General features: G+C 38.3%; 2 protein-coding genes across 3 annotated transcripts; one reads left to right on the top strand and one right to left on the bottom strand.

The window, feature by feature from the left end:
• Positions 1-39,487: 39,487 nt before the first annotated feature.
• LOC131073816 (riboflavin synthase) lies at positions 39,488-55,689 on the top strand. The gene is made up of 2 exons (XM_058010332.2): positions 39,488-40,154; positions 55,040-55,689. The coding sequence occupies exons 1-2, from the start codon at positions 39,689-39,691 to the stop codon at positions 55,441-55,443; spliced, it is 870 nt and encodes a 289-aa protein (XP_057866315.1). The 5' UTR covers positions 39,488-39,688; the 3' UTR covers positions 55,444-55,689.
• Positions 55,690-65,159: 9,470 nt separating this feature from the next.
• LOC131073815 (uncharacterized) lies at positions 65,160-206,635 on the bottom strand. 2 transcript variants are annotated; one of them, XM_058010331.2, is made up of 7 exons: positions 206,398-206,635; positions 127,006-127,029; positions 126,763-126,862; positions 113,392-113,625; positions 113,073-113,186; positions 73,315-73,447; positions 65,160-66,489 (listed from the first exon to the last, which is right to left on the bottom strand). In XM_058010331.2, exons 1-7 carry the CDS (start codon positions 206,518-206,520, stop codon positions 65,553-65,555), a joined length of 1,665 nt encoding a protein of 554 aa, XP_057866314.2. In that variant the 5' UTR covers positions 206,521-206,635; the 3' UTR covers positions 65,160-65,552. The 2 variants fall into 2 exon arrangements, with proteins under 2 accessions (XP_057866314.2, XP_059069058.1); XM_059213075.1 differs by lacking the exon at positions 127,006-127,029 and having other exon boundaries at positions 206,398-206,633.
• Positions 206,636-288,358: the final 81,723 nt, after the last annotated feature.

The raw sequence follows: 288,358 nt of genomic DNA, 5'->3' as shown, positions 1-288,358 counted from the left end.
ATAGAATTTTTCATTTTTTGTAGTAGATTCTTTGTTTGATAAAGATGGATATTCAATTACCCTTTTGTTTATCTTCACAAAAAGATGTGTGAGGTAGTCCATCTATTTTTTCATACATTTACATTCATTGTGACAAATTTTCCTATAATTTAAGCATCTTGAACCTTCTGCTTGTCAGGTCTACCTTTATTTGAAGAAGGTTTATTGTCTACATTAGAAGTATATGAAGATTCATTCAAATCAATCTCTCTTTGGTCCTTTTGTTTCTTATATTGTTTGTCATTATCCTTGTGATCTTTACTACTCTAATTTACAATCAAGGCATGAGACTTAAACGATTTGATGCTACCCATTTGAACCAACTTATCCCATTCTTTTGTGAATTCATTAGCAAACACATCAAGAGAAGGCATTGTGTAGCAAGCTCCTAAGACACTTTTGGTAGCATAGAATGTAGAAACAGAAATAAAATAGTCTACACCAAGTTTAGAAATAATACTTAAGATCATTTTATATTATCCTTATGAATTTCACACCGGTTCAATTTTAATCTTGTGGTATTTAGTTTGGTGATGATGTCATGCATTATATAAAAGTTCTTGACTTGGACTTAAACCTATGATATCATTCTCCAATTGATGACCTCTCAATTCATCTTGCTTACTAAAGAGTTTTTCCAATTTTGTCCAAAACTCATTTGGTGTGAATGTAGATTCAACATGAAAGAGAAAATATGGAGATACAAATATACACAAGGTTCCAAAAGCTTCATCACACTTATTAAATTATTTAGGTTTTTTTGTATCAATTATTGGTTCATTTCTAGTCCCATTATTACCCTATACAATTGTACATTTTTCAAGTAGATTGTCATTTTACTTTTCCAATCAAAATAGTTGTAGGGTGTTAGCATTGAAACTATTTGTCAATCCATTTCAAGTAGAAAAGAAAATTGTTTACATGAGTATAGGGACACCAAGAGATGCCCCCCTTTCCACCAGTCTCAAAAATTGCTCCTCTAGAGATTACAATATTGAAACTTTATGATTAGTGTGATTATAAGGCTTTTACCAGATTACAATGCTCACTAGGCTCACAATGGCTAAAATTGTAACTTTTAATAAAATTAATTTGATGTAAAATATTGAAAAAATAATCATGTGGCTATATAGTTCTCTTCAATACCTTTCCAATGCCTATTCAATTTTATTTTTTAAATCTCTTGTGTGAAAGTTATGGCTTGTTGAAAAAAGAAACAAACAACTTCAATCATATCTAACAAAAAATGTTTTTTTTTTAATCAAGACCTATGTGGATGGAAAGTTCTTATCTCTGGCTTTTTCCTTGACTTTGCTTTCCAAAACTTGACCATCGATAAAAAAAGTTGTGCAAAAATTTAAAAACGGTCTAATTTGGCCTATTTGGAGGGGCCATTAGTGGCCCTTGAGCATGTCGTTGATGGAGCAACACTTTGGTGATGGCCTCGTACATTTGGATAGAGTTCCAATGGTAGTTAGGTTGCTTTCAACCTAGAAAGGTCATTGTCAGTTTGGTAGGGTTGTAGTTTGAATATTAGCCACTAGAATGAAAGTCTTGATCACAATTTATAACTCCACCATTGTTGTTAGTGGTTGTAGTTCTTAAATCCTTTAGTGCTAACACTTAGCGCTTATCCTACAATAGTATGCACAATAGTTTAGAATAGTTTAAAATCACTTTAACTTTTTTTTTTTTTTTTACAATTTTTAAAATATTTTTGTCATACAATTATTGATGAGGGGTCATACAACCCTCTAGAAATTTTTTTGCCTCAAATTCTCCTAGCATGAAATATAGGAGAATTTATAGTCAAAATTCATATATTCAATCTCTTGACACGATGACAAGGTTCATTTGGGCCAAAAATGCTCTACTAAAATTGTGTTCACCAAATCTAACCTATAAATCCTTGTTTGCTACTATGTCATATGATGGTTAAATAGAGTGAAAAAAGCTAAATTTTACTTTTTGGAGCCTCCTAGATGCAATGGGACAACAAAAAAATGTTGTCACCATAGGTAACATAGTTGCAACCATTAGATCTCACAAAAAACATACATGAAAATATAGGATTATTAGATCTTCATAATTAATTTTGGATTCTCTATATCATATAAAAATGCAAGAGAATAACATACATGAATTTACAAGATCATAGAAAAAAATCCAATCTCTTAATCAAGAATCCAAGTAATCAAAACTCTCAAAACCAAAGCTTTGATAGTATGTTAGAAATATAAAATAAATGAATAACCAAGATCTTTCTATGAGAGAGATAAGTTATAAAACTATAAATAAAATAACAAAATTATAGACTCGTGATTCCAAGATTTGTGTAAATTTTAATATGACAAGATTGCATTAAGAGATCAAAAAAAGTTTCAAAATAATGATTGCATGCAGCAATGTACATGAATGCCAACCTTTTCAATAACATCACAATGTATGCAAATTAATGCAAACTAAAAACTAGGTAGTCAATTTAAATAGAACAAGGGAGAGGATGGTGACAAATCCAACCAATAGAGAGTGAACACCAACTAGTCTAAAAATAGCAAATGATCCTACCTTTTGGGATGGTGACACCTCAACATCTTATCTCCTAGTTATTAATTAGTTAAACTCACTTCATTAACCTAATCAAACCTAATAAAAGTATAGGAAAAATATGTCTATGTAAAAATAAATTTTCCACTAGGAAAATAAAAAATCTACAGTAACAAAATCTCCATGAGCTTGTTCATAAACTAATTACTTAATGAGAAAGTTTGTTTGGAATAATAAGAAAGACCGTGCCCTAGGATTGATTGGTCTACATGTTAATGTTTAAAATTTTCTAGTCATTTCACACATTGAGTGCCCTCATGCCCTTGTGAAAAAAAAAATGGGAGATGCATGAAGATCCTAATATTCATCCATTCCTAGATGATCTTGCTTTAAATTATCTTGTACCTCTTAACGATTCATAAAATCTACCATATGACTATGATACATATATATGGATTTTCTTATTCGGAAATACTTGAATTCTTGGATGATGATGATGCTATTGGTGTGAATAAGGTACATTACCTATATAGTTTCACTTTAGGAACTATTCACACCTAATTACTTAAGATTGCTTAGGTTGAATTTACTTTTTGTGTCTAATGTCATATAATTAAGACATTTTTCATGATATTGGTTTGTCTTAGAGTTTGATTCTTATCTTTGTAAGAAGGTGACAACATTCATTCTATTTATTATTGTCTAACAATATAACAATTCTGTTTTAGTTCATCTCTCTTGTAGAAGGTATTTGATCTTGTTGACTTTGAATTACTACTCCTGTGGGTTCTTTCATTTCTCCAACACATGAGACTTATTTTGACACTCCTCGCAGAAAGACACTTGTTGATTCTTCAACTTCATTGATTCCTCATGTAAATTCATTGATTGAGACTACAAGTGTTCACGTTTCTTTCAAGTTTAGTGTTGTTTCATCTTCTAATAAGTTAGATCGACCAAGTCTTTCTTATTTTCTAGATGTAACTTATATAAATTTTGCCCCTTTTTTTTATGATTTTTATCTTGCGAACATGGAGGATGCTATTGAGGACACCCAAAGTCTTTGATGGTAGCTTTTTAAGTTTTTGTGCCAAATGTCATGAGGGCACATTCAGACCCTCTTGTTCTTTCTTTATCTATTCATTTGTTACAATTTGACATTATCTTGAATATCCTTGAGGAACACCTATAGTATTCACCATCATTTCTAGATCTTTCTCTTCATCAATTTCAACATGGTTTTGGATTGAACATGCACTCTTTTATTTGGCCCAAAGCTCTTGATTTTGTTCTGGTACATTTGACACTAGTGAGATGATATTTGAGTAGTTCTAAAAAGCATACATTCTAAGTTTTGTTACCACGTATTCCATCTTGGAATGGGAGGTTCTTTTGCATTCACATTTTACTTCATTTCTTTTTAAGGGGATAAATATAGTTCAACATTCTTAAATCATTTTCAACATCCCTTATCGAGCATCTATCATCATCTAAGAGAATATACGTAGTGGGATGTAATGGACACCCTAGAATGCCCAAAAACTAAACCAACTGCTGATAGGAATTTAGTCAAACAGTTTGCATCCAACTCCTTATTTCTCCGTTTAATGTTTAAACCTCTTATGGCTTCGGAAATGAAATGTTTGTTTGTTTTTTAAGTCTTTGCATAGGTTTAAAATCACATAACATGAACTAGAAGGAAATTACAATAATATGTAACATGAAGATTGAAATACTACTGATATGATATTATTTCCAAAATTAATAAAGTCAAATACATAGCAGATTTTTCAACTCACTAAATACTCCAGCATTTTTGACATAATGTTCCAACAATGACTTCCCATCTTGTTGCTACGGTAACATGAATAGTGTCATGCTACAGTAACATCAATAGTGTCGCGCTACAGTAGCGTGAATAGTGTCGTGCTACAGTAATGTGAATAGTGTTGTGCTACAGTGCTGCTATAGTATTAATTAGTCTTTAATCAGTCCAATATCTTCATAAAACCATCCCTTCAGAACGACATAAGCATTGGTCAAGAAGTGAAGAAGGTATGAGCAAAACACCAAATCTGCATGTATTTGGAGATGCACCCAATCTGCTTGTTAATGAAGCTGATAGCAATGGATTCCAAAGGCCAAACCCCAAGGGAATGACGTCTAGAATGTCACAAGAGAGGATAGACGTCCTCTAATGCCAGAACGGATCTGCAACTCACACATCAATTTCTTCTCATATTCAACATGCTGAATGAAGCCACAAAAGCTTCCTTTTATTCTTTCTCCAAGGGTCGACCCAACTCACTTGAGCAATGTGGGATAAAAGATGTGCAATATAAAACATATTAAAATATTCACTTATGTCTCCCTTGGGTGCCCCTTTGATTTGCACACATCCCCATAAAATAAATATTAAAGTAACACTTTAATATTTTACAATTAAATTAAATGTTACTTTAATAACACTTCAGGCATTAAAATATATTAGCAATCGAGCTCCGAATAGCGCGAGTGATAGCTCGTCGAAAAGCTCTCGCCAAGGAGTATCGAATCCAATCACCAAAGCTAGCCTCTGTTGTGTCCTGCTGACTTACTAAAAATAGTAAGTATGCTTGAAACTAAGTAAATCAACTCTGTTTTAGCCCAAACTGGAAATGACTACGCCAAAACACTCTAGGATCCCCTTAAACCCTTCGTTAGCCCTCGGGACCATGTAGAGCTAGGCTAACATATATACACTTGGTCAACTGCTAAAGTGGGGACATTACAGTCCGCCCCCCTTGAAATTGCTTGTCCTCAAGCAATCTCAATCCAGCCTATTGTATCACCTTCTCATTCTCCCATGTAGCATCTTCCTTTGGCAGGTCTCTCCATCTGACCAAATACTCCTTCACTATCCTGTTTCTGAGTTTCCTCTCTCTGGTGTCCAGAATAGCCTCAGGTACTAACACAAGCTTCCCCTCCTCATCCAAAGGGGGTAAATCTGCAGAAGGTACTACACTCTAACCAATGGCTTTCTTAAGCCTAGACACATGAAATACATTGTGTACCTGACTGCCCTCTAGAAGCTCAAGCTCATAGGTGACTTCGCCTACTCTGCGAATCACCCTGTAGGGACCATAAAATCTAGGCTTTAGCTTCTCTGCTCTACTCCTCTTGAGCGATGACTGCCTATATGACTGTAGCCTCAAATACACCATGTCCCCCACCTCGAAACTGCGCTCTACCCTATGTTGGTCAACATACAACTTCTGCTAATTTTGAGCCTACTGTATATTCTCCTTGAGCGCTCTCAGGATATCCTGACTATCCTACAATAGATCCTTGGCTTTGGGCACTCTGCTATCCCCCAAAGCCAAATCCATGAAGCTTGGTGCTTCATACCCATACAATGCCATAAATGGAGTCATCCTGATGGTCATGTGATATGTGGTATTGTAACAATACTCCCCCATGTGTAACCACCTGACCCAAGCTCTCTGGTGCGTAGTCACATAGTTTTGTAAATAACCTTCCACCCATTTATTTACTATCTCCATCTGCCCATCTGTCTAAGGATGGTAGCTCGTTCTAGGTGTAAGATCTGTACCGCACAGCCTGAACAACTCCTGCCAAAAGGCGCTCATGAACTTACTATCCCTGTCACTAACAATAAATCTCGATAGCCCATGCAACCTAAAAATCTCTCTGAAGAACAAATCTGCCACCTGAGTTGTTGTGTAAGTAGAAGGAATAGAAAAGAAGTGAGCAAACTTCGTCAATCTATCTACCACCACATAAATGCAATCTCTTCCCTGCACTCGTGGTAAACCAGTGATGAAGTCCATACAAATGCTTTCCCATTTCTTGTCCGGAATGGGCAAGGGTTGTAGTAAACCTACAAGAAATGTGTGCTCTCCCTTATTCCACTGACAAACTGCACACTCCCTGACATACCTCTGAACATCATCCTTGAGCCCCCTCCATGAGAACCACTCTCAGATCTGCCTGTAGGTCTTGAAGACCCCCGGATGCCCAGCTGTAGGCGCATCATGAAATGCCCTCAGTATCGCCTCTCTCAACTGCAATGACAGAATCAAATAAACCATGTCCTGAAGTTTGATCAATCCATCTATCACCTTATAGCGATCATCCTGTATAGTACCTGAAATCAAACTAGAAGCCCAAGTATCTCCGACATATTCTGCTATAATCTTATCCCTCCAATCTCCTGTAATCTTTGCAGGAGCACAAATGTGAGGTCTCCTGGATAAGGCATCAACTACTACATTCTTCTTCCCTTTGACAAACTCAACGTCAAAGTCATAAGCCTGCAATTTAGTGACCCACTTCTGCTGCCTGTCATTCAAGTCTCGTTGGCTCATGAAATACTTTATGTTGTTGTGATCCGTCTTGATCACAAACTTCCCTCCAACCAAGTAGGATCAGAATTTGGCCAAGGCATGCATGATGGCCAACATCTCACGATCATAAATAGAATAGCTCCTCTCCACACCTTGGAGCTTCCTACTCTCAAAAGTGATGGGGTACTTCTCCTGCATCAATACTGCTCCAACCCCATCACCCGATGCATCACAATGAAGCTCAAAAGGCTTCGTGAAGTCTAGTAGAGCTAGAACTGGACATGAAGACATCACCTACTTGAAATGCTCAAAACACCTCTCTACTACCCCTGTCCACATGAGGGCCCCCTTCTTAGTAAGATCTGTCAAGGGAGCTGCTGTCTGAGAAAACCCCTTAACAAACCTCCTATAAAAACCACATAAGCCAAAGAACCCCTTAAGCTGAGTAAGGTTCGTAGGCGTGGGCCAATCAACAATAGCTCTAATCTTTTCAGGATCCACCTGAACTCCCTTTGCACTGATAATATGACCAAGGTACAAAAGCTCTGTCATCACGAACTCACACTTAGACTCCTTGGCATACAGTGACTCTCTCTCCAAAATAGATAGCACCTCCTCAAGATGTTGCAAATTCTCCTCCCATGTCTTGCTAAAGACCAAAATATCGTCAAAGAAAATCAAAACGAATCTCCTCAATTGCCCCCTGAACACCTGGTTCATGCAACTCTGAAAAGTAGCAGGAGCATTGGTTAGCCCAAATGGCATAACCAGAAACTCAAAATGGCCATAGTGACACCGAAAAGCTATCTTCTCAATGTCATCTGCCCTCATACTGATCTGATGATACCCTGATCTCAAATCTATCTTTGTGAAGAAGCATGCCCCATGTAGCTCATCTATCAGCTCATCTATCCTCGGAATGGGGTACCTGTTCTTAATGGTTTTCTTGTTCAAGGCCCTGCAGTCAATGCACATGTGCATTGTTCCATCCTTCTTCTTAACCAAAACAACTGCTGAAGAAAAAGGGCTTTTGCTTGGCCTAATGTGCCCCATCTCCAAAAACTCCTTGATGGCTTTCTCTATCTCATCCTTGTGTTTCTTTGGATGACAATAGGGTGTGATCATAATGGGCTTAGCCCCCTCTTCTAACTCAATGACGTGCTATATCCCCCTATCTGGAGGAACGCCATGTGGAATACTGCCAAATACCTTGGCATCCCTATCAAGGATGTCTCACATATCAGGCAAATGACTCTTAACCTGTGGCTCTGGTGATGTTGGCATAATCAAGCACTCTGCTGCCCACTCAACATCATCATGTTTGAACAACCTCTCCATTCTCCTCAAAGAAACTACCCTACAACTGCCATTTGATAATCCTTTGAGTACCACAGTCCTACCCTCATGCTGGAACCTCATCTCTACTCTCTCCATGTTGAGAGTAAACTCTCTCAATGATGTCATCCAAGTCATCCCTAAGATAACATCATAATCACCCATGTCCACAACATATAACTCATCATGGAGCTCATAACCATCTCCCAATTTGATGCGAAGATTTGTAATCTTCTGTGTGCATAGTAACTTGTGACCACTAGCTACCATGATTCAGAATCCTGAATGTTCTTCAGTTTGCCACCCTCTCCTAGCCACTAACTGTGAATCTATGAAATTATGTGTGGCCCCAGTGTCCAACAAAGCAACCACCTTCTGTCCCTGTATGGTGCCACGCACCTTAAAATTAATTTCCTTTTGAGCACATGTCAATCTAGCTAGGGACTTCTCATTCCCTGAACCCTCCTCAGTGGCACTGCTCTCACCATCAGACTCTGATTGCTGCTCCTCATCCTTTGACTATGACTCCTCAGCAGAGAAGTACTCCATCTAGTTGGCCTTAGCCTTTAGAGGACACTTGTGAGATAAATCCCATGGTTCCCTACACTAAAAACATAGTTTTTTCTGCCTCAACTCGTTCAGTGTCTCATTGTCTAACCTCTTTGATTCTTTTTTTTGAGACTGAGAATCCTTATTTAGAGGTTTCTTATCCTTATCCTTCTTGAAGTTTGGATCCTTAGGAGTGAACTTACTCCTAGAAGCGGAAGGTGCAAGATCTCTCGCCCTCTGAATGGCATCCTGCAATGTGGGGGGATCATGTCCCTTCACCCAACCATGAAGAGGCTCTAACAATCCATCCACAAACAGTACAATCAACCTCCTCTCTGAAATGTCTGTAACCAACATTGATAGACTCTGGAAATCTGAGATGTAACTGTTGATAGGACCCCACTGTCTCAAATGGGCTAACTCCTTGAAATGGAGTTTTGGATCCTTCGTATCAAACCTATCAATCAACCTCTTAGTGAACTCTGCGTATGTGTCTATCTGATTATGGCCCAATGTGACCATACCATGGTGCCACCACTCGTGTGCACTCCAATCCAAGTGCAATGTAGCATACTTAATCGCATCCTCCTCAAGCATGGGATTAAGCTGGAAATAAGTATCTAATTTTTGGACCCATGTCCGTGTTGAAGCCTTCCCTGTACCATCATAGTATGGAATAGACAACTTTCCCAACTTCTTCCTCATCTCATAATTCTGTTGTCGGTTTCCTCTCATGGGCATATTCTTGAGTCTAACATCCATATATTCCCTGAATGTCATCTCAGCCTGTAACGCAGGGCTAGAGTCCCTCCAATCATCCATAATCAAATCTTGAATCTCTTGCTCTGTAGGACCGACATTATTCTAGTCATTTTGTCTCGAAGGAAACTGTGGCATGAGTGGTCTCATAGTAGAAGAATGTTCTCTAGCATATGTCCTGGTTCCCCTATTAACCGATGCGTCTCCATTGCCTCCATTACCCTGTCCACCTCCCTGGTTAGCATTATTACCCTGATTGGTATTATTACCTTTGTTGCCATTATTACCTTGGTTGCCATTATTGCCTTGATCTTCTCTCGTCAAATGTTGTGTAATGGCTATAGCCATCTACTGCAATGTAGCTTGGAGCTCCCTCTGACCCCTAGCAAGATCACTGAGCATCTCCCTAGTGCTAGGTTCTCTCCTTTCCCCATCTCTGTCACCCATGGCTGGTGCTGAAAAAGGGTCACCCTCCTCTTCAATCTCTGGTGAATTCTGTAAGTTTGGGATTGATCTGTTTCTCCTCAAGTAATACTGATGCACTGGACGCATGAAACCCTCACAGGATGGCAGGAAAAACAAGCTATGATACCACTGTAATGGACACCCTAGAATGCCCAAAAACTAAACCAACTGCTAATAGGAATTTAGTTAAACAGTTTGCATCCAACTCCTTATTTCTTCCTTTAATGTTTAAACCTCTTATGTCTTCGGAAATGAAATGTTTGTTTGTTTTTAAGTCTTTGCATAGGTTTAAAATCACATAACATGAACTAGAAGGAAATTACAATAATATGCAACATGAAGATTGAAATACTGCTGATATGATATTATTTCCAAAATTAATAAAGTCAAATACATAGCAGATTTTTCAACTCACTAAATACTCCAACATTTTTGACATAATGTTCCAATAATGACTTCCCATCTTGCTGCTATAGTAACATGAATAGTGTCGTGCTACAGTACGTGAATAGTGCCACGCTACAATAGCGTGAATAGTGTCGTGCTACAGTAATGTGAATAGTGTTGCGCTACAGTGCTGCTACAGTATTAATTAGTCTTCAATCAGTCCAGTATCTTCATAAAATCATCCCTTCAGAATGGCATAAGCATTGGTCAAGAAGTGAAGAAAGTATGAGTAAAACACCAAATCTGCCTGTAGTTGGAGATCCACTCAATCTGCCTGTTAATGAAGCTGATAGCAATGGATTCCAAAGGCCAAACCCCAAGGGAATGACGTCTAGAATGTCACAAGAGAGGATAGACGTCCTCTAATGCCAAGAACGGATCTGCAACTCACACATCAATTTCTTCTCATATTCAACATGTTGAATGAAGCCACAAAAGCTTCCTTTTATTCTTTCTCCAAGGGCCGACCCAACTCACTTGAGCAATGTGGGGTAAAAGATGTGCAATATAAAACATATTAAAATATTCACTTATGTCTCCCTTGGGTGCCCCTTTGATTTGCACACATCCCCATAAAATAAATATTAAAGTAACACTTTAATATTTTACAATTAAATTAAATGTTACTTTAATAACACTTCAGGGATTAAAATATATTAGCAATCGGGTTCCGAATAGCGCGAGTGATAGCTCGTCGGAAAGCTCTCGCCGAGGAGTATCGAATCCAATCACCAAAGCTAGCCTCCGTTGTGTCCTGTTGACTTACTAAAAATAGTAAGTATGCCTGAAACTAAGTAAATCAACTTCGTTTTAGCCCAAACTGGAAATGACTACGCCAAAACACTCCAGGATCCCCTTAAACCCTTCGTTAGCCCTCGGGACCATGTAGAGCTAGGCTAACGTACATACACTTGGTCAACTGCTAAAGTGGGGACATTACATGGGATGACTGCATAGTTTCTTTTCTTCTCTCCTATGTTGGGACATCTATTGTGCATTGGTTATTTCAACATGCTCTACGAGGAGATACACTAAACATTTCATGATTATCTTTTTCAAATTTGAAAACCTTCAATCTTGTTATAAAAAAGATTTACCATGATCAAATACATATTAAAATATTATTTGCTATGACATAATTTGTCTTTGAATCTAAAATAGAAATGGGGTGTAGTTGGTTGGTTAAGCATTTCAAAAGATCAAAGCTTGCTCCATTCAATATGCAATTTGTTACAATTCATTAGATCCTTAATGAGTTGCATTCACATACCAATACATAAAAGGACTAGTATATCAAGAAACCACTTGGTCTATAATCATGTGATGCAACATATTATTGAAGGATTGAAATGCTAAAAGCATGAAAACTTCACAATATTATTTCTTTCAAAATTTAGAGTTCACAACTACAATGAATTTATGTTTTAGAATTCCTTCAAAACTTATAGCTTACAAAACCATAAGAAATATATGTTAAAAAGAGAATTATAAAATAAATAAAAATGAATTGCATTACTTACAAATTATAATATAGTATTTCTTGATTAATTCTTTATAATTATATATTTGTAAAGATTAAGAGGATTGAAATGTAATATAAAGGAATGAGGAACAATAATTACGTTTAATCTTGCATGTCGAAGAATTTTAAGGAGAAAGATGTCAAAATTTAGTTACTGGGAGAAAACTATGGAGGAGAAATGGGCTGGACTAATGGAGGTTTCAGGTTCAGTGATGTATACAAACAAGGACCGTAGGATGGAAAAAGCCAGTCTTTGGGAGATTCAAATTAAACTTCGATGGGGCTGCCAAAGGCAACCCGGGGGTTGCAGGGGTATGGGGCTATTGTTAGAGATTGGCAAGGGCAATGTGCTGCGGTAGCTTATGGTTTCATTGGCTCCACTACAAATAACGACGCTGAATTATTGGGGCTGAGAAGGGGGTTGATTTTGTGTAGGGATAAAGGCATATGTAATGTAGACATTGAAGGAGATTCACAATTTGTGATTAATGTCATCTCCAAGGGTCAAATTGCAAATTGGAAACTTAAACAATGGATTCCATGCATTCAAAACTCTATAAATCTCCTCATAGATTATTCTATCTCACATATATTTAGGGAGGGTAATCGTGCGGCAAACTGGCTGGCAAACAAAGGGGTTGTTCCGATCTCTTAGCAGCAGAAGGAATTTGACGTAGCATTCAATCTAGGATAATGGTGTTCGAGACTATTGGTTGTGCCTGCAATACAGAGACACATGAGGAACAATGCCGAAGGCTATTCATTATACAAGAGGACCTGACCTTGCAGGCATTGGAGAAGGTTCTAGACGTTAGTCCAGGAGCGATCGTATCCATGATGGGGGTATTTTCAGATAATTTTTTGTGCCTATTGTGCAGACATTGAGATCGCAAGAGGTGGGTTTTCAGATTGGTTACGGCTTTGCGGCAGAGGCTTATTGGTCGATGGTGGCTGATCAAGTATTTAAGATTAATTATTGGAGCCTGGAACCTCCGCTAACCTGGTTTTTTGGTAGGGAGATTATGGATTTGGGAGATTCAAAAAAGAGGCCCTTTGAAATTCCTGGGGATGGTAGCATTTCACTGCAGATCATTTGGCAAGAATTCAAAATGGGAGCCTGCAGGGATGAGTTTGGGAGACTGCATCAGCTGTTATTTTCAAACAAATCTCCAATGGCCAATAGAATGGTCGTCAAGGCTCTGAATCTGAGAAGGGGTATAGGATATTTATGTAGGATCATTCAGGGATGAATTGTAAAATTGGTCTGGGATGTACTCTTTTTCTTGGCAATATAGGGCTCTACCCCCATAATGGTAGAACTTACCCCAACCAAAAAACAATTACGTTTAATCTTTACACATTTAAAATTATACACAAAACAAATTATTATTTTTAAATTTTACACACAATTCAAATAAACTAAATTTGTAATTACAATTGAATTTTTTTAAATTTCAAAATAATCTTATATTGTAAGAGTTACAAACATCTAACATTAAATTCTTATATTTCAATTATAATCTTATATATTTTTGCTTGAATATATAAAATAAAATATTCTAAATACAAATAATATATTTATTCACTTACAATAAATATTTATTAATAATTTAAAATATCATATATGACCAAACGGTTGTGACTTAACTGGTTGAGACAAATTGGCAAGGGTGATGGTATGTTCCTTGATTACACCATTTACAAAGGCTCATACCCCTATTGATATGATATATAATGGATAACGTTGGATTGTGCCCTTTTGACTTTGGTAGAATGTATACCCCCATCCTTAACTCCCATTTGACATAATGGATACCAATTAATCCTTAAATCTCAACTATAATTAATTGTAGTCTTGTATTAGATAGTAAATGATCATTACATAATATAAAACATTTCATCAACAACAAAAAAAAATACATATATACAATTTTATAAAATATTACAAGTTAAATTATGCATAAAATAAACTTAAAAAATAGTAAAATATTGCTTAAAATTGAAAATAAACTATTCAACTAGCAACAAATTTCAAGTATAGGTTATTAAGTGTTATTTTATGAAAAAGGCCAAATGTTCAACCAAAGTAAGAAAAAGTTGTTAAAAAGACTAGAGCTATTGACACTAAAACACAATTGGTTATATTTTAACCTATGGGTGTCTAACATTTTGACTTTTTCCCTTTGCTGACTTAGATTAGCATTTGCACCTTGGTGGGCAATGGGTTCACTAAAGCTATGGAAGGTCAGTTAGGGAAATCTTTCATCTATTTTTCCCATACATTTGTGTAGTGCATGAGGTCAATTGGTGAGCCATTTAAAAAATGATATTGTTTGTGCAATGAAGGCTTCAACAGAGAAGTGATTGCTAGACTATGCATCTGCTTAAAGAGATCCAAACATAATTGAAATAAAACCTCTAAATTAGGAAGATAATCAAGCTCCATTACTAATAGGCTCATGTTATGTTTGAAATAGAGAGAGTGATATGGGGAGATATAGATGGGAATGTGTGAGAGAGAGGGGTAAGGAGATAGAGATAGAGAGGATGATAAAGATGGAGAGGGAGAGGAATATGGAGAGAAGGAAAGGGGGAGATAAAGAGGAAGGAGAGGGGGATATATATTGATCTTTCATGAGTTGAGACCTTCCATTGTTGATTTGTAGCTAGAGAAGGAAGAAAAAATGAAAAAGGAGTAAAGTTCAAGTACCACCTACTATGATGAGAAATGAACTACACAATTTTGTTGGACTTAATGATGAAGAGAGCTCAAGTAGCTCTTAAAATTCTAAATAAGAGTAAGAACCAGTAATGCTCCTCTCTCAATCAGACTCTATTTAACCTAGTTTGAATTTGGTTGACTTCTCCTGTTGTTTATTTGATTGGGTGATACTCTCTAATGTAATGACTTTTATCGAGATTCTAGGATATGTTGTTGGTTATGCATTTTATCTCTATGGATGCTTAGATGTTAGATTATATGAGTAAGTACTAACCTTGGACTAACTTATCAACTTTATGTATGTATCTTGTGTTTGTTTTCTTGTATGGGTTCGATTCTATATGGAGTGCGAGGGGATGATCTTTTGTCACCCACTTCGGAGGGACATGGAATGTCACGACTCTCCTCCACTGATGTGCCTGTATATGTTGGAGAAATGTATGTGTGTTTTCTCAGTGATGCAGCTGTAGGTACCGAGCATCGACTCCACCTGAATCTTTAGGTTTGAGCGTGCTCTCCAACCCAATGGTAAAGTGGCAACTAGAGATATCAGTCAGACCCTAGACATAACCTTCCTATCAGGTATCCTTGTGGTCATAGTTGGTTTTGTATTTGTCATTCATGCTCTTGCGTCTTCATGTTCTGTGTCATCTCAGAGTGTGGTTAATGTTTGATTGAATATTATTGCGAAAAAGATTATTTTTTGTAAACAAATAATACTTTTATAGTGTGGTTTTATTATTTAATTAATAAAATACAAATTGTACTAGATTAAAATAAATTAAATATTTAACTTGGTATTTAAATGTTTAAAAAATAAAATTAAATTGATATATTTTGGCATTCATAAAATAATCTATGTTATTGTTAAAAAGAAATAATAATAATATTATTTTTAAGGGCATTTAATTGTCTTATTTGCATGTAGGGGGTTACAAAAAAAATTTAATGAACTTAATTAATGGGATTTTCTCACATGCATTTGGGGGTAACACTTTGGAGAATTATTTCATTATGTTTTTTTGGGGAAAGTGGAGAGAAGCTCTTCTTGTGGAAAAAAAATTGGGGAAAAGCTTTGTACAAAAATTAGTATCCGGCTCTTGGAAAATGAATGAAGATTATTCTGAATTTCGTTAAGGGATTGTAGTAAGGATAAATTATTATTTGTTGAATTTTTTGGATTTGGGATTGTCTGGCTCTAGAGAAATTATTATTTGTTGAAGTTGTTGGATTTGGGATTGTCTAGCTCTCTCGATTCGACAGTCGAGGATCATTAGAGGACTTGCATCCACCTCTGCACGTGATTTCCCTGCTGGTGATCAGAGGTCGGGATCCAAATCCTTCTCGTTTGCATGAAAAGATTTCTTTATGTTTGTAGGAAATTTGTTGTTTGAAAAGATAAATTGTTTCTTAGTTTGCCTGTTATTGGGGGATTTATGGGTATTGGAATTCTTAATGGCAAATCTGATTTTTTTTTTGTTTCTGGAAATTTGGGAGATGGGGTTATATTTGGTTCTTGGAAAATTATATTGGGAAATCTGAACAATTTTGTGTTTGAGGTTTATTGCAAGTTGTTTATTTGGGCTTTGTTAGATTAATTTCTTCTCTGATCTGATATTTAAAGAAATAAATTTCAAAAAAATGGGGGGTTTTTCTGGTAAATATTATTTCAAATTTTGGGAGGAATATAGTTAATTTTTGTTCTGTGATTATATCAGAGAATAATCAGCCTGTAGTTGGGAAACTATATATATATATATATATATATATATATATATATATATATATATATATATATATATATATATATATATATATATATATATATATATATATATATATCTGTCTGTGTGTGTGTGTTTATCTTAATATTTTATCAAAATGTTATGCATGTTCCGGTCCTGCTCATTGTTTATTTTCTTGCCTCTATGATTTCTTGTTTTGTTTTGGTTGGGGCCATACCCATCATCGTGAGTAGGCCCATGATTGTGGGGGACACCTCCCACAGCCGTGGGAGTGCCCACAACTGTGGGAAGCTCCTCGAGCATCTCCCACAGTCATGGGAGAGCCCACGACTATGGGGACTCACACACAACTGTGGGTGAAACCCCCACGACTCCCCATTATGCCTTATCATAAATGATGGCTTTGGTCTTAATAAATTTTATTTGTTGTGCGATGCACGTTGAATTAAGGGTCATTCGATAGTTATTGTATTTATTTGTTTTATAAGTGTGTGTGTGTGTGTACATAATCCATTGTATCTATGACTATGCAAAAATATATTTTATTTTGTAATATATATATATATATATATATATATATATATATATATATATATATATATATATATATATATATATATATATATATATATATTTCCAATATGAGCATATAATTTCTTATGCCCGGATAACTCTTAATTTAATTTAGTTGTTAATTAGATTGTGTTTACAAATTATAAGAGGGGACCTTGAATTCTTAAATGAACTAATGTGGAAACCCTGAATTAAGAATAATTAAATGAATTAATGTGGCAATAATTAAGTGAACTTTATTCATTTAATTATTCTTAATTCTTCCAATTAATTAAATTGAGATTTAATTAATATCCCTATTCTTCTAATTAGCCTATTAATCAAATTACAGATTTGATTAAATCCATTTCCTCTAGCCTAACCTATTAATTAAACTAAGGTTTGATTAAGTACCCTTAGCCATTTAATTGAATAAATCTTATTTATTTAATTAAAATCCCCCTTTCCCCTTTTTGATTAAATTCACATTTAATTAAAATCCCCTTTGCATTTAAATAAATCAAAATTTATTTAAAAATCCCCCCAATTGCAAAATCCTACAAATGCAAGTTGCATCCCCTTTTTGGCTAAATTAAATCATTTTAATGTACCAAAATTACCTATTTTCCCTCACCCACTTGCAAAATCCTATATTCCCCTAATCATTCTTCTAGAAGCCTCCTAATCCCATCCTAATCATGGCTAATCTTCTAGCCATGTCCCTTCCCTAAATTTGGGGGAATCACTTCTCCAAATTTGGAAGAAAGTCTTCAAATTGCATTTAAGACTTTATCTATTTCAACAAGTTAACTTGTTGTAGTGTCGTAAAATTGCGACCCTAGAAATTTTTTACCACATTAGAGTCCTCACGCATGTGAAATAGAATCGCCTAGCCTAATCGGAGACCGGAGACTGCTCAACCCTCAGAATCTGCTTCTTCCTTGGCCTCCGCACCACCCTGTCTGCAATCTGCCCTAGAGAAAGGGGTAGGACAGGGGCGTGGCACCACTCTCCCCCCTAGGACAGGGGTGCGGTGCCCTTTTCCTCCCAGGATAGGGACACAGTGCCCCTGTCCCTGCCTTATTTTGGGGCAGGGCCTTTCCTAAAGCATGCATTGTAGGTTGTGCAGTGAGCGGGAAACTTCCCCGATGTCGGCTTGTGATGAAAATCAGTTTCATTAACCCTAATTGACATGTATTTAAGTTGCATCTACCCTCTCATTTGGGTAAGTGGAAAATTTGATCAAGTTGGATAAAAATTGTGATCAAGTGTTCAAGAGCATTCAAGAATCCCTTTCAAGCATTGAGCATCTCAAGTTTCCCTTCAAGGCTGGGTGTTGCATTCAAGTCAAGGATTCAACCATTGAAGAGGAGATTGATTCCAACATTCAATTCCACACAATCATTTCTATCAACATTGCTATCTCAACCTCCCTTGAGGTGATTTACATTTCAGTCTTTCATTTACATCTACTTGCAACTACTTTCTTTCATTACTTGGTTAATTCCAAAACTGGGGTTTGACCTAAAGGCAAACCCCCAATCCCAACCCATTTTTCTCTCTTTTTTGTGTGTAGGTTGCAGGTGTGCAGCTATACTTTCGGATTCGAGCTCCATTTGTAGAGGCAGAAAAACCCTTTTTGTTTTGCAGATTTTTCGGAGGAGCGTGTACATTCCCGCCACGGTCCAGGCAACTTTTCCTCGAATTCGCAGGGCGACTTCGTCTCGACATATTACTGCTAAATCCAGGTGCTCAACTTCGTCTCATACCCCGATCTCAAGTTATAATCAATTCTTTGTCACTTTTGCACTATATAATTCAATCAATTCCTTTCCATTTCAAATAGGAAGAGGGGATTAGCTTATCATTCCCATTTCACTCATAATTCTATCTTCTTCTGTGGAGATTGAATCTAGTGAATTCTCCTCTCCTCTTCCAATGTAATTGGGTGAAAAGTGTTTGAATGGAAATTTGTAATAAAAATCTCATCTCTCCTTGGAGGGAAAGGGTAGTTTTCCTCTTGATCTCTCATTCACACATGTTTCACCCACTAATACACATTGGCCCCATTACACTTGTTGAGTTCCCCAAATTTGTAAGAGCCTTACAAATTAACCCCAAAAGTCTTCTAAGAAATTTAATGCCTCTTACAAACCCACACTCTTTAGCCATGATGGTTGTCCCTTATGTTAGGAATCCCACAGATACTAAGAGGGGGGATGAATCAGTATCTAACCGGTATATAGAATTTCTTAACTTAAAACATGCAGAACATAATATAACAGTGTACCGGTATGCAAGAAATAATGCAATAAACAAAATCAAGAACATCCACATGAAAAGCACACCATAACACAAGGTTTTAACAAGAAAACCTGGTGTGGGAAAAACCTCGGTGGGATTTGTGACCCACAATATTCACTCACTGGCCAATAAGAGAATATTACTTACAATAGAGGCCTGCACATGCAGGAAGGCCAACTGCCTAGAGCTCACTGCTCAATGGGAAGTCTCACTGACTTACAATGAGGATTATACAAATCCAATATCTTGTACTGCTTTACAATATCATCTTCAATGCCTGATCCAGTACCGGTTCCTGCTATGTTCTTTACATATACCCCTTAACTTGTATTTCGCATAATCCTATATCAAATGTCTAGAATGATCTCTTTTATATATAAGAGTCATTTTACAATTTGCCAAGTCGACTTACAAAGTTTTTCAATAATAAACAAAATATAATATAACAAAATCATGTCGGCCTCTTTGCCAGTATACTTCCTTTCTTCTATGTCGGTGTCGGTGTCCTGAGTGCCGGTGTAGAGTGTGATCTGCTGATGTCGGTATAATGCCTTTGCCGGTGCCATAGGATTGAAAGGTTGCCATCAATGACAAAACCTTCAATCACATACAATGTCTCATTGGAGTGTGCATATGCCAACACCTTAACCATTTATCCATGTTGCACAAGAGTTTACATCTTAGGTAATAGCATGCCTCCCTAGTTAATGACATTATCCATGATGTCACTCGTTGAGGTTATCATCGATTGCTTACTTAGCATCTAATGCTTGCTTAACATCCTCTCAAGCCATCTCACGGTGACATTTGTCAACTTGGGATTGGATTGAATCTCTCCCATGGATTGATAACTTTCAATCCTAGCCCTTGTTGAGATTACTCAATCTCAACCATCTATTTCTCTATTTTTCCAATAAATAGAGCCCATTCCTTCTTCAAATGATCCAATCCTCTTGTGCATCCAAATTATAGTCATTTTGCAGGTTAAGGGGCTCAATAAAGTCATCTTCAAGCATCCAAGCATTAGCATCATAGCATTTTAGCTTTATTTTAGCATGTTTTAGGACATCATCTAGCTTAATTGCATATCTTTTCATAGCATCTTATCTTCATCTAGCTTAAATACATCATCTTAACTTTCAATTTAGAATCAACATAGTTTCACATCATCTTCATCATCTTGAACATTTAGTCTTGCATCTTGCATCCTAACTCTCATCCATAATCTTATTTGTTCATAGCATCTTATCTTCATCATCAACTTAAATACATCATCTTAACTTTCAATTTGGAATCAACATAGTTTCATATCATCTTCATCATCTTGAGCATATAGTCTTGCATCTTGCATTCTAACTCTCATCCATAATCTTAGCATTTCTCTAGGATCTTAGTTGCATCCATTTTGATCCTAGAATCATAATTTAAAACTCATTCTCTAGGTTGTCATCTTGAGGATCAAGTGCTCTTCCAAGTGAGGGCCACCTTGATTCTTAGAGATCTTTAGAGATAGAGGACAATGAGGCAATTTTAGATTTTTAATCTATTCTTGTGTTTTGATTTCTAACATCTTTAATGCAATGCTTCATTGGTGTTTTTGAGGTGTTTTCTCCCATTGCAGGTTGATACCACATTTCCAGCATACAGTTTGAATATTAAAATAATGGTTCTTTTATTAATATAAAATTATTAGAAATGAAATGTGATTTAATGATTTAAGTTGAGATATTGGGAATTAATGTTTAATGTAAATCTTTGGTATTATTTTAAGATTGGGATTCTTATATGAATGGCATAAAGAGTCTTGTATTTCTATTAACCTTGTATTAACAAAATAAATGCTGATTTGTTGTATTAGTGTTATTGTGGTCATTTTAGTTATTATGAATGAATCTTTTATTCTTAGCATGATGTGACCTCATTCTACTTTTGGCAGTTACATGTCCTTGAGGGGGTTAATCTGATGAGTGGTACTATGTTTTTTTGGATTCCATAGGCTTTGGGAGGGAGTTTATGGTTTCTTTATTGTATTGTCATGTTTCTCTTTGTTGGATTAAAGTTCCAGTTTGTATGTTTTGGAAGCTAGATGGTGATTCCTAGCCTACCTTGGATCCTCCTTGTGTGTTATCTTATTCTAGAAAGTGAGTCTAGCCTTGCTATGTTATTTTGGTGTTTAACCATCTTGTGATTTCCAGTATGATCTTTGGTGTTGCTTGGATTCCTAGGTGCAATCATGGGGGAGTGGCTTTCATTGGGGGTTGGGACCCAAAGTGGTCACCAAGGTAACTCAATGAAAGTTTGTAATCAAGTGAAAACATAATATGATGAATTGGGATGGGTAGTTAACTTACATTAATAAAGATTAATTTACGTTGCCTCTCTTACGCCCAGGTGCTTGTTTAGGGTTGAGGTAAGTAGAGAAGGGCCTGGAATGGCTTCCACCAATCTTGTCCTTTCGAAAGGTTGGTGTAGTCCACTAGTGTTTGTATGGGGGCTAGGGGTCAGGAGAGGTCACTAGGGTAACCTAGGATGGGGGTCGGGGCCTAGTGAAGACCTACCAGGGTAACTCATGACAACCTAGTGATGACAGTCTTCCCTATTGCATACCTAGTGGTAACTTATGTCTTTTATCCTCTTGTGGGTTGCTTGTGCCTCTATAATGTAGTTGATTTATTTATGAGTCTCTTGCAGTTATAGCCTTGTGAGTCTCTTTTGCATCAACAGTCTTGTGATCCTTTTGTGAGAGCAGTCTTGTTGGTTCTCTTATGAGTCATGATGGTACCCATGTTTTCTTGTCTCTGTCTTGTGGGTCTAACTGATACCTCCTAGCATGAGGGGTGGACCTTATGATACCACATGGTTGGGTGGAGTGCTATTAACACCCATTGGGTTTTGGTTCATCCTACATCCTGTTCCTGATGGCTCGTGAGGAGATTGAAGACCTTCATTTTGTACTAGATTTATGTATTCACTCCATTGTTGTACTCATGGAGATTATATCCTTATGGATACCTTGTATTGTAATCGTTGATCATATGTATATTCTCATGGCATGTATTATGTATCATGATCCATGTAATGGACAGTCTTATCTTGTTATAGAAGTTCCTTTTGAGTTAGTTGTATGGTTTAATTTATTTATAAAAATAAAATAAAAAAATTGTATATTCATTGTTGTATTTGTTTTAGTCCTCTGGGGCTCATAGCGGGGTGTTACAAAACCTCAACCTACTTGAAAGGTTTAGATATTCTTTGCTGGATTCAAGTTAGATATTTGCTTTGATTTCTAACACTTATGAGCCTAGGACTATTGGAAAGGCTATGGGTATGCATGATGCAAATTCTTGGATGGAAAACATGAATGAAGAGATGGCTACATTGAAGAAGAATGCTACATGGGGTTTGGTACATTTGCTTAAAGGACTAAAACTCATTGGTTGTAAATGGGTGTTTAAGAATAAATTAAGTCCAGATGGCAATGGAATAGCTTACATATAGCTTACCTATTTGATTCCTATTATCAATTGCAATAGCTTACATATGGCTTGGAAGTCGAGCATATGGATGTGAAGACAACACTCCTTAATTGTAATTTGGGGGAGGAAATTCACATGTCACAACTAGAGCATTTTATTGAAAAAAGTAAAGAGTACCTTATTTGTAAGTTGAAAAAATATCTATATGGTTTGAAAGAGCTTCTTGGAGTGTGGTATTAATTTTTGACACCTATGTGTTGTCTTTGGGATTTATAAGATTTAAATTTGACCATTGTGTATATTATAAATCTAAAAATGGTCACATTCTTACCATAGACTTGTATGTGGATGATACGTTGTTTATTGGGAATAGTAAAAGAATGCTTTCAAATTTGAAGTCTCAATTAGTAGCACAGTTTGAGATGAAAGGTCTAGGTATAGTGAGATATATTTTTAGGATTGAGATCATCAAATATAGAGTAGAAGAAAGCCTTAGATGAGCCAAAGTAAGTATGTTAACTCCATGTTGGAGGGATTCAACATGATGACTTGTAGGCAGTTGATTATTCCAGTGTTACAAGGGACAAATCTTTCTATGGAAGATTGTCCAAAATCTCATTCTGAAGGACATGTCTAATGTACCTTATACAGGTGCTATTGGTAGCTTGATGTATGCTATGGTCTGTATGAGGCCATACATTGTCCAAGTAGTGGGAGTCCTTAGTCGGCTTATGGCTAATCCTAGTAGGGTGCATTAGGATGTGATTATAAGAGTATTTATATATTTGAAGGGTACTTCTAAGTATTATTTGTGTTTTCATGGTTATCCTATTGGACCATGACATTTAGTTTGCATTTGTGGATATATGGATTTAGATTGGATAAGTGACATTAGCAGTATAAGATCCACCAATGGATATGTTTTCACAATGCTTGGTAGTGCTATTAGTTGGATGAGTAAGCGATATATAGGTTGTAGTCTCTTTGTCCACTACGTAAGCAAAGTACATGGTAGCTACTCCTGCTTGTAAGGAAGTTATTTGGCTTAAGAGACTATGTTCTAATATTGGTTTTGATGTCGGACAAATTACTATCTGTTGTGATAGCTAGAGTGGTATTTGTTTAGCGAAGAATCCTACTTTCCATGCTAGAACAAAGAAAATTGATGTATAGTTTCACCTTTATTCATGCTATGGTGAAAAATGCAAAGGCGAAGATGGAAAAAGTTGATACTTTGATGAATGTTGTAGATGCACTAATGAAGCCAATGAGCACTGAGAAGTTTAGATGGTGTGTCAGTTTTATGGGCCTTGAGTAAATGACAATTTTGATTCTTGATAGGTCTTCAACAAGTGGGAGAACGTTGAGATTAAGGTGACTGTTATGGATAAGTCATGAGTTAGTGGTTTGGAAAGTTGCTATGTGCAACATGTCATAGAAATAACAACTTGTTGTTATTGACACCACTTACATTTTGAGTGTTCTGAGTTGGTTTTGGAAACTATGAGCACTTTCCACTTGTGTTGGGCTCTGTAAATATGTGGGTTCTAAGTTTATTTTGTACGATTGGTCAGATATCTTTTAAGATGCTTTAACATGCAAATTTTCTTGAGAGTTCTCTGTTGTTGTAATTACTCTTGAAGAGCATTGATTTTGTACATTGTATTGTAATTATTGGTTGTTGCTGATAATACAGTTGAGTTTGGCTTTTGGAATGTGGATTTTTTTTATAAGTGCTTTCCCACATAAATTTGGTGTTGTGTTTTATTTGTTTAAATATGAATTTCTATGTGTTTATCTAATTTGTAATAGTTAAAGGGTTTGTAAGAAATTTTTGCATTCACTCTCATGTTAGATTTATCATTTGGAAGCATTATTCCACACTTGGCTTATATATATATATATATATATATATATATATATATATATATATATATATATATATATATAGAGAGAGAGAGAGAGAGAGAGAGAGAGAGAGAGAGAGAGAGAGAGAGAGAGAGAGAGAGAGAGAGAGAGAGAGAGAGAGAGAGAAGGAGAGAGGAATAAATCTCATTGAACTTTATCATTGTAGAGAACAATCTCTTCCCTATACAAAACCTTTACATCAAAATTTATTTAGCCCAATTTTTGTATAATATCGTCACCATAAAATCTAGTAAAACTCATATGCAATTTGAAACTACAACCTTGTACCTTTAGGAAAGAAAGTATGCAACAAAAAGTATTCATGCTTATCTTATAGAATGAACAAAACAATAATACAAGTTCAAAGATTATCTTTTGAATAAAAAAGAATGCATACAAAGTGATATACTTAAATAAAATATGTTAGGACATCAACAATCACCAATTTGAAGCCCTGGTTATGCCTAGAAGTGTTGTTGGGGGGTTGATGAAGCCATGTCTTTTGGTTGCAGGGGAGTTGATGATGACCTTTCTACTGACTTCTTTCATTTATTTCTTATGGAGGTGGAGATCTTGATAGGCAAGTTGTTCTCAGTGGTGCTCACTCTCAAGGATAAGGTTGTGGGAGCCTAGATAAAACCCATGGCTATGGTTGAGGGAGCCTTGTTCCCTTTGTTCATGTCCATCTGAGCTCTTTATGGTTGGCTTCGACCTTCTTCTTTTGTCACTAGTTCTTTAATGCTTAATCTGCATTGTTAGGTTGTGACTGGGCTGCTGAATGTCTATGTTGTATGTTACTGCAACATTCTATTGTGAGTTTCAGATTCATGAAAAATCCGAGGGTTTGAGATCCCTTCAAAACTTGTTGTATGGAGTTTCAGGTTCCCTCAAAACATGTTTGTTCCTTAATAAAAGGCAATCACCAATTTGAAACCCCAAACTACAACATCTACATTAAAAACAACCAAATGCACAAAATTCCTCTCCTCTTCATTAAAATTTCTTTTAACAAAAAGAAAAGGCTAACAATAAAGCCCCTTAAAAAACAAGAAACAAGGTAAAATTTACAAGTCTCCATTTTTAATGTTGTAATAGTTTGTTACGCCGAGAGGCGTTCCTATACAATTGCAGCAGGGGGAGTGAATGATAGAATAAAAGTGGAATATTCCATGTAAACACTAAAGAAAATGGAAACATGATGGAAGACCAAGCATTACTATGATGGAAGTCCAAGCACTGCTTGAAACTGTGTGGATCATAATGTAAAACTGTTCATAATTGAAAACGTAACGTCAAAGATAGCAGTTGCATGCAACGATTGGAAGGAAGAAAGAAATAAAGGAAATTTATTGTCTTTAAATGAAATCGTTGCGTCTCTGAGATATATATCGATTTCCATTCCATTTGCAATCGAATTTTACCCATTCCATTTGAAACAAGAGCAAATCCAATACAGGTGAGCAGATCCTATATATGTAAGTTTTGTTACTGGTTCCACAATTTGCATATTGCATGTTTTAAACTTTTCATATGCTTGAAGCGATTGTAATGTTTTATTTTTATGTTTGCTTCAGATAAAAACCTTTATCAATCCAGACACTTCACACATCGTTGATTACACAACACAATATTTAGGTGAGTAGCTTGCAATCGTTTCATTGAATTTTACAAGTTAACATTTCAGATGGTAGTAATTCGAATTGTGCAAGACTTTCTTAAAACATTTGATTTTAAATTTACCTGCACCGATTTTTCCATGGCTACCCAAGATTATAGATATTTGAAGTTTATAACCTGCAACACTTCTCCTTTTATAACCTGCAATGATTCAGAATCAGATATCAAGGGAGGAATTAGTCTCATTCAATTTGTTGACCAAATAAGTATGCATGCAGTTTCAATGTTTTATCATGTATATTCTCTTTTATTTAGGTTTTTCTTTTAATTTCTTTATCAGACCCTATATAGAAGAATGAAAATATTTTGCAATAGAGAATTGCTTTAACAAGAAATCAAGTTCAGGGTTTTCAAATCAAGAACTCCAAGAAAATGCTCTCCAAAGGTATAAAATTGCAGCGACTTGAAAAATCTTATATTTTTTGTTTAATGGTATGATATATTTCATGTAACATGTTCTGCTAATTTCATTTTTGAACTTCTTTTAGATTTTGCCTTAACTTTATCATATAATAAGTTTTTCTAATTTTAAACCTTGGTTATTTTGCAGGACCTAATTTTAAGGTCACGTTTTAGAAACTTAACAAAAATGTGACAAATTGCAATTCCACTTTGTAGTGGACTGTATTTCTCTATTTAGATAATGACAATTGTAAATCTCAAAAATCAGTTATAAAATTATATTTTTCTAAAATTAAGTGTTCATTCATTTAACAATTAAAAAAATAGAAATTAATTTAATTTTAGATTTTGAAATGATTTGCATGCAAAAAGACAAAATACAATAGAAATGTTGTTGATATATCTAGAAAAACATAGAAAAATTCCATTTAAATCTAGATTTTAGTTTTAAATTTATACTAAAATTGATTGATGATTCATTTTTTATTTTAGAATTTGTAGTGATTTGCATGCAAAAAGGAAAATAGAATAGAAATATTGTTAATATATCTAGAAAATAGAATTAAGTGTTCATTCATTTAACAATTAAAAAAATAGAAATTAGTTGAATTTTAGATTTTAAAATGATTTGCATGCAAAAAGACAAAATACAATAGAAATGTTGTTGATATATCTAGAAAAATATAGAAAGTTTCATTTTAAATCTAGATTTTAGTTTTAAATTTATACTAAAATTGATTGATGATTCATTTTTTATTTTAGAATTTGTAATGATTTGCATGCAAAAAGGAAAATAGAATAGAAATGTTATTAATATATCTACAATTTTTTTATAAAGATTTTATTTATATCTAGATTTTATTTTTAAATTTATTGTAAAACTAATTGTTGATTCATTTAAAAAAATTAAAAAACATAATTGAGTTTAATTTTAGAAATTGAATTGATTTGCATACAAAAAGAAAAATAGAATAGAGATGTTGCTTATATATCTAGATTAATTTTATTTATTTTTTAATTTCACAAATAAAAGGATACTATTTAAAGTTAGTTGATTTATGCTAAAATAAATATAGATTAGAATATGAATACCATAATATGTGCTTTAATTGTTTTAAAACATTAGGATCCTTATAATTTATAGAAGTTATTACTGTGAATAATATATATTAGTTACATATTAAATATAGAATACAAGTTTAGATAAAGCAAGTTATTTCTTATAAAATAGATGTTTCCATGTTTTGTTTGCAAAGATCAAGAGTGTAGTAAAGACAAGAAAGATATAGAACTTAGTAAGTTTTTTTTAATAAAAATATAAAACTTAGTAAGTTAGAAGAAAATTATGTTAATTATTTGTAGTGAAAGAATGGATTTTTCATATATTTTTCTATAAGAGGCATGGCATTAAGAGATGCACAATTTTAATAAATTAAAGAAACATTATATGTAATGAAGTATAGATTTTAATATAAAAGAATACAATGTTCAATCTCCCGTGATATCTTCTAAAATATTTTTTTAAATTTCTATTTCATTTATGATAAACTTTAGAAAGTATATAAGTACTTCATCATATGAAATAATTTATTCTAAAAAGAGAAGAAATTAGACATGAAAATTCATGGGCATTTGTAGGGATATGAATTATATGTTTACATACAAATAATTAATTAAATTATTTCTTTTTTTGAACTTACAAATGTATTTTTCTAATAATATACAACAAATTTGAGTTAGAAGAATAATGAGAGATACATATTTAAATATATGTAAGAGGACAAAACACATAGTGCACATGTCCTAACCATGGTAGCTTATGTTACCTAATTAAATAAAAGAATAAAAACAATACTGTAGCTAGACATAAAAGAAATTATGTCATTCTTTATCTTTATTTGTTGATCAGTGTCTAATTTTACACACAAAGATAAATTCCAAGTTAACATGGGCGATGGAAAATTTGCTATATAATTTAGATTTGACATTAGTATTATCATGTTTATGTCTCTCTTATTATATTTAATAAATTGGTAAATAAGTTTATTTTAGTTAATTAGTATATTCAAGGTAGAGTAATAAAAGTTGTCAATGTAGTGTCTTTTCTATATAATTAATGTAAGTATAGATATATTATTTATCTTTTTATTTAATTAAATTTTCATCTTATTGTTATGGGCTCTTTGTCGGGTGGGGTTGGCATTTCTCTTGTCGCCAATGCTACCGCTCCCATTGCAGAGAACAACGGAGAGGAGAAAACTAGGTCTTTCAGCCAGGTGGTCATGGTCGCTCCTATCTGGAAGGATGGCACCACCTTCTCCAGCAAAGAACATGGAGATGAGGACTGGGAAGGAAGACCAAGAGGTAAGGTTTGGAGCGCCAAACGCCTAGTCATTTCTCCAAATTCGAATATGTGTGAAGTAATTAAAGCAGAGAGGTCTAGGCTAAGTGATTCTGCTATATTTCTTGCTATTGAGAATGTTGATAAAATTCCTTCTCCAGTGTTTATGAACAACTGGTTGCACTCTGTGTGGAGTAAGAAACTAGGTTTTAGATTTTCCTTTTGTCGCATGATCCAGAAAGGGCTTTTCATAATCTATTTTTATGATTCTGCTGCCAACCAAAAACTGGTTGTCGATAAACAATATTGGAGTATAGGCTCATGTAATTTTTTTGCCCTTACCTGGTCCGATGATGCAAACATTGAAGAAATTTTGGCACTTTTCGTGCCCTAGATGGCTAACTGTTAAGAACTTACCTCCATTCCTTTGGAATGTTCTGCCAGAAGCCCTCAAATTTTTGGGTAAAGTTGTTCGGATAGACCAGTCTAATGCCCTCCTCCCACATTTGGATGCTTGTGTGTTGAACTTGATTAAACCCAGGGTTGATATCCCTGACTGCATTGTTTTTGAACTCGAAGATGGCCTTTTTTCATGTCCAGTGGTTTTCTTGGGAGGCATTAATGCGTGTTTCCTATACAAGAGAGATGGCCATAGAAGGAGAAATTGTTGTCTCCTAGCCTCCAAATCCAAACCCCGTAGCTTTCCCAAAGGCAAAAATATTGACTTGAGCCCTCCTTTACCTGCGGCTAAGGCACCCTCTTCTCCTAAATTCTAGGCTTATGTACCTCCTCAAGTCTCCTCTAACATATCTGGAGGTAATACTTTTGTTGACCTTGATCCGGTCCGGTTGAGTCTTGACCAACTCTCCCTCTCCCTTGGCCTTGTTGGTTACTCAGAAGATAAGCCAGGCCCTACAACCAACAATGGTATTGTAGTAAGAATCCCTCTCGTGCATAAGAACAGGAACAGAAGCAGGGTTGAGAATGCTTAACAATTGGTTATGGATAAGATTAGGAAGAAGGAAGGACCCTTCAAAAGAAGGAGAGGTAATACCAATGAAAGGATTATTGAACATTCCCAGTTCCGAGATACAACCCTCCAAACTAGAAGTGATGGTAGGATGGAGATGGATAGTGGGAGTGTGCAAGAGGAAGGGGAGTTGGAGAATAGTGAGAGTTGTCAGATTGACATGGATACTACAGTAGAGCAGACCAACTATGTTGACAAAGACCCTTCTATTAGAAACTCGTTGAATGACTATGAATTGACGGTCATTCCAACAACCCCCCTGCTTCCCTTGCTTCCCCCCTCTTTCCCACTCCCCCTACCCATACTCATCTTAGGATCCCTTCTGAGGAGGAGGAAGGTATCAAAAGATCTGAGATTGATGTCTCTTCCCAGAAGACCAAGCTCTCCCTAAAAGAAATCTTTGAGGATAGTGAGTTGAATAAAGATTGGGAAATCACCCCTTTTGTAGAAAAATCATGGGAGGTTTTGTTCAATTCTAATAAGATCAAAAGGATACCTAGAGCCACCAAACCCCAAGATATCTTTGTTGACCTACAAAATGTTGATGACAAGGCTGGACCCAATGATACCAAGAGAAAAATGGGGAGACCGATTGGATCAGGGAATAAGAAAGATTCCAAGAACAATACCAACACTATCTTGCCTAAATGATATCTGAGCTTTAAGACTAGCATGGACTCCTCTTCATAAACTATATGGACAACAAAATAGCATCCTGGAAAGTGAGAGGATTGGAATCCTCCAATAGAAAATACATTGTTCAGAGATTTTTGAGGGCCAATAAAGGTTTAGATCTTCTACTGCTGCAAGAGGCAAAAGCTACCAACTTCACCCTAGACATCTCCCTTAAATGTATCTAGAGAGATGCTACTACCTTCTCCACCTCTCATATCAAAGGGAGGGGAGGTACAACTATTCTTATTATCCCTCTCTAGGCTAAATTTGTCTCTAGATGGGGTACCTCACCTTGCAATAGGGCCCTCTGGCTGGTTTTGGACTTCAAAGGAAAGAAATATGGTATATGTTCAGTGTATGCTCCCAACGACTATAGGGAAATAACTGATCTGTGGAGATGGGTAGCTCAACTTAAGAACATCCCATGGATTATGGGAGGAGATTTTAACATGGTGGAGGATCCTCAAGACAAACTGGGGGGCAATAGACTTGAATGGAAAGGTAATGAATAGTTTTTTTGGAACAAAATGATAGGCACACACAAACTTCTTGACCCACTAAAAGGATGCAAAAGTGATCACAAAGATGTTTGGTTTACTTGGTGTAACTATCAGAAAGGAGGTAAAAGAATATACTCTAGGCTAGATAGATTCTATTTCAACCACCATCTTCTCAAATGTCAGAGGGATGATGCATGTAGACAAGTTAGAGTGATTCCCTGCACATTATCCGATCACCACCCCATTATTGCAAGATTCAACCCCAATGGTTTTACTGCTAATAACAACCTGCGAGACAATCTATTTTGCCTCAATACATCCTTATTGGATGAGGAGAGTGTCTATAATGCAACCTATATGATCAGATGGTACAATTTAGCAGTGGTGAAACACTAAGACGCTAGGAGCAGATGGGCCCAAAACTTAGAGAGTTGGAAATCCTTGTTCCAAACAATAGGAAGGAAAAGGGCTAAAGATGCTAGGTGGGTTGAAGAGAAGCTCCATGAAGATCTCTCTAAGGCAGAAGTTGACCTGCAAGATAACCCATGTCCTGTAGAAAATGCAACCATATTATCTAAAATCAAGGAGACCCTTAGAGTGCAAAATGAGAAACTTAAAGGTGTTAAAATCAAATCCAGGAGCAAGTGGGTGGAACATGGCGACAGGGGTTCGAAGTTCTTCTTTAATATTCTCATACAGAAAGAAGCCAAGACTAGGATTGAGGAGATCTGGGATGATGGCACCGAGATTGAGGACCAACAGGCCATTGTCCAAGCCTTTGAAAAATACTATCATAACCTCTTCAGCTCTGAGGATAGTGGGATTAGGGTGGTTGAGGCCAGAAACAAGATCAAACAAACAGTGCCTAATAGAGTTGAGGGTGAGGATTTTACCCTGCTCAGCAAAACTATTTGTTTAGAAGAAATCAAGGGGGCTATAAGCCAAATGGTTTTGGACAAGGCCCCTGGCCCTGATGGGCTACCTATAGAACTCTATAAAAAGAATATAGAATGGATTGGCTAGGAATTGCTAGAGGTGTATGAGGAAGCCTTTACAGAATGATCCCTAGGGGGAAAGATTAATAGTTGTCTGATCAAACTTATCCCCAAGGAAGAAGATAGAACCCTGATTAAAAACTGGCATCCAATCACACTCCTAAATGTCTCCTACAAGATCTTGGTGAAAGCTTTGGCCAGCAGATTAAAAAACATCCTTCCCAGAATTATCAATCACAACCAAACAGGCTTTGTCAAAGGTAGGTACATTCTAGAAAACTTGGTCACTTGTTGGAAATCCATGGAGTGGGCTAAGGAAACCAACCAGCAAGCATGTATGCTTCTCCTAGACTACGAGAAGGCCTATGACCGAATAGAATGGGAGTTCATCTATCTCATGATGGAAGCCTTAGGTTTCCCCAATCAGTTTATTAGAATGGTACAAACCTTGATGATAGGTGCTATGGCCAAGGTTGAAGTCAATGGTATCAAATCAAAAAGCTTTGAGCTAACTAGATCTATTAGACAAGGATGCCCTCTTGCTCCAGCCTTGTTTGTGATAGCTGCAGATGCAGTTAGCTATCTACTCTCAGAAGAAATACTTCTACCAAAAGCCAGGAGAATAAAAATTCCAGAAGAGAAAGAAGTTACCAATATTCAGTTTGTCGATGATACAACACTATTACTGAAACTAGAGTTGGAAAACCTAGAGAGATTCATGAACAAAATGGAGTGGTTTTGCACTGCCTCATGCAGTAAAATCTCTTTGGAGAAGTCCATCTGTTTAGGGTGGACAAAGAAACCCCCTCCATGGCTAGATAGATGGAACTTTAGTTGGAAAGGGCCATGGCTGGTAACATGGATATTAAAATACAAGGCTTGGCTTACCTATCTCCCAATTCAAAACATATTATGTTCTCTCTGAAACATGTAAAACTCTTAGCCTTCCCCAAGATTGCTATGTTGACAGTAGCTGCCACCTTAAATTCAAATATCAAGTCCAAGTAGACTTTATGCTCTCCTGGCAGGCGACCCTTCCGTTATTCCCCCATGTGAACCTTTGTTGGAATCTTTGCCTTGATCCTCTTGAATGGTCTAAGACTTTTTGTAAGTTGTGGTCCTCCTTTGCCGAGCCTAAGATCAAATGCTTTCTTTGGCGTCTCCTCTTGCACAGGCTTCCTCTCAGGCTTCTCAATGGTGATCACTCTTTTTGTAGCTTTTGTGGGCTCCCAGAGACTGTCCCTCATATTGTTTTCGAATGTTCCTTTGCTGTTGAAATTTGGAAAATCTTTGGTTTCTCTGATAGATTTACCCTATCCTGGCTTGAGATTCTTTCTGGATCCATCAGGGGTCTTAAGAAGTCTTATAACTATTTTTTTGGCCTCCTCTCTACTTTAATTATGTGGCATATTTGGAAACTTAGAAATGATAATGTTTTTGGTGATATTTCCAGGAACCTTACTGAGTCTCTGAGGAGGCTCGTATTTTATAGAATTGATGTGCAGGCTACAGTGCTGATCAAGATAAAAAAGAAGAAGCTCGAGGACCTCTTCAAAGATGACATGGTAAGAATCGGGTCTTGGGAAGTATCACATGGATACACATGGTCACGGGAGAGCCAGGAACCTTCCCCCTTTGAGACTGCTCTACATGGCTTCATAAACGAAGTGGCGGCTCACAAGAAAGGTGAGAAACAACAGGGAGATGAAGTCATCACAACGACTCCACTCACTGCTATACCACCAGCAGAAACTCTTATGACTGAGATAATCAATCGCCCATAGGAACAATACATCAGAGATGACAAAGTCTTTAGGTGGTTAGAGGGACAACAAGGCTGGATGGCATGGATCCCGTGTAGAGAGGAAGACATTCTGTGATTGCTCGTGATGACTTCTTTTTGCTCTATTTTGAGATATATGTTGCTTTCATGATATATACTTGATCTATTTGATTACTCAGCGATGTAACAAAGTTCTATAAAGTTAGATAGTTATGTAGGCTAAGTTTAGTGGTTGCTAAAATTTTGACATAATTGTCTATGGTTTTGTTTTTGACAGCACCTACTATAATCAGCTTTTTATGGCAACATATATCCTTAATAGAAAAAAAATTAAATTTTGATATATGAATATTTTTAATGAAGTTTTAGATATTTTTAATATTTTTAACATGGGCGATGCAAAATTTGCTAATATAATTTAGATTTGATACCAGTATTATCATATTTATGTCTCTCTTATTATATTTAATAAAGTGGTAAATAATTTTATTTTAGTTAACTAGTATATCAAGGTAGAGTAATAAAAGTTGTCAATGTAGTGTCTTTTCTATATAATTAATGTAAGTATATATATATATATATATATATATATATATATATATATATATATATATATATATATATATATATATATATATATATATATATATATATATATATATATATATATATATTTTTTTTTTTTTTTTTATTTCATTAAATTTTGATATATGAATATTTTTAATGGTTTTTTGAAAGAAAATAAAAATAACATAGATATATTATTGAAAGGAATCATGGAGTTTAATTAAATAAATAAACTATGGAAAACTAGCTTAAGCATAGAAGAACATCTATATCAATATAACAAATATAACTCTCAAATTTGAAAAATTAATGAATTGATCAATATTAACCTTTTTTTTTTAAATTTAAAGACTATAAGATAAAACTACAACCACTGGGTTGAATCATAACCCTAATCCTAATGCCTAAATCAAGTTAATGCTACCCTTAACAATAAACTAAATCAAACTTGAACCCTAATTTATCAATGACCTTAAACCTAATTGAATTGTAATCTTATTTGAACCCTAATCCTACCCTAATGGTAACCATAATCAATAATTGTAATTGTATTATAATCCTAACATAGACACAACCTTAATCAAATAATAACTACATGCTCATCCTAACTCCAACCTTAACCAAATAGTAAAGCAAATTGAATCCTAAAATCAAACCAAATTGAACCCTATCCCTAAAAATAATTTAACACTAAACCAAAATGCCTAACCATAATAGTAAACAAATTATACCCTAAACCTAGCAATAAACCAAGTTGAACCCTAAGCCCCTTTAACATAATTGAACACTTCACTTATTTAAACCCTAATTCTATTAGTAACATAACTTGAACCCTAATATAAACCAAATGGAATCATAACCCAAAATTGAACCTAATTGAACATTAAACCAAATTGAACCTTAATCCTAAACCTAATTGAACCCTAATCCTAAACCTAATTGAACTATAAACCAAATTGAACCCTAACCCTAAACATAATTGAACACTAAAAATAATTGAGTTGTAACTATTATTATATTACGATTAGTCTATTCTTCCCACCCTAATTTAATTCTTTACATAATCTTGACCCTAATACTAAAGACTAAATCAAATTAAGCACTAAACCAAATTAAACCCTAATCCTAAAACAAACTAAACCTTATCCATAACACATATCATAATTGTTATTCTAACTCTAATACTATTTCTAAATGCAATCTTAACTTTGAGTGTAACCTAATAACAAACCTAAACCTAACTATATCTCTAATACAAAACCTAATTCTATGCATAACCCTAGCCATGATGAAACTCCAACACTAACTAGAATACTAACCCTAACCCTAATCCTGAGTTAAAACCTCTAATAATTATTATTATATCACAATCATAATACTCTAACCATAATCCTAATTCTAACCCTAATCCTTAACCCAAACCATAACAATAACTCTTACCCTAACCCTATCCATGATGTAAACCCTAATCCTAACCATAATGATAAGTCCTAACCCTAACCCTAATCCCAACCACGATGTAAATCCTAACCCTTACCCTGAACCTAGCCCTAACCATAATACTAACTTTAGCCCTTAACCCTAACCCTAACTATGATAACAACCCTATCTCTAGCCATGATTCTAACCATAACCCTAAACCCTAAGCCTAACCACAATCCTAACCTCAATCATTTTGTAAATCCTAACCCTTATCGTTAACCATATCCCTAACCCTATCTATAACTATGATGTAAGCTTTATCCCTAGCCATAATCCCAACTGTAACCGTAAACAATAATCCTAACCATAATCCTAACCCTCTAACTCCAACCCTAACCCCAACCATGATGTAAATCCTAACCCTAACCCTTTACCCTATCTCTAACCCTATCCCTAACCCTATCCATAGCCTGAACCATGATGTAAACTCTAACCATAATCCTAACCTTAACAATTATCCTAGCCCTAACCATGATGTAAAACCTAATTGTAAGCCTAATCCTAACTCTAAACTCTAATCCAAACTATAACCCTGACCCTAACCATAGTCCTAAGCCCCAACACTAACCATAATCCTTACCCTAATTGTAACCTTGATGTAAATCCTGACCCTATCTACATTAACAATTATACCATTTTTAATAAGCTTACCTTTTATAATCCTTCCACTTTGACTAAACCTATTAGAAAAATATCCTCCACATACTCCACTCCTTAGCAACAAATAAATCATTTAGCACATATATTAAATGCTCCAAAGTAAATTCAAATTTATATTAATGCCATAAACCTAATTAAACCTTAACTTTAACCTTAAAATGAAGCTTTATTATATAATCCTAACCCTTACACCATGCTTTATCCTTAAACTCTAACTCTATTTGAATACTAATGCTAACTCTAACTGTAATTAAACCCTGAATAAATTATAATACTAACCCTAGCCCTAATCCTAATCAAGATGTAAATTCTAACCCTAGCAATAACCTTAATTATAACCTTAAACCTAATTGTAACCCAATCCCTAAAACTAACCCTAATCTGAATAATAATGTAAACACTAACTATCATCCTAATCCTAATTTTAAACCCTATCCCTAACCCTAACCCTAACCCTTACCATGATTCAAATCCTAAACCTAACCATAATCCTAAGCCCCGACCCTATCCATAATCGTAACAATAACCCTAATCATGATGCAAATCCTAATCATAATGTTGATCCTAAACCTAACCTTAACCATGATGTAAACACTAACATTAATCCTAACACTAACAATGATATAAACCATAACCCTAGTTATAATACTAATGTTAAGCCTAACACTAACCTGAACAATGATTTAAACCATAACCTTTACCATAGTCCTAGCCACAACTCTAAACCATTACCTTAATCATAACCCTAACCCTAACCCTAACCCTAACTCAACCTAATCATAACCCTAAACCCTAACTCTAAAATTAGGGAATGACTTATAGCCCTTAGGATGTGCACCAATCATCTATTACAATGTATTAATAATATATGAAGGGTATTAATATCTTGGTGCAACCTAAGGGTTGGATAGTTTTTTCCCTAAAAAACAAACCTAAACCTAACCCTTACCATGATGTACACCCTAACCCTATTCATAATTCCAAACATGATGTAAACCCTAATCCTAACCATGATGTAAATTTAAACCCTAACCATAACCATAATAATAACCCAAACCAGAAACCCTAACCTAATCAATAACCCTAACCCTAACCATAACCCTAATTAAATTCCAACACTAACCTTCAAACGAAGCTCTATCATATAGCCAAAAACCTAACAACGTGCTTAATCCTTAAATCCTTACCCTTCTTGATTCATAACACTAACTCTAACCTTAATTTAGTTGTAATGCTAACCCTAATCCTAATTAAACCCTATCCCTAACCCTAATATTGATTCTAATTGAACCTCAACCCTTACCCCAAGCATTATCCTAAAATAACAACTCTAATCGATAACTAAAACCAAATATAACTATTATTTTATTTATAATACTATAACTCCCTCTAATCTAGACCCTAAACCTGACCCTAACCCTAACCCTAACCCTAACCTGATAATGACCCAAAACCTAACTTTATATCTAATTATTAATTATAATCTTTAACCTAGCTTTATATCTAATTATTAATTATATATAACCTTATAATCCTAACTATATAACCCTAACCCTAATTATAATTATAACCCTAACCCTAACCCTAATTCTAATTCTAACCCTAACCCTAATCTTAACCTTAACCCTAATTACAATCACTAAGATTAACCCGAATCGTAACCCTTACCCCAATCCTAACCCTAATCCTAAGAACAATACTAACTCTCATTATAATTATAACCCTAATCCTCATTATAATTATATCTCTAATGCAAAACCTAATCCTAAGCATAAACCTGACTATGATATTAGCCCTAACCCTAACCCTAATCTTCAACTAAAGCCCACATAATTGTTATTCTATCATGATCATAATCTTATCTATAACCATAGTCCCACCCCTAACTATAATCGTAACGCTAACTCTAACCAAGTTTTAAACCCTGACCCTGATATTATACACTTAATAACTATAAAACAATATTACAGTTTCAAAATAAGAATATAATAGTATTATACTTATCGTATAACACTATATTAATATAATATTACTAGTAAAACTATAAAAATAATATTATAACTAACAATAATTTAAAATAATAATATAATACATTTAAAATATTTCAAATTTATATTATGAATATTTTTTTCAATAAATTATAAAATAACATCATAATAATCAAAACAATATAAATTAATAATAATAATATATTATAATATTATTCCACAAACAAATAGAAAATAATAATAATAATTGCAATAATAATATTACATATTATTGCAATAAATATTAATAATATAATATTATATAGTTCTATTTTGAATTTTTTTTATTGTTTCCCATGTTGCGCCGCGACTGCTACTAGCTTACATATATTTGATTTTAATCACATATATATATAATACGCCAAGAGATATCCTTCTAATCCTAATAGACGCTTCGAGAAGATATCTCTAGACGTATTCTATATATGATTAAAATCAAATATATGTAAGCTAGTGATAAACAATTTTTAATCACCATTTTTCATTTTGTTTATTCACGGCCACTTAGCAAGAAAGATACCCTTGTCATAGTCTAGCAATAAAAACGTTTGTCATAAGTCTAGCAATAAAAACGTTTAATAATAATAATAAATGGTTACAATATTAATTATGTTTGAGATTTAAGGAGATGAATTTGTCTACGTTGCCTATGATCAAATCTTTGAATTTTGCAGAGACGCGTAACTGATGCCCTACCATCTCGGAGAAGGAAAAAACCGTGAGGCAGAACGAATCTAGACGATTACTTCTAGCGTCTTGCAACGGGCTAATATAAATTTGACTGTGATCCTTGAAGACAATTGATCCGATTCATATTCGGCATTAGAGCAGTAATGGCCTGCATGGGTTCTCTGAGCTTTTCCACGCAGACCCTCAAGTCCACCTATTTACCCTCTTCACAAAAATGCCATTCACTAATGAGCTTTGGCACTTTATCTGAGCAACGATGCATTCAGATGTCGTCATTGTCAACAACTAAATATTGTGGACTCAGGAGCACTTCGTTACATGGATGCAAAAGAATCAGGCCCAAACAATATTATAGAACAAGTGCACCAAAAAAAACAGGTATCAGGTGCATGTTCACTGGAATAGTTGAAGAGATTGGAAAGGTTAAGGAAATAGGGACTGGAGACAAAGAAGGTTTTGAGATGACAATAGAATCCAATTTTGTTGTCGAAGACATTAAGTTGGGGGATAGCATTGCTGTGAATGGTACATGTCTGACTGTGACAAGGTTCAATTCACACTCATTTACAGTGGGTTTGTCCCCTGAAACCCTCAGAAAAACTTCCCTAGGTATGCCTTTTTATCTATTTTAAATTTATTTATCTATTTGTTGGAAATAATATTGGGTTCGGTTGCTACAACTCATCGTATCTCTTTTGCCGAATTTGTTTGGGAGTCTGGGATTGTACACCATCTTCTTCAGTTAGAATATGTAGTCAGCCAAATGAGTTGGATATCGTATTCAATTTTTATTTAATATAAATATTTTATTATATCTCGTGGGATTTGAATCAAGGTTTTTTTATCAATTAATTAATCATTTTTTGAAACAATATTAGGTTTAGTTGCCACAACCCAGGGTTGTCTCTTTTATATATATACTCTTTGTTTTAACTCTTGCTTATTAGAATGCCCTTTTTTCTAAAATATGTGGTTTTTAATATTTTCTTCTCCTTTAGGTTGGTTTGATATGTATTTCCATTTTCATTTTTATTTTTAATTTCTTGTCTTGTTTTTATCATCCTTCTCACCTCTTTTCCTGTGACACCTCCTTCTCCTCCCTCTTTTTTAAAGCTGTCTTGGTCTGCTACTTTTCTCTCTGCTACTTTTCTCTGTCTCTAAGAGCACTCTACAATTTTGATGATGGAGCACAGAGTGTGATCCAACATGTTGATGAAAAAACTATCACACAATCTAGAAACGGTTATGACTGTTTGTTGGGAGGTTTCTTGTCACAACAGAGAACTTGCCTAAACACATGCTGTTGAATGGATACCAACATAGTATATGTTCAAGGCTCTCATAGTCTTTACCTGCAGAAGTCACAACAACTCTAATGATTCCCATCGAACTGTATTCTGGTCATGGCATATTGTTTTTTGATTCAATTCACATATATTATATATGCTCTTTCTAGCATTTTTGTAAGCTTTATTTTTTTTTTGATGAATTTTGTAATGTTTTTGAAAGTAGGCTAAAGGTAGATAGGGTTAATTTAGCAAGGTGCTAGCGTTTGGTTGATATTTGTAATAACCACCCTAGAATTTTTATTTTGTTTGACAATATATAACACAACATGAACATACGAAAATGATATTTAGCTATCATAAGGTGTTAATATAAATTTTACAGTGCCGACATGAAATGTGAGTGATAACAATGATTCATGCAACTTCACAATCAACTCCCACTAGCATGAATAAACATCAAACTGAATTCAACTTCAAAATACCCTGAAAACATGAACTGGGGTGATAACAACAAGTCTGGAAATAGCATTATATGCTGCTAAATGCAAGTTGTTGATTGTAATTAGGTAGGAGGGGCGGATTCCAATTGCCTTAGGCAACATTGGAATCCGCCTGAAGGGCTGGCCCCTCTTTAACGTATAGGGCTGGGCCCTCTCTCACACTCCACTCCCTAACCTATTCCTCACGCCACCCTAAGGGAAACGTGTTCCCTCTAAATAGGGCCAACCCTATATTCAAAAGACAATTTGCACAAAAGAAATAAAAGGATAAAAAGAATTAATGTCAAAGCCAACCTAAATAGGTCCTTCGCCTCATATAAATAAAGGACAACTTGACTTCATTTGTACACTCAATCATCTACTCTCTCATATGCAAATCCGATCTGAAGGATAGCGAACTTAGTCTTTTATCTGCTGGGCATAAAGCGATCCATCTCTGCTATTAAGGGAGTGGTCTTCATCAAGCGATCTGCCAATTGAAGGACCTGCTGTTCTGAAGTTGATTACAGTCATCAGCTGGAGACATACAATTCATTTCAAGATCAAATCCTTGGTTGCTGGTTGATACAACAAAAAGGCAGATCCGAAACTGGTTAAGGGGCAGATCTGAAACCACTTGAAGATGCCCTAAGGGTAAACTGAGATAAGTATTGTAATCAGATTATTATTCATAATCCATAATCAGATCTGAGGATCTTTTTTGGCTGGGTTTTTCCTCCTAGGAGGTTTTCCCAGGGTACTTGTGTGTTGTGTGTTCATTCTGTTCATTTCTCTACTTTTGCTTAATTCTGGAAATTCCTAAACACTAACAGCAATTAATATTAATCTGGAAATTAAAGATAAATTCTATTTTCTGAGTATTGTATTAATCTAAAGGACTAAAAACAACTCAAGTGGCAGGTCTGTTATGGCTGGATAATGAGTTGCAAGTCTGTTCTGTTATGAACAGAGAATACGTTGCTACATTGAAATAGTGAGTGAAAATTGCCCAACAAGCCTCCAAACTTGATAACAGCCTCCCCTGCCCCCACCGCCCTTGCTCTCCCCCACAAAGGTCTGAAATAGATAACACACCAAATATATCAACTCCAACGCACTCCAAACTCATTGAAATGATGATAAACAGGTTTGATATGTTTGTCTGGGCTATGGCAGGTTTAAAAATTTTGGTTGCAAGTCTGATGTAGGGCTGTTGCAGGTCAAACAGCCACCCAAATCACCATAAAACACCTAACAGGCAGAATTACATCTCCTAAGCTTGATCATCAGCCTTAAATACACTCAGCACCACAAAACAGCTTCAAAGGCAAGGAGTATATCAACTTGCAGGTCTGATATGACAGAAGGCTGTGTAACAGGTCTGCTATATTGTAATTGCAGGTCATAACAACTATGAAAAACCCTTCAAAAACTCTTTCAAACAGCAAAGCACACCTTTCCAAGCTTGCCAAACAACCTCAAACATGCTCAGCACTACTAAAGCCTCTCAGAATGCATGGAAATGAGCAACTACAGGTCTGACTTGCACTTTCCAATCACACCCAACACTAGCAATGACACTGAACAGGGGTGGCCAACAACAAAATTCATCATATCTCATTTTGTTCAATGCATAGTCGTACAAATCTGAAAATGGTATCAATGATCAATGTGCCACAGAATATGGAGAGAAAACCTCAATGAATTAGGTGTTTCATGCCTATAAACCTTCACGCCAGCCTTGCATGAAACTTGTACAGTAGAATGAGATGTAGTATGGCCTCCCAATCTGAAACCTTGCACAAGTCTGATCTGTACGGTCTGAAATAGCAAGGGAATGATGCTAACAATAATGAATGATGAACTTAAAAACCCTTATACTTGCAAGAATGGGTATGCCCAACAAACAGTCTTTTCCAGTCGCCCAATACAAACATCAAACAATCTCTGCAAACAACTTGAAACTTCATTCCAAAATGTCATCGAATCAGAACACATCAAAAACCTTCATTTTAAGACCCCCAAAAATGAATCTCTGTGAAGAACAGTGGTGATTTCTGAGTAGAACCACTCAAACCTAGCTAGGGATTGTCTTTCAAATTCAAAACTAGCAATCAAATGAAGGTTTTTGTCCTCAAAACAATTTTGGAAGAACTTGTAAGTTCAATTCAGCAGCATTTCAGTATGTGTAGTCTTCAATATATCAACAAATGAGCCCCAACACCTCCTTTTATAACTTTCTGGAGAGAATTTGCAATTTAAAAATTATAATATTGGCTTCCCCCTCAAAAAGAACTTTTTGAAATAATCACATTTCATGTGCAAAGGCCCCTTTTAACTAGTTGTCCAACTTTTAAAACAGTATATTACCTTTCCAATTAGCTATTACACTAAGTGTCCTTCTATTGTTTCTCAACATTAGACAACATTAGTGAAATATTGATTAATTATTCAATAACTGCCAAAGTTGTGGAAACCACTGAAATTGAATCAGAATCAAATTCTGATCATGGTGGGATGATACTGAAGATATAGGATGATGATCAGAGCCAAGCAAGTGACTTACTGAAAAAATTAAAAATAGATGCACTCTTCAAGAACTTTGGAGAACACACTAGGAGTTCGAAAAGGCTTCTGAAAGTGTCACAGCGATCCATAATGCCAACTAAACTCAACATCACTAATGGAAACCCAAAAATACTGAACTTGCATCCTCCAAGAAGTTTAGATTTCTCCCCAGCACACCAAGAAGCTTATGGGAAAACTCAAAAATTGCCCAAAAGCTCATGAAACAATATTGTGTAAAATTAGAAAACTAATCTGGCAAAAATATAAATTTGAGATGTGAGCGTAATGTCCCCCAACTAGGGATTACCTGAATTTCGTCCTAAATTAGTAATTCCATAATATAGTTTATCATTCTTTCAAATTATGAGAGTGACTTAATCTATTCATTAAATAAGCTTACGAATTGACGAATAAATACATGGATTAATAGCACATATATTGCAAAGAATGATAAACATGTCTTTCTACCTATAACCAATCATAGTTTAGTTTGGTAGGAAAGCTTTGAGAGGGTGCCTGTAATCTATTCAACCCAACTAAGCCCAAGAGCGTGTAGCGTCCCACTATGACAACTCACCTCTTGGCCCACAAGAGGAAGGAATGTCCCACTATGACAATTCCATCCCTTGGGGTGGCCTACTTAGCTTGGGAGAACCGGTAAACTGCAATTCCCTAACATACTTCCTCCATTCATTCCTTTGATTGATTACGAGATAAGACACGCATATATAAATAATCTAAGAAAATATAATCAAGTATAAATATATATATATATATATCAAGCCAATATAAATCTTGCTAACATCATTATCATATATAAATGTATTATCCTTATTCTAATATATATATATAAATTATATTACCAATATATTTGGTAATTACCTACTATATAAATTATTAACACCGCTTCTACCTATTGTGGCTGTAAAAGCAAACAGATCTGACATGTGTCAGATCTGGTCTACCACAGTAATGAAATTAAATATGACTGTCATCGTATTGCAGTCCATATTAATAGTATTATTAAATTCTGCATAATAACATTATCAAGCTTCATATATTAAGCATATGTATTAAGCACATCCCCATGCATACCACCAAGAACACAAATGTTACTGCCTGTAACTTGATAACAATTCTGATCTGATCTGATCAATGGTGATCTTACTAGATGCTTTTGATTCCTTTCCTTTATATCTCTCAATGTGAGGGAGAGGTCACACCTCTTCATCATATATACCCTTTGGCAAGAGATACACCCTTTCACCATTAGCACCCTTTGAAAGAGTGCAACTCTTCATTATTTCTGCCCTTTGAAAGGGACACAACCTCTCATAATCAGATCTGCACTTATCATTTAAATCAGATCTGCACTTCTCATTTCCAAATTATTCCCCCTCTCAAATGAGGTTCTCTTCTCCCTTTTATATCTCATTGTTGAGGGAGTCACAACCTTTCCTTTCATTTCTTTTGACTTTTCATTAACTTAATTAATTTTTAATTAATCATATTTAATTATATTTAATTATTTTATTTTATATTTTAATTTACTGTTAAATATTTTAATTTTATTATTATCATTTATTACTAAATTTTATTTCAAAGTGGGGACATTACAGTCCACCCCACCCAAGATTGCTTGTCCTCAAGCAATGATCATGGAGTGTTCAAAACGACTCCCAATATGAAATGGTATTGGAAACACACATGGAATGAAAATGCTGGAAACATATCAGGCATGAACCAAACACAGAGCATAGACATGGATATATACGAACACAGAGCATACACACAAATACATGTATCGTTAGATTATTTCTTATCAACTAGAATGTTTTATTGATTCATGTTTACCTTGCAGGATGGCAGGATCAAGGTTCTGATACCATTTGTAATGTCCCCTACCTGATCTATTTAAATATACTAAAATTGATAGATTTTCTTCAATAAGTTATTAACAAGTGCTTGTCTATTTTCCTCATTAGCTGATTAATTTCATTATTCATAGTTCTTAATATAGATATCAAACCTTGCTACTACTTCAGTTTTAAGGGAGAAGGGTTTACATATGTTACCAAAGCGCTTAGTCAATAGGTTCCCTCAAAGTTTACAGATCCAAGCCCTTACCTATCTTGGGTCTATACCCTCAAGGCTTATGGGTCGCTGATCCCCACCCTATCTTGGGACTTAACCTATTGCTTGGATTTAGACTGCCCCTCTTTGGAACATCTCAATCCCATCTTCTTAAATACGAAAAGTAATAACATGATTTAGACTATAAGTATATATATTTCTTATGTATTATGAATAAATATATGAAATTAAGTATGACTGTCATACATATTGCTTTCCTTATTAGCATTACTATTAATTCTGCATAAGAACATTATTGGGCTTCATATATTAAGCATACTTATTAAGCACATCCCCATGCATACCACCAAGAACACAAATGTTACTGCCTGTAACTTGATAACAATTCTGATCTGATCTGATCAATGGTGATCTTACTAGATGCTTTTGATTCCTTTCCTTTATATCTCTCAATGTGAGGGAGAGGTCACACCTCTTCATCATGTATACCCTTTGGCAAGAGACACACCCTTTCACCATTAGCACCCTTTGAAAGAGTGCAACTCTTCATTATTTCTGCCATTTGAAAGGGACACAACCTCTCACAATCAGATCTGCACTTATTATTTAAATCAGTTCTGCACTTCTCATTTCCAAATTATTCCCCCTCTCAAATGAGGTTATCTTCTCCCTTTTATATCTCATTGTTGAGGGAGTCACAACCTTTCCTTTCATGTCTTTTGACTTTTCATTAACTTAATTAATTTAATTAATCATATTTAATTATATTTAATTATTTTATTTTATATTTTAATTTAATTTTATTATTATCATTTATTATTAAATTTTATTTCAAAGTGGGGACATTATAGTGAGATAGGAATGTGAAAATTCTTGTATGATCCTTCCAGCTTCTGTATTATTGATTCTGCTATCTTGCATTGTGCACAAACAAAACATTTCAAACTAAGATTTAAGCACTGGTTAATGTTATTCAATCAAACCCATTTTCATTTGCATTCACACCCTAGCAATCTAATTTGAAGACAAACAAAGATAAGCTTGACAAAATGCAATACTGATTGTCAGAAGAACAAGTCATGCTACGGAGCATACTCTTGAAGAACTGAAAATGCATTTAGATTTTTGGATGCATCAACAGAAAGATAGTTCTTTAGTGCCTTTCCTCTCATTTCACAGCTCTTTTTCCTTTCTTCCCTCCCATTAGTGAGATGAATATCATGCAAACCTAGAAAAATAGATGATCTAGTTTGTATAACAGATTTTTGAAAGGAGTAGATGCCTATCCCAGATGGATAGAAGTACCTGAGTATGCATTTGAATTGAACACATATTAAAGTTAAGTAAAAAAAAAAAAATAGTGAAATTTTGGATTATAGAGCGCGTGTCCTTACAAGTCTCCTATAGTAACTCTTCAATTACGCCAAGAAAACATTCTACCAATGGTTGCCCACTGGAATCTGCAAGTTAAATGGAATGGAGTCACTAATACTCTCAAATCTAAAATCACTTCACAAAATAGGTGTACATGCTTTGGTTATTTTAGCATTCCAAGGCCCAACAGACAAGATATTATTCAATCTACTCATAATATGCCTATGAAAACAAAACTTGTAGATAGAGAGATACCCAAAATTTGACCAAGGATGGCAAGAATCAAGCATAGTAAGTACGATCCTTTCAATTTCCCTAAGACTGGCCAAAATCATTCTAAATGTGACTTAGTTTTTGAAAAGTCACCTACCCTCCTCACACTCCCCCCCTCCCCTCCTTCACTATCATCCCTCCCACTATCATCCCCCTTATCTTTCCTGATCACCTTCCCTTGTCTAAATGCGCCCTTCCTTCCTCCCAACGACCCTTCTCCACTCCCTAGGCATAGGAACCTGAGCCCCTTTCAACCTACCCTTGATTCTTCTCATCTTCTTTTGACATCTTGCAATACCTTGGATCAACAAATGGTTTTTCCCTAAGTCACAAGGTTCAAATTCGAATTCGAATTCGGCAACAATAAAATTCGAATGAAATTCGATGAGGAAAAAAAGTTGAAAAAAAATTCAAATTAAATTCGCCTTATATAAATTTAATTTTTTAAATATAAATAATAAATATTTAAAATAATATTATATTAAATTTGAATATATTGTATATTATAATAAATTTTAAAATATTATAATATAAATAAGTTTAAAATTTTATTTTAAATATATATTTTTGATTGGTAAACGACCATAGCCAAATCATTTTATTAATTTTTAAAGACCTAATACAGCAGAGCTCACTAGGGGCACTGGTAGGACAGAGTTGGGTAGAGAAAACCTCCAGTCTAGCCCCAAAAATGAAAACTTAAGAGATTACATAGCATTCTCTTATCCCTCCATGCGGACAATAGAGGAGCAATTAGGGATATTCTTCTTTACATATTATGCTGAAACCATACATACAATTGCCCTTTTGGGCTGTTGATACATGAAAATATATTTGTGATATAATGGAGCAACTTGTATCAAGATAGACAGTCTCCCCCGACCCCTCCAACTCTGGCACTACCAAGCTTATAAAGCTTGACTACCTGCAACCTGCACATCTCAAAACCGACAACTTCCATCTATCTTATTTTCAATGTTAGTACCTTATTTGCCACTTAGAAAATATAATCAGTGGAGTAGTTTAAGAGAGATGATTCAACGAAAAACAAACCATGTAGGCTAATTCCACAATACAGTTTGGAGCACAATGGTACTTACTGCGCCTACATACTAAGAGAAATTATAGCCATGGAGGGCCACATAGAAAGTACCATAGCTGATAAGTTATATCTGTATGCTAATACATGAATACTGCCATTAGAGCATATGCATTGATGTAAGATATGTGAAAGGAAAGGCCCTGATTATGACAGAAACTAAAACTGTATATATATATATCATAAATGAAAACAGTATCAGTATCATTATCCTTAGTTATCCAAATGAAAACAGTATTAGTATCATTATAAGTATGTCTATGTGTATTTAGCGGATGAAGAAGTTCAAGAGAGAGCATAACCAAGGACATAATAGGGCATCCCCAATATCGAAATGAAAACATAACCGAGGATTGGCATATAGTTTATAAACTATAGACATAACTATACCAACTTATGACATAGCTAACTATATAGGCACATCCAAAGTTAGAGCCATCCCCGGTTGCAAAAACCTTGCTATGAGGATACCCTTATTCCTCATTTTCATCTACAACTTCCGTTCCAAAAGTCTGTATCTCTGCAGCACCCATGCCGTTGGGGTTTTCAGCCTGCATCGGTACCCAACCCTCATCGATCATATAATCTACCCACCATTCTCCTTTTGGCTCTTTTACCACACCAAGCCATTGCTTGAGGAATATGATATTCCTCCTTATATCTGGTTTCCGTTGTAAAAAGGATTTTTGATCCTTGATCATGAGAATGGGTCTCTTGAAGTCTATTCAGAGTGATTCACCCTTATCGATAGCCTCTGAGACCCTAACATAGTCTTTCGGGTAGGGGATAAGGAGTTTGTCGTCTACACAATTAATGGCCATCTCAAGATTAACCAAGTATTTGTTGTTAAAGATTAGCCTGCATAATGAAGCTGTAATTACCTTATCCTCTCCCATTGTGAGTAGAATGGCTGCAAAACCAGCAGGGATGTCACTGTTAACGCGTTTCCTATGCTTTGTGTTCAGGAGCTCATCACCCAAAATTCTCTTGGTCACATGGATGACCAAATCATCCTCCGATCTTAGAATAACTTGTCAATGCTTCTTAGAGATCTCTCCAACAAAGGCCATCTCTCGTTTATCCGGACACAAGCAAATACCAGAATCCATTGTTGAAGACAGAGTGCAATGTTGGAGTGGAAATACCGCCTCTAGATATATAAGGCTTTTAATAACCGACTTTGCCACTTGTTTCAGGGATTAAACAATAAAAACCGTAGCTAGGAGATATGCTATCCTGCCATGAGTGGCTCTTCATCTCATGATAGGTGAGTACAATGATTATCAGTTGAGTCTGGCAAGTATCCGTGTCTAGGATGCCATGCTGGATCGTTTCAAGAGATTGTAATTAATTAACTATTAATGATCATCTGTTAACCATCCACTCTGGCGACTCAAGTGAATGATTGCCTCAAGCAACCGAGCGACACCCGCAGAAAAAAGGCCTAACACATGATGTATGATACTCTAAGTGTATATATTTATATATATATATATATATATATATGTGTATATCTATATCTCTCTATATATATATCAGTTATACATATAATTAAACATATATATATATGTCTGCATGTATATATGTATGTATACACATACATTTATATAAATATAAATATCTATGTATATCTATGTATATATATGTATATATATATGTATATGTATGTATATATATGTGTATATATACACACACACACACACACACACACACACACACACACATATATATATCATGAGAATGGAAGTATGAGAGTAGAGAGAGTATATGAAAATATGAGAGTATATGATGTATATGAATAAATTTTAAGATCTGGGGTATCCTAAGTATATATGTTTATTATAGATGTGTATATATATATATATATGTGTGTGTGTGTACATATACACATGCAAATATATAAGTATAAATATATATGTGTATATATATATCGATGTGAGCACGAGGATGAAAATATGAAAATATAAGAGTAGGGGATGAGTATAAATGAGTACTAAGATCTGGGTGTCTGTGCAAGATGCATTTGGCTGCCTGTGTTATGACTATTCTGAGTGAACGGGGATGTAGGACGTGGTTTTATTAATTCAATCTGCCCCTATATTGGCTAAATTATCCACCAATGAGTTAGCCTCTTTGTATATATGGTTTATTGTGTAATCTGAGAGGCTTTCTAGTAATGATAGATCTCTATCCAAAGGCTTCTAAGTTCCCAGTTTGGCATTGTCCTAGTTCTGATTGCATTAATTATAATGGCTGAGTCACCTTCAATTTCTAATTTGGATATTTTCAATTGTCTACATAGGTTTAATCCTTCTATTAGGCCAAACATTTATGCAGTGTTGTTAGTGCATTGTCCTAAGTGTATGGATTTAGAGCCAATGCAACTACCATTGTCCGAATGTATTATGTAGCCTGCCCCTGCACACCCTAGGTTTCCTCTGGATGCTCCATCGAAGTTGAGTTTATACCACCCATTCCTCGGGGGTTGCCATTTGCATGCTTTCCTCACAACAATTTTATCTATGCCTTCCTTCCCGATGAAGGGAGGGATCTTGATTCCCTTCCATTGCTTTCTGATAAAGTTATCCCAGTCTGTAAATATCTTGTCATGTTGTGGGATAGTCAAATTCTTGTTGTTGGTTATTTCAGTGATAGAGGCTTCTATCTTTGCTATGAGATTCTCCACCTGCATTTCTGTATCCTTAAATATTCTTCTATTCCTCTCCTTCCATATCTCCCAAATGACTATAGCTGGACTGCAAATCCATAAGTTGTGGAACACACTATTTCTTTTGATGATTGACCAGCCTTTGAACCACTCCATCAAGGAGGGAATAAGAGCGCCTGACCATCCTAGTTGGGCCATCAACCAATACCAGCATTTCTATGAGTAATTGCAAGTTGTAAAGATGTGGTCATTCGTTTCCTCATTCTCCTTACATAAGAGGTAGATTGATGGCATTTCGTATCCTCTAAGTTTAAATTGTTATGCTGTGAGAACCCTTCCTTGAATTGCAGCCCAAGCAAAGAAGATAGCTTTTGGGAGACAAAATTTGTCCCAGCATAGTTTAGTCAGGATGTAATACTTGCATATCTTTGCCTCATCGTATATGGTTTTGAAGTCGTCTTTACAGTTGTACTGCCCATCCTTAGATCTGGACCATATCAATTTATCTAACCCATGTCCGAAGATTATCATTCTACATCTGAGTATTTGATTTAGTTCTTGAAATTTATTATCCACCATGAAAGGATGCATGTCTTTCCTTTTCCATCCAACTGCTGAGTTTGGTTTCATTATTATATATTCCCTTACATAATTGCCCCATAGGACTTTCAATTGTTCCTTTATACCAGTAGTATCCATAAGTTTGTCTATCGGAGGATGTCCCCCCCAGGAGTCTTCCCAGAACAAGGCAGATTTGCCATCGTAAATGTCCCAGGACAGGTGGTTGGAGATGAGTATGCAGCAGTCTTTTATGAAATTCCAGATTCTGGATCCTTTGGGCGGGTCCATATCCTTGAATATTGCCTCCCTATGATTATTCGTCAGATATTTGTTCCTGAGAATTCTGGCCCATTTGGCTTCCGAGGAGGTGTATAATCTCCAAACTAGTTTTGCCGCTAAGGCCTTATTTTGCCATAGAAGTTTCCTAATCCCCGTATCGCATCTGTCTCTACATATTTTGTCCCGTGATATTAGTTTGAGTTTGTTCTTGTCCTCTGTGCCTTGCCAGTAGAAGTTTCTGATTGTTTGAGACAATTTCTTGTAGGCCCCCATCAAAAGTGGGATACATGATAGGAGGTAAATGGGCATCACTGCTCAGACTATCTTAATAAGTGTTAATCTTCCTACCCTTGTCAGCCATAATCCTTTCCAAGATGACAACTTTTTTCTAACCTTCTCATTCAAGGGATCCCAGAGTTTATTGGTCCTGATGCCTTTATCCAAGGGCATTCCTAGATATGTACATGGTAGATGACCAATTCTGTAACCTAAAAATTTTGCAATTCTAGATTCCTCCTGTGCTATCATGTTAAAAAAGAATATTTCAGATATTTCCTCATTGACCTTTTCCCCGGATGCTAGCCCATAAGAGTGCAAGATTCTCTTGATTTCCTTGGCTTCATTCAACTTCCCTTTTCCTAGTATCGTTGTGTCATTTGTGAACTGCTGGTGTGTACACAGGTCCACACCTCCTGTAATTTGGATACCAACTAGCCTTCCAACTCTCCATGATGCATCAAAGCATCTTCCTAGGGCTTCAAACATAATAATAAATAAAAATGGGGAGAGTGGGTCTCCCTGCCTTAGGCCCCTAGTTGCTTCAAAAAATCCTTTCGGCTTCCCATTCAATAGGATTGAGAACCTTGGGTTTGAGATGCAAAAGTGGATCCAATTTACCCATTGTTTGTTAAAGCCAAAGGCTGTCATGCAACTACAGAGGAAATACCAATCCACTTTGTCATATGCCTTCTTAATATCTAGTTTTATCATCATATTTGGCTAGCCTTGGGCTTGAATGGAGTGAATAGCTTCTTGAACTATGACTATCCCATCTAAAATTGATCTATTGGGTACAAAACCAGTTTGCTCTTCTGAGATAATGGCTGGCAATAGCTTTTTCAACCTATTGGCCATGACCTTTGATACTAATTTATATGTCATGTTGCACAAAGAGATGGGCCTGAACTCTTCCCATTTTGAGGGGTTCTCCTTCTTCGGGAGTAAGGCTAGGAAAGTGTTATTAATTTCTTTCAAGAATTTCCCTGCATTTCGGGCAGATTCCAGGGCATCGGTGACCTCGTCTTCTAAAATGTGCCAACATTTCTGATAAAAACCGGTAGGGAATCCATCCGGCCCAGGGGCCCTATCCCCTTGGAATTGAGATAAGGCAGTTTTAACTTCTTCATGGGTGATTTTGGAATTCAACATATGATTATCGTCATTTGTTATTAGTTTAGGTATGTTTTTTAATAAGGCCCTAATGTTAAGGAGATCAGAGTGCTCCCAGTTATTGAGGATATTTTTAAAATACTGGGTTGCATCTTCCTCAATTAGATTTTGTTCCGTAATGGTTTGACCACTATCGTTGGTGATCTAAGTGATTCTATTTATTGCCCTTATCAGTTTGACACTGTTGTGGAAAAATTTGGTGTTTCTGTCTCCATCCTCTAGCCAAGTTTCTCTAGATTTTTGTTTCCAGAATATCTCTTCTTTGGCTAAAATATCCTCATACTCACATAGAAGCTTTTTCTCCGCCTCATATGTTGTTTGGGTCATCACATGTTGCATAACATCGTTATTCACTATTTCCAGATCCTTTTCAACTCTTATCTTTTCCTCGGAGATGTTTTTGAATTTTTTTTTGTTCCAGTCTAGCAGTTTATGTTTAATCTCTTCCAGCTTCTCGTATTAATGAATCGGTAGGTTGACTAGAATAAATAATTTAAACTTTCATATGATTGCACCCATATTCTTCATTGCCTATAGAGTTGGCCTTTATATTTTCTTCAGCAATCTTTTTGGCCTTGACTGATCATTGTAAATACTTCTGCTAGTACCTAACTCTTATCTTTGTATTGGTAGCTTGTGTCAACAAAGAATTTTGTGTGTGAAGTTAAGTCCAGTTCTTTGTGTATGTGTGAAGCTTATGTTTCCATCAACACGAATGTCTTGCAAAAATTCCTTCACAATTGATCAACTCCCTCCACAAGTCTTCAGCATGTAAATTTCAATTGAATGCACCATACAGGGGGTGGTAACCCAATGATGGGTACATAATAGCCAACCTTGATATGTAATGAAGCAGTTATCATAATGATACGTATTCATCAATTATGGTTTCCTCGAAGGAATATATCAATTGTTCTTCTTTTCCAAACATCTTGTCACGAACTCATTTATATTGCTGCAATACTTGCTTGCATCATCTAAGAACTATCTTGATGATCTAGCTGTATAATACTATAAGCATAACCATACTTTATCAATTCCACTGCCATCCAATGTACAATGTCTTGAACATGATCAATTTATTCATATTTTGGATGTGTATCGTCATATCACATGGTAACCTTGTCTTTCACTCCTTTGACATCAATGACAATATTGTCTTCTTGCCTTCTTGACATCAATGGCAACATTTCCGACACTTATATTATGGTCAGAGATAAGATTTTGACTCTAGCATACCACATGATTATATTATTGTTGGAGTTAAAATTTAATACCGCTTGCACTTCTGAGTTTATACAAATTTTAATTGATTGTAGAAGCTTGAAGTCTGTAATTTCTTTCTTCTTTCTTTATTTTAGGAGAAACTAGTGCCGAGTCCGATGTCAATCTAGAACGTGCGCTGCAACCAAATTCCAGAATGGGTGGTCACTTTGTTCAGGGCCATGTTGATGGGACTGGGGAAATTGTATCTATGGAAGAAGAAGGTGATTCTCTATGGATTAAGGTCAAGACCCTCCCCGCATTGCTGAAGTACATCGTTCCAAAGGGATTTATAACTGTGGATGGCACAAGTTTAACAGTTGTTGATGTTTTTGATGATGAAGATTGCTTTAATTTTATGCTGGTAGCTTACACCCAACAGAAGGTAGTGATTCCTGGGAAGAAAGTTGGCAACAAAGTCAATCTGGAGGTGGATATTCTTGGGAAATATGTTGAGAGATTGTTGAGTGGGTACAAGGATCCTGTTGTTTTGAATGGCTAGAGGAAACTTCTTTAACTATGAGAGATATGAGCATTGAATTTGGAGACCTCAATGGTGCTTGTATTCAACATGTGATTTTAACAGATCCAATGGAAATAGATCAATTCAGTTTGTGTACTTAGTGAGTACATCATTCTTAATATGGCTATTTTGTTTCAATAATTTTTTTGACATCTGTATCTTTCATTTAAACATATTATTCTGTCTTAAGGAAACGATTCCATAAATATATTATTTTGATGGTAATGTAGACTCTATATGTTGTGAATCTAGAAATTTTTACCACAATGTAAAAACACGATGAAAGGCTCAAACAGTTGTTGCTTTCATTGGAAGCTATCTAGGCATGTTTTCTGTATCAAAAATTTCAGTTCTACACGGAGGCATTGATCTTGATCTTATATAAGATTAGCTGCATTTTAGAGTTTGTCACAAAGGAGAACCTGTATTTTCAGATTTGAGTCTTAAGTTATGCTTTTATGAAATCCATGAGATTTTATTTTGTGTTGGAACCTAACTTTTCACATTTCAAATATTGCTTACATGTATCGATGAGATTAGCTGCCCAACGCCCCATATATTCTGATCCAAGAACATAGTGCAACGCTATGGTGACCATGACTGATTATTGGAAACATTTAAAAAAGATGCTTACATGTTTTGATGCCTTTCATTTAGATAGAATTGCTGCTTAAAGTTACATCACGGTTTTCTTCCTTGATGATTTTATGCAATAATTGCTTTGTATGTTGCATCTGTGGTCTACATTACTGGTGTAGTAATTTGCTATACTTCTTTGTCTTTAAAAAGGAAAGAATTTTTTACCTCCAACACTAATTTATGTTTTATGTGGGTATTGTTAGCATCTTAATTCACATCTTACAATGTGATAAAAAAATGGAATAGGTGTGGTAGAAATGTGCTTCAAATATAAACAGGAACCCCCCTATAAATAGAAACGTTTTTAATCTACACTATATATTTATCAGTTAAAATCTTACAATGTTTTATGAGGTGGTTCATTATCATGTTGAATAAAATTAAAACTTTATCTTTTGGATTGCCAAGGGAAAAAGATTGACACACACTTCAATGCAATGTAAATTTATTTGATGCTTTTTGATTGGAAATAAATCCTATTACTACATGCTTGTGTTGTTTAACTAAATGTAGATATTGAACAGTGCAAATATACAAAAAGATTAGACATGTTAAAATACAATGCCATGATTGTTTTGATAAATTGAATTAAAGGACTGGTTCAAGGCCATGATTGTGAATGTTGAGCGTACATGCAATACGTAGCTTCTAACACACCATCTACTAGCACCCATATAGACATCTAAATAGTCAACGTAAAATGGAGACATGAGCAGCGAGCGAAGAAGGTGCGAATGACTAAAACCCTAGTTGCAACACCAATGACTGGCAGCTCTCGATCCCTTCCTGGTGTGCCCTCCTGCCCCTGCAATGGTGATGGTGGATTTGATGGCGTTGATGGGAATGCCGCAGATGGCAATGGCGGCATTACTGCAATAGATGGCTATTTTGCTTCCTATGGAGACTGCTGTTTCATCCTTACTTGGTGGTTGTTTTGCAGGTGGTTCTTCCTGCAATAAAGTTGGAGGCATTGCAGATGGACTGGATGGCGAGGAAGATGACCCAAAAAATGTAGAGGATATCTGGGGCCATGATTGGGGTCACAATGCTGAGGATTCTGAGGACGATGGGGCACATTTGAAAAGGCAAGGCTTTGGGAATGATGGGTAGCTTGAATTTGGTTTGGGCTCTATGGTTCACAAGCTGTAGGACAAGCTTGCCCCTTTTGGGTCCTGCTCTAGCGATTTAGGACTTGCTCTTAAGAGAGATTTTCTTTTGCAGTTCCTTAGACTTGCCATTGATGTGGCCTCTATGCCTCTTGTGGGTTCTTGCTTGAAGTCTGCTGCTATGGTTTGTCTGCCAGAGGCTTCTATTAGGAATGTCTTTGATGCATTTTTGCATCCCACCCCTGACAATCTTTTTGTGCCTAGTATGGAGGCTTTGTCCCTTTTTGCTTCTCTTGTTCTAGCTCCAAGGGTTCCTGTTGTTGCTCCTGCAACTGATGTGTTGGAGAAAGTTTCGAGCGCTTTTTGGTGTGGTGAGCTTTCTTGGACATGGGTTTGCTTCCCTTGCCCAAGCCTTTGTGGTGAAGGTACTTTTTGTCCCTGATTCTTTCTTGGTTAAGATGATTGCATAGTTTCTAAACTCATTGGTTGGGAGATTTTGCAGTAATCGTCCTAACATTGATGCTGTTCTTAGATGGTTGTTTCAGATTTGGAAACTAAGAGGTCAGGTAGAGGTTTTCTCGATGTTGAATATGTTTTTCTTGTTTTCCTTTTCCTCTCTTGAGGATTGCTCTAGAGTCCTTTATGATGGCCCTTGGTTTATGGGGTCTAATGGCCTTTGTCTTAAAAATTGGTCTTTGGAGTTCAACCCTTTCAGCGATGACTCCTTCAAGTTCCCTTATTTGGGTTTGCTTGCTGGGTCTACCTTTGGAGTTTTGGGATGAAGAGGTTTTTTGGCCTATCGCCATTACTTTTGGGTAATACTTTGCTGCTGATAAGCTCACTAATCTTAAGAAACGTGTATTATATGTTCATTTTTGTGTTCTTGTGGATAAAGATAAAGTGCTCCCTTATCAAATCACTTTTTCTTCCAAACTCGGTGTTTGGGTACAACAGATCAAATTTGGAGACTCATTCGCTATTTGTCAATGTTGTTGTAAAGTGGGCCATACCATTGTGAGCTGCTCAAGCATCAAGAAACACCACACTATTTGGAGGAAAAAGCATGTTTTGCATATTGTTGTTGAGGAATGTTCCACTTCTAGTGAAGTTATGCAGAAGGATTAAAATAGGGGAAAAGCTCCTACCATGGATCTCTCTTTTATGGTCCTGGGATTGGTTAATGGTCCTGCCAATGATCATCTCTCTTGTTCCCAAAAAATTACTGAAATGTTGAATCCTTATTCTAGGATGCAACAAAAATTGTTGGATCAATTTGCTTCAATTCACCTTGATTTTGGGTTAGTAGGAGGTTGTAAGGACTTGTTGAGTCCTATTTTCCTATTCTTTGTCGTTTCTCTTGAGTTCCATGTTGTCCTGTTGTGCTTAATGCCTATCTTTTCTTACTTTTGTACAAGGGTTAGGGCCCTTTCAAAATCCTTGCTTTTATTAATAAAAAAACATCTAAATAGTGATTTGGAAGCAATAGACATACTCAATTATATTGAATGAATAATGAATTTCGGATTAATAATAGTCATTGGCATCAAGTAGAATGAAAATTACTATTAGAAATTAAATTGCAAATAACAGTTATTAATAAGGTTTACAAAGCAATTTACAAAAATAAAATAATTTAATTAATTGCTATTTATACTCTGTTGATTGTATTGAGGACAATCTTTTTTATGATCGAAATTATCACAAACTAGCAATTAGAAATCACATCTCTTGCGTGGATATTTCAAGTTAGGCTATCAAAATAGATGACCTAAATGTAGCACATTAGGCTAAAAATAAAGTTATTCTCTCAAAACACTGGCTATAATAGAGGCAGTTTAACACGGGCTATAAATAAGCTTTCAAAACATGCTTCCTTTTGTTCTAATGACCTTTGGTGAACCAATGAAACTTTCTTTTATTCTAATGACCCTTTGGCAAACCCTCTGATGAAGCTTTGAAACTTTGATAATTCAATGATTTGAATATGAGCACTCTTCTTTTTGTGAATCTATCTCACCTCATCAAACTCTAGTGCATTTGAAAATACACTTATCCGAACCTTTGGAAAATCTTAATTAAATTGCCCCCTTCGACTGATTTTTTAATTTGATTTTTGTAGATGGTGAATAGAAAGAAGAAAGAAATTGAAGAAAATAGATTGCTGTTATGTCTGATTTGACTTTAGAAATGACTTCTTAGCTGCTGAAGATTAGTGTATAAATCTACTATTGTGTTCACAAAGATTGATTTCCATCTGCTGATCAGCATTGTGCCTGATGCAAGCTGCTCCATTGATTACACTACTGATCTCACTTGGAAATTGTTGAATACGGACACAATGAAAATAAAACAAAACTGTCAAACCCTGCTTTGTTGCTGTCCAAAAATTGCTAATTTTTGCACTTTGTAGTATTTTCTGTGACCTATTATTAGAGAGAGAAAAAAATATTTATGCAGATTTTTGCTTTCAAATTGGGTGGCTAAGGGTGGGTTTCATGGAGAGGAGGTCCAATGAAACAAAACAATTATGCTATGGCATTATTTGAAATCTTTTCCTGAAAAATAACAGCCCTGGCTTTTTAGGACTGCATATTTCAGAAGGTTATCTGACACTTGTCAATCATCTAAGTTTAGATTACTATTTAAAAATAATTTTAGAGGGAAAATGAGTTTTTTTCTTTGCTTTTATTACTGGACACAATATGGAAGACAAAGCTATTGTATTCATGAGAGTCGGCCATAGTTGAAGAACTCTCTGAGTACTTGCAGGACTCACGAGTCACTCGTGGAAAGACTCGCAGACATAAAAACCCAACGTATTTAAATGTAAAATTAATACTATGAGACATGAATTTTTAATACTATGATGTTAAATTAATACTATTATGACTTAATAGCTTTCTATTAATATATGTTTATTTAATATATTTAAAAAATAAATTTAATGACATTAAATTTATATAAATGTGTTTTTGAAGAATATTTAAAAAAATATACTTTCAAATGTTCGATAAAGTTGCCGAGTTTTTCTCCGAGTTTTTGGGAGTCCCGAAATATTTTGTGCTTGCCGAGTCATTGCCGAGTTCGAGTTTGCAACTATGCATGAGACCACCAACTTCCTTAAATTTCAGAGCGTAAACTTTTAAGTTGAATTGCACTATAAAATTCATGGGAACAACAACTTAAAAATATTCCTAAAAAATCAGCAGCTCCAACTCTACTTTTTCGGAAGCCCCCCTCCCCCCTCATGGGAATCTTTGTATAGTAGCATGCCCCTTTGAACTAAGTTTGAAATAGATTTTGAAAGCTACACTTCTTTTATGAGGCACACACTTGTCTCTATCATGTACACTTTACATAGAATAATAGATTTTTCTTCAAAATCAAAATTGCCTTGAAAAGGTGTCTCTTTTGTACTTAGGGATTTGCTACTGTAATTTATATTGAAGATGTTGACATGTGATACACATTCCTTAAGTTAGCTATATTGGGTCAAGTAGACAACTTATATGATTAAAATAAATTGGTAGAGATGTCAACATGTGAAACACCTCTCTTAAGTTAGCTATATTGAGTCATATGGACAACTTGTGTAATTATATTTTAGGGTTTTAGTGATTAGCCCTTCGTTATTTTATTATGAGGTAGATGAATCATTGTAAGAATGTGAGGAGTTTGTTTGCTTTTTTGGAAAGCTAGTTGAAATTCATTGGGGTGTTTGTTATTTGCATTTTTGAATTTGGGGCCAACTTCATTATGAAATGGTCTTGTCAAAGTTGGGTCAATGATATGTGGTTGAAAAATGATGTAATGATTTTATTTTTCTTAAAAATCCTGTTTCTCAATGGATTATCTTAATTTTGATGGAAGTGGATACACATTAGAATAGTAGAACCAAAATAAAAGAGATTATGGTCACATGACCATATGGAAAGCATTTTTTTTTTTACCCTTAAAAGTTGAAGCTAACCAATAGTATGTTTTATTGTGTAGTGATATTACTTCTCAAGATGAACTAGATCAAGTTGTCTTGGATAGATGGGCACCAAAAGTAATGACACGAGAAGAAAAAAGAGAAGAGAATAATGAAGATAATATAGAGGATACAATTACGTGCATTTAGCTATAAGGAAGAAAGATTCAATCCTTAAATTCATGGGTGTAATAAAAAGTCAAGGTTATTGTTTTTGTAAATCCTAGAAACAAATATGATTCCATTAGTATGGAATTAGCCAAAAAAATATAGGTACAAGAAAAGAAAATTAATGTCAAGTAGATGGTAAGGATATTCAAAGTTACCATATACTAACACTATATATTCATTCCCATTAACAAAAAAACTCAAACTTTATAGGCATACTTTATAGTAGGCCTCCTTTAGCAAGTATGTTATTGCCCCCAAATCGTAACAAAATTTGCAGTACATGTAGAATGAGCAGAGCCAACACCCATTGTGATCAAGGATTTTGTCACCCTCTGGTGATCATATGGATTTGTTGAAAGGCTTTAGAAAAATCTCGAGCAAATGCAATGGCAAGCATCAAGCCAAATTCTTTGCCAGTGTCCTCCCAACGTATGCCAAAATGGGAGCTTGGAATGGGGTTTGAATATCCATCATAGCATAATAGATAGAAGAATTGTCATATTTTGTCATTGCAACAACCTAGGTAGACTTGCACACAAATTGGGGTCACACAAACCAGACATGTGAACTACTACCAGAGTGCTCAAAAGAAATGTGATCTCATGGAATGCCATGATTGCCAAATTCACCCAAAAATGGATTTGTTGGGAAATCTTTACTGTCTTCTCTCCTGTGTTCCCTCACTCTCCTTGGTACCTGCACGTGAGTCTATTCCGTATTTCAAAGCTCTCATTTTATACTCTTTTTACTATCATCGCTTCCCATATTTGCAAGCCCCTCTCTTTGTCGTCTCCCATAATCTGTCTAAAACCTCCCTTCGTGCAAGCTAGAGTAATTTTGGTAAAGGTTATGGAGCTCCATACCTTCATGTGGTGCCCATGCTGGCACCTTATTCCCATTAATGTTTGCCTAGAAGGCCATATCATAGCTACCTGCCTCATTAAATTCATTTTGATTATTATTATTTTTTCTTTATTTACATTTATATGTTCTTACAAACCAAGTTTGAGTGCACAATATGGGGCCGTGAAGGTTTCATAACCTTGTAGCCTTCAATATATATTTTTTGTTTGGTGGCTTGGAGATTGGTGTGCCATGCCTACATTAATGTTATGCGTCCTTTTTTTTCGATGCAAGTTCCAAGATTTTGTTATCCACGGGCAAGGATGTCATGCCCTTCAACTATCTACACCATACTTGTGCCATTCTTCATTACTACTTGGTAGTATCCTTTGGTTGGGTCATTAATAAATGCTACACCATACTTGTGCCATTTTAAAATATTTGTTTTGTTTTGTTATTGTGATTTATATTGTTGCTTTTACCACACACATCCATTTTTACCACACGCATCCATGTGATGGTCATTTACAGGATGTGACACTCCTTCATATGGATTCCTTCCATTCTTTGACACAAGATAGTTTTTAAAAACATTGATAACGAGTTCTACCAAGATTTTTTCAAGAAAAGAAACACACCACATAATTGAACAAAATCAGGCTTTGAACATGATTCGTGCTTTTAATGAAAAGATCAATGTCTAGCTTGAGACTTGACACATGATTTTTATTTTTTTTGCATGGCTACAATAGCATTTTAAAAGAAGCTCTAAGCCTCTGCATTTGCTTTGAATACATGCTTTTAGGAAATGTAACACAAATCAATTGACATTTTGAGTAATTTCAACATTGAGCTAGCACACTTTTCAACCAAATTCAATGATTGGTTGTAAGCTTGGGGGTGTTTGGCCCCTATCTTGCTCTTTTAGTGTCCTAAAATATGTTTGCTTCCATCCCTAATGTTTAAGTAGGTTTATATTTTTCCTTTATTGTTAAAGGTCGTGTAGGCTTTTTCAAGACCATCAAGAATGGATTGGCTAGCAAGGTAATAATTACCTTGGTGTGTGGGAATGGGCGTGCCGACTTATTTTGCTATTAAAGATACATCTATCTTTATTCTATATGTTGTTCCCTCTATCGGCTTGATAATTTTGCATGGTTTGCATTGTTTTGTATTAGCTTTTTATAGGTTATGGATAGGCTATACCCATCTAGAGGAGTTCTTGACACTTTCTTAAGGCATGTTGTGTTGATGAGGAAGTTGACAAATATTTTTTCTTGCTAAAATTTGAATATTTGTAGTCTAACAATTTTGTCCTTGGGAGAGGCAATTTGGAGAACATTGACATTTTCCATTCAAGGTTTAAGTTATTGGGGACCTTAGATTCAAGTTAGAGAACTTGGTAGATGTCAAAACCATTCAAGACTAGATTATCCATGCTCTTGATTCTAGATCTTACTCATTTGTTGGAATAGAGCAAAGTGAAGCTAGGGATGAAAAAAAGCTTCAGGTTTAATTTTTACAAGAAGTGATTCATATCCTAGTGAAGGAAATTCAGACGATCTTTCTTCAAGAGGAGCTAGTGGCCTTTTATTAAGAGCTTACCATCATTATAAATACATTGAGGTTGCTCAAAAGATTGGGAGGCTAGAAATTTCCAACCTATTCACCTTACTTCTCTAATCGATGATGCTATGAGGAAGGCAGCCAAAAAGATGGATATTCCAATTTCACTTTCAAAAGGATAGGGTACACCATAAACACTTTGTATAGGAAGATGACCTTAACAAATCATCTATGTATGCAACTAGGGTGGTGTGAGGTAATGGTGTGGCAAATGCAATAGTTGGCTTCAGGGATTGTTGGGATAAGAAAGTATTCATGTTTATTAACTAAGCTCAATTTGTTCAACCTTTAGAGGGATTGGTTCCTTTCTGAATTTCAGCTGTTTTGGTTTGGCACTTTTTTGTAAGGGTTGCCAAGGACATTAGTGATTCCTAATTCAAATATGGCACTTAAAGGATAGGCATTTGAGCATTTCAATGTGTCCACAATTTAATAATCATAATATCAAAGCACCCCATTAACATGGTGTTCATTGAGTGGTAAGTCAACTTATCATGAAGTGGGATTTGAATCTTGGTTAATCACTTTTGAAAGCATCCCTTTGCCATTACACAATCCAATATTTATGCACAACCATACATGCATACATAAATATTTGAAGTGAACCTAACCTATTGATTGATTAATATATCAATTGTTCTAATATTGAAAATTGAAGTAGATTTTGGTAGTGATCATTTCAATTCTATTATTTGAATATTTGATTGTTAATTGGATATTCTATTGAATGAATAGTTAATAATCTTGTCTTTACAAAAAAAAAAAGGATATGTACGTCTAAATTATAGACAGAATGATTTTCCTGTTATCTCTAATGCATAAGTTGATTCATATCTAGAGAATTGGATTTATGAACTATAAACTGTGTATTTAGGTCTGTACATAATAGGTTGCGGTGTAGTGGCAAAGGGATGCTTTTGAAATCTGTGTTTCAAAGGCATCTCTTTACCATTACACAGAAACCTATTATGTAGGCACACACATATGTTTGTCAATGTGTGTGTGTCTACAATGGGAGCAGGATGCTTTCAAAAATAATTGTATTTGTTGTATCATTTATCTTAGTGAACATGCAATGTAGAATTTATAGAATTTAGGAATAGAAAAACAACATTATATAGGATGTGTTGGGAAAGTGACTTTTCATAAACTAGCCATTGTATTTCAAGTCTATAGCTCAATAATGACCTGTGTTTTCTAATCTATAATTTATGTGCAATTTGTGGTATATAAGTCCTTCATTCAACAGACAGGTAATAGTCCAGCACTGAACTTGAGTCCTGAGTTCCTATCCATAATATCTACAAGGACTCTTGTTTGACATTTGCATGCTAGAGTGAAAAATATCAATCACAAAATGAATCTGAGGATTAACGGCTTTGATAAGCCAAGTAAAATTTATACATAAATTCCCCATTCACAAAAAATAAGTTGTAATTTTTAAATCAGCTCAAAATTGCTTAGTTAACTAGAGCTTGCAATGGGCATGTCAAAAATAATATTTCTATAGATAAGTACCCAAAACTTCGAGCTTTTTATGGAATAGGCTTGAGAAATGATTTTCTTACACATTTTATTGACATTTAAGCATCATCAGACATTCGGACCTCTGTTAATTACACTCCCTCGCATATCTGGCAAGACCTTAAGCTGCCTGCCTTCTCATAAAGCCACACAAGCCAAGATGCAAAGCAGAGGCATATTCAATTCAAAATGCAACTTAATGTGGATTAACCATTCTGTATTTTGAAATAACTCTTGAGTCCCTTTTGCTTAACAGTATGTCCTGCTAAAATTTCTGCTGGTTTGCGTTTCTTTGAAACCTGGGATTTCTGTTGAGTTGAAGCTGATGGCTCTCTCAAGGTGTTCTTTGGAACATTAGTTTCTGTAGGAATTTTAGCTTCAGCAAGTCTGTTGAATTTTCTGTTCATCTCATCACATGCCTCCCCAATTGATGAGCTGTCTGTGTGATCTAATGAGGCTGGGATAATATTAGCGATAAGCTGTTCTGATTCAATTAACTGATTGTTTTCGTTTTCACTTATGAACACTTCATCAGTGTCCAAGAATATGGATTTCTGTGATAAAGCATGTGTTAACTGAGATCCCATTGTATGCTCTTTATCAAATTTCTCCACAAGTTCAGAATCAATTGACTGATCCAGATGTGTCTCTGATACATTGTTTACATCTACAGAGAGGTTCTCATTTGTAAATAATGTAGATAAATGTGGAGGACTTGTTTCCTTTGAGCCACACAAGTTATTTACATCAAGATTGTCTTTTATGCTTTTGTTTGATACTTCATTTGAGCTTTCAATATGTCCTTCTCTGCAGTCTACATCCCTTTCCCATGTGTTATTTTTGCTTTTTAAGGATTGGCAGTTTTGATTTTCCTTAGACACAACTTCCTTCTGGTTAGGTGACATCGACTTCAGTGAACGCCCACCAAAAAGAGCAGTAAGCTTTGTCTGCCCGGTATCCTCTTTGAACCTTTTCATTCTCCGGGAGCTAAGAGCAGGTATAGGGTGTACAGGTAAAGATGGTTGTTCTTTCAAAGTAAGCACTATAGCAGCATGGTCACTCCAACTCTTAGGCACCATCTTCACAATCTCCACATCTATTACCTGATCCAAAAATCCTCTACTGCATGCAGCATAGTCAATCCTACAGGAGAAAAATCTGACTGTTAAAAAATATTTGAGAATTCATAAACAAATGATTTGAAAACGATTCTCTGTGATTAAAAAAGAAATAATGCAGTAAAATGATATTAACTAGTTGTTCTAATTTGTTTGCTTGGAGATAAAGCCATCATGAATGGAATGAAATTCCTATCACAGCAGTAATCAGTATGGAAACCACAGAATTGTATGTAATTTTACAATATCAATTTACAACCAAGACTTGTGTAATACTAATTAAATTATATGCTGATAAGAGAACACTGATCATAGCAGCAATGTCTTTTATAGATTTCCAAGTTCCAACACTATGAAGGGGAAACCGGAAAACACAACTAATTTAAAAGAAAGTCCAATGTATAATGGCATGATCAAGTTTGGAGGAAATTTGATCCAGTTATCAAGTTCACATCTAGGGGGTGCAGATATGAACCTCAACAAAAAAAATTTAAGCTCACAGTGATACCTCATAATTTGCAAAAGTGAAAATACTCAAGTCTCAAAATGTCATTACACAATGAAAATTCAAATAACAGTCGACATTTAATATTCATATTTTCTTCGTCGGAAGCATCATACATAGTCCTACGTACTTCATATTTTGCTTCTAAATATTTAAAGTGTTCATACAAAGATTCGATTGGTATATTAAAAGTACTACATATTTTATGTCATATGCATGCACATATTTTGGTATATTCACTTGGGTACTTCCTGGGTGCCCGGGTTTGCCATGGACACACAACAAACCCAAGCACCCAGGAAGTACCAAGTCGTACCTGCACCATACCCATACCCAAACCATCCCCGTACTAGGACCCAAGCTTCACAAACTGTACCTAGTAACATGGCTTTGAATATTACTTTTGGCCATTTCAAGGTTAGTAATACCTTTCCATTATCCCAACCACGCCTCATAGGCTTGTACGGTTGTTATTACCAATGAAGCAATAGTTTGCAAAAAATCGCGATTATACCCGATTAATCCTGAATCCTGGAGCTAATCGATTTATTCCCCGAAAAAATCCTGATTCAAGAAAAAATCGTTGACCAAGCGTTGACCCAATTTTCAAATATTTTTTTGCATTTAAATCACATTAAAATCATGTTAAAAACCCCAAAAATGACAAAAAAGTGAAAAAATCATTGTAAAAACTTGCAAAACCCTAAAAAACACGTGAAATTACAGAATTGCTTAGAAATAGGGTTGTTCTAAGACAAAATCAGAGTCAATGTGGAATCAATGTCGAAAAAGTTTGATATTTTGTCCATTTTCGGGGGGTTCATCATTCCCCACACTCGTTCAAACCCACGAGCCCAACGACCCAACAAAGGTAGAAAGCCCACGAGCCCAACGACCCAACAAGGGGTTTGAACCTTGGTGGCTACCTCACTGTTGACGTGTTTGAAATCGCATTGCTGCAAACTTCATACGGCCAACGCAGAATAGAATAGCCGACTGATTATCCTACTCTCTCTTGAGATAAGGAAGTCTCTAATGCTGTTTTCTAAGTTTGATCAAAGGAGACTACCTCAAGGTTTCTTTTGTCAGGTCTTGACTGCGGGATCTCTCAGTGGCTTGATGTGTTTATGATGGAAACACAAGGGGACTTATGATTTGCAACAAGCTAGTCTGCTGTGATTCTCGAATTACGCAATAAAGAGAAAAAGGAAAGGTTTAGGAGATCTAAAACTAACAACACGGGTATGCGGGTAGACAGATTCAACATAACCAATTCCTGCTTGGCCAGAATGGCTCACAACCTTGCAGGAATGGTGCAATCTTCAAAGGAACTTGGAAGATTTTCAGATTGGAGACACACGGCTAAGCACCCAATTTTGGCGCAGCTCAGACGGACACCTGCAATTGAACTAAGCACAATCGAAGGCTCAGGTTAACCACACAAAAGGATACACAATCAGCATATCCTCAGTGGTATGAGCCTGAATCTATCAAATACCTGCACACCCAAAATAGAAAGATCTATCTAAAATGCTGAAGGAAACCATGCAAACAGGATGAAAACAAGACAATAAACACCAAATCAATGTTGATATATTGATCTCATCTGCCTATTACAACAATTTCTGCAGCATCTCTATGCTACTGCTAAGATCTAACCTATTCTAACTCTAAAATCTAACTATCTAGCAATTTCTAACAATCTAACAATCTCTCAATCTCTAACAATCTAACAATCTCTAACAATCTAACAATCTAACCTTTACAGAAGAAAGGCCTCTGCCTTTTATAGATATTACAATTTTGAATCAAAGGCCAGGATGGACTGCATCCAAGGGTCCTGATCTGTCTTCCAGAAGCTGGCAGCCTTGACCCATGCCTAATTAATTCTCAGTTATCCAACCAGCAACTATCTCAACTACCTACCACTATTTGGCTTTAATTCAGGTCTATCCAATCTTCTTGGTGGTTGGGAATAGTTATCCACAAAAATATCTTGCACGGGACCCATAGGCAGTTTTACAATAAAGCAATTTCAGCCTTAAAACTGAATTTCTGGACTTAAATCCAGCTGTGTGCTTCTTTGAGAATGCATAAACTTGCAGCATTCAGAGTGTTCTTTTGCTTTTTGCCTCCAATTTCGCCAGTGGACTTCATCTATGTTCAACGGCACGGGTCCCAATGCTCGGTTGCTCTTGCGCCCTTGTATCTTTCTTTTTCAATCTTCAGCGCCTGGCCTTGAATTGCGATCCTTCCTTGATTTGCATTTTCAGGTCTTTCTCCTGGTTCTTCGATGACGTCCTGCGATCAACCAACTTCATTTCATTAAATTAATTTGAAAAAATTAAATAATTTAATTTTAACAAACATTAAATTTAGTTAAGACGTCTGGCTTGAGAAGCTCTTTGCGGGATGTATCTTGAAAATGCTTCTCTTTTCTCTTCGATTGTGAAATCTGATCCTTGGTCTGTTACTTCTGCGTGATTTTACCTTTGGAGTTTTGGACGTTTTAAATGGGTTTATGGTGCGATTCTGGAGGTTTGAAGAGCTTCTGCAGATTCTAAAACTCTAACTCTCATGCTTTTCTGGTAAATTTCGGAGAACGGAGGGCACCTTTTGAAATTTGCAAAAAATTTCGGACCCTTTGGCGTTTTTGCAAATTTGGAGCATTTGAACTTTTGAATTTTCAAAACCTTTCACTTTTGGCTCATGGGTCCGAAGTCTGAGGACTTAAGGCGAATTTCGGACCTTGCCATCCTTTTGCAAATTTCGGAGCTTACATATATTTCGCAAATCGCGATTTTCAAACATTTCGCCCCTAGGGTCCGAAAATGGGACTTCACGTTTTTGGTGAACTCTCATTTTCGGAGCTAAACCACCTTTTGCAAAATAAGTGAACTTCGGACCTAAACATGTTTACAAAATTGGAGTTTGAAGGCGTTTTACAAATTTCTGAGTTTTAAAATTTCGGGGCTGGGGTCCGAAAATGGGTGTCCAAGGCAAACTTCGGATCTGGAGGAGCTTTGTAGGATTTCGCACCTTCATACCTTTTTTTCGATTTCGCCCCATGATCCGAAAATGGACACTTTAAACGATTTTCGGGGCTTGAAGCGCTTTTGGTAAATTTCGGATCTAAAACGCGTTTTTTTTTTTTGTGTTTCCTAAACTCGACGCACTTTCTATTTACCTCCGAGGGTCCGAAAATGAGGGCGCTTAAGTGGTTTTCGGACCTTGTAACATATTTCGCAAAATCGTGTTTTCACATTTCGAACCTAAAAACGCGTTTGGAAATTTAGAAGAAACTTCGAATTTCGGCCCTAGGGTCCGAAATTGGTGCTTTAAGTGAAATTCGGACCTGAAGGCACATTTGCAACATTTCACTTTTTCGGACCTCCTGCCAGTTTTATCAACTTTTTCACTTTTTGGCCCAGGGTCCGAAATTGGACAACTTAAGTGATTTTCGGACCTCTGGGGCATTTTCGCAACTTTTGAACTTTTTCACACTTTGGCCCCAGGGTCCGAAATTGGGCATTTTGGGCGATTTTAAACGTTTCCTCAAGAAGTGCGAGCTTGGGCACTTGGGCAAGTTTGCCCAGATCTCCCCGGAGGATCATTTAATGGAATATAACATTTAAGTATAAGTGACATTTCCATATGTCTAATAAATTTTGATCTCAGCTACTTCATAGACTTAACTAATCTTTGATCTCAGACTTAGACAACTATTTAGTGTATTTGGTGACTGCCCTTTTAAAACGTTAAATGAATATTTGCCTATGTAATCAGCAATATGAATATAAACAACAAAAAACTATTTTCTACAATTCATGGGTTAAACTCCTTGTCCCAATCACAATGAAAGTCTTGGATCACTTCAAAATGGCTTCCGATTTTACTAAATTCCTAACAATAGTTGGATCTCTGTCTGATAAATTTTGATCTTAGCTACTTCATAGACTTAGCTAATACCCCTAGAAAACTCCTTGCCTCAATCACAATGAAAGTCTTGGATCACTTCAAAATGGCTTCCACTTTTACTAAATTCCTAACAATAACTAGATCTCAATCTGATTGATCTTAGCTACTTATAGACTTAGCTAATCTTTGATCTCAGACTTACACAACTATTTGGTGTATTTGGTGACTGCCCTTTTAAAAAGTTAAATGAATATTTGCCCATGTAATCAACAATATGAATATAAACAACAAAATCTTTAAATCTATTTTCTATAATTCATGGGTTAAACTCTATTTTATTTACTCTCTATATCTCTATGCTATGGAAATGCCCTTAAGTTTTAAAAAACAAAGTAGTTTGTGTCTATTTTTCTACAAATTTTTATGATTTTTTAAAATCCAATTTCCTACCCATTTTTTCAAAAAATCTTATACTTTTGGTTTGCCGATTTTTTCCCCAAATGATTTTTGTTACTATGATATAAAGCATTGCAATTGTGCAATATGATTTGATAAGCTTTCTAAAATATTGAATTAACCCTACAAAACTCCTTGCCTCAAATCACAATGAAATTCTTGGATCACTTCAAAATGGCTTTCACTTTTACTATTTGTTTGTTAACTTTTGATCTCTGTTACTTCATAGACTTGGTTAATATTTGATCTGACTTAGACAACTATTTGATGTATTTGGCGACTGGCCTCTTAAAAAGTTAACTGATTATTTGCCTATGTAATCAGTAATATGAATATAAACAACAAAAAATTATTTTCTACAATTCACAGGTTAAAGTCTGTTTTATTTGCTCTTTATATCTCTATGCTATGGAAATGCCCTGAAGTTATTTAAAAAACAAGTTTTTGACTCTTTTTCTAAAAAATTTTAATGTATTTTTTTAAATCCAATTTTTTGCCCATTTTTTGCCAATTTTTTCAAAAATTCTTATACTGTTGGTTTGCCAATTTTTTCCCTAAACGATTTTTGCTACTATGGTTATTAATGATGAAAGGGACTGAATTTTTTGAATTATATATATATATTAGGCTGATGAGGGTTGCCAAACCTCTTTCATATAATGTTTTCTAGCAGCCTCTTATTTGAGTATTATTTGTTTTGTTTAAGGCTGCCATAGAAACTAGGCAGCAGGGATTCTTATTCAAATGAAAATAATTCTAAAAGTTGGTTGTTTTAACATAAATAAGGGGGAGCACATCCTTTAAAGGTTACTGATTGATTAATACCCAGCCAGCCATACCATTTAGGGAAGGCTGCAACTTGGGTACAATTGATTTTTTGAATCCAAGATACTGATAATTTTATGATGATTATTTCAATGATATTTCTAAAGATAAAAATGAATGCTTCAAATGAATAAAATAATATTTATTATAGTAAATTTCTATTTGATTTACGGACAGAAATATTATGTTTTGAAGTTGATTACTGTCTTGTAAGTCTGGATGGATATGTCGACACGACACTACAAATTCATTTACTTTCTAGAATTATTATTTTTAACGATAGATTGTGCGGTTCTCAAGATTCAGTATTTGTATTTTATCTAGAAGGTTTTCTACCAGAAAGTATTACATTACTTCCAACTTTTTGTATCAGTTCCTATATTGAATTGTGTGACTTGTCACCAATAAGCAATTTTATTTAATGATCAATCTAACCCCTTTCACCGTATGCTCTCACCTTGGCCACACCTTGCCCACATCAAGATCTTAATGATCAAAGGAATTAATATTGCATACATTGTCCATTGTGAATTGCAAAAAGCAAAAATATTATGTTCAAGACATTACAGTTCATGATTTCAAATATTAGTTTATCAGAATAAAGAGTAAACAACACTAATCCTCTCATTGGCGTATCTCTGTCATTGACTTATCTTTATCCTTTGACTTAGTGCATAATCTAAAAACTTACATTTATTATCCCTCCAATATCAAAAACAAGATAACGAACATTGAAGAACAAGACAATTTTAAAATGACTATAGATTGATTGAAACATAGGGCTTTAACTTGAAATTTGTCATCATAAGAAATTTTTTGTATGGGTACAACACCTACAAATAACATAAAGTCCTCAAACCTTCAATTTAGACTCAGAATATTCTCTATTAAGAAATTGATCCAATAGATTTTGAATGACACTTCTTTCTTTCTTTTGATGATAATAGAGGTTGTAGCTATCTTATATTTGATAAATCTCTTGGTAGGAAAAGAATGAAAAAGTGACTAACAAACATTTATTTCCTACCCCAAGGCTAATGTTCAAGACATTCTGAAATTCTGCTTGACTTTACTTATGGCAACATACACATAATATAGTCAACTGAATTAGTTTCAAATTTCAATAGGAATATGGAAACTACAAACCTAAGTCCTTCATTGTGTATTCTTGCCTCTTTCCGTGCATTCCAAACTGAAAAGACATCTCTTGCATTTGGATGGAAAAACCGGAATAAATCCACATAATCTTTGAAAAACTCATCAATCCATGATAACTCCTCTACAAAATAGGCAAAGCAAATCAATGAACAATATAAGTCTGTTGGAATTAAAAATGAAAGTACTAAAGTGAAATGCAAGCATGTCTTCATTTTGTTTGATTTACAAATAGAAAAGACAGAAAAAGGATGAACAAAACATGGAATGACAAACTAAGCACCCAACTCAATTTCATTGATGTAAAATAAAGAAATATATTAAATATAACTTTACAATTCCTTTCATGGCAGGAACAAATGATCGTCTGTGAAATTTTAAATTCCACTATCTGAGTATATTTTAATATTACCTTATTATTCTTTAAAATAATTCCTAACATAATTCCATGAGCTCCAAAGTCTATTGAATACATTCTTCGCAACTAAAATGAGGCAAGAATCATTCATAAAACTCTATATACCACAAAACTATATAAAACCCTTTCAATATGTGTCCAATAATCAGAAAATGATCATTAAAAAATGTGAACTATGTATGCAAGATTTCTAAAAACTGCAAATTTAAAAGCTAGTAATGTCACCTTCTATGAGCTACAAAATCACCCCAATGGTGATATCTCATGTTATGGGTCATGAAAATCCAATATCCTCAAATGTCTATTGTACCCATCCGAAAATTGATTTTTGTACTACTTGACGTTCATTTTTGTCATCAATTTATCAATGTTTTTGTGTCAAGTAAACGATGATGAAGTTCATCTGATGGTGGCTGAAACTTGGGGTTGAAAAGAACTAGATTGGAAAATGGTTAAAGAACTACACAAGACACTTTTATAATGGCACTGTCACTAAAAAACTCCTTCAGTGCATTATAAAGGTGGCAAAACCATCACAGATCTGCACTCGGAAAATTCAGAAGAACATACTCAAAATTGGCAATCATTTAAGTGAATTGCACCTGGCAAGTGAAGGAAAAGAGATTCAGTCCAGCAAGCACACTTTTAGAGTTGCAACACGAACACAAAATTCTACCAGCAAACTGAGCAATGTGGAAAAATATTGATGAAACTCTGCCTAAGGTTTAAAGGCTAATGTGATTAAAAAAAAGGCGCACAAAATGAATGGCAATTCCAGCATAAAACCACACCCAAGACATGCTCCGGACATAAGTGAAGGAACTTTGAAAATGAATTAATTTAAGTGGTGAAAGTGACACTTTTTCATTTGGGGATTGCCAAGGAAAAAAAATTGTTGTTTATCCTCATAGTGACATTTGTATAAGTGATCCATGCCTAAAAAAAAAGATAATGCACAAACTGAGTGGCATGGCCAATATGAAAACACACCTTAGCATTGACAAATCATTAAGTGATTCGCACCCAATGAAGAAGCATTTCAAAGTGAATAGGTCAGTGCACAAGTTAAGTGGCATTGCCAACATAAAACCGTGCCTCAGACATGGCAAATCCTTTTATGAAATTGTCCCAGGACTATAAGATATTTAAAATTAAGCAAGTGGCACTCAATAACTCCTCTAGGCACAATTTAATAGCAATACCAGCATAAAAGTCCATGCTTATCAAATTAGGCACTAACGCTGCTAAACTAAGTCTGCCATGCAGAATTTTTTAACACCTATTTTTAGTTCTAAAATAGAAAAATCATAAAAGGTGGTGCTCTTCTACGTATAAAATTTTTCACTCTTGACAACTTATCTTGACAGCATTTTTTGACATCTTTGACAACATTTTGTAAAGCCTCTCACAATTTTGCCCTCAATTCCCAATCTTGAATATCTCATGGATTTTGGACTCGGACCTGACTTTATCACACCCTTCAAGGACAAACCTTGCACTCTAACTCATTTCAAGTATTGATCAATACACTTTTCCCAGACTGACAAGGATAACTAGGCCAACAAGCTAAAAAAAAGAGGGGTCCCCATTTGCAATGGGACGTGTGTTTACAACACAACACTAGCGCCAATTTGAAAGAATGTTACTAAACATTTCAAGGATAAAGACCCATTCCGCACCTAGAATATCCAGATAATTCCTTCCAACCTATCAAGTGACTAGGAAACATACTCAAAAGGGAAGAAAAATCACAAATTGGATCAGGATGCGTCATCTTTGATTATCCAAGTGTGTGAAAATGCGCTTATTCCATCTCATAAGACCATTGAAACTCCTAGAATCCATCGCAGCAAGCTATGTGAGTAGTCCTAACTTCAAAAACAACCTGGATATTGCCTCACTGCTAGTTAGGTGACCATAGCCCAAACAAGGTTATAGTTGTAATTCCCACGAACATAGCTCCATTACCAACCAAGCATCCATAGCCCCAATGGAGTTATTCGCAAATTCCCAACGCCAAATATTTTGATATTTCTTTTCATTTCACTTTTTTCTCTTTTATTTTTTCTTTTCTTTTGATACTGCTTTCTTTTTCTCATATTCTACATTTTGGCTCATAAGCAGTGAAGCTCATAATGGATTTGAGAATTACAATGGCACTGAAGTAGGATTTAAGATTCTTCACTAGTTATGACTTCTCCTAAGAAATTGCAATGACTTAGAGCAATTAATTATATGTGAAAGATATCGTAATTGTAAAATTCAGTATCAAGACACAATGGATGATTCCCTTTCGAGTCGAGGACAAATCCTAAACAAATGATAAAGCTAGAGAAAACCATCCTCGGATTCTGTTGATGTGTATTTTGTACATGACCAAACACAAAATAAAATACCCAGAGGTATCTTATCCTCTCTTGAGTAAAGTCTCCGAATGCTGAAGATATCGCAAAAAAGGATCAATTGGAAGGACTTCAAGAGAGGATAAGATACCTCTGGGTATTTTATTCTATGTTTGGTCGTGTACAAAATACACATCAACAGAATTGGCGCTAGAAGGAGGGCACCTACTTTCTTATACGAAGTTTGATTATCAAGAGGAACAGTACTATCCAGAAAATTAGAAAAAAATAAATAAAAAAAATTTGCATGAGCATATATCACAATGGTGTTGCCACATAGAGGATTGAACGAGGTAGTGCAACCTAATTTGGAAATAGGCAACATTCAAGAGGACATTATTTCAGGGTTGAATGACCTAGCGTGGAACTTAAAGAGAAGTGAAGTTGAGTATACTAGAGTTAGAATTATTTTGGAACAAGAAGCAGACAGAGCTAAAGAACGCCAAAGAGCCGCCGCCCGAGAACTTCGTAACCAAAGGAACCTGCAGTAATCTCCGGAAACCAGATCTTCATGCTGGATCGTATTGGTTCTTTCTTGCCTGAAAAAAAGCAAAGAATATTAAGGTCTACACCAGGCACCAAAAATCTGACTGAACTTCAGTTCACTTCAAGGTCGAAGCGGGCCAAAAGAGAAGATACTCCAAGGGAATCTGAACCAAGATTAGAAGGCACTTCTAAGTCATTACAAGCTCCATCTCTTCAAGAACAAGTACAAGCAGCAATTCAAGCAAGTATCCAGGCAATTTCTCAACCAGCAAGCCAGGTTGGTTCATCAAGTTCTCAATCAAGTTTCCAACCTTCGGGAAGCACGATGGCTCACAATGCTCCTCCTCCTCCTCCTCCTGCTCATGCACTCAACGATGCTACATGGATGATCGATAATCCATCACCATTAGAATTTGCAATTTATCATGATATGCCTAAGAATCCTGAGAACTTCTGTCCTAAATTCAATGCCAGTGATTTTAATCGTACCGCGGAGGATCATATCAAGATGTTTGAAGATCTTCGCAACAGGCGAGTTGAATACGAAGATGTAGCATGTAGGCTCTTTCCCTACTCGTTAGGAGAAGAAGCATACTTCTGGTTCATTCACTTACCAACAGGGTCAATCAGGACATGGGATGCAATGAAGGATACATTTATTGCAAAGTTTGGTATCCCAACCACACCAGCTGAGTTGTATAGACAATTTGTTGAGATTCGAAGGAGAGAACATGAGCCTATCACTTCTTTCAATAACAGGTTCCACAGGGCTTACACGATGTTGCGACATCCATATCTCATTGCTGACCCAAGAGAGATTTATTATGGAGCCTTAGATCATCTCACTGCCATGTTCGTGAGAACTTATCCTATCCCGAATGATCTAAACGCAGCATATGCAAAAGCTATTGAGGTCAATAAGCACATGGGGCAGAATATTACTGGGCCACTACTTCATATGGGACCTACTGCAACACCGAACCAAATTCAAGCAGTTAGTCTAGCATTGGCCAATCAGACCCCAGTCATGAATCCTATTCCCCAAGCAACATATCCTAATATGCAGCCGTCAAACTAGTTGGTACTTCATCCTGGAGTTGCACTTTCACAAGCCCCACCAACACAACCTGTGTACCTGCAAAATGCAACAAACTCTTCAAGAACATAGGAAGAAAAAGACGAAATGAAAGAATTGATTGAACAAGTCAAGAAGCTGTCAACTAAGGTGACCCATTTGAGGAATCAAAATAATCAATTGCAAAGCATGCAAAGAATTAACCAAGGACAACAAGCGAACAATCAAAATTTTCAAGGAAATAATAATCAAGGTTTCAGAAACAACTATCAGGGAAACAACAATCAAGGCTTTCAAAGGAGAACATGGAATACAACTCCTAATAATGGAAACGTGGTGACGCCACTAGACAACCCATCAAGTTCACAAAATCAGGAAAATCATCCTACCAGTAAAGTGTTTCTAGTAGAGGCGGCCTTATCCAGCTGGTGTAGACTCCACAGTACAAATCAACATTCTGAATTGTAGTGTCCTGAATTCAAGATTGCAGCTGACATATTCCAGCAGGAGATGCGTAGCAATGATGCACCTGAAAACCCTTCTACAACAGGATATGAAATGGTCCCGACCACTCGATGTGACCAAGCCATGGTTGTGGAAAGTTACAAACATTTACCAAAAGGAGAGGTCGACCAGGTCCAGAATGGAAGATTTCCGCCAGCATCAGCTAATGGACCGATGGTACCTCTTGGTTCCCAGTTTCCACCTGCATCAGCAAATGAACCTGTTGAAGACTCAAAATATTATTTCCCACCTTTGAATAATAGTGTCTTGGTTGAAGGGATAAAAGAAGTATTCCACCAGTCCTCAGGAGGCGTAGGCCCGAAAGTATACCAAAGAAATCAGAGAAATCAAGAACCTCTGACAACATCCATCTCTCCAAACAATTTCTCTACTCCTCCAGATCCAAAGGCTAGCAATACTCCGGATTATCCACAAAATGCACAAGAGTACAGACAAAGGAATGTTCCTCCTCCCCCAAGAGATGAAATGAAAAGACTGGCTATGTTGGTATTGGAAGAACTCAAGAAGGTTAAGATTAGCCTGCCGCTTTATGAGTTGTTGAAAGTGTCAAAGATTAAAGATGCTGTGATTAATAGCCTGAATGATTCAAACACAGTAAGGCCAAATAGTCAGAATACATCCAAAGAAGCAGCCAACAATGTTCAAGCCACCGTCAATGTAATTCAAGATGAAGCTAACAGCAAGCAGCAGTCTGAAGAAGACGAGTGTATGGTCCAGACCATTGCCTTCCCAGCCAAAAAGGAGGATATGTTAGAAGGAAAATGTTACTTAAAAGAGGTGACGTTAAGAAAGTCCAACCCACCGTCAAAGAGAGTCTCACTTCAAGCCAAGTCCTTCCCGAAAAGTGGGTTGTTACTAAGAAAGATGTAATAAAGAAAGGGAAACCTTCAAAGAAAACGGAAAATTCAAAAGAAGAAACCTTAGAAAAGAATGACAATAAAAAAATCAACGAAGTAAAGAATCAAGAACATGATGAGGATTCCTCAATTCTTTGCCAAGGAAAAGATGAGCCAGCCCCATTCCTGCTATCAGTCAGAATCTTTGGAAAGCTATTGCACAACTGTCTATATGATTCAGGAGCTTCTAGTAATGTGATGCCCTTGGCCGTCTGTCAGAAGCTAGGTATAACTCCTGCACCCACCAGAAGGAAAGTCACTCAGTTAGACAAGCCAGAAGTTCCAGTCATGGGAGAATTGAACAATATCCATATGCAGCTAGCAGCAAACCCAAGAGTCCAAAATTTCATAGACATATCAGTTGTGGATATACCTGACACATATGGTATCCTTCTGAGTAGAGATTGGTCACGAAAGTTGAACGGATATGTGTCAACGGACTTTGCACATATGTGGCTACCCTGGAGAGGAGTTCCAAACCAAATTAAAATCGACAGTACTCCAAGATTGAGACTTATGATAACCAAGTATGGAGAAGATAATGAGGTCCTATTCTTAGAAACTGATTTGGGGACATACAAACCTAAAGTAGAAGAAGTCTTGATGATACAGAACCTGCGAGAGAAAGACAGTCAACAAGAGGTGATGGAATCCACAAAAATTATTGTGGAAAGTGATCAAGGATCCGACCAGGATGATGATGGAATGTTTGAAAACTTTAGAAAATTTGTCCATAAGAATGTGCAACAGAGTATGCAACTTGGCAACTTAGCATCTGTTCGAGATCTGCTCCTCCCCAACTGGTGTAGGATACATAATGCCGTCCATTCAGAATTATCTTGTGCTATGTGCAAGACTGCATTAGAACAAGTATACAAGAGGGTCCCACGGACATTGATTGTAGAAGAAATTGAAGACCCAGAAGTTGAAAGTTCTTCAGAAGATGAAACTCTATCCGACACATCAGTGGAAAGCCAAGAGGTCCAAGAGTCAGAAGACTAAGGGAATCCAATGTGGACATTAAGGTTCGATGGATCTAAATCCAAGCAAGGATCTGGAGCTGGCTTTGAATTGATCAGTCCGTTGGGAGAAACCTACCTTGCTGCCCATAGGCTACAATTCCCATGCACTAACAATGTGGCTGAATATGAATCCTAGATTCATGGGTTATTGCTAGCTATCAAGAAGAAGGCTAAAGTATTGCAGGTATATGGAGATTCAGAAATAGTAATAAGACAAATCAGAAGGCAGTATGTGTGCCATGACAAAAGGCTGACTAGATACCGGAATCGAGTTTGGGATCTCATTGAAAGTTTTGATGCCTTCAATATCAAGTCCATATACAGACATCAGAATCAAGTGGCTAATTCTCTTGCACAAGCCGCCAGCTCTTTGGTACCATTAGCTATGGAAGGATTGAAAAAGTTCACAGTAGAGCTGACCCCAACGCCTTCAGTCCCAGACAACATCACCAACTTTCAGGTCTTTGAAGACGACAAGCACATATTGGATTTCTTGACCAACACGGATGTCTTCTTAGCCCAAATCATTGATGAAGAGGAAGTGGAAGGAGTAGAATTGGATACAGAAGGAGTTTTGAATTTAAAAACAAACACTATTCCAAAAGGAATGGTGGAGTTAGAAAGAATCTTTGATCCCGACAAATTGAGAGAGATGAAAAGCCATAGCATGGAGGGAAATGCATGTGACACAATCAATGTTGGTGATGACAGACAAGTTAAGAATGTGTTCATTGGGAAGACCTGTACTTCGCAAGAGAGAAATGGTATCTTGAAAAATGTAAGAGATTTCCCAGATGTCATCGCTTGGAGCTATGAAGATCTCAAGACTTATGATACTGCAATCATCACTCATACAATCCCTTTGAAGCCAGGAAGCAAACCTTTTAGACAAAGACAAAGGCCGGTCAATCCTTTACTAGAACCCTTAATATATCAAGAGGTTAAGAAGTTGCTCTCAGCTAAAATCATCTTTCCTGTAAGACATTCGACGTGGGTCGCCAACCTAGTTCCTGTCAGGAAAAAGAATGAAGAGATCAGATTGTGTGTCGATTTCAGAAATCTCAATCGGGCTTCAGAGAAGGATAATTATCCACTGCCATTGTTGGACGAAGTGTTGCAAATTGTCAACGGATCACAAATGATGTCGTTTCTAGATGGATATTCAGGTTATAATCAAGTATTGGTTGAATCCGAAGATCGATTGAAGACCGCTTTCACTACCAAGTGGGGAACATTTGCATATAAAAGAATGCCCTTTGGACTTATCAATGCCGGGGCCACCTTTCAGAGAGCCATGGATATTGCTTTCAGGGACTTGATAGGGAAATGCATCATCATATACATGGACGACATCACAATATTCTCCAGGAAAAGGGAAGATCATATGGATGATTTAAGAAAAGTCTTCCAAAGGTGTAGAAGATATGGTGTTTCCATTAATCCTAAAAAATGCATATTTGGAGTGACAGAAGGGAAGTTGCTAGGACATGTCATTTCAGAAAAGGGTATCTCTATTGATCCTGATAGAGTGAAAGCTATATCAACCATTAACCTGCCAGCCAGTAAGAAGGAACTCAAATCATTCTTTGGCAAAATCAATTTTGTCAGAAAATTTATCATAGGGTTTGCCCAGATAGTCAGACCATTGAATGAGATGTTGAAGAAAGACGCCAAAATAGAATGGACGGCACTGGCGAGAAGAGCATTCGAGGAGATAAAGTCAGCAATTGCAAAGGCTCCAGTACTGATCAGTCCTGACTATATGAAACCTTTCTATCTGTATTCATTTGCCTCTGAATATAGTTGTGCAGCTATCCTCACACAAAGGAGTGAAGAGAGGAACGAGAACCCGATTGCATTCATGAGCACCCCGTTGAAAGATGCGGAACTCGGATATCCTAATATTGAAAAACAGGCCTATGCATTGGTCAAAGCCATCAAAAAGTTTAGACATTACCTCTTGAGGGCCAAAATTTATGCAATTGTACCAGATGCAGCCGTAAAAACCCTCCTCATGCAAAATGAACTAGGAGAGAGAAGAGGCAAGTGGGTCGCCATTATTCAAGAATTTGACATTGAAATCTAGCCTATGAAACTTGTTCGAGGGCAGGCTTTAGCTCAGACACTAGCAATTGACGGGCTCGGGTTAGTCCAACAAGTTTATGAATTGGATGATGTCACCCCAGATGAATGGTACAAGGAAATTGTGACCTACCTGCTCAACCACAAATGCCCTGCTCATATGACACCCACTCAAAAGAGAGCATTGAGGTTAAAGTGTCAACACTATATGCTTCAAGGTTCTGTCCTATATCATAGGAATCACGAAGGAATATATCTAAGATGTGTTGGCAAGGAGGAAGCCAAACAAATAATTGAACACTTTCATTCAAAATTTGGTACAGGACATGGTGCTAACCTGGCCACAGCTCATCAAATCTTGAGAGCAGGATATTATTGGCCCACACTATTCAAGGATACATTTGTTCATGTCAAGACTTGTCACACTTGCCAAGTCGCTGCTTTCAGAGAGAAGAATCCTGCCATGCCACTCAATCCAGTGATTGAAGCAAGACCATTTGCTAAATGGGGAATGGATTTTATTGGTGTCATCAACCCCGCTTCCTCGGCACAGCACAGGTATATCATCACTGCTACTGACTATTGTACCAGATGGTCGGAGGCTCAAGCTCTCAAGGTATGCACTACTAAGGCCGTAATTAAATTCCTTGAGGAAAACATTATTACAAGGTTTGGTTGTCCTTATGCATTGGTTTGCGACAATGGCTCGGCTTTCACATCATTGAGATTTTCAAATTGGGCTTTTGAGTACGGTATAACCCTTAAATTTTCATCCAATTATTACCCTCAAGGTAATGGGTTAGCTGAGTCGACAAACAAAAACCTACTCAGTGTAATCAAGAAATTGTTGGAGAGAAGTCCAAGAGAATGGCATACCCAACTAAGATTTGCCCTTTGGGCAGATCGGATCAGGACCAAGAACGCATTAGGGATTTCACCTTACTTCATAGTTTATGGTCAAGACCCAGTATTCCCTATGCAACTTAGGATCCCAACCTTAAGGTTTATCCAAGAATACATGGAGGACACCGACGTGGTCCAAGCTCGATTAACGCAATTGTTGAATCTTGAGGAAAAGAGAGATCAAGCATTGGAACATTTTGCAAAGCATCAGGGAGTTGTCAAAAGATGGTTCGATAGACGGGCTAGAGTCAAGGCGTTCCGGATCTCAGATCTTGTCTTATACTGGGATAAAGCACATGAAAAGAAGGGAAAGCATGATAAATTTGATAGACTATGGAAAGGCCCTTACCAAATCTCTGAGATTCTAGGAGAAAATGCATTCAAATTGAAGACCTTAACTGGGGAAGACGTCCCATTACCTATCAATGGGAGGTATCTCAAGCATTACTTCCAGTCCTAAAGTTCAGGAGGTCTGCCTTTGTATATAGTTAGCCTAGTTTCTTTTCAGTTCAGTTTGTTTGGTTTGGTGTGTGGTGTGTTTTGGGTTTTCCTTAGTTTTGTTTTGGGTCTTCGTTTAGGTGGTTTTTTGCGTCTTGGTTGGGTTGGTTTGTTTGTTTTGAGGGGTATCCATTTGAAAAGGGCGATTTTGTGATGAAGCACTCTGACTCCCTGCTGGATTGTCTGTTTCATTTGGTCAATCATGAAGTCTTTTTTAGAATCACGAAGAAGTTTTTCTTGATAAAATTTTGAGTCAGGCTGTATTTGCAATGAAGTAAGATTGGCTTATTGGACTCGGATATTAGTGTCCTTCAGTTATTATATCTTTTCACACTTATAATCTCCGAGTCGTTATGGTTTTCAAGCTAAGCTGTGATTGGTGAAAAATCTAAAATCTGGTTTCAGCGCCACCGCAATCCTCAAATCCTAGTAAGTTTCACTGCTTACGAGCCAAAAAAATTGACGGAATGAAAAGGCAATAAAAAGAAAAAAAGAAAAAAATGAGAAAACGAAAGAGAAAAATCAAGAAAAGGATGAAATAAAAAGAAATACCAAAATTGGCTAACAAGAATATACGGATAACTCCATCGAGGCTATGGACGCCCGGCTGGCAATGGAGCAATGTTCGTGAGCTTGCGGCGATAACCTCGTCGGTACTATGGACGTCTAACTGGCAACGAGGCTCTATCCAGAATGCTTTTGAGGTTCAGGCAAACTACGTAGCTAATCACAGGGGAACCTAGAGATCATGATTGTCTTGTTGAGGGGAATTAACTCATTGCACACACATGAGTAACTATGGACTTAGTACTCTGTCTCAATATGAAAGTCTCTTCTTGTCAGTGTCGTTTAACTCCTTGATTTATTGAGGAAGATTCTCTGAGTATTCTTCAAAGATGGATTGATTCTCAGATGTTCACGAACATTCTTAGTGGTGTCGCTAGATGTTGTGACCATTTCACACATCGCCCCATCAGAATGGAGACCCCCTCTTTTTCTTAGGGTTTTGCTTTCCCTTAGTTGGTTTTTCTCTCTGCTTGCTAGGTTTTGAGTGAGTGAGTGGTTGCCTGGGCTGGCTAGATTAGGGCTAATCTCTAAAAGCTCGTTTTAGGGTTTCTTTCAAGCTGAGTCTAGCCTAGTTTTGGAAGGTTGTTAGTTGTCTGCCTGGAACCTTAAGTCTGCCTTAATGAAGTATTTCCTTTCAGGAGAATCAAGATGGTGAGATTGAAGAAGAGGGTGAATAGGTCTAAGGTCAGGGTAGGTCTAGTTTGATGGTTTTCTTGTTAGAGTCCTATTTTCTTCTAGGTCTGAGTCGATTGAGCAGAGTCAGTGGTCAGAGAGGGATGAAAGAGGTAATTTCAGAAATTGATTAATGAATGCACTAGATGATGATTTAAGGAGTTTTGGAAGAAAATGATCAAGATTGTTGACTTTTGAGGCGTAATTGAGAAAGTTGATACATTTTTCACCTTGAAGAAGAGTTTTTAGGCTTTGAAATGATGAAAGCTAGTCTAGGATGAGATTTTCACTCCTAACCCTTCGAAAGGGTCCAAAGCGAAATCTCCCTTTCTTGCCTCCCTTTGGCTCCGAAAACCCAGTTGGACCTTGCCTAGACCAAATTGGATGGAGAATTGTCTTGATAGTGAAAGAAGGAAGTTGATCTGATCAAGTTTGATGGAAAATGAAATGAACCAAGCTAAGGAACTAGCCAAGAGGATGAATTTCGCTCCTGACCCTTCCAAAGGGTCCAAAGTGAAATTCTTGAAAGCTCTCATTTTTACTTGGCTAAAGGCAAGATCTTGATGGGAATGCGTGAAGAAGGGTCTATGTTTGCCTCTCAAAGAGAATTGGAGTTCAAAAGGTCAAGAACCAAGCTCAAACCATGATTTTCGCTCCTGACCCTTCCAAAGGGTCCAGAGCGAAAATCTCTGTAACTCACATTTCCTTCCCAATTTTGGCTAAGTGTTGGTTTCTAAGGCATGTTTGAGGATGAATTGATATGTTTTTGCCTGGAGAAGGAGTGGATTGATTTTGAAGAGCAAGATTTTGGCCTAAAGGAGAATTTCACTCTTGACCCTCCCAAAGGGTCCAGAGCGAAATTCATCATAAACCTTGTTTGTTGCCTTGAATGGACTAGGAACCTTGTCCCTAATGTGGAAAATGATCTAGTTTTGCCTTATGAGGTGGTTTGAAGCTTGAAAAATGAGCAATCTAGCCTGAAATGAGATTTTCGCTCCTGACCCTTCCAAAGGGTTCAAAGCGAAAATCTTCTTAAAGCTCATTTCCTCCTAAGTTTGGCTAATTTTTTATTTGCAGGGTATCTTCGAAGGAAGGTTGGACATTCTTGTTGCCTTTGAAAGGTTTGAAAGCATTGAAAATGAAGGATTTTGGACCAAAAAAGGAAATTTCACTCCTGACCCTTCCAAAGGGCCCAGAGCGAAATTCCTAAAAACTCATATTTTTGCATTGAAGAATGTCAAGTTCTTGGTCTTTTATGGCATGAATGGAAGAGAAATAACTTGTCTTTGCCTCTTGAGGTTGTTTTGAATTGAAAAAATGAAGAATCTAGCCCAAGTCAAGATTTTCGCTCTTGATGCTTCCAAAGGGTCCAGAGCGAAAATCTCTCTAAGAGGCATTTCTTTCCTTGTTTGGCCAAATCTTGATGTCCAAGGCATGATGAGAAGAAGAATGAACATGATCTAGCCTTTGAGAGTGTTTGGAAGTTATGAAAATAAGGGATTTTAGCCAGGAAAGGAAATTTCGCCCCTGACCCTTCCAAAGGGTCCAGAGCGAAATCCTTATGAGCCTACTTTTTGACCTTTCTTGGACATGAAACCTTGTTCCTAGGGCAATGAAGGATGAAATTCTACCTTGCAAAGAAGTTTCAAGTTGAAAAAATGATGATTTTTGGTCAAAAATGAGAATTTCACTCCTGACCCTTCCAAAGGGTCCAGAGCGAATTTTCTCAAAACCTCTCTTTGCTATAAATTTTTTGCTAGATCAAGTGTGGGATAAGGTAAAATCAAGGAGAAGTTACCCCTAAGAGTGACTTTGAGTTGCTAGAAACCATGAAAGATGAAGGAATTGAGCCTAAAAGTGATTTTCGCTCCTGACCCTTCCAAAGGGTCCAGAGCGAAAATCCTTTAAATCATCTTTTCTTCCAAAATTTGAGCAAAGTCAAGCTTGGACAAGGGTGCGAGAAGTCATTTAAATTGCCTTAGAGTGGATTTTGGTTGCCAAGAATGCAAATTTTGAAGCCAAAGGTGAATTTCACTTCTGACCCTTCCAAAGGGTCCAGAGCGAAATTCTTAAGATCACCCTTTTTCCTTGCAAATCAAGTCAAGATTTTGTTTTTAATACCCTGGAGAGGAGTGAGGCAAGATGTTCTAAGTCTTGGAGGTAATTTGAAGTTGAAAGGATGGCAAAATAGCCCTAAAACAAGATTTTCGCTCCTGACCCTTCCAAAGGGTCCAAAGCGAAAATCCTAAAATCTACCTATTCCTCTCAAATTTATGCTAAGCTATGCCTAGACCAAGGTAAAAGATGCCCTTGAGATTGCCCTTGAGTTGATGGTTGTCTCCAAAAATGATGATTTTAGGCCAGAGGAGGAAAATCGCTCTTGACCCTTCCAAAGGGTCCAAGGCGAAAATCCTTCAATCACCTATTTTGCCTTGCAAAATCAAGTCAAACTTGGATTGGATGAAAGAAGAGAACTATTTCCTAGCCTTGTGAGGTGGATCGAAGTTGAAATGATGAAAAATGAGCTACAAGCAAAGAAATTCGCTCCTGACCCTTCCAAAGGGTCTAGAGCGAAAAACCCTAAAAACACTTTTTCCTTCAAGACTTGAGTGAAACCAGGCCTAGACTAGAGTGAAAGAAGCTATTTAGAGTGCCTTGGAAAGATGTTTTACTTTCAAAAATGTGAATTTTGAGCTCAAATGAGAAATTCGCTCCTGACCCTTCCAAAGGGTCCAGAGCGAAATTTTGGATAGGTCTTGTCCCTGGCTAGATTGTTGAGCGAAATTGACCTTTTTTGCCTTGTGAGGATCAAACCAATGCTAGCAAGTTGAGAAGTGGATTCAAATTGAAGGAATTTTGATGAATTGAAGTGAAGGAGATTGGAAATTTGGCTTGAAAGGTGAATTTTGCTCCTGACCCTTCCAAAGGGTCCAGAGCGAAATTCCCAAAATGCAGCGTTTCCTTCAAAATATTGTCGAGCCAAGTCAGTGGTTGAGATGAATGGACCTTGGAGAATGCCTTAGAGAAGGTTGATGATCAAGCAAAGGTGAATTTTGACCTAAAAAGTGAATTTCACTCCTGACCCTTCCAAAGGGTCTAGAGCGAAATTCCCATTTGCACCTAATTTACCCATGTGAAAGGCAAAAAATTGAAATCCTAGGCTTTGTTAGACCAAAACAAGCATATGCTCGCCTTCTGGAGGATTTTGAAGTGAAGAAATTGAGGTATTCAAGGCCTAGTCAAGAAAATCACTCCTGACCCTTCCAAAGGGTCCAAGGCGAAATTCTTGAGAACACCTATTATTCACCTTGTTTGGGCTAAGTTGAAGGCAAGTTGCAAAATTATGATGGCAAGAGCATGGGAGATGGCAAATCTAGGTTGTAAGGATGTTGATTAATGAAGCAAACAAGCCTAGATAAAAAATTCAAGCAAGCCTCCTTGGAGAGACCTAAACTTTGAACATTTTAATGCCTAAGGAGAATGAAAATTCCTCAAGCCTTGATCAAGCTTTAACACTCCCTAAGCTAGCCTATAGTCTTTCACTAAATTTGCCTATTACAACACATTTAGGAGACTAAGATAAATTCGCATGAATAAGGACATTTATAATTTAATTAATTAATTTCTAAGCCTTGAAATAAATGAAAAAATCAACCCTTAGATTGGAAATTAATTTAAAAAATTAAAAATTATGCTTGAGCGCTCAATATTCATTATTTTGCCTTTACAAGCAAGTCGGCCATCCTTTAAGAGGAGTTTTATTTTATTTTATTTCCTATTTGCCAAGTCGGCCTTAAAGGGAAATCAAGGTGAGCGCCCTATATAAAGAGAGGTGTGTTTTGAAATTTTAAATCATTCATTCATTTTCCCTTGTGCGAATTTGAGGAGCAGACCTAGTGGTGCGAAATTGAGCAGATTGAAGACAAACTTCCAGATCTTGAAGGTTGATTGAAAGCGAATTTTTGATTGAAGAGCTGGTTGAAGATTAATTTCCAGATTTTGGAGGAAGCTTGAAGGTTAATTGAAGATTGAAGCCATCAAAGAGAGGACCAGAAATTCAAATCAAACATCCTTGTCCAGCAAATCCTCATCTTCCTTCTTTCATTTTTCAAGGTTGATAGCTAAAATTCAAGGAAGAGGTATCAAATGACGATCTCCAAGGCCGGAGGATCCACTACTCGACAGGATCTCATCAAGGAGGATCAGAGGAATGACGAATTGGAGACCAGGATCGTGTCCAAGTGGAGCAATATCGGAGACACCAATCTAGGAAACTTCAATGTGAAGAAGTTTCGAGAAGCGCCCTACATCGGCAAGCCGTCACTTGTTGCAAAGAAGATAATTGAGACTGGCATCATCAAGGCTGCAGGTTTCCCTCCCGCAGTCAAGTGTCATGAGTTGATGATCGAGTGTGCCCGGCACTATGATTCACACTCAAGGACGATCGTAGCCGAGGACGGAATTATCTTGGCCTACCTTTCAGAGGAAGCTATAAGTGAAGCTTTTCATCTCCCGGAGCATAAAGACATGATCTACAAAAGTCTAGAAGGAGCTAGGTCTATCTATGAGGATGATCCTGATTCCTGCTTGAACTTCATTAACAAGAATTGGCTACTCAAGAGCAGACCTTGCCTGAAAAGGATTCCCAATACACCACACAGAATTGATTTCCAAGAAGAATTCAAGGACTTGATAACCTTGCTCAGTAGGGTCACGGGTGCTTCTCAAGCTTTCTTCTTCGAAAAGTGGATGTTCTTCTTCATACAACTGATCGTCCAAGGAAAGGGAATGCTCAATTGGGCTAGAATCATTAGCAACAACCTGGACGTGCAGTTGAGAAGACTAAGGCCTACCAAGTCATTTCACATGAGTTCATATGTTATATATGCCTTGATCAGAGGTTTTGAGTATGCAGGACTACCTCACAGAGGAGTTGTTGGAAGAGGACCCGGAGAAATAAGAGTTTGTGATTCTTATGTTCAACTACATCATCCGCCAAGGAGTAACTACAAGCTAGTCAATGACACCTTCACGATGTATATCACCAGGACATTGCAAGGAGGGATTCACAATCAACTGTCTCTGGATGCACAGGAGCTCGTGAAGAAGCATGGTGCATGGTTCATTCAGTTTCCAAAATTCACATACATCAGAGTTCGTGGATGTCCTTCGCCTCCCTACATGTTGCCGAGATATCCTACAGACAAGATAATACTACTTGAGGTGACTAGGTAGTTGGCAGCTTATGCAAAGGCATCAAGACACAAGCATGGAAATGGGATTCCCGTACCCATCATATTGGGGAACTCAGTTGAAGTGTGTCCTAATACTCAGGCCGCGGAAGATGCGGAGAAGGAATTATCTCTATATTCATTCACATCCTTTGCCTCAAGGGAGAATTTTGATCCTCATGGTTATATAGAAGAGACAGTCGGAAAGAAGTACAAACATGAGTTTCAAGTGGAAGACGTTTGGATAAATGTCCAGGATGATGTAGAGGTCAAAAGAAAGATGCATTCCAGGTTACCCTTGGATCCCATCAGGAAATGCAAAATTTATAGAGTAGCCGATCAAGCCCAGGACAGTGGTAGATACCTCCAATCATCCGATGAGAAGGAAGATAAAGAAGTGAAGGTAGATTGGAATGAGCCCGAGGTTTTAGACCTAAGAGCTTTGATGGCTCCCGTTTTATCTTGCACTCGCAGATGGGTGGACGTACAGCATCAAAAGTTGAAGGAGCAGAATGTATCCACAACATTCACCTTGGAAACAAGACCAGAAGAAGGAGAGGCAAGTGTGAGTGAGAATACTTCTCATTCCAAAGGTTCAAAGAGGAAAGAAGGACCTGAGAAGAGAGAGCCTTCCAAGAAGAAGCAGAAAATGAATCCTAATCGCCCACCAAGCACATCTTCTAGGCATGAAAAGGAAGCAAGTCAAGGAGAAGATCAGAGGCAGATAGTGTATGAAATTGATGAGTCTATGGAATCCATGGTACAAAATGATAAACAAGGAAAAGGACAGACACCTCAGCATTCATTGAGTCAATCTCCCCAAGTTGGTGCTAATGAGCAACAAGAAGAAAAGAATGATGATGAAGCAACATCTCCTTTCAGGGAAGATAGACCTTTGCCTAAAGAAATACAAGTGAGGGAAAGGAGATCTATCATTCCAGATTGGCTAAAAGAGAGGTTGACAAGGGTAGTTGTGGTTGAAGAGGAAGAACATGTATTTGGCTTGGAAAGCCTTATAGGAAATTCTCATGAAGTAATAGAAAAGAAGAAGGCCAGAAAGATGTCAAAGGTAATTAGAGATGAGACAGGATCCAGAAAAGTGCAGATAGCTACACCAGTGGTGGACAAATACGAGGATAAGATTCTAGCAAAAGAATATGATCTAGAAACATTTGATCTTGGTCCACTTACCTCCGAGCAGGCTATGGAAAAAGCAACTGATTCACTGAAAGCACTCAAAGACAAACTCAAAGAAGAAGTGGAAAGGAATAAGAAGCTCGAAAGAGAGGTCAGTGCTTGGAGGAATTATTTTAGCCATCTTAACCAGCCTTTGAGACAACAGGATCCGGCAATATCTCCTTTACATGCAATTCCTCTTGAATCGATAAGTGAGGCAGAGAGGGTGAAGAGCCTAGTCCAACTCATGAGTTCCTGGATTGATGAATCTTACAATGTAGCCATGGAATTTGCAACAAGGATGTTTGAGGTGTTGTGTACCATCCTTGACAGACGGATTGAGATCGAGACAGATGTGGACATCTAGGAGTTGGAAAACAGAATAAAGGTCATCTTTTGCAAAGGAGAGAACATCGTTACAGAAAGGCAGCGAGATCAAATGTATGCTACTATGTTCCTGATTGAGAAGACCAAAGAACTTGAGCCTAGGTGGGAGACGACTCTTCTCACTGCTTTTGATCAAGTCCTTCACTTGGAAGAACGAATGAAGAATCTTCCTGAGATTCCCATTGCTGAGATTGAGGGAATTGTGTTCAGATTCATTGAATATGCTAGAAAGAGCATAGGAAAGGGAACAAAGTTCTAGATGAAAAGTTGTTATAAGATGATGTGGCAGCTTAATTCCTATTGGTCTATGTCTCCTCGTTATTTGTGCCAATTTTTATTGGCTATGGATTAATAATGTTTATCTAAATGGGGACTTTTTTGTAACAAACCCTAATTAGGGTTTAGGTGTCAAAATCTCAGCCATCGATCGTCTTTTGATCCAGGCCGTTCATTGTATTTAAGGATGCTATATAAGCCCTCACTCATTTCATTTGAGAGGATTAGACAAGTTAGAAAAGTTAGAAATTTGGAGAGAAATAAGTTTAATATTGTTTGTAGCAAAATTGAGTAGTGAAGAGAGAAAGTTGAATAATTGTTGTTTATTTGGCTATGAGATCAATGAAATATTGAAGTTATGGTGTTTTGTTGCAATCCTTGTGGCTACTTTCATGGTTGTTTATCTTCTTGAATCACTCTTAGTAGAGATAGCATTTAAATTTTAAGTTTGAAGGACGAATGTTGTGCCTGATCTTTGATAAGACTCACATTCCAAACCACTAGCTTCTTACTGATTGTAAGAATGCCTTGTGTGGTCAACTGGAAACATTAAGATTGGTTAAGAGTTCAATCATCATTAGAAGTATTGATATGTATCTCCCTGATAGTATCTATCTCCTTGGTGATTTGAAAATCGTTGAATACCCTTAGAAGATCGCACTAATTCCAGTGAAGTTGTAATCCTTTGGTGATACTGAAATTGGTAAAATCTTATCAAGACCAGTCCTCATTAAGTCACTCTTAGGATTGGTTTAAGTATCTCTTCCTTGAAACCCTTATTTTTTGATCTTTTTTGAAAATCTGTTAGTGTTAGGAAAATCCTGTTTCCTCATTTGGAAAGAGAGTAACACGGACAAGCTTTCTTTGAAAGTATGTAAGGCCCCTTGAAGAAACAGCAAACACAACGACCACTGGTTCTTATCCGCGAGTAGAGATCCTACAAAGCAGAACCTTGAAGTCCTTCCGATTGATCCTTTTTTGCGATATCTTCAGCATTCGGAGACTTTACTCAAGAGAGGATAAGATACCTCTAGGTATTTTATTCTGTGTTTGGTCGTGTACAAAATACACATCAACAGATTCTAAAGCACTTCATAAATAATTATCCAAGAAATAGACCAAACATAAAATCAAAATTGTGCTTGAGTATGTCGAGATAATACACCGCCTTTCTCCCCCACAAAGGAAACTAAAACTAAGCAACGAGAACTGAACTAACCAAAGCAAATTAAACTAACGAGAACAAACTAAAACTACTTGAGCCAATTGACCCAAGGTAGACCAACAACTAGGCTAAGCAAACTAAACTAAACTAAAATAGATGGAAAGGAAACCTACTCTAAACTAGGCTATGTACAAAACACCAAAGCGTACAAGACTCAAGGGACCTAAATGTATACAAGACCTAACATGATTTCTCAAAATATTCAACAATATCAAGGCATTGGTCATAATTCGAAATCTTGCAAATTTGTCTTTAAATTCGATGAAAGGACCTTTTGTAAGAACCCTGGTGGTTCTAACTCTCCTGAAATACTATTGCTGATTTGTTTTTGGATTTTCAAGGGTTTTTGAACAATTTTTAAATAAAAATAACAAGTGCACCAGGCAAGAATTGCTCATATAACTGAATAGATACCAAATATGGAACAATTGAATCTATATTATGCATCAAGTAACTGCTGTAAATGGAACTAGTACATAAAACATACCCATAGGTCCTTAGCTTATTTTAAATAAAGAATTCCGGAGTTTGCCAGCCAAAACTAGGAAACTGACCAAAATTGAAATACAAGTCCAGAAGACAATTTCTCCAGGCCAAAAATGAGATGAATCCACCTGATTATGCTACGCGTTGGGAATGGTGCAACTAGATTGCAAATTAGAAAGGCGTTTCAACCTCCCAGTCAAAACGTCCCTTTCCTGGACCCCATGTGCCAAGCCTGCATTGTATGGCCAACAATTGGAAATTGTACGACTACTTATTGAAATGAAATATGCTGCCAAAAGGGGCGTCTAATCTGATTTTCCCTTTTCTTATTGAAAAATCTGCAATATCTGAAATAAAGAATCTTTGTTGAAGCACAATAAGACTCCTGAATGAAGCCTTCACAATTGCAATAATTCAGCTGATCTTCCACAGCCTCACAATCACAGATCCACGAAGAATTTCCGTTCTCCAATGGCCAAACCTCTGAAACCCTTGTCAAGGAATTCCACAGAGCAAAATAGAAGCAATGCCAAATAATCAATAATCAATAATAGAGGTTGAATCGCTTGCTTTGCCTTTATAAACCCAAAAAGGCATAATTCTCCAAAAAGTGTGATTTCCTCTTGAAGGGACTTAAATACATTTAAAATGTATTTAATATATTTTATGCAACATTTGAATTAATTCCCCACTTGGACGTGCCCTTTTGATATTCACTTTTATATTATTTAAGTGGCCCAGCTTTTAATAAAGTTAATAATATAACTTTATAATAATTCCAAATGGCACATTTCCCAAGAAAGTACACCCAAAGTCATTTAAATACATTTAAATGTATTTAATTTACTCTCCATAGTTTAATTTGCTTTTGGGTTTCCAAATTCACTTAAGTGATTTAATAAAAATCACTTTATAATATTTGAGTGGCTTTTAATTTTAATAGTGTCACTTTATGACTTTATAATATCCATATAAGTTAATTTAATAACTTAACCACTAAAATATTAATATCTCCCTCCATATTCAGTCTTTTGACATGGCGTCTGAAGCTGTGTCCAAGTGCCTTGACTAAAGATAACACCACTGCCAGATTGACTTACTATAAATAGTAAGTCACTCAACTAAGTCCACACACTGACTGCAAAGGCCCTGGAACTGAACCCAAGACTAAACTGAAGAAATGGAACTGCCACTAAGACTCTCTATCGAAACATGTTAGCCTACAAGAGTCAAAATAATAGGCCAATCCCTCGAACTCTGATGCTCAAGAAAATGGGGCCATTACACCTTTCACCATGCAACTTTCATACTCAACAAAAAGATCACGCAAGATCAACAATTTTGGCAATTCATTTGGTCCATGATTAATCCATACACAAGTTGTTTTTCCTAAATTTCCATAATTAAATTGATAACCTTCAAAACTAGTAGTAAGGAAAGAAACAACCCGGCATGCTTCGTTTTTGAATGGAGATGCTTGTGTATCACCCACCAACAAATCTTCAGGAGGTCAAAGTTGATGATGTATCATCCCACTCACTTTCAAAATATGCAAATTACAAGTACATTCATTAGTGGGCATATCTTGGTGAAAATTGTTTTCAAATTGGAACTTGGAATCGGAAACATGGAACATTTCACCTAGTTCATCTTGATGCAATTTTAGCAATGAATCCCTTTGTATTTTCACGGTCACTTCATCCAATTTCAGCGCCACTTCGAGTTGTTCTACATTCTTCGCTTCCATTATGACAACTTGCTCTATTGAAGAATAGTGTCGGTTAGTAATCCGTTTTGACTGAGTCATCTAAACAACTTAGTTTACAAATAAATTATATATTGTTATAGTGAAATAGTAATTAATATACATTGTATATGAATCAACTATTATATATTAATCGATTCTATGTAATGACTAAATATGAATCGATTCTTTGTTAACCCGTGTTAACCAATTTAGTCTTTGGACGTGTTAATGCATGACCATTCTAAGGAGGAAGAGATGTGTTGGTTAAAGAGAGACATGCTGTTTGGTACAGGCATCATGTTAGTATTTAAGATCGATCTCTCCCTTCCATAAGAACATTGATGAGAGAATAACACAAAAAGAATAAAATACAGTCCCATGTCTACACATCAGAATTGTCCAGCATTATCAGCAGATCGTGTTCTTTGTACAATCATCCCCTAGTCAGCATTACACAATCAACAATCAGTCTGAGTTCTTCCCTTGTTCTGTGATTCCTTTGTGTACCAGCAGATCATCATTGATAGGGCAGATTGAACTCATGGTTTGAACCATATTGATACTATCCTAAGAGGTGAGACTAATTCATTGGCAGATAATTTTGAAATTAAAATCTGATCACCAAAATTTTAACATGGTATCAGAGCAGGATTGAGCAAAGATCAGATCAGATTCATATAAGCAAGATTATCTTCTATTATTGTCTTCGAGTTCATCTATTTCTATCAACGTCAAGATGGTGAATGGAATTAGAGTTGAGGGCAGACTTGAAGAAGCATTAAACTCCATATCTTGGAAGTTTAGAATCGTGCTTGCTTTGGGGGAAAATGAATTAGAGGAATTAGTGAAGGATGTGGTACCGGAACCAAAGGAAGAGGATGAGAAGCTTCAATGGAAGAGAAAGAACAACAAAGCAATGAAAATGTTGGTTGACTCCATGAAAGATCACATTGTGCCAATCATCTCCAAGATGATGAAGGAATGTGACATGTTCAAAACATTAGAGGAGATGTATGAGATCAACAACACGAATCGAGCTCTCACACTAAAGCAACAACTTCACCACATCAAGATGACGAAAGGAGAATCCATCATGTCTTTCTTCATGAGGATTACTGAATTGAGAAATCAACTCTCTACCATTGGACACACCATAAATAGCAAAGAATTAACCATGTTGGCTTTTAATGGTCTTCCTTCATCATGGGAGTCATTTATTCAAGGGATAAGCGCAAGATCAAAACTCCCAAAGTTTGATCGATTGAAGACAGACTGCATTCAAGAAGAGTCAAGATTGGCTACAAGAGGTATTCGCCAAAGCTCCACAAATGAAGATATTCATGTTCTTGTCGCACACTCCTCAAAGAAGGGTAAGAAAGGACACTCCAAAAGAAAAAAAGACAAGGAATCAAATGATGCTCCTACACACAAAAGAAGGAAGGACATTTCTGAAATCCAATGCTTTAGATGTGACAAATATGGTCACTATGCAATGAAATGTCCAACCAGGACTATGCCTCAAGCTTCCATTGCGGATGTTGGTGAGACTATTCCACAAAAGGATTCATATTCTGATTTGAAAGAGATAAGTTTTCTTTTTGGTTGAATAATGTTCATGAATCTAATATGTAGTTTTTTTTGTTAATTCATGCAACTACATTATGCATGTTATTTGTGAAACAACTTTGTCAGTAGATATTCGCTTACGACAAGCTGCATTTGGATATCTTGTGTTTTTCAATTTACTATGAGAAATTTGTCCCTTACATTTAGGACATCTTTAGAATCACGCTCTGTTGCTTTTCAGGCTATAGAGTTTTGAAGTTCTATTTGTGATGAAGAGATTGAAATTCAAGAGGAATATGCAGAGGACATTAGTGGAGATTCTGAGATTTTGCATTTCCATTTTTTATAAAACAAATATCTACCTGCAGAGGTGCAACAATTCACTTGTGAAAGCCATAGAGACACTTGTGCTGGTAATGATAGCATTAGGGTTACAAAGCCAAGATTGAGACAAGAGGGCTCTCTTAGTGAGAGGGAGCATACTAAAAGGGGATTTGGTTCTAAATCTCAAGATGATCATATTCCTTCCTAGGGCTCGATCTTATGACAGTAGATCCATGGTGGTTTTGGATCTAGCACTTCCAACCGTATGAGGATCATACCAAATTATGAGAGTGTCCTAAAGAATAGTCAGCACACATTCTGAGAGTTTTGTCCTTCTTCACCAGTACCACTGAGGACGCAACGGGGCTAGAGATGGGCCGGATCCATCCTTTATCAAGGAGTTCCTGGATCGTTTTCTCTATCTCTTCTTTGAACTTCTTCAGGTGGCGATAGGGTTTGATGATAACGGGTTTTGCTCCTTCCTCCAACTCGATGGTGTGCTCAAACCCTTGATGTGGGGGTATACCAGGTGGAATATCAGCGAAGACCAAACTATGCTTATCCAAAACCGACTGAAGTTCCTCATCCTGGTAGTAAGTCGGTTGCTCTTTCACAGGTTTTGTCGAGATGAAGCAATGTGCTGCCCAGACTACTTCATCATGTCTGAAGAAGGCTTCCATCCGTTTGGCGGAAATCTCCCTCGAGCCGCCATTTGACATTCCTCTGAGAACAACCTTCCTACCATCCACCTCGAATGAGAACTCCATCCTTTTGAAGCTCTGCGTGTACTGGTTGAGGGTCTCCATCCATTGAATGCCCAATATGACATCCATGTCATCCAGATCTACTACAAAGAAATCGTCGGTCATCGTGTAATTTCCCATGTTTGATGCTTAGTTGCGGAACCAGGTGAGTGCATGATAGGAGATTGCCTCCTGAAAAATTTGGAGATTCATATCAGTTACAGCAGTTTGGAGATTGCTTCAGACTTTATTGTGCCATGATTTGTCATGGAGACATGTTAGATGCAAGTTATCACTGTTTGACAACAACATTATTGTCTATAGAGGAGGGCGATACCATTATGGAGGCTTAGAGGATGAAACCGAAGTGTATTGCAGGCATATACCAGAATTGTGCAGACATCTTCCAACCCTCGATTTTGCATGTTACTCCTAATTGATGCACCTAATCTCAAGTTGGAAGGCAGCGATTCCAATTAGGTGTAAAGTACCCTCCTGTTCTGGACCAATTTTAGTGACTTTCACTCACTGTAATTTTGTCAAGCAGTTTGCTAACAAGCTGATTATTGATTTTCTGATTGGGTTTCAGTTTGCAGATGTATATGTTCATTTATTGCTACTCACTAAGATAGGATATAAGTGTATATAATAATGTAGGATCCAAAGTACACAAACTTATTTCATTACTGAATAAATTGAAGCTAACAGCAGATGTAACTATTATTCAAAGCACCAGCAGTTCTGAAAATTCATTAACAACCAATGTCTAGTTCGATTCCAATAATAAGTAAGAATAACACAATGTTTTGCATACCAATTTTCTGCTCCAGCATGATAAAGATTATAAAGAATACAATAACATATCTGAACCTTGTCTTCGCACCTCCAGCACTATATGGTACCCCAGTCACTGCATTGCAGATTTGTATGGTTGCTCTAGGCTGCTGCTAGAGATGATCATGTCACTGTAGCAATTCACTGTTCATGCTACTGTAGCGATCACTGTTCACGTACTGTAGCGATCACTGATCACGCACTGTAGCGGATTCACTATTCACCAATTCGCGTTACTGTAGCAGATTACTGTTCACGCACTGTAGCGATTCACTATTCACCATTCACTTTGCATATTAGTCTTCTTGATTTACAAGCACCAAAAAAACCCCCAGACTGTATATTGCAACAGCGTGGAGATTGATAGCTGAGAGGGATTTCGTCCTCAAAGCCCCGGGAAGATTATCTCCTCCAAACTAAACAAGTAATTTCCTCAATCAACCAAGCCTGCCTCAATGGAAGCTCTTCCACCTCTTTTATAGTGTTCTCACAAAAACCAATGCCTTCGTTTTGTCAATGTGGGATAAAACATAACTCCCTTTATGTAACTTATGTCTCCAATGTATTATAAAATAAAGGGGACTCTTTTATTTAAATATTTCCCACGAACTATAGTCTAAGCATTAACAAAGTTAAATATTTAAATTTAACTTTATAAAATGGCTTTATTAATGCAAAATAAATCATATCAATAATAAATGAATCTTCTTGTCGATTTTAAACTTTTACCATCGACGTGTTGCTGCCACAAGATGTCCAATCATGTCCAGAACAACTTACTATAAATAGTAAGTATGCCCAAAACTCCCTCAAACCCCCCTTAGAGAGACCTTCAACTGAAACTGTCTAGGTCAAATGGCCTCTAAGTCCCTTTGATGTCTTGGTTAGCCTATGGGACCATGGGGAAATAGGCTAATGACACATCATGCTATGAATGCTAGAAAGGGGACATTACATTAGGGAGCAAGGCGATCCATGAGAATTCTGTCCTTCTTCTTCACCAGTACCACCGAGGACACAAAGGGGCTAGAGATGGGCCGGATCCATCCTTTATCGAGGAGTTCCTGGATCGTTTTCTCTATCTCTTCTTTGAACTTCTTCGGGTGGCGATAGGGTGTGGTGATAACGAGGTTTGCTCCTTCCTCCAACTTGATGGTGTGCTCAAACCCTCGATGTGGGGGTATACCAGGTGGAATATCAACGAAGACCAAACTATGCTTATCCAAAACCGACTGAAGTTCTTCATCCTGGTAGTAAGTCGGTTGCTCTTTCACAGATTTTGTCGAGATCAAGCAATGTGCTGCCCAAACTACTTCATCATGTCTGAAGATGGCTTCCATCCGTTTGGCGGAAATCTCCCTCGAGCTGCCATTTGACATTCCTCTGAGAACCACCTTCCTACCATCCACCTCGAATGAGAACTCCATCCTTTTAAAGCTCTGCGTGTATTGGTCGAGGGTCTCCATCCATTGAATGCCCAATATGACATCCATGTCATCTAGATCTACTACAAAGAAATCGTCGGTCATCGTGTAATTTCCCATGGTGATGCTGAGTTGCGGAACCAGGTGAGTGCATGATAGGAGATTGCCTCCTGCCACCTTGACATCGAACCCTTCATGCTCCTTTGTACACAAACCCCTTCGGGTGACGAGTGATGAGTTTATGAAGTTGAGCGAGGCCCCACTGTCGAGCCTGACAAGGACTCGTTGCCCTTGAAGTGTACCACGTACCCTAAATACACTACACCTTGGGGTACCTGCCAGTGTGGCAATGACGCCTCCCCTCCATACCAATGTGGAGATTCTCTCCGCTAGGCTGGTTTCTTTGATAGATTCTTCCCTTGGTGGTTCACTTTCCTCACCGCTCCTCTTCTTCGTCGGACATCACCTCAATATAGTGAATCTTTCCTTTGCCCAAACATCGGTGTCCTGGTTCGCATGGCTCCTTGCAAGTGAAACAAAGCTTCTTCCTTCTGAGTTCCTATTTTGTGGCTTCATTGAGTGATGACCTCTTCGGAAAGGGTTTATTATCCTTCTCCTTCGGAGCGAAAGGTGGTTTGGTATGTGCAAAATTTCTAGAAGAGGAAGATGTTGCCATGTTACGGGCCTTTTTTATTGCTTTCGTGAGCGTGCTGGGGTTGAACCCTTTCACCCAACCTTTCAGTGGTTCCATCAATCCGTTTGTGAACAAGACCACCAAACTCCGCTCTAAGATGTCTATTACCAACACAGATAGCCTCTGGAACTCTGTGATGTAACTGTCCACAGGTCCTGACTGTTTTAGTTGCGCCAGCTCCTTGAAATTGAGTTTTGGATCCTTCCCATCAAATCAATCTATGAGCCTCTCCGTGAAGTCGGCATAGGAAGTTATTTGGTCATGGCCGAGAGTGACCATTCCATGATGCCACCATTCGTGAGCGACTCCTTCCAGGTGAAATGCTACAAACTTGATAGCTTCATCTCCAAGCATCAGGTTGAGTTGGAAGTAGGTATCTGCTTTTTGAACCCAAGCTCGTGCCAAGGTTGCTCCGGTCCCATCAAAGGATGATAGGTTGATCTTGCCAACCTTCCGCTTGATGTCATTGTTATAGTGTCCATAATAGCCCTGACTTTTGCCACTTGAGTATTTCATCCGGAGCTCAGCATAATCCTTGAAGGATATGTCCCCCTTGAGATTTGCATCCCTCCAATCTTGGTTCAACTGTGCTTGCATCTCCTGAAAGGCGGGTTCTTGCTCCCCGCATGGCGCTTCTGAATTCAGAGGAAAAGTCGGCATCAGCGGCCGTGAATGTGAGTGTTGGACATTTGACCTTCCAGTGACCGAATCATTGCCCTGCCCATTCTGTTCTCCATTCGTTTTTCCCAAGGCCAATTGTCGTAAGGTTTCCTCCATGATTCGCTGAAGTTGCTCCCCTCTGGTTATGGTGTCCTTGAGCTGAGCTTGGCTTCTGGTTAGCTCCCTTAATAGTGCCATGACTTCTCTTGCAAGATCCTGTGGTTCCCCCATTCGGTCTGCCGAACAGTACCTCCTTCTAGTGTATACTTGCATCCTAAGTCACCGCTTTTGAATTCGAGTTCGAGTTCGGCAACCATAAAATTTTGATGAAATTCGGCAAGGGCAAAAAATTCGGGAAAAAAATTCAACATTAAATTCGCCATATATAATTTTTTATTTAAATATAAGTGATATATCTCATAAATTATCGAAATAGTTCAAGATTGCAAAATAGATTTGGAATTATTATAAACAGATTAAAAATAAATTAAAATAATAATCAATATAATATATAAAATATTTATTTTTAATAAAAAAATAATATAAATTAAAATTATAAAACAATAAATAAATTTAAATCTATTTAATATTAATAACTTTTGAAATCATTATAAACAGATAAAACATAAATTAAAATAATTATCAATTAAATATACTAAATATTATTTTTTTATAAAAGTTTAATATAAATTAAAATTATAAAACAATAAATAAATTTAAATCTATTTAATATTGACAACTAATAACTAGTAAGCATATTAAAATAACATTAATCTTAATGTTTGGAGAAAATCGTAAAAAAACAAAACAAAAATTGTAAACGAAAAACTATACTGCGGAGGGAAAGTGCACTGCGAACGCGAGGGAAATAGTCACAATCGGGCAGGGGCTCACACGGCCCGTGAATAGGGCCAGCTGGGCATGGGAATAACAACGCGTGAATAAGGCCTCACGGCACAGGAATAGCGACGAGATTGACAGCTAAACAGCTTTCAATGGCGGATAAAAAAAACCAGTTCATTTTGACGTACGAATTTCAAGCGAACTTTTCCGATTTTTTTTTTTTAATAGATTCGCTGAATTTTGAATCTGAAGCCGGAAATTCGACGAATGCAATGACTTAGCAGTTGCATCCACTACACAACAGGTTGGCAAGATCACCAGCTCTGATACCACTGTAATGGTCCCTTGTCAATGTACAGTGAGGGTGTGAATGTACGGGGTGTGACCGTACGGTGAGGGTGAGGGTGTACGGTGGAGGTGTGGTTATAAGGCGAAGGTGTTGTGTACGGTGAGGGTGTGGAACCGTACGGTGAAGGTGAGGGTGTACGGTGAGGACGTACGATGGGGGTGAGATGTATGATGAGGGTGTGGTGGTGTAACCGTACTGGGACTTGTATGGTGGTGTGAGGAGAGGCAAGGGGTTGTATGGTGGTGTGAAGAGGATCGTACGGTGAAGGGGTTGTACAGTGGTATAACCGTACGGTGGACTTCAGCGTGTGTGCGGTGAAGGGGTTGGTCTTTCGTAAGTAATGAACTCTGAATGTTAGGAATATCTTAACTTAGTTGACATGCATGTATACCAGATTATCACATATGTAACTGGAAGTAATATTTGATTCAACAATGATAAGATTCCAGATTTGCTAGATCCAGAAGTACACAGAACAGAATAGGGTGAGGGATGAATCTCACCGAAACTGCCAATACCAAATAGGGAGGGTCTTTCACCTTCGAAATGGCGGATAACAGAATTCCAACAGGAATTCACACAATAGAGAAAAATACCAAATTCGCATACCAACACAAATGACAGACTCAACCATAAATATGGGCTCCGGGAAATTTCCCGAAGGGTTACAAACAGGCCAACATGACCAAACTAAGATTTAACTAATCTAATTAAATAAAGGGCCCAAAAGATTTGTTATTAAATTTGGGCCCTTAAAATAAAGTATTTAAATTTATTATTTAATTATATCGGGGACATCACAGTCCTCCCGGGCCAAAAATTGCTTGCCCTCAAGCAATTGCAGACTTGGATGCTCCAAAATTTGCTCGCCTTCCCAGGTGGCATCCTTGATGGGTAGATTATTCTAGCGCACAAGGAACTCCTTGACTGTGCGTGATCTCAGCCTCTTTTCTCTGACATCGATGATCTCCGCCGGCTCCAAAATTAGTTTTCCCATTTCGTCGATGGATGGCAAATCCTTGGACACTGTGACGCGCTACCCGACGACCTTCTTGAGACATGACACGTGAAAAACATTGTGAATCCGACTCCCCTCAGAAAGCTCCAATTCATAGGCAACTTCGCCCACCCTCAGAACCACCCTATAGGGTCCATAGAAACACGGCTTCAACTTCTCCTTACCACTTGTTTTCAAGGAGGATTGTCTGTACGGTTGAAGTCAGAGGTATACCAAATCGCCCACCTCAAAATTTCGCTCAACCCGGTGTCAGTCGGCATACATATTTTGCTGGTTCTAAGCCCTCTGCAGGTTATCTTTGAGAGATGTCAGGATGTCTAAACTCTCCTGAAGCCAATCTTTGGCCCTCGGTGCACGACTGTCTCCCAATGCCAAATCAACAAATGAAGAAGGTTCATAACCGTACAGTGCTTTGAAGGGTGGCATGCCTATCGACATGTGATAGGTGGTGTTGTAATAGTGTTCACCCAAATGTAGCTAGCGAACCCAAGCCTTCTGTTGAGTTGAGACATAGTTCCTGAGATAACCCTCCAACCATTTGTTCACAATCTCGGTTTGTCCGTCTGTTTGTGGATGGTAGCTCGTGCTGGGCGACAACTCGGTTCCTGCCAACCGAAATAACTCCATCCAGAAGGTACTCAAAAAATGACTATCCCTGTCACTGACTATGTTTCGCGGTAGACCATGTAAGCGGAATACCTCATGGAAGAACAACTCGGGCACTTGAACTGCTTGGTATCCTATGGGGATGTTAAAAAAATGTGCATACTTGGTCAAGCCATCAACTACGACGAAAATACAATCCTTTCCTTGCACTCTAGGGAGCCCAGTAATGAAATCCATCTAGATGCTATCCCATTTCTGGTCGGGGATTGGCAGTGGTTGCAGTCCGGCCGGTAAGGTGTGCTCAGATTTGTTCTGCTGACAGGTGGAGCATTCCCGCACATATTGTAGGATGTCGTTCTTGAGTCCCTTCTAGGAAAACCTTTCTCGGATCTGTCTTTAGGTTTTCAAGTATCCCAAGTGTCCGGCCAAGGGAGAGTCATGCATTTCCTTCAGAATCTTTTCCTTCATCTTGGACTATACCAAATAAATTATGTCCTTGTAGTAAATGATGTCGTCAACCACCTTGTATCGGTCATCCTGCACTTGACCATCCATCAGTTCGTAGGCAAAAGTATTCTTGGAGTATTCAACCAACAGGTGTTCCTTCCAATCTGTCGAAATCTGGGATAGAGAACATATGGCAGGCCTTCTTGACAGGGCATCAGCTACCACGTTATTCTTGCCCTTCACATACTCAATGTCGAAATCAAATGCCTGGACTTTGCTCACCCACTTCTGTTGTCATTCATTCAGATCCCTTTGCTCCAAGAAATATCGCAAGCTGTTGTGGTATGTCCGTACGACAAACTTTGCCCCAACAAGGTACTACCGAAACTTCATCAGTGCATGCATGATGGCGAGCATCTCCTTGTCGTAGATGGAGTACAACCACTCAACTCCCGAGAGCTTTCGACTCTCGAACGCAATGGGGTGATGGTCTTGCATCAAAACCGCTCCAATGCCTTCTCCAAAGGCATCGCACTCCAGGATGAAAGTGCGAGTGAAGTCTAGCATTGCCAGGACCGGACACGTACTCGTAACTTCTTTTAATTTGTCGAAGGTGTGTTGCGCTTGCGCATTCCAATGGAAGGATCCTTTCTTTGTCAGATCTGTCAGTGGTGCACCAAGCTGTGAAAATCCTTTCACAAACCTTCTATAATAATTGCACAATCCAAAAAATGTCTTGGGTGGAGGCCAATCCAAAATTGCCTGAATCTTCTCCTGGTGAACTTGTACCCTCTAGGTGCTGATGACGTGACCCAAGTACAGGACCTCGGTCATTCCAAATTCACATTTGGACCTTTTGGCATACAATGATTGCAATTACATAATCCCCAATACTTCAAATAGCCACATTACCACCTTGGTACGAAAGCATCGATGAGTACCTGTCTAACTCCACATTTCCCAGAGACATACCGCCAAGCAAACGAAGGAAGTTAGCTCTCAAAAGGAAAACCTTCTAGCTCATCAATGGGTTACTGTATAAGATGGGACCCTACCAGGTGCTACGGAATGTCTGATAGAAGAGGAGATCTTGAGAGAGTTAAAGGAGGCACAAGAAGGATTAGTTGGAGCCCACATGGGTCCATACACCACCACACGAAAGGTGCTACTGGCTGGGCTGTGGTGGCCAACCCTACACACTGACGCTCGAGAATGGGTGCTCGGGTGCGACACATGCCAAAGGGTCGGCAAGACATTGAAGAGGGACTTCATGCCCCTGTTCCCTTCGCAGCCATAGGAACTGTTCGAAAGATGGGGTATCAACTTTGTTGGGCCACTGAAAGTAAGTAATATGCACTGATGTTGGTACATTGTAGTGGCAACAGAATACCTTACCAAGTGGGTGGAGGCAAGGGCACTGTCAGACAACACCAAAGTCAGCATAGCAAGATTCCTCTATGAACAGACTGTTATGCAATTTGGCATCCCCATTTAGATCACAAGTGATCAAGCAGTGCACTTTGTGAATCACGTCATTTGGATGATGACAACGGAGTTCAAGATATTCCATAATCTGTTGAGCCCATACTACCCCCAAGCTAACAGACAAGCAGAGTCAACAAATAAGGTGTTGATGTCAATCATATACAAGCCATGCAAAGTGGAGGAGGAGGGTTGGGAAGAGAGACTCCCAACCGTATTGTGGGCGTACCGCACCACGTACAAGGTAACAACAGGGCATACTCTGTTCCAACTTATGTGCTATAGGGTGAGGAATTCCTCCAAGTGCCCACCTTTAATGATAATCTTAAGTTGTCTTATCTTTAATTTATCGCTAAAACCTTTTTCCTCTCTCCTTAAGAGGTGTTCACTCTCTCTCTAGACTTAAGTGAACTTTGGAGAGTATAACTTAGGTTTTTAATAAGGTTTTAACTTGGAAACTTTGAGATTTTGTAAATTATAACTGATACCTCCATTCCACTCTAGCATACCGTCTAAACCATGAGAAAATTAACCCAAACATGGGTCCTCTGTCCATCATGTTAGTCTGCGAGGACCTGGTGATAGACTAGCCCCGACTGACTAACGCTTTCCAAAGATGTTGGAACCATGTCATAGGATTTACAAGGTAGATGACACATTAATCCGAATGGGGTAGTGATCAGATGAATTAAAAATAACTTTATTGTGTTGAGTGTGTGTTGTGGAGAAATTAATTTTTAAATATTGTTTTATCGCTGAGTATTTCTACCCAGCCGTACCGCAGCCTCTTCTAGTCCTTTCGTACCATTATTAATTGCCAAAGAAGGGACAGTATATATATTTGAAGGCTCAAAAGATTCCAAAGAAATTCCATGCAGCTTTTAAGGGTCAAAGGGAGATCAGAGCTGTAATCCCAAGGAGCTGCCACATCATCTTATGATTGCCCTACATTTTATGCATCTGCTGCACCATATTTTACTCTCCAAAAGGTGGGTTGATAAATATAGGAAGGCTTTAAAGTCTTATTAAATTCCAATGCAGCCAAAAGGAAAGGTTTAAGATTGCCGCAGCTTCCAATATAGAAATCAATGTCCAAAATGGGCTGCCATACCACTCAATACTGAGTGAAAATGAGGCTGTCGCACCATGTCAAAAAGGAATTCCATGAGAGTTTGAGGGTGTTTTGACGAATCTCTAAACCTAGAAGCTGATCACATGGGACAGAGCCATTCATAACTGGCCGATAGAAAAACCCAAGCATAGCATGACAGAATTTCTGGAGTTTTCAAGACAGTACATGTTACTGCTCATTGCAATAACCAGACATTCAGCCCCAATATATTTCAGTCAGCACAACAACATATGAGCCAGCTTAAAAGGTCAGGAAATATTAGAAATTACTGTTCCAAAATTTGCTTTGACATTAGAAGTTCATTGCTGATCTTTGTATGTGATATCCCCACCTTAATTTGCACTGAATAAAAATATTAAATTCAGGAGTGACAGCCCTGAATTTCTAAGTAGTTATAGTTTAGAAAAATAAAGATTAGAAACCGTGAAGTCTTATAAATAAGACGGTTTCCATAACACTAGTTTTTATATAAGCATAAAATTAATCATAATTAATGATGAACATCAGATCGAACCTTATTAGCCATCACCAAATACAATACCATTATCTTTAATAATAATAATCACAATTGCAAGATAAGGTATCAAAAGCCAGCATTCAATCATCATCAGCCTTTGAAGGAACAAGAATAAACATTGTGATAAACTTTCTATTAAACATCACATACTGCCGCCAATATGAAGAATCAATTATTAATTGATTAAGCATAAAGCCGATTAACAATTATGTTAAGCAATAACCACGGTTATGAAATAATAATTAGTAAAGTATTGACATTAAATAAAGAGACGTATCATTTCTCATGCTTCTTCATCTCTTGAACACAGGTATACGTAGACATTCCATTTCTCTTCTCATGGTGTTGAGAATTTTATATATTTTGTTTATCGTCTAGAATTGGATCACTCATAAGAGCAAAGGCTAAAGGCCCATTATTGTGTGCATAATCCGATTAGAGGCATATATCAGGAATAGCACCAGAAATTGCATGTGGTTCAAGTAACAATCAGAAACAGCATCATCTACCATTGTTGCAAGCATACATCTTCCAATCTGAAACAGCAATGTATCGCTGTAACCGATATCTTATCTTCTGCATATTCATAACAATATATCAGAAACAGTGACATTTCATAAGGAATAGTAGATCATCCATCACTACAAGTGATAGGAACACATGTTATAGCATACTTCTCACTGTCATAACAGAGACAGCTACCGACCAGCATAGCATACTTTCTGTTGGTGTAAATAATTATTCATAGTAGTTTGGGTATGAGACACTTGGGTGTTTGTGCCACATTGGGATAGTGTGTGTAGGAGAATTTCCACCTTTTATGGTGTTGATCTTGTTACTACTTTATCATATCCACTTATTGTGGAATGATAATTCCACCTTCAGTGGGTGATCCACCTCATTTGGAATATTTTATTGTTACTCCTACCTGCCACACCTATTTCCTACCTACCCTTGTTTCTTATTGAGCCACATGTCATGTTTGTGTGCTCACATATCCATATTGCTTTGCCTATATATGCAGGCTCATCTACATTGTATGTAACAACCATTGATCATTTATCTATTCATGAGAATACAGTTTATTCTTGTCCTATATTTTGTCATTATTTTGTACATTTCATTGAGCTCTTGATCTTGGCAAAATCTCACGTGGTATCAGAGCCATTAGAGCATCATTGATTCGTCATTGAGAGGCATTATTGCGACGTCAAGAGGCAGATCTGAGGAGAAACATCTTTTGGAGGCGATCTAGACCATATCTGACCTCGCCATTGCGTCCGAGTGGCCGTTTCCATGAATTTTGAGTATAAATTCGGCCTATTTTGGTGAAAGTCAAATTTCGGGCTTGGAGGAAAAATTTTGCCCAATTTGGGCAGTATGGTATGGATTTTGAAATTATTTTTTCAAAAAAAAAAAAATTGAAAAACAAAAAATCATCAAAAAAAATCAATTTTTGGGGGGTCCGTAGACCCCCCACTTGATCTATGTACTTTGCGCAGTTTTCTGCAGGTCTCACATTGACTGTCGTGCTCCATGATTCCTCTACCGCGTCGTGGTACTTCGCTGCCGTGTCCACCGCCGGTGTACCTCCCGGCAGCCTGACCGCCGACTGTGCCGCCGCTGCTGTACCTCTCGGGCCGGCGACCTTCTCCCCTTCCCGCCAGCAGACTTGACACCGCCAGCACCGGCCTCGGCCCCTCCGCCTCCGGCACTGGCGACCCCACCGGCCCCAACCCCTACGCCGCCGGCACCGGCTCCCTGTCGGCCCCCCTACCGCCAATTGTCGCTGCAGCTCCGGCGCGAACTCCACACCGTCGACAACCCCCTCCTCACAACCAGCACCCGCTACCTCCCAGCGGCCAGTCAACGGCAGCACCACGCAGACCAACCGGACCCACCACACAGACCACGCGGACCCTGAGACACATCACCCTGTCGTACAACCACACAGGCCAAACAAACACGTCAGCACTACCCAATCATTCGTTCGTACAGTATAGACGCCACGTAGGTGAGGAGACAGTTTTTGCGACAGCTAGACGGTCGTCAAATTTAACCTCGCAATTTGCTGACGTCATCAATTTTTTGAAATTTTTACAGGCCCACTTCATTGAGTTTTTTTATTTTGCAGTTCAACTTCAAATGGCCATCTCTTGCTCATTTTTGCTCCTTTTTGGTGCAATTTTTTTTAAATGAGCTAGAATTTCGTATACTTTCTTGGGGTGGAAATATTTTCTGATTTTGATGGACAATTTTTTCAGAAATCTTAGTTTTTGGTGACTCTACCTGTCCAATCCTCGTTTCTACAACTTCTGGGACTCCGTTCGGGCTCACTCTTATTCAGGTGTCGTTTTTTTTTTAAAGTGCATAATTTTTCGTCTACTCTAATAATATGCTATCAGTTTGTAGCAATTTTGGGTAGAAATTGTACTTTCAGCATATGGTCCTTTTTGGCCAATTTGGCACTTGTATTGCATAGATCTATCTTGCTGGTCTTTTGCTTTGTAGTTCTTAGCCTATTGGGGCAGTTGTAAAATAAAATCAGAAGCCCACCTTGCCATTGTTTGCAAGTGGCCTATTGTACACACACTACATATAAAGTGTCAAAATCATAATTTGGGGGGGGTACTTTGATTGATTGATTTTGGGGGGGTGTCTCTTGTGCTTTTGTGCTTGTGTTCCTTCCTTTCTGCTGCTATGGGTTCTTCTAACTTTCCTCTCTTAACTCCTCATAACTATGCTACTTGGAAAATTGATGCATGGAGTAAACTTATGGAAAAGGGACTAACTCATTATATTGATGGAACTATTGTTGCTCTTGCTGATCCTGTTGGTCACTTGGATTGGCTCACTAAAAATATCATAGCAATTGGTACCTTAAGAAAGTATGTATCAAAGGATCTCATTTTTCATATTGAAAAATGTACTCTAATCAAGGATGCTTGGCAAAAGTTTCAAGACTTGTATGGTCAAGTTGATGAGATTAGGGGATATCAAATTGATAGTGCTCTCACCATGTTAGATCCCAAGAACTTTGACACTATATAAGATTATGTCACTAAGGCAAAAGAGTTGAGGGCACAACTCAAGGATTGTGGCATTGATAAGAAGGATACTCGATCTTCAATTTGATAGGCAAACTTCCACAAGGATATGCAAATTTCCTACCTACCCTTGTTTCTTATTGAACCACATGTCATGTTTGTGTGCTCACATATCCATATTGCCTTGCCTATATATGCAGGCTCATCTACATTGTATGTAACAACAACTATTGATCATTTATCTATTGATGAGAATACAGTTTATTCTTGTCCTATATTTTTTCTCTATTTTGTACATTTCATTGAGCTCTTGATCTTGGCAAAATCTCACACTTTCCATTGTCATACCAAAGAAGGCTAATATCATTTAGCAGTGACATTAAGATCGTCCTTGCATATTTGTCCATCATTCATATCAGAAACAGCAGAGATAATCTTATCATTATTGAATTGCATTCAGTGATGATAACCATTATTTTGTATTATTATTATTAATCAAATTACAAGTGTAACCAGTTGTATTACTACATTGTTCATCATATGTTATAAGTTTTTTTGGTTAATTGAGGAAAGAAGTCTCTTGCAATTGATCTTTGCAAATTAATCGTCCCTATCTATAAGTTATTAAATAACGGGACATTGCATTGTAACAGAAAATTTATAGCAGAAGTTTTGTATAACAGTGACAGTCTAGTCTATAATTGGCAATAGCATAATACTGTCATTTTTGTGATTTCAACCTGTGCATGATGAATTTGTAAGGATTTACAATATATTATTTGAAATGCAATAAAAAAAACATCTCTCAACAAGCAAACCAACAAGGGGGAATTTTCAGTGCAAACAATATTACTCCATGATCAGCAGCAAGTGAAGTGTTTGACAAAACTCCTACAAGCTAAAATCAAAATTCTTGCACAATTGGAACAAAATTTCTGGGTAGGGTTATTACATACAGACCAACATTCTGTCAGTGTCAACTAAACCAATATTGATCCCTAGGATAACTAGGAGTATGCTTGATGACATTAAAACTATAAAAAATAAGGAGATAATATGCATCATAATGAGATGAAACTTATTTGTTGGAAGTAGAGGCTGTGGGCTTCCATATCACATCCAAAAAGACTATGCTTGGTAGTCATTCAAAGAAACTCGAGTGCTAAGAACATATGATTGGCTAATGAAATTGGAGCCAAGGTACCACCTAGCCATAAAACAAGCCACATTAATTCTTGTGAAGTCCCAATACAGGCCACAGTAGTTATATGAAAAATTAGTAATTAGACAAACAAAGGAAAGATGACATACACATCTACCCAACCAAATCGATTCCTTACTAATAAGATTTGGGTATAAGTAATGACTCCTTGCTTTCATCTCATAACTTCACACCTCTTGTTTTTCAGTGGAAAAGGGCCAAATTTCAGCACAACACAAAAGCAACCCGTATTAAAAAAATAGTGGCATATATTCAGCAGCTTTCATTGATCTCATGATAGCACTTTAGAGATTCTTATGGGGTCCTTCATTGCAATGATACCAAAGCAAATTGGCTTGGAATTCCTTGTTGAGACATGGACCAGGTATGACTTCAACCTAGGACCTTCCATACGTTGTTGGAGTGCTCTACCACTGAGCTACTGGCCCCTCTTGGACCAGTCCATCATCGGTCCGGGTGTGGCTTATTTCCAACACCAACACACCCCCTTAAGCCACACCTCTCGTGTGCTTGGGGCTCCTAGCCTGGACTTGGCTCTGATAGCATGTTGAGACATGGACCAGCTAGGATTCGAACCTAGGACCTTCCATATGCTGCTGGAGTGCTCTACCACTGAGCTACTGGCCCCTCTTGGACCAGTCCATCGTCGGTCTGGGTGTGGCTTATTTCCAACACCAACATTCCTCATTGTAAACAATTTGATAATAAATAGCAACTAACAACCACTTTATATATAATCACATTAAAGAAAATCAACTAGTTAATACCTGAAGAGTAAATGTCATGAATATTCCAGTCTCTGAACACATCAATATCTCTATGAGCAACATTAAAATCTCCCAAAATAACTATCTCCTTTCCTGAGTTCAGAAGTTCATCACCTACAAAAACACATTAAGTCAATGAAAAAAAAAATCTCATAAACCACAACCAATATAAATGCAAGGCATAATGCCTGCACCACGTGATGTATATTGTAGAAAGCTCAACTTCTAGATGAAAAAGATTTGCCTTCTGGAAGCATAAGGATACCAAAAATTTCAAAGTTGTTATTTAAAAATTAGACAAAATGCTGCTAGTACTCACATCTGTTTTTTAAAGCTTTGAGAAAACAAAGCTTAAAATTTAGTCGAGAATGGATGCCTGGATGTACACCAGTATTTGGCACATATACATTGATCAGAACAAAACTGCCATGGTCTGTTTCCATAATCCGGCCTTCTTTGCATAAATCTCCATCTAAGTCACCGTCTAGATCACCCAAGAAATCTGCTTTTGCATCTAAAGGTGAACAGTTTTCCGTAACATATGTAACCACACCTGTTGGAAGCAAATTGGTCACATTAGCTATTGATATAATTAAGAATTATACTTATTCTATAACAAATCTCTCACAAGTCTGTCTACTGACTCTACTCTGTACTGAAATGAGTATAGATTCTAAAAGGATGATACAGAAGCAGCTATATCAATACAACCTATTCAATTTGTCAAATGGATATGAAATCCCGCCAGAACAAAGAAAACTTTTGGATTAAAAATTGGAAATGTGTAGATACCGTAATAACATATTTTAACAATGAGGTGTGTAAGTTCAAACACTTCTTCTTATTATTGACCATGCATATTGATGAGAAGGGAATACATACTATCTAGGGAAATTGTTCTGCAAGTAATAGGAGTACTTGAATGGGAGTAAATAAGAAATTATATTGGCATCCACAAATCACCAGACTGAACTGATGGGACTACAAGGTACAAACAGTTATGATAGTAATGTGAAGGGGTTTCCACAGTTGAGGAATATTTACAATTGCATCCAGCAGAATGGGAGGCCTTCTCTTAAGGGGCAGCTGCATATCCAAAAGAATTTGCAAAGAAATAAACCATATGATGAGACTATCTGCCATGATTACCTTTACAAAATTCCACTCAATGTATGTGCATTAACCATTTTTTGTGTTTGCAAAGAGCCCTGCTTGTGGCTCATAAAAATGAAACGAAAAAATCTCACACAATAAAATACTCAGTTTGTGTAAAAATTCAACATTAAAAGGATGGGAATTCAAGATTTAGGAAAGGTCATTAGACAATCCGTTTGTCAAGAATCCTAAGCTTGGATGCAAACCAAAGATCACATCGTTTCTAGTAAAGTTTCTAGAAAGTCCAACATGACAAAAAAAACTAATTAAGCAATGGCTGTAACAAAGCCACTTTAACTTGCAATTTGCTTGCAACCCAAAACAACTTAGTAGTCACAAATAACCTGTGTTCCATGGAGTCTTGGGATGGGATGGTGGTGGTATATATACATATATATCTAGCCGGTCCTACCCAAACCATGATTTGAATTTGGAATACAGAAGGCTTGCCCACCGGTTTATCTCTGTGCCAGTCTTCAATCCAGAACTAATCTAGTTGAGTTGACTACATTCCCATACACCCTTCTGCAATCATCATTGACAAATTAGCATCAAAAGGTTTTCTGAAAGATCCCCAACCAAATCTGATCTAATTTTTCTGATTTTTCACATTTGCTGATTGGAGATTTTAAGATAGTTCTCAAGTGTTTTTGTTTGAATTTTAGATGCCAATGATTGAAAAAGGTTTTAACAAGAAACATATGCCAAATAAACAGTTCCTTTGAACCCAATTGGTAAAAATATAATGAACTTATATTAATTTCTGAGTTCTGATTTTAAGGACAGTAAATACATAAATTCAATTTAAAGAATAGGAAACACCAAACAACATAGTCTCATACCCAGAATTCCAGTGCTCAACCCCTTTGCAAGTTTTATTGATGAAGCCATGAGAAATACAAGAGAGATGCACCAAATTTTGCCAAATCTGGTATTATTCCAGTCAGCAATAATTACGGAAACAAGATTTATTATGGCGTCCAATGGAGATCAGACAACTGATGCGAATTCTGATAATGAAACCCTTCACCAAATCTTTCATTTCTTCTCTTCTCATTTCATAGGCTGCGAGAGTCCCATACAATTCATCCTTTGTTAGCTTGTCAGAATCTTTCATTTCTTCAAGCACAGAAATCTTGGAGTCAAATTTCAATGTCAAGGATCTCAACAATTTTCTAACAAGAGACTTCTCTTCAACTTCTTCACCCAAACCTTGGATTGCATTTACTATTTCATCCACACGCAGAAAATAAGTTGCAACATTTTCATCTTCCTTCATTTTCAGATATTCAAATTTCCCCCTAAGAGTTTGTAGTTTTGCTTCCTTCACCTTTTCATCTCCTTCATATATGTTCTTCAATTTTACCCATATTTCTTTAGCTGATTTGCAATGCATGACCTTCGTGAATTCAGAATCAGCAAGGCTGCATAGAAGTGCATGTTTTGCTTTTGCATTACTCTCACTTCTTCTTTTTCCTGCTTGATCAGTTGGTGGAGTGGCTGGAGGTGTATAACCATCTACCACTGATTGCCATACATCAAAGCCAAGTGCATTCAAGAAGGCTTCCATTTTGATGCTCCAAAAAGCATAGTTTGTTCCATTGAAAATGGATTTCTAACTGAAACATAACTATCTGCCATGGTATACCTGAGGATCTTCCTTTAAGCTGTAATGATCTTATCAAGGAACCCGCTCTAATACCAATTGAAGAATACACAAAGATACTGAGAGGGGGGGTGAATCAGTATCTTATCAATTTATTTACTTTAAAAATCTTTAGAGGTACACAACCTGCTACTTGCTTTGTGAGTAATCACCCACGGGAAGTTTCAACTCCCCACACTGTTTAGTAGGCTCCAACCTACAGGAAGCTCCAACTCCCTAACTCCAATTCGTAGGCTTCAACCTACAAGAGACTCCAATCCCTTCACCAATTTAGTGAGCTACAACTCACAAGGATAAAGCTTCACCCTTTACCCTAACCACACTTACACTCAAGTTACTTCTACCAGAATTTATGGTCTGAAACATTTATTCAATTTAAACTTACTTGCATAAACTAGTCATTACAACAATCACGCTGCTGTCCCTGATTTGATTTAATAATCACTGTATACTGACACGTATGTTCCACATGAATATCTTATAAATTTTCACAATGTTTCATTTACATCACATATATTAAGTTCTGAAAAACAACCTCGGAACATCACATATATCCAGTTTTAAAATTTGATTTAGTATAGCCTCCTCCGCCTCCGATCGGCTAGAAGTACCCGCCGTACCCTTCGCCTTCGCCCTTTCTCATATCTCTTTCTCAATTTCTTCTCGTGCTTCCTGTACCCTTCGCTTCTCCGTCTCCGGGTCTGGGCACATTGCGTGTCTAGCTAGGGCGCGGGTTACGGCCAACACTTCCTCTTCTTTGGTTTCCTCGATATTGAGCAAGTTGACACCGGACTTTGAGCAGGTGGCGTCTTCGTGGTCTCCCGATCCGCACCATTTGCACAAATATTGTGTGGCCTCTCCCTTCGGGCAGTCTCGAGCGAAGTGCCCCCACTGGTTGCGCGCTCTGCATTGTACCATCAGTCGGCCTTTGGAGTCATATTGGATCCGGCCCCTTGTATTGTTATTGTTGTTTCGTCCTCCCCATCGGATATCTCGGTAGCCTCCGGATGTTGCATTGTTGTTCGCCTGGGAGCTGCCCGTACCGCCCGATGTAGTTGGTTGTTCCTGCATAAGCAATACTTGTTGGTTTCGTGTTTTCATGTTGTAGGGGCATTCCCTAGTGGGATGCCCCATCAACTGGCATATATCACAATAGGCCTTCTTTTGGCAGGAGCCTTTCGTGTGGCCGTCCGTCTTACATTCCGTGCACCGAAGCTCCCCTTCGTCGGTCTTGCTCCGACATCCCTTCATAATCTTCAGCTCTTTCATCATCCTCAGCATGTCCTTCTGCAGGGCTTGCACCATTTTGTCAGACTCGCCATCGTTGTTGCTTCTCTCGGAAGAGTCATCATCCTCGGACGAGCTATCCTTCTTCTTTTTCTTCTTGGATGTCTTGGTCTCGCTCTTGAGATCCATCGCTCTATTATATGCATCTTCGTACGAGATTGGTGGAACAATTTTCATCTTCTTCCGGATGGAGTGTTTCAGTCCCTCCACGAACCATCTCTTTTTCAACCCATCCGCTGGTTGACTCTCCATTTTCCCCAATAGTTCCTTGAGTCGCCGACTATAGGCTCGGACAGTCTCATTCTTGTTCTGCTTTGTGCCATAGATTTCGGCTACTATTTCATTGTCGTCTCTAAGGAGATGAAACTCTATCCTGAACTCCTTCAAGTTGGGCCATGTGCCAACTTTGGCCTTATCCGTATCGGAGTACCAGTCGATGGCCACTCCCCTTAAGGTTGCTGGAAATTGTGTTACCCACTCGTCCTGGTCAGTAACACCATTCACTGACCATATGGTTTCGCAAGTGCGACAATGGCGGACGGGAACTTCCTTCTCGTTGCCGTTGAACTTCGGCAACTTCTGCTTACTTGCCATTCCACCGCTGGGTCTCGCTCCTCCGGTGCCTTGTGTGCTTGTACGTGGTGATCCTCCGCCTCTGCCTCCTGCACCTGACCCTCCACTCATGGGTCGTCTGGAGAAGGTTGTTGACCCCAAACCGAACAAATTGCCTCCCGTACGGCACCCTTGTGCTCCCTCGGCACCGTCGGCCGTACCGTCACCTTCGGTCGTCTCCCTCTGGTTGTCCTCCGAAATGGACAAGTTCTTTAGTAGGTCTCTGGTAGCATCGATCAGGTTTAGACTTCGCCTTGTTTGTTCCACCAACTCTTCACAACTTCTTACCCTACGATGGTATTCTGGCAAACTGTAGAGTTCTCCTTCAACACCCTCCATGACTCCTAGGTTCCCTTCGGGCAACCCTACGACAGTGTAGAGAGTGTAATTCTCTCTGTCTATCTGCCTCTGCAACCTCCGTGACACCTCATGGGTTCCCTTCGAGCAACCCCTCGGTCGATCGTCCCTCGACAAGCTGCCTTAGCCTACGCCTTCGTTCTATTTGTTGTCTGAGATTCAACGCTCTTTGTGCCACTTCCCATTCGTCACTTTGTATCTTTTTATTTTTATTCTTATTTAGTATATTTGGCATAAATCACTTCCGTACATAGCAAGCACACACCATGTACACAAAAAAAACTTCTTTTTTTTTATTTTGCCTTTCGGCCATGATTTATATCAACAGTGTGTCAGGATTATTACAAGGTTCAATTTCCCCTTCGCCTCTTGCCATCACACTCTGCATCCCACGACGATTGTTCCATTTGTGCGTCGTTGGCCTCTAGGTTAATCTCACCGACAGGTAGGCCCATCGTGTCCGTACGCCATCCGCTCCTTCCTTTCCCGAGTATGTCTAGGCAACGGCACCAAATGTTTGCCACATACAGGTAAACGATTAAATGCAGAAAGTAAATGCACAAAACATAATGGAAATATATTAAATAACCAGTCTTTGTATTAATTCAACAATCCATGTACATCAAGTGCTTATAACATTAAACCCAGATACGACTATCATGATGCCACTACGAAGGAATGGTATGCAATATATAATACCCGAAGGGGTGCAACCAACCGTCGCGTCCAACTACCCTTCAGGATGACTAACTAACTGACTATCGTAACTCATTATTACCGATGACAACATAAACATAATATGACAACATAACATAATGATTATTCCCGGCAACACATGTAATGTCCCCATCTTTAACCTAGACAGTAACAAGACATGTACAATTCTATGACCAAGGGTGGCAACCTTGATAACAAAATTTTGAATAATTAGGAGTAGAAAGTAATTAAATGTACATAGTATTAATAGTAGGATGTATAGTTGTATATTGTAAGAAAGAGAATAAATCACCGAGGCATAAACACTTGCAAGCATCCAAACTTATATCGCCATGAAGATGACCTTGCTAATTAACCGTCTTATAAGCATACCAAGTTGAACTTCCATCAAAAGAGGGCTTCAAGAATATACAACATACCATGCTACAAGGTGTCAAGCATGATAACCTCAAACCATCTTACACACATGCTCACAATCCTACCATTACACATATAGATCCACTAAGATCAACATATGCAATAGTAAGGTCATAATCAGATGTTCATAAGATGGCTCGATATCATCATGAAGACAACATGTACCAATGAAATAAGATCATATAAGGAGATCGCTCCTACATTAGAGTATGGTAAGAGCAGAGGGAACATTAATGACCCTGGATCCAATGAATGCCAATCAAAGCAGTCCCTACACTGTCAAAAAACAGTAAATGCTACTCTCAGCAATCAATGAGTATCAGTGCTTCACGCCCCCAAGTTTCTAATCAAAGGGGTAGACATCGATTAAGAATAACATGGCATCAATGTATCAACAGCCTGTCACTGGATAAAAAGATCGATCCTAATTGAAGACTGGAAATCGAAGGTATTGATTAAATATAAAGCATTCAAGAGGTGAAAACAATTATCTTTATACTGTCCGATAAACGATTAAGTAGTCCTATTAAGCATCGATCAAGGGAGAAGATAGCCACTTGAATAGGAGTAATATATGTCTGTCACTGATAAGAGCAAGTCCTCTTCCATATCCCCAAGGGAAGGCAGCACATAATAATCTCAAGATATCAAGCCAATATAATTGACTATGATTAAAGACTAACATCAACTGAAATACAGATCGTGGTTCGTAATCAGTTAACTCAGGCATATGCATTGAAGGAGAGTAATGACATCAATACAAAGCATCTTGTTAAAATATCAATTGAGAATCAAAGGAAATCTAATGATTAGTCATGCCATCGAAAAAGATTAATTGAACAAGAAGTTTGGTATACCAGAACTGATTTGGTTATGAAGATGACTAATTAGTTCATGATTTAGAGAGAAATGCTAATCAGCAATCGTGTTAAACATTTATGATTTAATGACAGCGATTAGACAATGAGGACTGTGAGAATTTGCCAAGATCTAGAGGCAATGGAAAGCACAAATAAGAGAGAACAAAATGTGACAAGAATAACCTGTATTCCTATCAATGATGCAAAAGTGTATTCAACTGGATCATCAAGATTGTTGTTGTTACATACAATGTAGGATAAGCCTGCTTATAAAAACAAGGCTAAGAGACAAGAGAGCACACAATGATGACATGTGGCTCAATGAGATGCGAGGGTAGGTAGAGGTAGGTAGAAGAAATAGTAAAATATTCCACATGAGGTGGATCACCCACCGAAGGTGGAATTATCACTCCACAATAAGTGGATATGATAGAGTAATAACAAAATCACACCATAAAAGGTGGAAATTCTCCTACATACACATTCCCAATGTAGCACATCTCCCTAAGTGTCTCATATGCAAACTACAATGTTATGCATGTACCTAAGTAAACTTAAGTAAAGTGTAATTATATCCAACATGAATAAATAATTACACCAACACCCCCCCTTAAGTGCAACTTAAGAGAATGCACTTAAGTCTACAATGCAACTAAGCAATGCAAGATGGGTCCCAGCTATGAGGCCATGTTAGGTACCCATGTACAAATGCAAATGTATGCAAACCAATGCAATCGCTCATAAAGCGGGGAAAGAGAGAAAAACCCAATGGGAAAAAACCCTCCCCCAAAAAAGAGATGAAAACTATATACAAAGAACTCTCAAAGAAGTATGAAAAGAACAAAACCCCATGTGAGGAAAAAGTCCCCCCCATATGAGAGAAGAAGAAGAGAGACTAGGTAGGCCCCCCTCAATGTAGAATCTACACCAATGATAGAAGCTCGATGATGAATGAAGAAACTACTCCATGAACGTCGAACAACGTTCCTCCCCTTAGGAAGAAACAAAACCAAAGGTGTATCCATGAAGTCTCCCCAATCATGAAGGGAAGATGTAGGAAAAAAACTCATGATGAATGGAATCTTTGAAAACTTCTCAAGTGTCCCCATGTCGTTGCTGAAAGTTACCCCCTCCAAAGGTGGTGAACGGCTCCACACTGCTGAAAAAGGCACTCCAAGATCTAATGGAGAAGAATGTAGAACAATATCCAAAGACTCATATGTCTCCTCTAAAGATAAAGAGACCTCCTCCAACTGCTGTACATAAGAATCCACAATCATGTCAACCTCGACAGAAGTTTCATGTAGAGAATGCACAAGAGGGTCAGAGTGTTCCCTCACAACAATCGAAGAAGGATCATCTTCATCAAAGAGAAGATGAATATCATCAATGATGTCTCCCAAATCTGCAATGTAGGACTCCACAAACAAAACTGCAATGTCTGTCAAGTAGGCATCCCAATCAACTGAAGTTGGAAGACATCGAATATCCTGCTGCACTAAATCACAAGAAGGCAAAACTATTGTACTAGCTGCATCATCAAGTGCAATAGGTGATGTGATATCAAGAGGAGGAGATGAAATGCAATACTCAAGAACGGGGTCACATGTGAGAATCCCCAAGTTCAAGTACCCAAAGTTCTCAAAATTTGAATCATCAAGTGAAGAATCAACCTCATCAGTAGGACCAAAATGTGAAAAAGAGTACAACCGAGAGGCATGATCAACCACCCCAGTCGCAATGATATCTCTAGCCTCCAAGTCTTTAATAATAACTGAATCAGGTGTGAACTCCACAGTTTTCCTTGTTGCCCCATGTGTGATTTGATAGATGGAAAGAAGATTGTTTGTCAAATGGGATACACACAACACATCATTGAAGGAGTTATCCCCAATGGCAATAGATCCTTTCCCAATCACATCCATGTATGTATGATTGCCCATCAAAATTTGTGGCATGTGGCAAGGCCCAAATGAAGAGAACATAGACTGCGAAGATGCCATATGATAAGAAGCCCCCGAATCTAGAAGCCATCTCCCTGAATCATGACTTGTAGTAGCACAAAGAGCTTGTCCCTTTCCTTTATCTATCCCAAAAGAGTGATCCTTTCCTTTATCCTTTTCTTTGGAAGCCGAAGTAGACATTCTAGAAGGTAGGTTGATTTTGTTCTTCTCAAGAAGATGCTTCAACTCATCAATATCCTTCTTGTAACAATGTTGTTCATCATGTCCTGACTTCTTGCAATAGGCACAAAAAAGATTGTCCTTAAATTTCCTCTTAGGTGAGGTTGTAGAATCACCTTGTTGTGGAGAGGATGATAGTGCTCCATCTTGTTGTGGTTTAGACTTAGGTTGCTTTTGGTTCTTGCCTTTTCCTTGATTGCTTTGATTACCCTTATTAGCCACCAAAGCTTGTGACTTTGAAGATTTGAGAATCCCCGTCTTGGTCAACTTAGATTGCTCAAGTATCAACATCTCCGTGAATGCATCAAATGAGGGAGAAGTGTATGAGGAACCTTGAGCTAGTCTATGGGTGTGAAAGCTAGATACAAAGGCTACATACTCTGAAGGAAGCTTGTCCAACAAGTTATAAACCAATTGAGCATCATTTTTGTCACTTCCACAATCCTTTAGCTTTGCTCTAAGCTCATTTGCTTTTGTGATATAATCTTGGATTGTGTCAAAATCCTTGGGATCCAATGTTGTGAGTTCACTATCAAGCTTATAGCCCTTAATCTCATCAACTTGACCATACAATTTGTCATAAATATCCCAAGCCTCTTTAATTGGAGTACAGTTATCAATGTGAAAAATGAGGTCATCTGATACATACTTTCTAAGAGTTCCAAGTACCATAGCATTCTTAGTGAGCCATTCAATTTGAGCATTAGGATCAACCTTAGGATCAGGTGGTGTTGTTATAGTTCCATTTACATAATGAATGAGTCCTTTTTCCATTAGTTTACTCCAAACCTTAATCTTCCTTGAAGCATAATTATGAGGAGTTAAAAGTGGAAATTTAGGAGAACCATAGCACCAAAATGAAAAAACACAAGATAGAGAGAGGCACAATCACACAAGACACACACCCCCCCCCCAAATTCACTCAATCAAGAAACCCCCCCCCCAAAAAAAGATGATTTGGCACTCTATACTTAGTGTGTGTACAATGGGCCACTTGCAAGACAAGGCAAGGTGGACTTCTGATTTCAATTTTACAACTTCTCAAAATGGAATATAAGAGACTTCAACAAATATTGCAAGTGATCTAATCTAAGATCCAAGCAAAATGCAAGTACCAAATAGGCCAAAAATGACCAAATACTGAAAGTACAATTTCTACTCAAAATCACTGCAAACTAATGGCAGATTATGAAACTAGACGAAAAATTATGCACTTTTAAAAAAAACGGCACCTGAAAAGGAGGTCGTATGACCCCAAACAAAGCCTCTGAAGTTGCCAAATCGGGGATTAGACAGGTACAGTCATGAAAATCTGCAAATTCTGAAAAATCCGTCCATCAAAATCAGAAAATTCCTCCACCACTGTGAAGAGAACGAAATTCTAGCCCATTTCAAAAAAAATTGCACCAAAAAAGGAGAAAAAATGAGCAAGATATAGCCATTTGAAGTTGAACTGCAATTTCAAAAATGTAAATGAGAGGGGGTCCAAAAAATTTCAAAAATTGTTGATGCAGGCTGACGTCAACAGACCACGGGCTTAAATTTGACGCGGGTATGCCCATCAGAATGGCCGAACGAAAATGACACGTGGCTGCCTGCGACAGGTTCCATACGATGACGTGTCTGCTGACTGGAATACGGATGCTGACATGGTGAGCACAAATGGCGCTGACTTGGCAATCATACGATGACTGTGCAAAGGATTGTTTGCCCACAGGCCAGTGGCCACGTGGCGGACGTGGGTCCTGCTGGGAGGAGAACAGATGGCAGTAATCGGAGGTAGAAAAAGCATAGCTGCCTGACGGAAAACAGAAGGCAGCTGACGGAAACCGGGAGGCGATTGGGGCGACAAGAGCACGGGGCATCGATGGCCGGGGCGACGGGAGCACAAGAGCACGAGGCAACTACAGATGGTGTCGACTGGATGATCGTCGAGGGAATGGTAGCCAAGAGAGAACCGTCGAGAGACCGGCGGTAGTGGTAGCCGGTATACAGAAAATGCACGCCGGAACGGAAGGATGACAAGTACAAAAAACATGTGGCTGTGGAGGGAAGGAAGTCGGGGACGATGTTGCAGCAGAGGTCGGTACCCTGCAAAACGGTACGGGCTGTTGAGGGTGGGGGGTCACGACCCCCCTGCACAAAAACAATATAATTTTTTTATTTTTTTTGTTTTAAATAACAATATGCTCAACAAAAAAATTATTCTGCATAGAAAGGTGAAGAAAAAAAAAATTGCAGAACAAAAAAAAAGAAAAATTTTGAAAATCCGTACAACTATAGTCAAATAGAGGAAAAAGAATTCCTCACCAAAATAGGCCGAATTTATACTCAATTTTCATGGAAACAGCCACCCGAACTCAACCATGATGTCCAAATCACTGTAGGATGCTCCCAAAAAATGCAGATCCCCAAATCCGAAAATTGAAGCCTCCAAAATGTCTCCAAAAGACTAATCAATGAAGCCCTATAGGCTCTGATACCATGTGAGAATTTGCGAAGATCTAGAAGCAATGGAAAACAAAATGTGACAAGAATAAACTATATTCCTATCAATGATGCAAAAATGTGATCAACTGGGTCATCAAGATTGTTGTTGTTACATACAATGTAGGATAAGCCTGCTTATAAAGACAAGGCTAAGAGACAAGAGAGCACACAATGATGACATGTGGCTCAATGAGATGCAAGGGTAGGTAGGGGTAGGTAGGAGAAATAATAAAATATTCCACATGAGGTGGATCACCCACCAAGGTGGAATTATCACTCCACAATAAGTGGATATGATAGAGTAATAACAAGATCACACCATAAAAGGTGGGAATTCTCCTACATACACACTCCCAATGTAGCACATCTCCCTGAGTGTCTCATATGCAAACTACAATGTTATGCATGTACCTAAGTAAACTTAAGTAAAGTGTAATTATATCCAACATGAATAAATAATTACACCAACAAGGACAAATCCTCTTTAACGCATGAAGAGACATGATCTATATTATAAACTAATCTAACCTTGGTATGAAGAGAAACGAGTGAAAGAGGTGCTTTATCAATTTGAAGAGATGCAACCGATCAGGATTAAGAGGCATTTAATATGGAACTCCTACCCATTCTTAGACATTGTGGAGCTTTGTATGTTTATTTCTAATCCGGTTTGGATCACTCTCAATGAGCAAATGCCATAGGCACAATATCGGGCGCATAAGGAAAACAATCACAAATCAGAAACAGCACCATTTAAGTTGCAAGTGCATGAAGTCATCATTAGGAAAGACAACATATCACCATTCAGTGATATCAAGATTAACAATCTAGCTTGTTATTACCAGTAAATCAGATATAGTACCCAATTCAAGGAGAAACCTTGCATGAACAATATCAGTATATCAGAAAGAGTGAGACCTCCTATTTATAAGAAGCAGTAAACATCTCTTTGCATGTATTTTAGGTACCAATTCAGGCACAGCAAAATTCGAGTATTGCAAATCATCAAACACTAAGGATTCATTGATTTATATCTAGATTGCAAGTAATATTTTCACAAGTGTGATTCAAATTCACTGTTGAAACATTGTTTCTATACATTTATATTCATTTTATTCATTATATGCTTTAAGTGCTAAAATCAGATATAATAATTTTGAGAAATTAAGTTATTGTCTCTTAATATCAAATTGTCTAAAACGGGACATTACATAACACAGGTTATTTGTGACTAGTTAGTTGTTTTGGGTTGCAAGCAATTGCAAGTTAAAGTGGCTTTGTTACAGGCATTGCTTAACTTGGTTTGCTTGCCATGCTGGACTTTCTAGAAACTTTACTGGAAACAAAGTAATCTTTGGTTTGCATCCAAGCTTAGGATTCTTGACAAACAGATTGTCTAATGACTTTCTAGAAATTCATTTTAGAGCAGAAGTGTCTTTCTTGAGATAACAACTCACAAATAGATTTGCAGTACTAAAACCAAGTTATTTTCAAACAACTTTATGTTTACAATCATACCTATAACATTTTTTTTTCATCTTAATCAATCAAAACAAAAGTATTCCATACCCCCAAAACATTTTAAGTATTGTTCAACAATCCTATTACAATGAAGATGGATGACATGAAATTCCAAGCAATCCTCTAAATTTCCAATCTTGAACATGAGAAAAAGTTGCAAACATGGAGTACAGGAAGCTCCTTAAAAATAAATAAATAGAGGAATCAGTACAAAAGTTGGTTTATCATAAATGGTGTAGGAACTACATAACGTGCACCATAATTTTCCATTATGATTAAAAGTTGATACCATTTTTATAACAAAGTTAGTACAAAAATTATTATTGAACAGAACTACGCTTTAAAAAGCATCTTAAATGCTTCTAGAGAATTACTAATGCAATTAAACAGTTCCAATATAGGAAATGAGCAGTTCAAATGCTTACCACTATATCCTTTCTTTACAGAACAAAATGCCCAAAAGGACTCAAATTTAGGAACACAAGCCATCCACTTTTCCAACTTTTCCTCTTGAATCTTTGCCTCCTAGATGTATAGCACAGATACTTTGCATTATTGTAGTTTCAATAAAACTAAGAATATTAAAAACAACATTTTACCACTATTGCATAATCTTGGAATATATGCATATCATTCATCATGTGCTTTCAAGAGTAGAAGTGGTTAACTGAGATTCTTTGAATCTTTGCCTCCTAGATGCATAACACATACTTTGCATTAGTGTACTTTCAATAAAATCAAGAAAAAAAGTAACATTTTATCACAATTGCATTAAATTAAAAATATGCATTTCATTCATCATGTGCTTCAGAAATAGAAGTGGTTTATTGAGATCATGAACCGGTGGGAAGACTTAGACTCAAAAACATTTATAATGGTATAGAAAAACAACTATTTAAATTATTGATTAACTAATTTTAAATTAGAAATAAAGATATTAAGGCTTGAACTCCCAAAGTAAAATACTTGTTAATACATAAAAACTTTTCTCAAGATAAAAAGCACTTGTCAGCTCCATGTCTTACATAAATGCACTGCGCCTTCAACTAAAGTATTACAAATGCTAAGAATCCTTTAGTTGTCTCGCATATGAACCTATCCTTAATTACTCTAAACCAAAGCACAACACGAAGAAGTTGGTGAAGATAGCTGGTCTCATTACAGTGGAGACTTGCAATTTGCTTGGGAAATAGAATTCTCAGAGAAAAGAGTAACAATCTCATGATGCTCATTGAGGAGGTGATGCAGGAGCATCCAGGCTCACAAGCAACCGTGCACCACCAAAATAAATATCTTCTTTTACATGTTCAATTTTTTCAATTTTGGTGTAGGTTGGAGCTTCAAGAGCATATTTTGGAGTGTTGAAGGATAAATTATTAGTTCCATTTCAAAACTAAAAGGTAAAGTGTGTTTAATGTCATTTTAAAAGTGTTATGTTGCATAATTTCAAGGTTTCAAAGGTTGAAGATGTTGATTATATAGCTTCAGTTGGAATCCAATAAGGTCGACTATGCAGATCAAATGTGTAAGTGGCCCATCGGCCTTACACATTTGATTTTATCAATCAATCTGCATTCACCCTTAATATTATTATTAAATCCGATTATATATTATCAAGATTTCTATGATTAAATCTGCCTTAACCGAAACTTACTATTATCGGGTATGTTATTTATCAGGTTGATTATTATCATTATTGGGTTTGTGTTAGTGATCAGTATTAATCATTATTATCGGGTTTGTATGAATCGGTTTGTATAACCGATCATGATTATAGAAAGATGTGTTATGAAGGGTCACGATCTCTTGAAGGATGCCATTCAAATTCAATATATCATCATACGTCTCTCCCTCACTTGGTGATAAGCGAATAACACACAAGCATCCGTGAATTTATAGATTGTGGGAAATTGATATACTGCAGTCCGTGAACATATACTGATCGTGGCATATAGATATATATTGCAGATTGTTACCTTCAGCATATCGTGGATGATAGATATTCAGTGAATTCAGAATCACACATAAAACATATCGTGGATTATACACTCAGCAAATTAGAAGGATTCAATTGATATCATCTATTGATATCAGTTTGTGATCAAGGTGTAAACAAAAATTAAAATTACCTACTATTCAAATCTGATCGAAACTTAACAGAAGAGATTCATTGGCATATTTTAAATTGAAATGATTTAATTTACTCAATTTGGATGCCCATGGGAGTGTTCATAAGGCAACAGACCTTTGGCATTCCATTCTTGTTTTATTCTGTCATTTCAAGTGCCAAAAATGGAGGGAAAAGATAGTGATTTTTGAGAAAATAATTAAAAGACTTTGTTGAACATTTTGTCATTGTTTAGTGCCTACGGTGAGGTTGGTAAACTCACGGATAAACAGAAATATTCCACACGTACCAACAACTCATACAACAAGAACATTCATGTATAGTAAAGCATAGATAAAAATTACAGAATAGAATGATGATATCTTTATTGGATTCCAAAATATGCCAGTACAATGCTAACTTGTCGAGGTTCCATCCATGCATTATATAGACCCGACAGTTGGCCAAGTTGCCAACCGTCACTAACTACCAACTACCCCACGGGAACCTCTCGCAACTCATACATAACAAAACATTAAACACCCCAACCAACTATAAACTAACATGTGTTATTGACCCCTAACATCAGCCCCACCAAAAAAGTAGTCGTCTGGACAACAGGAACTATAACAACAAAACAAAAGACTAAGACTGAGGAGGGGGAGGAGACTGAGGAGGGGGAGGAGACGTCCCTGTCGTGGCCAAAGAAGAAGGTTGTCGTTCGGTGTGGAGCCTGAGGTTCTTCTCTGCAATCAGTTGCCACTCACGTGCCTTCTTGACCATGTGTGCAGCCTCCCATAGTTGTGTCCTTCTACTCCATCTGCAGAGTGAGGTCAACCACCTGTGTTGCCAGTGCCTATGCTTCCTTCTCCTACATGCTGCAACGGGCCTCATAAGCGGCCACCTTTGTCTCCAACTCAACCCTCAAGTTCCTCTCTACTGTGGCCACCCCCGCTGCTCAAAGTGGCGTGCAAACTCCTCACATCCCGAAGCCATGAAGTGGAAGAGCTTCTCAACGTCAGCTGAGTTGTCGGCATCCATCTGTCCAGTCAACTATACCATACCTCAAGCTATATCTGAGATCCCCTGTAGCTCCCAAAGGAACCGCTGAAGCGAGCATGCCGGATCTCTAGAGTCTAGCAGTGTGAGGTGAAGACCTGTTGGTGGTCCTTCGGACCCGCTTTCCTCGACATCAATGATCTTCGGGTAATGTCCACCACCTCCAGTCGCTCTGTTTTGCTCCTCTGCAGACATCATCTCATCCTGGACCTGATCTATGATAAGAGCGATCCTATGTTGTGTCTGGCCCTGTCCAACTGCCATGGTGTGCGGTGAGGGCGAAGTGGGAGGTGTGAGTGCAAACTGTCCCAGCCACCCATCCAAAGATGCATCTATATCCTCGTCAGCCAGTGTGTCCAATACCGCCAACTCCTATGGGCCATCTCCTTCCCTGTCTGCCATTGGTACATCCAAGGACTCATTCCCTCTTGTTGTTACCGTACTGCCCTCAACTGCTACGGTCCCCTTCATACTAGTACATGTTATACCAGTAACTGTCTCCTACAAGGCTACCTCCTGCATGGCTACCTTCGGTGCAGCTTCCTCTGGTACAGCTGCCTCCTATACTGCTACCTTCGAACTATGCTACATGTCCCTCTCTGCCACTGTACGATTCATCATTCCTGTGCCGCCTAAGTCACTACCCGTACAGTCTGTTGGCCTACTAGTACGCTCTGCTGCTAGTACGGCTTGTGATTCGAGTACGGTCAGATTGATCTACGGTAGCGACACTCGTCTTTGTGTTGGAGGCTCCCCTTCATCAACTCTCTTGAACAGCACTCCTACTGGTCTTTCGTTGCCTACCAAGTTAGCCACTATGAGTGCTTCCTGCGGTACCAAGTGCGTTGAAGGAGGTAATTTGGGGGGTGTAAATTTCACCCGAGTGCTTCTCCACTGTGCTCGCAGTCCTCCAAGCTGCTCTTCCTCCTCCTCCCCTTCCTGCTGTTGTGATTCCGCTTCCTCCTCTTCTTCTCCGGCAGTGTGTGGTGCCATGCGGAATCCTTCATCTCCACTCTTATGTTCCTCTGTTTCCTCGGCCTCCTCATCTGAATCTTCCATGCCACTATCTTCTTCAACCTCGACTGCTTCCTCCAGCTTCCTCCTCTTTGTTGGTTGTATGGCATCACCAAGAGTGTCCAAGTGAACATAATAGTACATGGATGTTTTGTTGGGTTCCACCCTACCGCGTGGTTCAAAAGTACCCCACATCTCCGGAGGCACCTGTACACGTACTGCATCCAAAAATAGACTAATGGCGTGGTGGCACATATAGAATGTTTTATGCTCCACTTTGAAGAAATCATGAATCCTCTCAAATAAAAGTTGCCCCCAATTATAAACTTTACCACACTTGATGCCATTCATCAGTCCTATCATCCAGATGGCTATATCAGATGCGCGGCTGGCCTCTGTGAGTCGACTTTTCACCAAGTCCATCAGCATCCTCCACTCTATCGGTGCAATAAAAGAACGCTTCAATCCCCTACTATCAGACCAGACACTCTTCCATTGTTCTTCTGTCAAGTCATCTCTGCACACCAAGTCCAACAGCCACTTTTTTTTCTCTTTGGTGAGCTTCTTGGCCGGTTTTGCTGCAGATGCTCCCTTCTCGGGTATACCAAATACCCTCCTGAAGTCCTCAGCCTTGAAGGAAACCCGTATTGTGCAGCCCTGGAACTGAATAATGGAGGCTCTTTCGTGGCGGTTCTATCCAGACACCATGGTCCGCAGCACAGGTTCAAAATCCTTGATATTGAATGTTGGCATCTGAATGGCATGGTCCACCTGTGCTTTTCTAAGAGAATCCTTTATCACATGGTCAGAAGGGGTTTCCTCCCACCAAGTACGACATTCACTGCCAGTCACGCTCTCAAAGGCCACATTTTCTGCAGTGATTCCTTTCAGGTCCTTCTATACTTTTGGTCTGATCTTCACCTTCTTGCTACTACTGGCAAGGTCTGTAGTGGTCATGGTTGTGTTGTGACTGCTTTGCCCTGCACGCCTGTCTGTTTTCCTATCCTTCTCAAGTCCTTGACCATTATTATAACGGTCTGAAATTTTGGCACGCTCGTTCGTACGGACCATTGTACTAGCTACCTCCTCTACACTATACGGATTGGTTCGTACACTTCCCTCTTCTGACTGTACTACTTCTCCAACTCACGCGAACTCTGCACAAAGTTCCGTATGGATGGCACGAATTCTTATGCTAATACCTTCAATTTTTTTATGCAACTCTTCTCTACGTGTATGGACGTCAGGCAATCTAATTCCTTCCGCTGCTCATATCCGTATGGGATCATACAGCTCACTAACCTTGTCACGCGATGTTGCGTCTTCTATTGTGTCGAACGGTACGACACCCGTACGAATTGCGTGCCTCGCGCGTTGTGTAACGTACAGTATGGTCGTACGATTTCTTAGTCTGGCTTGTCGTGCACCGTACGACGAAACAAAGTGCACACCGTACGGAATAGGTCACGGAGCAGTATGTCCACCATACGGAACAAAACGTGGCAGGTCGTACAACATTCAAACTCCTTCACTTGTTGGTCGTACTCTGTACAGATTCGGCTTCTCTTCTTCGCCTCCATCGTACGGCGTACAGACTTCTTCAGTTGTTGGTCATTTCCCGTACGGATTCGTCTCCTCCTCTCGGCCTCCGTCGTACGGCGTACGGACTTCTTCAACCAATGTACCTTCAATCAATTTTTCTCCTTCGCTGATTCTGCTTCTACTGACTTGGTTCTGCCTCTGTGTTGTGTAAATATGGGTTACTCTGGGGTTTTTATAGTCATTTGCTTTTTCCAAGGTTAAAGTTGGGCATAAATACTTTATTAAATTTTTATAAAATAAGTGCCTCTTTATTAATTGTATTTTTCCCTTAATTCCATTACTTTTGCCTTACATTTTAGTTTTTTAATGCTTATCAACCCTGGCCTCTTTATTTTTTCTACATACTTTTCATTTTCAACTTTTAGTACCCCCTTCTTTAACAATTGTTTTAAAATCTTCATGCGATAATATTCCTTAAATTCAACCTTTCGTACCTTCAGTTTACTAAGGTATCCCAATGATGCAGAGGCATCATGGGCCCATCCATTCTCATTAGGAAATTTTCCATTTCCCCTTGTTTGGTAACAAAACACTATTCCACCTTAGGACCTATCTCCAAGATCCATCAACACTCACAACTCACTCACATCAACCAAGTAACACATCTTCTGATCATTACTCACTCTGATCTGCAACTTCTTTTTTGAACACTCACTAATTTGACTAAACATAACCTTATTTCCATGACAACAATCACAACCTTGACTTGTCAACACCCTTCACCATAGCAATTAGACTCCACTCCTTAAGATGACAACAATGGCTCATCTTCACTCAACCAAATCATTCCCATACTCCAAGACACTCACAATGGCCTATTAACAACATCAAACCTCTGTCAACACATTGGACAACCAAATGATTGTGACTGTCCCACAAACTCTTCCCATAACCTCAACAACTCTTGCATTTAGACTCTCACCTTGAACAACTCTTTCCTCTCAAATCTCTGACCTCTACTGAACATGAAAAGATTCTTAACACAATTTATTTAATCCCTCTTGAAACCCCCTTTGAACTTCGGTTAACATACTCACAAATAATCTGATCCTTAGACTGTCAAACAAGAGCTTTATCGGTCTTTCTCATAAACCCGTACTCAGTTGTCTATAACTTTTTAATCCGATAGTATTTCTCCAATCGCTCCGGTGAGATCCTTGAAACATTGGTTACCAACAACATATCAAAAACTGAGAAAAATCCAATGGTTAAATTGTGAGATATGCCCCTCAAACCAAGACTGTGTTTTCTGAGACAGTCACACATTCACCTTCAATAAACTACTATCTTTCTCCATCAAAACTCGTGCCAAAACACTGCATGGTCTCCTGCCAATGGTGACACATAAAATACAGACCCTCTCCCCTTCATCAACCAAGTTTGAGGGCATATTACACAAAAAACACAATGGTTCTACATTTTAAATGCTCGATGGTTACCCTAAGACAGGGTTTTGACAGTTTTATTAAAAAAACTTAAATAATTTCTTTGAAACTTAATGAAATCTACTGAAACAAAAGCCAATATTTAAAACATTCAAGCCTTCAACATATCCACCAAATGATTAAACAAAATGCAACAATATTTACCACTATAATGATCTGATATCAGACTGTTACACGGAGAAAACCATGAAAAGTGCAGAAAACCAACTTTATTGTTATCAAAACTCAATACTTCGACCAACTCTCCTTTTGTTGGATCATTACAAGCATATATATATCATTTCCCTTCATGGAGAACAGACCAACCACTTTCCAACTACCTATTCAACCAATTTTGTGCACTTGTTGTCAATTTTGACACTTTTAGTTGTCAATTGACAAGTTTTGATCTTTCTTGCTACATGACTCAACTTAATCAACCTATTATATCAATATGGTCATTTGAGACCTTATGAAACACAAAAAATTAAACAAAACTCTTATCTACCCTTCAACCCCATTACATTACTCATTTTGACATTGTTTTCCTCATATGTCAACACTTCACCATTTGATTACATTGACTCAATACATGAATAGATATGGCTTTAATTGCCTTAATTACATATCCAAATGGTCATGATTGACCTTACAACACAAATATCTTCTTGATCTTCATTGTGGCCTCATGATGGCCATTCTTGCCTTGGGTGCTCCTGCACCATACTCCCGAGGGTTCAAAATTTCCAAGTCCCCTTGGAAACACCTGAAAACACATAGTAGAGAAACAAAACAAAAACTTCATCTTGACTTTTGGTTTGTACTTATCCTCCTTCTGAAACCATTCACTTGCTTGTCCTTTACTCACTTGGAACTGCTCTACCTCCTTTATCTTCACTCTTGGTTTGCCTCTACTTGGCAAAATCATTACCACCTGCTGCCCATTACCTTCCATCATCAACTTCATCATGCTCAACATCACTAATACTGCTGCATACACCTACAACCCAATCAATTTCATCACCCAAAGACATTTCTTTGTCTTGGCAACATCAACATACTCAATCTCCATGCTTGGAGAATACACAAACTCTTAGGCCTTCCCATGGCCTACCACCATCATTTCTTCATCCTTAGTCTCTTCCCTTGAGACCATCTTATCCTTCTCATGCCATTCCTCTTGGTATACCAACTCATCATCTATCTTCATGGCTACATCATTAGCCTCACAACTTGCTGTCATAGGAGTACTTTGCTGCTTTGTACTCTTTTCCACTCTCAATGGACATAACACAGTCCCAATCATGACTACCTCATCATTCTCAAGTCGTTCAAGACTTGAATCCTTGCTGTCCTCATCAGCATCTTTGTCTTCCATCTCTTTTTCAACATCTTGAACCTTTTCATCACTAGGTTCCTCATCTTCTTGTTGTTGCACCCTACACTCTTGCCCTTCCAATGGACAACTTACTCCTTCCTTAACATCTTCATCCATTAAGTCTTCTTCTGCATCTTCAAAAGCTTCTTCCAAAGCCTCAAGTCCTTTGTTCATCTCTTGGCATTCCAAGTTACATCTTCTCACTTCTTGCTTCAATGCTGCTAATTCTTTATCGAGTTTCCTTTGCCTCTTTCTCTTTTTCCTTTCCTCCTCTGCTTGCAAATGTCTTCTTAACAATTCCACCTTTGCTATTCTTCTCCTCAACCAGCAACAACCTGCAAGGACCTAATCCCTTGCTCTGATACAACTATGATGCAGAGGCATCATGGGACCATCCATTAACATTAGGAAATTTTCCATTTCCCCTTGTTTGGTAACAAAACACTATTCCACCTTAGGACCTATCTCCAAGATCCATCAACACTCACATCAACAAAGTAACACATCTTCTGATCATGACTCACTCTGATCTGCAACTTCTTGTTTGAACACTCACTCATTTGACTGAAAATAACCTTATTTCCATGACAGCAATCACAAGCTTGACTTGTCAACACCCTTCACCATAGCAATTAGACTCCACTCCTTAAGATGACAACAATGGCTCATCTTCACTCAACCAAATCATTCCCATACTCCAACACACTCACAATGGCCTACTAAAAACATCAAACCTCTATCAACACATTGGACAACCAAATGATTGTGACTGTCTCACAAACTCTTCCCATAACCTCAACAACTCTTGCATTTAGACTCTTTCCTCTCAGATCTCTGACCTCTACTGAACATGAAAAGACTCTTAACACAATGTATTTAATCCCTCTTGAAACCCCCTTTGAACTTGGGTTAACATACTCACAAATAATCCGATCCGACTGTCAAACAAGAGCTTTATCGGTCTTTCTTCATAGACTCGTACTCAGTTGTCTATAACTTTTTAAATCCGACAGTATTTCTCCAATCGCTCCGGTGAGATCCTCGAAACCTTGGTTACCAACTACATATCAAAAACTGAGAAAAATCCAACGGTTAAATTGTGAGATATGCCCCTCGAACCGAGACTGTGTTTTCTGAGACAGTCACACATTTACCTTCAACAAACTACTCTCTTTCTCCATCAAAACTCGTGCCAAAACACTGCATGGTCTCCTGCCAATGGTGACACATAAAATACAGACCCTCTCCCCTTCATCAACCAAGTTCAAAGACAGGGTTTTTGTAAATGTATTGTAATTTCCAATTTAATAGACAAGTTATATGTAGGATGGTGTATTTCAATTCGATATTATGTCAATGACACTAATATTGTTATCTTTCTTTTACTGCAGGTAAGGAGAATGAACATGTATCGATTTCAATGTCATCTCCTTTGATTGGAATGATGTATAAATAGTAGGGTGGCCATGATCAAGTGGCACCTTGGTCGGACATGTCTTTTAGACATGTCCGACCAAGTGACAACACTCGATTCATAACTAATCGGTGCTTCAATCATACCCGAAAATGCATCGGTATCTTTAATGATAACAGCGTTTATAACATGCCCGATAATGAATCGGTATGATCACTGATGATAATAGTGATTAATCATATCGATCGATATGTTAATGATAATAGTGCTTAAACATATCCAATCGATATCATATGTCTTTTGTTAACTGTTTGCAGATATATAAAACATACCCAATTATGAATCGGTATCAAAGCATATGGATTAACATAAACAATAATTGTTAGCATTATATGCTATCGGGTTAATAGCCCGGATAGCTTTATAGATTGACGCTTAACATAGTTAAGCATGTCATCAATCTAATCCAATATCAATATCATAACTGTGACCAATGTTATAGTCTGATAAGCATGAAATGAGTAAACAGAATATAGGAGATTACTGAGTTAGGAGAGTCTTATCTTGCAGAGGCTACTAATGCATTAACACTCCCTCTTAGCTTTTGGAAGATAAGGTAACCTTCATCACATTTCTTTTTCAAAATGTCAGTCTCCAAGAATATATATCATCTATACATATAATATGAAGTACCATCAGAACATAGGATACAAACATAAAACATTATCCTAAGTATGTGACATAGGGTACCAACAATCTATGTGATATAATAGATTCATCATTTTATTAAAACAAGATATCACCTAAACACGTGATATCAGTATTGCCTAAACACGCAATACTGAGGATAAACATATGAGGATGGTTAAATTCTCATCTTATCCAGGTTGTGATATGTGCACAAACATTTCATACAAATGTTTTATCACAACAACATCATGGCACATCCATGACATACCAGAGATCCAACATGATAACTGGTTTTGAGAATCATAAGATCGTCACCTTATGATGTCTGCATACAAGTGTTCATAATCTGAGAGATCGTCACCTCTTAGATATGAGCACAGGTGGTAAAACCCAGAATGTCCTAACATGACAAAAGAAGTTTACATTTTCAACATCTTATTTACAAAGCAGATTTCCTTTCTATCATACCTAAACCCTTTCTGAAGTGATCAACCTTCACTCTGGAAAGTGGTTTGGTCAGAATATCTGCAGTCTGATCTCCTGTGCTAACATATTCTAATTTGATCACATTTTTGTCTACCTTGTCTCGTACATAATGGTATGGGATCTCAATATGTTTGGATCTATCATGGAACACTGGATTCACTGAAAGTTTTATGCAACTTTGATTGTCGCAATGGATGATAGTAGGTTTCATCGGATTGCCAAACAATCCCACAAGCAACTTTCTAAGCCACACTGCTTCTCGAGCAGCCATGGAGGCTGCAATGTATTCAACCTCAGTGGAACTTTGCACTACAAAAGACTGCTTTCTGCTGATCTAGGATATCATGGCTGATCCTAAACTGAAGCAGCACCCAGAGGTGCTTTTCCGATCAGTCACACTTCCAGCCCAATCCAAATCTAAGAATCCATGTAGATTAAGATCAATTTTCTTATACTTGAGACCAAGGTTTAAGGTGCCTTGTAAATATCTCATAATGTGTTTTACTGCTACCAGGTGTATCTCTTTTGGCTCACACATAAACTGACTCAAGGCATTTACTGCATAGCAGATATCTGGTCTTGTGTTTACTAGATACATAAGAGACCCAATCATTTGTCTGTATAGAGTGGGGTCAGTAGAAGGTGATTTTGCTGCTGCTTCTTTAAGTTTATGAAGATTGGTTTCCATTGGAGTGGTCATAGGTCTACAGTTGAGCATTCCAAATCTCTTCAAGATATCTAATGTATACTTGCCTTGGTTTAGCACAATATTGTCAAGATTCTGCCATACTTCCAACCCTAGGAAATAATGAAGGAATCCCAAGTCCTTCATATCAAATTCTTTGGATAGCTCTTTCTTGCATTGATCTATAAGATGATCCTCTCCTGTGATTAATAAATCATCAACATATAAAATCGTTATTAGCATATCACCTTTATTCTATTTGTAGTAGAGATTAGGATCTGCTTCATTTTTAGAGAAGCCTAGTGTTGATAGATATGTGTCAATTCTTTCATAACAGGCCCTGGGAACCTGTTTGAGCCCATATAGAGCTTTCTTGAGTCTGCACACATGAGATTCTGCATGATGGATCTCAAACCCTTCAGGTTGCTCTAGGTATACTTCTTCAGATATTTCTCCATTAAGAAAAGTTGTCTTTACATCCATTTGATGTACCTTCCATCCCTTTGCTGCTGCAATGGCTAATACAGCTCTTACTGAAGTATATCTGGCTACAGGAGCAAATGTTTCTTCATAGTCTATCCCTTCCTTTTGAGAAAAACCTCTGGCTACAAATCTTGCCTTATATTTTTCAATGCTGCCATCTGCTGCATGTTTGATCTTGAAGAGCCATTTAGAAGAAACAACAGACTTCTTAGTTGGTCTAGGGACAATTTCCCATACATCATTTTTCATTATGGATTGATACTCTTTAGACATAGCATCCTTCCATACTTGATGTTTAAGGGCATCTGTTACATTGTCAGGTTCGTTTTTAGATAGGTCATTCATAAGAGCAACATAGCTAGTAAATTTATTAGGTCTTTTGCTTTCTCTGAAGGTTCCAGAAGGAGCAGCAAACCTCTGAGCTTCTTCTACAGTTTTGGTGGCCCATAGTGGTCTTTTCTTGAGATTTCTAGGTGTGTTTTCATTTTCATTTTCAGTTTCATCTAGATTCTCCCTCTGAAACTCAGGGGCAGGATTTTCATCTAAGTTAGAGGTAGGTACATAGATTTCAGGTTCTATGAAGTTTTGGGCTCTTTTGAAAGCCAGGTCTTCTTCAAATATTACATCCCTACTTAGTTCAATATTTCTTTGACCAGGTACATAGATTCTGTAGGCTTTGGAGGTTTCACTATATCCTACAAGCAATCCTCTTTTTCCAGAAGGTTCTAGTTTTAGTCTCTTTTCTTTAGGTATATGGTATAGACAGGACATCCAAATATCCTAAGGTGACTAATATCAGGCTTAATCTTAGTGAATACTTCCTCAGGAGTTTTGTCCTCAAGATGGGAGTGAGGGCACCTGTTCTGTATATACACAACAGTGCTGGAAGCTTCAGCCCAGAGATTAGTGTTAAGGTTTTGATCTAGTATCATGGCTTTGGCAGCTTCAACTATAGTCCTATTTTTCCTTTCCGCTACCCCATTTTGTTGGGGGTTATAATGTATAGTAAGCTCCCTCTTAATCCCATTATCTCTACAAAATTCTTTGAATGAATCTGATGTGTATTCCCCCCCATTGTCGGTTCTTAGGGTTTTAATTTTGTTTCCTGAGTGGTTTTCAGTTAGTGATTTAAATTCTTTAAACCTAGAGAGGATCTCTTCTGATTCTTTACTTTTCAGAAAGTAGATCCAAATCTTCCTAGAGTAGTCATCAACAAATATTACATAATACAAGAATCCCCCTAGAGAGGATACGGACATAGGTCCACATACATCAGAATGAACTAATTCTAGAATTTTGCTAGTTTTCCTAGTACTATTTTGGAATGCACCTTTGGTATTTTTACCTAGGGCACATCCTTTGCATGCCCCTGAATGATCTTGCTTTAATTTGGGTAGACCTGTGACAAGGTTTCCCATTGAAGATAAAGCCCTAAAATTCAGATGGCCTAATCTTCTATGCCAAACTTCATTTGCATTAGTGGCTTCATGGATTAGAGCTAGATTGGTTTCCATGCACAACTCATACAAATAGCCTTGTCTCTGTCCAATGGTCTTTGCCTTCTTGATGGAGGAGTTCTTTGGCCAGGCCAATACTTTGTTGTCCATGAACGTCACTCTGTATCCTTTATCTTCCAGTGCTGATATAGAAACTAGGTTTCTTTTGATGCCGGGGACATATAGTACTCCTTCAAGTTGTAAGGTTATGTTTGTCTTCAATTTGATGGTGCAGGTTCCTACTCCTCTGACTGGATATGTGGAGTCATCTCCGATGGTTACGTCCTCATCACTCTCCTCTGTCATGGAATCAAGTGCTTCTCTAAACCCAGTGATGTGCCTGGATGAACCACTGTCAATCACCCATGAGTTGATTTTGTTAGAAGCTTGACTTGTGAGTGCTGAGTAGAATACGTATTTCCCAGAGTCATCTTCCCCTTTAGTCTTCCCTGCTTTGACAAATGTGGCATGTTTCTTGGTTCTTTCTGGGCATTTTGCAACTAAGTGTCCAAACTGATCACATCTGTAACATTGAATGTGAGATAAGTCCTTCTTTGAAGTGTTCTTGCCTTGACAACCTTTTCTCTTTCTAAACTGCCTTTTCTTGTTTTGCTTGGTGGAGTTGGTGTTTAGAACCTGCAGGTCTTCATCTATATTCTTGTCTTTCATTCCTATTTTGTTCAATCTTGATTCCTCTTGGAGACAGTCATCCCTTAATCTTTCAAATTTGGGATATTTAGACCTTGCACTGATGCCTTGGACAAATGTGCTCCATCCACTAGGTAACCCATCTAAAGCAATGAGTGTTAGCTCTTTGCTTTGGATCTCGTAGTCCAGAGTTGCAAGTTCATCTTTTAGAACTGATATCCGCATAAAGTAGGCGTTGATTGTCTCCCCTTTGTTCATGGTGATATGATTTATTTCTCGTTTTAGTGCTAGAGTTCAACTTGCATTTGATATCTCAAATGTGTTTTCCAGAGCTTTGAACATTTTATAGGTTGTCTGATGTTTTCTTATGATGGGCATTATGTTGTTTCTCACCCCATCAACTATTATTTTTATTGCCTTTTCATTTCCCTCAATCCATGTTGTTTTGTCAGGTTCATTTTCGAGTTGATCATTTTTAGTTTGAACAAACGAATCCACTTTGTTCTCCTTTAAGATCATTTGAATTCTGAATTTCCAGGCTGAAAAATCATCGCCACCTCCGAGTCTGTCTTCGAATTTGATAGCACTGGCCATTTGAAGAAATGTGATGTAGTATATAACCTTGTTCTTTAAATTTGTTTCACGAAATTAAATAGCCTCAAGTTCGATCAACTTGGCTCTGATACCATGTAAATGTATTGTAATTTCCAATTTAATGGACAAGTTAATGCAGGATGGTGTATTTCAATTCGATATTATGTCAATGACACTAATATTGTTATCTTTCTTTTACTGCAGGTAAGGAGAATGAACATGTATCGATTTCAATGTCATCTCCTTTGATTGGAATGATGTATAAATAGTAGGGTGGCCACGATCAAGTGGCACCTTGATCGAACATGTCTTTTAGACATGTCCGACAAAGATGTCACTTGGTCGTGACCCCTACTAACAACACTCAATTCATAACTAATCGGTGCTTCAATCATACCCGATAATGCATCGGTATCTTTAATGATAACAGCGTTTATAACATGCCCGATAATGGATCGATATCATCGCTGATGATAATAGTGCTTAATCATATCGATCGATATGTTAATGATAATAGTGCTTAAACATATCCGATCGATATCATATGTCTTTTGTTAACTGTTTGCAGATATATAAAACATACCCGATTATGAATCGGTATCAAAGCATATGGATTAACATAAACAATAATTGTTAGCATTATATGCTATCGGGTTAATACCCCGATAGCATATTAATGCCGATATGAATCGACATTAATATGCTATCGGGTTAATAGCCCGGATAGCTTTATAGATTGACGCTTAACATAGTTAAGAATGTCGTCAATCTAATCCAATATCAATATCATAATTGTGACCAATGTTATAGTCTGATAAGCATGAAATGAGTAAACAGAATATAGGAGATTACTGAGTTAGGAGAGTCTTATCTTGCAGAGGCTACTAATGCATTAACAGTTTTGACAATTTTATTTAAAAAACTTAAATAATTTCTTTGAAACTCAATGAAATCTACTGAAACAAATGCCAATATTTAAAACATTCAAGCCTTCAACATATCCACCAAATGATTAAACGAGATGCAACAATATTTACCACTATAATGATCTAATATAAGACTGTTACACGGAGAAAACCATGAAAAGTGCAGAAAACCAACTTTATTGTTATCAAAACTCAATACTTCGACCAACTCTCCTTTTGTTGGATCATTACAAGCATATATATATCATTTCCCTTCATGGAGAACCCACCAACCACTTTCCAACTACCTATTCAACCAATTTTGTGCACTTGTTATCAATTTTGACACTTTTAGTTGTCAATTGACAAGTTTTGATCTTTCTTGCTACACGACTCAACTTAATCAACCTATTATATCAATATGGTCATTTGAGACCTTATGAAACACAAAACATTAAACAAAACTCCTATCTGCCCTTGAACCCCATTACATTACTCATTTTGACATTGTTTTCCCCATATGACAACATTTCACAATTTGATTACATTGACTCAATACATGAATAGATATGGCTTTAATTGCCTTAATTACATATCCAAATTGTTGAAACTTAGTAGCTTCGGTAAGATAAATGATTGAATCAGAGACTTCATTTATCTCGCATTCAATCATCTACCTTATATGTATAACTACAATCTAAATGTAGACCTCGTGATTAAATAAATGAACTTGTTATAATCATCTTATATGCATAATCGATCATACTATAATCAAGTTACTCATGCTGTGATTGTAATAAGATCAGACCAGATTTATGATAACTATCATAGCTATCATATGATAGCATCGATTGATGATATCATATGATAACTATAATAGTTATCATCCTAATCTCACATTATACCGATCGGTTATCTAATGATTATATTTGACATAACCCGATTGTTTATCGGGTGATTATATTACTTGACGTGACCGATTGTTAATCGGTTAATTATACTATTTGACGTGACCCGAATGGTAATCGGTTTAATATGTTAAATGACGTGACCGATAGTTATCGGTATAACACTTAAGTGAAGCGGTGCCTATGGACCGATCAAGACATGTCTTGATTGGGCATGTCAAAAGACATGACCGGTCAAGGCATGCCTTGATCGGTGGGCATTGTCTATAAGTATATGTCAATGAAATGTTGTAGAGGCATAGAAAATAACTAATGTTATCTTCAGCAACCTGTGACATAAGAAGCAACAAAAAATATCAGTAAGAGAATAACAATATTATACAACGTCAGACTTGAACATAAATTTGAATATCATTTACACAAATGGTCATAATTGACCTTACAACACAAATATCTTCTTGATCTTCATTGTGGCCTCATCACGGCCATTCTTGCCTTGGGTACTCCTGCACCACCCGGGGTCTTTTTTCGTCGTGCATTTCGCCCTTTGTGATCTACAGGATAGCTTATTGCCTTTTCAAATGCCTCTAAATTTTTTTGCCCCATTAGTTTCCTCTTTGTTGTACGGATACTTGATTTTTTCCTTGCTTGCCCCTTGCCATTCGTTCTGATTTCCTTCCACCTTTTATTTGGTCCTTGGTCGGCATCCCCATCTTCTATGTTCCTCTTTACTCCTGAAGGGTCGTCCTGTGGCCTTAACTTTATCTCTGAATCATGCAACCACATACATAAGTGCGGCATCCTCCTATAGCATTCTTCAGCGCAACATGTCCCCGTGTACTCCAGATCCCATATCTTATCCATCAACGGAGCAGGTCGCACTCCCTTATACCACAAATCAACATACCGGCCTCCGTGTTGTTGGTACCATGTTACCCTTTCTCCGTTCACCTCCGGGGGTCCTATGGGGTTAGGAATCACCCGATATAATGAATTTGATCTGGCTTCCAATTCAACGAGCTGAGAGGCTATGATGAACAAGTCTTTTGTTTTCAACACCATCTTCAAGCAAGGACCTAGGGTTGCCTCGTACTACTCTAGGTCAAGTTCTTCCTCCACGTCTGCAGGTTCCTCCTTGTTTGCATTCTCTTCTTTCCTCTTGGCTTCGGCTTCTTCATCGATATCATATGCTACATACCCCTCTCGAAGACCCTCATATGGGGCCCGCTTCTTCCAATGACCTGAAATCCATACCCACAAAGCCGGGTCCCCAAAGTACGCATTTGTCAGGTGTTTATGGATCCTTGGAACTGCAACACCTTCCACCCGCCTCGGCACAAGTTGTTCTTCCATGAATGTAAGCAGTTTGGCCCAATCTTCGTCCCTTCGATAAGGCTCTACTTTCACCACAGGGTCTTCTTCCACTTCCCTACTTTGCCCGACGGTCCAATCTCCCTTTCTAGCATATCCCAACATGTTGATCGCTATCACAGGTTTGTTTCGTTCTCTATAAACTTTCAGTTTCGAACCATTCACTGGGTCCTTGATGGGATTGTCGTCAAGGTGGATAGCTTCACTGCTCTATTCTTCCCGACCTCCCTGATTTTATAGGGTCTGAGCCAACGAACTTTGAACTTCCCTGGTCGCAGTTCGTTGCGATCGTTATACTTCAACACCAACTGCCCCGGTTGGAAGTTGACTCACTGCAGGTGTTTGTCATGCCAGAACTTTCGCCGCCATTGCGCTACCTCCGTTGCCCACTATGCCATTACCCTCCATTCGTCCAGTTTTACAAGGTTGTCAAGCCTTGCACTCATACTCTCGTCGTCACCAAGTCTATTGTCCATTGCCACCCACAGGCTTGGTCGGTGTATTCCGCAGGTACCACAGCCTCTTGTCCGTACATGAGCTGGAACGGGGTATGCCTTGTAGTGACTTTGTAGGTCGTGCGGTAAGCCCATAATATTGCCAGTAGCCTTTCTTCCCAATCCTCCTGCTCCACCCCGCACGACTTATAGATTATTGACACCAAAACCTTGTTGGTCACCTCCGCTTGTCCGTTCGCTCGGGGGTAGTACGGGCTAGAGAGATTGTGGAAAAATTTCAACTCAACGGTCATGGTACGGATGACTTGGTTGACGAAATGCACTCCCCGATCACTTGTGATTTGAAGGGGTATCCCGTACCTAGTGACAATTTGTTCATACAAGAACCGTGTCGTACTGATAGTAGTGTTATCTGGTAGGGCTCTCACTTCTGCCCACTTAGTGAGGTATTTTGTAGCCACCACAATATATTTGCACCTATGCATAATGCTTGGCTTCAAACGTCCCACAAAATCCAAACCCCACCTTCCAAATAGCTCCTACGGCTAGGAGGGAAACAGGGGCATGAAGTCCCGTTTGAGTGGTTTCCCCACACGTTGGCAAGTGTCAGACCCAACCACTCACTCCCGAGCATCAATGTGTAGAGTTTGTTAGGGGTAAAAACGTATGTTAGTACGAATAATAATTATAAGTGTGTTATGTGTGTTTATGTTTTGTTGTTGCAGAGAGGTTCCTGTCAGGTAGCTGGGAGTTGGTGACGGTTGGCAACTTGGCCAACCGTCGGGTCTATATATTGTTTGGTTGGAACCTCGGCAGGGGAGGATGGAGGGACAATTGGAGACATTGGAATAAAGATATAACTTTCTGGTCTAATTATTATCATCTATCATTTATATTATGATGTACAATTGCTCTGTTCTATGAATGCTTGGTACGTGCAGGTACTACTGTGTTATTGATTATTCACCACTATACCTTTATGACTAAACATTTTGGCGTCGTTGCCTGAATGAACCTGGAGATAACTATGGCGGCAAGCGGAAGCAATTAATGGGCCGACCGTTCGACCAGCAATTAATTGTTGTGGACAGCGACACGTACGAGGAGAATACCGCGGAAGAAGAACGAGAGGATCAGTTGACGGCAGACTTGCTAGAGTTGTGGGACGTGTCGGTCACGCAATACGTGCAGCGAGAGGCTCAAGAGAGAGCCGTCTCGAAAGGCACAGTACGTGGTGAACTCACCATCAACACCCCCGTCTTTGACCTCCTCGGGAGCATTCCAAGGTTACTTGCCAGAAACATGATTGCACGACAAAACCAAAGAGAAGAAACAGCAAAAGAACTTCGGCAGCAACAAGTTCTCCGACGGTACGAGGAACGGAGTCGTAGGGAGGAAGAGGAGAGGGAGGCCAGTCAACGCCGTACCTCTGGCACTTGATGCCCATACGGCCAAACAAAGACAGACGTACCACTGCTACCGAAGGAGTAAACGAGAGAACTGTACGGCGATCCCTCCGCATAAAAGAACGGGCCAACAGGAGACGGCGACTAAGAGAGGTTGCCGACTCAAGGAGTCCGGAGAAACACAACAGAAGTCGGAGTGTCAGTCGAAGTTGTAGTCGGGAGAGACAAAAACCGTGTACGTGGAAGGAGTTGGCTGAGGTCGCCAAGAACCTGCCACTTCCAGACGTAGCGGAGGAAGATCTCGCCGACCAGGCCCCACACTCGACGTCAAGTGAAGAAGACTCCGAAACCAAATCACAAAGCACCCAATCGGAATCTTCTGAACAAGGAGAGGAGGCGGTACGAGACCTGCATGAGGAAATCGCCACTATTTTCGAAGCAACGTTGTCCGGCATTAAAAACTTGTCCTTGTCAGAGGGCATCAAAATAGGAAGATCGGATCCGGAAACCCCGGGAAGGAGGGACTATAGAAGTGAAGGTGACCAAAGCCCAGTTGGCAGGGACCCAACCAGACTAGAAGCGTACGGCACCACCCGGACACATAGTACCTTCCCAGCATATAGCAATTTCCAAGCACTACATAAAACCGCATAGAAAAGAACGATGGCACACACCCCGGAGAAACAAAAACTTCCAAAATTCATGGGCGATGGATCAAAGGATCCCGTACGGCATTGCAAGACATGTGTCACCATCTGGGAAGCAAATGGCCAGGACGATCGGGACTACTGGGTGAAGGCATTTCCAGCCACCTTGCGAGGAATAACTATTGACTAGTACACAGAACTTGATGCTCAGCATAAAACATCCTGGAGCAATCTGAAGAAGGCCTTCGAGGAAGAATTCAAACTCCTACGAGACGACAACGAGATTGTGGCGGAAATTTACAACACCAAACAAGGAAAAAACGAAAGCGTACGCGCATATAACAGACGGCTGAGGGAACTACTAAACAAAATGGAGACCCATCTGGCAAATGGCCTCAAGAAGCGATGGTTCGTGGAAGGATTGGTACCATCCCGGACAAGGACGATGAAAGTAGTACCTCCACCATTGTACGATGAAGCATACAATCGCGCCATGGATATTGAAAGTGAAAACAAGACATCCCGGGGGAAGCGACAGAGCAGCGATGGTGACAGTACGGACGACAACAGCGACCGAGGTTCAAAAACAGTGCAAGCACTCCACAAAGATATGATGAGGATGATGAAGGAGCTAAAAGGTGACAAAGAAAGTGGTAGGGAAGGAAAAGAACTATGGTGTACGGACTGCAAGACGGAAGGGCACACTAAAGGAGGTTGCCCCCGTAAAGCCTTTTGTGACATCTGCCAAATAACGAGACATTCCACCAAGGAATGGCCGTACAACTTGAAGGCACGGAGCACACAAGTGCTCTATGCACAACCCGACCAAACCACACCACCAGCAACGCCTCCAAGGCCAACAACAACAAACCCTGACGCCTCACCCGGAGGGTACAGAAACAATCGGCGGGGGAATAACAGATCCAATAATAACACACCAAGGAGCAGAATTCAATACGACGGGAAGGGGCGACCCATGATTCAGTGCAAGAAGTGCAACGAATGGGGGCACTTTGCCGAGAATGCCAAAACGGAGGTGATGTAGGAAGTTTGTTGTGCAGATGGTGCGATCCAGGGAATCACGAGGATGTAGATTGTCCAAAGCAAAAAGGGGTGAACATGCTCGATGTAGAGGGATCAAAAGAAGACGTACTGGCAATCACAAGGTTGCAAAACAAGAAAGCCATGTACCCGGACCCTTGCACAGAAAAAGAAAGACTTCAAGAGGCAAGGGCAGATATCCAGCGGGTGATGCCCGGAGAGCGGAGGGCCTCGCACCTGACCGCCGCTACGCCTGCCCAGCCGGAACCAGAAAAAACTATCATCAAGCAGATGTTACAAACCACAATACCCGTGCGGATGTACGACCTTCTGCAGACCATGCCACAGATAAGGATGGCTTTGACAAATATAACCGTCGACACTACCCCGGGGCAAGAACACCAAACGGTGGCGAAACCATGTAGTACGGACCCAGTGAAGGAAGCTGGTACGGATGCCATGAATCCTATGCTACTTGCGGTGGGAACTGGACGGAAACCAGCCGTAGTAGAGATGGATATAATGGGGCAGAAGCTTACCAACACCATTATTGATGGCAAGCCCGGGGTCAACGTCCTACCGGAGGGGACTTGGCGAAGCCTTGGCAAGCCTACCCTCTAGCCATCAACTTTCCACCTGGTCGGTGCCGACCAACACGGTATCAAACCTCTCGGCACTCTCATGGCACAAAAGGTGGTAATTGGGACGTAGCAGTTCCTCCTGGATTTTGTAGTCATCCCACTGGAAAGGAAAGCGTACGACGCTCTTCTAGGGAGGGGGTGGCTGATCATGGCCAAAGCCAATCATAATTGGAAAAGGAATACAATCTCAATCGAGAATGACAGTCATAAGTATGTAATTGATCTCAGGAGCCAGTCCATCAGCGAAGAGCTCGCGTCATCAGACTCCGATTCAGAAGATTCCAATCGCTGGGAGTGGGGCTCTGAAGGAGGCAGAGGTGGGAAAGAGCCCGACGAAGGAGTACTGGAGTTGGACGGATGTTCGGAGGATGGAGTCAGTTCGACGGCAGGACTTTTTCATTGGCAGATGGAGGACTATGAGGTCTTCCACCCGGAATGTCACATGCTACAACTATGTGAGTTAGGAGAATCCAGCGGGGGGTCAGAGGAACAATCCTTTCCCCCAGAGTATGGTAGATATCAAGAAGGAATGGCAAGAGTGGATGACAAGCCAGCACACCATTTTGAAAGGGACAAACCCATCAAGTACGAGGAACGAGATGTGGAGAAGATTAATCTAGGCAACGAAGCAGTACCTCAGATGATATTGGTAGGAGATGACTGGAACCCGGTACTGAAGGCAGCAGCCTTCAAGATATTTCTGGAATATAAAGATGTCTTCGCCTGGATCTACAAAGACTTGAAAGGAGTACTGCCGGAGCTGTGCGTGCATCGCATAACCCTCGTACCAGGAGCCCAACCAGTACGAAGGAGGCCGTATAGAATGAACAAAAACTACGCAGCCAGAGTCAATGAGGAGATCAACAAAATGCTAGAAGCAGGGATTATATTCAAAGTGGAGACAAGTGACTGGGTCTCCCCAATAGTCATCTCCCTTAAAAAAGAAGCTAATCAGATAAGGATATGTGTGGACTTCAGGTACCTAAATGCAGTAACCATAAAGGATCCATTTCCGATCCCATTCACTGACAGTATTCTGGAAGAAGTCGCTCAGCACGAGATGTACACGTTCCTGGATGGGTTCTCCGGGTACAACCAGATAAGTATCGCAGAGGAGGATAAGCTAAAGACCACATTTGTGGTGGAGGAAGGAGTGTACGCCTATAACCGCATTCCCTTCGGGCTATGCAACGCACCCGCCACCTTCCAGCGAATAATTCTACACATTTTCGACAAGACGTTAGTACGAAATTTCAGAGCATTCCTGGATGACTGGTCGATTTTCAGCGACCAGGACACCCATTTGAAGACTTTGGGAGAGTGCATGGAAAGATGTCGGAGGGCTAGGCTAGCCCTGAACCCAAAGAAGTGCAGATTCATGGTACCACAGGGGAAACTCCTGGGCCACATCGTCTATAAGGAAGGATTGAAGACAGACCCAGACAAGATAGGAGTAATTGTCAACATGGAAAGTCCAACGAACGTAATAGGGGTGAATCATTCCTCGGCCACGTGGGCTACTACCGGAGGTTTATCAAGGGCTTTGCGCAGGTGTCGTGGCCATTAGATAAATTGACAAGGAAGGGAGAGCCGTTTGTATGGGGTACAGAGCAAGAAGAAGCTTTCACGGAATTGAAGGATCGACTAGTGAGTGCACCGATATTGGTATACCCAGACTGGAACAAAGAAGTTCATGTGCACGTGGATGCCTCCAACTTTGCAATTGGTGCTACCCTCGCCCAGGTAGGGGCACAAGGACTAGACCATTCTGTCTTTTTCGCAAGTCGACTCCTGTCAAAAGCAAAAAGAAACTATAGCACGAAGGAACGAGAGGCACTAGGGATGGTATATGCGGTCCAGAAGTTCCAACACTACTTGTTGGCCACACCGTTCACATTTTATGTGGGCCACCAGGCACTAATGTACCTAGAGAATAAACCAATCATCCAAGGGAGGGTAAGTTGGTGGCTACTGCTTTTACAAGAATTCACCTTCACCATTCTCGTACGGCCAGGAAAGTCCCATGTGATAGCAGATCAGCTATCAAGGATCAGATCAGGAGAACTGGCCGAGGGAGTAAACGAAGACTTCCCAGATGCACACTTGTTCCAAATTGCAATACTACCAACCTGGTATGAAAAGATAGGACAGTACCTATCTACTTCCACATTTCCAAGTGAGATGCCTCCAGGGGAACGGAGGAAATTGGCACTAAAGAGCAAAACCTTCCAACTAATTAATGGACTTCAATATAAGATGGGCCCCGACCAAATCTTGAGGAGGTGTGTCATGGAGGAGGAAGTTCGCGGTGTACTAAAGGAGGCACACAACGGATTGGCAGGTGGACATATGGGACCAGATGCAACCGCCAAGAAAGTGCTTCTGGCAGGGCTATGGTGGCCAACTCTACACACAGACACCCGAGAGTGGGTGATCGGATGCGACACCTGTCAACGAGTCAGAAAACCCCTCAAGAGGGACTTCGTGCCTCTCTTTCCTTCCCAGCCGCAAGAACTATTCGAACGATGGGGTCTGGACTTTGTGGGACCTCTGAAACCAAGTAGCCTACATCGGTGCAAGTACATTGCGGTAGCCACAGAATACCTCACTAAGTGGGGAGAAGCTAGGGCCTTGGCTGATAACACAGCTTTGAGTATGGCACGGTTCTTGTACGAACAGATTGTCACCAGGTACGGGATACCACTTTGAATCACTAGTGACAAAGGAGTGCACTTCGTCAATCAGGTAATCCGTACCATGACCGTGGAATATAAAATATTCCATAACTTATCCAGCCCGTACTACCCCCGCGCTAATGGACAGGCAGAGGCAACCAACAAAGTGTTGGTATCAATAATTTACAAGTCATGTGGAGTGGAACAAGAGGACTGGGAGGAAAGACTACCAGCCGCGCTATGGGCCTACCGTACAACATACAAAGTCACTACCGGGCATACACCGTTTCAACTCATGTATGGGCAGGAGGCAGTGGTACCAGCCGAGTACACCGTGCCAAGCCTTTGGGTGGCGGTAGAAAATCGATTAGGGGACACCGAAAGCATGAATGCAAGGCTAAATGGGTTGGTAAAGCTGGATGAACGGAGACTGATGGCACAATGGGCGACTGAGGTGGCACAATGGGCGACTGAGGTGGCACAACGTCGACGAAAGCATTGGCACGACCAGCATCTGCAGAAAGCCAACTTCCGACCGGGACAGTTAGTGTTGAAGTATAACGGTCGGAACGAACTCCGACCAGGGAAGTTCAAGGTTCGTCGGCTCGGGCCCTATAAAATCAGAGAGGTCGGCAGTAACGGATCAGTGAAACTCGCAACTCTAGATAACAATCCGATCAGGGACCCCGTGAACAGTTCCAAGTTAAAAATCTATAGGGAAAGAAATAAACCTATGATTGGGATCAACATGCTAAGATATGCCACGAGAGGGCATTGGACCATTGGTCAAGACAAAGAGATCAAGGAAGACCCGGTAGTACAAGAGGAACCCTACCGAAGGGATGACGACTGGGCAAAGCCCTTATCAGCCATGGAAGAACGACTTGTACCAAAAAGGGTGGAAGGTGTAGCAGTGCCCAGGATTCACAAACATCTCACGAATGCGTATTTCGGAGACTTAGCTGTGTGGGTACGGGTCTCGGGATATTGGAAAAAACGAGCGTCGTACGAAGGGGCTCGGGAAGGGTATGTCGCATATGACATCGACAAAGAAGCAGAAGCTCGGAGGAAAACTGAGAACCCACTTAAAGAAGTGGAGCCGAGAGACCTAGAGGAAGAACTCAACCTGGAAGAATATGGGGCAACCCTAGGACCATGTTTAAAAATGGTACTAAAGACAAAGGATCTATTTGTCATCACGTCCAGGGCAGGCGAGATGGAGGCTGGACCTAACTCATTATATCGGGTGATTCCCAAACCGGCTGGACCACCGGAGATCGACGGAGAGAGAGTAAAATGGTACCACCAATACAGGGACCGGTACATTGACGACCGCTACAAGGGTGTGGGACCCGCACCACTAGTGGACAAAATATGGGATCTGGAATACGTAGGGACCTGCTGCGCCCAAGAATGCTACAGAAGATTACCACATCTGTGTACATGGTTGCACGACTCAAAAATAAAAGTGAGGACACCCAACAATACACCAGGAGTGAAAAGGAGCAATGAGGAGAGAGACCCGGAACCAAATAAGAAATGGAAGGAGGACAAGGGGAGGAATGACGTACCAAGGAAGGAATGGAGGAAAAGGCAGGGTAGAAGGCTGGGGAAAAGAAAACAAAGGAGACAAGGGAATTTCTTGCACGCAATAAACTCAATCAACCAGCCAGGGGCCCACATCAGAAAGCACAAGCAGGCCAAGCAGTACCAAGGTAAACTGAAGGCAAGGAAGCTAATATTGAAAAAACCGTGCCAGAAAAAAGAAATAAGACGACTGCTAGAACAAGGGGTCTTAAAAGTTGAAGATGGGAAATATAGGGAAAAAGCAAGGCCAAATCCGTAAGCATTAAAAAGTTGGAATGTCAGGCAAGTACAAGTAAACGTAGTAAGGAAAAATTACGGTTACTGAAAAAGCAAGTATTTTATGTTAAATTAATAAAACACGTTTACCTAACCCTAACCCTCAAAGAGAAAGTGCTTATAAAAGTTGTCAGGAGACCCCATTAGTGAAGAGCACACAGTTATACTGAGAGGGGGGGGTGAATCAATATAATGAAACTTTTTGCCAATTCAATATTTTATATGATAGAATCAATCACTGAAAAATAGTTATGCACATGAACACAATAATTTTGAGTGGAAACCCAATGCGGGAGAAAGCCACTAAAATGATGTTATATATATATATGTAATTCTTCTTTTACAATTGTTTGTGAGCACCAACCCCCTAATTTTTGTTTTGTGAGCACCAACCCACTGGAAGCACCAACTCCCCAAATTTTTGTTTTGTGAGCACCAACCCACAGGAAGCACCAACTCCCCAAATTCTGTTTTGTGAGCACCAACCCACTCTATGAAAATCTGATTATATTTTGCACAGCACCCCTCTCATATACTGTTATAATTGGCTTCTCAGTATACATATGTGTAGTTGTATACTCCTTATTTTTATTCTTATAGCATCATATACGTCTGAAAATCTCCCTCCTTTTTGACTGAATAATTCCAGAATTATATCATACACTACACACTACCACACACATGTAATTTTCTTTTCAGAATAATAGCTGCAACTCACAGCACAACACACATCATATTTATCTGAAAGTTCTTTTCTATCTGAATTATATTTTCAGAATTACTCTCATGTATTATTTTCCTCTCTATCAAATCGACTCCCTTCATATATCTTCTATTACTTAGAGATGTGTCCTTTGGAGTAGATACCTCTTAGATGAGACACGTCCTTTTTAATTCAAATTATATTTAACTTCCTCCTAATCGCACCTTTTGGATATTAACAAGATATTCTTTGTTTGTTATCTTGAATAAATCAAGTGATTTGTCCATTCTTTTAGCCACGTGTCATGTCTTAACAAATCTTTGTTCCTTTATGTAGTTGGCCCATTTATTCTCTTCATTGCATAACCCATACTCTTAATGAAACCGCTTCCCTTGTATAATTGCTGTATTATGGATATTTATTTTAATACTGAATATTGAAGATCACTCTTAACAAATCGCTGTGCCATTCCAATCACGGCATATTCATATAATCATTTTCTAATGCAAGTTGTACTTCATACCACGACCTGGGCATGGTTATTATCACCGTCTCATGATCTTTACCGATTCTGTAACTTATTAACCATATTAGCCATGGCAACAATGATCGCTGTTCATATTCTCCTCATAATGAATATATACCAATTGATATGCCCGATATATACCACTTTAATTTATCACCGATTAACTAAGAGTATATTATCGTTTTATTCAAAACTGTCCTCCTTCCATTAATACGTTTCAAATATCTCTCCTTATATCATTTGCTATCGCTGAGACTTTCACTGATTTTTAAGCTTTCTTTGCCATGTATGTACCATATAGCGAAAGCTTCATATTATATCGCTGTTATTAATCTGATCATGCTGCTCCAATAAATCTTGATGAAGACCCAATGCTGATGTATATTAGCGTATTAAGCTTTGCCGATCATGATGATGTTCCACGTATGTGTGAGAAAAATGAATCACTGCCAATGATTTAATTAATTAATCATTGTCTTCTATCCTTTTCCAATCTTCATCAATGTCTTTTACTAAATCCTTCACAGCTGTCTCAAGAACTTCACACGTACAACTAGATGCTGGATATTTGAATTGCATCTCCATGCCAAATATAATATAGTCATTCCTTCAATGAATGGGCGGCTTCGAAACTTATTCACTTCATGTAATGAATGAACTCGATAGAAATCTCTATCGCTAGGAGACTCGACACAATGCTCCTCATGCTTCATAATTAATAATCTCATTTGCAGCCAGCATGGTCTCTGTCTTTATAAGAATCGCCCTTGTACACATATGAAGTCGACTTTGTAGTCGCTGTCTCCCATCGTTATTTTTTTATTTTTGTAATCGCTGCTATCACAGTGCATGCTGATAAATATAAAGATCGATGCCATCACAGTGGTTGTTGTCTATGGGGCATAGAAGAATAATATCTTGATCGAGGCTTTATTTTTTACGTAGATCATTTTCTAAAAGAAGTCACATTATTTGCTGTTCAATTCAGTCAATAGAATCAACCACAAATTGTACATGATAGAGTCGCTGTTCATTATCATTGAACCATTGTTTGCTTTAATATCTCTGTCATGTTCTCATCAATCGACCAATTACCCAAACTATATTCCATTGCTTATCACTCCATAGTACATTTTGCTGATGATAAGATATTCTGGAAATGTATTATTAGTATTCTGGACTCGTCCTTTTTCGACATCAATGACAATACTTTCATCAATTAGGCACAACGCAGGAAAGAGAGCAGGATGAACCTGATAGCCAGACAACATTGAGCAGAACTGTTGGTACAGACGCAGAAGGAAGCACGAGGGAATTGACCGGTATGGATTACGCAGTTTGGGAGACAAGAGCACCAAGAAGGTGGGCCGTACATCGTACGGATTACTCAGCAGGTTATACCGTATGGCGTACAGATTCAAGGCACTGGAGAATCACGCAGGAACCACAGAAGGCAGGCTGAGCCATACGGTGTACGGATTACAGGGGTGGACGACAGGTTGTTCCGTACGACATACGGATTCAGGATACACGAGATCACCGTACTAGTAAGGCGTACGAAACATCGGGCATGAGAAAAGACCACCGTACGGCATATGGCTTCCATCCACCAAAAGTGTACTGCATACTACTTGTACGTTCGTACATGTACAGCGTTCTGTGCACATTGCCTGCGCGTACGGAAAACATTGCAAAAACAGAGTAAAAGACCGTACGGTGTACGGCTTGGTCGTACGGACAAGGCACGAAGAAGGGGTATATCTCCACCGTACGGTGTACAGTCAATGCAACCCAGCACGAGCGGAAGCAGGAAAAATCCGTACGGCGGCAGACAGGGAGATACAACGGCAACAATAGGCCCGTACGGCAGGGATTTGGCGAGACAATCAAAGCACGAGGGTATAAGAGGCGAAAGACAGAACACAAGGAAAGGACCGTACAACAGGGAAACTGGAAGTGACACAATGGGCCGTACCAACTGGCGAGATAATCTGGCAAACGGTTATAATAAGGACGCAGGAAGGGGTATGAGCAGAAGAGCAGAGAAAGGCAGTTGCAGTACAACCATTACTGCCACAGAGCCTACCAATAGCAAGAAAACCAGGAGCAAACCGAAGACAACAAAGGACCCAGAGGAACTCACGGCAGCCAATGTAGCATTCGAGAGTGTGACTAGCAGTGAATGTCGTACCTGGTGGGAGGAAAACCCTCCAGACCATGTGATGAAGGAATCGCTTAAAAAAGCACAGGTTGACCACGCTATGCAGATGCCCATATTTAACATTAAAGAGTTCGAGCCAGTCCTACGGACCATGGTATCCGGTTATAACCCTCACGAATGAGCTTCGGTCATCCAATTCCAAGGGCACACAGTGCGGATTTCATTCAAACCTGAGGATTTCAGATGCGTATTTGGCATACCAGATAAAGCAGTATTTGCTGCCAAACCAACCAAAAACCTTACCAGAGAAAAGAAAAAATGGTTGATAGACTTGGTGTGCAAAGACAACCTCACAGAAGAACAGTGGAAGAGCGTCTGGGTCGATAGCAGGGGAATGAAGCGTAGTTTTATCGCACCAGGAGAATGGAGGATGTTGATTGACCTGGTTAAAAGTCATCTGACAGGAGCCAGCCGGGCCTCAGACATCGCCATATGGATGATTGGGTTAATGAACGGGATCAGATGCGGGAAAGTGTACAACTGGGGGCAACTCCTGGCAGAACGCATTCACGACTTCCTGAGATTAGAGCACAAAGCATTCTACATGTGCCATCATGCCATTAGCTTGTTCCTGGATGTCGTACGCCTACAGGGACCGCCAGAGGATTGGGGGACGTTTGAACATCACGGACGGGTCAAACCAAATAAACCCACTATGTACTACTACATTCACCTGGACATCCTTGGCGACACAGCGCAACCCACACGAAAGAGAAGGAAGCTAGACACATATGTGGAAATTGATGAGGTTAGCAATGCCAAGGATTCTGAGGAGGCAGAGGAAACAAAAGAACAGGAAAGAGGGGATGAAGGGTTCCATCTGTCGAAACACACCACCCTGGAGGAGGAAGAAACAGAGTCGTGCCAGCAGGAAGATACAGATACAAATACAATATGGTGCAGATACACATCAGATACCATAACCACACATGCCCAAAAATCTCTGATATCCAGTTGTGCCAGATACTATGTGATTAAATGTGAATCATCCTAAACTTCATTTAAAAGAACTTCAACAATGCAATTAATTTTATAATTTTTTGGTACAAACAAAACCTACACCAAATGAGGAAGACAAATGAAACATTTTTCTATTTCAGTGACCCACTTTTTTGGGTCTTCCTCCAATGCAACTCTTATTATTTTTTTGGGTGTTCTAATTTTTACAGATTTAAAAAATTTAATTGTTTATAATTTTATATTTATATTATGTTCCTCGAAGAGATTTTTTTTTAAATAAATTTATTCTTTAAATTCAAATAAAATGTTAATATATATTTAATTCTTTATTAATAAATTATTAATGTTGTTTTAATTTATATTTACTTATTTTATTATAATTTTTATTTTTATTTAAGATTTAAGAAATAAAATGCAAAAGTGAATTTTTATTTTTTAATTTTATATTTTATAGTTTATTTAGTTCTTTATATTTAAAATTTAAATATTTAATATATTTAGATATATAATTTTTTAACTAATATTTAGATTTTATTTTTGTTTTATTTTAATTCAAATTTAATTGACATTATTGTCAATTTAAGCATAGATCTTGGTTTGTATATTTTATTCTATATTGTAAATTGTTAAAATAAGAAATATAGTTCATTGTTAAATCAATTTATAATTATTTATTTAGCAATTATGTTTCTATATTGCTTTTAAACTAATGAAAATCTCCTTTTATAACCAGGAAAATTTGTGTTAAACATATGTGTGTGTTTTTTATGAATGTTGTATCCAGCCACATCCATGTTGGGGTCTTCAAAAATGGACTATAATTTCCCCTTTTCGGATATTCCTAAATTTTGCCCTAAGACCACAAGTTCAATTAAAATAAGAAATATAGTTCATTTAAACTACCAACTTACCAATTAAAAATTCTTTTCCAATATAAATTTTAGCTAGTTGAGGATTGATTTTATCCCCTCCTTTTGCTCTGTAAATCCGATGTAAACACTCTTTATTGTCATAATGTAAATGATCTTTCAGGCCTCTAGCCTTTTACCTTAAAAAAGAAAATAATGTTAGTCAACGTTTGAAATGTAATCCATGAGGCCAACGATTTTCATAAGGGTTAGGAATGCAATAGCATATAAATGCATACATAATCAATAGCATTAATAATCATCCTAAGCATATTCCTATAGTAACCAAATTAGGAATTGGATAGAAACTTTGCAAACTGCAACCTCAAGGATAGTTATCCTTGTATTGTGAGAGCAGGCGTGGAAAATGGTCCACCCCATCCCTCAATCCACCTTGGAGGTTGGTCGTCCTCCTTGATCAACAATAGGAGCAATAATTAGCCTCCCAACCCATGAGGCTTAAACCCCGATGGATGGCATGCTTGAGAAGAGTATGAAGACTACCTCCCTCCACCAAGCCCGATAGCACACATACGCCTCCCAGCCCATGAGGCTTAACCCCCTATGGGTGTGTTGTGTGTTGCACATGCTCCCTGTCGTTGACAGGGTCCCCTTGCCTTTTTTTGGGCCTTTCCGTCTTTGCCCTGTTGAATTCCGCGCAGAGTGTCTCGCGTCCTTTTGAGTGAGCCTGTAATCAGTCCGTGAGATGATGATGTTGAGCGGAGGAGCCTGTGAATCCATGAGGTCAGTTGAGCCTTCGGGTATGAATTCCAAGAGATTGTCTAAGCTTGTAAAATTGCCTGAGATAGGCGTAGAATGATAGAAACTGGCAAAATCTGCCAAGTAAAGAGATAAAGCGTCTGAAGGTCACATGAAGACCCAAATTGCCGATTTTCGTCAGAGGATATAGGAGAGATAAAAGGATGCAAATGTCGAAGTTTCAAATCCTCCCAAGATCCTGAAATTCGCACTAAAGGGGAGAAATTACATGAGTTTCTAAGAGTTTGCAGAATGGGCCAAAACGCCGAAGTTCGCCAGCATTGGACCAAATTCAAGAAGTGAAAATTTGCAAAAGCTCTCCAAGTGCCGAAATTGGCAAAATAGGTCAAAACCCCAAAAATGGCATTAAGATGTGGAAAACAAAAGTTCCCAAAGACCCTCCCATTCGCCGAAGTTCGCAGCTGGAGGGTAAAGTGCGAAAAGGGCGAAACCTTGCAATATGCCCCAAATCGCCGAAGTTGGCAAAAACCACTAAAATGCCAAAAACGCGCATAAAGGTGGAAGTGAAAGTTTTTTTTTAAAAGTTTGCAAAGGGCGCATAAACCCCAAAAATCGCACCTTTAGGTAAAGCGTTAAAATAGGAAATTGGCAAACTCCTTCAAAACGCCGAAATTTGCACTTTTGGGTGAAAATGCTTAAAGTGCAAAATTTTCAAAACACCTGAAATCGTCGAAATTGACAAAAGGAGTCAAAAGGCCGAAGTTTGCAAAAGCACTTAAAGTGTCGAAACTCGCAAAAGCCTCCAAACCGCCAAAGTTCTCATTCATAAGGCAAAGGGCAAAAAAGTAATGAGTTTGCAAAACACTCTAAAATGCCGAAATTGGCAAAACCCCCAAAAATGCCGAAAATCGCCTTATGAGAGATGAGTGAAAGTTTAGAAAGTTTGAAAACTCCTCCCATTCGCCGAAGTTCGCAACTGGAGGATAAAGTGCGAAAAAGGCGAAAACTTGCAACAGTTCCTAAAATGCCGAAGTTTCAAAAACCTCCACATCCTCGAAAATCACGATTTGGGGGAAAGAGTGCGAAAAGTAAAGTTTGAAAAAAAACCCAAAATCGCCGAAAATCGCGATTTGGGAAGATAAGCGATGAAAGTTAAGAGGTTTGAAAGTAAATTCGCAAAGACCTCCAAATCGCCAAAGTTCGCAATTTAAAGTTGAAGTGCGAAAATGCAAAGGCTTGCAAAGCCCGCAAAAACCCCGAAAATTGAATTCAAAGGAAGGCGCAATTTTTTAAGGTTCGCAAAAAACACATAAGGCACCGAAAATCACGATTTAGGGGTTAGTTGCAGGAAAATCTTCTAAGTTTGAAAACCCTCTCCATTTGTTGAGGATCGCGTAAGGTAAAATCGCGAAGTTTTATGAACATTGTGAAGTGAAAACGCCATAAACACCATTCTCGGCGCCATAGTAATCACGCAGAAGTTGGAAGTTTAAAGAAAGAGCTCTAAAACGCCCAAATTCAACGCCATAGAAGAAAACATAGGAGGCAAAGTCATTAAGGTAAAAGAATCGCTAATTCTAAATTTCTAAAACTGCACTTCTCTCTCCAAATTTTAGGGCGAAATATTGAATAGGGAGTTAACCGTTAAAATTCAAATCGCAGATTCTCCCATTCAAAATTTGGAATTCATTCTTGCAAGGCAAGTTGTGCAAATTCACGCCATTCATTTTCGCCAGGCAAGTTTGCTTCGCCTCTCTCAAAATCATTCGAAATATTTGCAAAATCGGATAGATGTATGTGCAAAATGAATTAAATTGATTAAATCAAAACCGCATCTTTTCCCCGTGTATAAGAGGTCATTCAAAGCAATTAAATCAGAATTTGTTCCTAGGAATTAACCAGAAACGCATTTTCGGACTAAAGAAAAATTTAAAGCATCGTCCATTTTGAAATTCGATCCTAAAATGCCTAAAGTATAAATTCGCAATCGAAAAGCTTCATAAATATTCATGTTTAAATCAATCAAGCTTTTACCTGAGGTGTCGTGTTGTTCTTTAAATTTGGTTTTCGAATTGATCCTTGTATGCTAACATATCCTTTATCTAACCCGCTATACTTCCTTTATATCGCCTCGTAATCCGCATCCAGCTATGCAAGATAAATGCCTGAATCAGCGGTAGAATCATCAAAGACACCTGCTGCAACCGAGACATCACGAGCATCCAAGTCAGATATCCCTCGCAGAGTCGAAAGGATGAAGTATCAGTATCAGAGAGGGGGACTAAGGGAATCAAAAGTTCAAAGTGTCTGGGAGAATGTCGATGATACTGACCTGGGCCGCCATATTGATATTCAATATTTCAGAAATCGAGTCTTCTCCCCTAATGCCCATGGCAGGCCTAGGCGGATGATGGAAAGCGGCATCACCTAGGCGGCAGGATTTCCCCCGGCAGTGCAGAACTGAGTTAGTAGTAGAGGTTGCCCGGCATTACCAACCAGGCTCCATATCGGTGCTCCTCGAGAACATGGTCCTCGCTAACTTCACTCCTGAGGCCATTAGCGACGCATTTGACATCCCCTTCCCGAACAACCCTATAGCAACAACTATGGATGAAGTGCAGGCAGCGTATGATGTAAACCCTATCGAATGCAGAACACTAATAAATGAAGAGTGGTACAAGGAGAGAAGACCTCCAAGCGTCAGGATAGGGAAAAAGACCCCTAGAAGCAACTTTCACAATGGGCATGGGGATTATGGGACTTCCCCAATCCAATTACTTTGAAGAATGGATGTTTTACTTCACAAAACAGGTTTTCGTTGGGAAATCCAAGTTTGACTGGGCCCAGATCATAAGCGACAACATCCACACTCAGCTAATCGAACTTGAGACGAAGAAGTACTTCACTAAGACCTCCTATTTAGTCTACATGTTCGCCAGGAACCAGCCACTGCCAAGTTTGATCATGAAGGGTGAAATTGGGAATGGGCCCGATCAGGTGAAGGTATACGATTGTTATCCACAGCTACACTATCAGGACATAGCTCAAAGGGAAAAAAACAGCCTGGCCTATGCAGTTGGCCAATATGAGTGCGTCAATGACACCTTCACAATGCGCCTGGTCAGGCTGATGCAGGGAGGACTACACATAAGGCTCTCAGAGCAAGCTACTATTCTAGTACAGAGATATGGGGCCTGGTTCATCCAGTTCCCAAGGTTCTCCTACATCCGGATAGTTGGGTTTGAGGGTACTCCTTTTCGACTTCTGCGGTACCCAACCGACAAGATAGTTCTCTTGGAGGTCGCAAGGCAGTCACGTCCGACAGGCGGCTTACTCAGGGACAAGAAGCAATCTGGATTCGCTTTCCCTATGATTATAGGCAACCAGGATGTCCATCTAAAGAACCCATCCCAAGCGGAGGAATCCTTTGCAGAGCTGGCTTCCTACGGCCTACAAGAGCATTTTCCAAGGAAATGCTTTGATCACGACAATCTGGCAAAGAGGGCCTATGGCAGGTGATATAGAGCAAAAGAGTCCGTTGAAGATTATTGGAAGAACTGCTCTAATGACTATGAGGTCCGAAGGCGCAAATATATTTAGGCTGAGTGTGCAGCAAATGCAACACTTTGAATACCGTCGGGTCCCAAATCAACTCACAGATTCAGGAAATTGCCTGCAAGTCCGGGAATTTGAGGGAATAAGGCATCTTTTGCCAGGCATCGATTGGTCACAAGACCCGATCACTGATTTTGAGGCGGTTATGGCAGCCCCAGGAAGATATACTGACCAATGGTTGCACCAACAGATTGAGCGACTGATACATGAGGGAGTCCAATTCACCTACCACTTGATGGGTAACCTTGATTCTCAGTCCTCTGAAGATGAGGGAACTTCCAGTGCACCTAAGGAAGAGATTGAAAAGCCTGAAAAAAGGAAGAAGGCTACGGCCAGCAGAGGAACTCGGACATCCAAAAGAACAAGAAGGGAAAAGATCCCCATTAGGAGACCAGAGATCACTTCATCATCAAAAGACCCTAGATCATCCGATGATGTAGTTGAACTGGATTATATACCTGCTTCGCCTTCCCAGAGTGATATTGACGCATTTGGAGCTGATGATCCACCTGCACCCGACATGCTGGATGCCGAGCTAAGAGCCATTGAATTAGCCGAACCTAATAACCAAATTGAGGAAGGGGAGATTCCATCCACTCAGGGGATTGAATTGCATGAACCCACCCAACAGAGTCGCCATCAATTGCTGCTCCATAATACTACCAAGGATGACTCCACTGTTGAAGGAGAGCAAAGGACAGATGATACCTGTGAGCCTGAAAAGACTGAAGAACAACCATCACATGAAAATACCAGGCACTTATTCAGTGAAGTGGGAGAGAATTCGGCTGTGAGCAAGGAACTTGACACTTCCTCTACTCCTCCTGTAATGGAACAGCTGCAAATTTGCGATGAGACGGCTGAAAACATCAAAAAACAGAGTGCAAATTTAACCATAGCATCAGCCCAGACTGTACCTCAAGAATGGTTAATTGCCCAAGCTCAGCGCAAGGCCGCCACCAAGCTACCCATCGATTTGGAGGACATCTTCTCACACATAGACCAAGCTAAGGCCAAGGGGAAGAAAAAGCCCAAGGCATATTCCAAAATAACCAAAGATGAGCAAAGGAACCGTACTCTTCACATTGTCACCCTGCCTGTAGACAAGCCAGCAGATCAGATTACACTGGCTAATTATAGCATCACGACTGTCCCCATCGGACGAGCCACTAAGGATCAAGAAAAGGAGGAATTAAGGGATTCAGTACAGAACATACTCAGGCAACTTGAAGAGATAACAGCTGAAAAGAACATGTATCAAGCTCGTGTTGAGCAGGCCAAGGGGTACATTGATCAACTCATGAGACCATTGCACAATGCTTCCGAATCCCACATTCCCCCAATGGCATTGGCACAGAGAACCACGACAGAATTTGAAGGAGTACGGGATACTGCAAAGGCCGTCAGGGAATGGATACAAGGCATCAAAAGAAGGGGAGAATGAATCCTTGAAGAAGTAAAAGAAATGGCCCACCATCGAGAGACCACTCTGGTCAGGCTATTAGAGGTAAAAAGGGAATCCCTCAAAATCCATGAAGTAGCTGCCACAATCTTCCCCTCGTAAGAGCTCTCTTTTGGACCCAAGCACAAATCCCTACACTCTCCGACATCCTGCATCCCCATGATATCGGTGTTTTCAAAGAGTGGTACTGGACTATCACCATGAAGAATGACACAAGAGAAATCATTGATTAAGAACACGATGCATGCAAGGCAATTCTGAAAGGCATGCAAGAACTTGGCAAGACGATCCTCCGATCAATGGTTTCAGGATGGCGAAATGACCTGTCCGATGATGTGATACAGTCGGATTGGGAGGAAAGATTGGGGACGGATAGGATCACCTATTCCGCTAAGGACCTGAGTTTTGCTGGTCAATTCCATTCAGACATGTTGTGCTTCGAGCGTAATCGTTCCAACTGGAAAGATGGTTTGAAAAACGTAGACCAATACCTCGAAGGCATGCAGTATAAAATTCGTCGTCCTCCTATGCCTCCATTCAGTTTGCTATTCCAATTGTGCACTGGGTTCCAGGAATATGTTTGTGAGGAACGTGCAGCAGGTCGGGACCTTTGGCAAGAATATTTGCATGGCGAGGATGAATTCCTAGAAAAAGGATATGAAACTGGAAAAGAAAAGGTGCTTTCCTAAAGTGCCTTTTTTCTTTTAAATTTTGAAAAGTGCACTTTTTGGCCAAAGGGTCATGTTTGACTTCCAAGTCAACTGTAAACTTAAATCTTTGTGTATGTGCACTTTTTGAATTATTTTGGATAAGTTTTAATTACCTTTTTGGTAGTTATTGCTCCCTTTGGGGGTAGTTGCTGATATTTACCCTCCATTTATGGATATGGGTACCTTTTTGTAAGGATGAATCTAGGCCACTTATTTAGATTAGATCTTGGCCATTCATCTATTTTTGAAGCCTATTTAAGGGGATTGGTTTTCCCTCATTTTGTAAGAAGTTCATGGATTGTTGCTGAAGCTCTGGCGAAATTTACAGGATTTAATGCAAAGTTAAGACTGTTTCAAGTTTCCTTGTGAGTGCATGGTCTCCTTCTTCATTAATTTGAATTTTTCGGTTATGTTTCTTTCATTTCTATAGCATTTTCAAGATAAACATCTGATAGAATCCTCGTTGTTCATACCATTAGGGAATGACTGATTGTCTTTCCTTCTGCATGGTTAATTTGAACCTTTCATATGCTTAGTTCGGTTATTGAATACTCAATGAATGAATGTTAAAGTTTTGATGTTGTGTTTAATAGCATGAAAACTCATTTTTCCCTTGAAGGTCACACTAGATTCATACAAGTATTGTGCTTAAATGGCTGGTAATGTTTAATCTAGTTACTTGGAGGTGTCTGTCTGTTTTCTGAATATGCTATCTTAGTTAAATAATTTAGACTTTTTGTACCTCTCTTTCCCTACTCCCTCTTTTTTCCCCTTTTTCTACCAAGAAGAATGCGCAATCCTGCTGAAATAGCATCATGCAACTGAAACCAATCGATAACGAGACTGTCAAAGTTTAGGGAACTCATCCAACAATTATCCATATCACCGTAAGTCCCCTTTGTGTTTCCAGCAAAACACATCAAACCACTGAGCAATCCCGCAGTCAAGACCTGACAATCAAAACCTTGAGGTCGTCCCCTTTGATCAACAAAAACAGCATTAGGGATTTCCTTGTCTCAAGAGAATAGGATACTCAGCGAGTACATTCTATTCTGCGTTGGCCAGATGAAGTCGCAAGTTCAGTGATTTTAGACGCGTCAACAGGGTGGCATACTTGATGGCGGGTATGTCAAGTCTTACCCTTTTGTGAACTCGAAAGGTTCATCGACCTTCCTGTTTTGCAACCATTTCTAATCGATTCAAAATAGACTAACTATATGAATATGTCATCACATATTTATCAAAATAGAAATACAATTAATTTTAAAATTGGGAAACAGTACTCAAATTGGAAAACAATGCAATGACTTACAATTATCACTATATAATTTCAGGAAAGAATAAATATTGCATTCATAAATTCATATCATACTTTCACACATAAACTTAATAATTCTAGGCTAATAACAATAAATCAGATTTCTGCTCTTTATTTGCTATTTCTTGAATTCAAATCCAATGCTGCTATTATATAATTATTTTCTGCTCTTACTCAGTTCTGATCCTTAATGTTTTCTTGCTTATCATGATCAATTGATGCCTTCTCCAATCAATTTATCCTACCTCTTATATCTTCAAGGTGTGGAGTCACAACCCTTCAATTCACAAGGGATGCAACTCTTCACCTAAAGCTGTTTTAAGTGCTGGTGATTATTTTCCCAAAAAGAAGGTCCGAAGGAGAATAAGGAAATGTGGTGCACCAACTATAAAGTAGAAGGTTGTTTATTTTGCGACATCTATTGGGTACTAGGACATTCCATCAAGGAATGCCTGTACAACTTAAAAACAAGAAGCACACAAGTGCTCTTTGCCCAAGGGGAGCAAGCAACCTGTTGTGACCATTTCACACATCGCCCCATTAGAATGGGGACCCCCTCTTTTGTTTTGGTTTTGCTTTCTCTTTGCTTGTTTTTCTCTCTGCTTTTAGGATTTTGAGTGAGTGAGTGGTTTGCTTGAGCCAGCTGGATTAGGGCTAAACTTTGGAAGCTCGTTTTTTTTTTCAAGCTAAGTCGAGCCAAATTTTGGGGAATTGTTAGTCATCTAAGGATTCAAGATTGCCAGAATGAAACATGCCTTTCAGGAGAGTCAAATTGGTTAGGTCAGAGGCAGGATGAATAGGTCTCAGGTCAAGTCTAGATTGAAAGAAGGTCTTTCTTGGTAAGGTCCTGTTTGTTTCTGAGTCTGAGTCAGCTAAGCATAGTCAGTGAAGAAAGGGAGTTGATTTGGTTAAGTTAAAGGGAGAATGAAGTGAATCAAGGTAATATCTAGCCTGGAAACCTAATTTTTGCTCCTGACCCTTCCAGAGGGTCCAGAGCGAAATTTTGAAAAGCTCTCATTTTTGCTTGATGAAAGACAGGATTTTGATGGGGATGCATGAAGGAAGGTCTTTGCTTACCTCTTAGGGAAATTTGGAGTTTAAAAGGTCAAGAATTAAGCTCAAAGCTTGATTTTCGCTCCTGACCCTTCCAAAGGGTCCAGAGCGAAAATCTTTGTAAACTGGATTTCCTTCACAATTTTGGCTAAGTTTTGACATTTTTGAAGATGAATTTATGTGTTCTTGCCTAGAGAGGGATTTGATCGATTTTGGAGAGCAAGATGATGCCTGAAAGAGGATCTTCGCTCTTGACCCTTCCAAAGGGTCCAAAGCGAATTTCATCCTAAATACAATTTCTTGCTTTGAGTCGACTTGCAATCCGGTTCCTGGCCTTGAAAATGATCTAACCTTGCCTTGTGAAATGGTTTGAAACTTAAAGACTGAGCAGTTTAGCCTGGAATGAAAATTTCGCTCCTGACCCTTCCAGAGGGTCCAGAGCGAAAATCTTATTTGAGCTTATTTGTCACTAATTTTGGCTAATTTTTTTTATGTGCAGGGTCTCTTGGAATGAAGATTGGACATCATTTGATACATTTGAAGATTTGGAAGCATGCAAAATGAAGAATTTTGGACAAGGAAGGTAATTTTCGCTCCTGACCCTTCGAAAGGGTCCTGAGCGAAATTTTGAATAGCTCTCATCTTGCAATGAAAAGGGTCAAGTTTTGGGCATGAATGAAACAAGGACAACTCCCTTTTGCCTCCTGAAGAAGTTTCAACTTTGAAGAATGAAGGATTCTGCCCAGGAAAGGCAATTTCGCTCCTGACCCTTCCAGAGGGTCCAGAGCGAAATTCCTCATAATCACATTTTTTGGCCTTCCTTGGACATGAGACTTTATTCCTAGCACAGTGAAAGGTGAAATCATACTTAGCAAAGAAGCTTCAAGGTGAAAAAATGAAGGATTTTGGTCAAAATAGTGAAACTCGCTCCTAACCCTTCCAGAGGGCCCAGAGCGAATTTTCTCAAAAACACCTTTTTGCTATCAAACTTGGCTAAACCAAGTGAGGGATAAGATGAAACACATAAGGAATTGCCCCTGAGAATATGTTAAGGTTGGAAGAAATTATCAAAAGGTGGAAGAATTGAGCCCAACTGTGAATTTCGCTCCTGACCCTTCCAAAGGGTCCAGAGCGAAATTCCTAAAAATCACCTTTTTCTTGCAAGGTCAAAACAATTTTTGGTTTTTTATGGTTTGAATGAACGTGAGGAAGTATCTTTTGTCCTTTGAAGATAATTGGGATAGTCAAGAAGAAGCAGAAAACAAACCCTGATCACCCACCAAGCACATCTTCCAGGCATGAAAAGGAGGCAAGTCAAGGGGAAGATCGGAGGCAGATAGTATATGAAGTTGATGAGTCTATGGAATCCATGGTATAGAATGATAAGCAAGAGAAAGGACAGACACCTCGACATTCATCAAATCAATCTCCCCAAGTTGATGCTAATGAGCAACACGAAGAAAAGAACGATGATGAAGCAACATCTCCTTTCCGGGAAGACAGGCCACTACCTAAAGAAATACAAGGAAGGGAAACAAGATCCGCCATTCCTGATTGGTTGAAAAAGAGACTGATAAGGGTAATTGTGGTTGAAGAGGAAGAAGATGTGTTTGACTTAGAAAGCCTTATAGGAAATTCACGAGAGGTAATGGAAAAGAAGAAGGCCACAAAGATGTCCAAGATAATTAGAGATGAGACAGGATCCAGGAAATTGAAAGTAGCTACACCAGTAGTGGACAAATATGAGGGTGAGATTCTTGCAGATGAGTATGACTTAGAAACATTTGAGCTTGGTCCACTTACCTCCGAACAAGCAATGGAAGAAGCAACCGATTCATTTGAAGCACTTAAAGACAAACTTAAAGAAGAAATGGAAAAGAATAAGAAACTTGAGAGAGAGGTCAATGCTTGGAGAAGCTATTTTAGTCATCTCAATCAGCCCTTGAGACGTCAGGATCTAGCAGTATCCCCTTTACAAGCACTCCCTCTTGAATCAGTGGGTGAGGCAGAAAGAGTAAAGAGCTTGGTTCAACTTATGAGCTCTTGGATTGATAAATCCCACACGGTAGCCGTTGAATTTGCAACAAGAATGATGAAGATAGTTCATCGAGCTATCCAGGTCCTTGAGATTATCCATAATCTAATGATAACTGTAGCTGCATTCACTCACACTAGAGATGTTATTATTCCTGTCCTACAAGTAATAAGAGAAACACCAAGACGGATTCTGGCACATGAAAAGATAATGGATGAAGGAACTCATAACCTCTTGCAGTGGTCAGCTCTGCTCCAGATGAAGGAGGTCCTTTTTGAGGACGTCAATACCAGATGCAGCCAAGTTGAAGGCATTATTCATCCAATTCAAGATAAGGTGTTTGAGGTATTGTGTACCATTCTTGATAGGCGGATCGAGATTGAGACAGATGTGGACATCCAAGAGTTGGAGGAGAGAGTCAAGGTCATCTTTTGCAAAGAGGAGAACATCATCACAGATAAGCAACGAGATCAGATGTACACTACTATGTTCCTGATTGAGAAGACCAAAGAAGTTGAACCTGGATGGGAGACAGCTCTTCTCACTGCTTTTGATCAAGTCCTTCACTTGGAAGAACGAATGAAGAATCTTCCTGAGATTCCTATTATTGAGATCGAGAGAGCTGTGTCCAGATTCAGTGAATATGCTAAGAAAGAGCATAGGAAAGGGAACAAAATTCTAGATTAAAAGTTGTTATAGGATGATGTGGCAACTTAATTCCTATTGGTCTATGTTTCCTCGATATTTGTGCCAATTAATTATTGGCTATGCATTTAATAATGTTTATCTAAATGGGGACCTTTTTGTAACAAACCCTAATTAGGGTTTAGGTGTCAAAATCTCAGCCGTTGATCTTCTTTTGATCTGGGCCATTCATTGTATTTGAGGATGCTATATATACCCTCACTCATTTGCATTTTGAAAGGGTTAGACAGGGAGAAGTTAGAGAAGAAAGAGAGCTTAGAGAGAAGAAAGTTATTATGTAGTAAGATTGAGTAGTGAAGAAAGAACTTTGAACAATTGTTGTCCATTTGGCTTTGAGATCAATAAAATATTGAAGTTATGGTGTTTTATTGCAATACTTGTGGCTATCTTCATGATTGTTTGTCTTCTTGAATCACTCTCAGTTGAAATAGAATTTAAGTTTAAGTTTGAAAGACTAAGTGTTGTGCTTGATCTTTGGTAAGATTCATATTCCAAACCACTAGCTTCTTACTGATTGTAAAGATGCCTTGTGTGGTCAACTGGAAACCTTGACATTGATTAAGAATTCAGTCATTCCTGGAAGTATTGATATGTATCTCTATGATAGTATCTATATCCTTGATGATTTGAAGAACTATTGAATCCCCTTATAAGATCGCATCAATTCCAGTAGAGTTGTAATTTCTTGGCGAAACTGAGATTGGTAGAATCTTATCAAGTCTAGTCTTCATTGAGTCATTCTTAGGAATAGTTTAAGTATCTCTTCCTTGAAACCCTTACCTTTTGACATTTTTTGAAAATCTGTTAGTGTTAGGAAAATCCTGTTCCTGCATTTGGAAAGAGAGTAACACGGACAAGCTTTCTCTGAAAGTACATAAGGCCCCTTGAAGAAACAGCATATACAACGACCACTGGTGCTTATCCACACGTAGAGATCCTACAACAAAGAACCTTGAAGTCATCCCGATTGATCCTTTTCGCGACATCTTCAGCATTCGGAGACTTTAATCAAGAGAGGATAAGGTACCTTTTAGGTAGTTTATTCTGTGTTTGGTTGTGTACAAAATACACATCAACACAACCCCACTGACCACACCACCAAAACCACCTGCCAATTCTAATGCATTACCTAGTAGATATCATAAACAACAGGCGAGGGAACAATAATTGATATAATAATAATAATAGTGGCACAAGAAGTTGAATACATTACGACGCAAAGGGGATACCAATGATCCAATGCCAAAAATACAATGCATGGGGTCATTTCGTCAGAGAGTGGCAAAGTGGTCAAAACAATACAAGCATGTTATGCAAGTGGTGTGGACCCAGAAACCATGAAGATTTCGACTACCCAAAACAGAAAGGGGTAAATATGCTGGCCATGGAAGAGCCAGATGAAGAAGTGTTGGCAATTACTAGGCTGAAAACGAAGAAAGCAATATATCCAAATCCCCGTACGGAGAAGGAAAGACTTCAGGAAGCCAAAGCCGACATGGAACAAGCAATGGCAAATGAGAGGAGAGCGTCAAATGAAGCTGCCAGTACTCCATTACGATCGATGTCTGAAAAGAACATAGTAAGATAGGTGTTGCAAACCACAATACCCATAAGGGTAACTGACCTTCTACAAACTATGCCACAATTGAAAATTCCAATCACGAATATAGTCGGTGACGACAAAGTTGGCCAGGAACAATGCAAGCTACAGAAGGAACCGTCGATGAAGCCATTAGGTAACCTTGCCACTAATCCCATGTTGTTAGCGGTGAGCATTGGGAAGAAGCCACCTGTCATCAAGAAGGAGCTAATGGGGAGAAAGCTAACAAACACCATCGTCGACAGAGGTTCGGTCGTTAATGTATTACAGGAGGAAACATGGAAATATCTAGGAAAGCCAACACTCTAACCAACAACCTTCCACTTGGTGTGTGCCGATCAACATGGGATTAAGCCATTGGGGACATTGATGGCACAAAAACTAACAATTGGCACACAAGTACTTTTTCCTGGATTTCGTAGTTATCCCATTGCAAAAGGTGTACAAGGCTCTCCTCAGGAGGGTTTGGTTGATCACTGCCAAGGCAAAACATAATCGGAAGTGAAACACACTCCCGATCGAGAGTGATGGGAGGTAGTGTGTCATCGACTTGAGGAATCAAGCAAGCGAAAAACTAGCATCCTCCAACCTAGATTTTGAAGATGGAGATCTCGAGATGGATGATGGAGAGCAATGGAACCTAATGATGGAGTACTTGAACTGGAAGACTGCTCGAAGGATGAAACAAGCTCTCTCACTAGATTATTTCAGTGGTAGATGGAGGACTACGAAGTCTTCCACCACGAGTGAAACATGCTACAAATCGAGATTGAGGAAGTTGACAAGGGTACAAAGAGTGCTACCTTCCCCCCAAAGCATGAAGAGTATAAGGAGGGAGTGGCAAGAGTACATGGCACACCAACGCACCATTTTGAAAGAGACAAGATCATAAAGTACGAAGAGCCAAGTGTGAAGATTAAGAATTTGGGCAATTAAGACAACCCGAAGGTGATATTGGTCGGTGACAACTGGGACTCCGTACTAAAGGCAATTGCGTTCAAGATATTCATGGAATACAAGGACACCATCATGTGGACTTATAAGCATCTAAAGGGGATACTGCCAGAGTTGTGCATGCATAGAATTCCCCTTGTACCAGGTGCACAGCCCATATGGAAGAGGCCCTATCGCATGAATAAAAACTACGCCGCCAAGGTACATGAAGAGATTGAAAAGATGCTGGAGGCATATAATCTTTAAGGTGGAAACTATTGAGTGGGTTTTGCCAATTGTCATATCTGTCAAGAAGTAAGCAAATCAAATAAGGATTTGTGGACTTCAGGTGTCTTAACATAGTAACGATTAAAGACTCCTTCCCGATCCCATTCATTGACACCATACTTGAGGAGGTTGTAGGCCACAAGATATACTCCATGGATGGATTCTCAGGGTACAACTAGATAAGCATTGCTGAGGAGGACAAACTGAAGACTACCTTTGTGGTAGAAAGGGTGTATGTGTACAACAAGATGTCGTTCAGCATGTGCAATGCCTCGGCTACCTTCCAACGGATAATATTACACATTTTTTACAAGATGTCAATGGGAAATTTCAAGGCATTCCTGGAAGATTAGTCAATATACAACAAGCAGGAGACTCATCTCACTACACTCCATGAACGCATTGAAAAGTGTTGAGGGGCACAACTAGCAATGATACCTAAGAAGTGCAAATTCATGATACCCCAAGGAAAGCTACTTGGACATATAGTCTGCAAGGTAGAATTGAAGACAGGCCCGAACAAAGTAAGGGTCATCATGCAAATGGAAGCACAGCGAATGTAACCAAAGTAAAATCATTTTGCAGGCATGTTGGTTACTATCGGAGGTTCATAAAGAACTTCGCTCAAATCTTGTACCCACTAGATATGCTAACACAAAGGGGCAACCATTGACATGGGGAGATGAACAAGAAAAGGCATTTAGTGAACTAAAATCAAGAATGGTCAGTGCATCTAACTTGGTGTACCCAAACTGGAACAAGGAGTTCCATGTACATGTGGATGCCTCCAACTAAGCAATCAAGGCCACATTGGCACAAGTGGGTGTACAGGGATTGGACCACCCATTTTTCTTTGCCAGTCGCTTACTCTCCAAGGCTAAAAGGAACTTGAGTACGACTGAGAGAGAGGCACTGGGCATGGTGTACTTTGTCCAGAAATTCTGCCACTAGCTATTGGCAACACCCTTCATGTTCTATGTGGACCACCAAGCAATAATGTATCTGGTGAACAAGCCAATTATCCAAGGGAGGGTGAGTAGGTGATTGCTCCTACTGCAAGAATTCGCGTTCACCATTATTGTTCAACCAGGAAAGAGCCATGTTATTGTTGACCAATTGTCATGCATCAAGTTAGTAGAACCACATATTGGGATGAATGAGGACTTCCCAAAAGCTCATTTGTTCCAAATTGTCGCATTGCCACCATCGTACAAGAGCATTGGGGAGTACCTATCCACTTCCACTTTCCCAAGGGAAATGCTACCAAGTGAAAGGAGAAAAAAGACCCTCAAGGGCAAGACCTTCCAACTCATTAACGGGTTGTTGTATAAGATGGGCCCTAACCAAGTACTGTTGTGATGTTTTCACACATCGCCCCATTGCAAATGGGGACCCCCACTTTTTTCGCTTTCTAGGTTAGTTGTCTTAGCTTAGCCATTGGTAGTTGTCATGTCTTTGCTATTAGCCTTTCATTTGTAAGACATGTTGTTGCTCAGGGGCTGATCAAGTATCTCTCTTTAGGATGAAGTGAGGTGCAACACTCTCTTTGCCCTCCAAGGCTCTTGGCATGCCTTTCCTAGCACAAGTAGTACAAAGCCCATTTTACGACCAACAATCGCTTCCCTCCCATCTCCTTACCTACCTCTCCATCATTCCTCCCTCTCCACCTCACCTTCCTAACATTTCATCCTTACACCCTTCCTTCCATCTCACCCATCACCTACTTTTATTCCAACCCTTATATCTCCCAGCTTTCATTTACCATAACTTCTAGCCTACCTTCCTATCCCCCATCCTTTAACCTCCCTCTTCTTCTTACCTTTCACTCCCATTTCCTAACTTTCCTTCCCTAAGCATCTCATACCCTCCATTCCCTATATTTTCTAACCTATATCTCACACTCATTAACCTACCCATCCACTACCCATGCTACTTTACCCTTTACCCTCCTATTTCCCTAAGCTTACCTTATATCCCATCCGATTCTATCCCATCTCCTACATTACCCCCCATCCCTTCCAACTTACTCCTCCGTGGCACCTCTTTACCATATTCCTCCATCTTTATTGCCACAATATCCCCTTCACTATCACACCTTTCTCCTCCCTTTTCACACCCGTGGCATATTTGGGCCCCACTAGAACTTTAGGATAGAGAATATAAAGCACTCCACTTTAAATTTAATCCAAACTTCCAAAGCTCGTATCTGCTCAAATAGGATTCACATTGAAAGAAGATTCTAATTACTGATTAGCTTCAAGAGGAGAGAATTTTCAAGCAGCTCAAGATGTTAAGCAAATTGATGGAACTTCACAACATGAAAAAAAATTGATTAAGACTGAGTCAGACTCAGCTGTGCAAATGAGGGCAGAAAACACCACTTGACAATGTGAGAGAATTGGCACAAAGAAAATTTTGTTTTGTACAAACAAGGTTTCAAAGACCGATTTGTTTTGGTAAGGAAAGGCAAGCAAAATTTGATTGATCAATCATCTGCTACAAATGAAGCCTTAGTGACCGATTCAGAAATGAAGATTTTTGTTCATACAAGGATAAGAAATGTTTTTCACCAGATGACTTTGTGCAAATGATCCTATAAAAGCTTCCACTTCAAGTTTGCATTTGGCAAGATGAAAATGATGTAAATGAAAGACAAAACCCTGCCTAGTTAGTGCAAATGGAGGATAGAATACTGATCAAGGCTTGTAGTACAAACGAACTCAAGAATGCCGCCCAACTGGCCCAAGTGATCAAGTCCAAATGAACATGAAAAAGCCACTCAAGCCTCCAAGTCCAAATGAACATCAAAAGCCGCTCATGTTGTCAAGTACAAACAAGCATGAAAATGCCGCTAAGATTGTAAAGTGCAGACAAACCACTAAACACCACCCAAGACAAAGTGATCCTATGCAAACAAAAGGGTTAAGGCCGATTTGATTGTGCAAATGAACAAGGAAATGCCGCCCAGCAGGCTTTCCGCAAATGAACAAGGAAATGCCGCAACAATTGTGTGTATCAAGGGCAAAAGATCGCGTAAACAAGAGAAAGTTTTATGCAAATGGACCTCCAATGACCAATTTGGAAGTGAGGATTTTGTTCATGTAGGGATGAGAAATGCTTTTCTATCAAATGACCTTGTGCAAATGGCCCTACAAAAGCCGCTAATATCAGATTTGAATTTGACTAAGTGAAGAGGAGAAAGAGCTACAAAAGAAATGCAAAATCCCAAAATGCAATCGAGGAGGAAATCACCGAAATCTTTATGCAAAATGAGTGATAACAAAATCCAATTCAAGTTAGTGCAAACGAAGGATAAAAAACTGCCAAGTTCAAGAGGTGCAAATGAAGCCTAAATTGTCACCCAAGCCTTCAAGTCCAAACGAAGGATAAAAAGCCACACAAGTCTCTAAATCCAAATGAGCCTCAAAAAGCCGCTCGAGTCTCTAAAGTCCAAATGAAGGTCTAAAAAACGATCAAGGCTCAAGTACAAATGAAGAGTCTAAGACCAATTTGATTATAAGTGCAATTGAAATTGCAAATGCAGAAGTACAAAGGAGAGATAAATCACCACCAAGGCAAGGCTAGTACAAATGAAGGTAAAAATCCAACCCTATAAAGTTTGAGATTGATGAAATGAAGATGATGCAAATTAAACTTGAAATCAATTTGGTACAAAGGAACCTCAAAATTACGCCTCATCAAGTTTTAATTTGATAGAAAAAACAAGGCATGAACAAAATGCAAAATGAGTGAAGTACAAATAAAGCTTGAAATGTCGCCCATTGGAATTTAGATTTGATGAAGTGATAATGGTACGAATGAAATATAAGACAATTTTGGTACAAATGGAAGGCAAAATACCGATCTTCCTAAAATGATCAAGTCAAAATCAAAATATGCAAATACCGATTTGATGTTGCAAATACAAAACAAGGGAAAATGCCGACTAGTGGAGATGCAAGTCGGCTGTTGTGAGGAAAGCGCCCAACATGAAACAATAAAATCCTTTCTTTTTTTAATGATGCAAGTCGGCCTAAAATGAAGAGAGGCAACACTTGGGATCAACCGCCTATATAAGTGGGCATTCAATTTCAATTTTAAAACATCATTCAAACCAAAATCAGATCTGCATTTTAAAAACATCAGCGATTTTGTATCTTCAAGACAGCAAGTTGACAAAAGAAATCAGCGATTTGGACAACCAATTTTGATCATTTCATTGATCAAAATATACATTTAAGAGAGACAATTTAGTTTATAAAGGTTCTGATCCCAATCTGGAAAAAATTTCAGTCCAATTTGAAGGCAACATAAACAAAATTTGGTGAAATTCTGTGCATCATGAGACCTATAGCAAGCACAAAATCAGACATATAGAGGTGGGATGTAAGTGAAGTTAATATGTATTTTATATATTTGACACCCCTTTGTTTTCTTTGCAGGTGATTAAGTAAGGAATCAAGGACAAGTCAACATCAAGATCAAGCTCAAGTCATGGAAAGCAGAGATCAAAGTTAAGAGCATGAAGGAGACAGCTTATTTGACGAAGAAATGTTTTACAATCTTCAATTACCTTCAGGAATACAAGAATCAAAGTCAGTACATTGAGGAGCTAACTCCAACCGGGTGTATCATTCATCAAGTGTATCATGAATAAGAGAATATCAACCAGGATCATCATACAACTACATCAAACATGATCAAAGAAGCAGATAATTTCAGAAGAGTTAACCAAAGTTGCTTAGCTATAATGGTGCCTATCATCCTTACATTGAGCAAACTGAATATGTTGAGTATCAAGAGATATTGCTCAACACTCCTTTGTGTTGACCTATCAAGTCTACAAATGCAAATTGAGGTGACATCCTAGTCATCACTCACCCAATCAAGGAATTCCACATCAGCGTGTCCAGATGCAATGCACCTGACTCATCATTTGGAGGCACAAACTTTGAGATACCTACCCTCATGTTCCATTGGTTCACATTCAATATTGAGCCTAAGAGTAATTTTCTCATTGGTCAGAAGGAGTTTGTTGTAACAAACCCTAACTAGGGTTTTGTTGACGTGTATTTTGTACACTATTAAACACAGAATAAAATACCCAAGGGTACCTTATCCTCTCTTGAATAAAGCCTCTGATTGCTGAAGATGTCGCGAAAAAGGACCAATCAGGATGACTCCAAGGTTCTTCGATGTAGGGTCTCTACGTGTGGATAAGCACCAGTGGTCGTTGTGAATGCTGTTTCATCAAGGGGCCTTACGTTTCCGAATTGCAGGGACAAAAATTTCCTAAAACTAACAAGTTCTTAAAAAAGATCAAAAGATGGGGTTTGCAAGAGATGAATTCTAACCTAATCCTAAGAATGACTCGATGTAGGCTAGACTTGGTAAAATTCTACCAATTTCAGTATTGCCAAGGAATTACAACTTTACTGGAATTGATGCGATCTTCTAAGGTGACTAATGATTTTTCAAATCATCAAGAATTATAGACACTGCCATGAAGGTGCATATCATTAGTTCAATAATGATTGAAGGTTTAAGCAATCCAAATATCTCCAGTTGACCACACAAGGCGTTCTTACAATCAGTAAGAAGCTAGTGGTTTGGAACGTGAATCTCACCAAAGATCAAGCTCAACACTTAGTCCTTCAAACTAAAATGCTACTTCGACCGAGAATGATTCAGGAAAGTAAACAACCATGAAAATAGCTGCAAGAATTGCAATAAAACACCATAACTTCAATATTTTATTGATCTCAAAGCCAAAATAGACAACAATTGCTTGAAATTCTTTCTTCAATGCTCAATCTTGCTACAAAATAACTTTCTTCTCTCTAATATCTAAAATCTGATTTCTCTATAATATCTCCTCTAATATCTAATGACAAAATGAAAATGAGTGAGGGTATATATAGCATCCTCAATTACAATGAACGGCCCAGATCAAAAGAAGATCAACGGCTGAGATTTTGACACCTAAACCCTAATTAGGGTTTGTTACAAAAAGTTCCCCTTTTATTGAACAATATTAAATGCATAGCCAAATATTTAATTGGCACAAAAATCTAGGAAACATAGACCAATGATAATTAAGGTGTCACATCATCTACAACAACCTCTCTTCTAGAACCTTATTTCCTTTCCAATGCTCTTTCTTAGCATATGCAATGAATCTGGACACAATTCCTTCAATCTCAGCAATAGGAATCTCGGGAAGATTCCTCATTCGTTCCTCCAAGTGGATAACCTGATCAAAGGCATTGAGAGAGCCGCATCCCATCCAGGTTCGAGTTCTTTGATCTTCTCAATCAGGAGCATAATAGCGAACATTTGATCCCGTTGCCCATCTGTGATGACATTCTCATCCTTGCAAAAGATGACCTTGACCCTTTCTTCCAACTCTTGAAGGTCCACATCTGTCTCAACTTCGATCCTTCTGCCCAGAATGGTACCTAACACCTCAAACACCTTGTCCTGAATTGGATGGATGACGCCTTCAACTTGATTGCATTCGGTGCTGATGTCCTCGAAAAGAGCCTCCTTCATCTGAAGTAGAGTTGACCACTGAAGTAAACTATGAGCTCCTCCATCCATTATCTTTTCTTGTGCTAGGATCTTCCTTGGTGTTTGCCTGATTACTTGTAGAACAGGAATGATAACATCTCTAGTGTGAGCGAAAGCGACTACTGTTATCATCAGGTTGTGGACGATCTCAAGGACCTGGATAGCTCGGTGGATTGTCTGCATCATTCTTGTTGCAAATTCAACGGCAACTGTGTGGGATTTGTCAATCCAAGAGCTCATAAGCTGAACCAAGCTCTTGACTCTCTCTGCCTCGCCAACTGATTCAAGGGGAAGTGCTTGCACAGGAGACACTGTTGGATCTTGACGTCCCAAGGGCTGATTGAGATGGCTAAAGTAGCCTCTCCAAGCACCGACCTCTTGCTCAAGCTTTCTATTCTTTTCCATTTCTTCCTTAAGCTTGTCTTTAAGTGCCTCAAATGAATCGGTTGCCTCATCCAGTGCCTGCTCAGCAGTGAGTGGACCAAGCTCAAATGTTTCTACATCGTACTCTTCTGCAAGGATTTCTCCTTCATACTTGTCCACTGTCGGTGTAGCTACCTGCAACTTCCTGGATCCTGTCTCATCTTTGATCATCTTGGACATCTTGGTGGCCTTCTTCTTCTCCGTTACATCCTGGGAATTTCCTACAAGGCTCTCTAAGTCAATTACATTATCTTCATCCTCAATTACAATCACCCTTGTCAATCTCTCCTTCAACCAATCTGGAATGGCGGATCGTGTCTCTCTGACTTGTATTTCTTTAGGCAAAGGTTCCTCTTCTCGTAGGGGAGATGTCACTTCATCATCATTCTTGTCTTCATGTAGCTCATTGACTTGGGGAGATCAACTTGATGAATGCTGAGGTGCCTTCCCCTTTTCAGATCTATCATTCTGTACTATTGACTCCATAGATTCATCCACCTCAAGCATCGCCATCTCTTGTCCTTCAACTTGACTTGTCCTTTTCTCATGTCGAGATGATGTACCTGATAAGCGATCTCGATTAGCTTCTTGCTTCTTCTTGGAGGGTTCCCTTTTCTCGGGTCTTTCTTTCCTTTTCGCGCCTCTAGGATGAGAATTGTCCTCACTTGCACTTGCTCCTCCTTCTTCTGGTCTTTCCTCCAAAGTATAAGTCATTGGTACGTTCTATTCTCTTAACTTTTGATGTTGTACATCCACCCATCTGCGAGTACATGATAAAACTGGAGCCATCAAAGCTCTCAAGTCTATAATCTCAGGCTCGTTCCAATCTATCTTCACTGCCTTGTCCTCTCTGTCATAAGATGACTGGAGATGTCTGCCACTGTCCTGAGCTTGATCGGCCACTCTGTAAACTTTGCATTTCCTGATAAAATCTAAAGGTAATCTGGAATGCATCTTTCTTTTCACTTCTAAATCACTTGAGAGATTCATCCAAAAATCTTCTACCTGAAATTAGTGCCTGTACTTTCTACCATATGTCTCCTCTATATACCCATAAGGGTCAAAATTCTCCCTCAAGGCAAAGAACGTGAATGAATATGAGGCCAACTCCCTCTCTGCATCATCTAAGGCTAGAGCATTAGGACATACCTCAACTGAATTCTCCAATATGATGGGCACGGGAGCTCCATTTCTATGCCTGTGTCTGAATGTCTTCGCACAGTCTGCCAATTGCCTAGCCACCTCAAGTAGCACTATCTTGTCTGTCGGATACCTCGGCAACATGTAGGGAGGTGAAGGACATCCATGGACTCTGATATATGTAAACTTTGGAAACTGGATGAACCAAGCACCATACCTCTTTATAAGTTCTTGTGCATCTTGAGATAGTCGGTTGTGAATCCCGCCTTGCAATATCCTGGTGATGTTCATCGTGAAGGTATCATTGACTAACTTGTAGTCACTTCCCGGTGGATGATGCAAATGAACATAAGACTCACAAACTCTGACTTCTCTGGGTCCTCTTCCGATCACTCCTCTGTTAGGTAGTCCTACATATTCGAAACTCCTGATCAAGGCATATATGACGTATGAGCTCATGTGGAATGACTTGGTAGCCTTTAGTCTTCTCAACTGCACGTCCAAGCAATGGCTAATAATTCTACCCCAATGAATCGTTCCTTTTCCTTGAACTATCACTTGGATGAAGTAGAACATCCACTTCTCAAAATAGAAGGCTTGAGGAGCCCCTGTAACTCGATTAAGCAAAGTTATCAAATCTCTGTACTCCTCCTAGAAGTCGATCCTATGTGGTGTGTTGGGAATCTTGCTCAGGCGAGGACGACTTTTGAGTAACCAACTCTTATTGATGACGCTCAAGCAAGAGTCAGGATCATCTTCATACATGGACCTGGCTCCTTCTAAGCTTTTGTAAATCATATCTTTATGCTCTGGAAGATGGAGAGCCTCACTTATAGCCTCCTCTGAAAGGTAAGCCAAAGTGTTCCCTTCCTTGGACACGATTGATCTTGATTGTGGGTCATAATGGCGAGCACACTCGATCATCAGCTCATGGCACTGGACTGCTGGAGGGAAACCGGCCGCCTTGATGATGCCACTTTCAATTATTCTCCTTGCGACAGGTGATGGCTTGCCAATGTAAGGGACCTCTCGAAACTTCCTGACACTGAAGTCTCCCAAGTTGGTATCTCCAATGTTGCTCCACTTTGACACGATCTTGGTCTCCAATTCTTCATTCCTCTGATCTTCTTTCATGAGAGCTGGACGACTAGTGGATGCTCCTGCCTTTGGGGTCGCCATCTTGACACCTACACAACATTTCATAATGAGTAATATATTTTGCAATATAGAAATATAGAGTAGAAAGAAAGATTTAAGATTTTAATTAGGAAACTTCATGATAAATCTTGAGTTATCATTTCCTAATTAACTACGCCATTTTCAAAAACTTGAAGTTCAAAATTCAAAATTTCAACATTGGGACTAGGATGATCTCGCCATACCTCCACTTGAGAATTAATTCTAAAAAATGATGCAAAAATAGGGTGAATTTTGGCTAGGCGAAATATAGATCAAAGTCCTTCCTTTAGCAAAATGCGCCTCCTTTAATCTTCTCAAGCATCAATTCCACCACCTTTAGTCTTCAACACTTAAGATAATTCGCTCCAAATAGGCTAGATTTCGCACCTCCTTCCTTGCTCCTCAAATCGCACTTGAAATAATGAATGAATGATGATTAAAATCGCTCAAAATACCCCCATTATATAGGGCGCTCACTATTTCATCTACCCATAGGCCGACTTGGCAAAATAGGCCAAAAAATAAATAAATTTGCAAAAACAAGAGGCCGACCTAATAAAATGGATAAAAATAATACCTCAAGCGCTCCTTTTTTCAATTTTAATTTAATAAAAATTAATTTTAAATGCCTTTCTAATAAAAAATTGATTTTTTTGAGGCTAAAAATTAATTTATTAAATGCCATGCGCCTTTATTAAATGCCAATTTAATTAATTCTTTTTTTATTTCGAAGTTGATGATTTTTGGCATTTCATGCGATTTGGAGGATATCAACGTTGGGATATGGCAAAAATAAAGAATGTACATGTTAAGCGCTCTGGTCCCTTGGAGAGGGACGGGAGCACTTTTTCATTTTTAGGCTAGGATTCTCAATTTTTGGAGTCAAACCTTCGTTCACCATGCTTTAGAAGTTCTTTCCTATCTCACACAACTTTGCCTTAGCATGATCTCGAAGGGAATTAGTTGTTTTCATAAAAAGTGCTCTGGTCCTTTGGTGAGGGACTGGAGCACTTTTGAGTCCTTATGCAAATTCTTGATCACATTAATTTTCAATTTACCCTCAAGGCGTAGAATATCACATTTCACTCCATCTTGAGCCTTGGTAATAAAAATATCCTTTCAAAATGCAAGGTAAATGGTCATATTTGGAAAAAGCGCTCTGGTTCCTTGGTGAGGGACGGGAGCACTTTTGCCAGTTGTCGTCAAAATTTGCAACTCTCGCATCTCAATTCCACTTCAAGGCATTTTAAACACTTTTTCAAACTTGCGCCTTGGCCTCAATTTGTCCAAAATTGGCGAGAAAGGCGAGATAACATGTTAAGTGCTCTGGTCCCTTGGTGAGGGACGGGAGCACTTTTTTCAATTTTAAGCTTATCCGTCCTTTGCTAGCTTCCCAAATTATCTTCAATGGGCTAATCATGTCCTCTTTCATTCATTTCAATCACAAACTTGCCTTGGCCTTGCAGGAAATTTACACTTTTTTGGAAAATCGCTCTGGTCCCTTGGAGAGGGACGGGAGCACTTTTTGCATCTTGGCATACTTCTTTGTCCTTTAAACCTCTGAATTGTGTCTAAGGCATAAAACATCATTCGTCCTTCCTATCCAAGTCAAGTTTTGCCATAAAATATCAAACAAAGAAGAGAAACTTGAAAAAGTGGCATGGTCCTTCAGTGAGGGACGGGAGCACTTTTTGTTGGTCCCTTGGAGAGGGACAGGAGCACTTTTTGTCATTTGGGTTGATTTATTCCTTTGTGATCCGCTTAAATTATATTCAATGGACAAAACATGCCTCCCTTTACCTCTTCAAATCATAAAATCACCTTAACCTTGCAAAGATAGTGCGAATTTGAAATCCAGTGCTCCGATCCTTCAGTGAGGGACGGGAGCACTTTTTGCCCTCTAAGCCAAATTGTCTCACTTTTCACCTCGAAATTCCTTTGCTAGGGAAGATTTCATCTTACTTCATGCTATGAATAGAAGTTAATGTCCAATAGAGGTCTAAAATTGTGCATATAAAGAAAAGTGCTCTGGTCCTTCAGTGAGGGACGGGAGCACTTTTTATCTTCTAGGCAAAAACTTCATCATTTTATTGTTTTCAATCAAGTCTGGATGCTTTATCATGTTCATTTCGTCCTTCACTATGCCTTTGATGTTTCATTTTGACCAAACAAGGCCAGGAATGGCTCAAATAAGTCCTTTCGCCTTGGTCCTTCAGTGAGGGACGGGAGCACTTTTCCTTGGTCCCTTGGAGAGGGACAGGAGCACTTTTTCCTTTAACCTTCAAAATTCACCATTTTTGTGCCTTCAAATTCTTCAAAAGTATCAAGTCATGTCCAATTATCATTCCGGAAGACCCTGCACAAAATAAAATAGAAAAGTCAGTGACAAATATGCATAAAATAACATTTGTGCTCTGGTCCCTTGGAGAGGGACGGGAGCACTTTTGTCCTTTCTGGCTAAAATATTCAAAATTTAGGTCTCCAAACATTTCACAAGGCAGAGTTAGGTCATCTTCAAGGCCCTGAATCAGTTAGCAAGCTCTCGCAAAACAAGAAATTGCACTTAGAATGAAATTCGCCCTAGGCCTCCAGTGAAGGACAGGCGCACTTTCTCTATTTCAGGTATCATCTTGCCTCCAAAATTTGATCAAAATTTGCCTAGGCAAGAATATACAATTTCATCTTCAAAATGCTAACACTTAGACAAAATTTGAATTTTCCCTCAAAAAACCCTGACTAGACCTAACCTGAGACATATCTGACCTTCCTGACAGACTTATCTTACTTCAATAATCAACCCTCAGGAGGACGCTTAATAACTTTCAAAATTTGACTAGACTCAGCTTGAAAAATATTTAAAAGAAACCCCTAAGGCTTAGCCCTAGCCCAGACAACTCACTCACTCACTCAAAACCCTAAAAACAGAGAGAAGAACAGGCAAAACAAAAGCAAAAAGAGGGGGTTCCCATTTGGCAAATGGGGCGATGTGTGAAATGGTCACAACAGGTTTCTATCATGTAATCTTGGCCATTGATTGTGAATCAATCTGAGCCAATGAATTGTATTTAGAGCTCTATAAAAGGCTCAAATCTCTCATTCGTAAAGAGAGAATAATAGCAAGACAAGAAGAGTAGAGTAATAGATAATAGCTCGTAGATAGCAATCAATAGTTAGCAATTAGAATAGAAGTTAGATTAGGAGAAGGCAAAGATTGTTGCCAAAATCTTATTGTAAAGAGCATATGATTTCATTGAAGCTATGGTGAGTTAATGTTTCATTTCAACAGGTTGCATGGTCTCTACTTCTCAATTCATTTGCTTTCATGTCGATTAGATGAATGATAGGAATTGTCAATGATTAATGGTGAAATTCATTTATCCATACCACTAGCAATTTGCTAATTGTAAGTTTGCCTTGTGTGATCAACTGGAATCCTTAAATGAGCTTAAATTCAATTGCTATTCGTACTTTGATATGCATCACCTTGATGGTATCCTTGTTGATAGTGATTTGAACATCACCCACTTCCCTTAGAAGATTGCATTAAGCTTTGCAAGTCAAAGCAAGGCTTAGTTGAGTTTCACCAAAGGTTGTTCATTGATCTGAAATTCTTAGGAATAATATAGACTTTTTAAACCCTATCTCTTTTGCCATTTTATTTTTCAAGCAAGTAGTTAGAATCTAAGTTCCAACTACATCCAAACATTCAACATTCAAGTATTCAATGTAAGTCCCCTTGGATTACCAGCAATCACATCAACCATTGAGCTTATCCACAAGTCAAGACCTGATAGTAGAAACCTTGGAGTTATCTCATTTGATCACGATGCATAGCATTTAAGAGACTTTATTCAAGAGAGGATAAGATACCTTGGTATTTTATTTTGTGTTTGAAGTGTCTAAAAAACACATCAACAGGTATTATGCAAATGCATCATGCAGGAGGAGATTCCCGGAGTGTTGAATGAGTCACATGAAGGTTTGGCAAGAGGCCACATGGGACCAAATGCCACTGCACGCAAGGTGTTACTAGCAAGACTATGATGCCCAACATTGCTTATGGATGCCTATGAGTGGGTAGTGGGATGTGATACATGCCAAAGACCTGGAACACCACTGAAACGAGACTTCATGCCTCTATTTCCTTTACAGGCCTAGGAACTGTTTGAGAGATGGGGTCACGACTTTGTCTAACCACTAAAGGTTGTATTAGACTATAATGTCCCCTCTTTACTAGACGATCACTCAGATATTGAGTTTTGCTAATTATCCATCTCCATAGGCAAATCCAATGGATACGAGATGTTATTCTTGGCATGGGAGGACTTTACACACTAGAGTTTGGCTTTTGGATGCTTATTTAATGAGCAAATAATGTCATTTTATTATAAAGTTACTTTTTCTAAAAATAGAAAATTTCATTAAAGTAACTTTATGAAGTTAAATTACAAGGTTACTTTATAAAGTCAAATTACAACATCATAAAGTAACTTTATAACACCAAATTATAAAGTTAAGTGGGAAATTATGTTGTAAAGTAAAATATTTAATTCCCCTAACTTGGGCACACCCCTTCTTGGACGCACATTTGGAATTGAGGGCCAAATTAAATATGATTTAGGGAGGCGTTGGAGTCCAAAGGTGAGGGGAGATTATTAAAAGATAAATCATTCTCTTATTTGTTCATTATGTACATGCATTTTCAGAATTCATTTTCAGAGCAGCTTTGTCAGGTATTTTCCAGAGGACGAAAACCCATGGAGAATCATGAATTGAACGAAAACCTAGTTCACCATTGAGGGGAATCTACACAAGGTTTCCATTTGTGCTTCATTGGAGAAATTTTCAAGCAGGTTTACAAATTTCTTTCAGCAAATAAGCATCAAGGGTTTGGTGCATTCAAATCAGTCAAATTAAATAAAATATAATGCTTCTTGGAGGTCAATTGGACATTATTTGATAAAAATCTCTGCAAGGGACTCATTGGAAATTGTTTGCAGCAGATATTGGTCGATTTTTTGGCAGATTTGGAGGATTGGAATCCTCTTTTTGCCAGTCGTACCATCTCTTGTTGGTCGTACCATTCAGGAGGGACGTTGGGATTAGTGCAGGTGTCTTGATCAGTAATTATTAGCAGCCAATATAGAATTCATTCAGGCATCAAGAGTATTCTTGGATCAGTTTGTTATGCACATTAAGGATTTCTAGTTTAATTCAATAAATTCGCCTATAGGCCAAGCATAGGGCTTAGTAAATCCATTGTTTCTTTCAATATTTGTTTTCAGTAATTATAGTTGATGCAAATAAAACCAGTTGGCACAACTGTAGCAAGTTGGACGCTCTTATACTGTGATCTCCTTGGATTCATCAATAAAACTCGTCATCTGATTGGGCGTTGGATTTCGGGTATGCTATTCCTCATTTATGGTGTCTCAATCTTTTACTGTTGAATATAAGTATTGCTGTTCCAAATAAATCAGAACTCAGAATTTTATATCAATCCTTTATAAATTTGTATTTTGGTTCAAAAGCATTGCTATCTTGCATATGTTTCATGGTTGAACTCCAAACTATCAATTGGCATTGAAAACACAAACCAAACTTTGGCAAATAAACTGAAAACCACTTCAATCAGCACTTAAACAAATCTGAAAAATTGGATCAGAATTGGTGGGGATTTTTCACAGACACATCGATGCAAGTATATTGTGATGACAAAAAAGTACCTCACAAAGTGGGTGGAAGCTAGAGCACTTTCTAATAATACTACCATTAGTACGACGAAGTTCATCAATGACCAGATAGTGGCAAGGTTTGGTATCCCAATCCAAATTACAAGTAACAGAGGAGTACATTTTGTGAACCATGTCATTCGATCGTTGACGATGAAGTTTAAGATCTTTCACAACCTCTGCGATCCATCCTACACTCAAGCGAATGCGCAAGCCAAATCGACAAACAAAGCCTTGGTCTCCATAATATATAATTTATTTGGTGTGGAGGAAGAGGACTAGGAGGAGAGACTCTCAACAGTACTATGGGTGCACCGCACGATGTACAAAGTGAGACACACCCCATTTCAACTAATGTATGGGTAGGAGGTAGTGGTTCCGACAGAGTACATGGTTCCAAGTTTGCGCATCGTCGTGGAGAACCGCCTTAGAGATACAAAGAGCTTGAAGGAACATTTGCTTACACTATAAGCTGGATGAGCGTAGAGTGATGGCGTAGTGGGCGACTGAGGTGGTACAATGCCGACAAAAGTTATGGCACGACAAACATCTCTGAAGGATGAACTTTCAGCCGGGTTAGCTGGTTTTAAACTATAATGGCTGCAACGAAATCAAACCGGGGAAGCTTAAGGTTCGCTAGTTCAAACCCTGTAAGGTACAGGAGGTTGGTCAAAAAGGACCCATTAAACTTGCAACGCTCGATGACAACCCCATTTGAGACCCGATGAACAGCTTAAAACTTAAGATCTATCAGGAGAGGACGGGACTCACTATAGCAGTAAACATGCTGGGATACGCCACCCATGCAGATTGGACAATTAGGAGACCCGGTGATTAAGGACCAACCATGTGCACCAAATGAAGATTGGGCTATACCCAACCTGATTGGAGGAAAGACTAGCAAGAAAACATGTATGAGGCATAGTTGTACCATGCATCCATAAGCATTTGACAAATGCTTACTTTGGCACACCTACACTTTGGGTACGAATGGCTAGATATTGTCGATGGAAAGCATCGTACTAAGGAATACGCCAAGGGTACTTGGCCTATGATATTGATGAGGAAGCAGAGAAGAAACGAAAGGAGGAACAAGTTGTTAAGGGGGTGGAACCAGAGGAAGAATTGGAAGAAGAAATCAACTTGGAAGAATATGGGGAAACGTTGGGCCCATTCCTCAAAATGATTGTGAAGGCAGATGACATGTTTATTGCCGAGCAGGATGGACACAACGAGGATATCATCAGGCGCTGCATCAAGTAAGGTAGGGAGCCCCCACTATTTCCAACTTCAAATTCCTTCAAAGTTGTTAATCTTTGTACTATGTGAACAAACTCTCACCCTTTTCAAAACCCAAACCTGATTGATTGTTAGCATTTCTTTGTTTGTCCAACATTTCTTTTTAACATATCTGAACTTTTGCCAAAATTAGTTTGTTTTTCTAACATTTTATTCAATTTTTCAATTTCTTGTTTCAAAGAAACTATTTCATTTTCTAATTTTGAACAATATTCATGCTTTAAAGAAAGTTCGGAATTTATCATTTATGTTTGTCTTTTACGCTCCTCAAGTTCAACTCTCATGTTTGTGATTATCAAATTTTTGGCTTCTATATCTTTCAACTGTTGAGACCTTTCCTTCTTTAACCTTGCCAATTTCATCTAAAGAACACATCAATTCACCTTCAAGATCTACTTCACTTTCTGTATCACTACATGAGTTATCATCAATCTGATTTGAAGGAGAAGATCCTAAGGCCATAAACAAAGTTGCACAATCATCAGAATCAGAAACCTTGCTAGTATCAGAATCAGAATTTTCTTCTTTAACACATAAATTTTTCTTTTTCTTAGAAAATGAATGTTGCTTGTAAGAAAATTGTTCCTTATTTTTCTTCTTAAAGCCTTCATCTTCATCACTATTAGCATATGGACACCTGGCTGCAAAATGACCACTTTTCCAACAATTAAAACATTTAAGGAAAGTTTTTTCCTTTAAGTTTACCAGCCCTTTTGAATTTTCTAACTAAGTTAGCCAATTGTTCCTCTAAATCATTTTCTGAACTTTTGCTCTCATCCTTTACCTTTTTGCTAGTTTTAAAAGCAACTTCTTTTCTAGCATCTTCAACACCTGTCATCCTCATTTCATAGGCTATTAGTATTCCATGAATATCATCTAATTTGACTTTAGTAAGATCCCTTGCCTCTTCTATAGCGGAAATTTTTGCATTATATCTAGAAGGTAAAGATCGCAATACCTTTTGAACAACTATTGCTTCAGGCACTTTCTCACCTAAACCCTTGATTGCATTAACTATCTCATCGACTCGGAGAAGATAATCTGCAATATGCTCTTCCTCTTTCATTTTTAATTCTTCAAATCTGGCTTTATAGGTCTGCAACTTGCTTGCTTTACCTTGTCATTGCCTTCATAAATACCTTTTAACTTATCCCAAATCTCCTTAGCTATGCTGCAATGCATAACTTTAACAAATTCGTTTTTAGATAAACCACATAAAATTGCATTTTTAGCTTTTGCATTATTTTCATAATCTCTCTTATCTGCAGGATCAGTTAAAGGATGACTAGGCTTAGTATAACCATTTTCAACAGACATCCATACATCAAACCAATCGAAGCCAAATAACTTTCCATTCTAATACTCCAAAATGCATAATCAGACCCATCAAAAAGTGGTGCCTTATTAGAAGAGGCTCCTTCTTGACATGCCATGTGTTCTAACTACCAGAATCAACTTAGACTTGTTAGGTCTTTTGCAAATACTGGCTTTGATACCAATTGTAGAACACTTACCTACTACTGAGAGGGGGGGGTGAATCAGTAGTAGACTTAGATCTTTAATATCTTTAATTCAAAACTTTTTATCAATTGCAAACTGAAACTGAAAGAGATCCAACCACAAAAACACTCAACACAGGATTTTTACGTCGAAACCCAATGTGGGAAAACCACGGTGAGAAATGTAACTAGGATCTACTGTCCTAAACTGGCCTCACAGTTAAAAAGTTTACAATTCTTTGGGCACCAACCCAGTCAGTCCTTGGGCACCTACCCAATCAGTCTTTGGGTACCAACCCAATCTATCCTACAGAATAAGAGCAACAACTCTTTAGGGCTCCAACCCACCAAGTCTTTCAGAATAAGAGCAACAATTTCTAATTTTCGTGGTATCAACCTGTTGTGACCATTTCACACATCGCCCCATTGCAAATGGGGACCCCCTCTTTTTGCTCGTTTTTCGCTCGCTTTTCGCTTCGCTTTTAGGATTTTGTTAGTCAGTCAGTTGTTTGGATTTAGGGTCTACCCTTGGGGTTTTAATTAACGTCTTTTCAAGCCAGAATCCAGTCAGTTTTGAGAGCTTTTGAGCTTCCTTTTCTAGGATGCAAACTTTGAATGCAATGATTTCGCCAAATTGGTCTATTTTCAATTGGAATTTTGAATGCAGAGCTTAAATTTGTCTAAGTGTTGAAGGTGAAATGTGAATTTTGTCCAATTGACTAATTTTGACCAAATTTTGACTTTTTTGATTTTTGATCCCAGGCATTGAGAATGATTTGTTTTCGCCTCGTGAATTGATTAAACTTGTAAAATCATAATATTTTGGCCTGTAGGAGCAAAATCGCTCCTGTCCCTCAGTGAAGGACCGGAGCTCGTTTTCAAATATCTTACTATTCCTGCAGGACCAAGATGAATTTCGAGTTGGAAGTGATGAAGAAAGGCGAGATCTTTCCATTGAATATAAATTGAAGATTTTCACGAACACAGAAATACCTCCAGGAGAAAAATCGCTCCTGTCCCTCAGTGAAGGACCGGAGCTACAAATCAAATATTGCTTTGTCCTTGCAGGATTCCAACGACTTAACAATTTCAAGAGGTCCAAGGGAAGATGTTTTATCAAATGAATATAACTTGAAGAGCAAACATGAAGAAAAATGGTCCAGAATGCCAAAATCGCTCCTGTCCCTCAGGAAGGGACCAGGGCGAAATACATTATAGCTCCCGTCCCTCTCCAAGGGACCAGAGTGATATTCTTCATAGGACAAAATTCAGGCAAAGATCAAGGCAAGTTTGTGTTTGATGGCAAGGAAGACGATGAAATGAACTCATTGAAGACAAATTGAAGATTTTGAAACGTCAGCAAGGACCCAAAATGCCTAGTTCGCTCCTATCCCTCAGGAAGGGACCAGAGCGATTTTTGTTATGCATGATTTTCTTGTCCAGTTTCAATTGATCCCAAGGCATGGATGAATGGAAGGGCGCATTACGAACCCGTTGAATATAACTTTGAAGGTGATACAGTGAAATGAAGACCACAAGAGCTAGAATCGCTCCTGTCCCTCTCCAAGGGACCAGGGCGATATGATGGTGATATTGCTTCTTATTCAAGTTTAAAACCGTTCCTCCAAGATCAAGACCTTCCAAGATAAGGAACAAGGAGGCAAGGACATTTCAAGGCATTTCAATCAAGCACAAGTTACCAAGGTCATCACATTGAAGGAATTTGCACTCTAAGACCCAGTTCGCTCCTGTCCCTCAGGAAGGGACCAGAGCGATATTTCCATAAAGGCATGAATTTCAAAAGACAAGAAAGTGTCAAGCTACCAAGAGAATCGAAAGGACGTCATTTCACGCATTGAAGATAATTGCAAGTTGAAGAAAACAAGAACAAGCTCACAATGTTGAACTTCGCTCCTGTCCCTCAGGAAGGGACCAGAGCGATATTGGGTATATTGATCAACTTATGCAAAAATGACGTTAAGACAAGACTTCACAAGGTCGTAAGGGGTTCAAGGTGTCTTTTGAAGGTGATATATCAAAGTTTGGAACGTCCAAATGTTGTCAAACAAGCTAAAAAGCTCATATCGCTCCTGTCCTTTGGACAAGGACCAAGGCGATTTCATCAAAAACACTCATACTCCTTCAAAGTCAAGGCAAGGCGAGGATGGACAAGGTAAAAGACGCCATTTGGAAGGCAATAAACGATGAACAAAGGTTAGATGTTTACGAATTTGAGCCAGGACATGGAGATCGCTCCTGTCCCTCTCCAAGGGACTAGGGCGATGTTAGCCAAAACACATGATATCCTTTGAAAATCACGTTAAGATAAAGACGCACAAGGTTTTAAATGGCATTTGGAAGATGATACAAGGAAAAGTTCATATCAAGATGGAGAATTTCAAGCGAAAACCTTAGGATCGCTCCTATCCCTCTCCAAGGGACAAGGGCGATGGTACATCCAAAACCACTTATGCGCACATGCAAGGCGATCTAACTTGAAGGACCCGATAAAATGGGTGATTTGAACGTGGAAATGAAGAAGTTGAACGTGGAAGTTACAAGAATCATGACAAAAATGGTGAATCGCTCCTGTCCCTCTCCAAGGGACCAGGGCGATGAGGTACGTCTACTCCATTTTCAAAATTTGGTGCTCAAATGAACATTTTAAATTTACCTTAAATGCTAAGATCGATGAGTTTTGAAAATCCTATTAATTGGCATTTAAATATTGTGTTTGGCATTTATTAATTATTTTGCCTTGTTAAAAATCGAAATTTATTAATTAAAAATAAAAGGCATTTAATAATTAATTAATTAATCAATTAAAAATCGAAGGGAGCGCTTAAATATGGAGGTCGGTCTTCATTATTTAATTAAAAAATCGTTTAAAAATTGCTTTATTTCACAAAAGTCGGCCTTAGGGTGAATGGTGAGGTGAGCGCTATAAAGGGAGAGTGAAATCTTCATTTTCACATCATCATTTTACCTATCTCATATGCGATCAAAGGGAGAAGTGCGAATTTGTATCCAAGGAAGTGCGAATTGTGTTTGAAGAAGTGCGAATATCATCCAAAGGTGGCGCTAATACTTCCAAGGTGGTGCGATATTTGAAGATCTATATTGAGCGAATTTGCCAAGATTTGAAGGTCACGTTAAGGGCGATATTTGAAGATCACGTCGAGGACAAAGGTGGCGAAATTGATTTCTTGAGGAGATCACGTTGAAGATCATTTATACCTCAATTTTGCCTAGGCGAATTTTGTCCTTTTTGCATTTTAGAGTTAGCTCTCTATTGAGGTATGGCGATTTGATTTTTATTGTTTTATTTATTCATCGTCATATTTTAAATTTTGAGTTATTTTGAATTTTGAATTCCTAGCTCGATCGTTTTTTAGGAAATGATAACTCAAAGACTTATCATGATGTTTCCTAAAAAAAAAAACTATTCTCTAATCTATGTTATTCATTGCAAAATCTAGTTCTCATTATGAAATGTTGTGTAGGTATGCGGACCCCGAAGGCGGGAGCATCCACCAGTCGCTCAGCTCTCATGAAAGAAGATCAGAAGACCGAAGAAGTGGAGACCAAGATCGTGTCGAAGTGGAACAACATTGGAGATACCAACTTGGGGAACTTCAGCACGAAGAAGTTTCGAGAGGTCCCTTACATTGGCAAGCCATCACCTGTCGCCCGGAGAATAATCGAGAGTGGTATCATTAAGGCGGCCGGCTTTCCTCCAGCTGTTCAGTGCCACGAGTTGATGATCGAGTGTGCTCATCACTATGATCCACAGTCCAGGACGATCGTGTCCAAAGAGGGAAACACTTTGGCGTACCTTTCAGAGGAAGCTATAAGTGAAGCTTTCCATCTTCCAGAGCACAGGGACATGATATACAAGAGCATAGAGGGAGCCAGATCAATGTACGAAGATGATCCAGATGCTTGTCTAAGCATTATCAATAAGAACTGGCTACTCAAAAGCCGTCCCCGTCTGAGCAAGATCCCGAACACACCACACAGGATTGATTTCCAGGAGGAGTACAGAGATTTAATTACCATGCTCAACCGAGTTACAGGAGCCCCTCATGCCTTCTATTTTGAGAAGTGGATGTTTTACTTCATCCAGGTGATTGTTCAAGGGAAAGGTACGATACATTGGGCTAGGATGATTAGCCATTGCTTGGACGTACAGTTAAGGAGACTCAAGGCTACTAAGTCCTTCCACATGAGTTCATATGTCATCTATGCCTTGATCAGGAGTGTTGAATACGCAGGACTACCTCACAGAGGAGTGATTGGAAGAGGACCCGGCGAGGTCAGAGCTTGTGATTCCTACGTCTACTTGCATCATCCGCCAGGGAGCAACTATAAGTTAGTTAACGATACTTTCACGATGAACATCACCAAGACGTTGCAAGGTGGAATTCACAACAGATTATCTCAGGATGCCCAGGAATTCATAAAGAGGTACGGTGCTTGGTTCATTCAGTTTCCCAAGTTCACTTATATTAGAGTGCATGGATGTCCTTTACCTCCATACATGTTGCCGAGATATCCGACAGACAGAATTGTGTTACTTGAAGTAACAAGACAGTTGGCAGCGTATGTGAAGGCATTCAGACACAGACATCAGAATGGAGTTCCAGTACCTATCATTTTGGGTAATTCAGTTGAGGTATGTCCTAATGCTTTAGCTATGGATGACGCAGAGAAGGAGTTAGCCTTGTATTCTTTTTCATCTTTTGCTTTGAGAGAAAGTTTTGGTCCACATGGACATTTAGAGGAGACAGTCGGCAGGAAGTTTAGGCATGAGTACCAGATTGAAGATTTTATGATGAATCTCTTAGATGATCTTGAAGTGAAACGGAAAATGCATTCTAGATTGCCTTTAGATTTCATCAGGAAATGCAGGATTTACAGAGTGGCCGACCAAGCTCAGGACAGTGGCAGACATATCCAGTCTTCCTATGATCGAGAAAGCAAATCAATAAGGTTGGATTGGAATGAGCCCGAGGTCGTGGATTTAGATGCTTTGATGGCACCAGTCTTGTCTTGTACTCGCAGATGGGTAGACGTTCAGCATCAGAAGTTGAGAGAACAAGGCATAGCTATGTCTTTCACTTTGGAAGAAAAATCAGCCGAAGGTGGAGCTAGTGTGAGTGAAGGCAATCCTAATCCTAGGAATTCGGGTGAAGGTAACCTTCGATGTGCCAGTGAGGGCAATCTCCATTCAAGAGGTTCGAAGAGGAAAGAGAGACCTGGAAAGAGAGAGTCTTCCAAGAAGAAACAAGAGGCTAACAGAGATCGATCATCCGGTACTTCTTCTAGACCTGAGAAGAGAACAATTCAAGTTGAAGAATCCATGGAGTCTATGGTACAGAACGATAGGCAGGAGGAAGGACAGGCACAGCATGGGTCACCAGATGGATCTCTCCAAGACTATGAGTTAGATGAAGACAAAGAAGACAATGAAATGACATCTCCTCCCAGACAAGAAGAAATAGTGCATAAAGAGATTCAAGTTCAAGAAACAAGATCGATTATCCCAAATTGGTTGAAGGAAAGATTAACCAAGGTGATCGTAGTAGAGGACGAGGACAATGCAATTGATTTAGAGAGCCTTGTTGGACGCTCACATGAAGTAACAGAGAAGAGAAAGGCTACCAAGATGTCCAAGATGATTCGAGATGAGACTGGATCCAGGAAATTGCAGATAGCTACACCGGCAGCAGACAAATATGAAGGTGAGATCCTAGCCGAAGAATATGATATACAGACTTTTGAGTTAGGACCATCCACAGCAGAGCAGACTTTAGATGATGCTACTGATTCATTTGAGGCATTGAAAGACAAGCTTAGAGAAGAAATGGAGAAGAATAGAAAGCTTGAGAGAGAGGTCGGTGCATGGAGGACATATTTCAGTCACATCAATGAACCTTCGGGACGTCAGGATCCAGCTAGATCACCAGTGCAAGCACTTCCACTTCAATCAATCAATGAAGCAGAAAGATTCAGGAACATGGTCCAACGTACAAGTAATTGGATGGATAGATCTCATACAGTGGCTATAGAATTTGCAACAAGGATGATGAAGATTATTCATCAAGCTATCCAAGTTCTTGAGATGATCCACAATTTGATGATAACAGTAGCTGCATTCGCCCATACCAAGGATGTTATCATTCCTGTCTTGAAAGTTATCAGACACACATCAAGGAAGATTTTAGCGCAGGAGAGGATCTTGGAGGGAGAACCTCACAGTTTGTTTCATTGGTCAACCTTACTCCATATGAAGAATGTTTTCTTTGAAGACATCAGTACTAGATGTGGCCAAGTTGAGGAGGTGATCAATCCTATCCAGGACAGAGTATTTGAGGTACTTCGTACCATTCTTGGCAGAAGAATCGAGGTCGAGACAGATGTGGATATGCAGGAACTAGAGGATAGAATCAAGGTCATCTTTTGCAAGGACGCAAATGTTACAGATGAGCAGTATGATCAGATGTTTGCCACCATGCTCCTGATTGAAAGGACGAAGGAACTTGAACCTTCATGGGACGCAGCTCTTCTAGAAGCATTCGATCAGGTCATCCACTTAGAAGAGAGTGTGAAGAATCTTCCCGAGATTCCAATTGTAGAAATCGAAGGAATCGTGACAAGATTCATTGCATATGCTAAGAAAGAGAATTGGAAAGGGAATAAGATTTTAGATGAAAGGTTGTTACGGATGACATGACATCTTATTTCTCATTGGTTTATGTCTCCTAGGTTTTTGTGCCAAAATTTAATATTTGGCTATGCATTTAATATTGTTCAGTAAAAAGGAGGCCATTTGTAACAAACCCTAATTAGGGTTTAGGTGTCATGATCTTGACCGTTGATCTACTTTCGATCCAGACCTTTCATTATAACTGGGGATGCTATTTATACCCTCATTTTTCATTTCATTTGGTAATAGATATAGTGTAATAGTCAATAGTTGATGTAAGAGGGATTAGAGCTAGAAGCAATTTTATTTTGTAGCAAGATTGAGTTTTGAAGAGAGGAATTCAAGCAATTGTTGTACATGATGATTTGGAAATCAATGAAATATTGAAGTTATGGTGTTTTGTTGCAAATTTCTTGAGTTATCTTCATGGTTGTTTGATTTACTTGAATTGTGCTCAATCAAAGTAGTGTGTTAATGTGAAGGACATAGTGTGAGACTTGCTCTTTGGTAGGATTCGTAATCCAAACCACTAGCTTCTTGCTGATTGTAGGAACGCCTTGCGTGGTCAACTGGAGAATACTTTGAGTCCCTTAACCTTCAATCATTATTGTATCTTGGATATGTACCTTCGTGGTAGTGTCCATGATATTTGATGCATTGAATACCATTTTATTACCTTAGAAGATCGCACTGATTTCAATTGAGTTGTTATCTTATGGCAAAATTGAAGTTGGTTGAATCTTGCCAAGTTTTGTCTACACGAAGTCATTCTTAGGGTTATACTAGATTAGACCTCTTCCAAACCCTACTCCTTTTGTTATTTTTTGAATAGTTTCCTTAGTTTAGCAAATCTTGAACTTTCGGAATACGTAAGGCCCCTTGGAGGAAACAGCAAATCACATCATACCGCTGGAAGCTTGTCCACACGTAGAGACCCTACTAAAAGAACCTTGGAGTCTACCTAACTGATCCTTTATGCAGATCTTCAGCAGTTAGAGACTATTTTCTCAAGAGAGGATAAGATGCCTATTGGTATTTTATTCTGTGTATGATTGTGTACAAAATACACGTCAACACAACCACACAATACACAACAGAAAACTTATTACAACATAGTTGCAGATTTCAAATTAATAATCTCTGAAATTTTCCACAGTATAGATGTTATATAAGTAAAGAATTTCTGAGCTTTTGTATTTCAGAAAGTATACAGGAGAGAAAATCACTGAACAGCCAAATCTCCAAGTACAGATCTGTTTGATATTATGTGTTCAATGACAATCAATTCGAACTGTCACAAATCGGAAAGCTGTGAACAAAGATCTTCAACCCACCAATACTTTGTTAAATCAAACAACTCTATCAGATACGAATTGAGAAATATCAGAATGATATAATAATTTCAGATGCCTGCAAAATGAAACAGTTATACCATTGGCTTGACAAAACCCTCCTCAATCTGCCGTCAAGTTCTGTTCTTTAATCTGAGTGCATAGTTCCAATACTTGTTGCTGTAGTCAGAGTGTCTTCACTGTATTTTTCTTGTCATGGAAGAATCAAACTGTATTTATCTTGTGATCAGAATGTCTTCACTTTTTCATCGTATCAAACTATATTAGATGATCCTCTCAATGTTTTTTTATTTTATTTTCTTTTTTTTAACATCTGTTCACTGTCCAGAAAACACATAAATAGAACTCGAATCCAGCATTGGTTATAAAATAGTTATAACCATTTGCTTAACTAAACAGAAACTGACTTCCTTAATATGTGTATAACACAAAACTGCCTCAGGTTTGAAAAAGAACAATCTTGAAGAAACCGCCTGTCTTCTTTAATACGATTTGAACTTCTTTTCTTTAATACGATTTGAGCTTCTTTATAAACACATTCGTATTATTTCACAAACAGAAATTAGTTCCAAAAGATACAACCGCCTTCAACTGAATACATGCCAATAAAAACTTATAAGGCTTTGTATTAAAGATAAAGTGTTATACACAGGAATACCAATTAATCTTCTTCGAATTCTTCAAAGGAGAGAAACTGATGAGCCAATCTGTGCAAGTATAAGCATCTATTTTATGTATTATGCTGTCATGAAATTCACTCGAATTCTGATATGTGTGTGTTGTTTTGTCCCACACTTAGATCTTTTTGGCATCAATGGCAAAACAACCAACAGTGTTGCATTAGCGTGATATGCAATATTAAAAAGAGATAATGGCTTTAATTTATGAGTTGTTTCAGGAGATATAAGATGTTGATTTGCAGTTATAAGGTATTTTTTTATGTGTGCTAAGAAAAAATAAGTGTTTGTAGGGATTTTTTGAAATTATTGATTGAGCTTATATCATAGGATCTATTTTGTATGAAGACAGCATTTTATCTTTACATATTTAAATTGACAACTCAAAAGAAGCTAATCAAATTGTAGAATGTTGGAGGCTATTTCAGCCTAACTTTATGCAGTTTTGTGCTCAACATATTTTGCTACAACAAGATCAAAACCCAATGCCTTAGCACATAAGCAAGATGTTAAGCAAAATATACCTTCATCTAGCACAGCAGGCAAATGAAAAAAAGAAAAATGTTGTATTCAAAATCAAACAAACACATGTTCCACCTTCTCTTGTGCTGCAAGCGAAAAATGCTGTATCTAAGTCTAACAATGTTTTTCCAAAAGTTGTACCTAAAGCTAGCAAAATGTCTAGTTCTATTGCTTCTAAAGTCAAAACCCATTGTGCTAGTCTAGGAGTCAAAAATAAATAAACAAGGGAAAATGTGGCCTCGGTTATAAGGGTTTATTGGGTCCTATGTACTAAAGTATTCAAAACCCATCAAGGTTGTATATGGACATTGTATGAATACATGTAAACTTGAATCTTCCTCTACCAATGTCAAGTTTGGTTCAACCAAGATTGTGTTCCTATTGCGATCACTATGGTCATACATTAGTTTTTTGTTTTGACCTACGCCCATGTTCTTCATGTGGTTAGTGTTGTCATTTTATGACGCCCTTGGTTCATCAGTGAGAACCGATCAAAGATATGTTCTATGGACCAGCGCTGCCTCAGTTGATCAAAGAGAAAACAATGAAATCATAAAGTATGAAGTGTTGTCTTGTCGGAAGTTCCTTTCCCAAGCTTTCTCTTCCTCTCTCTTTCCCGAAACTCCGGAACCCCGAGGTTCCGAAGTTCCCTTTCTTGGTCTCTTGTTCTCTTGCCCCGGAACTACAGAACCCCGAAGTTCCCAAGTTGCTAAGTTCCCCAACTTCGGTGACCCAGGTCTCCGAAGTTCCTAAGTTTTCTCTTCCTCAACCCTGGAACTCCGGAACCCCCAAGTTCCCAAGTTCCTAATTCTTCAACCCCGGAACCTCGGAATCCCCAGGTTCCCAAGTTCCTTTTTCTTCTACTCCGGAACTCCGGAACCCCCAGGTTCCCAAGTTCCTTGTTCTTCTACCCCGGAACCCCCAGGTTCCCAAGTTCCTAGTTCTTCTACCCCGGAACCCCCAGGTTCCCAAGTTCCTTGTTCTTCTACCCTGGAACTCCATAACCCCCAGGTTCCCAAGTTCCTTGTTCTTCAACCCCGGAACTCCGGAACCCCCAAGTTCCTTGTTCTTCAACCCCAGAACTCCAAAACCCCTAGGTCCCCAAGTTCCTAGTTCTTCAACCTCGGAACTCTGGAACCTCGAAGTTCCCCAACTACGGTGACCCAAGTCCCCGAAGTTTCCCCAACTACGGTGACCCAGGTCCCCAAAGTTCCCCAACTACGGTGACCCAAGTCCCCGAAGTTTCCCCAACTACGGTGACCCAGGTCCCCGAAGATCCCCAACTACGGTGACCCAGATCCCCAAAGTTTCCCCAACTACGGTGACCCAAACATCAGAAGTTCCCCAACTACGATGACCCAAGTCTCTGAAGTTTCCCCAACTACAGTGACCCAGGTCTTCGAAGTTTTCCAAACTACTTCCAACTTGCAACACTTCCGGATGGCGTGATCGACACTCAAAGCTTTAAATGCTCTGATAGCTTTGGTGACTTATGCACCTTCTTTTTGTGGAGCCACAGGGGTGCATTTAATGTTTTTGGTAGGATTTCCATCAAGGGAGGTACGGGGCCATGCTTGGTGACTTGTGTCATGACTGCATACTCTAACTTTGGAAGGTCAGTCAATCCACCCTTCTCAAAATTGCTTTTTGCGGGTATGGCTAGGTTGCTTGCATGTACAAGTCAAGTGCATGCACTTCCCTGCACTCCCAAACTAACATACAAGGGTCATGATCACTCTTGTAACCATTTTTCTATGTAAAGGTTGTTAAGCTTCATTGTAAACGGTTCTCTCCCTACTAGCTTGAGCTATTCTATGTGCTCCCACTTCTCTTGTACTTATCTTGCATTTATGCAACTGTAACTTTGGCCTTTGGCCTTTGAATGAATTGGAATTACATTCTTGTCTTCCTTCAACTTATGCATGCTATGTATGTTTCCTTACCTTCATCATAGGTGTATGTTTTGTGGCTCTTCTCTCCATATATGTTGTGTTAACTTGTTTTTTCTGAGTGTGGCTTGTGGGAATCCTTCTCCCCTCTTGACACTTAGCAAATTCTAACCTCCATACATGCATTTGGGTCACTCGTGCAACTGAAATTTGTGCATCTCTTGGGTATTTCAGTTGATTCCTTGTACCATTTCGGGTGGGGAGAGGAACAATCTCTTATCTTGGTGCATCACCTCCTTTGATTTTAAGCATTTCTCTCTTCCCTTTACCTCTACAAGTTGTTAGGATAGGCTTAGGAGTAAGTTTTGAAGTGTTGAGTTGGTTCAACACCTACACCTGGACTGAGAAGGAAGTCGGCCTTCTCCGGAGATTCAACCCCCTTGCGCAAGATCCCACACTTCGGGGTTGTTTCCATGTTTCACAAGGTTGTTGAGTTGATAGTTCAGCAAGGGTGCGAGCTTTTGTGATAACAGTTAGCATACTTGTGATTCTTCTCATTGTTTTCTAAAAAGTGTCGAAACCTGTGTTATGTGTTTCATATCCTTTGTTCGAATTAGTTCTTGGGGAGACAACAAATGGTTCTTCAGATACTCCAATTGTGACACCTTTGACAAATATTGAGCCAGATGCTACAAATAAGACTATATTGAGGAATGTCGATGCTCCTATTTGTGATGATTGTGCTCTTCTTCAAAGTGTTATGGGTTTTGTACAGGTTTGTAATTCTCTTGATGATTTGTTTTGATCATGTTGATGTAGTTGTCCCAAAGGATTGTTTCTAGCCATTGTACAGTTTTGGCATTAGTTTGTTTCCCTTGTAGGGGGGACCTTGTTGGTATTCTCCTCTCTCATCTACTAGGGGAGAATGGGCCATGCGATAGGTTCCAAGATTACAGATGTCCAATTTGATTGATATTTTGAGATTGCAAATTACAAGGTTTTAACCATTGCAGATTGAGATGAGTTGTTAACTATGCATGGTCATTGTTTGGAGTGAGCACTAATGATGAGAGTGACCCACCAATGGTCAACTATAGTTTGATTATCTTTGATTGGAGTGAGCACCAATGATGAGGGTGATCCAGCAATGGTCAACTATTTGGAAAATGATCCACCCCTAAATTAAAGATGGATTAATCCCCAAAAGGATAAGGAGCTCAATGGTAGAGTACCCCAACAGCAAATGGGAGGTCCTAGGTTCAACTTCTAGCTGGTCTATGAAAAGTTTAACATGGTATCAGATCCCACTCCAGCAAAGTTGAACCAAGCTAGGTTCCTTGAGCACCCAAAGTGTTGTTCAAGAAGGGTGTTGGAAAATGAGCCACACTTAACCTAAAAGTGAGCCGATTGCCAAGAGGGCTAGTAGCTCAGTTGTAGTATAACCCAACAGCAAACGGGAGGTCCTAAATTTGACACCTAAATGGTCCATGAGAAGTTTAATAGAAACATGCAGTAATTCTCCAAACCACTACAAGAGCTTGGACTACCTTCAATGATTGAATAGGAATCTTTGGGGATTGTTGTACCCTAACCTCCAACATAAGAGAAGCCTAAGAGAAAAATAAAAGGACAATGGTTTGAAATCAACCGAAGATAAGAGGAATGCACTCTCAAGGCATCCCCATGCTCACATAACTAAGGCAAGGCTGTGTTTTCAACATTCTAAAGCCACCAAGTGTTGGAAACTTGAGTTGTGTTGCTTGTGTTATCATCGATGTCATAATCTTTGGTGTTTTCATTGATGTCACAAGGTGTGTAAGTTGCAGTTGTTTAGTTGTACGAATGTTGTAGTTGGTCTGGAAATGAGTGTTTAGATGTTATGTTGTCTGGTGATGATATTAAGTATGAGGTGTTTCCAGAAGGCTACAAAAGTGGAATTTACAATATGCAAGAAAGAGTATTTAATGTCTTTATGGAAGAATGTTCCACATTCTTCCGGTTCTTGATGGTGATGGCTTACGGTTCTAGATATAATGTCTATGTTATGTGGATGTTGAACTATCATGTTTTCAAGTTCTCAGTTGCTCAGATGATGAAGTTGGTTGTGGCGGTTTGCTAACAATGAGGTTGTCTATCAAGATTGGTCTGGAGAATGCTCTGCATTGCTCCCCTATGGTGATTCAAGTATTGTGGCTTGGTGGACATGTTCATATGGTTCGTGCAGTGTTCCAATTCAGATTTCTAATGTTGGTTTATTTTGCAAGTGAAGTTATGTTGTTAATTGTGTCGATCTTTAGCTAACTAAATTGATTTATCTTATTTGGATCATGCTCTTTTGGTCCGGATATGCATTGGAAGTTAAGTTAGAATGTTGATATGGGTCTCACCGTGGCGTGTGTAGATCAGCATTGTGCAATTTGCATGGGGTGATGTTTTTGGGCTGACTGGTTAACATGTTTCATTGTTTTTTTACATGTTATGTTTGATGTCGACTTTGGAGGAAGTATTAACGTGTGTAGTTTGTTGGAATCAACTTAAGAAGATGTGTTGTGATGTATTTGGGTCCCCTTTATCTCCTGGAGTGGACTGCATTGTGTGATTTTGGTCTGGGTGGCCAAGTTTATGTAATTCATGTATATTTTGTTTGTGGTCGACCTAGTTGAGGGGTTCAATGCATAACCTTGTATAAATGGAAGTGCAGATGTGTGAATTGTGTAGTGGATTGTTGTGAATTGGATGTGAACGATATGCAAGCACAAGTCAAGAAGCAGAAGTGCGAATTTTAGTCTATGATGAGCCTTGATGATCATATCTTCAATATGACAGTGTTTTGAGACAACAAGTGATGTGTGATATGTTTGTTATGATATTGTTCGCTTGACACGGTGGTTCAACGGTGGTTTCATGATCAGGAGATGTTGTTCATTTCAATTCATTGTTTCCCTATACCTGCCGGAAGACAGTGAGTCCTTTGGCAGCCCGTGCAGTTCTTTGTATCTTGCTTCTTGCCTTGAGATTGTGTGTCTCAATAATGCAAGTCCCTCATATCTTGCCTTAAGGTTGTGCATCTTAGTTTTGCAAGTCCAATCAGGTGCAGTGAACTCCTAGGCCTTGAGTCTAAAACATTGTAACCAGTTATTCATATTGTGAGTGTGGTTTTCACTGTGGTGTTTCCCTTCTTCGTTTTCCACGTAAATCTAGTGTTCTTTTGATGTTGTGCTTTGTGGTTTTATGTTTCATAATTGCAGAGGCAAGTTAATTAAGATTTGAAGTTTAAAGAATTAAGAATAGGTTGTTTTAAGGTCTGGACTGATTCACCCACCCCCTCGCAGTCCTGTGGTGAGTTCAACACTAAGTAGTTTAAAGTTGAAAATTATTTTACAAGACTAATAATAAGGAAGATTTTCTTTGGTTTCAAAAAGTTAACAGTTGCTGCTTAGTCAAAGGGGGGTGGTCTGAATGCTAACTTCTGCATTTCTTCCATGGCACAAAGGAATGAAAATTAAATCCATCACAAAACTAGCGATAATCAGGGGTAGAGACAGTGGAGGAATTATAGACGTTGAAGATAAGGTTCTTCTACTGATTGTTATTTAATCCAACATGAATATATCAGATTCTCCAGCATATCCCTAAATTGTTATTTCAAAAACACAACCCTCCTTCAGAAAATTTCAGATTAAGAGTGTGAAAGAATGATTTGTCAAATTAATAAATGCAGTGACAGCTATTAGTGGAGATCCAGATATGACTGTAGCACTCCGTAGATAAAAATTCAAATTCTGGAACCATTTTTCTGCCAACGAACTCGTGTTAGCTGCATAAAAAATTAGGAATGCCCCTCTTCATAGGACCACTAAGTAAGAATTGAAATCTAATAATCATTTATGCTTATATCTTTAAATACTTTTACAAATCTTAATCTCCGGTTACTATAAACCCTAAACAAATACTTAACAGCAAGCGCATTGTTAGAAACAATCCACGGCTGCAAAAAGGGCGAATATCTCAGTCATAAAGGATCCTAGCAAAAATTGAAGATCCTAGGTTCCTTTCCTAACTGGTCTATAGAAAATTAAGGCACTGTCAAGGTTGGGAAGTGCCAGCAATAGGATTGCAACGATATTTGGTCTACTCTTCTTTTTGTCCAAGAATTGCAGCCTTCCTCCGACTAGAAAACATCACCGGCGTCCTCTCTTAAAATGTATTCAATGATTCTGAATAGCATACTCTTAGAGGGTGGTTCCATGCAGCTGCTTGTCTTAATTTACTAATTAGATTTGAACCAAAAAGAAAAACAAAGAAAAGGGCTAAGCGTACCTGAAAACAGATAATTTCAGCTCGAAGACAGTTACAAAAGTAATTGGATACTGAATCATATCGATATGCAGCATCTTTCAGTGTGTTGTAAAGGCCGTTTACATTCCAACTGATGATCCGCATGGCGCTTAAGCTCTTCAGATGCAGAGCTAAAGTCCGAAGAGGTTTTTTATGTATTTCAATGTTAACAGTGATGTTTGGCGTTTTTAAGTTTTAAAATTTTAAACGCGGTTATCAGTGATAAGTGTTTATGTTTTGTTTTTTCCTTGGCTTTCCCTCGTCGGTTTTAACACACTTAAAAAGCTACAGATTTTTACACAATCCATAATGGTTCAAGTATTAGGTTGAGTGTTTGTTTGTATGTTTATATCAACATTCTGAATTATACTTGTGATTCATCATCAAGGAATAGAAAAATAGGCTGTTAGAGATCTTTGGAGATTTAAAAAGAGGAGGATGAATGTGTTGCACACAAAATAAGGTAGCGTCGACATGTTTTTTAAGGCAACGTCTAACGCAAAATAAAGTTATCAATTGTCACCTTACTCTCTCTTGAACAAAGATAAACCGTATGCTAAGATTGCGATAAGATCAAATAGCTAACTCCAAGGTTCCTTCATGCAATGGACGTGATTCGGTCGGCTAATGTATTTTAATGATAATCCAAGGGGCCTTACATATTCTCAAAGAAAATTCTAATGAATTTGCGGATTCAAGGACAACTTTGTGAATGAATTGCAATAAAAGTTCTCTTTTTTTTGGATTTTGGATAAAATATGCAGAAAGCAGAGAGGGAAGGGTTGAGAGAACTACACTAAATCTAATCTAACCCTATGAACAAAGAGACAAGGATCACTTGCACAAAATCAAACCACACTTCACTTTGTCAACATAGCACAACTACATGAAGGCAATGCAATCTTCAACAGTTGTGTTATAATTTTTCACATCACCAATGAAAGCCATCAATTTGAACAACATTCACCAAATGATTGAAGTTAAGTTCATACATATAAGAGGCTCGGACTAACCTTGCATTGTTGGCAACAATCATCTGCAAACTAAAGGTATGAGCACGGACTTCGCAACAAGCATTCTTATCAAATCTCGTTCATCTAAATACTTGAAAGCAAATATAATCTAAACGAAGAGGGTGAGACCATGCAAGTCTTAAAATAGCACAAGAATTCACAAAATAACTTGAACAATGTATTAAGTGGACCGCTTTAACACGTATAGCAACAATCTTCGAATACAATCTCTCCTCTATTACAAATGAAGGGGGTCACCCCTTTATATAAGCCTCAAACCATGAGGACATGCAAAGCCTAATTAGGGTTTCACCTAAAAGATTCCCAACACATGATGCAACAAGGTGGGAATCAGCAATTAATGCCCATGAAACCCATATACAACTAATTCAAACATGCCCAAAATGGCATCCATTTGTGCATTAAATGCACCATTTACATCAAGTTTGTCCAACATACAATGAATATTCCCCATGCAAAAATAAATGCCCATCATTCCTCCATGCGACAACGACATGTGGAAGGAATTTGTCATAAAATTATAAATATGGTGATTGCATTTAAAAGATTCTTCATGCATTCAACATGCATTAACTGGGCCACCACTTAGTCAAAATATTCCAGCAATAAGTGTGTCACCAGTACTCGGTCAAAAGATTCTCATCCAAGAATGGACGATCATTGTCACGCTCATTAATTGCATATATGATGAATTTGAAGATGGCGGATTCCAATTCACCCACGGCAACACTTGGTGCACTCTCAATCTAGTATTCCATTTAAGGTGATTTCCTCTTTGCTTTTGAAGAAGAAGTTCTCCCATTCCATCATCATTTATTGCGTCTTCTTCATTGTGCTGGACAATGAAGAAGCATTCTCAAAGTGTTCCTTAGAAAATGACAATACCAAGAAGAATTCATGTAGTTGATTCCTCAAGAAGTTCAATGTCACTTAATTTTCATTCAACTTCTTTGCAAACAATGTTTCAATCGCGCTGACGATTTCTTCCTGTACCCTTCTAATTGAGTCTTTTAAAGTCAAAGACTCCATGTTAAACCTTTCAAAAATATTCCTTTTGGATCAAACAACACAGAACCATCAAGGAAAATCATAAATTTCATTCTCCTAAATCACTTTCCCATCAACTAGCGTTTGCTTTGGAACTTTTATTAGAGCTTTGAGTCGCAAAATGATCAAGTCCTGATAGATGTGAACATCCTCCCATAGACTTTCTGCCACCTCCAATCTATTCAGAAGGGCAACAAGTCTGGAATGAAGACAATCCAAATCTTCAACGAATTTTTCATCTACAGTAAAGACAGCTTCCACCCATTCCTTGGAACACCGGTCCATTTCTCTGATTGTCTCGGTATCATCAACGACTTCCATAGGGAGAGAGGAAGGAGGAATAAAGAATGGATTTTCCTCCCTAAACGGTCGATTGAGACCTCTAATATATTCACACAAGCCCCTGTTTTCTTGTTTCAACCTTCTACATTTTACCTTCGTTTTCTCCATCTTTCCTCTCATAGCCAAGGAAGATCCTTCAAAGTCTTCTATCACCTGCTTTGTGGAAGAACACCCTAGATCAACTTATCTGATTACGTATTCATTTGGTGTGATTTCATTCCTATCCTTATCTGCTACAAGCTCAACTATATGCAAAGTTCGGGATCCAGACTCATCTCTCACGACCTTGGAGAACTTTTGAGGTGCCTTCTTCTTCATTGGTTTATCCATCCTCTTCAAGAGTTCTTCTAACTCTCGTGCTAGATCTACTTCTTTTTCTAGTTCCTTCCTAATTTATCCTTCAGCCAATCAGGAGCGGAAATTGGTTGATTTTGAATCTCCGACATTTGCTCGTGCTACTATGAAACTTCTTCCATTTCGCCAAGGATGGCTTCTACAAAACTATCTTAGCGTGGCTCTTCGGGATGAGAGGAAAGTTCTTGTCTTTGTATTCTTGGTTGGTTTAGCCTGTGTGAAGCGCTAATGCTGAGAATATCCTGTGTTGGAGCATTGTAGGGAAACTTGCCTTGAGGTAGATTTAATGGATCTTCTTGTGTAAACATTTCTACCTCCCGCATGTTGGAAGAGCTAGCCAACGATTGCATCCTTGTCAGCCTTGCTCTTTTTTGCAGTGGTTCTTCCTGTTGAACTTCCTACTAGATTTTCGGTTGGGCTTCTTGTTGGACTTCCTTCTTCTTTGTTGTTCTCGACCTCTTTGGAGCACTCTTTCCTTTATCAAGCTCAACTCATTTCTATCGAACTTCTCCTCTTCAGCATAGGCTTATGAAGATCCTTCAGTGGCTTCACTATGGGAATCCAGACTTCCCATTAACTTGTAACTCAGGCAGACATTTCTTTCCTTCAATTTCTTGACATGATGATCAACCCAATGTTTGGTGAATTTTAAAATCGGTCTGGCTAAGATGTCCAGATCATCAATTTCAGGCTCGGACCAATCTAGAAGTTGAATGGGTTGATCTTTCACCTTTTCAATTCTGGTTGTGTTAAGTCTGAATCCTCTTTCACTTGATCCAACACTTGGATTACTTCACCTATCTTGATGGTGTCAAGGAACAGCCTAGATAACATTTTCTTCCTAACTTCAAGGTCATCCTTGGCACCTACCCAATAGTCTTCTAGGTCAAACTTGTGCAAAAACTTCACTCTGACAACCTTTCTAATCTTACGATATGGGTCATAGTGTGATTTGGATGTGTAAAACGCCAAGCGGTAGAACACCAATTCTTTTGTTGCCCTCTCAAATGTCGCCGTGTTCGGGCACACTTCCACATAATTGTCGAGGACGATGAGGAACTCAATGCATAGCTTTCTTTACTTTTTGTGCATTTGATCATAGGTCGTCAATTGTCTCATGAGTTCCAGCAGCACCAGTTTGATGGACAGATGCCTTGGCAATTTATATGATTGGTACGAGAATCTTTGCGTCCTGATATAGGTGAACTTTGGAAGTTGTAGGAATGTGGCCCCAAGCTTCTGCACCAATTCCTTGGCTTCAGGCGACACTCTTGTATGAAATTGATTTTGCATTAAGTCTAGTCAAATACATGGTAAAAGTGTCATTTGCCAACTTGAAAGAATTGGTATTATAGAGGTGCAGCAGAGGATAACATTCATGAACTTTCTACCACGTCGATCCGCAACCCATGACTTCTTTTCCCGACAAACCATCAAAACCACCCATCCTTGCAAGCATATAAATTACATATGAGCTCATGTAGAAGGATTGGGACTTCTTTTCTTTCAAGTTGTTCAATTGTTCATGCATGTAGTGGTTGATTAATCTTGCCTAGTCCACCAACCCATTGGCATTCATGATTTCGCCAATGTAGAAAAATATCCATGGCTCAAAATTTATGGCACATGAACACCCCATTATCCTGCTCAACATCATTATCAGATTCATGTACTCCTTCTTGAATTCAAAAATGGTGAGTGTCTTAGGCATTTCAGAGATGTGTAGTCTAGGCTTCCACAACCAATCCTTGTTGATCATATCTCCACATCTGTCAAGACCCACTTCGTACACAACCTTAGCTCTATTTATGATCTTGTAGGTCATGGAATGATGATAGGGAATTCCAAAGGCTTCCCCAATTGTTGTTGGAGTCAAGGTGTCCAAAAGCTTGCCATTTAGTGCTGAAATTGTCCTTCTCTCTAGCTCGTAGTGTTTTGCGCACTCCAGGATCAAGTCTGGACATTGGATAGAAAGGGGGAAAATTAGTTGTCACAACAATTCCTTTTGACAATTCTGGCAGTGGTAGGAGACAGACTATGCCCTGTTGTCCCAAACATCCTAAAGGCAACCATGTTGTATGTTCCTAAGTTTGTATCACTAATCTCCTTCTACCTAGATACCATTTTTTACTCTGGAAGGAAGCCTTTCATCTCAACTTATATATGTGCCTGCCTAGTGGTAGTTACCACCTTGTTTGAATCTACCATTTTAGGAATAAATTAGCACTTTCTGTGAACAACAACTCCTGAAAAGAATAAGATATTCTCTAAGTCTGACTTCTTTTCACTTGCTCTCCAACTCTTCTTTCTCCAAATTTGCACATGAAGAATGAATTGTGCTTGTGAGTTTATATAGAATTCCTCTCAACATGTTGCTAAGTTGGCAAAGATCAATTTAGGCAATTGTTTTAATAACATGTCATACATTCCTTTCCAATACACCATGCCAATGGGACCCACTCTCGTAGTTGAGTTTGAAGATGGAATTTTCTTTTAATACATTACGTTATGTGCCATGATTTGGAATATTCCTTGCCAACTCACCAACCTTCCATTTTTTTAATTTTGGAGGGATTTTGGAAGATTCACTCAAGATTCACTTTATCCATCCATTTGGCGGTACAAACCCTAGGAGAGAGAAAACATCAGGAGATGGAATATTTGACTCTAGAATAATTTTCCTAGTTTTTTATCTTTTCACACCATGGAAGAGATTTTCAACATTTTTTTCAAGTCTCCTATTTTTTAGGAGCTTTCCTAAAATTTGGGTCTCAACTCTAGGAGAGAGAGAATTCTCTCACGAATCCAAATCTGCAAAAATATTGGAATTTTGATCAGATTTGATGCCTAAAATTGGATTTATTTATTTTTTAAATCTTAGGGGATTTTCTAATTTTTCATTCCATTCCTGACCATCAATATCTTCCTTTCCTTGGAAAATTTTGAATTCCTTGACTTAGGTGTTAATTCCACTTTGTGACGGAATTCTTCATTCCACTCATTTTCTATACCTACTTGATTTTGGTGCCCTTGAGCAATCCTATGTATTGTTTCCTCTTGATGAAGGAAATTTGATGATTTCCAATTTTCTATGCACCCCTCATTCTAGCACCCTACTTTCTCCATGGGCGCTATTCCTCCATGGGCATGGAATTTCGCATCTTTTCCATTTTTCCTTGACCTAGTCGTTTTGGTGTTTTAGTCATGTATTGGGCACTATTTGAACTTTGCCATGGCATTTAGTATTTTTGAACTTTTCCATGCATCTTCATGTTTGGCACCTTTGACCCTTCTTGGGCGCTAATTCCACTTGGGGAAGGAATTTTGTGTTTTTGGGAATTTTCCATGGGCATCATGCTTTAGCACCCTTATCCAATTCAGGGGCATTGCATCCATCCTGGCAAGGAATTTGTCAAACTTGAAGTTTTCCCTGTCCTGCCCACTTTGGCGCCCTACTTGACCTCTTGGGCACTATTTCCTCCATGTCAAGGAATTTACCAATTTTCACATTTTTCATGAAGGCCCCAATTTGGCACCCATTTGACCGTCCAGGGAGTTGATTCCACTTGAGCAAGGAATTTCATGATTTTCTTTATTTTCCATGATGAACTGACTATTGGAAATTGACACTCATCTGGTGGTTGATGATGGTTGATTATTGGTTTTTAAGGTTGTCATTGATGGCAACTCTTCATGGCATTCCTATCCATTAATCATGGATCTCGATATCCGAAAGCGGATGACAACCAGTAGCCAGTTAATCGGTATTTCAGGATGAACAGAGCAGTTTTTGTTCGAAAGCTTTCCGGGGAAGCTTTCTGGTGATTTTCGTGTCATGAATTGTGTATGGGATGATTGAGCCGACATAAAGACATCATTTTATCATCGTTTTGGTGATCCACATTTATCTTTAGTGATCCAGTCGAGCCAACATATGACTACACGTTACATTAGCATGCCAACTTGATAAATTATCTATTTTTTATTATGAATATATAATACTGGTGTGGGAGATATTTTTGATGAGTGGTATTATTGTATGTGAACGAGTGGTGATCGAGAATCCTTTGTAGCACAATTTCACATGCGCATTCTTGATCCGGTAGCTAACTAAGACAGTGAACAGGGCAGAACAAAGCAGAACAATGGAGGTGATATAGTCAGTGTAGTTGGCACTCAACCATAACTCATTCAGGCATTGTTGATTCTATTTTGGAGTTCATCCATTGTAATACATCTCTGTAGTTGATCGGTAAGGCAGTGAGCCTCCTGGGGTTGTAGCCCTTATTGTAATTGAGTTGTAAGCTCTAGGCAGTGTGCATGAATGCAAGTGTATTCCCCATATTGTAAAATTGTTTTACTACTAGCCATAGTAAAATAATATTATGGGTTCAAATCCCACCGTGGTTTTTCCATTTGGGTTTCCACGTAAAAAATCTCGGTGTTATGATCTTGTGGTTGATTGTTTTATGTTTCTGCATTTCAGTTTCATGCTTATGCTTCTGATGGTTTAAAGTTAAGTCAAAAAATCAATTAACCGATAGATCACCGATTCACCCACCCCCGCCCCCTCTCAGTGATCCTTGATTCCAACAATTGGTATCAGAGCCTAGTTCCTCTAAGGAAGCTTAATTGGTTGAGGAAGGTTTGGAATATTGAATCAATGGATTCCGGTTTTCAGAGACATCTCAATGTGGCACTTAAGGATCTTCATGCAACTAGAAATGAGATCAGTTTTTTGAAGAGAAACCTGAATGTTGCTGATGATTTTATTGACTTGAAGGATCAAGTGAACACATCAAGAGACAAAGAGGAAGGAATTGATGGATAAGTCGAAGGAGAAAGAAGATCAAATCATGGAAAATTAAGGTAAAGCTGATGAATGTGACAAGCTTGAAAGAGATAATGTTGTCTTGAAGAATAAGATGCAATCCATTACGATGAAGTTGACTAAGGGGATTAAGGACTGAAAGATGAATGAAGATAATCTGGCACGATCATTGAAGGAAAGAGTTGATGAATGCTTCAGGCATACCTATGAGAATGATTAGTTGAAGCTTGAGTTGTCGCAATCAAGGAATAATTGTCAAGAACTTAAAAGATAGATTATTGCCCTAAGAGATGAACTTGTTACTGCTAATGATTACAAAGACAAATTCAAAGCCAGCTCAGCAAGGCTTGATGAGATGCTGGAGAGTCAAAGACATGGAAAGGACATGCGAGGACTTGGATTTGAGAAGGGAGAATCCTCTGGATCTGGACAAAGCAATACAAAAACTAATCAAAAGAAGAGCAAGAATCCTCCGATAAGACAACCTAATGCTCATAAATTCAATGGTAGATGTTTTACTTGCAATAAATTTAGTCATATGGCGAATCAATGCAGAAGTAGGGTGAATAATGGAATGAATAATAATGGTCCTACCTTTACCGGTCAGTGTTTCATATGCAATAATTTTGGTCACAAGTCAAACATGTGCATAATAGTAATGAATAACTTTCAAAACAAGAGATGTTATGCTTGTGGGATGTTTGGACATATTTCTAACCAATGCAGGATGAGACCAAATCAAATGAACTTCAAACCTATGCAGAGAAATGTTGTTTGTCATACATGCAATAAAACCAGTCACATTGCAAAATATTGCAGAAGCCAAAATAATGCTCCAGTAGACAAGAACAAATCAGATGAAAAGGGAAACACATAGGAAAAGGTAGAAGAGATCAGAGATAAGCATGAGAAGATGTGGGTCATAAAAGATTAATCTAAAGTAGACAATGGATCTGCACTCGAATCCAGTGCAAGATCTTCATCTAGTAACTAGGGCTTTTTCCCTTGAGGGGAACTTTTCATGCAAATTATAAGAACCCCCTTCAGTGATCTACAATTGATTCGGAAAGGTTGCAGAAGGCTTAAATTGTATATGCAGATGTTGTCCAGAAGTTTGAGTGAAGATTTGATGCTCCAATAAGCGACTCCATGAAAATAAAGCTAACCGGTTGCAACATTTATTACAATGAAGAATTAGGTTTTCAGAGGTTAAAAGGGAATTTGAAAGATTTATTCGTCAGAATGCAATCAAAGAGAATAGTGCAGAGCAGAAGAGCGAAGTGATTTGGCGATCTAAACAACGATTTTAGCGATTCCCAAGTGAATTTTTGTTCCCGATTGTGAATTGAGGTATTTATCTATTAGTTTCCGCAAACCCTAAGTTTTCAATGGCTTCAACTTATGGAATTTCTACCCCACTTGTTGTGGAAATTAAGGATAGAGCTCGACCCGTTTTCAAGAAACATCCTTTTAAATTTGTCGAGGATGATCCGGAAGGAGCATTTTCTTTTGTACCCTACGACGTTCTTCACAATGAGGACGTTAGGGCATATATCCACTATTATCTTGACGAACTCAGGAGTGTTGACATGTTGAACCTGTACAACAAGCATCTGGCGGACAACTTGGGGAATCTCAAGCTGGAATATTAGCATTTGCAGGCCAAGGGTTTTCTCAGTTCGTACATTTTCCAACCTTAGATGAGAAATAATGGATCTGGTACGTACTTAGTAGGATTCATGATGAGTTTATGTGGTTGGATAAGCCTCACAAGATTACCAGGCAAACAATCCATTCCATGACTTGTCCGAGTTCATATGGTGAAGTTCCTGGCCTGAGAAAGATATCAAACAACACTGTAATTGTCGCCACTAGTTCCCAGTTTGACAGTAGAGCGATGACAATAAATGACATTCTAGAGCATGATGTCAAGTTTGCATCAATGGTGGTTGGATAAAAAGTATACCAGTCAAGCAGACAAAACTTTGTCTTCGGTGTAGCTATGTACTCTGCCTATTTGATGTTGAAGGAAGACAAAAGGTATGATTTATGTACAGTTCTTTTGACCGAGTTATTGACCAATTTAAAGAAAATTAAAAAATTCAAGAAGCACACCTTTAAGTTTGGCACTCTTATCATCTGTTTGGCACTATATTTCATGAATGAAATAATCGGTGCTCAAGGAAAGGTCCAATGGGCCTATGATAGGCCGATTGCTAAGCAAATCTAAGAAGGGATTGTGGGGATTGGTGATGCTACAATGAGGATATCTACTCTCTTGGGTTATTTCAAAATTTTCAAGTCATAATGAAGAGCAGAGAAAGAATTCTGAAAGAGATAGTGGAGAAATATGAGGAAACAATTTGCTTCATGGTTGATAAGGACCAATGCTTAATGGAAGCAGTTAAGCCAAGGACTATGGGATTCTTCCTATGGGATATGAAGTTGATGCTACTACCCTAGATGTTTATGCTCAACATTTGTTGAGTTAGCCGGTAGATGAAAAGGAAGGAAGTTTTGGTACATTTAAGGAAAAATACCTTGAGTTGCACATGCAATTCACTGCACTTGCAAGGAAGAGGAAAGTGTCCAAGATGGCGAAGGAAGTGGCAGTGTAGATGGGATTCATCCAAGAGGCGGTGAAGCAGGTTAGAGAGAAACATGCATAGATGGAGGCTAAGTAGGAAACCAAAAATCCTAAGGCCGATTTGGTTCCCTCTAAAGCTACACCAAAGGAAACCAAGTATGCCCTTGATCTGATTACAACATCTATAGGACAGAGCCCATCCAAAAAGGGAGTTTTGAAGAAAAAGGAGAAGCCCAATCAAACCTATGTTGTTGTATCTCTGGTGGCCTCAGAGACCGAATCAGATAAGGAAGCAAGCAAGGCTAAGAAGAAAGGTAAATTTGTAAGGGTGGTGAGGAAGCCGCAATCCAGTGGAGCCCAACAAAGCAAGAAAGCTAAATCTGAACCTGCCCCTACCGGAAGGCCCAAGAGAGGAAGACATATCAAAACTCTACTTGACAAAGATCTTGAATATGGTGATTTGCAAGGTAAATATACAATTGTTCCTGCATTGTCAACAAACCAATTAATTGATGAAATAATTGTTGATGGAAACTTGAAGAAATTAAGAGCTTATTATGAAAATCTAGATGAGGCAGATCAGAGAAAGGTTGCAGAAGTTGTTGTTTTGTATTTACATAACTTTATCAAAGCTTTGATTGAGCTGGAGTGGAGCATCCCTAAAGATTTATACAACATTATGGATGCAAGGAGGCTAACAACTAGTAATATTGATAAAGAAATGAAGGCGAGAGAGTTGGTTAATGTTTGCACCTATGTCTCTCATGATGAAGCTAAAAGGCTCATTGAGGAAGATAACAATAAAGAATTTAGAAGCAAAAATAGGGTAAACAAGTTGATGATTGGGAAAGTGGAAGAGGCGAGAAAGGAAACCGAAGATATCTGGACAAGAATAATGATGAATGATCCTTTGTATAAAGATGCAGTTAAGTCTTCTCAAGTGGAAGTAAAGGAAGGTGTCTTCGGTGATCCGAAGGATGAAACTCAAACTGAGAGACATCTGGAAGACCAAGGCAACACAACCCTCGATGCTAAGAACAGTGCAAAGCAATCCCTGAGATTCAAAAGGATGATACTACACCAAGTGGCAACACTGATGCACAAGATAAAGCAGATGGAACTGTGGAAAAGGAACCTGAGAAAGTAGAGGTAAAGAATATTGAGGTAGACAAGGGTAAAGGAGTGGTTAATCCTACAATTGACACTCCTCCAGTCACAAGGACCACACCTAAAATCTCTATCAATCTAGATGGTCCTCTAAATTTTGGACAAATGTGGCCGACAAAAAAGCTTATTTTTGCAGTTGTTGTTCAAGCACAGGGCAGTCAGGATTTGGTCAAATGAGAGTCCAAGGATAAAAAGCTCATTTTGATGTCTATTGATGTGCTATAGAAGGTGGCTTTGGGTATACAGTTAGATCCTAATGCTAGCCCCTTTGGTAAACTACTGCATTTGATTAATAATGTAAATACAAATTTTGATTCTTTGGAGGAATCTACTCCTAAGCGAGTTTTGGAAATATTTAAGGGGGTAAGGATGCAAACATTCCAGAAAATGATAGAAGATGATAGAGTGAGATTGAATAAAGGTTTGCATACTATTTCAAATGCATTGATTGAAGGCGGTAGAATATATAAGTCTTGTCTAATTTTGCCCAAGTTCACAGTAGACATAGACAAGCAAATAAGTGTTTACCAGGGTAAACTTGCTGGTATTTCGCAGTCTTTTAATCCCAATGTAGCTTTGACCAGCAGTATAGAAGGGCAGATAATAGCTCTAAATGATCAGATCTTGAGCCTAAATGCGGATAAGGGTAGAATTTTGAGGAGAGTTGGTGAACTTCGGAACTTGATTGCCCCCTGGTTGGACACCATATTGAGCAATAAGGTTGACTGTATAAAGGCAATGGCCCAACCTGTTCCATCTGAGTTGAAAGATGTAGAGATTCATGCATATATATTTAGTGCATTCGTTAAAGTTTTGGACAATATGAAGAGTGGGTGGGACACTCACCTAGGAATTTTGAAGAACATTTTTGCTGATATCTTCAAGTACTTGTAAAGTCTCTGACAAATATCCTTGTATATAAGTTTTGGACAGCACCCCATCTTTAGCATTGTTGTCAAAGGGGGAGAGTAAAGGTAAAAATATGCAATAGAAGAGTGCAATTAAAGGTTTTAGAATTCTTTGTCTAAGGGGGAGCCTTAGAAATTCTTTTGATTCGGTGTACAGATCTCAACACTTAGCCATTTTTCATGAGTGTTGTCATCAGTGCCAAAGGGAGAGATTGTTGGCAATTGACACTCATCTGGTGGTTGTTGATGGTTGATTATTGGTTTGGGGTTGTCGTTGATGACAACTCTTCATGAGATTAATATCCGATAATCGTGGATCTTGATATCCGGAAGCAAATGACAACTGGTAGCCAGTTAACCGGTATTTCAGGATGAACAAAACAGTTTTGGTCTGGAAGCTTTCCGGTGATTGTCATGTCATGAATCATGTATGGGATGATTGACATAAATACATCATTTTATCATCATTTTGGTGATCCACATTTATCTTTGGTGATCCGGTCAAGTCGACATATGACTACACATTACATTAGCAGGCCGACTTGATAAATGATCTATTTTTTTTTATTACAGATATATAAGACCGATGTGGGAGATCTTTTTTATGAATGGTATGATTGTATGCGAGCAAGTGGTGATCGAGAATCATTTGTAGAGTAGTTTCACGTGCGCATTCTTGATCCATTAGCTGACTGAGACAGCGAACAAGGTAGAACAGAGCAAAACAACATAGGTGATACAGTCAGTGTATTTGGCACTCAACCGGAACTCATCTAGGCATCATAGATGATATTTTGGAGTTCATCCATTGTAATACATCTCTTTAGTTGATCAGTAAAGCAACGAGCCTTCTGGGGTTGTAGCCCTTATTGTAATTAAGATGTAAGCTCTAAGTAGTGTGCTTGAATGCAAGTGCATTCCCTATATTGTTTTGCTATTGGTCATAGTAGAATAATATTGTGGGTTCAAATCCCATCGTGGTTTTTCCCATTTGGGTTTCCATGTAAAAAAATTTGGTGTTATGATCTTGTGGTTGATTTTTTTATGTTTATGCATTTCAATTTCATGATTATGCTTCTGGTGGTTTAAAGTTAAGTCAGAAAATCAATTAACCGATAGATCACTGATTCACCCCCCCCCCCCCCCCCCCCTCAGTGATCCTTGATTCCAACACTAACTTTAATTTGAATGTTTCTGGATGCCACTTTAGGAACTGAGGTGATTTCTCAATGCTTTCCATTCCAGGAAGGTGAACCCACACTTAGGCAATTTTTTTATCACTTTAGCCTGCATTTCCAACATTCTGGATTTAGGAATGATTGTGAATGCTCAGTCTTCAATGTCTGCCTACGAGGAGCTTGCCACGAATAAACTTTCCAAAAATAGAAAGTGCTTCAAATTGTCAAAGTTAGAGAAAAATAGGATGCAAAGACACTTACTATAAATATAAACTTATTGAAAATAGTAAGTTTGATTTTCGGTGAAATGAAGACAATCCAGGAGGCAGTGAAATCCCTACAAAATAGGAACTTTCTAAAAATAGAAAGTTACTCTGATTTCACTCAAATTTCATTGATTCCAATGCAATGTTCAATTTTTCCAAAACCCTAAAATCTAGGATTGAAGAAAAAACCCTAAAATTGACAAAACGAGCCCTACACTTAGCCAAAATTGCTCAAACAAAAAGCAAGCTTGATCAAACTAGCCCCACTCACTTGCAAACTTAGAGAGACCAATGAGACTATCGCAAAAAGATCCCAAAAATGAAAACCAAAAGACTAAGAGGGTCTTAAAAGTATGGGGTCCCCATTTAGAATGGGGTGATGTGTGATTAGGTCACAACAGGTAGTACTTGTTGACGTGGGAAAAGTATCCCAATATTTTTGGTCAACACATAATAGAATACTGATTTTATCCCATTCTCTCTTAGATAAGGGAGTCTCTAATGGTACTCCAAACAATCAAAAGGGGGCAACCTAGAGGTTTCAATTGTTAGGTCCCGACTTACATGGGATAACTCAGCAATTCATGTGTTTTGCTGGTAAACACAAGGAGACTTACATCTGTTGTGAGGATAAACTTCTAAAAGGGTTCTACAAGCAACTCTAAGTCTTTACAAGTCTTACATTCATTAGATCTTGGTTAAGCACGATGTTGTCATAAATACTCAGCAACAAATTTTAAATAAATAGAAAAAGATAAGGGTAGAGAAACTAAACTATTCCAACTAGAACAATATTTCGAGTTAATAGACTGAACTTTCAAAAAACCAGGGCTTGCTTTGCCAGTTTTAGACACAACTAAGCAAAGGCCAATGCAAACTTCAAAGGGTAATAAAGATTTTCATACTACTAACTGCATACATTGAACTTTTAATCATTCATTCAACTTAACATTTAGCAATCAAACTAAAATTTGTATGTGTTCAGACTAACCGTGCACAAAAATTAATAATAAGCTAACTTTCAATGGTATGAACTAAAATTTCTATCAAATATTAATTCAAGGTAGCCATTCCACAATAAAATACATAAACTAAAATAAAAGATGGGAAGAAGTAGAACCATGCACTCACAAGAAATTCATACACAGATTAGTCTTCAACAGTTTTGTATTGAATTTGCCAGAGTTTCAACAACAATTCTTAGTCTTCTTACAAAAATTGGGAGTGAGAAGGTTTCCTTTTATAGATTTTCAAAATCTAGATGAATGGCTAGGATTTAATCCAACAAATGGCCCAGATTCATCCATAAAGCATGCCCTTCCATACCTAGTATAGATGTAACTCACATCCCAACTAACTTTGCAATTGCAACCATTAAGTTCCCTCCAAAAGCAAATAGCATGAAGGTCAAGACAAAAATAGGTACTTTGGTTGTTGAATAAATAACTAACTTTGGGCATTGTGTTTAACCTTTTATTTCTGCCCAAAATAGATATTTCTCTTTTATGGAAAGAAATATTTTTCACCATCCAAGTCATCTTTCTAGATATCCCTGCTTACTGCCTGCTCTACCCGAATATATTTCTGGAACCTTATCATGACTGACCTTATTTCTTGCATGGAAGGCATGGGTGTGTTGTTCATTCAAAAACTAATATCGAAGAAATGTTGCTTTACCCTATTCATTTTCTACTTCCAATAAGCTTTGTTGTTCTCATACTCACGTATTACTACCCACAATCTACTAGCAGTTTCCATGTCATGCCTGGTGTATGGGGTCTCGTCATTCTTCAGCTAACTTTTCTGGAGGAGTTTCAGTGTGTCAAAATTCATTTCAGGCCTTCTATCACCAATCAAAATTTCTAAGAGCTGGGAGCAACAATCTCCAACAAATACCAAGGCATCCTCACAAACCTCCCATCCTCCATCACTGATGCTCAAGATGTCACTCTTCAATCTTAAGGTCTGATACCAATCTTCGATGGTGTTGAATTCACATGGCATAATAATATGTTGACCCATGGGGATCTCAGGGAAAGTCCACAATAAGGCATCCATGAGAGGAAGTGGATTTCTAACTTTTCTTTTCATTCCTTACAAGTTGTCCTTGATGAACTTCATTGTTTGAAGGTTTCAATCCATGCTCTCCTCTAGGAGAATTAGATCCCGAAGAACCTGGCCTCTTTTTTCTTTCTATTTCCTCAAACCATTCTTACATTACCTTTGGTCGAGGCTCTTATCCTTTCATACTCAACAGTTATTTTTTTGTGCCAGTGCCACAGGAGGGAAGATTCGATGATTTAAGCAAGTGGCCAATGTATCTCTCAACTTGTTCTATCTGGGCTTTGTACATTTCTTTTTCCTCTGTCACTTTCTCTAATTGCTTCAACATTGTCTCAAAGGAGTCCCGGAATTCCTCGACCTCCTGCTCTTTAGTTGCCTTTCTCATCGGGACTGATAAAATGTTGTAATCAACAAGTGTTATATCTTTGGTCACAACATCTGGCAAATCCACTAGTGAAGTGTTGAAAAACACTTTAGGGCTAGAACCCAGAGTAAAACACTTTCATCTTAGATTATTTGAGTGTGTGCATATGCATTGATCCCATCTGAAAAGACCATCCAAACTTCTAGAATCAGGTATGGCAAGTTAATAGTATCTATAGTTCAAAAGCATCCAAAACATTGCCTCACGTCCAGTCAAGCATCCATAGCCCTGACAAGGTTGTCGCTGAAACTCCACAAATATTGCTCCATTGTCGGTTGGGCATCCATAGCCCCGATGAAGTTTTTTGCATATTCCCAAAGCCAATAGTTTGATTTTTTTTTCATTGTTCATCATTTCTTTTCTTTCTTTTGATATTTCATTTCATTTTCGTCACTTCCTTTGGCTCATAAGCATTGAAGCCTACTATGGGTTTGTAGATTCCAGTGGCACTAAAGTAAGATGTAAAGTTTTCACCAGCCATAACCTCTCCTAAGAGATCAAAATGGTTCAAAGTAATTGATTAAGTATGAAAAGCGTGACAATCTTAAGATTTTAGTGCAATGATACGACATAAGTGGAATACAAGTAGACTTGTGCAAATGAAAATATCACAACCCCACTCACAAACAAAGACTCTAAACAAATCAGGCCACTCAAAACCCTAAACCTAAGCAAAACCACATGAGCGGACAAGCTCGAGGGAAACCAGCACCAGAGGCTGAAAACCAAAACCAAAACCCAAAGCAAAGCAAAATCATAAATTAAAACCGAAAGCAAAACAAATAAAACACACCAAAAGGGAAACTAATCTATTATAGTTCAAATCAAGTCTCAGAGGGAAACCTACGACTATAAATAATGTTTGAGAAATTGTCCATTGACAAGCAATGAAATATCCTCCCTCATTAATGTCTCCAGCTTGAATGTATTATCTCCAAGGATTTCAGAAATCTGATAAGGGCCCATACACAATTTGTCAAACTTATCATGGTCACCTCTTCTTTCATGAGCCTTATCCCAGTACAAAACCAAGTCATAAATACTGAAACACTTGATCTTAGCTTGCTTGTCAAACTAGTGTTTGACTACTCCTTGTTGCTTCACAAAATTATCTAGAGCTTGATCTCTTTTCTCTTAAAGGTGCAATAATTGAGAGAGACACATCTGAATTGTATCTTCGCCATCCAAATACTCATGTAGGAACTGTAGAGTCGGGATCCTTGACTGAACTGGGAACACTAGATCCTATCCATAGACTATATGGTAAGGGGATGTCCCCAAGGAACTCTTCACTCTTTTCTTGTCTTCCCAAAGAGAAAACCTTAAATGCGTGTGCTAGTCCTTAGGATTCTTATCCAGCAACTTCTTGATCGTGCTCAACAAATTCTTATTTTTTCACTCAACTAGTCCATTACCCTAGGGGTAATAATTAGAAGAGAATTTGAGCATGATTTCGTATTTACAGGCCCAACTTGAGAACTTGAAAGATAAGAATGTGGGGCCATTGTCACACACCAACACATGTAGACATCCAAACCTTGTAATAATATTATCTTCAAGAAACTTGATCACTGCATCTATGGTGCATTGTTTCAGAGCTTGTGATTCTGACCATCGGGTGCAGTAATCTGTGGTTTTGAGGATGTATTTATGTTGTGTTGAAGAAGGGGGATCGATTGCTCCTATAAATTATAATCTCCACTAAGCAAACAATCTCACTTCAATGATCGACTGAAGTGGCATGACAAGATTCTTCTCTCGAACAACGACCACCTGACATGTGTGACATGATTTTACATGCTCATATGCATGTTTGAACAACATTGGCCAATAGTATCTTTCTCTATCAATCTGATGTGTTGTAGCCAAACCACCTCCAAGACTCGTTCCAAACTTGTTGTGGAAGAGTTCTATAATATGTTTTGCTTCCTCCTTCCCCACACATCTTAGATAGATGCCTTCATGATTCTTTCTATATAGCACAACTTCCTGAAGCATATATCGTTGGCTCTTCATCATTAAAGCTCTTTTTCTGGACAAGGTTTAAGTGAGGAGGACACCTATGATTCAATAGATAATAAACAGTGTTATCGTACCACTCTCCCAGAGATACTTCCTTGAGAACATAGGTTTGTTGTAGTAGCTCAGGTCCTGTAGTGGAAATTGTTTGCGCTAAATCTTGACTGCAAACTATTTCATATTTCATTTGTTGTATCTCTATGTCATATTCTTGGATCATGGCGACCCACTTACCTCTTCTCTCACCTAGTTCATTTTGCATCAATAGTGTCTTCACAACCACATTAGGAATAATGGAAAACACCTTGCTTCTCAATAAATAATGTCTGAATTTCTTAATGGACTTGACCAAGGCATATGCTTGCTTCTTGACATTGGGATACCTTAGTTCTACATCCTTTAATGGTGCGTTCATAAACGCAATAGGATGCTCAACTTTTTTTTTTGTCCTCTCAGTGAGGGCTGTTGCACAGGAATGTTCTGAAGCAAAGAAGTATAAATAGGACTTGGAATAATCAGGACTAGAAAGTATCGGTGCGTTCATAATAGCTTGCTTTATTTCCTCAAATGCTCTCTTTCTTGGAGTTGTCCATTCTATCTTCACTCCCTTCTTTAACATATCATTCAGTGGCTTGACGATCTTAACAAATATAGTGATAAAATTCCTTACGAAGTTAATCCTGCCAAAGAATAATTTCAATTCTCTCTGACTAGCAGGCATGCCAATCTTTGAAATAGCCTTGATGCGTTTCGGGTCAATAGAGATTCCTTTCTCAGAGATAACATTTCCAAGAAGCTTCCCCTCAATAACACCGAACATGCATTTCTTGGGATTTAAAGATTATCCGTATCTTCTACACAGTTGGAAGATTTTCCTCAAATCATTAATATGATCTTCTCTTCTTTTGGAAAACAAAGTGAGATCATCCATATAAATTATTATGCATTTTCCAACTAAGTCTCAAAATGCAATGTCCATCACCCTTTGGAATATGGCCCCTGCATTGGTAAGGTCGAATGGAATTCTCTTGTAAGTGAAAGTGCCTCACTTGGTGGTAAAGGCAGTCTTCAATCTATCTCATTCTTCTACCATAAACTGATTATATCCGGAATATCCATCCAAAAATGACATCATTTGTGAACCATTAACAATTTGTAAAACCTCATCCAAAGATGGCAAAGGGTAATTATCTTTCTCAGAAGCTCGGTTCAATTTTCAGAAGTCTACACACAACCTTATTTCTCTATTCTTCTTTCTAACCAGAACTAGATTGGCGACCCACATCAAGTGCCTAACTAGAAATATGATTCATGCCAAGAGCAGTTTCTTTACTTCTTGATAGATTAGTGGCTCCAACAATGAATTCAATGGCCTCTACCTCTGTCGAAAAGGTTTGCTTCCTAGCTTCAATGGAATGGTGTGTGTGAAGAGAGAGGTATCATAAGTCTTTAAATCTTCATATCCCCATGCAATAAAATCAGTGAATTATTTCAGGTTCTTATAGAGTACAAACTTTCCCAATGAAAACATTTTTTACCTACCCATCTTTCCCCAGATTCACTGCTTCACACTCACTTCCTTCTATAGTTTGATTTCTTCTCAATCCGTCAAGATCAAACTTCCTTTCCAATTCAATCATTCCTTAGGGAATAGTATTGGTCTTCTGGTTCATTATCCCTTTAGCATCAAACTTAGCTTCTTCAAGTTCCTCCTCATCAATGATCTGCGTAGAAAACACATCTGAATTCGTGAGGAAGTCCAGAATGTGCTTTTCATCTTCAAACACTTGAAAGTTTGTAACATTGTCAAGCACTGAAGGAACTAAATTTAATTCCATAGTAAATTTCTTTAAACCTTCCATGGCAAGAGGCTCCAATGAACTGGTTGCTTAGGGCTAATGCATTCGTCGTCTGATTGCTCGATCTACATATTGGCTTGATGTTGAATGCATCAAACCTCTCAATGAGATCCCAAACTCTATTGTGGTAGCAACATAATCTTCTATCACGACAACCATGCAACTTTCTCACTTGTCGTACAACAATCTCTGAGTCTCCAAATACATGCAGAGTCTTTGCACCTTTTTGGATTGCAAGGAGCAATCCATGAACCAATTATTCATAGTCTGCAATATTGTTCGTGCAAGGAAACTATAATCTATAAGCAACCAAGTAGGCTTCTCTAGTTGTACTAATAAGCTCAATACCAACTCCATTTTCGCTCTTGGAGTTGGATCCATCAAATCTTAATGTCCAAACTTGATCATCAGATTGAGTTTCCAATAGTTGACAAATTCTTTCTTCTTTTCTTCTTGGAGAATCTCTGCTTTTTCAGGTTCAACATTTGATGCCACCTTTTCAAGTATATTCCTAGCATTACTTGTTTTTGCAACATTCTCCATTGTTGGGGCTTGCAAAACCATCTTAGTTACTTGTTGAATAGCAAGTTTGCACATTTCACATGTAAATTCTGAGTGGAAAGCATTATGAATTCTGCACTGGTTAGGTAATAGTAAATCTCGTACACCAATGCCTCTACCACACTTAGTCTCTTTCTTCAAACTCTTCAAGACAATTTCTCTAAAACTATCGAACATATCTTTGCCTTCACCTAGTTGCACTTCCAGGTCATCTTCAATGACTATCTCGATGGAGTCGAGTGTGTCCTCAACTTTCTTCCCCTTTATTGAACCATGCAACATCAAGACCTCTTCAACTTTAGGCCTATGAGTACCCAAATCCGTCTCTAGAAACAATATCTCGTTGTCCTCTTTGTATTCAGTGATCATCAGGCACAATCTGGGCATGCTATCAATCTTGATTTGATTAGGAACTCCTTTCCACGACAACCACATATGATAAAAAGTTAATGGAAATGTATCCATTCAGCTTCCTTCACCAATATGTGCTCGATAACATGTTGTACCCATTCAGAATATCTACAACTAAAATGTCAATACAACTTTGCACTCTTAGGTCGACAACCAACTGCATGTGGATGTTATTAATTTCCCCAACAACTGGTACTTTCATCTTATCTAATTGAGTGACCTTCTTGTTTGTCTAGAGAGGCATCAATCCCAACTTTCTACAAACAGCCAATGGAATCACATTGCTTGAAGCACCAAAATATATCAAGCAATTATGTAGGAGCTTGCCAAAAATCTTGATAAAGACTAAGTAAGGAGCAGGTTCATCCTTTCCTTGGTATAAGATTGCAGGTTTTCTCCTTCGATCACTAGTGTCACTAACTTCTTGGTTTCTTGTCCCTTATTGAGTTTCTCGGTTCCTAGCTTGCACTTGAATGACGTTGGTGGAAGATGGCTTCACAGTCTCACTAACTCTTTGAATGATTTCTATGCTTTCTGTCACAGGAGCATTCTATGGAGCACATTTAGTTGTCACAATGTTTTGTTCTTTTGGAGCATCTGACAAATTCTGGACCATCGCTAAAAAGCTCGGAGGTTGCTGTGGAGAATTAAATGTATCAACGGACACCTGCGATACATCTTGAACAACATTTGTATTTTGTGTCAAGCTAGGCTGAAAATTGGTGGGAGCATTCCTTTGGATATTTTGTGTACTTTGTGGACTACTCATAATGGGAGCATCAGTTAGGATCCCTAACAATTTATCTTGAATCTTTGGGATCTTCATCAACTCAAACAAGGGCAAGATTACCTTGATCTTCTTAAATATTCTTAAACTCCTCCAACACATAAGAGATTAACCTTTTCAACTCCTCCCTGGGAGGATTATCCTATTGTTTCCTTTCTGCTTGCTGAGCAGATGGTTGTCCTTTCTCATATCGAGGAGCAGCCAACTACCTATAATCTGATGAATCCCTTGGAAAAATTGGAGCCTTACTATCATTGGGATTTAGAGGCGTCGAGAAATTATTCAAAGAAATAGATTTAGTCAATGGCTCTTGATTCTGATAATTTCTCTGATAAGCGTTCATAGCAATATTCCCATTTGACTAATGGAATGCATGAACCTCACCTACTCCCTCCACTAGGACACTATTATTTAATGGATGGAAGATATATCCATCCTTTACTAGAGGTTCATAAGGTGAAACTGTTGATGGATCTTGATACACCAGTGCCTCCACGGGGCCATTTGTTGATGCTGGCAGAAATCTCTTACTTTCCTGTGGTGACGTATAATCTTCAAACTCGAGTGGGAATCTAAAATCCTCTATGATTAGAGCTTGATCATATCTTTGAATCGGGACTATTTCATATCCCGTTGTTGGATGATTTTTCAGGAGCCTCATAATTCTTCATCTCCTACCTAATGATATTAGCAATTACTTGCAACTCATGGCATTGTATCTCAAAATGCTGACTTGTATTGTGCAGTTTGCACCAACTCGATAGGGTGATTTCTGCAATGAACACTTTATTTGTCGGCCTGTTATCAGAGGATGGTGGGTTATCCAATGGTGAAGGTATACCCCTATTATTTAATGTTGTATTCCATGTCCTCTCGTGGAATCCTTGATTATTGTTATTGTTATTCTGAAAACCATGGTTATTGTCTTGATGTCAACAGTTTTGTCCCTGATGGTTTTCTTGATGGTTTGGAGGATTATTCTAATATCCTTTATTAGCACCCTAATGTGCTTGGTAATTCCTTTGCATGCTCTGCATCTTATTATTTTGATTTATAAGGCAAGTTGCATCAGTAGACAACCTCTTCACTTCTTTGATTAGCTCCTTCATCTCATCCTTTTCCTCCTGAGTCTTGGATGAGGATGTTGTGTTCTTCAGAGACACTAGTTGCGGTGGTTGCACTTATAAAATCGGGGCTCCTGGATGAGGCACCAACTAGTTCGTAGGAGCAGGAATTGGATTGAGTGCAGGAACATAATTTGTTACGCCACCTTCTACAAAATAAGTAGGCGGTATTCCTAAGCAGTCGCTGGTGATCGAAGACTAATTTTAATGACTTTATTGTATGTTGTCTTCAAATCGATTGGATTGGCTTGTTGAACAAACATGAAAGTAAAACAATCCAATGTTGCATAATATATTTGTCTAACTGCTTCATCACTAACATTATATGGCGCACGCAGCCTAGAATAAGCCCTTTGGAATCTATTATTAAACGCGCCAATCAACTCACATTCTTGTCTTTTGACTTCAATGAATTGTCGATATATCTATGTTGGTGAAATAGGCAGCCTGAACTTCGCCAAGAATGTATCTTTAATCCGTTGCCATGTCGTGATCGAATCTACAAGCAAATTAAGGTACCGGTAGAATGCCTATTCACCCAATGAATATGGAAACAATCTACATGCAACATCTTCATGTTGGATATCTCTATTCTGGAGAGTATCCTCAAACACTTTGATATTCTCTTCAACAACGTGATTAACATCGTTAACATAGAATTTGGAACAAAAATACTCTGGATTCTTAGGCATACCATGATATGTGGTGAAAGATTTGAGAGGACAAGCACTTGCTAGACGTCGAGCCATCGCTTGAACTAGTTGTTGCTAAACAACTACTGGTGTTATTGTTTGAATTGGTACTTGCTAAGTACTTGCACAAGCCACTCTTTGCACTGGTCGCTGAGGTGGTGGAGTCTGAAAGAAGCGAGTAAGATCTTCCACGCTCAGTGAATCTTGGCTTGTAGAGGCTTCCTTCTTCCCATGTTCTGACTTGGGAATAAATAACAACTCTTGAAACTCCTTCTCTCTTGGTGTAGATCTCATATTTCTTTGATATATTTTAGGTGAAAATGAGCTTCTACGATCCATCTTCTCAAATTACCAATGATGCGGAGAATGTGGAGCAAGTGGAAACCCTTGTACTCTCTCAATAGCCATCGTGATCTCAATAGTTTTTTCTCGTTCTCCTTGTAATACAAGGTGGGCTTCGTTGTATTGATCTTCACTTATACTTGTTTTCCGAGTAAGATCAACTAATCCAAGAATAATATCTTCTTGATGATCGTGGAATCCAAAACCAAGTTGCAAAACAGGAGGCGTACTTCTAGTACCAGGCAACACCATCTCGATTCATTTGAACAATTCTTCCTTAAATAATAGGTTTCTTCTATAGTGAAAATTCTTCATGCCCTTCTTCTAGCGCCAATTCTATTGACGTGTTTTTAGGACAACGCCTAACACAGAATAAAGTTACCAACGGTCACCTTACTCTCTCTCGAACAAAGTTAAACCATATGCTAAGATTGTGATAAGATCAACAACTAACTCCAAGATTCCTTCCGTAGACACCTAAAATTGTCCTGTTTAATTAAATAAATATTTTTATTTATATAATTATTTTATCTCGTCTTCTATTAATTAAATAAATTCTTATTTATTTATTTAATTCATTTATCGTCTTCTAGAATTTCCTCATTTAAATAATTTTTTTAATTTATTTAAATTATCTTTTTCCTAAATTAAATAAATATTTTATTTATTTAATTGGTTCCACTTCTTCTATTAATTAAATAAATCTTTATTTATTTAATTAATTCATTAGATTTTTCTATTCATGACACGTGTCATTTATCTCCTAATTTTCCTCTACCTACCCCCTTCATTATTTTATTATTTCTTCTACCTACCCTTTAATCCTATCCGACCATTTATTTCTTTCACCTCTTAATCTTATCCCTCCATTTTCTAAAGGATCTTCTATACAAGAGAATTCTTTCTCTATTTCTAACACCTAATGTGACTATCAAGCCTTCTTGTAATCAAGCGACTTCACAACCACAATCCGTTCTTTGTTGAGCTCTTGTGCACATACAAAATTTGAGATAAAATATATCAAACAAGATCAATTGAGATAGGAGACAATGGAGATCAAACCCTACTTGGCATGTGAATGGTATAATGGTTTAATTTGTTGATTTGCATGTTCTTAGGCATATTCATTGTTGTATGGTGAATTTTTTATTGTAGGACTAGGGTTTGTTGTGGTTGGATCTTTGTGGTTTTGCAATATATTGTCATAATCATTTTTCATCGTATACACCTTCATGCAATGGACGAGATTCAGTCAAAAGAAGTGTTTTACTAATAATCCAAGGGGGCTCAAACTAACCTTGCATAGTTGGCAACAATCAACTGCAAACCAAAGGTATGAGCACAAACTTCACAACAAGAAACCTTATCAAATCCCATTCATCTAAATACTTGAAAGCAAATCTAATCTAAACGAAGAGAGCGAGACCATGCAAGTCTTAAAACAACACAAGAATACACCAATAACTTGAACAATATATTAAATGGTCTGATTCAAAACTTATAGCAACAATCTCCAAATACAATCTCTCCTCTATTACAAATGAGGGGGGTCACCCCTTTATATAGGCCTTAAAACATGAGGACATGCAAACCCTAATTAGGGTTTCACCCAAAAGATTCCCCATATACGATGCAACAAGGTGGGAATCAACAATCAATGCCCATGAAACCCATATATAATTAATTCAAACATGCCCAAAATGGCATCCATTTGTGTATTAAATGCACCGCTTACATCAAGTTCACCCAACATACAATTAATATTCTCCATGCAGAAATAAATGCCCATCATTCCTCCATGTGACAACGATATGCAAAAGGAATCTGTCATAAAATCATAAATATGGTGGTTGCGTGCAAAAGATTCTTTGTGCATTCAACATGCATTGATCAGGCCGCCGCTTAGTCAAAATATTCCAATAATAAGTGTGTCACCATTACTCGGTCAAAATATTCTCATCCAAGAATAGACGGTTGTTGTCATGCTCATTAATTACATATGTGATGAATTTGGAGATGATGACTTCCAGCTCACCTATGACGACACTTGGTGCACTCCCAATATGGTATTCCATCAAGGTGATTTTCTCTTTGCTTTTGGAGAAGAAGTTCTCCCATTCCATCATCATTTCTTTAGTCTTCTTCATTGTTCTAGAGAATGAAGAAACATTTTCATAGTGTTCCTTCAAAAATGACCCTACAAAGAAGAATTCATGTAGTTGATTCCTCAAGAAGTTCAATGTCACTTTGTTTTTATTCAACTTCTTTATGAACAATGCTTCAATCACGCTGATGATTTCTTCGTGCACCCTTCTAATTAAGTCTTTTAAAGTCAAAGACTCCATTTTAAACCTTTCAAAAATATTATTTCCCAAGCAAACAGTGCAAAACCATTGGGGAAAATCATAAATTTCATTCTCGTGAATCACTTTCCCATCAATTAGCGTTTGCTTTGGAACTTTCATTAGAGCTTTGAGTCACAGAATGGTCAAGTCCTGATAGATGTGAACATCCTCCCATAGACCTTCTACCACCTCCAATCTATTTAGAAGGGCAATAAATCTGGAATGAAGATGAGCTAAGTATTCAACGAATTTTCCAGCTACAATAAAGATGTCTTCCACCTATTCCCTGGAACACCGGGCCATTTCCCTAATTGTCTCTATATCTTTAACGACTTCCTTAAGTAGGGAGGAAGGAGGAATAAAGGATGGATCTACCTCCCTAAGCGGTCGCTTGAGGCCTCTAATATATTCACACAAGGCTCATTTTCTTGTTTCAACCTTTTACATTTTGCCTTCGTTTTTTGCATCTTTTCTCTCATATCCAAGGAAGATCATTCAAAGTATTTTATCAATTGCCCTGTGGAAGCATGCCCTAGATCAATTTGTCTGATTACATAGTCATCTGGCGTGATTTAATTCCTATCTATATCCGTTGCAGGCTTAGCTATATGTAAATTTTGGGATCTATACTCATCTCTCACAACCTTGGAGAACTTCCAAGGTACCTTTTTCTCCATTGGTTTATCCATCCTCTTCAGGAGTTCTTCCAACTCTCATTTTGGATCTACTTCTTTTTCAGTTCCCTTTCTCAATCTATCCTTCAGCTAATTAGGAGTGGAAATTGGTTGATTTTTAATCTACACCCACTCATGCCCTTGTGAAACTTCTTCCATTTCACCAAGGATGGATTCTATGAAACTATCATGGTGTGGCTCTTCGGGATGAGAGGAAAGTTCTTGTATTTGCATCCTTGGCTAGTTTGGCCTATGTGAAGCATTGATGCTGAGAATATCCTATGCTGGAGCATTGCAGGGAACATTTCCTTGAGGTATATTTAATGGATCTTCTTCCATAAACATTTCTTCCTCCTGCACGCTGGAAGAGCTAGCTGTAAATTGCATCCTTTTCACCCTTGCTCTTTTCTGTAGTGGTTCTCCTATTGAACTTCCTGCTGGATTTACGGTTGAGCTTCTTGATGGACTTCCGTCTTCTTTGTTGTTCTTGGCCTCTTTGGAGCACTCTTTCCTTTATCAAGCTCAACTCCTTTTTGTCAAACTTCTCCATCTTCAGTCGTGGCTTTTGAAGATCCTTCAGTGGCTTCACTATTGGAATCCAAACTTCCCATTAACTGGTGACTCATGTGGACATTTCCTTCCTTCAATTTCTTGACATGCCGATCAACCCAATGTTTGGTGAATTTTAAAATAGGCCTGGCTAATATGTCTAGATCATGAATTTTAGGCTCTGACCGATCTGGAAGCTAAATGGTTGATCTTTCTCTATTTCAAATTCTGGGTGTGTTAAGTCCGAATCCTCTTTCACTTGATCCAACACTTCGATTACTTCACCTATCATGATGGTGTCAAAGGTCATCTTGTAAAACATTTTCTTCTTGACTTCAAGGTCATCCTTGGCACCTGCCCAATAGTATTCTACATGAAACTTGTGCAAAAACTTCACTCCAACAACCTTTCTTATCTTACGATATAGGTCATAGTGTGATTTGGATGTGTTAATCACCAAGTGGTAGAATGCCAATTCTTTTGTTGCCTTCTCAACTGCGACTACATTCGGGCACACTTCCACGTAATCATTGAGGATAATGGGGAACTCGGTGGATAGCTTTCGTTTCTTTTTCTATATTTGATCATAGGCCATCAATTGTCTCATGAGTTCCAACAACACCAACTTGTCGAACGGATACCTTGGCAATTTATATGACTAGTACAAGAATCCCTGCATACTGATATAGGTAAACTTTTGAAATCGTAGGAACATGGCCCCAAACTTCTGCACCAACTCCCTAGCTTCAGGTGACACTCTTGTATGAAGTTGATTTTGCATAAGTCTAGTTAGATACATGGTAAAAGTGTTATCTGCCAACTTGAAAGAATTAGTTTTATAGAGGTGTAGTTGAGGATAACATTTATGAACTTTCAGTTGTGCTAGTTTGCAACCCATGACTCCATTTCCTGACAAACCATTGAAACCAACCATCCTTGCGAGCATATAAATTAAATAGGAGCTCATGTGGAAGGATTGGGACTTCTTTTTTTTCAAGTCTTTCAACTTTTCATGCACATAGTGGCTAATTGATCTTTCCCAGTCCACCAACCCATTAGCATTCATGATTTTGCCAATGCAGGAAAACATCAATGGCTTGAAATTTATGGCATGTGGACACCCCATTATCCTACTCAACATCATTATTAGGTCCATATACTCCTGCTTGAATTCAAAAATGGTGAGTGTCTTAGGCATTTTAGAGATGTGCGGTCTAGGCTTCTGCAACCAATGTTTGTTGATCATATCTGCACATTTGTTAAGACCCACTTCGTACACTGCCTTAGCTCTATTCATGATCTTGTAGGTCATGAAATGATGAGAGGCAATTCCAAAGGCTTCCTCGATTGTTTATGGAGTTAAGGTGGCCAAAAGCTTGCCATCTGATGTTGAAATTGTCCTTCCCTTTGGATTGTAGTGTTTTGCGCAGTCCAGGATCAAGTCTGTACATTAGATAGAAAGGGGGAAAACTAGTTGGCCCAACAATTCCACTTCTGACAATTCTGGCAGTGGTAGGAGATGGACTATACCCTGTTGTCTGAAACATCTCCATTTTGAAGGCAGCCATGTTGAATGTTCCTAAGTTTTTATCACTAATCTCCTTCCACCTGGATACCATTTTTTACTCTAGAAGGAAGCCTTTCGTCTCAAATTTTCTCTATGTTTTCCTGGTGGTAGTTGTCACCTTGCTTGAATCTTCCATTTCAAGAATAAATTAGCACTTTTTGCGAACAATACCTCCTAAAAAGAATAAGATATTCTCTAAGTTTGACTTCTTTTCACTTGCTCTCTAACTCTTCTTTCGCCAAATTCGCACGCGAAGAATGAATTGTGCTTGTGTGCTTATATAGAATTCCTCTCAACATGTTGCTAAGTTGGTAAAGATCAATTTAAGTAGTTGTTTTAATGACGTGTCATACATTCCTTTCCAATAGGCCATGACAATGGGACCCACTCTCATAATTGAGTTTGAAGATGGAATTTTCTTTTAATGCATTAACTTATATGCCATGATTTGGAATATTCCTTGGCAACTTGCCAACCTTCCATTTTTTGAATTTTGGAGGGACTTTCGAAGATTCACTTTAGCCATCCATTTGGCGGCACAAACCCTAGGAGAGAGAAAACTTTAGGAGATGGAATCTTTGATTCCAGAATAAGTTTCTTGAAGTTTTTAGCTTTCCACACATTGGAAGAGACTTTCAATAAATTTTCACATCTCCTATTTTTTAGGAACTTTCCTAAAATTTAGGTCTCAGGTCCAGGAGAGTAAGAATTCCCTCACGTATTCAAATCTACAAAAAAATTAGAATTCTGATGAGATTTGATGCCTAAAATTGGATTTATTTTTAAAAAAATTCTAAGGGGATTTTCTACTTTTTCATTCCATTCCTAACCCTTAATTTTCTCCTTGCCTTTGGAAATTTTGAATTCCTTGACTTAGGCGCTAATTCTACTTTGTAATGGAATTCTTCATTTCACTCATTTTCCATATCTACTTGATTTTGGCACCCTCGAGAAATCCTAGGAATTGTTTCCACTTGATGAAGGAAATTTGATGATTTTCAATTTTCCATGCGCCCCTCATTCTAGCGCCCTTCTAGGACTTTGGGCACGAAATTTGATGATTTTCAATTTTCCATGCGCCCCTCATTCTAGCGCCCTTCTAGGACTTTGGGCGCTAAATGTTTGGTGTGAAGCCTGATCAGTCTCCAAGTGGGAGATTGTTGGTATGTGGCGGCTGATCATGCAAGTATTTACACTCGTTGGGAGGATGTGTTGGCCCGAAGGGCTAGAGTGTTTGGTGATTTCTCGTATGTACGAGAATACGTGTATGGGAAGAAGATTACAAGAATATTCATTTAGGGTTAGGGTTATTTTTTGTTAGCCAACTTTGTATGTTGCCCTAAAAAATTCTTGTTATAAGCAATTAGAATGTAAAAGGGCATGGTAATGATGTTGCACTGATTTACTAGATAATAAGAAAAGATTGGATGATTGTGTTCTATAGATGTAGCCCATCTTGGGTGAACCATGTTAAATCTTTGTGTTATCTGTTGTAATGATGGGAAAATGATGAGTGATAGATCGAGAGGAAAACTAACCCTTTCCCTCAAAGAGAGATGAGAGTTTGACTGTTGAATATCCTTCAAACACTTTTCACCATTACATTAGGAAGTGATGCTCTACAAAAGGGATGGTTAGGATATTGTCAAGACAAACACAAAACAACAAGCAACAAATCGAGTGTTAGTGTTAGAAATCACAAATCAAACACTATCCTAACCAAACATATCAAGAGAGACATAAGACATAAAATAGAAAGCTTGATAAATCTAAGAAATGCAATAAGGCATCTAAAAATGCTCTCCACCGTGCTTGTAGCTTCTCCTCCCTTGTTCCTCTCCTCTCCAGGTTCCCAAATGAGTGTAGTTCTCAGTAGCTTTTTGCACTATTCTGGATGTCATATGGAGGTTCAAGATTGTAAAATGGATGATTATGAGAATGCAAATGTGATAAAGCTAAAACAAGATACTATCTAATTATCTAATGTTAATTTTAGCCAAAAAAGACAAATGTAGATGATTGTGCTAAATTCTCTCTAAAATTCACTATAAATTAGATCCATACAAGATTTCAGGATCCTAGATGTGCTTGAGAATGCTTGAGGATTTGAAAATGAGGAGTGTGAGCTCTATTTATAGGTAAAATGGAGAAATGGAGGGTTGAGATTGAGTATTCTCATCAAGGGTAAGGATTGAGGGGTTTATGATCCATGTGAGGGCTTTCAATCCAATCCCAAAATGACAAATGTCAACAAGAGATGGGTTGAGAGGAGAGGGAATAAGCATTAACTGCTTGACATGACTCGAGGGTTAACTTGGGAGGTAAGGTTAATGTCGAGTTAAAAGAATAAAGCCACTATCCAATAAATAATGTCTTTATCCAATGGATAAACTCTTGTGCAAGAGTTAGTGAGGATAACCATGGTCAAAGCAATAAATGCTTGAAGAGACCCATGAGTCAAATGGAGGTTGAGTTAGAGGTAAAGTTTCTAACCATGGGGGCAAGTGGATTTAACCATAAATGGTTATATAAGAGCCATTAATGGTCATGCAAGAGCCATTAGTGGTTTGGAAGACTTTAGAGGTTAGCTTATTGAACACATAAAGCATTAAATGCTTTTCAAAAACTTTGAAGGCTTTGAGAAGTGACTCCAAGTTGCTTAGGAATGTGACAATATTTAGGGGATGGATTAGGCTAATTAGGAATGGTTTAGAAGAGTCTAGAAGGGGATTTAGGATTGCAAGTGGGTTTGCTGGGTGAGGGAAAATAGGATTTAAATTAAAATAAAATTAATTTATTTCAATTATGGTTGCAACTTGCATTTGTAGGAGAATGCAAGTGGGGGGAGTTTAATGATTTAAATAAATGTTTTATTATTTATTTAAAAGAGGAAAGGGGTTGAAATTAAATAAATATGATTTATTCATTTAATTAATTGTGAATTTGGTTTAATGAATTAATTAAAATAAATTGAATAATTTATTTAATTAATAGGAGATTGGTTGAGGATGAATTAATTAAATGTTAATTTAATTAATTGTTGGCTAGTGGGTTTATTAATCAAATAAATAGTAAATATTCATTTAATTAAATGGATAGATTGATGTGACTACGGGAAGAATGAGGGATAATTCACTAGATTCAATCTCCACACAAAGATGATAGATTGAATTCTAAATGAATTAAGGATGTTATGATGATCCCTTCTTCCTTTGTTTGATTTGGAAAGGAATTGATTGAATTATGTAGTGCAAAAGTGACAAAGAATCAATTATAACTTGAGATCAAATATGGGATGAAGTTGTGCACCTGGATTTGGTAGTAAAATGTCGAGATGAAGTCACCCTGCGAATTTGATGAAAAGTTGTTTGGACCGTGGCAGGAATGTACAGGGTCCTCCGAAAAATCTGCGAAATTAAAAGGGTTTTTCCACCTCTGTAAATGAATCCCGAATCCGAAAGTACAGTTACGCACTTGCAACCTACACGCAAAAAAGAGAGGGAAATGTGTTAGGATTGGGGGTTTGCCTTTAGGTCAAACCCTAGTTTTGGAATTAACCAAGTAATGAAAGAAAGTACTTGCAAGTAGATGCAAATGAAAGGCTGAATTGTAAATCACCTCAAGGGAGATTGCAGTAGCAATGTTGATATAAATGCTTGTATGGAATTGTATGTTGAAATCAATCTCCTCTTCAATGGTTGGATCCTTGACTTGAATGCAACACCTATCCTTGAAGGGAGACTTGAGAATGCTCAATGTTGGAAAAGAATGTTTGAATGCTTGAAGGCTTGATCGCTTGTGAATTTCCCACTCATCCAACTTATGTAAATGAGAGAGTGCATGCCCCCTTAAATACATGTTTGAAGGATTTGAATCTCATCAGGGGCTGACATCGGAGAGATTTCCCGCTCACTGCACAACCCACAATGCTTGCTCTAGAAAGGTCCTACCCCTTTCTCCAGGGCAGTTTGCAAACAGAGTGATGCGGAGGCCAAGGAAGAAGCTATTTTTGCAAGTCGGGCACTCTCTGGTCTCCGATCAGGCAAGAGAATTTGAGTTCACATGCATGAGGACCCTAATGCAGTCTTAAATTGCTAGGGTCACAATTTTATGACACTACATTTAGCCCCCACTTTAGTAGGAGTATAAGCGTATGTCAATACTATTGGTAAAGTACAAGGAAACAAGATTGAAAGACTTCTACCACGTCAAGGAGGAAAGATGCGCCAAGCCCCTAGTGGACTTGGGATCTTACGAATTCGATTGACAAAGTAAAAGGGAAGATCGAGAAGGGGAGAACCATGACTGCAAGTAGCAAAGTTCCCTTCACTACGAGTCATGAAAGCAAGGATTAAAAGATTACAAAGAAAAGCAAAGTTCACTAAGTAATTTTAAGTATCACGAGAAGGAAAGTATGAGCTGAGTATATGCCCCCATGTTAAAGCAATCGCATGTGCCTTATCGGGAGAGATTGCTTTAAGGTAAGATACACCCAAAAGAAAGAGAAGAGAGGGAGTACATTATCACAAGGATTTAGCCCCCGATCGAGGAATAAACCCAAGGATAATGAACATAAAACACGAGGTAGTATCGCTTTCCTCGGGGTCAGTATGTTGTATGATAACTCATCTATATCATGTATGTGTATGCACATAATAATCTTCATTCCCCAAAGAAGAACACTACCTTAGATGAAAGGGAAGAGAGGATGTCTTTCGACTCAACATGAAAGAGACCAAGAAGAGATCTCAATGCTTTGCATCGTCCCAAGTAGAAATTAAGGAAAAAATAGAAGAATAGGGATACACACAGAAGAATCATCACAAAAGAGAAAGAAAGGAGAGAGAGAGAGAGAGAAGATCTACAGTGCTAGTATAGCTAATCTACCACGACATCCGCCTCTCGATTTTGCTGATCACTATTTCGGGAAGGAGAGAAACACGCTAGAGGAGCGACATCAAGCAAATCATATGGAACTATCACAAGATCCAAATAAGGACTATGCTCATGTTGTAAGTCACTTTGTTCGATTCTAGGAGCTAGGACTAGGGTTTGTGAAAATTCATCCGATAAATGCTTGTCCACATCAACATACTCATACTCACTATTAGAAGCATTAGGAGTTGTATTATCATTATGAATAATATTTTCACCCATTTCTTCATCAAAGTTCAAAGAAAGAGGAGCAAGAACACGAATAGGAGTAAAACCATCATATGTTTTATGCAACTTATGATTTGGAGATTTTGATTGAAAATCTTGCTTAGGAGAAAAGGGAATCATGTAAAATATTGGAGTCTGAGGAGACTGAGTATTTTGAGGGATAGCTTCACGAGCTCGAACACGGCGTCTTCGTCGATGTTCCCTCGTACAATGATTCTGTCGAGTCTGAGTGGAAATCTGAGAAGGAGGAGGAACATTTGAAGAAGGGGGAATGGTTTTATCCTTTATAGTGGAAGGTTTAGGTTGAGGTCATTTTGGTTGAACAATAGGAGAAGCAAGCCTCTTCTCTCGATAAGAGGAAGGACGTAGAACTACACCATAGAAAGGAGGAATATTAGGTGTGGGAAGGAAACGACGTCCATCATGAGGAGGAGTTATAGGTCTAACCCTAGGAAGAATATTGGCGTTCTCCTTAAGGGAAGGTAAAGTCACATCCATAGGAGTAGGTGGACAAATTTCCTTAGGAGGGTGATTAGTTCTATCCGAGAGGGGAAGAACCTCATCTTGAAGAATAATAGTGATGTCATGTGTTGGCGATCTAGGTTGAATTAAGGATAATATCATATCGTTCTTCCATTTTTGATAAGATTGAAAAAGAGCATCGCTCCTTGATGGAAGAGATTGAAATTGTTTAGGCCAAAAGAGATCAATAGGAACACTAGGGCTTCTTTCTGATGGACGACATAAGCTATGGTTCAGAGTGATGATTTTTCCATTGTGAGGAAATTTAAGACACTTATGGATTGGAGAAGCAACAGCCTTCATGGAAGATAGCCAAGAATAGCCCAACTTCACATGAAATTTCTCAGAAGAAGGTATGATAACAAAGTCAACATCCATGAATTTAGTATGGACTTTGAAAGGAAGGGTGATAGAACCAATGGTAGGACAAGAGAAGCCATCAGATAACTTTACCACTAAATTAGAAGCATCATATAGTGGTTTATGCAATCGTAAAGTGAAAAGATACTCTTCAGTTATGACATTAACCATGAAAGAGGGATCAATCAGGGCACCACGACAAGGCATATCCTTAACCTTTGCAGCTATGTATAAAGGGCCATCAAGTGCTCTAATGGTCTCACTAGGGTAAAATGTAATACAAGGATCCTTAGGGGACTCTTGTGTTTTTACCATATTAACCAAATTTGGAGCCATACAAATGAGTGTTTCTAAAGAGAGAGAATTAGGAACAATCTCAATAACGTTAGAGGTATGAGATGGAAAGGGATCAGTGAAAATCTTAAGATTTTGATTAGGAGGAGAAACTGATTTGTTCCCTTTATCATTATAGTATTATTATCAATCAATTCTTGAACCTTATGTTTCAATGCAAAACATTTCTCAGTATCATGACCAGGTTGACAATGAAATTGGCAAAAGGAATTGTTATCAACATAAGGAGATGTAAGTTTGGAAGGATCAACTTGTTTTATGGGAGGAAGTTTGATAACATTTGTATGCAATAATTGAGACACAATACTATGCAAAGATAAATTCAAAGGAGTAAATTGTCTTTCTCTTTGGAAAAATTTAGAAATAGGAGGCACACCTGTTGTAGCATTCACATGGTTTTTGTTGATTGGATCATTGAACTTGATGAAGCTTTTTTTTGGTTTGATCTTCACAAACGGTTGTTGAACACTCACCCTCTTATCACTCGGAGCCATAGGAGTGGATTGCTCCATTTGACTCACAACCAGTTGATAATTGTGGAGTGTTGCGCACAACTGCGGAAAGGAAGTAAACTCAGACACAAGAAGCTTTTCCCTGATATCTTTTTGTAAATTAGAAATGAAAATTCTTTGAATATCATTATCAAGCACATGAAAAGAAATTTGAGCACACAAATGCTTATATCTACCAATGAAATCAATCACTTTCTCTTTAACACCTTGTTTACAATGCATTAAATCAATCAAAGTGATTTTAGGACCAATGTTGTTTTGAAATTGTTGGATGAAAGCATTTGCTAGTTGTTGAAAGGAAGTGATAGAATAAGAAAATAGAGAGCAATACCATTGTAAAGCCTTATCTCTTGGTGTTCTTGTAAACAGTTTTGCAAGCAATTTTTGATCATAAGCAAAATCAGTACACAAGGTTTGAAATGTTTTGACATGGGTAAGAGGATCACCTTTTCCATTATAGAGTTCCAATTGAGGGATCTCAACATGTTTAGGTGGCACGCCTTTAATGATATCAAGAGAAAGTGGGCTCACAACATCAAAGGTGGGCACACTAATCTTGGATTGACTCATAGAAACAATTTGTTGTTTTAAGGAAGACACAGTTTGGGCAAGATTGTTGATTGTCATTTCGGTGGAAGAATTCATGTTAGACATAGGTGATTGAGAAGGTGGTGTGACATTGTTGAAAGAAGGCATGGACTGAGAATAAGGTGGTGGGACATTATGATAAGTAGGCATTGGTGATGATTGGGTAGGAAAAGGGACACTTAAAGGAGGAATAAAGTTGTTGAAGGAATTGCCCCCTTGTGACACACTGATTGGTTGAGGAATAGTAGGAATACTCATGGAAGATATAGGTAATGATGGAGGATTGAATGAAGAAGAGGGATTTCTCATATGACCTATGGTTGAAGGAATGACATTTTGATTTGAAGTAGCTATGATGTTATATGTGAAAGTAGGAATACTAGTCAGAGGATTGGTCAAAGGAATAGAGGAATTGACTTGTGTTGAAGGTTTTGAGTAACCTAGGGTTGTGGTACAACTCTTTATAGGCATGACATTCGAATCAACAATATGTGCAATACCACACAATATATCAATTCCATTATTATCACTTTGAAGCATGTGTTTAAGGCCTTCAATTAATGGAAGAGCTTCACTATTAGGGTATTCTTGGGACATCCATTGTTGGAAGTTATCAAATTGATTGTCCAATGTGGAAAGTTGATCTAAAGAAACCCTAGTTAAAGCTTCATCTTCATCATGGGATCCATCAATGGGCACATGATTAGGATAAAAAGAATTAGCATGATCCTCATTAAAGAAGTCACCCAAACTAGGCTCCATCTCCTCGATAATTAAACCTTGGGAAGCCTTAATTCTAATGCTTTGTCTAACGGGGATAGCATAGGTAGGACTAATAGTGGTAAAACTCATGCAATAGAGGAAAATTTTGAATTTTGAATTGTTGATCTAAAGAAACCCTAGTTAAAGCTTTTTCTTCATCATGGGATCCATCAATGGGCACATGATTAGGATGGGAAGAATTAGCATGATCCTCATTAAAGAAGTCACCCAAATTAGGCTCCATCTCATCAGTAATTAAACCTTGGGAAGCCTTAATTCTAATGCTTTGTCTAACGGGGATAGGATAGGTAGGACTAATAGTGGTAAAACTCATGCACTAGAGGAAAAATTTGAATTTTGAATTGTAGGACAAAGCTTGCAAAAATTGAGTAATGCAAAATTTAAGAAAATAAACTTTCCAAATATAGAAAGTGCTTCAAATTGTTAGAGTTAGAGAAAAATAGGACGTAGAGGCACATACTATAAATATAAACTTACTAAAAATAGTAAGTTTTATTTTCGATGAAATGAAGACAATATGAGAGACACTAAAATCCCTAAAAAATAGGAACTTTTTAAAAATTATAAAGTTGCTCAAATTTCGCTCAAATTTCACTAGGAGGTTCCTTGAAGGGTCTTGATTCCAATGCAATGTTTGATTTTTCCAAAACCCTAAAGGAAAACCTAATGTGACTAACATAAAGTAAATTTTGAGCTAGACCTAGTATATGCATTATACCATCAATTCCCTTAATTCTTCCATCAGGAAACTGAATTCTGACTCTTCCTTGTCCAACAATTTCAAGAGATGAATCACTAGCCACATACACCTTTCCACCATCATATTCCTCATATCTAGAGAACCATTATCTATGATATGTCATGTGGAATGATACACCTAAATCAATCAACCAAACATTATTAGTTGTCTGAGTTGCCAAGGCAACAATGAAGGCATCAAGATCACTCTGAGAAGACTCGGTGTCAGAATTCTTCTTCTTCTTTTTCTCCTTGTTGAAATCCTTTCAGATATGGCCATTTTACCCATAATTCTAGCATTTCACCTTCGACTTCTTTCCCGGAGACTTTGATCTCTCCTTCGAATTGGATTTGGAATTCTTGTCCTTCTGCTTACTTCTTTCCTTTGATCTGCCTTGAACAATAAGCGCCTCCTTGGCCATCTCAAAAGATTTCCTCTATGTCTCTTCTAATAGCAACAAAGCAACCACATCTTCCATTTTGAAAGTGGTTTTCATACTTCCAATAGCCATCACTAGATGATCCCACATGTCAGGTTAGGAACATAAGAGAAGCATACAATGATCCTCGTCATCAATCTTCACACTCACAAAAGTTAATTATGCAACAATCATGCTAAAAGTATTTAGATGGTCTGCTAGAGATGTACCTTTGCACATTTTCAAGGAGTACAACTTTTTCCTCAGGAAGAACTTATTTACCAGAGACTTTCCTTGATAATTGTCACCAAGCTTATTCCACAGAGTAGTTATTGTCTTCTCCTCATGAACATTCAAGAGTACAGAATCTACAAGACATAGTCTAATCAGCCCTTTGACTTTCCTATTTGTGAGATCCCAATCTTCTTGTTTCATGCCTGGTGGTTTAATTCCAAATGCTGCAACCCAAAGGTATCTGTCCAACAACATGACTTCCATCTTGAATTTCCATAGCTCATAATTTCTATGATTTAATTTATCAATGTCTACTCTTCATGATGTTCTTGCCATCTCCAACTTGAAATTTCAAACACAAGTTTTTTGCAAAACTCCCACTGCATAATTAACACAAAAAAACATAGCCTACCCACAAGGATAACAAAATTCGCTAGACTCAAATACCACTTGTAAGGAAAGAAGAGTTTGGAAAATGCCTTTAAAATGTTAAATTCAAAGAGGAGAGAAGCATGGATCACTTTTAAATTCCAATTACAATCATTAAGATGCATATAACAGAAAAACTAAACAATACGAAAATTTTGCAAACATAGAGTTAACACTGGAATTTACGTGGGAAAATCCTTACGGATAAAAAAACCACACACCAAAGTAATAATCACTTGTATTACAGTAAATATTGTTTACATACAAGTTACAAATTAATCACTCTGAATCAGTCTCTGTTTAGGCAACATACATATATCAAATCAATCTCAATTCACACAAATTTCAAACACAATGTTCTGCAATTGGGCATTCAATAGAACCACACAATCGATCAACTTCCAATTGACTAACTTCACCAACTAATTGATCCACTCCCAACACCTTAATGCACCTTTGCAACTATTTCTTTAGATATTTTATATCTCTATTAGGAAAAATGGTTCATTTCAGTTTCCTCATGGTTCCAACTGTTGGATTCTTCAGTTGTCGAAAACACGGTGTGTAATCTACATCGAATTCCAACCGCGCTCCACAGATTCCAGCTCAAACCAATTATCGACATCCAACTTAGCAGGAGAAAGTGAGTCAAACGTGGTCCCTACTAAGTCTCAAAGGCTATCAGCAAATGTTCCAACAATGACCAACCATTGACTTCCAACTCAGTAGGTAAGACCAAGTCAGCCGTGGTCTCCACCATAGCCATGTCCAAGATTATTGGGTTATCGACACCCGATGGAAGAATAATTTATTTGTTCTCAAAACTTTGTTCCATCCAATCTCTAATACCCAATAGTGTTGTGTGTAAAACATGAGAGATATTAAACCACCAAGCATCTCCAAGATCATTGTCTTATCGACACCGGATGGAAGAGTAATTCATTTGTTCTCAAAACTTTATTCCACCCGATCTCTGATACTCGATAGTGTTGTATGTAAAACACAAGACATATTTTGCTGCCTTTGGAGCTGGTTGACAACACAAAAGTTGTTTTACACTGAACTGATCACTATAGAAGCCAAACACCATTTGATTGAGATTTCAACTAGTAAGTTTGAGACACCCATTGTTAACAAACAAAAGGTCTACTAGTGGCTATGTATTTACTTTGTTTGGAGGAGGTGTGCATTGGATAAGTAAGAGGCAGACCATTATTGCTTTCTCCATCATTGAAGAAAAGTATATGGCTTCTACTGATGCCTCTAAGGAGGTGGTATCCTTACAAAGACTTGGTATTGGCATTGGTTTTGATAATAGGATTGTGAGGATTGGATGTGACAGTCAAAGTGGTATATGTTTGGCCAAGAATTCCATGTATCATGGTTGTACTAAGAATGTTGATGTTCAATGTCACTTTGTACGAGAAATGGTTGATTATGGTAAGATCTTGATAGAAAAAGTTGACACTATGGATAATGTTGTAGATTCTTGTACGAAGCTAGTGACTACAAAAAAGCTCTCTTGTTGTAGGAAGGTCATGGGCCTTGATCATTGTACTTGATTTTATTTTATGTATCTCTCAGATGTAGTTGCAAAATAAATGTCAAGTGGGAGAATTTTGGGATAAAGCAACATTAACCTTGCAATCCCAAGCCATTCATATGTCTCCATGTTCTTTGGAAAGTGTTTGCTAAGACACATGAGGAAAATATTAAATATTTGTACTTTATGGCTATTTGTAATTGAATTTTTAAGAAGTGATATTTAGAAATAAAAATGGATAAAATACACTCCTTCCCACGTTCATAATAAGACATGAAGGGTCATGCATAAGGAGATCAAGTTTGGGAGGAGAAAAGGTGTCCATTTGGGGTTTTGAGCAATCATCGCAAGCTTCAAAGCACTCGAAATGTGTAAAGATTAAGTGGCTTTATGTTTGGCACCCATGATGAGTCACTTGAAGAGTTATTTATTATTTTATTATATCTATTGGCTATTCCTTCTCCAAGGCATGATTTTTTCCAAGTGGCTTTGGCCCCTTGTTTTGGGAAAACAACAGTGGTTTTTCCTCTCCCATTTGGCTATAAATTATAGGCAACACATATTTATTAATTAGTTGGTCATTGTTTCCAAGTAGCTTTGGGATCATTTGGAGAAGTGTAGTGAAGTGTATTATTGTGTTGTTCTCGCTTTTGAAGAATAATAATATACTTGCCCTCGTTCTCTAGTGGATTTTTTTTTCGAAAGGGTTTCTCCACATAATTCTGATGTCTCTTTTGGTATGGTCGATTTTATATTTAAATTGAATGGTGCATGTAGATACCTAAAAATGTCTCATTAATCATGTACTAATTATTTGTCACAATTAGTTAAATAATTCTTTAATTCTTTAATTAATTTAATTAATCTTATTCTTCTAAATTCATATTTCTTCATCATCTTACTAATTATTCAATTTCTATTCTATCCTAATCAATTAATCATTTAACCCTTTTTTAAATATTAATTAAACATTTTTTTTCTTGGTAATAATATTGTTTTATTAAGATAATAAAAAAGATAACTAACTTAACAATTTTACAGAAAAGTGGATTTAACACCGCAACACCCAAAAAACACTGAGAGTCAAAGAGGCAACTGTATCATACGGCTTTATTGCCTCCGTGATGAGCTTGCTTCACCACCCAACCTAGAGCCTGTATTCACCTTTCCTGGTCGAAGGAATCGCCTTCTAGCTCCCTTAGCCTCTGCATTAGCTTTTTCGATCGCCTCATCCAATTCTTTGATCTAGACCAACAACTTTAATGCATCCCATCCCCACTGGGCCTCCATTCTGTGATGGAATTTACATTGCCTGGGAGACCACCTCACAAAAGGAATTATTACCTCCTTAATTCCTTCACCCTCATGTTACACTCCTTCACCAATGTCAAACCCCGCGCCTGTTACTACCCATTCTAATAGAGAATCCAACTCTCCTAGGTATTCTGACGGTACCAATGCATCCATAATTCTCCTCACCGTCCCCATATCATCCCCACACTCCAATCCCCATACCATTACCAGAGAATACACATCCATTCTTGTTTTGTATCGGTGTTTGATCCCTTCAAAATATTTTCCACAATTAGAAGTAAACATGACGTCAAATGTTCATCTGAAAACTTGAAGAAACACTGCACCCTTTGGGAATTCAACTCTACATGAAAGGGGCACAATTGTTTCCGCATTCGAAGTGTGAAATTTGCTTCCATGTTGCTCTCCTTCTCTCCTTTGTCTCCGTCACCCCACCACACCAATAAAAAATGCTCTACAACCTCACTCTACCGCTACCACTCTGCCTTTGCTTCAAACACAAACAAGATAAAGTGAGGTAGATAGATTTTAAAACAAATTTGAACCTCAGATCTCACTCCATCTTAATTAACCTACACAACATAATTGCCCGCCGCCACCCAAAGCCTCACAAATGCCTTTGTTGTACCCAATAGGTACTCGAAAATAACATCACATCAAATATCACTGACACCTCCAAACTATCCCAAATTAAAATCCTCCAGGTTTAATTGCCGCAAGTCCTCAACTCTCAATTCCCCAATGACATTAAAATTTAAAACCCATTTAGACAATATGTCTGCTTCCATATTTCCCGTCCACTTAACATGGCTAATCTTAAAGTCTTCAAATTTATTTAGTTCTTCTACAATATTGATTATTTAGTTTTGTAAACGCCACACTTCGATAGACCTCTTCATAACTGCCTAAAGAATCACCAACGAATCCCCTTCTAAATGTAATTTCTCAACCCCAATCTTCCTACAAAAACTAACTGCCATCAAAGCAGCAGAAGCTTTAGCAACATTGTTAGTCCCTGGCTCAAGTTTTTTTGCTCCCAAGAACAACACTTCCCCTTTCCAATCTCTAACAATAAAGACCGTACTTGATGGTTCTGGGTTGCTTTTTGAAGCAGTGTCAAAATTAACTTTCACCCACCCCTTCGAAGGTTTCATCCAAATATCCTTGATCTGAGAAGAAGAGTTGGATTGAACCCAATCACACTCATTAACGGGCCTAAATATTAATTATTTAATTAATTATGATTTAATTCCTCTAATTGAATGATCTTAATTATTTAATTGAATTTAATTTTTAAATAATTAAATAATTTTTTTAAATTATTTAATTAACTAATTTATTCTTCTAATTCAGATTCCAAATCCCCAAATTCTAATTTTGTGTAATTTCAATATTCTTCTAATTCAAATTCTAATTTCCCCAAATTCCAATTTCATCTAATTTCAAATATCCTTCTAATTCAAATTAGAAATCAAATTTTCCCAAATTCTAATTTCAGATAATTTTAATTACATGTGCATTTCTATTTCATGATTCGAAAATCAAAATCAATATCATGCAAAATTCAAATTGAATTCCTAAATCGAGTTCAACTCACATGCGAATTAAATTGAATTTCAAATTAAATATCCTACAACACATGCTATATTTATAACTAATTGATCAATTCAATTAATTGATTAATTAAATCCTTTTTTTAATTATCTCCAATCATTCTTTTTCTATTTTCCAATTAGCTTTTTTCCAAAAAGCATTCCATCGGTTAACTCTTCAATCATTCTTTTTCTATCTTTCAATCAACTTTTTCTCAATTAGTCATCAATCAATTAACTATTCAATCTATTCTTTTACCAATTCAATTAATTGAATTCCACCTCCCAATCAACAGTTCAACTATCAATCAACTTGTGAACTCACTTGAGTTCCACCTCTCATTCAATTCTCTTCAAAAATCTATAAATTCAGAATCAATTCTTGAGTTTCAACAACCACTATCTTCAAAATTATTATGTCGTCTTTATGTAGGAATCCCAATACAATATCTGAGAGCCACACAACACAATATCGGAGAAGAGCAATGGAAGCTTTGTTTTGGATCAATTAAGAGAGTTTAATTATATTCTATTATGTTCAATTGATTTGATTCCATTTCATTGTTATTTATGGATTAGTTAATTAGATTAGAGTATATGTGGCTTACTCTCTTAAATCTGATTAGATATGACTAATTTTCTCGTGAAATATTTGGTGAAGCCGACATGAATCAACAACACTCTGATTTGAAATTATGTGTATGCGTGTAGGTATAGGTCTTGGATCTTTCAACTACACATCTCTTTTAGATTCATATTCTAAGAGGTTTTCTAATCTTAATTGGTGTTTTATTCAAAAATTTCAAGACTAACATTGTGCAGACCAGGTTCCAGGCAAAACTGCAGCCTGTTTAAATATTTTATCATATCTTCCAAACGATAGTGAATTTATCCATGATTTTTTTATTGTAGGTTAATGATCATCTCACGGTTCTACGGTCCAAGAATCAACCTTAGAGCTTCATTTTTTAGGGAGATATGATAGTTTCAATATTTTTCATAAATCTTTGATTTTTGGAGCAAATAAATGAATTTTTCTAAGATTTTTTACAGCAAGTTAATAATACCAAGAAACGCCTACACTAAAAAATTCAAACATGTAGCATCTATTTTGATTGAGGTATGCTCATTCTATTTTTTAATAAATTATGAATTATGGGCACAAGTCAGAGATTTTTTAAAAATTCGTACATTTTTGGAAAGCTCTTGAAATTTCACAAGGGGTATCTTCTTTACACTTTTGATTTGGATGTCAAATAATTAACGTAAAGCTAGATCTTTAAAAATTCATGTTTTTCCATAAATTTGCTCTCCAAGGTGCAAATTAATGTCTTTTTCTATAATTCTTATATTTTTTAAAAGATCTTAGAAATTCATCAAGGGTATCTTCTTTGTAATTTTATTTCCGGGTTGAAAATATTGCAAAAAATTTAAAAAATTGATGTTGTAATTTTGATTTCTACTACTAATTGTCTGTTTCCAACATGTGGCAAGGAAAATAGAGAAGGCTCAATCGGTCCAAGATTTTTGTGAAACTACTAACATGCATAATTGCAGGATCCTTTAGAGTTTAATTCACTTTTGGATTTGATGCTTAAAATTGGCATGCATGAACTCACTTTTGGATTTGGTTCTTAAAATTGACATGACATGCAATACTAATGCAGGAGCATCCCTGGTTCTTGGTAATCTTGCATCAACCAAAAACATTTTCTTTTAGTTTGTTCATGTTTTGCAGTTTCAACATTTCATTATAAGTTTCTTGGCGTTTGCTCACCAGATCTTGTGGAGCTGGATTTTGATTGTGGACATGTTCATCTACCTTATCCTAAGTCTGCGAGACATTTAGATCTTTTCCCGACAAGTTATCGATTTCGGAATCAAAGACAGTTTTCTGGCGTAGAACACCGGAACCACTTGGACCTATTTGGCTATTAGCGGATCTTGCAGATCACTTTCGTAGCTTGCAAAGCTTCAATTCATAGTTTTTGATATTCCTTGGCATGAGGCCGACCTTCCCTTAGGTCTACACTTCATTCTATGAATTTTCTGGAAGGATCTCTTTGGCCGAGGCCGACCTTGTTGTTCTACAAGTTTCATTCTATTCATCAGCATTTGTTCCATCTTGGGTTGACGCGGATCATTCTTTATCATATAAATCAATGTAATCAAGCATTTAATAATTAATTATTATAATATAGAAGAATAATCTCGAGGTTAGGAAGTCTGGAGTTGGCTCGCATTATTGCTTGAGCCCGAACGTTGCATAACACGCATGTTTTGTACTTAGTCCTCTAAGCCGAATCTTCTGAGTCCGCATGTTGTCGAAAGTTTGTAACTAATTTTCAAGATGTAACATAGTTTGTTTCTGCATTGCCTCCATCACATTGAGTTTTTTCTGCTGCGTAAATCTTGCTGCATGGTCCAAACTGTTCTCTTTGAGGACTCTCCCACCGTGATTGTACCAAATACAAATCTCACATTTAGAATTTTGTGCTTAAAATTGGCATGAACATGCATATCTCACACCTTAGTTTGGGTTTTGAAATAAACATGAATCGGGCTTATCTCACACATTGCAATATCTTAAATGGAAAGAATCTTTGGAGCACTTTCTCTCTGTCTAGAGTGGTCCTACTGTTAACACACACAATCCTCTCCCCTAGCTTTCGTGGACTTGGGTGCAAGAGAAAAGTGTTAACGACACTCAATTTTTATTTTAAGTAGTACAGGGATATCTTTGACTGGGGATTTCATCACCCCATAGAGGTATTCCTAATTGGGATGCATTGGGGATATCATCTCTCCCAACATACTCTCGAGCGGGTTTTCTGAGCTGCTATATAAATACAGTAGTTAGGTGGTTGGGGTGTTGAGTGAATTCGACGTCTGTGGAGGTCTTCTTTGCACCGATAAGCTCAACTAAATCCTTAAGTGGCTTGCTTTGAAAATTTGTTGTTGGATCAGGACCCCTCGAAATTACACTACGAACCAATTTAGTAGCCCAAATCCTTACATTTGATGGTTCAGGGTGTGCAAATCATATCGTATAGATACCCCTCATGTACGTTGCTTAATGAGATAGAAAATCCTCGGTGATAAGATCTTTTGATCTTTGGGGTAAGAGAAATTGGCATGACCGAGAAGTGTGTGTTGTGGATTGGAGCCAGGTTCTCTATCTGTTTGTTTTGTCTCGGTATTTTGTTACAAGGCCCCCATTGAATGGTTTTAAATTTCCAGCCTAGGCATTGTTGCTATGTTTTTATGTGTGTCGCTCGTGTGTTGAACCAACATAGAGTTAGTTTTGATCTGGGCTAATTCAGACCCTTCTTTGCGTAACTTTGGTTTTCAAAGTGTGTTAGAACGGAATTCACTTGGCCATAGTTGTCTTCAAACTGTGTTCTCAAAATCAGAAAAATTTGTCACTAAACAAAGTTACTTCAACAAGTCCATCCAAAACACAAACATTACAAGGTCCAAAATTTCTAAAACAAAAACATCTTACCTCTTGCGATCATAGGTTTTTTCTAGAGTCCATAGGTCTTGCATAAGTCCTTATATAGTCCTCATATATTCTTCATACTACATAAGACCTTGCATAGTCTTTATATAGTCCTCATACTGCATAAGTCCTTACATAGTCCTAATTTACGTCCTAATATTCCATAAGTCCTTGCATAGTCATCATAGTTCTTGCATAGTTTCCTCATTTACATCTTCATACTACATAAGTCCTTGCATATTCCTTATATAGTTCTCATATAGTCTTCATACTGCACAAGTCCTTGCATAGTCCTTATATAGTCCTCATATAGTCCTCATACTGCATAAGTCCTTGCATAGTCCACACTTAGTCCTTATATTGCCTAGTCAATTAGATAGTCCATGTATAGTCCTCATTTTGCACTTAGCATCAAGTCCAAGCTTGTCATTTTGCATTTAGAATCAAATCCATCAAACAGTCCTTGCATACCCCTCATTTTGCACTTAGAATCAAATCCATCAAATAGTCCTTGCATAGTCCTCTAAGTGCATAGTCCTCATTTTGCACTTAGAATAAAGTCCATTGTATAGTCCTTGCATTCAATTGATAAACCAGTGCTTCATAGTGTCTACCTTTGCATTCATCAATATACTCCTAGGAGTCTTTCATAGCCTATACACAATCACAGAGCAAGAGAAGTCAATTATGTCAAGATACATCTTTCAAGAATGAACGAAATCATCCACCCATGTCTAGCAGTGGCTCATTCCAAAGTGATCATATCAAAGTCATATCTACCTCACATGACTCAAAACCAAGCAATAAATCCAATGATGACGTATTTCAAGTTTTCCCCCAAGGGCTATCTATAGTACAAGTCCAAACTAATTCACTTCTTAATACAAACACCTTGTACCTAGATTCAATGCCACCATATGGTCCATTTCAAAACAAACCCACTTCAGAGAGTCCTATTCAAAATCCTTTCTCATCAGGCCAAAGTTTTGAATCCTTCCAAGAATCCCCCATGCACATCCGAACTCCTACCCCATGTCAAGAGGATAATCCAAAGTTAGAAGAAATGAGTCCTGAAATAAATCAAGATCAAGAATAAACTCTTTCATCTAGTCTAATTTTTTATCAAGGTCCAACCTGTCAAGAGTCTTATGATGATCCCCTCATTCTTTTATATTCCATCCAAGGTGATCACCTTCCATCTCGAGAACAAAGTGTCCTTCCCAATCCCATTCAACATCCACCTCCTAAGAAAGATCATAATATCCCTTCCATCTCCTCCAATGATCTAATTCAAAATAAAGAGACATGCACAAATTTCGACGATCTAATTCAAAATCAAGAGCAAAGTGCAAACTCCAATGATCTAATTCAAAATCAAAAGCAAAGCACAAACTCCAATGATACTATTCCAAGTTAAGATCAGAGATTCCCTTCAACTCCATGTCATATTCCTCCTAATCCACCTAAAGATCCCATCATTCCTTCTTATCCCCGATCTCCCAACAGATCTTGTTGCATCTACCCAATTTGTTCACGAATCTCATGCATATCAAATGGGTTCCTCCAATTTCATCCAATCCGGTCTACTTAGTGATCCCATCATTTCTTCCATACCATATACTCCTCAAAATTGACTCATATCTTGTTTTAAAAATAACATGTACCCCATTGGTAAAAATATTTGTCAAAACATGCATGACCAAGGTAAAGGGTTAGGCCTACACGAACAAGGTATATTAGAACCCCTTCATATCAAATTAATTCTGAATTTTCATGGCCTTGGCTACACAACTCACTCTCAAAATGTTGGTGTCCCTACTAAATCCCACATCCTTTCTTCCAAATCCCAAAATAAACATCCCCCTTCATGCTTCAAATCTATTTTGGCTCCTTTTATTCCTAAATCAAAGTCTTCCTTCCTTTCATCCATCTTAGGACCCTACATTCCTCTATCACCTATCTGTATGATCCCTAGCTCACAATCCAATTGCCTTGTCATGAATCAATATCAACAAGGGCACACATCTCTGAGCACTTTCCAACCATCTACCTAAATCAACCCATCCAAAAGAGCTCTGTATCATTCCTATCTATCCATGAATCCCATTCCCTTTGGAAGAAATTTGGATGTCAAGAATAAAATCCACATACATCCAAAGATCAACATGTCCCATCTAAAAGACATGTAAAATCAAAGAAAAAACTGATCCAAAAGAGAAAAGCAATATCCAAAAAGCTACAAAGGCCCATTACGGTAAAAGAAAAATAAAAAACCATGTGGGTTCCTAAGTCGCTCATAGAAGCAATGCGTTCCAAAGAACCAGAAAGAAAAGGAAAATCAAAATCAATGTGGATTCTCATAAAAGCATTGCATCCCAAAGAAAAATCAAAATTGGCACCCAAAATTGTTATTCCAAAAGCTTACCTTAATCGTCCATCTACACATCTCCCACTTTCCAAATCTATTCTTCCATCACCTCCTTTATCAATTTTGGGTCCTTATGTCCTGAATTCCACATCCACTTCTCCCTTAAAATCTCAAAATCTAAAATCCACTTTTCATTCATCTCTCCATCACCTCACAATGTGTGTGCCAACATTCATCTTGAAGACATTTTCATCTATCCTTCTGTAAATCTTCCAACATCCTATGTATTATGCAACACCTATTTTCCATCCTCCAATCCCTCTCATTCAATCCTTTGCATAAATCCTTCATCTGTGAAATAGGCGTTTGTGTCATTTTTTTGCATGCTTTCCCATGCTTGATCTTATGGTCATTCCATTTCCTAGATATACATTCATGAAACACTTCATAATTAAAGGTTGTTCCTCTTTAACACTATCTTTTGGTAGGGATGCGTACTCAATCTAGAAAGAGAATCACTTGTTGTATCTTGATACCAACATCTTCTTATTACTATATCCCACACACTTAATCAATTGCCCCGAGTCATTGTGTTTTCTTATGTGAAGACATGGCTAGTGAAAAATCCAAAATCCTACTTTAGTGCTACTGTAATTATTAGACCCATACGAGTTTCATCACTTACGAGCCAATGCACAAAATAATAAGTGACAAGAGAAAAAGCAATATCAAAATATTAAAACAAAAGAATGAGAAAGAAAAGAAATACTGAGAAGAGAAAAGCAAAAATGCAATGAAATGCAATATCAAAATGCTTGGCTTTGGGAACACGCGAGTAACTCCATTGGGGCTATGGACACCTAGCTGGCAATGGAGCAATATTTGCGAGATTACAATGATAACCTCATCGGAGCTATGGACGCTTGTTGGCAGTGAGGCTCTATCCAATATGCTTTTGAAGTCAAGGTAACTCACGTAGCTAGTCATGCCAGATTCTAAAGATTACAATGATCATATGGACCAGAATAAACCCACTTGCACACACATGGGTAATCAAAGACTAAGTACCTTGATCTAGTTTGGGATTCTTCTTCCTTTTTTAGTATGCTTCTTAGTCACTAGATATATTTGATTGAATTTTCTGAAGGTCCTTAAGAGTGGGTTGGGTCTCTATCTTTGAAAGATTCAAGAACACTTATTTGGGTGGTGCTACATGTTCTAAAGATTTTGCACACCACTTTTTTGCAAATGGATACCCCTATACTTGGGGGAAAGTTTCATCCACTCTATCCTTCCTACCAAATCACCCACTATCTCTCATCCACTATTCATCACCCTATCTTTATCCATCTTGTTTTTCTATCTTTGATCTTGACAAAGCTAAGGATCTTCAAAGGCATGAAGCAACATCTTTGCTTCACCTTATCAAATCCATTCCTTCCTTCCATCATCCATTGCACCTATGATCCTTTCTCCTATTCATATCCTATCTCCATCCATATCTCCTTCTCCATCCTTGATCTTGATCAAAACTAAGGACAAAAAAGAAAAATGCAAAAACATGGTTTCAAAAAGCTCTTGATATGTCTCTTCATGTTCCATAAAAGCTACCTCTATCTTTTGCCTATTCATCTCCACCTCACCAGTATATTCATCCATTCATAATATTCCTTGTCTTGCTACATCTTTCTTATAATCCCAAAATCCCGCCCCCCCACCCCCAAAAAAAAAAAAAAAAAAAAATCCTGAAAAAATCCCCCAAAAAACATAAAAAGTCCTGAAAATAATTATCCCTCATAGGTCAAATACCCAAGCGGATACAAATAAAGCACAGACTATCCATCGAATCAAATAAAAAATAGGCAAACTCTCAAAGTCTGCAATCAAACTGATCACATGTCTTGTTAATCAATCCATCGATCAAACTCTATCAAACATCAACATGCCTTATACAAGGAAGGGTACACATAAAACCAAACAAATCAGTCTTGCATGGGGTATTCACTCTTTTAAACCAAACATTCCTATCAATCATCAAATAATCAAAACAATGATATAGATCAGTATGGTTGTTGGATTTTGTCCTAGTTAGTCTCATCTTTATCAATTGATGGCAGGTCATGTTTCATCAAATCCAAAAAACAAAAAAATCATAAAAAGTCTTGAAAAAATCAAACAAAAATATTCAAATACGATCCTAAAAAATTCAGTCAAAAACATTAAAAAACAATCCTAAAAAATAAATAAAAAACATTCAAATATGATCTTGAAAAAAGCGCAAAAACATCAAAAAAGCTCTTGGAAAAGAACTAAAAATAAAAAAGAAATAAAAATCAATTAAAAAAACTCACAATAAAATGTCTTGCAAGAATCAAACACCCTAGCATATATCCAACAAACACTTTGTATGAAGTCATCAAAGGATACAACTATCTAATCAACATCTGCAATCAAACCGATCAAGTTGTCTTATTAATCATATCAACTATCCATATCGAGTGATCATTATCTTGTCTTAAACAAAAGAGGATACACTCAAAATTAGACAAGTCAGTCTTAAATGGGGCCCACATTTTTTGAGATCAAACATTATCAACCATCACATCAAACAATCAAAGCAAAGACACATAGAAGTATGGCTACTAAATTTTATCCTAGTCAGTCTTTATCTTTTATCATTTGGCGACAGGTCATGTTTCTATGCTACTCAAGAATGTCCACAAGTGACTAGAGGAGTCGGGATGGGTATGATCATTTTCTTTGTTTGTTGTTTGTGGTGTGGACCAATGAAGTTCTGGGGCAATGGTACCTTGGGTGTTTGTGATTGGTACGTTCATTCAACAAATATCATATGCAAAAATGTCAAGGATAGTTATGCTTGTGACTATCACACATACCTTGACACCTGACATTACACCCATAATGGAGGGTTCACTCCTTGTTTGCAACATGTTTGTTTCTGCAATGATATATCTTTACATCTTGGTTCCTTATACCCTGGTGTGCAAAACTCCATTGTTACATAATAAGGCTCAATGATGAATATATTGTGCTATGAATAAAGACACTAGAGTTTGTGTATCTATCATCTCCAATCTTTCCATTTCATTTTTCTTATCTTATTTCACATGATCATTCTCTCATTAACTGTCTCTATCTCCAATCTTTCATTCTCATATCTACTAACATTTCTTCTTAGTTAATTGAGTCAAGTGGTACTAACAATTCTTCTATTACTCACTAGCATGATATTGTTAAATTGGTCTCAGTTCCATAATTTTTTGACTAATTTTCTGAGGGGGCATGATTATACCCTAAGGCATTACTGACACATATTAGGGCAGGAAATTTTTCATTTTCTTTGAAACAATATCGTTCTGACATTGTCCCAAAGAGGGGCAAATGTAGACACCTAAAATGTCTCATTAATCATGTACTAATTATTTGTCCTGTTAGTTAAATAATTCTTCAATTCTTTAATTAATTTAATTAATCTTATTCATCTAAATTCATATTTCTTCATCATCTTACTAATTATTTAATTTCTATTCTATCTTAATCAATTAATCATTAACCCTTTTTCTAAATATTAATTAATTATGATTTAATTCCTTTAATTGAATAATATTAATTATTTAATTGAATTCAATTTCTAAATAATTAAATAATTTCTTTAAATTATTTAATTAACTAATTTATACTTCTAATTCAGATTCCAAATCCCCAAATTCTAATTTTGTCTAATTTCAATATTCTTCTAATTCAAATTCGAATTTCCCCAAATTCTAATTTCGTCTAATTTCAAATATTCTTCTAATTCAAATTCTAATTTTAGATAATTTCAGTTTAGTGCGCATTTCAATTTCATGATTCGAAAATCAAAATCAATATCATGCAAAATTCAAATTGAATTCCTAAACCAAGTTCAACTCACATGCGAATTAAATTGAATTTCAAATTAAATATCCTACAACACATGTTAAATTTATAACTAATTGATCAATTCAATTAATTGATTATTTAAATCATTTCTTTAATTCTCTCCAATCATTCTTTTTCTATCTTCCAATTAGCTTTTTCCAAAAAGTATTCCATTAGTTAACTCTCCAATCATTCTTTTTTTTTATCTGTCAATGAACTTCTTCTCAATCAGTCATCTATCAATTAACTATTCAATCTATTCTTTCATCAATTCAATTAATTAAGTTCCACCTCCCAATCAACAGTTCAACTATCAATCGACATGTGAGCTCACTTGAGTTCCACCTCTCATTCATTTCTCTCCAAAAATCTATAAATTTAGCATCAATTCTCCACTTTCAACAACCACTATCTTTGAAATTATCGTGTCATTTTTATGCAGGAATCCCAATGCAATATCTGAGAGTCACACAACACAATATTGGAGAAGAGCAATGAGAGCTTTGTTTTGGATCAATTGGGGGAATTTTAATTATATTCTATTAGTTTTAATTATATTCTATTATGTTTAATTGATTTGATTCCATTTCATTGTTATTTATGGATTAGTTAATTAGATTAGAGTATTGGTGGTTTACTCTCTTAAATCTGATTAGATATGACAAATTTCCCATAAAACAGTGCAATCACATTTTCATTTTAGATTTACTTTCAGATTTGGTAATTTTTTCAGATTTGTAATCACATAAGAAAGTTAATATTACAAGCTTTCTTCACCTTGTTTCTCAACACAAGTGACCTAAATGACGCTACTCAACCATGCAAAAGTAAACTGCTCGTCGAAAATACATGTGCCAATAGTCTGAAGAACACTGATAAATTGAAGATGGAATGTCACCTCCACAAAGATGGAATGTAAGAGTGCTTATATGGTAAAAGCTCCATCTCACCAAAATACAACCGCTGCATTTGGATAGTACATAGGAATAAATATTAAATAAATAGTTCAATCCAAAGTGAAACCAAAGAAGCATTATCACCAACAATAGAAACCCACCCATAACACTAACATGGGAGAGAGATGATAGATCCATTGAAACTATATGTCATCAAGTAGTGCATGAAGGCGAACAAACATTTGAATGTAGAGAAGAAAGTGCTCGCAACTAAAAAAGGGTATGCAACCAATGCACACATGCATAGGGCAAGAATCTATAGGATTTGATATCGTTGTGGAGGGATAATCACCAAATAAAGGTGTGATGGAAAAACAAAATGCACTACACAAACCCCCATGGCACTTTATAATACACTGCATGTACAAAATAAGGCACAACAAACTGTGCAAAATCCCCAAAAAACCATACACAAGAGTGGCGTTTTATCTCAATGCCTCTACAAATAAATAAGTGCATAAAAAAATTTCAAAATACCCAAATATGGAAAAATATTGGAAAGACAAGTAGAACAACCCAAGTGAAGCCATCCAATGCAAACAAAAAGCTTTCAGAAGCCAAAATGACCAAGTAATCAACCATAAAGTGAAAACACAAAAGACTAAATACAAAAAATACTTGGGAAAAAATTTGGAAAAAATAATAGTAGATATGGATAGAGGACTTTGAGATATTTTTGATGATATCTATTTTTCAAAAAACGGAGTTCTTATGACCAAGTAATGGCCAAAAAAAACAACTACATGATAATTGGGGCTTGAAGGGTTCCCAAAAATGAAAAATTTCCAAGAATAGAAACTTTTCAAAAATATAAATTTTTTAAATATATAAACTTTTTGAAAATAGAAATTTCTAAAAATAAAAAGTTTACAAAAATAAATAGTTCCAATTTTTTTCTTGAAAATAGAAACTTTCAAATAATGGAAAATTTACAAAAAATTTGATGCCTGTTTTGCTCCAAAAGCTGATAAAAAATTGTCCACTTCCAAATCCACACAAGAAGGCAAATGTAGAGACCTTGCAATGCTTTTGAGAAAAGAAACCATCAAAGCCTAAGAAGAGGTTTGCTGAATCCATGCTCCGATACCATATTGAATTTTACAACACATGCACTTGCAACATCAAATAACAAACGAAGAACACCTTCCACAACTGAGAGTAGCAAAATAAAACTATATTCCTCAAAAGGAAAAATTAGTGTAGGTTTTTTATTCCTTATGTTAGGGGGTATTTATTTTTCCTACACATATATTATTTAAGCTTGCTTAGGTTAATAGGAGTGGTTTATATGAGGACACGTGGTGAAATACTTCAACTACATGTGTAACTCTCCACCTCACATGGGTAGTTGAGTTACACACCCTCTTTTGGCTTGGTGTGCCACCTCTCATAACCACTATTTTGTCATTTCCTAAGTGGGTTATGGGGTAGTTGGGTTTCTCACCCTCTTTTGGCCTTATGTGCCAACTTTCTCAACTCCTTTCCTGTCTTCATGTAAGGAGGTTATGCCACATGTTTTGGCATTTACCAAGAAGGTAAAACCTCCCACTTTTTATGGGGAATAGGAGTTAATGCACCCCTTGGATGTATATGCTTATATTTTTCTATATAGTAAGCACTATACTCTCACCTTCACTAGTTCAGTGATAGCTCGATGAGAGTCTTCTCCAAATTCTCTTCTTCGTCTCTATTTTTCTCTCATATCAGAATTATCTTCATTCAGCTATTTTGATCTTCGATCATCTATTGTTTGGGGAGTTGCATGTGATCTACGACCAACATTAGATCCTGACTCGGTTCTCGCTTCTCACAGAATCTAACATGGTATCAGAGTCATGTTGTCTAGTATAGCTCATTGTTTTTCTGATTTATTTGAAAGATTTGAGACTTTTAGATAGCTAAAATTTTCTTTAAAAACCAAGTATGCTCTTCTCCTGCATTCTCGTGTGACCTGGAGAATCAGAACAGTTTAAAGCAAAATAACTTCTAATTAAATATGGTTTATATGTATATATTCTTCTAAGATTTGGGTGACTGCAGCTTCGTGGTAATATTGGAAGCTTAATAAGTATTTCCAAAGTGTCCAAAAGGCTTGAAAAAGTCAAAATTGACTTTTACTTCACCAAAATCAGAGTTTGGAGGACAATAAAAAAATCAGAGTAAAATCTTTTTACTGGAGTTGTTTTCATTTCAGCTTTAGTGTTCCAATTTCTGTTCATTTTCAAGAAAAATAATTTCTGGGTTTTCTTCCCAATATCGAAAAACTTTTGGGTTTCTAATAGTGTTCCCAAAATATTAATATTTTTTGCAAAAATTGAGCTTGAACAGGGCCTAAGCCGTTTTTCTAGCAGGCAAATTCAACAACCTTTTATAAAAAGTTGCACAACTTTTGCCTCGGGTGTCGGATTTACGCAAACAAATACTTGATGGAAAGCTAGAAATGACAACTCTCCATTATTGCAGGTCAAATTGAAAAATTATTCCCTTTTCTATTAGATATTGCAGGTTGTATCAACTGCTTCTTTTCTCTTTAATTGATCATATCTTTCTCTCACAACTCTGTTTTTTCAAAAACTAATAGTTGTTGGAAAGGTATTGAGATGAATTTAGCAGCTATAAGGCTAATTTTTTCAGATCTTGTCTCAAATTATTTGTATTAATTTTTTTAATTTTTTGGCCATTGGAGCCTTAAAAGAATTATAATTTGATAAAAAGCCTTGCAAACGCACTGATTATAAAGTGCCAACCTTGTAATATTTGGGGGGTGATTTTTGAAACTAGTGAAAATGGGGGGTGTCTCTTGTGTCTTCCTTCTTGCACTTTTCCTGATTCTTTGCAATCTTCTTTTCTGCTATCATGGATGCATCTATAGTTTCACTTTTAACACCATATAATTACTTTGAATGGAAATCTAAGATGATAATATATCTGAAAAGACATGGATATCATCGTGTTACTATGGGACTTGAAACTGAACCTCAAGATGTTGCAGAAAAGATTAAATGGTTTAATAAATGTGATGAAGCTTTTGGTACTCTATGTATGTCAATCTCTCTCAGACTTTCTTTTTCACATTGAATCTGCCACTACACTAAATGTAGTGTGGACCACTTTGGAAAACCTCTTTGGTAAGAAGGATGAGCTAAGAGGTCATTAGTTAGAGAATAAACTCATAGGGTTGAATCCAACCAATTTCGATACTATACAAGACTTCTTCACTAAACTTAAGTCTGTAAGATTGCAGTTGGAACAGTGTGGAACTAAGAAAGATGATAAGCAACTAAACTTGAGTATTCTTTCTAAGCTTGGTCCCAACTATTCAGTGTTTTTTTCTACATTCTATGCTACGAAATGTGCCCTAGGAACCACATCCAAAATGCCTTCTCTAGATGAATTTGCTGCAGAACTCACTAGGGAGCAAGACAAATTGGTTCAAATGGGTACAATAAAACCCTCTAAGTCACATGCTTTAGCTGTAAATTAAGGCACGAAAGAACATAAAGGGTCTAGTAAGAAAGATAAGAAACAAAAGAACCAAGGAGAAAAGAAGAAAGTTCAGAAATCTACTACTTCAAAAGTAGATAATCAGACCTCTTCATCAAAAAGTGAACCTAAGAAAGAGAAGGTCAAGTGTTCTTATTGTAAGAGGCCTGGTCATGATAAACATAAGTGTTTAAAGAAATGAATTGATCACTTTTCAAATCCTCTTGAAAAGAATAATATCAAGCTGCTTGATTCAGTCAAACAAAGTTCATCAGAAGGATCTTCTAAGGACACAGATAAGAGTAAGGGGAAATGAAAGGGTAAGGCCTTAGTTTTTGCTTCACAACCCAATTCTTAGATAATTGACTCGGGTGCTTCGCACCACATGACTTCTTCAGAGGATGATTTTGCCTCTTTAGAGCCATGTTTTATGCCTTCCATACTAATGGGTGATGACACTCCTATTAAAGTGCATGGGAAAGGGTTTGTTGATTTGGGCGAAGGAACATTTAAGGATGTCCTTTGTGTTCCATCTTTATAAATCAATATCCTATCTGTTTATTAGATCACTCACACTGGTTCTGGCAAGCGAGTTGAGTTCACACCAGATACAGTGGTAATCAGTGAAATGCATAATGGGTCTACTGTTGCTGTGGGAAAAGAAGATCATCAATCTAGATTATATTGGTTTTATCACTTTGTTCATGACTCTCCTTCGACGGTTTTACTCACTCATGTAGCTAAGGTGAGTTATTTGTGGCAACAATGATTTGGCCACTTGAACTATCGTTACTTGCAACAGTTCAGTCAACAGCACATGGTTTCAGGGTTGCCTTCTATTCAATTTTCTGATGGAGTTTGCCAGGGATGTATTCTTGGTAAGCATCCCGAGGAGAAGTATGGTAAAGGCAAAGCATGGAGAGCTACACAGCTATTGGAGTTGGTACATAGTGACTTGGCAGGACCATTTCCAGAACCATCTTTCAGCAGGGCTAGATATGTCTTGACATTTATTGATGACTTTTTTCAGATTTACATGGGTTTACTTTCTCAAACAAAAGTTTGAGGTATTTGAGAATTTTCAAGATTTCAAAGCTTTTGTAGAGAAACAATCTGGGAAGTTTATCAAGATTCTGCATACAGATAATGGGGGTGAATATGTTAATAATCAGTTTGAATAATTTTGTGCTTCAGAAGGTATCAACATGCAGCACACAATTCCATACAGTCCTCAGCAGAATGGTGTCACAGAACACAAGAATAGGTCCTTGAAGGAGATGGCAAATTGTATGATTCACTCCAAGTCTTTGGCACCTCAGTATTGGGCAGAGGCCATCAACTGTGCATGTTACATCCACAATTGAGTTCCTCATAAAAGTGTGAAGGGGGTAACTCCTTTTCAAGCTTGGACTGGTCGGAAACCTACAGTTAAGCATTTCAGAGTGTTTGGTTCTCTTGCATGGGCCGACATTCCAACAGAGAAACACAAGGCTATAGATCCACAGAGCAAGCCTTGCATATTTTTTGGGTATCCAGATGATGTCAAAAGGTATAGACTTCTCCATCCCTCTACACATGAGTTGTTCATTGAGAGGAGTGTTTGTTTTGAGGAGATTTCTTCTAGTTCTTCTCATACCACTTCTCCATCCACTATCACATTGGAGGCATTGCATCATGATGACAGTTCTTCTAAGGATCTTAATCCTCCTAATCTTGATGAGGAGTCTTCTTCCTCCACTTCAAATGGCAACAGTGATGATGAGGATTCACATTATTCTCATTGTCATCATTCAGAGGTTGATGATTCTCCCCCAGACTCTCCAGCTTCAGTGCCTTGTTGGGCTCGACAAACTTTTGAGCTAGCAGGAGATTGGCTTGGTGATCCATCAAATACTAGAAGAACTAGGTCACAATTTCAGCAGGTTCCACATCTCTTCATTGCTTCAACTTTCAATCCATAGTCTTTTTGAGAAGTTTCAGGTGTTCCCGAGTGGGATGCTGCAATGCAAGAAGAGTTTAATTCCTTGGAAAGGAATCACATATGGGATTTAGTTCCTCTTCCTAAGGGAAGTAAACTTGTTCGATACAAGTGGATCTATCAAACAAAATTTGTAGCAGATGGGTCGGTTGATAAGTATAAGGCTCGCTTGGTAGCAAATTTTTTTTCTCAAGTTCAAGGGGTTGATTACTCTGAGACTTTTGCTCCAGTTGCTAAGATGAATTCCATCTGACTTGTCCTTGCTATTGTTGTAGCCTATCGTTGGGAATTTCATCAGATGGGTGTGAAGAGTGCATTTATTCATGGTGACCTCTAGGAGGAAATCTACATGGAGCAGCCATAGGGGTTTGTTCAGGATCCTTCACTTGTGTGTTGACTTAAAAAGTCTCTCTATGGCCTCAAACAGGCTCCTCGAGCTTGGTATGCCAATATGGACTCCTTCCTTCTGACAGTTGGTTTCACTCGATGCCATTCTAATCCTAACATATACATTCTGCAGTAGGATGATACTCTCACATTTCTAGTTCTCTATGTTGATGACTTGTTAACCATAGGGAGTCACTCATCCACCATCAAGGTAGTGAAAACTGCTCTACATGATAGATTTTTTATGTCAGACTTGGGTCTTCTACATTACTTCTTGGAGATTGAGATCACTCAGTCTTCTTCAAGTATCTTCCTCAGACAACCCAAGTATGCACTTGATATGCTCTCCAGATTTCGCATGGCTGATTGTAAGCCTATACCTACTCCATTTTTATCAGGGGTCAAACTTGAGGCTAAGTGCTCTTCACCCTTGGTTAATGGCACCTTATACCAACAACTTGTTGGAAGTCTCATCTACTTGACTCATACGAGACCTGACATTTCATATGCGGTGGGTATGGTCTCTAGATTCATGCAAGAGCCACATGAGCTATATATTGACTTGGTGGGATATACAGATTCAAATTAGGCAGGTGATTCTCAAGATCTCAAGTCCACTTCAGGGTATTGCTTCTCACTTGATTTCGGTCTAGTTTGTTGGTCGAGCAACAAGCAGTCTGCAATCGCTCTTTCATCAACAAAGGTTGAGTATCAAGGGGCAGTTAATGCCACTACTGAGGCTATTTGGCTTTAGAATATTCTTACTGAGTTTGGTATTCCAATCAAGAAGCCTACTATCATCTTTCGTGATAATCAAAGTGCTATACAAATCTCAAGAAATCCAGTTCATCACCAGAGGATGAAACACATTGAGATACATATGCACTACATTCGGGAGCTGACTCAGGAAGGCATCATTGATCTTTAGTATTGTTCTATGTCGGAGTAGACTGCAGACATCTTCACCAAACCTTTCACCGAAAGAAAGTTCCTTCATTTGCGATCTTTGCTTGGGATGGAACATGTGTCTACTTCAGGAGGGGCTTCTTAGTTCTTCATTCTTTCTTTCTCTATTTAAGTGGGGGGATATTCCTCTTATGGTGGGTTTCCTATTTTGGGGGGGATATCTATGTACATGGGTACCTAACGTGGCCTCATTTGTCGGGACCCATCTTTTCGCCCACCTAAGCTACGCTTAAGGGGGGGTGTTAGTGTAGGTTTTTTATTCCTTATGTTAGGTGGTATTTATTTTTCCTACACATATTATTTAAGCTTGCTTAGGTTAATAGGATTGGTTTATATGAGGACACGTGGTGAAATACTTCAGCTACATGTGTTCACATGGGTAGTTGAGTTGCACACCCTCTTTTGGCTTGTTGTGCCACCTCTCATAACCACTATTTTGTCATTTCCTAAGTGGGTTATGGGGTAGTTGGGATTCTCACCCTCTTTTGACCTTATTTGCCAACTTTCTCAACTCCTTTCTTGTCTTCATGTAAGGAGGTTATGCCACATGTTATGGCATTTACCAAGAAGGTAAAACCTCCCACTTTTTATGGGGAATAGGAGTTAATGCACCTTTTGGATGTATATGCTTATATTTTTCTATATAATAAGCACTATACTCTCACCTTCACTAGTTCAGTGATAGCTCAGTGAGTCTTCTCCAAATTCTCTTCTTTGTCTCTATTTTTCTCTCATATCAGAATTATCTTCATTCAGCTATTTGATCTTCGATCATCTGTTGTTTGGGGAGTTGCATGTGATCTATGACCAACATCAGATCCTGGCTCGGTTCTCGCTTCTCACAGTATCTAACACACATAACCATGTTAATATCATATTTATGTAAAAAACCCAACAAGGGAAAAACCATGGAGAGAAAGATGCTTGGAGCCACTGTCCAAATCTAGCCTCACGATAGTAAAAATATAGTTACAATTTTGTTTTAGGGCTTTGACCCAAGGAAGTAAAAAATCCCTAAAATATAACAACTTTGTTTTAGGGCATCATCCCAAGGAAACTGCAACTCCCTAAAGTACAATTTTGGAACAAAAAATGACTATAACTTGATGTCTTTACTTCACTGATTAGTCAACTATATTTTTGTTCTACATCATTAACTACTTCTAGCTCACTGCGTTTAACATCCACACATTATTAATACACTGTTACATTTTTTTTTAACTATTTTGATCTTGTATGAATTTATGTCCAACATAATCTTCAAAACCTCAATTAAATTGACCCAACATGACATGCAGATGAGACATGAATTGATTTCATCAATCAACCATATGAAATATTATCTACAACTATTTAAAACATCAAATAGGTTAGTAGTATATGAAACGTGTAGAGCATTACACTATTCGACCACAAAACTCATAAGCCATGAGAGATAACATGTTACTATTAAAAACAAGATTCAGTTGGGTCCAAACACATCTCAAAGTGACACTGACACAAAAAAATGGCACAATCATGAAAATAATGTCTTGTCGGCCCATCATCCATTGGAGACTGAAAGAAACAATACTGAGTTATTTTGTTTTATTGGAAGGGGGTGAACATCACTATGCAGATTATGATATTGTTGGAGATTGTTGTTAGCATGAGCTTGTACGGTTGTCATTGATGTCAAACCTAGTTATCCAAATGGACATTGGTCCAAATATGCTTTGTCAAACCTTGTTTATCTAGATGGCTATTGGTCTAGATAATCTTTTGGTGTTGGTTGTGTCATCCCATATTAAGGGCGGTCTATAATGCTCTTGGTGCTATAATGGTGAAAAATTAGGGTTTCACCCAATGATGAAGTAAAACCCTTAATTTTTGCTTAGGGACCACTACAATAAAAGAGGAGGGAAGCTAATATATCTAGCCTCAAATCAACAAGGATAGGGATGGGAATTCTCATTAGATTCACCTAGAGGTGGGGATTATCCTCTTTTAAGTTGAATTATGAATATGTTGAAATTAGGATAAATATGCTGAAAGTAAAGTAATTTTGCATGAACAGTGAGCTACAATCATTGGATTGAGCCACAAACCTATATCTGAGAAATATAAGAGTGTTTGGATCTGTTTCCAAAAGGAGCTCCTAAAATATCAAGAACAAAATGCGTGTCACTCTGGTCCTCTACACTTTTTGCCATCGAAAGGGGAACCTTTTTATCTTTGTAAATAATGTAAATTCTGAACATTGTAGCTTCACACTTGTTTCCTACACACAAAAAGAAGGGAAAATGGTTGGGAATAGGGGTTTGCCTTAGGTTAAACCTTGGTTTTGGAATGAACCATGAAATAGAAATGAAATGTAATTGAACTGCAGTAATGGAACTTATTTCCTTTTGAGGGAAATGTTGAATAATGACTGAAACACTAATGATATACCTTTTAATGGAGATTTGTTTATCTCCATAAGGAATTAGGGTTTCATGAAGTCTTCATAAACATAGAACATGAATGTCAACTCCAATGCTTGAATCTTGAGCTTACTTCTACTCCAATGCTTGAAAAAGATGGATTGCTTGCTCACTTGAATTTGAATGCTTGACTGCTTGAATTCATTGCATGAATATCTTAGGTGGTTATCAAAATGAGAGGGTTAGACTGTTGGCATTGTGTTGTCATTGATGTCAATCGGTATGGTATGACCACCGGTAGAAGAGATGTATGTGCAACGCTGCTACGAAGAAGTACAAGATGAGATATCTTGCATATCCCCTTGTGTTGCAGAACACCGGTAATGGTAAGGAAGATGACCTCAGGAGTCACCAGTGCAACAAGTTAGTGTCTAACTTATGTGATGAGATAGAGAGGTGTTTGAGCGGTTTTTTGTGATGAAGAGGCAAAATATTACCTGAATCCCATCAAAACTGGAAGAGAAGAATGAACCGGTATGCTGTGAGGTTGCAAAACAACAAGACTCCCATCAGATGAAGATGCAGTCATCATGGGAAGCGATGACTGACAATGAATGTGCTCACATCAGTTCACATGTGCCTATTTGAAGAGATGTTGCACAATAGGAAAATCACATGAGCTTATGGTAGAAAGAAGATGGTGTTACTCCACCAAGTAAGTGGAGCTTATCTCCTACTATGCATGATTGAGATGCTAGTACAGAGGAAGTGTGAAGTGTTTTTCACCTCGACAAACTGGTAGAGGAAGGAACAACATTGATCAGGAAGAAAGGCTGAGTAGATGCAAACATAGGAATCTAACCTCACTGAAATAAGATGGAGTTGATGAATAGTGATGAATAACAAATACCCTAACTAGTACTGAGAGGGGGGGGTGAATCAGTACATACAAAAACTTCTCCACAACTTATCAAGTTAAAACAATGCTAACCATTTGTCTTCATTACTGAACTTAACCATGGCAGTACCAATTAAACACAATAAGACTTCAGACAACATAAACCAGTAAAACTGAACACTTTAAATGCATTCAATACTTGATAACTACTTCACCCATAAACATATGCATGTGGTATATCAACAATACCATAACCATTAGCTCTACATGCATAATCACTCAAACAAAGAATACTTAATCATAACATGAAAAATGCACAACTCATGACACATAGATTTTTCACATGGAAACCCAAATGGGAAAAACCACGGTGGGGATGAATACCCACAAGCTTGTTTTGAACTCTTTTGAAGCTCGCTCTGTTAGGAGCCTAGTCTAGTTAAAGACTTTACAATAAGGTTATGCTAGGAACCAATCTTGTTAAAGATCACCCAGTTAAGGGATGGCTATATACCCTGTTAAAGGTTGAAACCCTGTTATAGGTTACCTTGCTAGAGGATTTAAAGAACTCAATGAACTTGAGTCACCTGGTTAGAGGATTTATAGTAAGCCTGTTAAAGCTACCCGACAAAGGGATTTTCCTTCTGTTGAAATGGTTAGAAGACAACAGGTAAAACTTTGATCTGATAACAACACTATATCCTAAGGCAGATCCTTTTCAGTTCCTCTACTCTGCAATCACACTCTTCATTTTTCACTCACTAGTCTGGCAAGTATCTCATCACTCGGATACACACACAACTTTTTCTAAAAACAACAATATCAAAACTCATTGACCTTATAGACAAAAATTAGGTCGATAACACACCCTAAACCCTAAGCATCTTAGGTTACAATTACAAGCGGTCCAATCCTAACCGTCTAAACACTTTTCATAGTATGAAACAATCTTAAACAGATTGCAAGTCATTCTGCATCATCCATTCTTCACCGCACATAGAAATCGGTAACCCATCACCCTTTCTTCTCATACCGCTAAGAAGAATGTTCATTCCCAAGGTGGACATTTAATGTAGTCGATCTTCATATGCAAGATCTTCAAGGAAATCCTTCGCGTGCACAAAACTGACGTGGCATCTCGATCTCATCCTCATCTCTTAGCTAACTCATCACAGAATACCATCGGTTGCATCACACAAGAAAGATTGCCAAACTGGAAACCCTGGAGCTGAGACTACCAACCGGTAGTCACACTTAGTGAGACCCCGACATCGGTTCACTACATCTCTTCATACCGGCTGACCTACACTTATTGACATCAATGACAACATACTTTGTCATATTATCGTACCAGTTCATCATATGCCAACAATCTCCCCCTTTGGCATTGATGGCAATACTCAGTGTAGCATTGCAACTAAAAAAAACATCATAGACCAGTGCATCTAAAATATCCTCATCTTATATCTTCTCCCCTATCATATATCTTCTCCCCCTTTGACAACAATGCCAAAGTGGAGGCACAAGCTTCCATACTCCACTATGTTGCTCCCCCTATGGAGTAGCATCCTTCAACACATCAATCTTGAAAGATTTGTCACTGTAATACCTGACTGATGTGGGGTACACATCTTTAGTTTACTTCATGAAGGGACAAAACCCCTAATTTACCTCTCAAATAGGTAAATGTAGTCTTCGGTAAGGGCTTAGTGAATATGTCTGCTAGCTGCTCCTTACTGGAAACATGTTGTAATATAACCTCTCTGTTTTGAACCTTCTCTCTCAAGAAATGATACTTGAGCTCAATGTGCTTAGTTCTAGCATGCAATATCAGATTCTTTGAAATATTGATTGCAATAGTATTGTCACATAATATACTCACCGGTTCAGATATAGGAACTTTGAAACCATCCAATACATGTTTCATCCAAATCACCTGAGTGCAGTTCATAAATGTTGCCACATACTCCGCTTCAGCTATAGACTGAGAAATACAGCTCTGCTTCTTTCTTGTCCAGGAGACTAGTATTCCACCAAGAAAGAACGCTCCACTGGTTGTGCTCTTCCGGTCGTCCACATTACCTGCCAATTTGCATCGGTAAATACCTTGAGATTAAAATCACCATTGTATGGATACCACAATCCATAGTCAATAGTCCCTTTTAGGTATCTAAGAATCCTCTTGACTGCTACCAAGTGGGATTCTCTTGGACTTTTCTGAAAACAAGCTACTATGCCTACTGCATGAGCAATATCTGGTCTGTTGTGCACCACAATGTGCAGCTTACCGATCATTGACTGGTACTCCTTCTCATTCACCAACACTGATTCATCTTCCTTAGTCAGTTTACAGTCGGTCACCATCGGTGTACCAACCGGTTTGCTCTCCTCCATGCCAAAGGTCTTCAATACCTATTTGACATACTTGGACTAGGTAATAAAGATACCCTCTTTCATTTGTTGAATCTTTAAACCAATGAAGAACTTTATCTCTCCAATCAGAGACATCTCAAACTCTTTCTTCATTTCATTTGCAAAAGCATGACTCATTTTATCGTCTCCTCTAAAGATTATGTCATCTACAAATACTTCACATATCAGAATTTGATCACCTTCAGATTCCAGGTAGATGTTGCTATCCTCACTTATTCTCTGAAATCCAATCTTCACAAGATGAGAGTGTAATCATTCATACCATGCCCTAGGTGCTTGTTTCAATCCATACAGGGCTTTGTGTAATCTACACACCATGTTACTATCTTCTGATAAGGCAAACCCATTCGGTTTCTCAATATACACTTCCTCTTCTATGATTCCATTCAAGAACGCAAACTTCACATCCATCTGATATACCTTAAATCCCTTGAATGTTGCAAATGCAAGTAGCATTCAGACACCTTCCAGTCTAGCCATAGGAGCAAAGGTTTCTCCATAGTCTTCTCCCTCTTCCTGAGCATCTCCCTTGCATACAAGTCTTGCCTTGTTCCTCACAAATGTGCCTTCTTCATTTAGCTTATTCCCGAAGACCCATTTGGTACCTATGACATTCTTATTTTATAGTCTAGGTACCAAGGACCATGTTGTATTCTTTTCTATCTGGTCTAGCTCCTCTTCCATTGCCTTAATCCATTCTTTATCTGTAAGTACTTCTCTGGAAGTCTTGGGCTCCAATTCAAAAATCATGCAAGATTTTTCTTTCACTTTTCTTCTTGTGAGTATTCGTGCATCTTTATCTCCTATGATCTGCTTCAGATCATGATGTAGTTTCACATATCTAGGAATGACTCTAGTTGGTTCTGCTAGTTTTTCCTCTTCTTCTTCTTCTTCACCTACTACAGCTTCTACCAGTATAGGAACGCTGAGATCTTTACTTGTTTCTTTCTTAACCAGTTCCCAGAAGGCTATACCCGATTCATCTTCCACTTCCTCGCTGGAGGTTTCCTTAGGTTCCACAGGGGATTCATCAACCCTGACATTGATACTCTCGATAATTTTCTATGTTCTATTGTTTTAGCACTTGAGAGATTTGCTCTTAGTGGAATATCCCAAAAATATTCCTTCATCACATTTAGCATCAAACTTGCTCAGATGCTCACCTCTCTTGATGTAACACTTACTACCAAATACTTTGAAATAACTCACAGTGGGAGTCTTCCCGGTCCAATACTCATAAGGGGTTTTAACTCTACCTTTCTTGATGAGTACCCGGTTCATAGTATAGACTGCAGTGCTCACCGCTTCTCTCCAAAAAGTGTGAGCAACCTTTCCTTGGATCAACATTGTTCTGGTCGCTTCAACTATAGTCCTGTTATTCCTTTCTACTATGTCATTCTATTGTGGTGTCCTTGGGACAGACAACTGCCTCTTGATACCGCTATCTTCACAGTACTTGTTGAATTCATCAGACCTCCTTGATCAGTTCTTAGGCATTTTATCTTTTGACCACTTTCCTTCTCTACTAATGCGCTAAACGCTTTGAACTTTCTGAACGCCTCAAACTTGTCTTCAAGAATGTGACCCACATCATTCTTGAGCAGTCATCAGTAAGAATCATGAAATACCTATCTCCCTGAATACTTCTAGTTTTCATAGGACCACACAAATCAGTATGCACAAGATCGAGTAAGTTTTCTGGTGAAAAAGACTTACCTTTGAAAGTTAAGGAAGACATCTTCCCAAGTTGACATTCTCTGCACAAAGAATTCTCTGGTTTGTTCAGCAAAGGCAATCCTCTTACTACCTTGATCTTACTAGCCTTTACAATATTATCAAAGTTCATATGACAAAGTCTCCTATGCCATATCCAACTGTCATCAAACTTCGCCATCAGACACCGACTTATCTTGGCATTCAGCTAAAACAAGTTACCTCGGGTCTACTTACCGGTGGCAATAAGTTCACCACTCTTTCCAATTATACTGCAGACTCCACCTTTGATCTCCAGAACGAGTCCTTTATCACTTAGCTGAGCAACACTCAACAGGTTATGCTTAAGACCTTCTACCCAGTAGACATCATCCGCATTGCTCTTTTAATTCAATGAGATGGATCCTTTTCCTTTTACCAATCATGGTGCATCATTGCCAAATCTGACAACACCTCCATCATATTCTTCTAGAGACAAAAACTTTCTCCGATCACCAGTCATGTGGTGAGAACAACCACTAGCAATAATCCACTCATTAGAGTTGTCAATACGAGAGACAAGTGCTTTCTTGTCAGACACTTCTTCCTTTACAGCTACAAACACTATGTCCTCATTCTCTTCATCCTCAGATTCTTCATTAGTAACACCTTCATCCACTGCAACAAGACAATTTCTTCTATTTCCTCCTTTATACTTTCTAAACCTCTCTGGTTTATGCTTATTGTCATTGTTACGGCAATTAACAACTATATGTCTTATCTTATTGCAGGAAAAACATGTTAAAGAAAGCTTACCTCTGTATTTTCCAGTGCCTTTTGGAAGTCTCTTGGCAAGAAGAGCTTCAAACTCCATCAGAATCTTTTCATCATCCATACCTCTGCTTTGTATGGATTCATAATTGGTACTTACTTCTTTTCCTTTTCTGGTTGGTGCAACAGATGCTCTAAAAGCTGTCTCAGTCTTCTGAACACTGCCATCATAGCTATTCAACTCATATGCAGTTAACTTTGCAATGATAGAGTCTAAGGATACCTTGGTTTTGTCAACAGACCTTAGTCCCTGAATAGCAGCAACTTTGATTTCATAGATCGGTAACAATGATCTCAAAACTTTACCGACAATGGTGCCATCATCAATTGTTCCATCAGTGCTCTTGATATCTCCAACAACAGTCTTGATCCTTATGCCATATTGTTGAATGGTCTCACCTTCAACCATCCTCATGTCTTCAAATTTTCCTCTAAGGCTCTCTTCCTTAGCTTGCTTGACATGCTCATCAACACCATAAATAGTTTCCAATGTGTCCCATACATCTTTAGGAGTGTCCTTATCTTGTACATCAATGAACTCAATATCAAACAATCTGCTAATAAGGGCTTCCATGACTTGCCCATTTTCTTGAATCTCTCTTTTCTGATCATTAGTTAGAATGCCAGTTGGGATTACATAGACACTCTCAACATAGCTCTAGTGTTGAACACCCAAACTCTTGATATAGATCTTCATTTTGTTCTTCCGTATTTTGAAGTTATCTCTATTGAACTTGTTGGTGTAAATAAATATTCATTTTGGATATTATTACACTTACTTAAGTTAACTTAGGATAATGCATCTCTTCGTAGTTTGGATTTGAGACACTTAGGGAAGTGTGCACACAGGGATAGAGCTTGTAGGAGAAATTCCACCTTTTGTGGTCTTATTTTGCTGTTACACTCCACATTCGGTGGGTCATCCACCTCTTGTGGAATATTATATTATTTCTCCTACCTACCCTTAGTATTTCTTACCTACCCTTGTTTCTCATTGAGCCACATGTCATATTTGTGTGCTCATACATCCATAAGGCCTTGCCTATATAAGCAGGGCTCTATTCATTGTATTGGTAAATCCAGTTGATCATTTGTATATTGATGAGAATACAGTTTGTTCTCGTCATTCTATTGTCTCTTTTATGCTTTTCATTGTGCCCTTGATCTTGGCAAAATCCTACATGGTATCAGAGCTATTGGGGCTTCATTGATCAGTTTTTGGAGACATCGTGGAAGGCTTCTATTTTTGGATTTGGGGATCTTCATTTTTGGGGGGCATCATACAACGATTTGGACATCACCGTTGAATCCAGGAGGTCGTTTCCATAAATTTCAACTATAAAGTCGACCTATTTTGGCTATTATTGTACGGATTTCAAAAAAAAAAATTAAGAATAAATAAATTTATTTAAAAAAAAAAAAAATCGAAAAATCAAAAATAGCGATCAAAAATTTTTTTAAAAAAAAAAGTTTTTTGTCGCTGCTTTTTTGGGGGTCCGCAGACCCCCCCGTACCCTATGTGTACCGCAGGTCGCAGGCATACCAGTTGTACCCGCCGCCGACGCGTACAGTACCACCGGGACTTGCACCGACGAGTCTCCCCACCGGTGCCCAGGTTCACCACTGCCTGCGCTGCCACTGCTGAGCACGCCACCGCCCACACCCTCTGGAGCCCATTGCCGCCGTACCTGCCGCTGAGTCACGTCGTCGCCACCGCTCGTTGTCGTCGCCTTCCGTTGGCCGCTTCCCTCCACACGCAGCCACCGGCCCCCTCGGCACCGAGCCTGTCGGTCTCTCTCACCTCTGGCGACACCATCCTTCGCCGACGACCACCAAAATAGGCAGCCCCGCATTCGCCATGTGGCAGGCGGCCACTAGCCCACGGGCTAAACCGTACACCAGTCATCTGCCACGTCATCCGCCATGTAGAGCTGACGCAGACTGCCCAGTCAGTCGTCCGTACGGTACGACAGCTCAGTCACCTGCCCAGTCAGAAGGGAGGCGAAGTTTTTGCAACGGTCATACGGTCATCAAATTTAACACAGTGACTTGCTGATGTCAGTGCCACATCAACATTTTTTGAATTTTTTTTGACCCCTCTCCATTGGGCTTTTCAGTTTTGCAATCCAACTTTGAAAGGCCATATCTTGCTCATTTTTGCTCCTTTTTTGGTGCAATTTTTTTTGAAATGGGTTAAAATTTCATGATCTTCACAATGGTGTGGTTATTTTCTGATTTTCATGCATAGGTTTTTTGGAAATTTTGGATTCTCTCAGCTATACCTGTCCTATCCTCAATTCTGCAACTTCAAAGGCCTCATTTGAGCTCATACGACCTCCTTTTCAAGTGCCGTTTTTTTTGAAAGTGCTTATTTTTTCATCTACTTTCATAATCTATGATTAGATTTCAGAGATTTTGAGTGGAAATTGTACTTTTAGATATTGGTCTTATTTGGCCTATTAGGTACTTGTAAATTGCTTGGATCTTAGTTAGATCTCTTGCATTATTAGTTTGAGACTCTTTTGGCCTTATTGAGGCAGTTGTAAAATTGTAAATCAGAAGTCCACTTTGCCATTTTTTGCAAGTGGCCCATTGTATATGCACTACTTATAAAGTGCCAAAATCATCACATTTGGGGGGGGGGGTTCTTTGATTGACTGAATTTGGGGGGGTGTCTTGTGTGATTGTGCCTCTCTTTGTGCTCTTTCCATTTTTGTTGCAATGAGTCCTAATAAATTTCCACCTCGAACTCCACATAATTATGCATCATGGAAAATTAAAGTATGGAGTAAATTAATGGAAAAGGGTCTCACACACAACATAGATGGAACAATAATAGCACCACCTGATCCTAAGGCTGATCCAATTGCTCAATTAGAATGGCTCACAAAGAATTGCATGGCTCTTGGAACCTTGCGCAAGTATCTATCAAATGACCTCATTTTTCACATTGAGAAGTGTAAAACAATCAAGGAGGCTTGGGATATGTTTCAGAAATTGTATGGACAAGTTGATGAAATAAGAGGCTATCAGATTGACAATGAGCTCACCAACTTGGATCCCAAGAGTTTTGATACAATCCAAGATTATGTCACCAATGCAAATGAGCTAAGAGCAAAGCTTAAGGATTGTGGAATTGAGAAAAAGGATGCTCAGCTGATATTCAACTTGTTGGATAAGCTTGCACCAGAATATGCAGCATTTGCGTCTAGCTTCCAAACTCATCGTTTGATAGTGGGGAGTTCTTATGTTATGCCTTCATTTGATGCTTTCATAGAAATGTTGATATTGGAACAATCTAAGTTGTTGAACATGGGGTTTCTCAAGTCTTCAAAGTCCAAGGCTTTGGTGGTTAATCAAGGGAATCAAGGAAGTCAAGGCAAAGATTCCAACAAGAAGAAGAAGCAATCTAAGTCTAAGCCACACCAGGAAAAAGGACAATCATCCTCTCCATCACAAGGCAATTTTTCATCCTCTTCCAAGAAGGGGACACCACCTAAGAAGGATAAACCAGCTTGTGCATATTGCAAGAAGTATGGTTATGATGAGCATCGATGCCATGCAAAGCAAGTTGATGAGTTAACTAATCTTCTCAAGAAAAACAACATCAACTTGCCATCTGCCTACACAAAGAAGGATTCATCTCCTTCCTCTTCCTCACAGTCTAAGGGAAAAGGGCAAGCATTTGTGGCTACAACAGGTTCTTCACAGCAATGGATACTTGACTCGGGTGCCTCATATCACATGGGTTCTACAAAGGAGCAGTTTTCTTCATTGGAGCCATCTAAGGTACCTCACATTTACATAGGTGATGACACACAAGTAGAGGTTGAAGGGAAAGGTTCAGTTGACATGGATGATGGAACATTTGAGAATGTTCTCTATGTTCCTAACTTGTCTACCAACCTTCTCTCCATCTACCAAATCACTCACTATGGGAATGGGAAAAAGGTTGAGTTTACACCAGATTCAGTTGTGGTAAAGGAACTTGATGATGATGCCTTGGTAGCAGTGGGACAAGTCAATGACAACTCAAGGCTTTATTCATTCTCCCATTTTGTGCCGAGTTCACCTTCTAGGGCCTTGCTTACTCATTCAAATTCAGAAAGTAAGCTATGGCATGAGCGGTTTGGTCACCTCAACTACCGCTATCTTCAGCAACTCAACACTAAAGACATGGTCACAGGTCTACCTCGAATCAGTTTTTCAGAGGGTGTATGTTCAGGTTGTTCCATGGGCAAGCATCCCGAAGAGAAGTTTGATAAAGGGAAAACTTGGAGAGCTTTGGAAGTTCTTCAACTTGTTCACAGCGATGTAGCAGGTCCATTTCTAGGACCTTCATTTAGTAAGGCCCGCTATGTTCTCACCTTCATTGATGACTACTCCCGCTTCACTTCGGTCTACTTTCTCATTCATAAGAGTGAAGTATTTGACAGATTTCAGGACTTCAAGACTCGTGTGGAGAAGTAATCAGGGAAAGTTGTCAAGATTCTTCGCACAGATAATGGAAGGGAATATGTGAACAAGAGACTTGAGGATTTTTGTACATTTGAGGGGATTGATCTTCAGCATTCAGTAGCATACACTCCACAACAGAACGGGGTTGCAGAACGCAAGAATAGAACTCTCAAAGAAATGGCTAGCTGTATGATACATGCACATTCTCTTGATCCCGCCTTTTGGGCAGAGGCTATCAGTTGTGCCACACACATCCAGAATCGAGTTCCTCACAAAGCTTTGCAAGGTATTACTCCTTTTGAAGCTTGGGCTGGTAGGAAATCGATTGTGAGACATTTCAGAGTCTTTGGGTGTCTAGCATGGGCTCGCATACCTCCGCAGAAATGCAAGTCATTGGAACCTCAGAGTCGGCCTTGCATATTTGTTGGATATCTTGAGGGTGTTAAGGCATACAGATTGATGGATCCAGAGACACATGAGGTATTCATTGAGAGGAGTGTTCACTTTGAGGAAAGCTCTCCTAGCTTAGCCTCTCTACCTCCTCCACCTTCCTCCATTGTGGATAGTGATGTTAGTGATTCAGATGATGAGACTCCTCTAACTCTGACTCGCAAGGTTACACCTCCGCAGGGTCCACTTGCAGTTGAGGAGCCTCGTTCTCCACCTCCACCTAGACCTCATTGGGCTCGACAAACACTTGAGTCCGCAGGTTCTCTTGTTGGGGATCCTTCAAATACACGAAGAACTTGATCACAACATCAGGATCTTCCACATGCATTCATTGCTACCGCTTCCGATCCACAGACATTTAGGGAAGCATCAGGGGTTCCTGAGTGGGACCAAGCTATGCAGGAAGAGTATAGTTCCTTGCTGAGGAACAACACATGGGATTTAGTCCATCTCCCTAAGGGGAGAAAGATGGTTCGATGTAAGTGGATCTATAGACCAAGTTTGCAGCGGATGGTAGTGTGGATAAGTATAAAGCTCGACTTATTGCGAAAGGTTTCTCGCAGGTTGTAGGTGTTGACTATACTGAGACCTTTGCACCCGTAGCCAAGATGAACTCCATTCGTTTGACACTTGCTATTGCTGCAGCTCATGGTGGGCTGTACATCAGATGGATGTGAAGAGTGTTTTTCTTCATGGTGATCTTGATGAGGAGATTTATATGGAGCAGCCACAGGGTTTCATCCAGGATACTTCCTTGGTTTGCAGACTAAGGAAATCTCTCTATGGCCCTAAGCAGGCCCCCAGGGCTTGGTACGCCAAGATGGATTCCTTTCTTCTCTCCACAGGGTTCACCAGGTGTCATTCCGATCCAAATGTCTACATTTTGAGATAGGATGACTCTCACTTGATACTTGTGCTCTATGTTGATGACTTGATCATTACAGGGAGTACTTCATCCATCATTAGCAGGGTCAAATCTGCTTTGCATGACAGATTTGCTATGACTGACTTGGGTCTTTTGCACTACTTTCTTGAGATAGAGATTTCACAGTCACCTTCCAGGATTACTCTATCGCAGCCCAAGTATGCTCTTGATCTACTTGCACGCTTTCATATGGCTGATTGTAAGCCTGCCCTGACTTCCTTTCTTTCAGGAGTCAAGCTTGAGGCTCATTGTTCTTCTCCACCAATTGATGCCACTTTGTATCGTCATCTTGTGGGTAGTCTCATCTACTTGACTCATACACGCCCTGATATTTTATTTGCAGTTGGCATGGTTTCTCGCTTCATTCAGGAACCACATGAGCTTCATTGGAAAGCCGCCAAACGCATCCTTCATTACATCCAGGGTACACATCACTATGGGATTCACTATGCAGCAGGCACAGGACTTCGCTTGGTTGGTTACACAGACTCCGATTGGGCTGGCGATCTAGTTGATCGTAAGTCTACTTCTGGTTACATTTTTCACCTTGGTTCGGGCCCCATTTGTTGGCAGAGCAAGAAGCAACATGCTATTGCTCTCTCTTCGACTAAGGCTGAGTATCAAGGCGCTGTTAACGCGGCGACTGAGACCATTTGGCTCTAGCAGATTCTCACAGAGTTTGGATTCACCACTCCATGACCAACAGTTCTACATTGCGACAATCAAAATGCTATTGCAATCTCGAAGAACCTGGTCCAACACCAAAGGACCAAGCACATCGAGATTCATATGCACTATATCCGAGAGCTCATTCAAGAGTAGGTCATTGATTTGCAGTATTGTCCTACAACGGAGCAAGTTGCTGACATATTCACCAAACCTTTCACCGAGAGTAAGATCCAGCAGTTGCGAGCTCTCTTGGGGGTGCGGGATGTGTCATTAGGGGGGGTCAGCTGACTTCTCCTTCCTCTCTTATGGGGGGGACTTTTTCCTCTTTGAGGTTTTGTCCTTCTTCTTTGAGAGTCTTTTGTACATTCATCTCTCTTTTGGGGGGGAGTTTTTTTCCCACTGGGTTTTCTCCCTTTCTCCGTTTGTGAGAGATTGCATTGCATAGTTTTGCTTGCATTTGCATATTGTACATGGGTACCTATCATGGCCTAGTAGTCGGGACCCATCTTGCATTGTTGACTTGAGTCTTCATTCCCCTAAGTTGCACTTAAGGGGGGGTGTTGGTGTAAATAAATATTCATTTTGGATATTATTACACTTACTTAAGTTAACTTAGGATAATGCATCTCTTCGTAGTTTGGATTTGAGACACTTAGGGAATTGTGCACATAGGGATAGAGCTTGTAGGAGAAATTCCACCTTTTGTGGTCTTATTTTGTTCTTACACTCCACATTCGGTGGGTCATCCACCTCTTGTGGAATATTATATTATTTCTCCTATCTACCCTTAGTATTTCTTACCTACCCTTGTTTCTCATTGAGCCACATGTCATATTTGTGTGCTCATACATCCATAAGGCCTTGCCTATATAAGCAGACCTCTATTCATTGTATTGGTAAATCTAGTTGATCATTTGTATATTGATGAGAGTATAGTTTGTTCTTGTCATTCTATTATCTCTTTTATGCTTTTCATTGTGCCCTTGATCTTGGCAAAATCCTAGAGAACTTAGGACCTTCCCTCTTCATCATTAAGGCAGGGTCTTTTTCCTCAAGCGGTTAAGCTTATATCACCGAGGACTTGGAATTGCTCTGATACCAATTGATGAATAATAATGAACAACAAATACCCTAACCAGAACTGAGAGGGGAGGGGGGTGAATCAATACATACAAAAACTTCTCCGCAACTTATCAAGTTAAAACAATGCTAACCGGTTGTCTTCATTACTGAACTTAACCATGGCAATACCGATTAAACATAGTAAGACTTCAGACAACATAAACCAGTAAAACTCAATACTTCAAATGCATTCAATACTTGATAACTACTTCACCCATAAACATATGCATGTGGTATATCAACAATACCATAACCATTAGCTCTGAATGCATAATCACTCAAACAAAGAATACTTAATGATCACATGAAAAATGCACAACTCATGACACACAAATTTTTCACGTGGAAACCCAAATGGGAAAAATCATGGTGGGGATGAATACCCACAAGCTTGATTTGAACTCTTTTGAAGCTTGCTCTGTTATGAGCCTAGTCCGGTTAAGGACTTTACAATAAGGTTCTGCTAGGAACCGATCCTGTTAAAGATCACCCGGTTAAGGGATGGCTATATACCTTGTTAAAGGTTGAAACCCTGTTAAAGGTTACCTTGCTAGAGGATTTAAAGAACTCAATGAACTTGAGTCACCTAGTTAGAGGATTTATTGTAAGCCCATTAAAGCTACCTGACAAAGGGATTTTCCTTCTGTTGAAATGGTTAGAAGACAACAGGCAAAATTTTCATTTGATAACAACACTATATGCTAAGGCAGATCCTTTTCAGTTCCTCTACTCTGCAATCACACTTTGCAGTTTTCACTCACTGGTTTGGCAAGTATCTCATCACTCGAATACACACACAACTTTTTCCAACAACAACAATATCAAAACTCATCGACCTTATAGACAACAATTAGGTCGGTAACACAAACCCTAAACCCTAAGCATCTTAGGTTTACAATTACAAGTGGTCCAATCCTGACCGTCCAAACACTTTTCATAGTATGAAACAATCTTAAGCAGATCGCAAGTCATTCTACATCATCCATTCTTCACCGCACATAGAAATCAGTAACCCATCATGCTTTCTTCTCATACCACTAAGAAGAATGTTCATTCCCTAGGTAGACATTTAATGCAGTCGATCTTTATATGCAAGATCTTCAAGGAAATCCTTCACGTGCACAAAATTGATGTGGCATCTTGATCTATCCTCATCTCTTAGCTAACTCATCACAAAATACCATCGGTTGCATCGCACAAGCAAGATTGCCAAACTAGAAACCCTAGAGCTGAGACTACCAATCGGTAGTCACACTTAGTGAGACACTGACACCGGTTCACTACATCTCTTCATACTGGTTGACCTACACTTATTGACATCAACGACAACATACTTTGTCATATTATCATACCGGTTCATCATATGCCAACAAGAGTCTTGTGAAGGTTGATGACATGGTGTCATCAAGAGTGGTAACCAATATATGAGCCCACCGGTTATATAAGCAAGGTGCAGTTGCGAAAGATTTCCCACTTGTGGAAATGAGCATACTTTGGATTTACCAAGTCTAGAGATGGGTTTGAAGAGTTCCATTGACAGTTCAAGATGAGGGCAGATATGATAAGGTAATCAGTTGAATGGTTGAGACCGGAAGGGTTAACAAATCAACAGAAGTAAGGAACCGGTAGAGTGGTTGGTCGGTGATCCTACTTGGACCGACTTGAAGTGCCAAGCTGGCAGTTAGTCGATATGGATGCCACAAGGAGTCAACATGGCAAACCTGTATTTGGGTAAAGATGGAATGTACATCGATGGGGTTGTTGTAGGGTTGGTCGACTTTAATGAAAAGTCACACAAATCATGGGACTTGCTACAGTGCGATTGCAGGGGTTTGAGGCTTGGGGTCCGGAAGACAACTACGAGTCTACCTAGAGTGATTGAGAAGATCGAGGCGATCGAGAAAATAACACAACAAAACTTTCATGATTGACCAAGGGATCAACTATTAGGGTAAAAAGCAAGTCGCCAGAGATGGAAGGCGTGATCCAGGATGCGAATATGGCGTAGTTGTGCATTCGAATGTTAGAAAGATTAGATCATGCAAGATCTGATTGGATTTGGTTTTCCTCAAGGATGGTGAGGAAACCCTAACCGCCTATATTTTGAATTAGTTTTTGGAGGGAAAACGGGTCTCCAAGTCTGTGGCAGAAGAGGAAGTTTAAGGATGCAGAATTATAGAATATCATGGGATTGCGAAGTTGAAGGATTCTGAAAGAAAGAAATTAGCCTAGTGCTCAACGAGCATCTGAGAAGAGAGTGAGAGAGAGGGAGAATCTAGTTGAAGCATTCAACCAATTGGAGTGAAGAACCAGTATTGTTCAAACTGGTCAAGCAGAGAGAATGAGGCTGCAGAGAAGGTAAACAGAGAACTGACAAAGAGTAGAACTAGTGAAGAGCAGAGAGATTATGAGGGAGATCCCATAGAGAAGCAAGAGGTGAAGAACAACAAGAAGAGTGAGTCAGTGCAGCAGAGAGGATATCTCACCGACAAAGCAAAATATATGAAATGGTTGCAAGATTCACTTGTATCAAGATAACCACTTATGTATTTGATGTTTACTTTGTGAACATTGAGTTGTAGCTTGGTGTAGGGGTTATAGCTCCTTGGGTTGGTGCTCCTTTGGGTTGTAGCCCATAAATCAGGTAGGGGTTGGTACTCCTTGGGTTGGTGCCCTAAACTTTATAACTATGTTTTACTGTGAGGTTGGATTGGAGCAGTAGACTCCAGCAACATTGCTCACTGAGGTTTTTCCCGTCTTGGGTTTTCCTTGTATATGTTGGTGTTATGTGATGTCTCCTTGTGTGTGTGTGTATTTGAGTTAGTTTCATCACTAACTGGTTAGTCTGCATTGTGTTTGATTCGCAAATTGGTATGCTCACAAAAGAGAGTTGAACTGAAAGGTTTTGAGAACCACTGATTCACCCCCTCCCCCTCTCAGTGGTGCATTGTGTCTAACAATTGGTATCAGAGCATAGGTTCCCAGTTAGAAGAGTGTTCTCCAACTTGGGTAGATTCTGACCTAAGGACACAATGGTTTGTCTAGTATCAATCATTGCTTATGTATTGGATGGTTCAAACTTTTTTGTTTGGAGTTGCAGAATGGAAGTTTTGCTATCCTCCCTAGGGTTTGATGTATGGATGTTAGTAGTTGATGGTCTCCCTGGAAAGGTCAATCTTCCTACCAGATTTGTAGAAGAAAGAAAAAAACAATGCAATGAAGAAGCCATGAAGACTATTTTTAGTGGACTCACTGATGATGTCTCTTCATAGGTGAACAGGTGTAAAACAACAAAGAGCTTATGGGAAAGATTGAAGAAGCTCTATGGAAATGAACCCTCAACTGTAGAACCATAAATTGAAGTAAATATGAGAAATACCTCTCATATTTATCTAGATGATGAACATAGATCTGCTAGCAGCCATAGCAGTGATGAAGAAGGAGCTCAACTCTTCGTGGCTCAAGAATATGAAAGTGGCTGGGCAAACAGTTCCCCTCAACAAAATATGTTGAGCAGTGATGATGATGAAGAGGAAGACATGACAAATAGATCTTGCCATCAAGATCCATCTGATGATGAAGAAGCAACATAAGTTGACCTTGAAGGAGAACTTGTAAATACTCTTGAAAAACTCAATAGAGTTAAAAGGGAATACAAGCTATTCAAGAATGTTGCTATTATGGAGCAGAACCAGTTAGTCAAATGCCTTGAAGAATCTAAGAAATGCATCTTAGAGTTGAAGAGTCAGGCAAAAGACACCAAGAAATGCCAGTGTGATGATCTAGCCTCTCAGCTATAAATAAAAGACAAAAAACTTCAGTGGCTACTTGAAGAAAACAAAGGCTAGACCTCTCCAGTTAGAAATGTTCCTCTAAAGAAGGTTGACCTTACCACAACTGGTGTGGACTTGCAGACAAAAATGAAGATCGATGTTGCAAGAAGGTATCTTCATACAGATCCCATAGGTAAGAGGAAGATGGAAGAATAAAACTCCACCGAAAGTAGGAAGAAGAGGAAGTAGCAAAGGAGATCCTCCATCGGTAGAGGACAGAAAAATGCTACCACCCACAAGGGGAAGCAAGCGTGGGAGAAGAAGAAGAGATCAAATGGAAGAGGTGCTCAAAATGGAAAACCAAGGATCCATTCTAAAAAGGATGAAGATGGGGATGCAAAACTGGCAAGATCTCCTCATGCATGGCAAAGTAAATATGTAAGCCATATACCGTCATTTATCGGTTACTGCTTTACATGTAATGATTATGGCCATAAGGAAAGGGAATGTAGAAAGAGATCTAGAAAGAATAATGTAGGATCTCATAGAAATCATGCTTACAGGAAGGAGGTATCTAGAAGAAGATACATGCATGTTCCTTCTCCCAGTCATACAAAGATTGTTTGGCATAACTACAATGGATCTGGCCATAGAGAGTTTGAATGCAGGAAGAAGAACCTGCGGTTACATGGAGACCGACAAAATGGTCATGCTCTGTAGATAAGCGAAGACAAAGCATATGGAAGGCAGAGATCTGCATGGAACCAAAGGAGAAATGCCCCTGCAAGATTAAGAGGTTCACCCGGTTCAGTTGCTAGTTAAAGGAACATGACCAGGAGAAGATGGTCAAAATGGTATGTCATGAGACCTCCCAATCATAAGGTTGGGATGAATGTTGTGTGCTACTATAGCACTACTTCTAGCTATTATGGAGAATCCGTAGGTGTAAGGATCAATCAGTAGGAGAAGAAGAGACCAACTCCCAAGCTTGAAAATAGGAAGAATAATGAGTCCAAGCAGGTATGGAGGAAGAAGACTGTGAACCA

Source organism: Cryptomeria japonica, chromosome 2, assembly GCF_030272615.1.
Source record: "Cryptomeria japonica chromosome 2, Sugi_1.0, whole genome shotgun sequence".
Lineage (NCBI taxonomy): Eukaryota > Viridiplantae > Streptophyta > Pinopsida > Cupressales > Cupressaceae > Cryptomeria > Cryptomeria japonica.
This window is presented reverse-complemented; position numbering and strand designations above follow the sequence as displayed.

Excerpts from the sequence above, each read along its gene's own strand:
- LOC131073816 (XM_058010332.2), top strand. The coding sequence starts at position 39,689 with ATGGCCTGCATGGGTTCTCTGAGCTTTTCCACGCAGACCCTCAAGTCC. Across the intron at positions 40,155-55,039 it reads CCTCAGAAAAACTTCCCTAG|GAGAAACTAGTGCCGAGTCC; the intron begins GTATGCCTTTTT and ends TCTTTATTTTAG.
- LOC131073815 (XM_058010331.2), bottom strand. The coding sequence starts at position 206,520 with ATGCGGATCATCAGTTGGAATGTAAACGGCCTTTACAACACACTGAAA. Across the intron at positions 113,626-126,762 it reads TGTAAAGAAAGGATATAGTG|GTGTGGTTACATATGTTACG; the intron begins GTAAGCATTTGA and ends TGCTTCCAACAG. Across the intron at positions 66,490-73,314 it reads ATACACAATGAAGGACTTAG|GATTGACTATGCTGCATGCA; the intron begins GTTTGTAGTTTC and ends TTTCTCCTGTAG.